This window comes from Notechis scutatus, chromosome 2 (assembly GCF_049901735.1).
Source record: "Notechis scutatus isolate UNSWTSFEM ecotype Mainland chromosome 2, rNotScu1.2, whole genome shotgun sequence".
Lineage (NCBI taxonomy): Eukaryota > Metazoa > Chordata > Lepidosauria > Squamata > Elapidae > Notechis > Notechis scutatus.
In genome coordinates this window covers 197,346,974-197,567,606 of record NC_142010.1, presented here as the reverse complement: position 1 = coordinate 197,567,606, position 220,633 = coordinate 197,346,974, and the positions used below count along the sequence as shown (strand labels likewise).

At 38.3% G+C, this 220,633-nt stretch overlaps 5 protein-coding genes and 1 long non-coding RNA gene across 9 annotated transcripts; 3 read left to right on the top strand and 3 right to left on the bottom strand.

The window, feature by feature from the left end:
• Window positions 1–44,213: 44,213 nt before the first annotated feature.
• SLC1A1 (solute carrier family 1 member 1) lies at window positions 44,214–92,865 on the top strand. The gene is made up of 12 exons (XM_026675742.2): window positions 44,214–44,882; window positions 55,539–55,679; window positions 81,612–81,704; window positions 82,676–82,790; window positions 83,583–83,625; window positions 84,308–84,412; window positions 84,905–85,089; window positions 86,233–86,340; window positions 87,100–87,222; window positions 87,479–87,673; window positions 88,944–89,078; window positions 90,404–92,865. The coding sequence occupies exons 1-12, from the start codon at window positions 44,783–44,785 to the stop codon at window positions 90,642–90,644; spliced, it is 1,584 nt and encodes a 527-aa protein (XP_026531527.1). The 5' UTR covers window positions 44,214–44,782; the 3' UTR covers window positions 90,645–92,865.
• A 19,966-nt stretch (window positions 92,866–112,831) lies between these two features.
• On the bottom strand, window positions 112,832–149,373 carry SPATA6L (spermatogenesis associated 6 like). 3 transcript variants are annotated; one of them, XM_026675755.2, is made up of 13 exons: window positions 149,027–149,373; window positions 144,832–144,969; window positions 142,709–142,757; window positions 139,190–139,231; window positions 130,451–130,575; window positions 128,639–128,716; window positions 127,871–128,122; window positions 125,197–125,308; window positions 120,805–120,848; window positions 120,100–120,275; window positions 117,542–117,635; window positions 113,747–113,862; window positions 112,832–112,999 (listed from the first exon to the last, which is right to left on the bottom strand). In XM_026675755.2, the coding sequence occupies exons 1-12, from the start codon at window positions 149,063–149,065 to the stop codon at window positions 113,761–113,763; spliced, it is 1,251 nt and encodes a 416-aa protein (XP_026531540.1). In that variant the 5' UTR covers window positions 149,066–149,373; the 3' UTR covers window positions 112,832–112,999; window positions 113,747–113,760. The 3 variants fall into 3 exon arrangements, with proteins under 3 accessions (XP_026531540.1, XP_087813887.1, XP_087813888.1); XM_087957761.1 differs by lacking the exon at window positions 113,747–113,862 and having other exon boundaries at window positions 149,027–149,208; XM_087957762.1 differs by lacking the exon at window positions 128,639–128,716 and having other exon boundaries at window positions 149,027–149,204.
• A 628-nt stretch (window positions 149,374–150,001) lies between these two features.
• CDC37L1 (cell division cycle 37 like 1, HSP90 cochaperone) lies at window positions 150,002–164,665 on the top strand. The gene is made up of 7 exons (XM_026675768.2): window positions 150,002–150,726; window positions 152,890–153,171; window positions 154,169–154,259; window positions 154,549–154,664; window positions 155,994–156,116; window positions 158,945–159,103; window positions 160,276–164,665. Exons 1-7 carry the CDS (start codon window positions 150,652–150,654, stop codon window positions 160,360–160,362), a joined length of 933 nt encoding a protein of 310 aa, XP_026531553.1. The 5' UTR covers window positions 150,002–150,651; the 3' UTR covers window positions 160,363–164,665.
• Window positions 153,383–154,651, bottom strand: LOC148132462 (uncharacterized). The gene is made up of 2 exons (XR_015748025.1): window positions 154,602–154,651; window positions 153,383–153,543 (listed from the first exon to the last, which is right to left on the bottom strand). It is a non-coding gene; the product is annotated as an uncharacterized LOC148132462 (long non-coding RNA).
• Window positions 164,666–167,346: 2,681 nt separating the features above from the next.
• On the bottom strand, window positions 167,347–184,651 carry AK3 (adenylate kinase 3). Its single transcript, XM_026675789.2, has 5 exons — window positions 184,286–184,651; window positions 175,689–175,808; window positions 173,456–173,628; window positions 172,049–172,167; window positions 167,347–167,744 (listed from the first exon to the last, which is right to left on the bottom strand). Exons 1-5 carry the CDS (start codon window positions 184,434–184,436, stop codon window positions 167,621–167,623), a joined length of 687 nt encoding a protein of 228 aa, XP_026531574.1. The 5' UTR covers window positions 184,437–184,651; the 3' UTR covers window positions 167,347–167,620.
• Window positions 184,652–193,698: 9,047 nt separating this feature from the next.
• RCL1 (RNA terminal phosphate cyclase like 1) lies at window positions 193,699–212,263 on the top strand. Of its 2 annotated transcripts, none has more exons than XM_026675808.2 (9): window positions 193,699–194,072; window positions 201,173–201,244; window positions 202,052–202,227; window positions 204,403–204,477; window positions 204,676–204,800; window positions 206,138–206,263; window positions 207,268–207,424; window positions 209,280–209,383; window positions 211,036–212,263. In XM_026675808.2, exons 1-9 carry the CDS (start codon window positions 193,937–193,939, stop codon window positions 211,184–211,186), a joined length of 1,122 nt encoding a protein of 373 aa, XP_026531593.1. In that variant the 5' UTR covers window positions 193,699–193,936; the 3' UTR covers window positions 211,187–212,263. The 2 variants fall into 2 exon arrangements, with proteins under 2 accessions (XP_026531593.1, XP_087813886.1); XM_087957760.1 differs by having other exon boundaries at window positions 193,844–193,873.
• The last annotated feature ends 8,370 nt before the right edge of the window (window positions 212,264–220,633 follow it).

Here is a 220,633-nt window from a genome sequence, read left to right as displayed (position 1 = left end):
GCATGTGGGTGAAATTATGTGTTCTCTGTATCTCAATACTCATTTATATAAAGGAAATAGGAAGTTGCTTTAATATCTTGGCACCAGGCAAATATTTTTGACAACTAAATTAAGACTCCCTGTAAATAATCTCAAACAATTATGTACTACAACATGAACTGCAAACAGATGTTTTAATATACTAGGCAGTGATATTGAAAATATGTTCAATATGTAAATGAGAGAGCACAAATTTAATTATCTTTAATCTTAACATTGGCATGATAGATTCTACCTCTGAGATTTACCCTCTTCATTGTGCTTAACAAATCAACTAAAGAACCATGAATACTAAGAGAGATTTATATGGGTGATAATTATTCAGTTGGTAGATGTATGTACAAGAAAAAAATGTAGACAAACTACAGGACCTTTTCTAACTTCTACCTCTTAGCATGTATACATCAATTGTAATTTGAATAATTTTACACTCAGTTGTTGTATTAGAACACCACCCTAAGGTATTTGGATCAATTTATAGGTTCTGAGGTTGAGAGACAGTGATTGTCCCAATGCTACACAGTGAGAAGAACACAATATTGTGTTAAGTTTGTGTTTTAAGGATTAAATCATTTCAATTAAAATGTTTGGTTTCCATTCAATTTTAACTTTAGTGATTTCTTTAAGCCAATTACTAATTTTCCTCCGATAGGTTCTTTTTTGCTTTGGGCAGGACCACCACATATGGTAATAGGTGCCCTGCTCATATTCACATTTCCAACAGCTTGCCAAGTTATTAGGAAACATTTTTGCGAGTCTCGGTGACAGTAGGTGCCAGCGATAAAACATTTTGTATAAATTCTCCTTGTAAGTTGCAGATAGAGTTAATTTGTAATTTATTTTCCATAGGTTTTCCCAATCTTCCAAATGTATGCTATATCCAAAGATTTTTGCCCAGATTATCATTGTTTCTTTTATGGTTTCCATTCTGGAAATATCTTAACAAATAATTGTACATTTTAGTAATCATTTTTTTATCTGGTCCCTGTAAGATTTTATCCAATTCCTTTTTTTTTTTTTTAAGCAAGTTTTATTAATTTCAAAAAACATGCAATTTTATCCAATTCCTGTTGGTCCGAATTTATCCCGTATTGTTTTATATCTTTTTAATATCTAGATTTTATCTGCATATACAGCCACCTGTATACAAGGAATACTTGTATTCCTTGTAACATTAATTCCTGTTTAGATTTTAGTTTCCATTGTTCATCTAATAACTCTTTATAACTCACTGTCTTGTTCAAATCTAAAACATTCAGATATATCATCCAGATTGGAATCTTTGTGTAATGGTTTCATTTTATCAATTAAAATGTTTCATATTTAATTAAAATATTTAAATATTTTGAAAATCTTATACTACTGCAGCAACAGTAATCTTTTTCAGCCAGTTATAGCATCATTGCTGAAATTAGAACATAATGCATGACGAGTCCCAAATGTCCCCCTTGATCTAACAATGCCCACTGGCTAGCAATCCATGCTTTAGAACAGTGGTTGCCAACCAGTTGGCCACAGGTGTTATTGAAAACGTTCAAACAACCCTTAGACCAGCGGTCGCCCACCAGTGGGCTGGGGCCACTGGTGGTCCGTGAGAAAATTTTGGTGGGCCACAGAGAAATCTCACCCCCAGAGCCCCCTCCAAAGAAATTAATCCAGGCTGCACAGAAACACAAGGCTGCGCCACCCACATGGCCCACGGGAACCCTCCCCGCCCACTCACTCCTTACCCGATAAACTTGCCTGCTAAATTGCTATTTTTCCTTTTTCCGACCATCATCTGTTCTGCTCTGCTGGGAGATTTAGATTGGCTAGGAAGCAGGAAATGGTTGGATTTCTTGCTTTCTAGCTAGTCTTTAGATCTTCGGCTTAGCACAGCCGATCCTCCCTTAGGACTGAAGGTTTGCTTGCAAGCAAATTCAGTACAGACTCACGGCAAGCAAATTTGAGAGACTGAGCTAGCCGATGGCAGATAGATAGATCACTGAATGATTCTATGAGCAACTCAATCTGCTTGCTTTGCCTGATTTTGGGTAAAAGTTGCTCTTTTTTATAAAAAACATCATTTACAAACATGGTGTGTTGTGAGTTAATTTTGTGAGTTTGCCTGCAAGCAAATTTTATGTAACAGACTGAGCTAGCCAATGGCAGATAGATAGATCTCTGAATGAATCTGTGATTCTGTGAGCAACTCAGTCTGCCTGCTTTGTTTGATTTTGAGTAAAAGTTGCTCTTTTTTTTATAAAAAAATCAATATTTATATAAATATTTTGTAATATTTACATACAAGCCATGCCCAGCCAGTCACATGACCACCAAGCCACACCCACAAATTAGGCCATGCCCACAGAACCAATTAGTGGTTCCTGGGATCTAAAATTATGAGTTTGGACCTGAGGTCCAAAAGGTTGGCAACCCCTGCTTTAGAAGATGCATTCTCATATTTTGCTGTGAATTCATAATATTTAGAAATGTAGTATATTCCTTAGATTCCTATATATTAAAAACTGGTAAGGGATTTTAAGATTTAAGATCTTCCAGGCAAATCCTTTCTTTCAAGAGTATCCAAATAAAAGAGATTTATGATAGACTCTGACTGGTCAAACTAAACCTCCAGATTCATTCTTACTTCACTAGTTGGAGAGTTCTTAGCCATTCTTATCCTGGTTTCTCTTTTCAGCCCAGTTCTAGAAAAACAGAATTGTTTGGGATTTTTCTATTGACGCTATATAACTACAAACCTGAAACCCAACAGGCAGCAATGTAACTATATAATTTTACACTTAGATAACAGTTTAAAAAGTAATTATTGTAATTGCTTGGTAATCTCAAGGCTGAAAAATAAAGTTCTATGTGCTCTCCTGTGTGTTCAATTAAGATTTTATAGTATACAAGTTATTTCCATTGTATATTCTTTGTCAATGAATGTAAACTTTGATGAAGAGTATATAATTCTTCATATCAATCAACCAGAACTTGATGGGGAGGATGTCAGAAAATGTATCTCATTTAGATTACAGTGGATAAAATCACTTAAATTATATAGAGAAGGTGTTATCTGTAGCATGTTCTTTCAACTAAACATGAGTGCATTTTGATACTTAAAATTAAGATTATAAATGAACAATACAGTTTCATATTATAATGTTGCTGAATATGAGCACAATTATGTCCAAATCTAAAAGAATCAATGCTCCTAAATCCTATTGCTTTCTGTGTAATTTCAGCCAATTCAAAGTAACATTTTCCATCTTTTTCAAGAGGACATAGATATAACTAATTTTCTTTTAGGCCTGACCCCACCACCATCTTATACAATATCATGACTAATATGCATGTTTCTTCATTAAGGTAAATAAAGTGAAATGTATTAGGAAATGTGATTTTTCATGGCAATTATTTCCATTTATATTCTCGCTAAAATTATCAATAATAATGGAGGATAATTTTTATATTTTTATTTGCTGATCGAATAAATTACATTATGTCTGTTGATTACATTTTCACTATATGTTGAAATGTTCCAAACGTATATCATTATCACACGCCATTACTTAATTGCAGGATTAATAAACATGTACGACCTTTTTAGAGTTTTGTTGCAGACAATAGGATGAAAAAGCAGGGTAGGATTATGTTATTTTTATTACTGTTCTATTCAGATAAATACTGCTAGTTTGAAAGAAATTTTGCTAATTGCAAGTTAATGTCTTTAGAAGCTGTGTCAGCTTTATATAACATGAAATTAAAACTGAAGGAAAGGGGGTTCTTTTATACAATTACTTCAAACCAATTCTTGTGATATTCAAAACTGTCATCTGTATTCCACAAAGCTGACCTAAATTAACACTAAATGTGTTAGCGTGTATATGTTTAACAAGCAGATGTAGTATTTCCAACAATGGTTTAATACTTCTGTTTATGCTGGTCCTAAAAAAAATTAAAAGCTTCTTTACTGTGAAAGAGAATTTGCTATTCCAGTAATTGGGGGGTGGGGTGGGGGATCACAGGCTAAAATCAAGCCAAGGAGGATATTTATAGGGAAGAACTAATGGACAAATAGAGTGGAACTACTGTATCTGAATGGCACAAATCCACACAGAGTTTATATAGCTCTTTGCTGCCATTTACTATTTTTGCAGCCTATATATACTAGCTATAAGAAAGGGTTAAGCAGTCTACCCATCTGCAGCTTATCTGACCTACAAACTGTTTCAGGTATAAGGGCAAGGTTACGCTGCCAATTTATTAAGAAGAGCCTTGCTTGAAAAATGTAGGCATCTCAGTAAATTACATTCCAAGAAGACTCCCATGCAATATGTTTCATTTTATATCAAGGGGTGAGGGAGAGGTTCTACTCCTACATGGAGAATTAGATGGCTTAGGGTGGAATAAAAGTTGGAGTGCCTCCTTCTCTTTTCTCTCACTCACTCATAGCAGCTGAATAGTTTTTCTAGGTTTTTCTCTGCAGAAATATCTTAACCATCTTCTTGAAGCCAGAATGTTTCGCTCAAAGGGCTCAGCTCCAGGTTGGCTGAGAGATTCCAAGGGGTGAAGTCTGACCATCTGTTCTACTCTAGGCTGTCCACACAAACCTACCTGCATATGCTATGGAAGCTGTCATTCTGTCACCACCTCATCTGACACTTTGGGTCTTACTGTTCCACAGAGGGGACAATCACTTGCCCTTTTGCTAGCAAACCAAGGTATGATGGACGGAAAGAAGGTCTGATCTGCAGAATGCAGTGCAAAATTATCTGAGGGACCGTCTCTTGCCTGTCACACCTATCCGACCCATTAGAGCGGGGAGGCAAGGAATGTTGCGGGTCCCATCCCCTAGAGCAGTGGTTCCCAACCTTTTTTTCGCCCCGCACCCCTAAAGAAATTTCACTCGAACCTCGCACCCCCTGAAATTTAGACTTTAGGAACTACTGAACACGTTAAATATATGGTAGGATTGAATCTTTTCAGCTATGTATGTGACGGCCACTAAATAACGATACTTACCGTATATGCCGGCGTATAAGACGACCCGGCGTATAAGACGACCCCCCAACATTTCCACTCAAAATATAGTTTGTTATATACTCGCCCCCTCTTCCGCACGCCTTCCACTTTTGCACTTTTTTTTTTTTGAGGCACTTTTGTCTACCGTGGAAACGAATCCCGTGAAGCCGAAAGGAGCAGCCAGCCTTCTCCCAGCTCCCAAGGAAACGAGGCTCGCACCGCCCGGGCTCCGCTGAGGTATCCGGCTGGGGCTGTCAGGAGTTGTTACCGCTGGCACGGCTCCGCGCGCTCCAGTCCCGCTTGCCTCGGGAAGGAAAGGCAAAAGGAAGAGCCGCGGCGGTGCTTTGCAATGGCAGCAGCGGCTCCTGGTTTTGCCTTTCCCTTCCCGAGGCAACGCGGACTGGAGCGCGCGGAGCCGCGCCAGCGGTAACAACTCCTGACAGCCCCAGCCGGATACCTCAGCGGAGCCCGGCGGTGCAAGCCTCGTTTCCTTGGGAGCTGGGAGAAGGCTGGCTGCTCCTTTCGGCTTCACAGGATTCGCTTCCACGGTGCGCAAAAGTGCCTCAGCCGCGGGCAGCCGCAGTGCTTCCCAATTACTATTTGCCGGCGTATAAGACGACCTGGCGTATAAGACGACTCCCCCAATTGGAGGCATCTTTTTCAGGGCAAAAAAGTCGTCTTATACGCCGGCAAATACGGTAACTCTAAAATGAAAACAAAGTTAATCCATTGCATAATAAATAAAAATGCCAACATATAGCCAATATTCTATTATTTACCTGGACTTTTCTCGCACCCCCTGGAATATCGTCTCGCACCCCCAGGGGTGCGAGCACCCCAGGTTGGGAACCCCTGCCCTAAAGAGATACACCTGGTGGGACCCAGAAGAACGGCCTTCTCCATGGAGGCTCCCTCTCTCTGGAACATCATTCCCCCAGAGAAGGGGTGGGGTTCAAATTTTTTAACACCTAGTTATGTGGGTATGTTTCAGGTGGGTGTGGCCATGTGACTGGGTGGGCATGACTTTTTTGAATTACTCCTCCCCCGCGTGCCCCTTTTTGCCTTCTGGGCCTCAGGGAAGCCTCCTGAGCAAAGCAGTAAGACAGCGAGGGGAGGTCCTGGCACAGCTGATCATCGGAACAGCTGATCGTCGGGAAGGAAAAAAATACCTTAAGGAGTGGCTGGGTGGGGGAGAATGAAGTCAGCAATGTCGCACATGCGTGATAAGGACTGAGTGAGTGGGGAGAGGATACGTGGCCGGACAGGGGCAGGGCCAGCCGTGGACATGATTTGCCGGTTCTCCAAACTGCGTAGAATCATAACAACTATAGAACCGGTCCAAACTGGTAGAATCCCACCCCTGCCCCAGAGATTAGAATGGCCCTCACTCTAACACTCTTCTGGAAGACATTAAAGACCTGGTTCTGCCAGCGAGAATGAGGAACCCAGAGCAGGATGAAACCCATGAAATGACTGGTGTGATGTGTTGTCGTTCGGGTTGGGGGCTATTATTTGATTATTTTCTTTTATTAGTTTTGTTTTTTTATATATGATGTTTTTTATATTCCTGTATATGCCTTGAGCCGCCATGTGGAAATAGGCGGCAATATAAATTTTCTAAATAAATAAAATAAAATGGAGCTTATAGGTCCCACTGAGAGGACAGATTGGCAAGCTTCAACAACAGTGGTGCTCTAAGATAACCCAGATATTGCCTAAACAATTTTTTTCCCTTCTCAATTGAATCATGGGAGCGTCGGCTTTTTTCTTCTTTCTGAAAGCAATTAAGAAAGTTCAAATTGAGACGGGTAAGGGTGGGAAGAATTGAGTGAAGTAAAAACTGGCTGGAACCAGAAAGGAAGAAGCATGTTCATGCCTCCCAATCCTTCCCAAAAATCTCACATCAAGCATTGGTTACTTGACATAATATCCAAGGTAATGAAAATTGAATTTTTGGCTCTGTACAGATTACACTGAAACTTCATTTGCAGTGATCTGCAACCATTGAAACATTTTCAAGTATTTGTCATCTAATTGTTTGATTTTGCTGATATTTATGGTTTTAACTTTTCCCAAATAGGGGTATTGACTGCAGAAGTAGAGTGTGTACTTTTAAAGTTTACTACGGTGAGGGATGGTGAATCCCAGATAACACTTGAAAGTGGACTACTTCTTTTTAGTATCTAGGAAGGTTGACTTGGGGTTAGCAATACCAGCCTGTGTGTCTGCTTGCTCACTATCTGAAAAATTAAAACTGGATGATAAAAGTTACATCGTCCTTACTCTTTTTAACCTTCCAAAGAAAATTGGACATCTTCCCATTTGGGGGAATGCTAGTCTCACTTGGGCATAGTTTCAATAAACTATCATTTTTAAGTGCATAGCATACCTTTCTATGGAAACAGAAACATAATCAAAGTCATTGCCAAGAAAGAAACCTTCTTTCTCTGACTTAGTTTTTAAAATCCAAAAAACAGAATAATTTGTTCTGCATCATGCAGAGCAATTGAGTCAGAAACTATTCTTAGCACATAGTTTTGTTACATTAATATGCAATTCTAAACACACCTATCTGATAGTAAGACTCTTTGAAATCAACATGACCCAGGATTGGATCATGCCAAATATTTATAGTATCGCTAAGTGTATCAAGACTGGATTTTCATTTCATCTGGAATTAATCACAACTTGAATTACAATCACATTTAGTTTTATTTAACTGTGATGTTTTTGGCATCACGGTTAAATAAAACTCTTGTTATTTCACTTGGAATATAGCCACTATTATATATTGAAAGTGGTATTGCAACTAACTTTTAGTAAGCAAGGGAAGTTAATTTCTTTTAAATATCTAAATACTTTAGAAATATGATGTGGAATCAACCTAGTATTTGTTTACTCTATATTAAGATTTCTAGATATTAATATCAATCACTTGTGTAAGCTCAAAACCTGTAGCTCAAGATTGAACAGCAGATAAGCACTGTGCTAAAACTCACTTTTCTTGTTTCCTAGCACCAGCTTTATTGAAACTAACCTAGTGGCATGCATACAATTTCAGTCTTTCATTAGTTTTTGTTCTTTATTATACTCTCCACTTGAGATTGGAGAGTGGGTGGACATAGTCATTTTCTGTTGTTCGTCTGATGTAAAATCTATTACTACACATTCTCTGTCTCTCTCTTTTTTTTCTCTCTCTCTCTCTCTATCTCAAACACACACACATACATAGGCATACGCACACACTGATCCCAATATTGCCTAATAAACAAGCCTCTGGTAGAATAAGAAAGAATCTTAAAACTCTGGTGCCCACAACCTAATATACCTAGGAATACAGGTAGTCCTCGACTTAAGACCACAATTGAGCCCAAATTTCTGTTGCCAAGCAAGACAATTGTTAAGTGATTTTTTTTGCCCTATTTTATAACTTCCCTTGCCACAATTGCTAAGTGAATCGCTGCAGTTAAGTTAGTAACATAATTGTTAAGTGAAGCTGGCTTTCCCATTATCTCTGTTTGTCAGAAGGTGATCACACGACCTCAGGACACTGCAGCTGTCATAAATGAGGCAGTTGCCAAGCTTCTGAGTTTTGATCAGATGACTGCGGAGATAACAAGTGTATGAAAAAATGGCCACTTCTTTCAGTGCCATCGTAACTTCGAGCAGTACTAAACGAATTATCAAAGACTTCCTGTAATGGATTGTTTTGAACAAAACACTTGGCTGTTTCCATCATCACATGACACCTTGCACTAACTGTAATTGTTGACAGATAATTTACTTACAATGATTGGTGTCCTCTGAACCCACCCATTGGGAGTCATTTTCATAGCAACCAGTAATTTCACCAATGTAAAATGTAGCTTTTTGATACCACTTTCTCTATGTGACAGTTTTCATTCCTTTGTAAATACGGTTAGTCCTCGAGTTACAACAGTTCATTTAGTGAGCGTTCGAAGTTACAACGGCACTGGAAAATGGTGATTTATGACCATTGTGGCATCCCCATTTCATGTGATTTGCATTCAGATGCTTGACAACTGACTTGCATTTACAACAGTATCATGTGATCCCCTTTGCGACCTTCTGACAAGCAAAGTCAATGGGGCAAAGCCAGATTCACTTTACAACCGTGTGACTAATTTAACAACTGCAGTGATTTGCTAAACAAATGTGGCAAGAAGGCTCATAAAATGGGGCAGAACTCACTTAACAAGTGTCTTGCCTAACAACATAAATTTGGGGCTCAATTGTGGTCATAAGTTGACAACTAGCTTTATTTAAATCTAATTAAGAGGCAGGGAACAGTGTATCCTAAACTTAGAATTATTCATTATCTAAATTAAGCCAGAGAAATGTGGTTTTCTAGACCAGGGGTCCCCAACCACCGGGCCGCGGACCGGTACCGGGCCGTGGAGCACTCTCTACCGGGCCGCAAAGAATTTTTTTTTAAAAAAATGGCGGCTTTCTTCACCTTCGGTGAATGCTGCTGGGATCGGGGATCAAGGACACAAATGAAAGAAGGGGAGGGAGGAAGCAACCGAAGCCTGTCCTTCTCTCTGGGTCAGCTCTCTCAGTCGCTCTCTCGCTCCTCCACCAGCCCAGGAAGAAACTGCTTCAAAGAAGCGGGGGCTTTTCCTGTCGCCGAAGCACCCGTTTCTCCCCACCCCCACCCCGTCCGCCCGCTCGCCTGCCCACGCGCGCACGTGCGCGCGGGGTTCAACCCAGTGCTCCGTTCTGCCTGCCTGCCTGCCTGCCTTCGTTAATGGTTGAATCGAACAGCTTCGGCTGAGTAAAAGAGGCGAATAGTTATTATTCTCAGCGAAGCTGCTCCCAAACAACCAGAAACTAAGGCAGGCAGGCAGAACGGGACACTGTGGATTGAAGTGCGCGGGCGGGCGGGCGGGTGGGGGTGGGGGTGAAACGGGCGCTTCGGAATAGCTGCGGCGACAGGAAAAGCCCCCTCCTTCTCTTCCCCGGTCCTTGCAAAAATTTCTGCTTGAAACCGGTCCCTGGTACAAAAAAGGTTGGGGACCACTGTTCTAGACTATAGGCACTTGCTGCAAATAATTTTATACTGTAATATATGTTAGCTTCCTTCCTATTTTAGGTATGCTAAAGTGTGTGTGTGTGTGTGTGTGTGTGTGTGTATCAAATTTGTATGGCCGACCATCTCACAAAAAGTGACTTTGGGTAGTGTATAATATGTAATTAAAGCACATTAAATATAAAAGCATAGAAAGAGCAAGAGCGGACAATGTTAACCACAATAAGGGAAGCATCATAAGATCTCTCCAATCTCCTGGGACACAGCCTGCCCCCTCCTCCCAGGCTTGATGGGACAGCCAGGCCTTGAGGAACTTATGAAATGTTAAGAGGAATGGAGCTAACCTAATTTTCAGGGAGAAAAAATTCCACAATAAGACAAAAGAAGATATTTGTGTAAGGATAGCTAGCTTTTGATTTAAATGTAATCAGGGATAGCATTACATATGAAATCATTTGTTTATATTAAATACTAGCCATACTGTGTTAAACTGTGGGTTGGTGAGAGACCAGACCTATGCCACACGTGGCCCATCAATCAGCCTTACGTGGCACACAGGCATTTTTAAAAAGTCAATACATGTAGGGGAAGGAGTGGCAGAATCTTGGGGTGGAATCAAAGAAAAATCAGCCTAGAATCTTTATGTAGACAAAGCATATTAAGTCCAAAACCTTTTGTATTTCATTGATGTTTATCTAATGCCAAGACTGTTGGCTGAGTAAATTTTGGGGCATAGGCATGATTAGTAATAAATCAATTTAATTGGAACTTCATGTGTGGTCCTGATCTTTCATGCCTGACAATACATTCACTCCCACCAACCCAAAAGACTTTGGGGTAGAGAGGATGATGGGTATCTCTAATGCTTCAGTACCTCATAGCCACTACCAATGTCAGCACTGCTGTCAACCCTGAAGCTGGCCTGACTGAAGCCATTTTGTTCGCCTCAGTGTTACCACACTTGAGCTGTGGGTCAGGGAGGGGGGAATTTGAGATAAGAGGGATATTTGTAGCCAAAACAAAATACTTTCTCTTGGGAGCCAAGGACATTCTCACACCTGATCAGAAGAAGGAGTGATGTCATCTGGTTGTCAGACAGAACAGTGATTGGACCATGTGACTGATTATTTTGAGAAAGTGGAAAATCTTTTACTTTTAATATTGTTGTGGCCCGCCAGCTGCCAGCGAAGCAGATTCAGACGAGGAGGAGGTTGTGGAAGGACTTGGGCCAGTTCTAGAGCCTGGGGAACGCTCTGATGGATGCTCAGCATCAGACACAGAGATAGACTCAGGGCCATCTGGCATTTCCCAGCCAGAGAGTCAGCTGCCTTTGGAGTCAGAGATCAGTGAGGAGGAGGAACAGCTGGGGCCTGTTCCAGATGTGTGTATGCACAGAGCAGACAGGAAAGGTGAACAACAGAGGACAATGAGCTGGCTCGGGTAGCAAAACAAGCACGGACACTGACTGGCCCCTCTCTGGCTTGGGAATAAATAGGAGGAAAAGGGAGTGGTTTGGTTGTAGCAGACAACTGTTCTCCATTCTAGAAAGTTTGCTCCTTGTCTGTTTCGTGTGACAAAGACTGTCTTGGCAGAACTGAGGTTTGTCTATTTCTCTGACTTAATTTGCAGCCTTCCTTCTGGGAGCTCACAGCCTTGCATTTATCATAACGAGCTGATAAGGACTATTGCTTCAGTTAACTCCTTGCAGGACTCTTGCCTGGACTTTCTGTTGGTGAATGCAATTAATTTCCAATTTGTAATTAAAGAGGGGTTTTTCTTTGTGGGGAGTCTGTTTCTTGCTTCTGGGAAGGCCAGGTCAGAACAAATATGGTGAAAACCACAGGAGTTTTCAGTGTCAGTTTTCACCAGATATGTGCCAATATGATATTTCCAATAAAAGTAATCTTTGAGGAATTCAATCGCCTCAGAGTTTTGCTTGCAATGAATTTATTACTTGGAATCCTGACAACTGCCTCGGCTCTGCTAGCCATCAAATAGCTGATCAGCACACCAGGTATTCCTTGGAAGCCCAGTGTGATTTTTCATTTATCAATGCGGGTTTTCTACTCCACAAGTTGTGCAGGCCAGCAATAGACATTCCCTATTAGCTCTTAGAGTTAAATAATGGCCTGGATTAAGCAACAAAACAATTGGAGTTAAAAATAAGGTCCCCATATTTAAATTAGTGATATTTGCAACAATCCATGAATAAATACAACACAGCAAGAAAGAACAACAGCTTCTTACAGCAATATTATAAGACTCACATAAAGTTCCCCTAGATAGATACAGGTAGTCCTCAATTTACAACTATTTATGTAGCTTATGTAGCTTATGTAGTTCAAAGTTACAACAGTGCTGAAAAACGTGACTTATGACTGGTACTTGCATTTACAACCGTTGCAGGTCACACGATCATGATTCAGTCTGTTGGCAACCAGCATGTATTTACAGTGGTTTGAGTATCCAAGGGTCATCTGATTGCCATTTGCGATACTCCCAGCCAAGCAAAGTCAATGGGGAAGCTGGATTCACTTAACGACTGGATTCAGTTTTTCCTGTAAAAAGTAAGCTACAATGACTAGGCTGTGCTTGCTATTATCTGCATATTCCTAGTGAGGGAAGTAAATAATGGCACAAAGCTTTGACATTACTTTTCTGGTATAAAAGAAATATCAGTCGCTTCCTGGAAAGAATGTGTTTCTCTAATGATTCTTGCCAATTTTCCTTATGGTCATTTCTTAGCTATCTCTAGCCCTATAACCTCCTAATGAGAGGAGGTAAGAAAATCCATAGCATTTCACCCTGAAAAATGGGCAGATTGCACCTTGAGAACTCAGCCCTGAGTGTAACTTGATCCCATGCTATATAGGATCTATGTACAGTATTAACCTTCAGCTGTTGCTAGAATAATATTTTGAGTGTTGGGATAACATTTTGAATGTTTTGCAAGAATTTTGCACATCCAAACTGAAATATGGGGTGTTTTTTTAGAATAGAATTCTTTATTGGCCAAGTGTGATTGGACACACAAGGAATTTGTCTAGGTGCATATGCTCTCAGTGTACATAAAAGAAAAGATACATTCATCAAGAGTCAAGAATCATAAGGTACAACACTTAATAATAGTCATAGGATACAATAAGCAATCAAATCATACTAGGAAACAGTCAATAAAAATATACAAGCAACAAGGATACAAGCAACAAAGTTACAGTCATACAGTCATAAGTAGGAGGAGATGGGTGAAAGGAAGGATGGGAGGATTAATAGTAATAGTAATGCAGACTTAGTAAATAGTTTGACAGAGGGAATTATTTGTTTAGCAGAGAGATGGTGTTCAGGAAAAAACTGTTCTTGTGTCTAGTTGTTCTGGTGTGCACTGCTCTATAGCGTCGTTTTGAGGGTAGGAGTTGAAGCAGTTTATGTCCAGGATGTGAGGGGTCTGTAAATATTTCCACAGCCCTCTTTTTGACTCATGCAGTATACAGGTCCTCATTGGAAGGCAGGTTGGTAATGATTGTTTTTTCTGCATCCTAAGTATTCTCTGAAGTCTGTGTCTGTCTTGTTGGGTTGCAGAACCAAACCAGACAGTTATAGAGGTGCAGATGACAGACTCAATAATTCTTCTGTAGAACTGTATCAGCAGCTCCTGGGGCAGTTTGAGCTTTCTGAGTTGGCGCAGAAAGAACATTCTTTGCTGTGCTTGTTGTATGAGAACAATTGTATGAGAACAATTGCTAAGGTCTTCCAATTTAAAAGGGTGCAATGGTTCAGTAGTTACAAGACTTGAGCACCCCACAATGGGGTGAACTCCCATTCTGGTCCCAACTCCTACCCACCTAGCAGTTCAAAAACATTCAAATGCAAGTAGATAAATAGGTACCAATTTGGTGGGAAGGTAACAGTATTCATTGCCCCTTTGGCATATAGCCATGCTGGCCACATGATCACATAAACGTCTTCGGACAACACTAGCTCCCTCTGCTAAGAAACAGAGATGAGCACTGGCCCCTAGAGTTGGAGTGGACTGGATAGGGGAAACATTTACTTTTACCTTTTCATTTAAAAGAAGGTAGATATTGGTAGACCAGATAAGGCTGGACAAAGATAAACTGTTCTACCTCTGTTCCAGTAAGAGCTGTAGATCCAAGAGAACCCTCAAATTGTAAATCTACTTCTTTAGGGTTAACAAAATCAACAAAGAGTTCACTAAGACGTCTTTAATGCTAGAATTAGGAGTAAAATCTTGCAAGGAGAATTTCCCATCCTCATTTATTGATATATTTATTAAGGCAGAGATTCTCAGAAAATTTTGAATCATTTCAGTTAACATTTATTTATATGCTTGTCTGACCTTTTAAAAGTCAAAATTAGGTATAGCAGTTGACTATAACAATTAGGAATATGAAGACAGCGGCTGTTTTTGGAGTTTTTCATCTAAGGTTAGATCACTGTCCTTGTACAAATATAAAGGAGCATTTGCAAATAAGCAATCTTACAATAATTCTTTTTTTAGCATTTCAGGTTTAATTGCTTGAAGGTTCATCTACTTTATAGGAATATTTGTGAAGAACCTCAGCAGATTAACTTTTTAAAGGAAGAAATATGTAAAGTAGCAGGAACTGCCTGATTGCAATTTCAAGTCCAGGGTTAAAGGACAAAATGTAGAATAACCTGCAAAACACCAGAATCTGGTTTTCAGTTAATTTTGGGGGCTAATAACATGCTCCTACATTTATATTAGATCTTTTTTACATAGTAAATAGCATTTTTATTTGTCACTGTGCAAACAGATATGAGTTACAGAAGGAATAAAAACTCCATATTGGCAGATAAGAATGTTTGTGTCTCTAAGCAGAAATGTTACTTCTACAAATTAGAAATCATAATATTACAACAAAGGTTTATCATAGTGCTATAAATGTGAGAAATATAAACATGTTTTAATCATCTAATAATTATATTCAAAACTATGATGATGGGGAAAGGATAAATTTGTATAATCTCAGCATCAAAGAAATATTCCTTTATTTTACATTAATTATACAATTCTATGGATTTATTTTCAGATTATCTAAATCCTCTGAATTCAAATAAATAGTTGCAACTAAATACATATAAGATTGCAATTTTATAGTGCAACTCTATAGATATATAACTGAAAACAAGCTTCAGCACCATAACAGGATTTTCTACAAAGTAAAAGTATGTGAAACTGCAGGTAAACATGTGATGAAGGGTGAATTTTATATGATTGATACATTTGAGTTTCTAGAAGAATTTTAAAATTTATTTTAGAGTTATTCTTTATGACTAAAAATATTTGTACCTTTCTGCCAGTTCCACAATAGTGATAGCATCTTATAGTAAGCCTTAGCTTACTATTTTGCAACTGCAAATATTATTTTATTTTTGTGAATTATGATATAACCTGACAAGATATAGAATCTCATTGTCCTAAATGTCTTTTTAAAAAACAGGCTATTTTTTAAATCAGTTGTAAGTTTCTAGTGCCCTCTAAAGGGCAGTTCAAAAAACGGATTCACTCATAAATCTTGGTACATGTAGGTAACTGAGAAGGTGATCCATTATGCAAAAATCTAGAAGTAGCAATAGAGTAATACTTTTGGGGCAGGTCAACTAAAAAGTCAGCATGTTGTAAACAAGTTTTTGAAACACCTAGAATTCTCTGTCGCACTGGATGCAGCAAGCCTAGGTCCCAATTACAATTGTGATTACGAGGTATTTAAAAAATCATGTACAATTCAATGAGTGTGTCCTTTCACACTAGCAGTGTCATTCTACAACACAAATAAACAGAAATCAATACAAAGCTTAATGAAAGTTATAGCTATGTAAACATATAATGTACAATAAAACATTTCCAAAAACGTGTACCTAATGAAAAGTCAGTAGCTTCGTGGTCTCCAATTGTTCCCTCCCCCAAACTTTTTTTTAAAAAAATCCTGTACTTGGGTTTATGTTATTCTTCTGTTGTTGTTTCTCACTTTGTATCTTGCTGAGTTCCCAATGCCATTAACAGAAAACCTCAATAAAGTGTGTTGTGACCTCTCAATGTCTCAGCCAGGAGCTCCAATTGTTGCTTCCAGTAGCTGTCAAGGAGAGACACAAGAGTCTTCTATGTGTATTGCCATCCCCACAACATATGCAGAAGGCTCTTCTGGTTACAACATTGGAATTGTTAGATAAGAGGCCACAAAGCAAAACCATGTGGTCACTTTCTTTGTCCTTGAAATATTTCCTTATCGCAGGCCTTCAATTACATATTCTCCAGGCTTCCCTTGAAGTAATTCCACTTATCTTCTTTGTAATGAAAGAGAATTGTTATTTGTTTCTATAGACACATTCTGATTTCCAGTGGACAACTCTTTGAAAATGATGTTGTGGACACTAAACTTGAAAAACATATTGTTATTTTATAACAATGTAGTCCTAAATTCTCAATATGGCACCCAGGCATACACAAGCATCTACAGAACATTTCCTTTCATCATGTTCTTGCTTGCAGAGAGAGATGGTATTTATTGCAGATATTCCAAAGCACCGTTGTTGCTACTTTGTCAGGCTGATATTTGTAGCCAGTCTGTGTGATCTTAACAACAGTTAACTAGGTGCATCATTGTTTTTTCAGCTTTTTTTTTTTTTTTTTTGCAGAGGCAGTATTTGGACCATATACATTTTCTTCAAAGGCAAATATTATGAGAAGCTGCTACCTATAGCATGGGTTGGAAATACAGTAATACAGTATGGCCACCTTTCCTCAAAGATTGGCAGAAGTAATGCAAGATCTGGGTATAGCTAAAAAAATCCAGAGCCTCCTTAAAAACAGAGCCCAAGAACGTGAGAAGAGCACCTGCTTGTGCAATAGCACGAGGCTGCCTGTTAGGTTAGACAACAGAATCAAGGGATCAATTCTCTGTGGCCTCATGTGACGCACACAGAGTTGGAGAACTGTGGCAATAGGGAAATGGTACATCATGTAAAACAGAAATATTTTGCAGTTACCACAAAATTTGCTGGGTTTGGTAGCTAAACCACATTGTTAACCTTTCTCTGACCAAAAGATACTTCTAGACTTCAAACACAAGCCTATACTAAATTCCTTTCTTCCCCAGTAGCTGTAGACACCAACCATTACTTCAGGGGTATCAAAGTCAAGGCCCGGGGGCCAGATCTGCCCTGTGGGGTGCTTAGATCTAGCCCACAGGGCCGTCCCAGAAACAGCAAAGGACCAGCCCGCAGGGCCTCTGCCAGCAAAAACAGAGCTAGGGATGTCTGCCCGAGCTCTGTTTTCACTGGCAAAAGGTTGCAGGACACCATCAGAGCTGAAAACGGAGCTCGGCAGCTCAGGCCACCACAGGCACCCCCGAAACAAGTGACATCCAACTGGCCATGGCCCCCTGGCCTCCTGAGGTCAAACAGAACCCTGATGAAATCCCTCAATGAAATCGAGTTTGCATTACTTCATAACATCTCTGCTCAATCTTCTCCACCTCTTCTAACAATGAATGCTGTTTTGTTTTAGGGTTTTAAGCCTAAATTATATAGTCAAAGACAACTCTAAAATGCTATTCTCCTCAAAAGCACGGAGCAGTGTGTCCCATAAATAAAAGATGCAAAAACCTTTCCCCAAGCCCATAGATAAGCTTTCTATGGCAAAGGACAGGCATGTCACCGTAAACATTATGGTGTTTTTCCAAAACATTGATGAGATTTATGCCTTTACGGGATCACAGCCCAGACTTACTGTTATGAAATAAACTGTCACCAAATCAAGCAAGATTCACAATGGTCCTCAAGTGAGAACTATGAATGCTTTGAATAGTCATCCTTGTCTTTCAGTACTTTCTCCTCTTAAGAAGTGCTCATTAGCGAAGCATTCTGTGGTAATACATAATCTTCTCTTTTAATGTTCTCTAAAGGATCTCCATGAGATCCTTTCTAGAGCTTATTTCGTGTAGACTAAAGAAAGCCTCATCTTGTGAGCAGTAAGTATGATGCTTCTTGAGGCTGTTTCAGAGAAGTTCCTACACTTTTGCAAGTTCCACAATTTATGCAGGAGATAGTAATCCTGCTACAAAGAGGGTGTCAGAATTCCACATGTCTCCATTGCTGACATTAAGCACTATTATTTTTCACAGTAAAGCTGTAAATTTGGTATAATCTCAGTTACTGACAGAAGACTGAAAAACATGCACCCTTGTTGAAATAATGTGTTTCTGTTGTATGAGAGAAAGTTATTCATCTAGGTCTAACAGGATGAAAGTTCCAGTTAAATTAATTTACCACAAGATGTCATCACAGCCAAATTAAAGGGAATTCAAGAAGCTAGAAGTATTAAAGATATAAAGGTGTCATACTCCAATTAGTAACTACAGGAGAAAATTTGTTTAATGAGAAAAGATAATATGAAATTGAAACAGAACAGACAAAAGTATAAATATAATGATTTGAATTGAGATGAGATAATCAAAATAAAATTGAGAAAATTAAAAGAGGGGAAAAACTATATAGAAAATGTAAAATAGTATAAGATATGGAATAGAATACAAAAAAGAGCACGAAATTGAGTTTTGTGTCTGTATAAAGAAGTTCAACCCGGGACCATGCTATTTTCAAAAAAGATGTTTTACTTGTATTTTGTGTGTGAAAACCCAAATAAAACTTTATTTAAAAAAAAAAGAAGAAGCTAGAAGTATTATTTAAAAACTGCTGTGTACTGGCCTGATACATACATGACACATATATCTCGAACTAAGGAACCCAAACCCTCTGATAAATTGATTAGAATTCAGCTAAAATAAAACCAATCCAAATAAAACTAAAAGACTGAATTATATCATTATACAGTTAGTTATTTATGAAAAGCATGTTTCAGAAAACAATTAAATTACTTAAGCTGTACATTGATTTTTTTCCCTTAAGTTTTAAAGCTCACAGTTATAAATAGAAAAGCACTATCATCAGCACAAGTTCATCGACACATACAGCATTCCACACTTATGAGGAAGTAATCAGAATCACCTTATTGTCCAATTCCAAAATGGATCTCACCTCTCTGATGCTTCTATAAAAATTATTTCAAGTTCAGCTTGATCCTTAGTGATTTAATGGATTTGTCCAAGTAGTTCTCTTGACAAACGGATAGAAGGATACCGGATAACTCCCTTTTGCCTTTTTCCAGGATATTTTTCAGTGAAACAGTCAGGTTGCTTTCAAATGAGCCCACTCAGGTATCTCTGCCACCAGAAAGGAAACAGGGGGTAAACATGGAGAACTTGTTTCACTTGTCAACTGAAAAACAACTAGGGATTTTTCCAGCTGTTGGTGAGTATTCTATTTTTAAAGACGTTTTACTTGTTTTTTTAGGATGATAGGGGACACTCTAACTCTTCTCATTTATCATTGTCTCCAATTCAGGAGACCGTTGGAAAGGAACTAAGTAAAAAAGCTTCAGATTCTTCTTTATCTATTCATCGTCAATACACTTTTTAAAAAAAACTGAATAGAATGGGAAAAATGTCGTTTTGCAGGAGAAATTATCAAAAGAAAGATAAAGTTCAAAAAGGGGCTGAATCCAGGCAACAGCAGAGGCTCAGTGTTATGACTAACTGCCCTTGCCCTTCTTCCCCTCTGGTCATGTGACCTAGAGAGGGCGTATAAGTTTGTGTTGTGCTTCCCAGTACCACAGATGCAATTCAAGAGGAAAGCAGAAACAAGTAGAGGCAACAAATATGCGCTCATCCCAATCAGTCTCAAGGAGAAAGTATATTGGGCTCAAATGCATACATAGGCACATAATATCATATCACTTTATTATAGTGATAAAAATCACTATAGATGGGCCTTTTTGTCAGATTTTAGATGCAGGAGTGGGATTCAACATTTTAAACAACTGGTTCTGTGGGCATGGCTTAGGTGGTGGGCGTGGCTTGGTAGTCATATTATTGGCTGGGTGTGGCCAACTCAATATCACTCGCATCGAGGAACGCATCTTCTCGCCTGGCCTCTCATGACTGTGGGGATGCTGCAACAATCGTAAGTGTGAAAAATGGTCATAAGTCACTTTTTTCAGTGCTATTGTAATTTTAAATGGTCATTCCACACAAGCAAAGTACCAGCAAAAGAGGGGGAAAAAACTCCAGAGATGTTCCTGAGACAGGAAGTATAGTCCTGCCAAGAATGTAATAAGAGTTAACGGAGAGACAGTTTCTGTAAGCAACACCAGAATGTTTCCTTCCTGCCCTCTTTACAGGATTAGGCCAGTAATTTCTTCTAACAACCAATTCTCCTAACTGCTTAGAATGTTAACAACCAGTTCTAGCGAATAGGTGCGAACTGGTAGAATCCCACCCCTGCTTAGATGTATTTTGCCATTTCTAGACTTTGATTATTTCATGTGGTGCTGCTTTTTAGGATGTTTCTCAAGTGCAAAATGCTGCTTTATGCTAATACACCCAGGAAGTAATGAATATGTAAAATCAATATATCAAAGGGGATTCAAAATGCAGTTTCTTGCCTTAAATTTTATTCAGAGCCTGGGATCTACATATCTCAGAGACTGCGAGATTCATATAATTGACTTTTTTAAAATTTGAATTTAGGGACTGTGTGTGAAATGGATCATTGTGCCTTCTTTTCTATTATCAAAATAAACCACAGTTCAATGCAAAACATTGAATTTTACTTTGCCACTATCAGGATATAGATATAGGATACAGGCCAGGATATAGATATCATCCACATAAAACTTTCTTTGACATCCCTTGATAATGAAGTAAGACTGTGGATTATTTCTTTCCCAATATACAAAGGACAGCACTGGGTTCCACAATGATTACTGGGTTTCCTGCTGGAACTTGGACCTTGCCCTGCTGTCACTTTGGAAGCCAGGAGAACAAGACAGATAATAAATGAGGCAGAAATATACGTGCTATAACTAGTGTTTGAGTGTGTGAGGTGACTTTTTAATCCATAATTGCTTGGGAAAGCGATAAACCTCTTATCTATATGTACTGCATGAAGAACATCTCCTGTAAGAAGTAATAGATATAAGGGTCATGTAATCTTATAATAAATCTCTGGGATTTCTGCTGTAGATCAGATAAGAGTTTCCAATTTCCAAAGCAGCAAGAAAACTACTCTCCCTGTCTTAATTATACTGCTGAGATGAAGAAAATAAGTAAGCAGTTGTAGTTTTAATTTCTGGGGTTAGAATTATTTAATTCTAAGAGTATATTCTCCCCAGCTCATTTGGGAGGTGTTTGTGGGGAAGGCTAGCTAAGAATAACAGGAGTGTATGCCAAAAGTATAAACTCCCAGCAGGCTCATACCACAGCATGAAGCTGTCCAGCCAAAGCAAGCAGGTACATATATTGGGCAGCAGTGAATAGGAAGATGCTGGAGGTAGATGATCAATGATGTAGTAAGTGTTTGTGGTATCTAGTTCTTGATGTTACACACAGACACACACACAAAGAAGACCCACAGCTTCCAAGATAACATTAGAAATCTGGACAGTAGCAACATAAACATTGGGAAGATGAAATGAATCACTTATACATTAACTTTTGACATCAGCAAATTGAAATTGACTATTATTCTTTCATTTACTCTCAGATTATGTCATCTACTACTATACTCATGCTACAGATCACACAAGTAGCAAAGGAGGAACAGTACTGCTTTCATAGTCAGAAATACATAGGGATGTAGGTACAACACAGACTATGCCTGAATATCGTTTAGATTACAGGTGGACATCCCTTTAATTTGGAAGTTGGGCAAATCTGTGCTTCACCCCCTTATACAGAAAAGGAAGTTGACAAGTTTTATAGTCAAGTTTAGTCTGATATTGATAGAAACTGCAAGTAAGATATCTTGCTTGTAGTTGGAGTGCTTAAGTTGGAAATAGCAAGGACAAAGACTTAATTGGGCTGCATGGCTGGGAAATGTTGTATTTTTGGTTGCTGAACCAGCAGATGTACAGTATATGCTTACTTTTATCTGAATATAGAGGCTTATTGGGAGTGTACTAGGTGCAAACCAGAAATTAGCCACCATAATTTTTAACACCAGTAATTTGAAATATATGTAGCTGTGTTTGTCCAATGTTGCCTTATTTTTTGATACTTTTACAAGTCAGTTAGGTCCATTTATCCTTTGAAATTGGTCTCAGTCACAGCAGCTCACACAATGCCTCCAGTTTATTCTTTATCCCATTGCTCTAATAAAAGGAAACTCATCAAGAGGTTTTTTTTTGCCAGTAGGGAACAGTCATTTCCAGCTTGTGTATTACCTGGCTTCCCAGTAGCTTTCAGAACAAGTATTACGCAACATATCTTAAAGCTATTGGTTGCCAGAAAGAAAAAACAAACACCAAGATAGGGTGTCTGCACAGATACTTATTCTGTGCAGAAAAGGAGAGGATTAACTTTGCTAAATCTATGCGGTCCACAGTCTGATTTGTTATTGTGCCACTTTATAAATATCAAGCATGAAAAATGTTACAGGTAGTCCTTGAGTTACAGCTGCAATGGAGCCTGGTTATTACAGTCATAATTCATGATGGTTGCAAATCAAATCATCCACATGATCTTCTGATTTGACAACCTTTTTTAAGCAAGCCAATTATTTGCTATTTTGCTGAAAACCAAAAGTAAATGCCAGTTTTTGACAAAGCCATCATTAAGTAAGATCACATGACTGTGGAACACTGCAAATGGCCAGAAATGGGTAAACACTTTGGGTGCTTGGTTGGATGACAAGTGTCATCATGTAGCTGCGAGGATAATCAGAACAAGTCCACTTCATAAGTACGCTTAGGGAGGTCCATCATAATTTTGAAATGGTCGCTAAGTGACCGTTCATAAGTCAGGGACTGCCTAATTTACATTGTGAATTTTAGAAAAATCTCTCCTTACTGACTGTAGTCTTGCTTATTTAAAATACAAATATTAGATGTAGCAGAACACCATCAAGGAAAACCACCTATGGAATTAATTAATCACTTGTTATCTTCCAGCAATGAAAACAATTGAATGCGGTTAAAACAGATCAATAATACTTTATGCACCGCCTGCTTAAAATGTACGTTAGGAAGCGTTTAGTCATCCCACAGAACTTCCTTAAGAAGAAATTCTGGAGGAAAAAAAATCCCTTGAGTTTCAATTATTTCTAATATGGTTATCATCCTAGAAAGCATTTACCATATCATTCCAGAGGAATGGGGAATTTGAGAACTTATCCTTGAGGAAAGGCATGTTGCACTTGAGAATACCCTCAATGGAAACAAGAGCTATTACTAGAGCTGGCTGCTTTGATATCCCCGGCAGCAGTCCACACGTACAAGCTAATCAAACTGGAAATTAAATCAAAGTTTGACACTGGCAACACTATCTCAACATTGAAAACAGACTACTGGATTGCCAGAGCAGTCATATGGCATATAAATCTCTGATTCTCAACACTGCTGCCACTTTCTGTCTGAACCCATTGTATCTGCTGCCTAAGTGGGTATCTCACTCTCCCGAATGACAAGGCTGGTCTTGCAGGTTATAAGCTGCTTTAGAAGTCCCCTGTCTTCTTAAAAAAACTATGTTAAACAAGCAGGAAGACGCAGCAGAGAAACAATCTGCACCGGTCACAGCATTTATTCACTGGCATTAACACTTGGTTGATATGAACAGACAAAAGGTTGGCTAACACAAACTCTTGCAACATAATTGAATTCCCAAAGAATCTGTTAAGTCTTCCTCGTTGACTCATTACCAATTAACACTTAAGACACACTTTGTTGATTATGGAAGGGGTGAAGGAGATTTTAAAAGTGAGAAAAGGTAGTGTCTTTCCAGGCAAGTAATTTTAAATTTGTGTAGTCATGGAAGCCTGATGTTTCACTAAAACATTGTTAATTCTTTAAGATTAACATTCACATTTTAGCATTAACCCTTATGTCAACATTAATTATTAGATGTATTTTGTGCACATTTAAGGCTCATCTTTACATTTGAAGTGAACATGCCCTACAGTCATATTTATGTCATATCGTAACATTGCCTTCATCTCATCCATAGAATATAGGAGGCACCTCAAACCAACCTTTAACTTTTCAAATCTTCAAACCTTTAACTTTTCAAATCTTCAAATCAAGTGATGGTGACTGATTCGTATTCAGGGAGATTTCTATCGTTTGCTCTCTGGTCCTGCAGCCACTTTGCACTGGTGTTATGTGAAGATTTAACTTCATGGCCTCTACTTCTCTAATCTACCTCCTTAGCTTGGTAGCCAGTGTTGTTAGCCTTTCTTTAGCAATCTCTAGGGCAGGGGTCTTCAAATGTGACAGCTTTAAGACTTGTGGACTTCAACTCCCAGAATTCCTCCTCCAGTCATGTTAGCTCAGGAATTCTGGAAGTTGAAGTCCACAAGTCTTAAACTTGCCAAGTTGGAGGACCCTTGCTCTAGGGCATAATCAGCATCATCCTCATCAGGACAGGGTGGACAGCTTTGGCAACTTTACAACCTGTGGACTTTAACTCCCAGTCTATCTCTGCTTTATGGTTTCAAGTCATTGTGTTTTTTCAGTAGCTGTCTTATCCTTAATCTCCATACCTTTCTATAGTTCTGCCAGCTGACTCTCTCTCTCCGTTTCTGTGTCTGTCTCTCTCTGTCTCTCTCTCTCACTGACAGAGAGCTGGCTTTCCCTCCAGATCTTAGCTTCCAACCTCATTTTCCAGTATATACTGCTATTACTGATCTTGAAACTGCTTACTGATCATGTAACCAAACATCTCCAGATTACAGCAGCCATAATGCATACCAGTTCATTGGTTTGCGTTATGGTGACAGTAGGGATTGTCATGGGGGCCCTATTGGCATCTGTGGTGGCGCAGTGGTTAGAATGCAATACTGCAGGCTACTTCTGCTGACCGCTGGCTGCCAGTAAATTAGCAGTTTGAATTTCACCAGCTAAAGGTTGACTCAGCCTTCCATCCTTACGAGGTGGGTACAATGAGGACCAGACTGTTGGGGGCAATATGCTGACCCTGTAACCACTTAGAGGGCTGTAAAGCACTGTGAAACAGTATATCAATCTAAGTGCTATTGCTATCTTCTAGCTATCTTCCACTGGTGGTCCGTGAGAAAATCTTGGTGGTCCACAGAGAAATTTTACCCCCAAAGCACCCCCCAAAGCAATTAATCCAGGCTGCATGGGAACACAAGTCTGCGCTGCCCACATGGCCCGTGGGAACACAAGGCTTGTGTCGCTTGCATTGCGAGCAACACGAAGTAGTGAGGGGGGGAAGGGCGGAGGGGGAAAACTTGCCCCATTCGTCCCACTTGCCTGGCCTGGCCACCGGGCTGCTTCTTTCAGCTTCTTTCTTCTGCTTTCGGCTGCACACAAGGAAAGCAGCAAAAACTTTCTTTCTTTCTCTCCCCCAAACTCTGCCAGAAATGAGTCTTTGGGACCCTGCAAGGCATCTTGCTCCAAGAGGCTGCACCGGCATGACAAGTATCACAAAGACTCATTTCTGGTGGAGTTTGAGGAAGAGAAAGAAAGACTTCTGCTGCTTCTGCTGCTTTCCTTGCATGAAGCCAAAAGTCTCTCTCTCTTTCTCTCTCCCCCTGAGAACAGAGCTGGAGACAGTATCCTGTGATCCCAAATAAAAAAATGATCAATCGGTAGGAAAACATGGTGGGTGAGGAATTTTTTAAAATTTTCCCAGGATCTCTGGTCCACGGGATTTAAAATTATGAGTTTGGTGGTCCCTGAGGTCCAAAAGGTTGGTGATCCTTGTTCTAGTGTACTATCTGATGGTACTTCTCACTGAACCTTGGTAATCAGTCTCAAGGATTGGCTGTGGTTCCATGATCTTATGCCTCACATCAGCTGTCATGTTCTGTAATGAAGGGGGTGGCAGTAACATTCTAGCTTCAGGTGTTGGCTACACATCCAATTGTCCTTCCAGGTCTTTTTGAGTTTGGGATATAATGTGTAGTTGGTCTATTTCAAGGAGTGAGAGCAGCGTCTTCTTCACTACATTGAAGTGTGGTAAATATGTCTCAGTTAATGGTGGATGCAGGCCTTCTCTCTACCCATAGTTCCCTCATACACATCATAAAATGTCTCTCGTTAGATTTATTGTTGTTTTAGCATCCCATTAATTCCAGCTTCTCTTGTCTCACCCATGTATGGTTGCTCACTTATCAACATTATGCTGGCTCCCCAACACCTGAACCTTGTTAAGCTGGCCAACGTCTTAATTTGTGTCACTCATATTTGAGGTAGGCACTGAAGTGCTCACTCAAAGCAACAGTAAGATTCAACCAGCCTGACTCATATTCTAGGTTTTAGTTTTAACTTAAGCTTGAGCTATAGTTTTAATACTTCTCCATAAAACAGCTCATATTTTGAAGACTTCATAATTACATAATTTAGTTTTCTTGGAAGGACTAGAAGTGACTTGTCACCATCATCTTCTGGGATTTTTCCCCATCTAGCCTACATCACTGGGATTCCCTATACAGATTTTAATCAGGCCCAACTCTATATGCTTTATAAGACTGGACAAGATGAGTGAGATATTCTCACGTGATCAGTTTTAGGTAACTCTTCCTGGTGTTTAAATTTTAGATAGTAAAATCTTCCATGCGTGAGATAAACAGAAGTTAATGTAACTATACACCCTTTCAATAAGAGTATCACACTGATTTTTTTAAAAAGCTTTATCACTTCTGTTTAGACTTATCTAAATGATAAAGCCATAAGAATATAATTTGCTGGCTTTTTTAATCACTGTAGTTTTCAGACATCTGATCATTTAACCACAAGAGGAATTGGAAAGTAGAAAAACTAGTTACTTTAACGTAAAGGTAGAAGGAGGCTGTGGAAAGAAGGTGAGTACTAGAAATTTGATCCATTTGTTAAACATTTCCTTGTTATGCATCCTTTGCATCTATTTCAATTTCTCCCCTCAGGACGCTGCTAAAGAGCAGTGCATGCCAAAACAACCAGACATAAAGTTGTTTTCCCCTGTGCCATCACTCCGCTGAACACTTAATTCCCAAGCACTGTCTCTTTTCTCATCTTCTCATCTTTCCTACTGTCTTCTCCTATTGGCTTCTTATGAACTATCACTTGTTTGTAATTTATGATTAATGATTGTAACTATGATTTATGATCTATGACCTTGCTATTTATAAGTACACTAAGAGTTTATGCACAGGAGACAAATTCCTTGTGTGTCCAATCACACTTGGCCAATAAAGAATTTTATTCTATTCTATTTAAAATCCTAGAATTTTTCAACTTATTTGCAGCCCTGGAACCTGGTGTTGGGAGAGAACCGGAGACCCAAGTGTAGCTTCATTCTATATATAAAAGAATAACAGGACAACAAGAGTTAGAAGGGATCTTGGAAGCATTCTAGTCCAACCCCTGCTCAATCAGAAGACCCTATTCCCTTCTGGACAAATGGCTGATCTATCTTTTCTTTAAATCCTCCAGTGATGGAGCACTCACAACTTCTGAAAGCAAGCCATTCGACTGAATTGTTCTCACTGTTATAAAATTTTACCTTAGTTCTAGGTTGCTTCTCTCTTTGATTAAGTTTCCATCATTGCTTCTGGTCCTGCCGTCAGTTGCTTTGGAGAATAGGTCTAACCCCCCCCTCTCTGTGACAGCCCCTCAAGTACTGGAAGACCGCTATCACGTTACCTCTAGTGCTTCTCTTCATTTGACTAGACTACACATTCCCAGTTCCCAAAACCATTCATTGTATGCCTCCAGATTCCTAATCATTTTTGTTGCTCTTCTCTGCATTCTTTGTAGAGTCTCAACATCTTTTTTGTATCATAGTAACCAAAACTGGCATTCCTAGTGCGATCTTACCAAAGCAATGTAAAGCAGTACTAACGCTTCGCATGTTCTTAATACAATCCCTTTTTTAATGCAGCCTAGAATTGCATTGGCTTTTTAGCAGGTGCAACACATTTTGAATCAGCACTATTTCTCAGCATTATTTTGGACCGATCACTACCTATTCCTAGAGAGTGGAAGGCTTTTGCTCTAGGAGGGAAATAAGAGGAAGGAAATATCAGGAGTGAGCAACTATAACAAATCATTCCTGGCTCAGGAATAATGGAAGCTGAAGTCCACAGGTGGCAAAGTTGCCTTAGTTGCCCACTCCTGGTATGTATGATTTGTCTACCCCAGTGGTTCCCAACCTTTTTTTCGCCCTGCACCCCTAAAGAAATTTCACTCGAACCTCGCACCCCCTGAAAATAAAAATGCCAACATATAGCCAATATCCTATTATTTACCTGGACTTTTCTCGCACCCCCTGGAATATCATCTCGCACCCCCACAGGGTGCGAGCACCCCAGGTTGGGAACCCCTGGTCTAACCTGTGATACCTAAAGCAATCTGGGGTGGGAGGACAAGGTGAACATCTGGGGGGAAAAGTCTAACTGTATGGAATCAAGGGATCGCAGGCAGTATATGTATTAATCAATCACAGCAGTGTGTTGGAACACTGTGTACAATCTATTTTCTATTCCTATTCCCCAATATGTTCAGAACATTTGTGACACAAAGCTGTGTCTTCTTTTCTTAGTAGCACTTCTAGATTCTTTTCCTTTCCCAGAAAGCATTGATATTTTTTGTTCATACAGAATTCACCAATAAGAAATCTTTGTGACATATTCTTATTAAAAGTATAACAGGAGAACACAACTATCTTTCATTATTTATACCCACACATAATTGTGGAGCAATGAAATGCTTTCATTATACGTGATTATTCAGTTTAATCTTAACGCTGAGCAACTAACGAAACTATCTGCGATTAATATTGATAGTGCAGCAAATGACTATGCTAAATATTTTGAAAGGCACATTTGTAGGTTTTACACAAATGCCTTACTGTCATTCCTCTCTATGTTGGGAAAGGACAGGTAGTTATTTAAAATTAGTATCTTTATCTTCTCAATTGCATTACTTAAAACCATAGTATGTACATAGTAAACAAGGCAAGATGTGCCTTACTATGAAAGAAAGGACATGAAACAGCTGGAACTCATGCAGCTTTCCCTTTTTTTCTCCTTTAAGTACAATCAATGCACACTATTATTGATGTGATTATCCCTTTTAAAAATGCTTGGCTGTAACAAGAAAATGTGGAGGTGGCAGTGAAGGAAAAAGGAACAAAAAAGGGAAAAAAGAGTTGCTGAAAGATAGCTAAATAGAAAATACTATTTATTTATTTTGTTAAAAAACTTTATTAAAACAAAATAAAAAACAAAAAATAATAAAAAAGAAAGGAAGGAACAATAAAAATGAGCATGTGTCTGTGTATATTATACTGTACATACACACAGAGCCTTACATAAGTTTCAATAACTGTTGAGTTAAAAATAAAATAAAGGTAGCATTTGTTAAATGACCATTCAAAGTTGGTCACCCAACTAAAGTTATGGTGGCAGTGAACAAGGGCAATATACAGCTGTTTTTTGCAGTTGTGGCTGCTGCAGCATCCCTATGCTCACACAATCACAATTCAGGCACTTGGCAATTGGCTCACAATTGCAGTGTCACAGCATTCCATGGCCACATGACTGCATTTTGTGATTTTGTGATAAGGGGCGTGCCTAACGTCCCTGTCCTATTGTCCCCATTTATTCGTACCTATTTCCTGTATTCTTACTCATGTTTATACTTATACCCATTGTCTTGTAAGTGATTGACAAATCAAATAAATAAATAAAATAAATAAATCTTCACTGCTGTCTTTTGACAAGCAAAATCAATGGGGAAACCACCAGGAGATTGCAAATGGTGATCATGTGACCATGGCACACTGCAAACATGTGAATTCATCTGATAGTGGCAGTTGGGACTGCTGGAATTGTGTAAATCAGCATGGTCATTTGACATCCTGCTTTATGCTACACAACAGAAGTCCTGATCCCAATTACCATGGGTAAGCAAAGACTATCTGTACTTAGAGACATTGGGAGATCAACAATTTGAGCCTTGCTGGCAGCAAAATTAATGCAAAGTTAGCAATCGGGATTGTCAATTGCAATTCCAGAAAATCTCCAGCCAAGCCATTATAGTCATTTGAAGCCTAGTGAAGTGTCTCCTCCAAGTGGCACAGATGTTGGCATTTAGAAGTGACCTGAGTACTGAGACCAGCCCTGTCCAAGTATCTCTAACTAGCCCAGAGTACCAGTAACTAGCTTGGGTTCTAACATTGAAACGGGGCAAGTCAGAGTGCCAACTACAGAAGCAACTACAGAGCAAGTAGGGGAAGAGTGGCAGATTGTCCAGCGAGGGAACAGAGTCCAATAAAGGGAATCTCAACTTTATATTTTCTGTTATTTTATGTAATAATAGTTATAAATATTTTAATTTTTAATAATGTTTTTATTAAATTGTAAGCTGCCCCTTGTTGTGTGATTGCAAGATGGGTGGCAAATAAATAAAAAATAAATTTATTCAATAAATATATACATTTTATTTAAATAATAAATACACTAAATATTCACAGTAATGAGTCATCAGCAGGCTAGGGGAGTGATTGTGGACAATCACAAGCCTCACAGAAATGAAAATTAACTAACATGGCTAATGTGTTATTTCTTTAACTAGGCGTGAGTTACTTTGGTAGAATTATCATCTTCGAGGCAGCCTCAAAATATTTTTAAAACAAATAAGACATCTAGATGTTATCACTGGTCCCCACCACTGCTCAAATTGAACAAGCCACCTTTGGGGAAGTACGTTTTCAATTATTTTGGTAATTAAATGTTTATTATATTTTAAGATGCAAATAACGTATTATGGAATTCAGATATTAGATGCTGCAGGATTTATACAATATAAAATTAAAACTAAAGGCATAATAATTTAGGTAATGATTTACATTTAAAGATAATATTTTAAATGAAAAGAAAGAAAAGAAGATGCAAAGATAAGAAAGGTAAAAAGAAAAAAGGTTTATGCTAATGTTAATTATAATTCTGAGATGCCGCATGACATGAGGTTGCATAAGCTGTACAATTAAAACTAAGTGTGGCATGGATAAGCTTTAGAAATGCATTCATTTATTTATTTTATAATATAATAAATATTTCTTATATTATCTTTATGTTTAAACCTTTAGCTCGCTGTACTCCATCTGTACTCTTCATTCCCCCTCAGGGCAGATTCTACAGTATTGGCAAGACAATGCAAGATGCCTTCCTGGTTTAGCTGAACTGATATTTTTTTCACTTAAGAGCTGTTAGGTATTACTTACATCTTACATTTTCCCTGCAATTTAGTAATTTATTTGGTATTATAACAGCAATAAAAAGCAACAAGTGGACTATGTGTTTTATGATTAAGTAATTTATAAATAATGCTCTTTTTTTCTTCCAGTCAATTTTGTTTGATTCTCTGAGACTGCCTGCACAAGTCCCTGAAGACTTCTTTGCAAGCAAGAAATGATTTGGCATTGTACCTCCTTTCCAAGACTGAGAAACAATGATTAGCTCAGGGTTAAGTGGCTGGTTTTGTGCCTAAACCAGGACTAGAAGTCACAGCCCTCCAGTTAAACCCTGATACCTTAACCACTACACCAAACTGGTTTTCTACATAAATGATTTATTGTTATATCCTAAAACTACCTTGAATTATGTTGATTTTAATGTTTTTGCTCGAGTACTTTTCAAGACATGCATTTATTTTTTATTCATACATTTGTAAGCCACCCTTCTAAAATCCAGATTTTTTTAAAAGTCATTTTTCAGGATCATTTATCATAATAGCAGTAACATATTATGAACTAGCGCTAAATTTCATCTTCCTCCAGGTATTAGGAAACTTCAAAACCAGGTCATAAGAAGCTCTGGAGAGTTAAAACTTTGAACAGTTGCTGAGCAATCAGTCATAAGTTGAGGGCTACTGGTAAACCTGGTTTTATGACTGAATAATTTCTATAAATCTAGTAAAGAAGAAAGAAAACGTACACCGTAAGGCAAAAATATTTTAAAAATACAATACAAAAAAGCAATAGAAATCAAAACAAATACAACATAGCCAAAAGCACTGATATCACAAAGACAGATATCAAGCAAGGAGAATATTTCATAATTGGGACACCACTATGTAGCCATCAGCAAAGAATAGCCATTAAACTCTTAGTTAGCATATATTCTACTGACACAGCTCTAGAATATAAGAGTTTGTGAAAATGTATATCACTAATCCCAAATATAATGCTTAAAAGTGAGCTGCCTCCTATGTTTAGATCAATATGTTGTATAATACATTTTGCATTAGTATTTATGATTAAATGTATTCTGTGTAAACACTATTATCTTTGTTTTTAAAGTGCTTGAGCACATAAGTATCTACAGAGAGAAAATAGCTGCTATATATTTTAAATACACCTGAAAGTATTTGCCACCTGTAACATATGTCAGATTTATTAGTTAAGCACTAATGCCTGAAATAATGCTTTAGTATCTAAAAGATCATTACTCATTTATACATAAAATTTATAAAACATTTACTCTTATTTCAGAAGCATCCAATAGTTTCTTTTGGCTTGAACCATCTTTAGGGGTGTAGAAAGGTTATAACTACGTAATTTTCCATGCTATATGATATATAATAGTGATTGAAAATTTTATGGAAGTATTGAATTGGACCTAGCCATTCATAGATTAGATCTATTAAAATAAACAGAATTTAAATTAACCATTGAAATCAGTGACTAAATCTGAATCAGATTTATATTTGTTTTCCAGATTCCACTTACCCACCCTTCTCTGTGTTAAGAGTTATTACTATATCTTTCATTTTGCAATTTTTCATCTATCTTATTATTTTGCAGAAAAAGCCAACCAATCTTAAGTAATTGTTAACATTTTCCACTTGCAAAAAAAGGCAGGTCTAATATTTTAACATCCATAACTTCTTTAAGAGTAAGGCTGTCAAATGTTGCTTTTTAAACTTACTTGTCCAGCTGTCAGGTTAATTTCATTTTAAAAGTAATTACTGTCAGTGTTCTGAATTACATCGCACAAGATGTTTGAAGAGGAGGAATTTAAAAACTATACTATCAGGTTGTATTTTAACATTTTTCTCAGATGAATCTTCCTTGGTTACTTATCACATGGACAAATATCATGTGAATGTAACTCTAGCACTACCAGGACATTCATTCCTAAACTACTTTGGCTGATGATCCTTCCAAGTGAGGGATTTCAAATAGTCTTGTACACATTCACCCAAAAGTCTCTAGGCAAAGGCAACTTTTAATTTATTAAATAAACTGAAAACATGGCCCTGCTCCAAACTTATGATCAGTGCACCTTTGTGTTTTTAATTCATATCTCCCAGGACACTTATTTTGTAGTTACGTTTGCTCTGTTATTTAATATTTTGTTTCCTTAGTCTTTAAACTCTAGCATTACCTCTTAAATCAAGCCAACCTCATACTGACATTTGTACAAGGGATACTAAGCAGGCCTGGATGCTTGATACTTATAACTATACAATAGATGTGTAATTGGAAAGCAGAAGTGTCTCTTTAAAAGCAAATAATATAAGACATTTCAAGTTTTATGTACTGATAATCATTGCAGAAAATGCTAAACAAACATTAAGCATCACTATGTGAATTTGGCCTCAGATTTTTTTTTTTAAGATAAAAGAAGAAACTTTAGTGGTTATCTTGCTACAAAGCTGAATTAACACCAAAACTAACAGCAAGCCTGAGCTATCTGCAAAACATTGACAGGTTTCTTTGCTGCAACATAAACTAGTCAGCAGTCACAAAATCTAAAATCCAGCCCAGGACTAGGGACAATAGTTGGTATGTCAAATGTCATATAATATTATCACAAGAAAAGGTAATCAAGTTTAGAATTATTTAGCCAGGCACACACAAATCATTTTGAGGAAGTTCAGAAACTAGCAAAAGTAGACATATAACAAAATGGATCTGAAACATACATAATTAAACAACTACTGGAAAAATAGCAAAAAAATTATTTAAGAAAATGTTATGGGCTAAATATAAATCAGGAGAAAACAGAACTGATGGTGAGCTATAAAAATAAAATTATGGTATCACAAAAACAAGTGCAACATCTCAACAGTATGAATTCCAGTGGCTTTTTGCTGAATGATATATGGGATCATAGCTAGAAATAAGGAGCACGGTTGAATATCCAAAAGCAATCTTTCAAAAAATAAGTGAAATTGTAAGATTGGTAAGTGGTTGGAAGAAAGTATGCCTTTATGCGTGGTCAGTTCTTTTGTGATGTTCACGAAAGATGGACTGGTAGGAGATTACATGTAACTCTATGTAAACGAAGGCTTATATATTACGTATAGAAAAAGGACAACTATAGGAAAGATAAACTGCCATTGTTTAAGCTTTAGATAAAGGGACATCTGTTTAACTATAATAAGGATGTTTGCTGTAATCTTAAAATAAGGTAACAAGATAAAGAAGATAGAAGGAAGGAAGGATTATATAAGAGGAAGACGTGTGTGCTGATAAGAGTAGAAACTATTGTAATAAATTAACACTCCATTGATAATGATTGGGTAAATTTTTAAACCAAAAATCCCTATCAAAAGTAAGACAAAGGGCAGTTTTACAAAGCTGCCCATCGAAAGCTGAACCTTTGGATTGAATAAAAATATTTCCTTTGACTCTTCATTGATTGTCTGGGGAAATAGAGAAAAAGAGAAAGAGTTTAGTCTTTCTGACATCATTCTGATGCCACTACTATTTTTCACAATTGTGTGATCGGATTTTAATATTTTATTATATTTCAACATAGGCTGGCAAATAAGTTTGATTCTGTGGATCCCTCAGAAAGGTTATCTTGATGACTATCCTACATTTCACTGATTTAAGAGATAGTGTGAAATACAGTACTATATAGCATTTTGCTGTTTAGACTGCTTCCATCCATCAGAAGACCTGAGAGGTATGTGATTCCACTTTCTGTGTCCTGAAAATGTACTGTTGACCTCTGCAATCTCCAAAGCAAATCTGAGAACATATAAGAGGTTTCAAGGGGATGGAGAGAGGAAAACATTCTGTCATCTTAATAGAAGTCAATTTATCAATAAAGGAGTATATTTGTGCTCAGGATTGAAATGAGGGATCCTTAATGCTCTCTGAGCTTGGTCAGTTTCTTGCAGACATTTCATTACAAACTAGGTAACATCATCAATACTAGAAGGAAGTGGAGTTTGCTTATTTTTATATACTAGTAGTTTGCCATGTCAGTATTGGTGGGAATTGACTTGATTAGGCTGTCGTCTACTGTTAGCTTGTTTGTTTGCATTGGTAGTTCCTTGATTAGAATGTTGTTTATTTCTTGATTGTTGGTCTAGTATTAGTCTTGGTTTTAATCTCTGGTCATATGGATGTTGATTACTGATAGGGAAATGTTTTGGTTTTTTGTTACCTTTTTGGTTTTTTGATTGTCTCTTTTGAGTGGCATGTAGATGTTATTATCTCTTTGTCCCTCTTGATGGCCTATTTCTCTGAGTGCCAGGCTTCCATGAATTCTCTGGCATTTTTGCACTTTACTTGATCAATTATGGATTTCCTTTGCATGTGACACAAACTGTAGTTAATGTTATATATGAAAGCAAGATTGCAATGGCTTCTTGTCAAGAGCAAAAACCAGATCACCTGAAGATCCAATTAAACTGATTTATTGCTAAAGTGTCTATGCACCGGAATCTTCTCAACTGACAGTTAGCACTTGCTTAGAGTTAGATAAGGGTCAACCTGAAGTCAAGGGGGGTTAGACATAATCCACTTGTGGAAACATAAGGATTCAAGGCTGTTTTAACTCCGCCCCCCAGGTTTTGTCACTCTTTCTACAGTTCTATTTATAACCCTATGCTGCAATCTGTACTCCAAATGGAAACAGATACCTATAAATATTTATCAGTTGCACAACTTTTTATTACGTTGTTTCTTCATAAAGATTACATGGATTTGCATTCAAATCATTCTGCAACTTATAATGCTCCTGACATTCTCTGGCTTTGCACAGATAATGATCATTTCTTGAACTGCACTTTCTGCTATTTTTGTACCAGGAACAAAACTAGATCAAATTTATATAGGACAATCAGATACTAGTTTTTTATCAAATAATTTAATGCTCATCAGCATCATTCAAGAAACATTTTCAATCAGGAATATTTTAGTTAGTTCTTCATGCTAACGTCCTGACAGCCATGTTTTTAGTTGGAAAGTTCAATCAAAAACAAAATATCTGTTACATTCGGCCATACTCTTTATCTAAATTCTCTAGCCATGTTCAAGCCTCCCTCAAGGATACCAATATTACAAACATATCTGTCCCGAAACTCCGTAGCACCCTCCCTTGGCGTATAACTAGCCACTCATAGTTACCCTTCTCCGTAGGAGGCTCACACTAATTTGCCTATGCAGTGCACCGTAAACGCTTTCTCACCTTCTCCAACTTCCAGCACCTTCTGTATTGGAGTTGCAGACAATTATACTGGCTAAAGTTCATAATAAAATAGAATGTCTGTAAATTCTTCTGAGAATAGCTTGAATACACTCTTTTCAGAAACTCCTAAATTGCAATTGTTTATTTTATTTCCTTGCCATATGCAGACAATTAGAAATAAGGATCCAAACTTATATAGCAAAGCTATAAGCAGGCATCGTCTTTGGCATTAGAAATGGAGCATCCTTTCTGCTTCACAGAATACAGGCAGAATCCACACATCCCTTGTCCCTGTTCAGTTGTTTGCCATGTTATAAAATAAGTCTTCTAGGATTACATGCCCGCAGAAGAACCTAACTAAATGTTTTGCACATTTGAGTTCGCAATGGTTTTGAATCAAGGCATGAGCTAAATGGCAAATAGAAAACAAAAATGGGTTAATTAAACTTATCTAGTCTCACACTTTCTGCATCATATTTAAGACCCAACAATATGAAGAACGGTTGTAAATTAATCTGAACAGATGCCTATTTAACAATTTATTCCAAACTGGAATAATTAATTCAATCACAATAATCAACAGTTAAAAGCTGAATGCTAGTAGCAGGAAGAACTCCCCTCCAGATATTTTGATGTTCAACACCCATCAGTCCCAGGTGGGAGTTGTACTACCCAAAATACAGAAACTGACTATCTCTGCCATATGACATCATGACAAGAACCATTTACTTATTGACATCATTTAAATCCTACCATTACAAATGACCCTTGACTTACAACAGTTCATTTAGTAACTGTTCAGAGTCACAACTGCACTAAAAAAAGTGACTTCTGACCATTTTTCACACTTACGACTGTTGCGGCATCTCCATGGTGATGTGATCAAAATGCAGACGCTTGGCAACTGACTCATATTTTTGATAGTTGCCGTTCCTTTTGCAACCTTCTGACAGGCAAAGTCAACTGGGAAGTCAGATTCACTTAAGCACTGTGTTATTAACTTAACAACTGCAGTGATTCACTTAAAGCTGTGACAAGGTCGTAAAATGGGGGGGGGGAATTCACTTAACAATTGTCTCACATAACAACAGATATTTTGGGCTCAGTTGAAGTTGTAAATTGAGGACCACCAGTATTATAACTAGAAATAAGTAGAACTAGTACATTTGGAAGAGGCTAATACTTTCTTCAATGCGTTCATAGATAGGAAGAAATACAACTTCCTTCCAGCAAATATTAATTACCTTCTTTAAGCGTGGGAGCCAAATGTCTCCTGGTTATTTTAATCAGAAATAGCAAGAATCAATGGTAGCCCTAACCTCTGCAAATCTGACTTCATCATTTAAATTCTTAGCAAAAAAAAGTACAGGTTGTTACCACAGTAGCATCATCCAACTTTTCCCCTGATGTTAAAGTCCAAGCTAACACAGATCTGAGCAACTTTATCATCAAAGGATGCTGCAAACCATTCACAGTGAGTCAGCAATTGTTCTGAGAACACACACCAAAAAAGCAGACAATGAGGCCTGTACTGTATTGAGACACAATGGAAAGAAAGAAGCAATCATCATCGTTTCCACCAATTCTGAATAGAGCTCCGAAAGGATTTTAAAACATGCTTGATCTCATTCGCCCAAGATTTCTTCTGTGGTCCCACCCATCTCATTACCTGCAGTTCCTCAACTTGGCTCTGCAGTAAGGAGAGAACAGTAATGTCTATTATTAAACTGCCAGTAACCAGTCAATAGTTGCTCCCAAATAGTTTCTTCCCACACAATTCACATATACCTTAGGGATAGGCCCAAACACCCATAAATATCCATTAATCTAGAGAAGGAGGGTTCACCTTTCTGCACATACTCATACATTGATGCAAGCAAATGTCCACCACAATCACCCTGTCAGAATGGAAAGAATAAAGTGAGTTTAGCCTTCAGGTCTAAGGGCTTCCCAAAGGTATCAGCAGCCAGATTTTTCTAACAACTTAGCTTAATGAGCAAATGGAATAAAATTCATGGGGTCCTTGGTGCTTTCTGAGCTTGGTTGTTTTCTTGAAGACATTTCATTACCCAACTAGGTAACATCACCAGTGCTACAAGGTGCTTCTAGAAATGTCTTCAAGAAAATAACCAATCACAGACAGAATCAAGGACCTGGCAATTTAACCCTGAGCTACAAATATCTCTTCTATTGGAGTAAAAATCCCTGACTGCAAAGACAGAATGTTGACATTGAACAGCCAGCCAAGGATCCAAAGCTTAAGCTACTTCAGAAGAAGACCTGAATAAATAACTAGGCAGACAAGTGGGAAGTTAAGTCTTCTTCCAAATCAACTTTCTTTATCTTCTGAGATTGCTGCAAATTGCCCTCTGCTACTTCTGAAAGATAGCAAGACCAAGAAACCTAGGCTATTTTAACTATTTAAAAAATGAAATTGAAAAATGAAATAAATCTAAACAGTTTTGTCCTAGTACTGTTTATTTTCCTTGTCCCACATATTTTTAGGAAGCCATGCCATAAAAAGTCCATGAAAAGGCTCCTGTTGACAGATAGACTGTATCCTAGAATACAGCCAACAAAACTGGGCATAGAATTGTTGTGCTTTTGCTGTGAAAAATCAAGGTAAGGATCTCACAGACAATATACACCAATACACCTGACTTGGTAGTATCAAAAGTTGAAATAACTTTAATTCAAAGACCAAACTAGAGATCATTGACAGGGATTATCAGTTGAAGAACTTTGTCTTTATTTACATGATACTTACTCTGGATTAATTGAACCGTGGTTTATTTACCCAGTATTTTAACAACCATAAACTAATCAAAGTAGCTGAGTTTGCAGAATAACCAAGCCTACATAGCTTACATTTTATTTTAGTTTGTGATCTCCAAAATTCAGCTCAACTTGTTTTTAAATAATCCTTTTAGCAGGATATGAATTTTCCTAATAATTCCTAATGATTTGGCAGATTTGGCTAATTCTAGTGCAGTATTTTCCATGTGTACTGTTTTTGGAACTAATTCTTTAAGATCTTTGTTAGAGAAAAATGTTAAGAGGAAATCAATTCTATCTAAAGATTTATAAAATACTTTTAAAAAATCAAATAAAATATTGCCTTTTGTTTGCTGGCCAAGTATAGTCACTGAAGATACGATTTAGATAGTTACAAATGTTTCCAGAGTATTCTTTTTCATTATTGTGTTAATTTTTTTAAACAACTTCAGCAATTTTAGGACTGATGTATTAGTTTGTGATATGTTTAATTCTTTTTCATTTGATTGGGACATATTTATTACAGATTTGTGTTTGGTTGCCCATACAGAAACTGCTAAGTTGAATCTTTACCAGGATAGGTGCCAATATCTGTCAACCCCCATATTAAAACCAGTTTTAAAAAAGAACTGCTTACTCATCCAAATTTTTCAAGAACTCTATTTCTAATATCAGTTTGGAATTTTATTCCCCATTCAAAAATTGTTGGCATGTACCTGAAAAAAATAATATGTACCCTGATGGAATTCACATTAAATTCTATGAAATAAAAACATCTTTATTCTTCATGTTATTTATATTATCTGCGTTTCGCCCTTTTCTTGTTTTGAGATAAAATATATGTTCCTTCAATTTATCTCACTTATCTTTCATGACATTATTTTAGTTTCTCATCAAAGCAGATTAATAGATTAAAAGATAATTATCATCACATTTAAGTTCAACTATCAGGTTAGTAGTTCACAGTTCAATTTAATTGTTCCTGGTAAATATAATTTGCACTATTCATTTCAATGTAACAGTTCTCAAAATGAGCAACCTTTAAGGGGTTAGAGTAATAAATTATTTCTCTATTTTTGTGCACTTGAATCAGTGTTGACTCTTGGAGATTGCTTAGACAAGTCTCTGCAGTATTTTTGGCAAGATTTCAGAAATGGTTTGCCTGTTTCCTAAGGCTGGAAGAGAATGACTGACCCAAAGTCACCAATCTGGTTTTATGCCTAAAGCGATCTCTGAGGTTTTATGCCTCACGATCTCCCAGTTTCTAGCCTGATGGCTTAACTACTGTGCCTAACTAGCTCTCCGACTATTGTAATACTAAAACTTTACTTATTTATTTTGTTTATCCTTGCAAATATTCAGCATGTTTAAAAAGATGGAAAAATGGAAATACTTGTAGATTTTTACATGCTACCGTAGATTTTTGTAGATTTTTACATGCTACCGTAGTAAGCCTGGGTCAAAGGAAGAATAAGCTAAACAAATATTTCACTTTTTTCTATCCTCAAGGACCCAAAAAAGAGAAAGAATGCACATGGAATGGCCTATGGTAAAGAAGGTAAACGTGTAAGTTAAGATGGGGTGAATGACAACATTATTTCCCCTTATTCTTGTTTCATCTGCCAAAAGCATCAGAGTCTGAAGAATAACTTGATACAGAGAAGATTTCTCTCCATTATCTTTTTGTTTTAATAAACTCTAATATTGTGTGAAACAGGAAGCGGGGGGATTCATTTTCATCAGTATTATTCCTGCACATGGTAGCTGGGCTATTTAGCAAACAGTACAGCCCGGTTCACAAAACATGGCTTATTTTGGGGTTGTAAGGAGAGATGAACCCATCTATCCCTATTCTACATCCTGTCTGAATCAAATTGTTATTAATTCAATAAACCATTGTTATAAATAATCATGATTTATAATTGGTCCATCAGCTCCCATCTATGGTCCTGATCAATCTTGCCCTTCCATATATGTTAGGCAAAAGTGTTCTAATTTATTTCAGATAGTTACATCAACATATCTGGGTTTGGTTTTGGGTTTTTTGGCAAAAGTACAATGATCAAGCCAGAATGTTTTAAACTCCCCATTTAGTTTTACTGCTCTAAGATTTCAACAGAAGGTACCGTGTTTCTCCAACACTACGGCCTCCACCAATAGGAAGGCCCAGCATGTTTTATCGGCATAAAATCAAATTAAGCCCCTCCCCCCAAATTAAGGCCTATATTAAACATGCGAAATGGGGGGAATGGTGGTGGGGGGGGGCTTGCCGTTAGGAAGTACTTTTGTTGCATACCCGGATATGGTGCTGCCTGCATTGACTTTGGTGTTGGTGGGGCACTTTGTATCAGGAGACCTTCCTCCACCGTTGCTTTCCCTTCTACCTTGCTGCCACGGCGTTTAGAGCAACACTGCGGCGTTTGGCGCAGCCAGCCAGGGCTCCTCCCTGCAACCGGAGCCTGGCGGAGATACTCGGCTTCAGGCGTTCCTGTCACCGCCTTCCCTTTGCCTTCAAAGGCAAAGCCAATTCTTTTAAAAATGACACCCTACTACTGGTACGACAAAGCCTCCCCTGCCCGAGAGGGCAGCCCAACCCCACGTGGGGAGGCGAATCTCCCGGGGCCACAGCACAGTATCGGCCCACCCCAGGAGAAGCACCCAGCTGTTATCCCTGCCTGGCGCCGGGCAGAGTGCAAAGAGCTTCGCCTGGGGCGCCCAGGGCAGCTGACAGGCAAGCCCACCTGCCCGGCGGTGGAGCTCTCGCCAAGGCAGTGAGCGCCTCCCCGCTGGACCCTCTGCTCATCCTGTCAGGGCCGCGCCAGAGCTGTGTGGGCTGGGCAGAGCCGGGAAAGCAAGCCACGGGTGTGCGCCTGCCTGCCAAGAGAAAGAGCCGGGCCGACCCAAGCTTGGCTTCCTTCCCAAGTCCCTCCAGCCCGAACCCGAAGGGGCCACTGGGAGAGGCCGCCTGAGGCAGTGATAGCGCCCACCCATCCATGGACAGGGAGGCAAGGCGACGGCCTGTGCCGTGTCCTCCTCTGAGCTGAGCCCCACCAAGTAAGCGCCTCTGCCTGATGCCTGTTCCGCTGCAGCGTTTGGAGCTGCTGGGGCATTTGGAGATGCATCGTGACAGGGACAGGCTGGGCGAGGGGTGGAAAGGACGGGCGGCTTCGGGCTCTCTCCGCTGGCCAGGGAAGCAGCGCTGCCATCACCTCGCCTCCCTGTCCGCGGACGGGTGGGCGCTATCACTGCCTCGGGCGGCCTCTCCTGGTGGCCCCTTAGGGTTCGCACTGGAGGGACTTGGGAAGGAAGCCAAGCTCAGGTCAGCCGGCTCTTTTGCTAGGCAGGCGGGCACGCACCTGCAGCTCGCTTTCCTGGCTCTGCCCAGCCCGCACAGCTCTGGCGCGGCCCTGGCGGGATGAGCAGAGGGTCCGGGCGGGGAGGCACTCGCTGCCTTGATGAGAGCTCTGCTGCCGGGAAGGAGGGCCTGCCTGTCAGCTGTGCTAGGCGCCCCAGGCGAAGCTCTTCGCGCTCTGCCCAGTGCCAGGCAGGGATGGCAGCTGGGTGCTTCTCCCGAGGTGGGCCAATCCTGTGCTGCGACCCCGGGAGATTCGCCTCCCCACGTGGGGTTGGGCTGCCCTCTTGGGCAGGGGAGGCTTTGTTGTAGTAGGGCGTCATTTTTAAAATAATTGGCTTTACCTTCGAAGGCAAAGGGAAGGCGGCGACAGGAGCGCCTGAAGCCGAGTGTCTCCGCTGGGCTCCGGTTGCAGGGAGGACCCCGAGCTGGCCGCACGTGGCTGCGCCAAATGCCACAGCATTGCTCTAAACGCCACGGCAGCAAGGGAGAAGGGAAAACAAGGGTGGCGGAAGGTCTCCCGATACGAAGTGCCCCACCTATGCCGAGGTCAACATCCAAGCTGTCGCTGCCTGCCCACCCGAGGATGCAAGGGGGGGAAATTAAGTCACCCCTGAAAAAACGGCCTTGCCGTTTTTTCGGGGGGTCAAAAAAAAAATAAGGCCCGCCCTTTTTTTTTGAGAAACACGGTAATAGCTGTAGCTCAGGGTTGAATTGGGAGCTTTGTTGTTTGCTTGTTGACATTTCATTGTATTGTGGCATGGTGATATTATCTATAGGTGGTCCTCGAGTTATGACCATAATTGAGCCCAAAATTTATGTTGACAAGTGAAACACTTGTGAGTTTGCCCCACTTTATGACTTTTCTTGCCACAATTGTTAAGTGAACCATTGCATTCGCTAATAACACAGTTGTTTAAGTGAATCTGGAGTCCCCACCGACTTTGCTTGTCAGAAGGTGCAAAAGCTGATCACATGACCCTGGGTCACTGCAACCATCATACATATGAATTTGCCAAGCACCTGAATCACGTGACCCTGGAGATGCTGCAAGGTTGTGAATGTGGAAAAAGAGTCGTAAGTGCCTTTTTTCAGTGCCGTTGTAACTTTGAACGGTCACTACATGAACTGTTGTAAGTCGAGGACTACCTGGACAATGAAGCCTCTGCAAGAAACCAAGCAAGCTCACGAGAACAGCGAGGACCCCTCACAGCCTTAAGATTTCCTGTGGGGGTCTCTCATCCAAGCAGTAGGCTCTGCCATTCGCTGGGAGGCCACAGCCTTTCCCAACTGGGAAAGAAGAGAGGGATGACTCTCTCTTCCTGATGGGAATGGAGAGTGGGGGGAAGGAAAACGGCCATTTTCCTCCTAGGCTGCTTTTCTTCCTCGCCAAGTTTACCTCAGGATGAGGTTGGGCTGGGAAAAGCCCTTCTGCCCCCACGCCTCGAACCGCTTCCTCTTCTTTGCGCTTCCAGCCGTCGCAAAAGCACGCGGAAGCGCAAGCGGCTCGGGCGACGCCCCCCTCCCACTCTCTGCAAACAGGATGGCGCAAATGGAGCGCAGAGCAGCCGGGCAAGGGCAGGGCGGGCGCCTCAGTCCGAAGGTGGCAGAGCGCGGCGGAGGCGACAGACAGAGAGAGAGAGAGAGAGAGAGAGAGAGGAGAGCGCGCACCAGAGCCGCTTCTCCGCCTCTGCGTCGAGCAGCCCCAGACAAGCAGCAGCAGAAGCGGAGGAGACCCGCAGAGCTGCGAACGCGCCCGACCGCCGCGAGCACGGCGGAAGCCTCGGCGTCCCCCCCCGGCGCGCGTCCCCAGGACACGCTACCCAGGCAGATCCGCGCTGGAACGCGACGGCCGCCCGGAGAGCTCGAGCCGTAGCCTTCCTGCTGCCGTTGACGCCTCGGCCCCTCCGCTCCTCCACCTGCCTTCCGACGACGACGCGCCCCCAGATCGCTCCGGCGCGCCCGTATCCCGCCAGCCTCCTTCGCCGCCAGCCTCTCTTCGGCGGCCGCGGCGGCTAAACGGAGACGCCATGGGGAAGGAGACGCCGGGCAAGAAGGAAGGATGCGATTGCAAGCGGTTCCTGAAGAACAACTGGCTGCTTCTCAGCACCATCCTAGCCGTGGTCCTGGGTGAGTGGCGGGAGGGAAGGGCGGGCGGCGGAGGCGCTCCTCTCCTCTCGACCCCCCTGCCCATGTTTGTGGGAGAAGACAGTGGAGACCCGCAAGAAATGTACTTCAGTGGGCAAATCTCGCAAAAACTGGGAAGGTTCCTTGAAAGGATACGCGGGGCTTGCCGTTTCCCTCTGGCACTCCTCCCGAAGAAGGGCTATGCTCTTGGGAGCAGAGGAAGATAAATTAGCCGGCTGGGAGGAGGGTTAGACCGGCTGAGGAATAAGGTGCCCGTGTGACATCGCAGTCCTGTGCACTTACGTACGTTTAAGGAAAGTTCATTGTCATTGTGGACAAAACTCTAGGGATCCTTCATTTAATATCCAGAATTGCTGGTAGGGTGTAATCCTGCCAGTTGGTATCAAAGAGCTGGTTCAGTACCGCCCTCTGTAAAAGTTGTTAAAATTCACTTGAAATGGCAAAATCTTTCCATTCTGCTCAGATAATTCTAAAGCTACATCTATTTAGAAATAGGTCCCATGGAGTTCAACAGCTTCATGTCTACCTTGGTGTCAGGTGTGATTCAGTTTATAAACTTCCTTCTTTTCACAGGACTGGTCCCATTGGTGTTAATGAGTTGAGTATATTTATCCAAATGGACATTCCTTTCTATTGCAATTTCCGCCAGTCTTTCAACTGTAGGTCATGATAATGACAAAATTCTGAAGCTTTCAGATCCCTTCAGTGAGTGTTTTACTGCAAATGCCTTGTCTAATCTAAAGTGAAACTGGAGAAAATTTTGTTTCTTGGCTAAGTAGATGTAGGGGTTGTCAACAGTGAGAGATTAACTGTTTATTTAGAAACAGGTTGTTCTGTGTTTACTGGCACTTATACCCAAGTAGGACTTAAAAAACCCAAGAGGCAACGTTGAGGTGAAGTTGGCTGTCTCAGATAGCCAGGTTGGATCTACCAGTTCCTATTTGAAAGGAGGGCAGTAAGCTTTTGGAAAAAAACCGAAGTTAGGCAGTAATGAACCACTTCCATATTATTGTCAAGAAAACAAATAAATGTCCTTTTTTAGTTACTGGGAACTTGACTTGAGAATATCTTTAGTTTTACCAAACCAATGTTGAAAAGAAAAGTAAAGCGGCATGGTCTCTCTAACCATCACTAAGATAATTGTCTCAAGGTGTAATAGAATGAGACAGTATTTGGTGTGGTGCAGTATTTTTTAATCTGGGCAACTTTCAGATGTATATTGTAGACTTCAGATCTTCAAGATTCCCCTGTCAGCATGCCAAGTTGAGTATGGAAGATGAAGTCAACAAAAGCAAGCAAGTTTGACACAGGGCCTCTTTAGGCTGGGGGTTTGAAGGAAGAACATTCCTCAATGTATCCTTATGGGAGATGCAGTAAAGCAGCAAGGTGGAATATTTTTCACCCTATTTTTCATTCTAAGGCTCCCTCCTCCCCTGCAGTCATGTGACCCAGAGCACAGAATTTGCAATCTTAGTTGTGAGCATACTCACAACCATCCTCTAATGCAGTGATGGTGAACCTTTTCAGCACTGAGTACCTAAAGCATGTGCCCCCCCCTCATGTATCCCACCCCCGCGCATGCGTAGCAGAAACCCAAAGACCAGCTGGCTGGCAGGAGGTGCACGCACATGTGTGGTGGAACTGAGTTGGGGCAACAGCTCGTGTGCCCACAGAGAGGGCTCTGCGTGCCATAGGTTTGCCATCTAATGCAACACAACAGGAGGAATACAGAAACTCAGAGGCAGCACATGTACTCCACTGGAATTAGACCCTCACACACATGCAGAGAGATTCAATATACAGTATTGAATACACTAATACACTGTGTTGTATTAGTTTATTACATGGAAATGTATGGCTGGTAGTGGTAAAGAAGTTGAAAAGCTTTCAAGAAAACATGGTTGGTATGCTTTTCCTACCTTGTTTAAGAATGTATGTGACCGCAACTTTCATCTACTTTCCACTCCTGAAAATGATGTTATCACTTTCTATGTTATCCAAGCCATATATAGCAGAAACTGGTTTTCCAGTGTGACTGAATACTAGAGATAGATGCTTGTTTTTTAATATACCCTATAATTCATTTCAGTTTAAATTTCCCCCAAAATATAAAACACCCTTCACTATTGTTCCCTGCCAAGATTTATTAAATAATTATTGTATCTCCCTTATCACTGAACTCATTTCTTGGCATTAGTATAACCATTAAACGTGTAAATCAAATATTGATCTATAGTTAAATGCTGGAACATCTTAATGGTTCGAAACAAATATATGCTAGAGAAAATATGCTTCCATTTCCATTTTTTCTTCTCAGTGTTTCTTTTTTGTTCAGTTATTATTTCTCTCTCTATTCCGTGTGTGTGTGTATATGTGTATCTGTGTCTGTCTGTCTGTCTGTCTGTCTGTCTGTCTGTATCCATTAAACCTGTTCAGATTTAAAAGCAGAATACTGCTTTGGGATTGTGGCATTAATTGCATACGTACCCATCATATTATGTATTACATTTCAAGATATGTAATATTATGAAAAGTGCAGAAAAAGTAAGAAATAATAAACCAAAATGATGATGTCATGAAGTGGAGAAAGAAATAGAAACATACCTAATCTGTCTTATGCCAACACCATTCAGTATACTGCTCCATACTTTTTGACCCTTACAAACCAACTTTGTTTTATATTACTACTTTATACATTGCCTTTTGTTCTTAGTTTAAATGTCTTCTCTCTTTCAGAGTATCTCATTAACCCCATCCAATCATAACTTTTTGGTCATCTTTTTTTTTTTACATGTTGGCCCTCATTCCCTCTGTAGGACCAAACCCCCTGAATGTATATTTTTCATACTGGTCACTAATGTGTAAATTCAATCTCCATTCATTTATTACTCATTCTGCTTCTGTTACTACACACACTTCTTACCTAACCCTTCTCATTGTATTCAATTTTTTTCACATTTTTCCTGAGATACTCAATTCTCAGTACTATATAGCAAAGTGGGTAGAAGGACAATTTTATTCACACCACTTTTTACTTCTATTATGAAACATTTATTCCTCACAACAAACCGGTATTTGTGTAGCTTAAAATTTCTCTCTTTTCCCAATTGTACTAAATGTTTTACACAAACTAAAAAAATTGCTCTGGTTTTTCACCAGGTATTTATAATTTCATTTTCTCTGGCTTGTATGTAGCTACTTTTCTCTTTAATATTAATTTCAAATCCATATTGCTCACTACATATTATTTGTTTAATATTCCCTGTAAATTATTAGTTACTCAGCCAAGGGTCTGTATTTCCTTATTATGAAAGTTATTTTCATTCATGTTTTATTTCCATCATACGTTGCTCTCATTTTCAGCCTTCAACATTCAACTTCAGAGTCATGAATGACTTCAGAGTCATGAATAACATTCCTTAATACAAGCTCATTCACTTTATCAAATGCTTTATCAATTTTTTTACTAAGATGTTAAACACCAAAAATCTGGCCTTCAGTCATAATCTGGCACAAAGCCAAACCACACTTCCCTAATTATAAACAGGTAGTCCTCAACTTATGACCACAATTGAGCCCAAAATTTCTGTTGCTAAGTGAAACATTTGTTAAGTGAGTTTGCCTCATTTTACAATGTTTCTTGCCACAGTTGTTAAGTGAATCATTACAGTTGTTAAATTAGTCAAACTAATGTTAAGTGAATCTGGCTTCCCCATTGACTTTGCTTGTCAGAAGGCCGCAAAAGGGGATCACATGATCCAGGGATACTGCAACAGTCATAAATATGAGTCAGTTACCAAGCATCAAATTTTGATCACATGACCATGGGGATGCTACAACGGTCGTAAGTGTGAAAACTGGTCATAAGTTGTAATTTTGAACAGTCACTAAATGAACTGTTGTAAGTCAAGGACTGTAGTCTGAATTCTGCCACCAAACATTATTCCCTCTTGATTTTTGCTTTCTTTCCTTCTTGATACCTTTCCCTTTTTGTAGTGGGGCAATTATTGTGAACTATCAGTTATTGGGCACAGATTCAGACTTTACATGTATTTTAAATGTCACACAGTCTTTTGCTAAGTAATATCCATTTTTGTCACATATATAGGCTATATCTGCAGCCTTACCATTTTTTAAAAACATTCTCATGGCGTTTATAGCTTCTGTTTCATCAGTTTTGTTCTTGGATGTATTGTTCTCATTCCCTTACCTAGAATACTAGTATTCTTTCATTTCATTATCCTGTAATCATTTCATCACATTTAGTGTTAATTCCTTCATTCTATTGGAGGTTTCTTGTTTTAGTTATTCACTCACTTCTAAAACTTTTGTTTCACTCTTCATTTTAATGCACTTTTTCCTTGTTCTTTTTGAATTAATTGCTTGCAACGATTTTACACACAAACATGCATGCTCACGCACCCACACACCCACAGTACTTGATCTGTTTTTCACCCTCCTTTTTGGCAGAATTATTCCCTTATGTGTATTTTTTTCATCCACAGCCAATATCACCAAAATAACCAAGGACTGTAAAGCACTGTGAAGTGGTATACAAATCTAAGTGCTGTTGCTATATAGTGAAGCCTTGTTATAATGAACCAATTGCAGGGATGATTTTCTGTTATTAACAAATTCTAGTAAATCAGCAAGAATGATATCACAGCAACAACTGGGTGATCATATCATTATGAAAGATCATACCAATTACAAAATTGTGACAATTTACATCATTGGGGAAATGACACAAATTGCAACAGATATGCGGTTTAATATGTGCAAAGTCTATTACATCAAGGTCCCATGTATCATAGTTTCATTATATTTCCTGTTAGTTCTCTCTCTCAAACGGAAATGTATTAGTTCAGTGAGCTGCAATACATGGGGATTTTACCTGAGTAGATGTGTAATGCCTTTTATTACAATCAGCAATACATCCTGGTTTTCTTCTCAAGAGCAAAATACATTGGTCTGGCAAAAATGATTTTTAAGGTAACTTATAAACATAGTCCACTATGTTTAAGCCCCACATATTTAAATGGGAATGTAAAACAAAACATTACAATCTACACAGATACACCTTAATTTGAGTGTAAACTCCTTTAAGTCTTCATTTATAGGATTCTGTTATAAATCTCATGGAAATGTAGAACTGTAAAACTGTTCTAATTACATTTTACGCTGCACAAATCTTTTAGTTTAAAAAGAAATAAACAGTATGGATTTAGGAAAGCGCTTGTTAAAACTAATGAGAATAAATAATTTGAGAGCAAACATACCTCTAATTGTCTAGGGAGGCTCTGGATCATGCCTTTATGGTATTTGGGCTTCTGTAATTTGCTTTATTTTTGTATTTTATTCATTAAAATTTGTTTGCCACTCATTTCACTGCAAGGCAAAGGTTTGCATCTATTAACCTTTTGTTATCCTGATGGACTTTAGCTTTGTTACCATAAATTACTTACCAACAGCATTGCATATATACACATACAGAGTTCAGTATTTTGAAGCACTGTTATGGAGCCCTTCTATGCTAGAAATGCTTTAATATTTGCTTCTTTATAATTTAAAGCAATCAGTCACAACGCATGTCATAATAAAATACAAGTAATCCTCAACTTACACTATCCCAGCTGGCTTCTGAACAGAAAAGTCAGTGGAGGCAACTATTTAGGATGGTTGTGTCCTAGAGTCATACAATCTTCTTTTGTGACCCTCTGATAAGCAATGTCAATTGGGGAAGCCCGATTCACTTAACAACCGTGTTACTATCTTGATAAGCAGTAATTCACTTAAGAACTGAAATAGAGCAAAACTCACTTATAAACTGTCTCGCCTAGCAACATAAATTTTGAGCTCCATTGTTGTCATAAGTTGAGGACTATCTGTAGTGTACCTTCAATATTACAAATTACAATATTAAACATTTTATAACTCAGTTTATTTCAAAATCTGCACATCTGTCAAATTTCAACTTCACCACACTTTTTTGAGATTAAAACTCAAAACATTGTTTATTCTTTATTTCCTTAATGTTAGTGAATAGCAGCTGAAAGAGAGTTGGTTGAACATTTTGTTTTCCAGCTGCAGAGGGTGCATATTAAGTGTGCACTGATGTGCAACCTTGCGGTGTTATCAGTCTCGCTAAGTTCAAAAGGATTTGCTGATACATCTATGAATACATTTGATTTTTTGCAATACTTCAATGCAAAAGATAGTGTAATGGTAGATTTCAGAAGGATAAATTGGCAGATGATAGCCAGGCACCTCCCTCCTCTGTCTTTCAACTAGGAATGTGAAGGCTTGAAAAGAATCAGGTTCTTTCCAGTGACGAAAACCTGGAGGAGAAAAAAAAAACACAACTTGTCTCCTCCTGTCTACCACAAAGAGCTAGTCCTCAAAATTGGGACTAGAATTTCCATTGTTAAGCAAGGTGGTTCAATAAGTCATACCCAATTTTATTACCTTTTCTGCCGTGATTGTTAAGCAAATTCACTGCAGTTTTTAAGTGAATCATGTGGAATCAAGCTACCTCCATTGATTTTTGTTTTTCAGAAGCCAGATGGGATAGTGCAAATAGTGATCACATGACTCTAAGATGTGGCAAGTGTTGTAAATATTTGCCAGTTCCAAACACCCAATTTTTGATCCAGTGACCATGGCAATGCTGCAATGGTCGTAACTTCAAGAACCAGTCATAAGTCACTTTTTTTCAGTGCTGTTGTAACTTTGAACAGCAGTTAAACGAATGGTTGTATATCAAGCTCCAGGCAGATTTTGTTAAATTCTCCCTGGAAATAAAACAGTCACTGGTAAATCCCCATTGATTCCAAACTACTGTATGATATACAACTTTTCGCCTATAGTGTGCTGAATGCACGTTTCCAAAGATGTATAGACAGTGCTCCTAACAGAATTGAACTATAATGTTTCAAGGGGCATTTGTCTAATCATACAGAAGGAAGAGAAACAGAAAACAGGTATATTTTATTGCAGAGTAGAAAATACATTCTCTAGATATATAATTATATAAACATTCATAGACCTCCTGAAAAACAAATTATACTATTAAATATAAGATGATATATTCAGAAGAAAGATACTAAAAAGTAGAAAGATGTTTATTTTGCACATAGAGTGATACTCCTGTATAGGTAGTCCTCGACTTACGACCACAATTGAGCCCAAAACTGTGTTGCTAAGCAAGACAGTTGTTAAGTGAGTTTTGCATCATTTTACAATCTTTCTTTGCCACAGTTGTTAAGTGAATTACTGCAGTTACTAAGTTAGTTATGAAGTGAATCTGGCTTCCCCAATGACTTTGCTTTTCAGAAGGTTGCAAAAGGTGCATTAAGACACTGCAACTATGATAAATATGTGTTAGTTGACAAGCGGCTAAATTTTGATCATGTGACCTTGGGGATGCTGCAATGGTCATGTGAAAAACAATCATAAGTCACTTTTTTCAATGCTATTGTAACTTTGAATGTTCACTAAATGAACCATTGTAATCGTGTAAGTTGAAGACCACTTGTACAATGTTGGATCGTGAACAGGGCACATTTTTCTAATGCCCTTTTGTACAATGAGTGTAAGAGGCAACTACATACGATGCATAGACAGGATCCATGTTTATAATGTGCTTGTGGATTCACCATGCTTCGTCCACCTTGTTATTGTGGAAGATTTGGTAATTGTAACTTTGGAAATCAAAGCATAGCTAAATTGGGATAAAGAAATTGTAATGAAATACAGAAAATGGGGTGGGGTTGAATGTGAGTAATTCGAAACTCATCTGAGTCATTTTACAGCTGTCTACCAAGATGTCAATTATTTTCTTCAGTGTCTCCATTCTTCCTTGTTACATTAAATGAGATTTCTATGGCTCTTCAGGTAGATTATGCTAATCTCAAAAATACAGCTGTTCGGTTTTACTGAAAATAAATGCTTTGTGCCTCTTCTAGAAATGCAATGAGAAATTTAAACTTAAACAAAGGCTAAATCGTTTGATACAATTTCTAAATATATTTCCACATCAATTGTCAATGTTTCTATTTCTTTCATTTTAGCTTGCTTTAATTCTCATTCTTTCAAAAGCTTAACAAGTAATTGATGAGAATTCTTTCCTGTTATCAGTTAATTTTCTGGCAAAGAGGAAAGTCGCTAGAAAATAGAAAGGAAAAGGTGAAAAATATCAAAATGAGGAGTGTTGTATTCATATCCTCATTAGATTCCATTTGGAAGGAGGAGGCTGGCATAATTAGATTAGTTTTATGATCTAGTTTTATGATAAACGGAGATATGCTTGATGAAACTTTGATTTGGTTTATCTTATAAAGAAGTAAATATCTTAGATACCATGGTTTACCTTTTTTCAGAATCTGAATTAAAAGTATAGATTTATTTCATGAAGTACAAAGTCAATTAGATAAAGAAGTATAAATTATAAATTAGATGAAGAAGATAAAGTCCAGAAATATTTCACAAGAAGAGTTCTCCACTCCTCTACTCATTGCAGAATACCTTATGCCACCAGACTTGAAATTCTAGACCTAGAAATTCTAGAACTACGCCGCCTTCGGTCCGATCTAAGTATAGTATATAAAATCATACATTGCAATGTCCTACCTGTCAATGAATACTTCAGCTTCAACCATAACAATACAAGAGCATACAATAGATACAAACTCATGGTTAACTGCACCAAATTTGATTGCAGGAAATACGACTTCAGCAACAGAGTGGTCAATGTCTGGAATACTCTACCTGACTCTGTGATTTCTTCCCCAAACCCCAAAAACTTTAACCTTAGACTTTCTACTATTGACCTCACCCCTTTCCTAAGAGGTCTGTAGGGGGCGTGTATAAGTACACCAACATGCCTACCGTCCCTGTCCTATTGTTTCTTTTATTTTTCTTATATGTATCCATGTATTCATAATTATGTTTTTACTTATACCTATTATCTTGTAAGCAGTTGACAAACCAAATAAAATAAAATAAATAAAAATAAATAAAAAATATTAATAAAAGATGATTATTTATAAACCCAAAATTCCTATTCTTATGTTCCTATTTGAAAAAGAGCCAAGTCACCATCATCTAGTTCAGTACAAATATTAACAAAGTAGTTTACATTTGTAGTTCTTTAAACAATTGGAACAGTTAAGAAAAATATATGTCAGTAGAACAAACTTATGGTATAATAAAAGTCAAGCAGCTGAAATGAAATTTGTGATGCTTTTGTGTCCATCATGGGATTTCTAAAATATATTTGGCATTTTACAGAATTTATTTTCAGCTATTGCAGTTTCTACCATATAGAGATAGTTGGTGTTGAATAAACATTTAGTTAAGTTTACTGTTAAAACAGAGTTACATTTATTGAGTTTCAGCTATCTGTTAAAGATAATGGTAGGAAAAATCAGAAGAAGAAGAATATTTTAATTTATTGTGCCCGAATTAATCTGTCTTTAGGTAAATTTATATGCTTAGGAAACTCCTATGGAAATCAGTAGAGAAAATTGCCAGAAAAAGTGTTACATAATTGAAACTATATCTGTCTTACACATCTGTACCTTTAAAACCAAAAATATTAGTAGTACAAGTATTATCTGTGATTAAATTTAATTAGCCCAATCAGCTCATTAAAGACAAAGTGTGTTATTAATGACTGAGTTAAAAAGAAAAAAGAATTCCATAGGTCCAAATTATGTGTAATTTCACAAAAGATTATACCAATCAATCTTTTAATTACATTGTAGATACGACACTGTAAATTTCAGATATTTCATATTAAACCACATTAAAAAAAACATACATTTTAGCTTAGCATATTGTCTGATTCCAGCTATTTTAATAATCTTGGGTTCTTTTCATAATGAACCCAACGATGAGGGCCCATTCTTAACACACTGCCCCATAATTCCTGCCCAGTGCCCATGTATTTTCAACAGGAAACACCTACAAATAAGTGCAACTTTTATTTCTCTGTTAAAATATGGGTCAATCATATACACTAACATTAAATTATATTCTTTAAAATAGCCAGCTAAAATAAGAAATGTTCTTAATCTAAAGTATGTCAGTTTATGTTAATCACACAAATAACATTACATACACATCAATTGGAATCTTAAGTTCAAAATCTGAAAACTATAAGATAAATAAAGCAGGAATTTAAAGGTAACCTTAACTCTCAGCCTCTGTTGTTTGGCAAACATTACTTCCATTTGCCTCAGGCTACTAATATTGATGACTAAATTGCAAATGGCTCTGAGCAAAACTTTGATCCCTACCACACATTAGGATCCAAATGGATTGCAGGAAATAACACTCAATACAGATAATCAAGCTAATCTTACAGCTCAATAAACTGAACATTTGTATATTTCATTTCCCCAGGCAGAATGCCTAGGGAGGTGTTAAAATATAATGGCAAGGCCATATACCTTAATTAAAAATTGCTCTTCACATTTGAAGTTAGATCTGTGCAGCAAATGTTGCAGTCCCTGTAGTGTGACTCTTTGGGACTGAGGTGGGAAAAGGCGGGGTCAAAGTCACACACAGTCTTGAACAATGTTTCCTTTGTCTCTTTTTATTAATATGTCTTATTTTGTAATTTATTTCACATTTTAGGAATAGGACTAGGAGTTGCTGTTCGGGAATATGGAAAGCTCTCCAACCTGGACAAATTTTACTTTGCATTTCCTGGAGAAGTTCTGATGCGAATGCTCAAACTCATCATATTGCCATTAATTATATCAAGCATGATAACAGGTAAGAAAAATGGTCTTTTTCTTAACAGAGGTTAAAAACTATTTAATTAAAAACAATGTTACATATTTAGACTTGTTTCAGCCTGGTGCTGTGTCTACTTTAATAAAGGTTTACCACTGAACAAACTTTGTGAGGAGGAATTTTGTTATTGCAAAATATTAGAAAAATCAAACCCTTTCAATGGCAAGTAAATGATTCCTAAATAATCCAAACAAAATCTTAGTCTAAGTATCCAGCAGGTCTAATATATATATATATATTTCTGCCTTTAAAAATATGTTGCTAATTGAGTCATAGCACTATTGTTTTTCTGATATTTTAAAAACAAGTTTCTAATATATCTCGTTAATTTGCTAAAGAAACAGCACATTATACCAGAATGGGATGCTTGAGGAACTGTTATTTCTCTCTTCATTAATATTTCCAATAAAATGGAGTTCGACTATTTACAATTGAAAATAAATAGTCAATGTGGAATGAAATCTGAATTCTCTTCCCCAAATACTCAAAATATGAACACACTCAGTGATAGAATAACACCCACACACTGAATAATCCTATTTCTGCTAAAATAACCAGGGAGTCTAAAGTTAAAATAGATTCAAACAATTAAGATTTACATTCACAGTTTAACTTCCTCCTTTCCAGGCAAGAAAAAAATTGATTGGTAAATGGAGAAGATGAAGCAGGGGTATACAAATTTGGTGGGTCTTTATTGGTCTCACATGAATAATAGATTGTACATTTTTACTTTAAATGGATTTATTTCAAGTAAAACATTTTCTGAAGTGGAATGGGGGTGCGGTGTGATAAATTGCAACATGGCTTCTTGCAGCCTGAAAATGTCAGGATTTTAATTTTAAATTACATTAAACTTCCCCTAATTTTATCTCTAAGAGGGATAGTAATCCAGAACATCAGGGCCAACAGCCAGTGGCTGCTTTTGTTTTTTGTAGCCCTAAAGATTCTTTTATCTACTATTCCTTAAAATTGATGGCACAATTTCACATCACTATGAGACAAGAAACACATTTACCAGAAATATTACTTGAAATATTAGACCTGCTGGATTCTGAGTATCTCCTACAACTTTGTTGTTATTTAATGAAGATGATAATAAATTATATAGAATAAATTTCAATTTATGAAAACACAGATGTAAGAGACAGAAAAAAGGTAATATATAAACCTTGTGATTAAAAGCAAATTAGGAGCAACATAACTACAAAATTATATGACTTGCAATATATTGTTAATCACATAAATGAGGGAGTGGACTCATTCTCTATTATCCTAGTAGATAGAGAGTTGTTATTGTTGTCATTATACAATTCAGAAACTGTTAGATTCCATTAGGGCTCTAGGCAGTTCACCATTTAAAACAAGCAACAAGCACAATTTAAAACAAACAACAATTAAAAAGTATAATTATTATTGGGACTCAGCTGGTTAATTTAGTTAAAACTAAGTAGATTCTAGCAGGAGGAACTGTCTGTCTATATGAGTTGTCAGCAACCGAACAGGTTGCCACATGAAGTGATAATTACTTTGCTGGAGGTCTTCAGAGGCAGAATGACCATCTGTCAAAGATGGAGTCCTTCATTTAGCAGGAGCATGGATTAGGTGAATTCTAAGGTCATCTCTAACTCCACAACTGATAAATGGATAGTAATTGGTACTAATCCCACAAGAACTGTATCTTGGTGGGGGGAAGCCATATATAGTATAAAGCTGTTATTAGAAAGAAAGAAAATGAAGCGGAAAAAGCTATACAGCAAGATTGATTCAGGCCATGAACTCTAGTAATTCTAGATTTGGGCAATCACAGAGTCATATATTAAGGCCTGAAGTTAATTAACAATGACTACTTGGAAAAATATTTGCGTTACCTTTTTGTAAATATTAAATAAAACTAAATCATTCAAATAAATGTGAGTTATGAAAAAAAGCTGTCTATTCATACAAGATTGCCAGGATAGGAACTAGAAAAAGTTCTACAGACTTATATTGACATATAAGTCTGTAGAAATATATTTATGTTGACCCACTTTGGCACATTTTAATAGGCAAGACTGGAAGGAATGTTTGATAATGCAGTATATTTATCTTTTGGCAACAGGAGTGGTGGTTTCAATTTACAATATTGCAGGCACTTATTTATCAAATCTCATCTATTAAATCTATAATTTACTTTTACCACATAATCATAATACAAGTTATTGGTCTCATGATTTTATTCATTTTTCTGAAATTATAATGATCTGAGCTACAATTAGCAGCAATTCCTATTTTTGCTGACTGCATTGAGCTTTTTCTACTGTGTTTGCAGAGTATATGGTCAGTTTAATGTTGATATTGTGCATTCAGTAATATCCATGTATAGATTTGTCTTTTAAGCTATTGGAATAAGGAACAGTATATGCTATAAAGACTGAGTTTTCTTGGAAATTTATTGTCTTCTCTTTGTTCTGTAGATTGGGAAGATTTTTCCATTATTCAGATGTCATTTAATCTGATGTCATCATTAACATTACATGAATTAATTAACATTAATACAATGTTTAGTATTACATTTGGGATGGAGTGATGTGTTGATCACTCACTGTAATCCAGATGTATATTCAATTTTAGATTCATCGGGAACTTGGATCATTGGAACATTTGTTTGGCTTACCTTAGATTTTGAGATCATTGTATCATTTCTGGGATTGTTTCAGATCACTAATTTTGATAGCCATTTGTTAATAATGATGGCTATTCCATTTCTTTTGTTATTTTCTTGCCTGCAATAGAAGAGCTGAGGCTATGAAATGATCCATTTCAATCGGGTGGGATACGAAAGGGTTAATTACCGGGATTTACGAACCATTAGCACATCATTAGCACACTGTGAAACAGCCTTTGAAACAGCCCTCTTTTCTTGTTTTTTTAACTGCAGCTGTGCCTGTTTGGCAGCTGAAGTTGAAAAATCAGGAAATAAAGATCAAGTAAGAGCCCAGGTGGGCATGTGGGCAAAAACATCAGCAGACATAAAACCAGTTCTGTGTCTGCTGCTCTTTAGAGCTACTGGTTCTACAGAGGTAGACAGAACCGGTAGAAACCTACCCCTGATTTCAATCCATTCCAATTTGCTGAATACTAGAATATGTATTTTTATTTACTTACTAACTTATTTCAGTGTTTAATCTTGACCTTTCTACTGTGAAAACTTGAAGTTTGCTTTAATTTATGGTTACATACTAATTCAGTTCAATAAAGTTCAATAACTTTCCCTTTGCTTCTGGGAACATCAACAGCTGAGCTTCCTTTTGGCTTTGATCCAACCACACTGTAACTATTAGTACTACTCATACTCGTTTGTTACTCCAGTATCATGTTCCATATTTTCTGAACTGGGGCAGGGGAGTGTTGGGAGGCTCATCTTCCAGTATGACATTATCCTGATTCTAAATACCCATTTAATTGTTCTAGACAAAATTTTGGGCTTGTTTCTTTCTTTCTTTTCTCCCATTTACATAGGCCCTGAGCCTCTATAGTTGGGTGTTGGAAAAAGTGGGGGCTTGCAAATCCGCATCAGCCCTCATCATAGCTTTCAGTGAACATACAAAATATTTGCAGCCGAGGAGTTTTGCCATCACGCAATAATACAGATAAAACACATAAAGCCTGTAGTAAAAATGGTATAGGGACAGGCTGTCACAATTTAGTACTTCCCTTTTTCTGTGGAGAGAATGATAAGGGAAATTTTGTTACTCCAAGAAGCCACAGAAGTCAATGGGCGAGTACTGACTGAAATTTTTTTATATACTTCCAAGCCAATCAGATGAAGGGAGGACATGTTGTTTCCTGGCTTTCAGCATTTCATTGTTGGCAGAGGTGAAGACAATCACAATGGCAGCAGCTTCAAACTGCTTTGCAGAGGTTAAGAATAGACTCAGTGTTGTGTGAAGGTGGCCATTGTCTAAAGTTGCAACTCAACACTTGAGGAATCCCAACTATTTTTCTGCCAGAGCAGGTTGTTATGGGTTTTTTTCTGCTAATGTAACTGTGAAACAAGCCTTATTAAATAGGATCATTGGGAAAAGGTCTGTCTTCCCGGTGGTCCTGCTCAAATTTCCTAGTCTCCTAAGCAGCAAATGAAAAGTCTACAGACAATGTTGGTGTATGATGAGAAACATCTTCATTTCTTTCCTCTATTATTTTCCAAGATTGCAGGTTTCCTACTTCTACTAATAACAGGATGTGGGAAGGGAATGACTATGTACAGGTATTTGTGGATAAATGTGTATCCTGCCATCTAATGCAGCCATTATGATGCATATTATTAGTTTTTAGATGTTTTTAAAAGGTAAGTGTTTTGGAAAATTACTGTGGAAAACATCAAATTTGTCTTTATTTTTTTACAAAAAGGGGGAAAACAATCTTAGTTAGAAGAATTCATTATATTTTACTAGCCACATTCATTGTTTCAAAAGACACAAAAAGAATTCTTCAGATTCATTAATATTTGATCTTCAGTTTCTCACATTTAGACACTGATTTTTTTATCTTTATGAAATCCTTTTCTTTTTATATCTATTATTTGCATAACATAATTTTAATGCTAATATTAGGACTAACAATTTCCAAACAGTACTATTTGATACAGAGTTAAAATCAGAGTCCAATAAAAGACTCTGTAAGAGTCTTTGTAAGATAGTTTGTCAAATTGTAAGGTAGTGAAACGTTCAAAATCTTTTTGCTGTGGGTCACTTCCACCAACTGAAATAAACAAGCTACTTCCTGGCATATATATATATATACATCCATGCACTTTTGAAGTTTTGGTCAGATTAATGTTGTTGTCACCTATGGGGCTCAGGGTCTGGATATCTACGGGATCGCTATTCTAAGTATCTAAGTGCCTGTCCAATAAGATTGATTAGAGCAGGCTTCCTCTGAGTCCCTTCTCTTAGGTCAGTGTTTCTCAACTAAGCAACTTTAAGATTGTCGAATTCAACTCAAGCAACATGCTGGCTAGGAATTCCGGGAGCTGGTCCATACCTCTTAAAAGTTGCCTGGGCTGAGAAACTCTGTCTAAGTAAGGATCCTTATAAAGAATCCAAGGAAACAAATATTTTCAGTTGCAGCCCTCTCTTTGGAATAGTTGATCACAAGATCAGGTGAGCCCCCTATTCAGCTGAGTTTTAGGAGAACTGTACAAATTTGGCTTTTTAAGAAAATATTGAAAAGAGATCTGGTGTAAGAGTTGGAGACTCCACCCTGGGTTTTGTTTCTACTTTTATTATTCCTCAGTAATCATAGTCTTTGTTTTTATGTTGTTGTTGTTTTTCTTTCTAATGGTTAGTTTGCACTTTTCTTAGATTGTTTTACTATTGTCATCATACCATAAAAAGAAAAAGTATGTTTCTCTGTATTTTGGGGATGGAGCAGCATATAAATCTCCCTCCCTCCTTCCCCTCTCTCTCAGGGGTATGTGTGTGTGTGTGTATATGTGTGTGTCTATTCTCCTGAGAGCTGTTCTGAGCATCCAGGCATGGGAGGTGCTTCTGTCTGTCTCTAGATAGGCTGAGCTGATTTCTGAGAATACCCCTCCTTGAGCTCTCTTCCTTAGTGTCCCCAGTTTTTAGCTCAGCCTGTGTTTGAGATAGGAGCTTTTCTCTCAACCAGGAAGATTTATAGCTAAAATTTACATCACCTAACCCCTTCGATCATCAAACACAGCTCAAAAACGGTGAGATGTGTGTTTCAAATATGTGAGAGGTATGTGTGCCTCTCACAGATTTGAAACACACACACTTTGAGTCAGTGTTGTCTTCTAGCAACTGCCTGAACAAGTCCCTGCAATTTTCTTGTCAAGGTTGTTTTCAGAAATGGTTTGTCATTGCCTGTTTCCAAGAGCTGAGATTGAGTGAGTAGCCCAAGGTCACCTGGCTGGCTCTGTGCCTAAACTGGGACCGGAACTTGTGGTCTCTTATGTTTCTAGCCTGACCCTATAACCACTAGACCCAACTTCCCCTTTTTTGTCCCCAGTTTTCTTAGTAGGTCCACCTCAGCTCAGCTCAGCCAGAGGACATCTTCAAAAAGCTTGCTGTCAGATTGCCTGGCAAGTGAGCAGCCATAAAGTTGAATTAATTGATGAATTAATATGACTGTTTTCAAGTCTTACATGCTTATAAGATATATAAATAAATATTTATATCTCTCTGGCACTAGTTACTGAAACTTCATTTGCAAAAATGAGTCAGTCACTCTTGCTATCTAATGAGGTTCAAGTAATACGTAGCTATGACTGTCAAGCTTTCTCATGTAGGAAAGAGAAAAGGCTGGTTGTGATTTTTCATTCAGTCTTGGCTGTTGGAAACTTTTATTTTCACCCAGACTGATACTAATTTGAGGCAGCAGCTGGCCCTTTTTCTGATGGCCTCTATTTATCATCAACGGGGCCCATTTCACAATTATTTCTGGAAGAGTTACCTCAGTGGCTGTGTGAATTTCTTTCACTAATTTGTCCTTCACACCTTTGTGGGGATTTTAATATGTGTATTGATCCCTTACCAATGGCACAGGAGTTTTGTTCTGTTCTTTAAAAGTATGGTGTAATTTTTTCATACTTTGATTTACCATTGTCTTCAGTTATTTCACATTCCCTGGATTTACTTTTGTCCTCTGGATAATCTTTTTCTTTCTTTCTTTCTTTCTTTCTTTCTTTCTTTCTTTCTTTCTTTCTTTCTTTCTTTCTTTCTTTCTTTCTTTCTTTCTTTCTTTCTTTCTTTCTTTCTTCCTTCCTTCCTTCCTTCCTTCCTTCCTTCCTTCCTTCCTTCCTTCCATCCTTCCATCCCTCTCCCCCCTCTCTTTATTGGTATAGGTCTATTACATGATTACTATGTTAAATGCTCACATGGCTCATTTTCAGCTTTTAAAACTGTCTTCACAGTTCTGTGTATTGCCAAATTTATCTCATTCTGTCTCTTTTCTTTTTTGGAAATTCTACTATTGTGGCTTTATTTACTAATACCAGTAGCACCATAGCATTCTGGGTAGGGTTGTCCTTTGTTATGAATTTATTTTGAGGGCCAGGCTTCTCTGCCATAAATGTCTGCAGCTGTGAAGATCAAAGAATCCTGGTTAGATGGTTACAAAGGCATCTGGAAAAAGCTGGCTGAGGACTTCTAGGAATTGAAGTCCACAAGTTTTAAAGTTGCCAAGGTTGGAGACCCCTGCTCTAAACTGGCTTTCTTTCAAGCTACTGTTCGATCTCATGCCAAAGCATTATTTTTATTAGGTTTCTTCCATCTTCTGTTCTTTTTTCTTTTTTCCCTTTTTTATTTCACAGATGTTTTCTTTTTTATTACATTATAAAGCATTCATAATACATTATATTATTTGAATACAATGGTATTTGTTCAACATTAATTAAAATTTATTAATACACTAATGTTTAGAGTGAAGGTAAAAAGAGAGAAAAGTACTATTAATATTAATTCCAATTTAAAGTCACTCTTAATGAGCATGATTATTTAGCTTTTTCATCCAGAACTGAATGTAATAAAAAGACACTGCAGATTGCATCAAAGTATTTGTTGTACAATAAAGATTTCTATCTTAAACTAATTACTTAGTATTAAAGCTTCCATTGTATTGATACTTAGCATTATTTGTAAATGTTTAAAAAGGGGGGGAAGGGGAGATGAACAAAACAATTTTGACAACAATTACAATACAAGGAAAAAGGAGAAAGTTATTCACTTTGTAATTCACTCCCCTTCCATTGTGCTTCTGCTAATTTACAATATTTAAACATCCCCCCCCGCCCCCCCAAAAAAGCCAGACTGTAAATCTTTGTATTTCCATGCCATATGATGTACTGTATACATGGGAATCATCATTTCTTAAATTTTGTAAACTTCTATTCTGAATTATACTATATTATCATTGCTTATGTATTCTCCAAATTTAAATTCCCAATCAGATATTGATGGAATTATATCTTTCTTTCCAGAATTGAGCAAAATGTATTTTCACTGCTCTTGAGCTTGTATTTCATCGATGTGATGTTTCTTGATTTTTTTTTTCTGGAATTCTACTTTATAAGCCTCCTCCATGCCTTTAAATAGCCTCCTCTGTCCCTATCAGCCAGGATATTGGACAGGTCATTCAACTTATATGACACTTTCTCAAATTCTGAATTCTGGTAGTACTTGGTCATTATGGATCCAATGGCAGTATGTTTTTTTAGACTTTTTTATTCCATCTTATTATTTTGTAAATAACTCAAGGCAATGAATATACCTAATGCTCATTCTTCCTCTTATTTTCCCCACAACGGTATTCCTGTGAGGTGAATTGGGCTGAGAGAGAATGATTGGCCCAAGGTCACCCAGCTGGCTTTCATGTTTAAGAGAGGACTAAAACTCAAACAGTCTTCCAGTTTCTAGTCTGGTTACCTTAACCACTATAACCAACTGATTTTGGTTGGCTTCATTGGGCAAGTACTTCATTGGCTCAGTTCTGTTTTGTCTTACTGTTCTTTTCCAACTTTACATGGCAGATTACAATCTTAAGAATGGCCTCTTAAGAGATCAGCATTGTATCCTAATTAACCTAATACTCATCTCTGGTGTGCTATGGTTCATGGTCAGGGTTTTCAATATCATTGTTATGCTGATAATACTTAAGTCTGTGGGTCTTAATGACAGTGCATGCTCAGCCATGATGTAATGTTTTATTAGCTTTTGATCTTAGAAGCGCTCTCCTAATCACCACAAGATAAATACTGTATGGATAAAAACAAAGATTGTGTATCTTTTCCACTCTCCATTATATTTATGTCTATGGCTTCCATATTGTTCCAAATTCCTCCCCTTGCAATACATTATTGGGATTTTGGTTGATATCAGCTGTATTGATTTTATAGCATCTTTTGCACATTTTTATTTGATGAGTATTTGGAGAAACTGTGGTGTTACTGGTCCATGTTTTCTTTTTCATCCTTATATTACAGGAATAATTTCCTGACAGGAGTTTACAATTAATTATTTTATCTGTCTTCAAACTATAGTCAGGAACATGACTGTTCAAACTATTATGTAGTTTCCATGCCATAATTTTGTTTTGTACATTACAGAACTCATTAGTGATTCCCTATTTGAAAAGAGCACAGTTCAAGCTCCTGGTGCTTATATTTAGAGCCTCCAATCATGTCTAGCACAACTCACCACAACAATCTTCACAGTGGCCATCTTGCTGTGCCAACTCACCAAGGAATAACTGACTGCAGGACAATTCCACACAGAATAATGCAATGTAATAAATGTTATCCGCCACTGTTTCTATGACATTATTTTCATTTTTGTCCATTTCCACAAAAATGAAAATAATGTCAAAAAAAATAGTGTATACCATTTATCGTGTTGAGTTATCCTGTGTGGAGTTGCCCTGTGGCAAGTTGACCACAGGAAGATGGCCATGGCAAGATGGCCACAGTAAATTGGCAATAGTGAGTTGTCCTAGCACTCTACCTTCCCTTATTTCTTCCTATAGCTTGATTGTCCCCTGGGCAGGGTTTTCTTTCTCTTTTTGGTTCTGCAGTCCAAGTAGTTCCTTTCAGGAACCTGGCCTCAGAACTTTAACACCATCTGCTTTCTTCTCTTTGCCTCTGTGAATATTTTGTGGCTTTAACTATGCTTAATGATCTTTTATATACTAACATGGATGTGATATCTAGTTATTTTACCCTCTTCTCCTTAGCATTGGTAGTTTTGTACCGTTAGAGGATGTTGCTTTAAATATGTGTGGAAGCTGTGCACTGTTTTTTTTACTATTTGTTTTGTGGGTTGATAGGTTTTGAACTAATTTTATTGGGTAGAATTTTGTATCTTTTGTGCTTTTCTTTTGATGTGAAACATGCCTGGGTAAATGTAATAAATATTATTTTGGTTGGTCACAGTTAACCAGTTGTTTAGACTGGATTTAATCTTTTTGTCCAGCTATCGAGTCCTTTCCAAGGACCTGGGATAGGCCGATGTGCATGTTTGATGGTGTTACAGATATCGTTCCAGAATGTAAGCTGTTCCAAGTAAAGCTGTCTTTTGCAATTGACTTTTAGTGAATTTGTCAATGCCGATGGTGTTCAAGTGTTCTTCCAATTGTTTTGAGATTGCACCCAGGGTGCCTGTTACTATTGGTACTACCTTTATTTTCTTTTGCCACAGTTGTTCTATTTTTTATTTTCAGAGCTTTGTATTTTGTTATCTTTTCCGGTTTTTTCTCTTTTACTGTCTCTGGGGTTGCCCATTTTACACAAAGTAACTCTGGGTGGCATGCAATAAAACCCACAGTTTAAAAAAATTCCACCTTTTTTTTTTTAAAAAAATCAAACAATAAACACAAATAAAAGTTTGCAAGTAGGAAAATATTATATAAAATGTAGCCAACATTAGGCTCCCTATTACCAGGGGATCCCCAGACGGCCTGAAAAACATCACATTTTGAATGCTATCTGGAAGGCCAAAAATGTTGTGACTAGCCTGACTTTTGGAGGGACCATGTTCCAGATGGTGGCACAAAAGGCTCGTCTTTTAGGGCCCATTAGATTGAATTCTGTTGCAGATAAGATCCACACAATGCCTCTCCTGCTGGACCTGATGGGTGGTCAGATGTAATTGGGAAGAGGCAGTCCCTCGCCTTAAATTTGTTAGGGGAATCCGAGGGCCATAGTAATGATGAAAATTGGGTGGAAAAACTTTTTCCCCCCTTTGAAGAAAGTGATGTTAGATCTATTATAGGACTTGTGCTACTGTTTTAAATGTTTCCTGATTCAAAATAGTGAGAAATTGCCACTAACTCTTCAAGGTCTACAAAGAAAGGATTCAGGAATTATAGAGGCCTATTCTTAACATGGGCAAAACAAAAGCTCTTCCCTCCATAATTTGTTTGTTGTCTTTCTTCTTTTGTTCTCTATTCTCCATAGAATATTATTAATGATTTATACGTCACAACAGTATTTTTAAAGATTTATTATGGCTCCCTTTTGTGCATTCAAGAAAAGAAAAAGTTGTTAAAGAGGAACATATTCTCAAACATATTTTCAGCAAAATGTATTGCTTGTATCTAAAAACAAAGTAAAGATATTAAAAGATCGGAGTACTGTTTCTCTTTAAAACAGTGGTCCCCAACCTTTTTTATGCCGCGGCCCGGTACCGGCATCAGCTGGGCGCCGCCATCTTGTTTTGATGAAAAAGTGCTTCCGGTGAGCTCACCGGAAGCACTTTTTCATCAAAACAAGATGGCGCGCCAGCACTTCGTGAGCTTTTCCGGGTAGAAATGGCTTTCTACCGGAAAAGCTCACGAGCTGCAGCGCTACCATCTTGTTTTGATGAAAAAGTGCTTCCGGTGAGCTTTCTCCGGAAAAGCTCACCGGAAGCACTTTTTCATCAAAACAAGATGGCGGCGCCCAGCAAACCAGCGGCCCGGTAGGATTTGTTCCGTGGACCGGTACCGGTCCGCGGACCGGTGGTTGGGGACCCCTGCTTTAAAAAGTAGTAATATCTTAGATGCAATTGCACATCTACTAACAAGTTACATTAAGATTGCCAAAAAAGATGCAGATCCATATTCTTATTTGTTAAAGTATATGGGTCAGAGTCAGACCTTAATGTGGAGTAAGTGGATAATTCTAGTTCACAGCTGATTCACACCATATCATTGGCTTTTTTTTTTACTGAGAATTAACATATTGTGAAGAAGCACAACAATGAACTCTCTTACAGATATTGGAGGACAAAGTTCTATGAATGAGATCATATATGGAACTCACATATATGGTTTGGTTAAGTAATAGCCACATGGACAAAAAAAAGTAACATAACTACTTAAGGATTCTTGATTTCAAGTAAATGTCACAACCACTATATCTTACCTGATGACTGGCCAACTACAGGTGAAACTCGAAAAATTAGAATGTCATGCAAAAGTTCATTTATTTCAGTAATGCAACTTAAAAGGTGAAACTTAATACATGAGATAGACTCATTTCATGCAAAGCAAGATAGTTCAAGACGTGATGTGTCATAATTGAGATGAGTATGGCTTACAGCTTATGAAAACCCCAAATCCACAATCTCAGAAAATTAGAATATTGTGAAAAGGTTCAATATTCTAGGCTCAAAGTGTCCCACTCTAATCAGCTAATTAAGCCATAGCACCTGCAAAGGGTTCCTGAGCCTTTAAATGGTCTCTCTTAAATGGAATCACAATCATTGGAAAGACTGCTGATCTGACAGTTGTGCAGAAAACCATCATAGACACCCTCCATAAGGAGGGAAAGCCTTAAAAGGTAATTGCAAACGAAGTTGGATATTCCCAAAGTACTGTATCAAAGCACATTAATAGAAAGTTATGTGGAAGGGAAAAGTGTGGAAGAAAAAGGTGCACAAGCAGCAGGGATGACCACAGCCTGGAGAGGATTGTCAGAAAAAGGCCATTCAAAAGTGTTGGGGACTTTCACAAGGAGTGGACTGAAGCTGGAGTCAGTGCATCAAGAGCCACCACACACAGACGGATCCTGGACATGGGCTTCAGATGTCATATTCCTCTTGTCAACCCGCTCCTGAACAACAAACAACGTCAGAAGCATCTTACCTGGGCTAAAGAAGAACTGGTCTGTTACTCAGTGGTCCACAGTCCTCTTTTCTGATGAGAGCAACTTTTGCATCTCATTTGAAAACCAAGGACCCAGAGTCTGAAGGAAGAATGGAGAGGCACACACTGCAAGATGCTTGAAGTCCAGTGTGAAGTTTCCACAGTCTGTGTTGATTTGGGGAGGCATGTCATCTGCTGGTGTTGGTCCACTGTGCTTCATTAAGTCCAGGGTCAACACAATCGTCTACCAGGAGATTTTGGAGCACTTCATGCTTCCTTCCACAGATGAGCTTTATGGGGATGCTGACTTCATTTTCCTACAGGACTTGGCACCTGCCCACACTGCCAAAAGCACCAAAACTTGGTTCAATGACCGTGGGATTACTGTGCTTGATTGGCCAGCAAACTCGCCTGACCTGAACCCCATAGAGAATCTGTGGGGCATTGCCAAGAGAAAGATGAGAGACATGAGACCGAACAATGCAGAAGAGCTGAAGGTCGCTATTGAACCATCCTGGTCTTCCATAACACCTCAGCAGTGCCATAGGCTGATAGCTTCCCTACCACACTGCACTGTGGCAGTAATTGCTGCAAAAGGGGCCTAAACCAAATACTGAATACATATGCATGCTTATACTTTTCAGAGGTCCGATATTGTTCTATGTACAATCCTTGTTTTATTGATTGCATGTAATATTCTAATTTTCTGAGATTGTGGATTTGGGGTTTTTATGAGCTGTAAGCCATCATCATCACAATTATGACACATCACAGCTTGAACTATCTTGCTTTGCATGTAATGAGTCTATCTCATATATTAGTTTCACCTTTTAAGTTGCATTACTGAAATAAATGAACTTTTGCACGATATTCTAATTTTTTTAGTTTCACCTGTATGTGATATGAAATCAATTTCTATAGAGAAAAGCTTTATGATTGGATCATCAAATATTGTAGTAGCAGAGGAGTAAAACAGACCAGTTTTTTTTTAGATTCTATTTAATAGCCAATTTATTGTTTGGGCTAAATTGGAAGAAAGAAATTGGAAGAAACAAAGAAAGAAATTGGAAGAAACAAAGAAATGAATTCTATCAAATTCTCTCTCAGATGTTCTGCTCTTGCTAGACTTTCTGAGCAAGGAAAGGAGAGGGCTGATTCATATGCAGCCATGACTTTCAGATTTGATCAGTGCTTAATTTCTGAAAGCAAAGTAAATTTAATTTCAAACTTGCCTAAAAGTCACATATTTCAATATGAAAAATTAAAATACTAATTTGAGGAGTGGGTAGAAAGTTCTCATGAAGAAAAATATTCAAAGTAACATTATCTTACTACCTCACATTATGCATAATTGAAGTGTGCTTAGTTAATTCTTAATTTTTGGTGCTCAGCCTTAATAAATTCAGCCTTAGGTTTTGTGAATTAAATGAGGCTTTTAAAATGCTGAAATATTAATGCCTGGCCATGTAAATCAATATACTAATGCATTGGCCGGTAATGTAGAGCATATAGCATTGAAGATTCAACTTAATTTGCTCCTTTTGTATAGAAGAAACTTTGAGGGCCACCCTCACAATATCAGATACAAACAACCTGAAATCAGGATAATTTGTTAGCAAAACAAGGGACAGATAAAATCTGCCCATTCTCCCTTGGGGACAATGCAAATGTAGAAAAATTTACACCTTACTTTTATTATAAATAGGGTTTGCATTTGCTACTTAGCAGTCTCTGGAAATCATGTGTGACAGCTTCCTTGGTTTTTATAATAAACCTACTTAGCAGTTGATTGTGCTTTTCAAAGCTTATGTCTGCCTTCTTCCAATTCTAGGTGGTTGATAGAAGCCTAACAGAAACCCCACATTGAACTAAACTGGCAAATGCCGCCATATGATTCAAACATAATACAGTTGATCTTGGTTTGGAGGACAGAAGTAAGACAGGATAATCTCCAACCTTCTTGTGTAATATAGTTTGTAACATAAAAGAAGAGTGCCATAAATTAACATTAGTATAACTAAAGATTTAAAAAGAAAAATATGAAAATAAAACATAAATTTTAACTATTCTTGAAAGAAATGGTACCATAATAATACATTTGCGATGGTGCTTGTGTGTACAGTCCAGTTTGGGAAGGAAACATTTCTGCAGCAATAGTTCAAAAACAGCTGTACTTCTAAGCAGATTGATAACTATGCGGGATTAACTTCATTTTTTTGTAATGGAATTAAGAAATTTCCACTGCTTTAATCTGTTAGAGTTTTGTTCTACAGCAGTGACATACCAAGATCTTGCAACATCTCTAGCTGCTATTGCAAATTACATAATTATGTATTGGCATTGAGGCATGAGACTTGGGAGTAAGATATTGGATATTGTAATTTAATTATTTTATGAATAATTGTCACTTGAAAAAGTTGCTACCTATAGGAATACATATAAAATCTATATGAATATTTGAAAAATCATCAAAGTAATAGAAAAAGAATTATATAAATATGACAATACAGATAACCTTCAACTTATAATCACAATTGGAATGATTTACTGTTCTGCTTAGCCTTGTTATTCAGATCCAAGCTAGCATTTTGAAATTCTATTAGGTTAGTAGGAGCAACGGATCTCTCTTCAATGCTAGAGGGTGGACTGTTTATTTATTTTATTTTATTTTTTATTTGTCAATTGCTTAAAAGATAATAGGTATAAGTAAAAACATAGTTATGAATACATGGATACATATAAGAAAAATAAAAATAAAATATAAAAGAAACAATAGTACAGGGACGGTAGGCACATTGATGCGCTTATGCACGCCCCCTACAGACCTCTTAGGAAAGGGGTGAGGTCAATAGTAGACAGTCTAAGGTTAAAGTTTTTGGGGTTTGGGGAAAAAAACCACAGAGTCAGGTAGAGTATTCCAGATATTGACCACTCTGTTGCTGAAGTTGTATTTCCTGCAATCAAGTGTGGTGCGATTAACCTTGAGTTTGTATCTATTGTTTGCTCTTGTGTTGTTATGGTTGAAGCTGAAGTATTCATTGACTGGTAGGACATTGCAATCTATGATTTTATATGCTATACTTAGATCGGACCAAAGGCGGCGTAGTTCTAGGTTTTCTAGGTCTAAAATTTCGAGTCTGGTGGCATAAGGTATTCTGCAACGAGTAGAGGAGTGGAGAACTCTTCTTGTGAAATATTTCTGGACTTTCTCAACCGTGTTAATATCAGATACGTAATGTGGGTTCCAGACTGATGAGCTGTATTTGAGTATTGCTCTAGCAAATGTTTTGTATGCTCTAGTTATTAGTGTAATATTACCAGAGAAAAAGCTACGTAAGATTAGGTTAACAACTCTTAACGCCTTTTTGACTATGTAGTTACAGTGGGCTCTAGCACTTAGGTCATTTGAGATGAGTACTCCAAGATCCTTGACAGAGTTTGGATCATCAACAAGGTCTTGACTATTCAGCCTGTATTTTATTTTCTGATTATTATTTTTTGCCAATATGTAGGACAGAGCATTTATTTGTTGAGATTTGAAGTTGCCATTTGTTTGACCATTCTGATACATAGTCAAGGTCTTTTTAAAGGGTAGCAGTATTGTCTGTGGTGTTAAATAGCTTTACATCATCAGCAAAAAGAACACAGTTGCTCTTGATATGATCACAGAGGTCATTTATGTAGAGTATGAAAAGAGTTGGTCCTAGAACACTGCATTGGGGGACACCACTGTTGACAGATACAGAATTTGATAGGACGCTCCCAATTTTGACCATTTGTTGTCTGTTTGACAGGAATGCTTCTATCCAGTTATGCAGGTGTCCAGAGATACCATAAGATTTTAGTTTTAGGAGTAGTTTGTTGTGTACCATTGAATCAAAGGCTTTACAGAAGTCTATGTAGATTGCGTCTATTGCTTTGCCCTGATCGAGTTGTGTAGTCCATATGTTTTTGCAGTGTAAGAGTTGCAGATTGCAGGATAGTTTTTTTCTGAAACCAAATTGTTTATTAGAGAGTAGGTTGTTAGTTTCTAAGTGGAGGATGATGGATTGGTTAATAATTGATTCCATGACTTTACAGGTGACGCAGCATAGAGATTGGTCTGTAATTTTCAACTAGGTTGGGGTCTCCCTTTTTGAAGATGGGGATGACCGTGGCTTGTGACCATAGTTTTGGCAAGGAGCTGGTCCTGAAAGATTTATCAAAGATTATGCTTAGAGGTTCGGCTATGGCAGTAGGTAGCTTTTTTAAGAAGTAGGCACATATTCCGTCCGGTCCAATAGATAGAGATGGTTTTAGATTGCGTAGTGCTTTTTCAACATTGTCTTCTGTAAAATCTATATGTATTAGATCATTGTAGTTGTCTGTGGTTTGACTAGGAAATACTGGGCATGTTCCATTGCTGTTTACAAATACTGAGCCAAAGAATGTGTTAAAGAAGTTGGCTTTAATAGTGTCATCGTTGCAGTCTTTACCATTAGGTCCTTTCAGGGGTGGGATGGATCTTGAGTCTTTTAGTTTGTTGTTTACAAAATTGTAGAAAGCGCGGGTGGAATTAGCGTGTAAAAGTTTTTCTTCTTGTTTAATGTGATAATTGGTGCATTCAGTTTTTATCTGGTGGCATAAATTTTTGTATCGGCTTTTGAAGTTGGAATGATGGAAGCAGATGGAAGCAGATTTGATTTTCTGCCAAAGTGATTTCTTTTTGGATTGAAGCTTCCTTATTGTTTTGGCTAATTTGCTTTTTCTGGTTTTGGGAGTTGTTAATGGTACATATAGTTTGATGACTCTTTTGACTTCAAGTAAAAATATGTTGTAATGGTCTTCTACAGTATTGCATCCAGAGAATAGAAATTGCTAATCAAGGGATGAGAGATCGTTGTTTATAAGATCATAGTTGCCTTTTTTGAAATTATAATTGGGGATTCTGTCGTTGTAATGATTTTTGTGTGGACATATGTTGAGACATATTGTCTGGAATAAATAAGTACAAGTAGCTCTGTGTGAAATAGTTACTCTTCTCTTCTGTCAGGCTGCTTCCTGGGATTCCTATGAGGTTTTCAACTTAACTGGAGGGAAACAAACACAGGAGCCTGACTAGGAATTGTCCTTCCTTCTCTATGTTAGACTCAGATTTTTGCCCTGAAGCCCCTCCTTCATGTGAAATATGTGATGAACTGCAGGACTGAAGCTTCTTTTTATCCTTATGTTATCTAGCATACACAAGGAGCCAACACCCTGGGAGATGGTAACTCATTTATAATGGAGCTGTTCTTATCTCACCAGGTGGCAAATAAATATCACCACATCTGCGATGCCCAGGTTTTATTGGGAGTAGTCCTCCCTGCTGAGATGGTGGAAAAGCAACTTAATAAATAAGATCCTTCAACAAGTTACAGAAATCTGATGGTGCCATTCCAGTTATTCCAGTGTTAAAGCCCAGTGGCATGATTAGATGGGGTGGGGATTACAAGTGCATGGTGAATAGGTCAGTTAAGCAACACCCTTAACTTTTGTCAGCTGTCAAGTAGCAGATAAATGTTCTTGTTGAGTTTTTTTTTTGGGAAAGTTTGACTTGGCAGAGAGTACTATAATGAGATGATAAAGCATTGGATTTCCAAACCCTGATTGTTTATCAAGTGACTTTTCTGATTAAGGGTCTGAGTTTTGATTGCTGTAACCCCTGGAATTCAAGGAACTTTTCCTTTTGGAAATACAAAAATTAGTTCTCTTTTTTTTCTTTAAAAACAAAAAATACAAAAATCTCATTTCCATTAACAGATATTGTGTCATTATATATACATGTTTCTTATTTTGTCACTATACATTATTTTTATCCTTATCCTTCACCCATTCGTACCACCTCTCCCATGTCGCATAGTATTCTTAAACCTCTTTGCCTTTCAGTTCCATAGTGAATTTATCTAGTTCAGCACAGTCCATTATTTTTTGAATCAAAATTTCATCTGGTGGTATTTTATCACTCTTCCAATTTTGTGCTAACGTGATTCTTGCTGCAGTTAAGATGTGTACAATAAGGTATCTTTTATTTTTACTCAAATTCCCTTTAATCATACCTAATAAAAATGTTTCGGGTTCCAATTTCAATTTATATTTTGTAATCTCAAAAAGCCATCTTTGTATTTTTTTCCAGTATTTTTTGACCTCTGTACATTGCCACCACATATGGAAAAACGTTCCTTTTTTTTTGTTTGCACTTCCAGCATTCTGGTTTCAAGGTTGGATACATTTTCACCAGTCATGCCTGTTGAGGTATTCCCCGTTAGGAGAATGAGTACACTCAGGGAAATGTAGTGAGAGTGGTGAGGAATAACACACAACCAGCATACAGATACACTGAATAGTAAAATGTAGGTTTTTACTTCCTGTAAATGGGTAAACAAAGTCCAACAAACAGTCCAAATCATACACGGTTAAAGCAGGTAGTATTCAATACAATCAGTCCAGGGATAATCCAAAAACAAAGTCCAGTATCATAAACAGAGTTCAGTAAACAGAGTTTGCTAACAGTTGCAAAACTCACAGCAATCCAAGCAGAACAACGATCAGGCAATACGGCAAAACAGGAAATACAAGGTGGAAGAAACCAGGTTTCTGGCTCCATCTTATGGCCATTGGAGGAACCTCAGCCAATCACAATTACAGCATTCTCTTAAAGATACAGTATTAAATGACTATCCTGGTTTATATATTTCCAACCCAACTGTTAGGTGACTATTATTCCTTACAGTGCCGGCGCTAAGTGCCATCTACAAAACATTTTATATTGATTTTCTTTTAATGCCGTCGACAAAGTCAGCTTCCAGTTCTCGGTCCAAGTCTTTTCCCACTCATCCAAATTTATATTATGACCCACATTTCTCGCCCAGGCAATCATTGGTCTCTTAACAATTTCCTCCTCTAGTTCTGCCTCCAATAAATAATTATATGTTCGTGTTATAAATTTTATATCCTTGCCTGTCAAGATTTGGTCCAATTTTTGTAAATCTTTATTTATCCCTAGCTCCTTTACATCTTTCTTAAATTTAGTTTGAATTTGCAAATATACCCACCAGTCTAATATTATCCCTTGTTCTTTTAGTTTATCCAGTGTTTTTAATCCCCCCCCCCAAATTCTTTATATCTAATCATTTTTTTAATGTCCCTTGTATTTGGATATAATATAGCTTCCATAGGTGAGTTAGTTCTCTGTTGTGACAATGACTTCCTTACAAGATCCTCAGAGGTAGAACTGACAGGTGAGCTTTGGAAATTCTACACTATTTTGACAAGTCAGATCTTGTCCAAAAAAAAAAGAGAGAGAGAAATGTGAGACTTGAACTTCTTTAGTCACATTTTGGGATTTTGTCCATAGATTTGATACAAGGCAGAATAAGGCAGAATCAAACACAGACAGGTAGAACCAAGAAGTTCATGGACAAATTGATTCTAGGTTATCAGCATAATCCTTCCTTGAACTGCTTTTTACAGGTCTGAGGATACACTGACTATCCTAAACAGTCCCTCCATGAACCTGCAGGATTTACTCTTGACATATTTAAAAGCTTAACAAGGCCTCCTGGACCTAGAAGGCCAGGTATAAGCTTTACCATGCAATATCTCCTCTTGTAGTTTACTGCTTTGTTCCTTTTTGTTCCTTTTCCATTGCTAAGGAAGCCATCCTAGCTAGTTTGAGTATGTTTCGAAGGTGACAGCTGTTCTCAATCTACAAGCCTTTTTTTGGTTGTCATTTCCAAGGTAACCTCTCGGATAATAAGCCTTTGCTGCCAGGCTTCTGTGATGGTAAGGCCAGTTGTGTCCCCTACTGTTCTGCCACTGAACCTCAGTGACTGTACGACTTATGACCACAAGATGTCTTGGGTGGAGTCTCCTGCAGAGCCTCTGATGGCCATCCCTGCCAAATCCAGCAATTTGGCTATTTTGGGAGTTTTGTTCCTGCTAGACAGTCCTAGGTCTGATTAGGCATCCCTGTCTCTGGGCCTCTTCCTGGCCTTTCTTCCATCTGCTTCAGCTTCTGCAAGCTTCAGGTATGCTCAGCCAGATCGCTTCAAGTGCCATTTGGTAGCTAAGCATGGCCTTATCACTGTTCACTGGTCCTCACTGTGGATGTGAGTAAGTAACTCAGCAAATATTAATTAATTATTAATTAATAAATGCATAATTTCTGAACATTCTGCCCATATGTTCAGCCACCAAATGCCAGCTTTGAAGGAGGCTCTAATTATCTTCTACTGAGTATGCTACCCGCTGAAAAGAATTATGCATAATATATTATTTCTAGAGTCAGGAAGTTTTACAGCTACTTTTATGGCTATGCCCTTGAAATTTGTATAGTTCACAAAGTTTTGCTGTGGCTTTTCTCACATCATAAACCTATATCATCATTCTGTCATCTATAGTGTAGAGGTGGGGCCTTAATGCTTTAAATGATAGACTTGTCTATCAGCCATGGAGAACAATTGCAAATAGAGATATTTTTGAAAGCGTCTGCCTCTTTTGCTTCCAAATTTTAATGTATCTTTTGTACTGAAAAGTTTATATTGAAAGTTTTACCCAACCTACCAATCTAAGCTGATCAGATTGCAAGATGACTTCAGACATCATAGTAGCTTATATGGGTGTGAAAAGGATGTTCTGCTGTGGAATCACCATAACAGTCCTTGTCTTTCAATAGCGAAAAATGTGATAATTTTCCTTTTTTAGACTTTAGAACAGGTTTCCCAAACTGTGGGGTGTACCCACCTTTTATTTATATTGTTGCAATAAATCCATCTTTCCCCAAATTTCCCTTGTTTTCATTGTTCATTCTGGTGTTTGATTTTTAGGGGAGGTATATACATTAAGATTACACTAAAGACAGGTGTAATGGCAAGAAGTTTAGCAATCCCTGTTTTTAGAATGACCTTCTATTTGATTTCCAATCCTTCATATGGGATATTCTTAAAAATCCTACCATTGACCAACATGTGATATTATTAATGTACAACAAAATTTGTACAACAAAACCATTTTAGGGACCAATGTTGCATAGGAGAGCTGCCAAATTTAATTACACCTGCAAAGAGATTGAAGCAAGACTATATCCTGGCTCTATTTTGTTTATCATTTATCTAAATCCCTTGACAAAACACTTATAGGAGTTGGATTTGCACATATAAAGTTGACATGTGGGCAGCTGTCACTTCATGTAGATATTGCTGTAACCTTTCACTGAACCAAATTAGCTTCAAGAAGTTCCTCAGAACCTTGGCTCAGTTTTGTTGAGAGTTATAATCTGTCATAAATCATCAAAAAAATGAAAGTCGTGATTTTCTATAAGAGTACCAAAATCCACAAATACAGAACCAAACAACTAAGCAATTGAAATAGCCGAATATGTAAGATACTTGAAAATCCTTATTAATAGTACCCAATCCACCAACATTGCCTCTATGATCTGAAATAAAATAGCAGCTCTCCTAATGTTCTTTCACAGAGAGAAATTTTATTTCGGCTGCCATATTCATAATGAACCATGAAACTATTGCAGGGTTTTGGGTTTTTGGGGGAGAGTATACTTGGACCTTTGTTCTAACTAAAAACTTTATGAAAAAAAATCAAGAATACGAAAGTAAGAACTTTTTTCCCCTGCATGTATGACCTTAAGCTAGAGGTTGGACTACCTATAACAGAAAATAGAGATTGATCATCTGTTTACAAACTGTTTACCTGATTAAGCCTTAAATCTAGCCGCTGTGTGGCAACTTGCACTCATCAACAAAAGAACCATAGACTAAAATTTATTAATTTATTTGTGACATAGACTTTAACAACTCCTGATTCCAGTAAATAATGAGGAGGAGGAGGAGGAGGAGGAGGAGGAGGAGGAGGAGGAGGAGGAGGAGGAGGAGGAGGAGGAGGAAGAAGAAGAAGAAGAAGAAGAAGAAGAAGAAGAAGAAGAAGAAGAAGAAGAAGAAGAAGAAGAAGAAGAAGAAGAAGAAGAAGAAGAAGAAGAAGAAGAAGAAGAAGAAGAAGAAGAAGAAGAAAACAGATGATACGCAGCATAAAATGAATCCACATAAAAAAATTGAAAGGGCTCAGCCACTAGTGTTTAGAAGAATAGCTGCATTTTCAGCATCTTTTGGAACATAAGCAGGATGTGAGCCATACAGATCTGTAAGGCAATGCTGTTCCAGAGTGTGGGCACTGTGACAGAGAAGGCATCCCTTTAAGGCTCCATTAGGTGACATTGCTTAATGGAGAGAATCCAAAGTGTTCCCACTCTGGAGAATCTTACCAGACAGGGAAAAAGACAGGCAGTTCCCCAGGTAACCAGACCCTATACAAATACCCAAACTCTTTACCTATATCCTTTATAGGTTATAACAAGCAGTGTCTTGGATTGTATCTGCAAGCCTATATTACTCATAGAGCACTGGTGTCAATTGACATACTGTGGCATGCTCATTATTGCCTGCCTCAGTGCATTCTGGACCAGTCATAGTCTTAGGGTTAGATCATGGGTGTCAAACTTGTGGCATCACGTTGCCGTCACATGATGTTTTGCGATGTTTTTCCCTTTGCGAAACTGGGGTGGACATGGCCTGCATGTGACGCATTCAGCCTGTAGGCCACCAGCTTGACACCTCTGTGTTAAATGATAGAAGCAAATAATACTCAAATGGTGCATCTGATTAGTTTTTGTTATTATTAGGGCTAGATAAGGCCAAGAAAGTTAATAAGAAACAAGCCAAAGGTACTTAATTGTGTAACAAATGGAGTCATAATTTTGCTATTTTATTTCCTTCTAAAAATAACTTAGTTTTGAACAATTAACATGTGTTACTTGAATTAATTAATTCTGTTTTTTATGAAGAAAAAAATCTAACATCCATCTAAGTAACTTGTAATGTGCAATTGTACACATGTTTATAAAATTGATTTATTTTATTTTATTGGGTATATAGATGAACTAATATTCAGGTTTATAAAATGATTTATCTGATCTCTTGGGAAGTTTAAAATTATTAAATTCCAGAAGAGCAACCATATTGATCGGTTGCAACAAAAGTCATCCTCCTAGTTTCATATACAGACAGAACTTTACAGTAATGGAAAGTATAAGTAAAGATGCTTGCTTGAATGATGAAATTAAATTGTAGAGGAAAAAAAGTGTATGCAAAGCCTGATTACTGCAAAAAATGAGGATAATGTGCATTAAAATATATGTACAATTATGATAGAAATAAAATGTTTGGAAAGCAGAGCCAAAGGGCTAATAAACACATAACCTCCACTGTAGTAACTGGAATTAAAAAAGAAATGGTGAAATGGAATATTGGAGGGAAAGTTTTAGAAATTTGTAGGGAGTAAGATAAAAATGTATGATGTTACTTTAATACATTTAAGGATAGTGGTAAAAAGAACTCATGTGGTAATATAGAAGCTGTTTAATTGGTAGAGACTTAAATATGTGTATACTTTTGTATGCAGATAAAGCTATATTTAGGGTGAGAACCATCTGCAGTAGACATTACATCATACACTTTTCCTAACAAGGAGTAGGAACATAAAATTAGTATATGAAAGACAAAGGTTGTTGTGCTCAACAGGAAGAATGATGTAAACAGTAGTAATTTATATATAAATTGCTGTGTATATCTTGGTCAGATGTTTCCTAAAGATGGGAAAATGAGTGAGAAATTTTAAGACATGCAAATGCTTGCTGAAAGGTAATGAAAAGTATGTGGTCTGTTGAGAGAAACAAATATTTGTCAGAAGAAGGAAAATTATGATCGTGCATTAGTGTCCTTCTGTCAACTTTGTTAAATAAAAGTGAGAGTTGATCACGTCAATTAGTTGTGTTGGTTATTCAACTTAAAAGTAAGTTAAATGCACTGAAAAATAATTTAAGAATAAGCCCAAACAAGAGGAGTTGGGTGAAGAACGGATGATGAATGAATGCAGGTTGAGTGCAAAATTAAATTATTACAGTGAAATATATACATTGAGGCAGATTGTTCATACAGAAAAAAAATGAAGATCAAACTGCAAAAAACAACAATGTAAAAGGAATGTGAATGGATTTTAGAGGAAGAGAAGACTAAAAAGTTAATGAGATCTTTAAAATAGAGGGGTAACAAGTTTGAACACAAAAGACGATATTTGAGGCAGTTTATGGACATGGTAGAAATGAAGATAAAAAGGTATGAAGAGGCATTGTGAATAACTGTGAATAAACATGTTACTATAAATTATGTATGGCTATTTTTTTCCTTCATGCCTTTAATTTTTTTTATTACTTCTGACTGCTTTCCTGAATTTAATATAATACAAGTAGTCTTTGACTTACAACCGCAATTGAGCCCAATTTTTTTGTTGCTAAGTGAGAGATTTGTTAAGTGAGTTTTGACCCATTTTATGACCTTTCTTGACATAGTTGTTGAGTGAACAACTGCAGTTGTAAAGTTAGTAACACGCTTGTTAAGTGAATATGGCTTCCCCATTGACTTTGCTTGTCAAAAGATTACAAAAGGTGATCACATGACCCTGGGACACTTCAATCGTCATAAATACATGTCACTTGCTCAGCATCTGAATTTTGATCACGTGGCCATGGGGTTGCTGCAGTGGTCATAAGTGTGAAAAACAGTCAGATGTCACTTTTTTCAGTGCTGTTGTAATTTTGAACAGTCACTAAATGAACTGTTGTAAATCGAGGACTACCTGTATAGCTTATCTTGAACAATAGCATGATGGGAATATATGTACTAAAAGATCAGCACATTTATTCTGATTTTAAGTATTTTGTGATTCATAATAATTAAATTTCTTTAAGGCTCTTCTGATTGTTGAAAAAAGTACTGACTTTTCTTCCAGCAAGTTAAAGGAGTGGTATTTACCAAAAACAATAAAATATGCATATTGTACATGCACATGCACATTCATAGATACACTACAATGCAGCAGGAAGGAGAGCTGGGTATTAGATTTGACAGCCAAGTCAGATCCTCCTGTTTAGAACAATGTATCTTTGATTATCCATGCAAGAGATAGGCAAGAATGATAGCCATAATATTCTGCTTGTGAACTTAAAATTGATTATATAGTCAGCAAATATTGGAAGAAGAGTGCAAGTCTACTTGGATTTATGACCCAATCCAGAAAGATACGGTAATTCTTATTATAGGAAGATGAAGAATGCAGTTAAATATATCACAACTATATCACATTGTGTTTATTTATAAATATATACGCTAAAAATTCTCTTTTTCCTTAAAATCTTCCCAGGTGTTGCTGCATTGGATTCCAGTATTTCTGGAAAGATTGGCCTGCGAGCAGTTGTGTACTACTTCTTCACTACTGCCTTAGCTGTAATTTTAGGTAATAAGTAGTTCAACCCTTGAGTAATTAAATCCTTACATTTGAAATGTAGTGGAAGATTTTTAATAAGTTAGCAAACTAACAAGAAATAGTCAATTTTTATCTAACTTCGATTTACAAAGAGGTACAAACTTGGATATTATCCATCTTAGAGTGTCATGATAAACAGTAAGAGATTGCACCTCTTGTCCAGGTTATAGTTTCCATGTGCCATTTCGCAAGGATACAGATTTCTTTTTACTATCAAAATTAATATTTAACCATGTGATTGAATAGGAACAACAACTAGCTTTGCTTCCTGAAAGAGATTTTTATCAAGTTGTAGTGTTACAGATATGGGACAGTTAGTCGAATGATTAAGTAACTTGTACATATATTACAGCAGAACTGGGATGCTTCTAAATGGAAGACTTCTAATGTTATAAATCAAAATCAATCCCCTTTCTGATTAAAGAAGAAGCAAAAGTGGGGGAAGTTATGAGGATTACTAATTGAAATAAATTACAGCTTGCTATAGGTTCTGTGAAAAAAGCAGCATGGTTGCACAATAAAAGCTTAGCAGAAAGCAACATAGCTATTTTCTAATGGTTTTACCATCGTCAGAGGGGAAGCCCTAGTTCCAAAGATGTATTCCAAGGGCATTGAAAATATTAAGGATAGTTGAAACCTCTTTCACCCCCACCCCTGTCTGCTGTAAATAACCACAGTGTTTAGCAAAATAACTTAGGTTTGTCTGCAACTCTGACTTAGTAGTGTTCCGATACTCTAAGATAAAGCATTTGTTATATGTCAGAAAATAATAAACTACATGTTTGGAAGAACCAAGGCCTGAATTTACAGCAAGCATAATTCTCATCTTTCATTTATATATATCTACGCTGCTATCTTTTAAAAAATGTTTTCTGCAAGTTTTCAACTTTTCAGGCTGTGTTCTCTCGGCCCTTCCCTCTTTACCCCAACTCCAATTATAGGGATTGTATTGGTTGTGACTATCAAACCAGGAGTATCTCAGAAAGCTGATGAAATTGACAGGATGGGGAGCACTCCGGAAGTGTCTACAGTGGATGCCATGTTAGACTTAATTAGGTGAGTCATTAAAACAATGGATTACATTCACAATTTTAAAAATTGAATAATGTGAACACCTCTCTCTAAATATTCTCCTGAGAAGTGAGGACCCTACTGAATTGTGCTGAGGCATGGATTCATAGGGAGAAAATTAGAATCTCTGAGTAATTGATAGTACCTTGGAGAAATTTTCAGGAGTGACCTTTCCCATTCCAGAATATATAGCCCATTTTGCAATTTTCCTTTACCCCCTATATTTTCAGAAAGTTTTTTGAGAATGTTTCTTCATAAAATAAAATAAATCAGGCAAATCAGTTTTGCTCTGAATTCATTCCTCATTTATTTATTAAAAATGCAGAATAAATGACTTTCTCCCAGTCTCCACAGTTTTTAAAGAAGTATAGAATTGTAGAAAAGATGCAACAGTTGCAAAAGTTCAGGTTCAGAAGGCAATATATTTCTGCTTTCTTTGTGTCTGCTTTTTTTCTTTTATTTCATGGAATAATTCCTCTCTTACTTGCTGGAATTTGCTTTTTGTGTAACACAAACAACAAAGTGCTGTAAACTGACATTTTAGCGAAATGCAATATATTTGAGAGAAAGAAAGTACAGGACAGAGGAAAGTCCCTGGTAGTTAAGGGTTCGTATCTTGAACAGTTAAATAACTAAACCAACTCTTTCTAAAACTTAAGGAATAATTAGGATATACATACGGTCAAAGATTTGGAGTAAGAGAAAAAGACTTATTGCATCATGGTCCTTGAATATGTTTTCAACAATTAGATATTATCTCTTTTAATCCTTTTACAGAAATATGTTTCCAGAAAATCTAGTACAGGCTTGCTTCCAACAGGTATGTTCTATTTTTCTTTTATTTATTAACAGAAGTTCTGTGAAATTTTGGCATCTTCTTATGTAATGGTTGGGCTGTATATTATTACCTATTATTTTAGATCCTGATCCAGAAGAAATAACTTTATTTTTAGACAAGTAGACTTTGTGTGCAAAAATCAAATGAAATTATGTAATGATGAAATGTGAAAATTTATAATTAAGAATCCATTTCCTTTTCCGATAATCATTTGGAGATAAACATTAGTTGGCAGTCAGTCAACATCTATATGATTTCTTCTGGACTTTGTACCTTTTGTATCTTAAAAACAAATCCCTCCACCTTTAACTTTTCTTTCTTAATATTAGAAAATGTATCTCAATCCTAGTTTTAAGCAAAAACCATTCATCAGTTGATAGTTAGACAGATACTCATGTTATCCATTTTTTATGGATCCCTGTCTACTCTCTATACTCAGATTCTTAGGTTTTTCATGTGTAACAAGCTTTGTATTCTCACATTTAAAAAAATAAGAGAAAAAGGAACAGCAAAAAATAAAATAGATATGGTACTGATGGTGTCTTAGAATCAGTAGTAGTATATGTAAACCCTTGCCTATTAACAAAGTTTTATAAGAGCTTTAAAAATAAACATTTCCTTCATCATTCTCCACTAACACAACACATGTATTTTTACCTTCCAGTATAAGACCAAACGTGAAGAAATAAAAATTACAAGCACAGATAAAAATGGAACCTTTCCTACAGATGAACCAATCACAGCTATAATGCCAACTGAGAGTTCACAGGTAAAGAGAAGGCAACTGTGTCATTCGGTTGTGGCACAACAGGAAGACTCCTGTATCCTTAATTGCTATTAGTATTTAAGATGTTATTACATGATTAGTTGCTATTGTGTATTGTACAACATTCACACTACTGAAATAATACTGAAATAATTTGTATAGTGAAATTCAGGTTGTTAAAATAATGGCTAATAACAAGAAGCTGGAGATAGGAGTTTCTGTAGGCGGGGGAGAATATCTGCCTGATAATAGGCCCAGTGTCATGATCAAAGCTCCCCCACTTTTAATGAGCTGCCCTGGTTGGTAGCAAAGTTAACCCCTTTAAGATCAAGCTACAGATCCCCTATGATGCTATATAGTCAAAAAAATAATATACAAGCAAACCCCTAGCAAGGTTAAACTGCTCCCAGACAAGAGTTTAATTGTTTAATCTTCATCTTTGCAAAATATGTTATTGCTAGTTGAACATTTCTGTCTTCCCTTCTCAACCTACAGAACAAAACTAAAGAATACAAAATAGTGGGCATGTATTCGGATGGTATTAATGTGCTTGGATTGATAGTCTTTTGTCTTGTCTTTGGAATTGTTATTGGGAAAATGGGAGAAAAAGGACAAGTGCTGGTGGATTTTTTCAATGCCCTGAACGATGCCACAATGTATATAGTTCAGATTATTATGTGGTAAGTGGGAGAGTGTCTTTTCATTAATTCCTTTTACTACTTGGTTGCACATTTCATCCAAGAGCAGGAAAAGACTTCAAAAAGCCTGCCACCCTTTGAGAAGATATGGCTGCTTTGCTCATGCATTTTGCAAACCTCACCTTTGAATGCTTTGCACTGGGTAGCTACATATGGGACCGATGTGTATATGTATCTAAATAATTTAAAATAACATAAGGATCCATATAATAAAAATAAAGTATCTACCTGGAAGTTTGAATAGCTTGATCAAACAAAGTATCATTTTGAGAAGTTGCTTCTTATGCTAAGTTGAATTAATTAACATAGTCGGCAAATAATAGAAGTAATTAGTATTTCACTAAAACTTATGTTCCAAATTATGAATTGAATGCAGGTTTGATCATGCTTAGAATAGATGCATGGAAATTAATGAGATAAATTACTCATCAGTAGCCATAGTTGGATGATTTCCATAGATAAAGCAAATTTGGATTTAAGATTATAACTTAGTGGATTCATTTATCTAAGGGACATATCCTATTTTTTGTGGAAAATGGTACCATTCTTATTTAATAAGTTGAAGTTGAATAAATACAAACCAAATAATTCACAATCAGAATCAATTGTTTTGATAGCTTCTGAAATATTGGTTGTGGATTATCCTATAAGATTTTTACTTAATTATAATATATTAATGGTAATACTGTTTTTTAAACGAATAGTTAAATAGATTTATATTAGGAATGCCAACATTGAATAATTGGTTCTACTCAAAGGATTAGTATAACCATTATCCAATGACCCTCCTAATCTTTTGAATGTTTTAGAAATATTACTTTTTGTTCATCAAAGTTTCCACTCAAACCTCTGGAAGAAAGCTGCCAGCAATTATCTTACCATGTGGTGAGGATCTTTGGGGGGAAATCTTCAGCTAAATTATCTAAAGAAACCCAGTATATTTAGACACCCAGAACTGTCCATTTAGTTTTTCCATCCTTTACAATAGATGTAAGAAAAGTTAGATCAATATCCTGTCTGTGAAATAATATTACATTCCTCTGCCCTGTGTATACTTGATATATAGAGAGAATTGTGTTGCAAATTATCTTGGCATAAATTGCAATGTTTCTTTGTACATTCTAGGTATATGCCTCTAGGTATTTTGTTTTTGATTGCTGGAAAGATAATAGAAGTTGAAGACTGGGAGATTTTTCGCAAATTAGGTCTTTATATGGCCACTGTATTGAGTGGGTACGTTATTCTTCTAATTAATAATATTTATTTTCTTTTTAATTTGAATTGATAAATCAGTTTTTTCTATAGTTAGGGGAACTTTCATTGTATTGATCCTCACTGTGTTTCAGATACATTGAAAATATACTGAATTAAGAATACAACATTTTAAAGTCAGTTGTTAACTCTCAGGCAATATATTAAATAAAAAGGTTGCCTCATATATGAAAGATAAGAGAAAGCACTTGAATCTGAGTATTGACATGGCCGGTGAATTATTCTTAGGCTGCATATTCATGGTCTGAAATCCTTATTAGATTCATGTACAATAGAATATTATTAGTTACACAAGTGGGGAAGAAATGCTGGGAGAATAGAGGATTTCCTAATGCATGTTATTTGCAAATACCTACAAATGTGTTTCAAGAAATTTGCTTAAAGAAGAGATGGGAAGGTTGCTTCATTCCTTCTTCTCTGTACCACTTTTCAGTTATCTTCATAGAACACGAAAGACAGCCAGATTGATTTACATGCATTTAATGATGAATTAGTGACTAATTGAAAGTTTTTACTAGTACCTAACAACATTCTGCTGAGCAGGATGCCTTCTGTTATCAAATACAAAAGGGCTAATTTGTGGTTGAGCCTAAACAGCTTTATGGATTCTAGGAAAATCTGCTGCTCTTACCGTTGATAAATTTTGAAACACATCTACGTCTGTTCACTAAGACTCTAATATTAAATATTACAGTAGTTAATGTATGTTTCCTGTTTCAGACTTGCAATCCATTCTGTGGTAATTCTACCACTAATATATTTAATCATAGTGCGGAAAAATCCATACCAGTTTGCCATAGGTATGGCTCAAGCACTATTGACCGCACTCATGATTTCTTCCAGGTAAGGATAACAATTATTTTTCCTATGCTTACATTTAGCTCTGGGGTAATAATATAAATGAACTTACACATGAATTTATTTTAGACTTACATTTTATATTAATTTAGACTTTATCCCATACATGCTGTATTTTTTATTGATGTTAGTTTCATCTTGATTTGACTGTGAAATTACTAATAAATTCGTGCATTGGCTTGTTACTGACCTATTTTTTTCTCCATGTCTATTTTTTTCCCTCTTGATTTGTGGGATTTAGTTCAGCCACTTTACCCGTAACTTTTCGCTGTGCAGAAGAAAAAAATCATGTTGACAAGAGAATTACTCGATTTGTTTTACCAGTTGGAGCAACAATCAACATGGATGGAACTGCACTGTATGAAGCAGTGGCTGCCGTTTTTATTGCACAGCTTAATGACTTAGAGCTAGACATTGGCCAAATAGTAACCATTAGGTAAGGATTATGCTGTATCACATATTTTACTTTTTTTTCATAGTTACCATTGTCTTTTTTTAATCTATAATGAAAATGAATAAGAGTATCTTCATGAATGAATCAGATAATTTTATTGTTGCAAGGTCATCTAGCCTCCTGAGATGAATCTCCTGTAAAATTATGCTTTGTGCAATATACTCATAAGAACAAGACCTCTGGTCACTATTAAATTGTGGCATAACAGTTTTACAGTTTTACTTAACAGTAAAACTCAACTTTGTGCTCAGTGGATTATCTTAGCACTCAAACCCATTAGCTGTATTCATTACTAATTTACACATTATGTTGCTAAATTCACAGTATCACAGTATAATTTAACTGTATTACTGAATTAAGATCATTTTATTTGGACACCATATTGCCTTTGATAATTAATTTCAAATATCCTATGTTATAAATTGCTTGACTTGATAGACAACAGAAATAGAGGCAAGATACAGAAGAGAGGTTTGTAGCTTCATGACAGAGCTAAAAGTTGTTGGTTTTTCAAGCTGGGACATTTTCTCTTCTGAATACCATATTCTATCGAGCAAGTTGGCTCAGCTGGCAGTAGTTAGCAGTGTAGCACATATCTTCAATGTCAAAATATTTCTATGAAAGAGCAATTAAAGAGTCTGATTCCATGTTTGGAGAAGCTAGTAAGAAAAGGATCTCAAGATAGGCAGCTCTAAAAAAATGGAAAATATGGAAATGGAAAAAATGGAAATAATAACACACAATTTGTAAGCCATTCCTTTGAGCAGGTAACACTGTTTATTCCTGCAGCCTCCTAATTTTCAACATTCTTGTATCACTTACAGGTTCCTTTCCACCACCTAGTATTTACAGCATTCATTTTAAGTTAATGTTACCATCCCAGTGCCCCAAAAACATCTCTAAAAACATTCCTTCCACCATTTCCTACTTTAATTTCATCCAATTATTTCATTACTTTTATTTTTTTATTCCATTCATGCTGTTCAGAAGCACCTTGTTTTACCCTTTTCATCCACTTCCCAAATAATTTTTTCCTTTGTTTCAAAATCACTTTGTGTCTCCTCTTGGTTTTGCTAATTGTAGTTGATTACAAAGAAACATGAATCAGTGATGTGGTAACAGCTGTAAAACAAGGCAAATGCAGTTTCAGGCTCCATCAATAGAAATACACTTTCCACATACACTGTACCATTTTATGGTCTGTTGGTCAGACCCCGTCTCAGTTATTGTGTCTTTTTGATTTGGGATGCAGTGTGACAGCAACAGCTGCCAGCATTGGAGCAGCAGGAGTACCACAGGCGGGCCTTGTTACCATGGTGATTGTACTGAGTGCAGTAGGACTGCCAGCTGAAGATGTTACCCTCATTATTGCCGTGGACTGGCTTCTGTAAGTTCCTACACTTCTTATGCATCTATTTACATGAAAAATATCAATGAGCCCATTGCATTGTGTAATCAGTATACTTCTAATGAGTGTTTTCTGCTAGCACCAGTTGTGATATGTTAACATTTAGTTGACACTGTGCTACAGTATTAACAAGTATTGGACTGAGTATTTATTCCAACATTCCAGGATACCCAATAATATTCCTTTTTTTCTTTTGCATGAATTTGATTATTTGCATGCAATAGTAACTAAAATTGATACCATCTGAAATATTACAAACGTGTAATCTCATCTGATGCATTTTTGTTTAGAAGACATATTCTTTCAGCAGGAAGAAAATGACATGATAATTATATACAGAAGGAACGAAATACCAAGCAGTTAATTACTTTAAAAGATTTTCACGTTGTTTCACTTATTACCTTAACTCTATAATCTTTCACCTTCTAAAAAGTAACTCATTGTACAGAGTTCAATATTCCTGAATTTATATTAAGTGCTTAGCATACCTTTGCCGAGTGGAAGCACCTTTTAAAAAGAAAGGCTCTGCCAATCTGCTGAAGTTGTGTCTGGAGAATAGGAAATCAACACTCCAACCACTAAGACATTCATCAGATTTCCTGATTTAATGTTTTTCTTTTCCCAAAGGCCAAAAACCATCTAGTATTATTGCATTTACTAGAACTTGAATTTATAGCAGTGGTGACTGACATTTCCCTTAGGTTAGTCAAAGGTTATGACCAAAGTACTATATAAGAAAGTCAGTGCTTATAAGAAGGCTCTGCTACACGGTTACCCTATTTTATTCACAGAATATGATGAAAATCCCAGAGGATATTGTCTTCTACCTGTAGTCCTCCCAGATGTATTCAGCACTTCATCCATCCTTCTTCTTACCCTCTCTTACCCACTTTTTATGGCTATTCCATATTTTCCCTACCATGTCTTTAGTTCAGTGGTCCTAGGACTTGCCACCTGGAAATCTCCAATATTACATAAGTGATGAAGATGTAGGTATAATGTAACCCTTGAACCCAACATTTTTTGTCATTCTGTTGACTCCAAAGTAGATAGCTATGCAGAAATGGGGAAGCCAACAGATCTTAGATTGGATGTTGGTCAAGGACATTTGAAATTCTAATGTTGAAAAATGAATCATTGAGCACCACATGAGACTCCTCAAAATGTATTTGATCTCTGCATGTGTAAGAATTCTACATTGACATATTTTGCCAATATTGATAAAGCTGGGGTACAAATCTCATTTATATATAGGTTGAATTTATTGCCACCTATCCTGACTAGCCTAAAATGTTGTTTTCTAGGGATCGATTCAGAACAATGGTTAATGTTCTTGGTGATGCCTTTGGAACTGGAGTTGTGGAGAAACTCTCCAAAATGGAACTAGAACAGATGGACACCATCTCTGAAGTTAACATTGTAAATCCTTTTGCTTTGGAAACAACCGACAGTGAGGATAAAGAGACAAAGAAATCCTATGTGAATGGAGCTTTTGCCGTTGATAAGTCAGACACCATATCTTTCACCCAGACATCACAATTCTGAGGTTGATTGACTAACAGAGGGCCACATTGGATTAAAGGACATGAGAGACCCTAAGTCAATCCATACCTTGGGATCATTACACTATCGATTCCTCATGCTGTTTTTTGTCTTCTGCCTGTATTCCTACAGGCATACAGAGAAAAGAATATATCTTATCTCACAATTCCTGTCTCCCTCAGCCATTCAGAAACAGAGAAGGCAGCCATTCTGTTCCTCCTGTTGTACAGGCTGCCCATATAAATATTTCCCCACAACTGGGAACATGGGCTCTTTCTTCCCAGTCAATTGATGAGTGGCAGTCATCCATGTTCAGAGCTGTGGAGATTTCTTCAGGAGGCCCAATACAGAAATATAAGTATATTCTTGAGCCTAGTTATGTTGTCAGAAAAAAATGTTCCATCATAGTTGAGAATGAAGGCTAGCGCTCTTAAGATTCCTCAGCAGCACCTATCTAAGATTCTGAATTGAAATCTTTTAGCGAGATTCAGAGGATAAATACATTCCTTTGGGACAGATTGTCTTCGGCATGTAGTTATCGCAACATTTGGTCATTGTATGCAGATATATGAAAAAACCAGGTTATAAAAAATATGTTTCTTTTTAAAAGCTATGTCGAATTTCTAGGGATCCTAGATGTCTGCTTACTATGACCATCACCAGAAGTTGGCGCAATGAGCTGAAGACAAGCTGTTTATGAGGAATACTAAAACAGTATTTCCAGTTGCACAGAATTCCATGCATAGAATTATTTTTTAAAATGATATCCTCACTGTTCTTATATTTCAATTGCTATTGAGACATTTCTCTTTAAATTGATTCTGTGCAAAAATAACTACTCCTATAGCTAATTAACTATTAAATAGAAAAATCAGAAGGATAGTTCTGGATTAAGTGTGAAGTTTTTGAAAATATATGTGTGTTTTTAAACATTGTTGAAATTGGAAATTATTACTTGATAACTTTATATTTTCATTTCCATTACTAATTATAGCTATGACATAGTGGAACTTCTTGATTAATCCAATCACAACAGCTTTGCAGCAAACTACAGTAAACCCTAATAATATAGTTTTCCTCATTTAGTAATCTTCTTTTGGAAGCTGTATAACACAATTTTAGAGCTCTCTGTTTGATAGAGGAAATAAAAGAATGCATTTCATGGGTATACAAGCAAACTATAATTTCATATCTTTCCTCCAGTCTCCTGTCCATTCCAATCCCAATTCCTTGTGTGTCATTGCAAATGCTATTCCATTGAGGGAGCGGGTATAATTGAATACAACCCTAACTTCATAGCTATTCACTGAATGGTTTAGAGAAAGTGTATGTTTTAAAGTATTGCATTTACTGTATGTGATTCACTGCATGTTGTTTGTTTGCTTCTTTGTTTAATCTTATAACTGAACCTGAAAGCTTGCAGTATCAAAATACAGGCCTCGTGACCGAGAAGCAGGCTTATGGTGAATTATATACCAGTTTGTCTACCAGCATATAGACCTTGACTGGTGAAAGATAAATAGCAATCGTTTATGAAAGTTCATAGTGTAGAGTAATGGAGATATATTCTCATATGGACCATTTGAGTGTGATTTCTTTATGAAAACATTCCGTACTGTTAAATAGTTCATCTAGTTAGTGCTTAACACCAATACACTTACCTATGGTGCAGTTTTATTTTCCCTTGAAAAACATTATTGCAGAAGATAAACTTTTCTTTGGACATTGCCAGTTAGCTACGTAACACAAACAGAAATTCATAGAAGATAATGATTTTGTAAATAAGCTTGTGCTAATCTGAGAAAAATGCACTTAATTACTATCAATAAACAACAAATCTGTAGCCTTAGACAGTCTTACACTGTTCTGTTCAATAAATAATCCAGGTATGTGCCAAAGAACACTCAAAAGTAACTATTCAAATAATCATGTTTTGATAAATTGCACCTTAATTGTGTGAAAGGCATAATACTGTACTGTATGTATTTAAATATAATAAGCTATAAATGAAATGCGCAAAGTGCAAACACTGATCCGTTTGTACAAATAAAGAAGTGTACAGTGTAAATCTTGCGCAAAATTATTTTTTAAAAAAACATTTGTACATCTTTGCTATTGCTAGAAGGAAAATGTTCTTAATAGTATTTCGCCTTTTCCTTGCACCCTCCAATACTATACATGTCCCCTTTCTTTGATTTCAATAAATAGTTCTGGTCATCCAGCATATCCTTGTTCTATGTCTGTATGTAGACTTATGTATCAGCACTGGGAGTTTCTGTTCATCTGCTTAGTGAGAAAGGCAGGGTAGAAGGAAAATGCAGCTCTTCCTGTTGGCTGCCCATACCATATTTCCTCACAACTGGCAACATGGGCTTTCTTCCCAGTCAGTTATGAGAGGCAGCCAGCATGTTCAGAGCTGTGCAGATTTCTTGTGACATAGTTTTGCCACAAAAGCCCTATTAGGAGCTATTCCCAAATAAGTGGCTCCTGGCAACTCCTATGTTAATAGGTTTCAGCATTTGCTTATAAGTAACAAAAGTTTTACAATTAAGCCAGCTGGGTTTACTTATATCCTATCTTTATTACTTTTTATAATGGCGACAAACTTATTTAATATTCCATCCTCCTCCTATTTTCTCCAAAACAAGAACCCTATGAGGTGGATTCGGCTGAGACAAAGTTGACTGGCCCAAAGTCACCAAGCCAGCTTTCATGCCTGAGGCCCTAACCTGGTGCCTTAACCACTACACCAAGCTGGCTTTATAATAATACAACAAACAAACACGCATTTGGCAGATATTTTTACCTAAAGAAACAGTGGTGAATTAGACCTGAAACTCCTAAAGAACCTTGAAGATAACTGCTTCGATACTTGGGATGACTGAAGCAATCAACCTATAACAAACTATCCGAAACAATGGAACCAATTGTGTACACATCCTAAGCCATGATCAATACATAGTTTCCTTCTTTTTATAATGGAGATCCTGAAGCAATAAATCACAAATATTGGCTGTCCTAGAGAAGTGCATTATGTGTCCAGTCGAAGGGCTTCATCATTTCTTTCAGCTACCCCTTGGGAATACACTGATCCACCTTGTAGAGCAGGATTGCTACCAATATCAATCCTGTTCTACAAGGTGGATTAATAGATAGATAGAAAATAGATAGATGATAGATAGATAGCAATATATATGAATGTACAACCTGATGCACAAACATAAACCCACAAATGATCATTAGAAAATTTCTTGTAGCTCTTTCAAATGGAAAAACTTTCAAATCACTGATAAACGTACTGTATAAGTCATTGATCAGGATTAACCTTGTGGGATTGAGCCCTGAATCATCAGATGAAAAAACACAGGCCTACATGTGCAAAAATTAATCATTGGAGTTTCTGTATATTACCTGAGCATTTCAAGTTCCTTTCAAATATGGTATTCCTAGGACATCTTCAGACATGGAATAAGAGCTGCAAGGGATTTCCTATTGGGAGAATATCAGTGTTGTCTTATATACAAACAGTATGTATCAATACTAAATTCTAAATATTAAAAATATGTTTAAAATACTTTGTGTATGCAGCCTAATTTCTTTATAATATTAACTAATTTTATTTATTTAAATCAGTTGTAGTCAGAAATGTCATCAAGATGCACGAAGGTGGCTTTCTCAGAGTGAATTGTTCATGTTTCAACAATTATACCCTCCCTTGTCAAAAATGTTGAGCAATAAATAAGTTATCTGTTATGTTCCATACTTTGGATGAATTCAGGCATTTCTAGGCAGGTTCTATATCTTCATTATTTTTCTGCCCGAAAGTTATGAGTTGAGAGGCCTTGCTGAGTAGGCTTTGCTGTTAGAGAAGCACTCTGCAGTAGAGCAGATTTACAAGGGCCTCCAACCTTAGCAACTTTAAGACTTGCAGACTTCAACTCCCAGAATTCCTCAGCCAGCAAAGCTGGCTGAGGAACTCTGGGAGTTGAAGTCCGCAAGTCTTAAAGTTGCTAAGGTTGGAGACCCATGGAGCAGAAGACCTTTTTGGAGCAGACTGCTTCGGGTTGATTCTCAGAGTACCACCCTTCTCCCTGCTTCATAGGCTACTCCTTCCAATAGGATCACCTAGGGGAAAAGTGACAGAATCTGGAGGTAAAATTTAAAAAAAGGATCAGCCTAGAATCTCTACATAGCTACAAACAAGCTAATTCCACCCCCTCCCATCTCCCCGGAATTCAGTCAACCCTTATCTAACCCCTTTTCAGCAGTTGCAGACTGCCAGAGGAGGGAGAAGGGATGGTTCCATGTGTGCCCACCACTTCCGTGGCCCGGTTCCAAAAGACTCAAGGCCTGTTAGTGAGCCGTGGTCCAGGGGTTAGGGGACCCATCCCCTAGCAGGTGCTAACCATTAGTTAAGATTTCTGTGCGTAGGCACGAGTAGCAATACATCAGTTTAATTGGACTATCATGTGTGGACCTGACCTTTTCTGCCTGACAGATCTGCCCCCCCCATGAAATAATGTTTTAATAGCAATAGTTCCAGTAACAATAGCATCATAGAAGGAGGCAGGAAACTGACTCTGGGATGTAAATCAGCATCTCCACACTAAATCGTGTTCTTCATTTAGTCATCTGACTGCACACCCAGCTGCTTCACCAATATGCTCATGAAGAATTCAGATTTCTCCAGGTGACATTTTCAGGTCAAGGAGTCAGGCAGATTTCTAGGGGTAGAAGTGACCAGCAAAATCATGAATGCATCTCTTTACATTAGGTCAAACCACATTCTTTTGACTGTCTTATACACCTACTGCAGTTAGGTGGCTTAAGCTTCTAGTGTTCCTCCATGTATCATGGTTGGATTTTTGAAACAAATTATCTTTATTTGTAGTACTAACAGATTCTGGGAAATGAAGCAGATGCAGAGGAGGAATGGATAGGATTCTCATGTATTTTTATTTAGGATTTTTATTGACTGTTTCCTAGTATGATTTGATTGCTTATTGTACCCTATGACTATCATTAAGTGTTGTACCTTATGATTCTTGACTCTTGATGAATATATTTTTTCTTTTATGTACACTGAGAGCATATGCACCAAGACAAACTCCTTGTGGGTCCAATCACACTTGGCCAATAAAGAATTCTATTCTATTCTATGTAACAGATTGTACTAGAAGGAGCAAGCTAACCTCAGTAATAAAAATGAATGGGTAATTGATGGTTTCTATTTATTCTGTTTGCAGTCATGAAACCATTAAACTATATTGTCACATCCCTTAATACAGTGTTCAGAAACAGTAGCTGGACTGAAACATCTCCTCCTCCATACAGCATTCATATCACAATTAAAACTAGTTTCCTTGCCATTTGTATTGTGTAGGATTTTTTTTTAAGTTAAAGATAAGTAGAAATGTTTAGAATGACCCTGGAATTCCTGCAAAGGATTCAGTTTTTGCACTGTGGGTTTTTAAAAACTTTTATGTAGTTGAAAACCTACAAGTAAAAAAATGTGTTGCTACAGTTACAGTGTCATATACCAAATTTGATTCAATATAATTCTTTTCTTATTAAGTAGAATGGTGTACAACTGAAATATTTTGTCTTAATGCCATTACTAATGTGGGATTAAGGAGATAGATAGATAGTGGGATTAAGGAGAGAAAGGTTTGCAACTCCATAATGTGAATTATAGGAGGATAGAAAAGTCATACATATTAAACACAGGAAAATCTGAAACAGAAAAGGCGAGATTTCCTTTATTGTATTCAGGGGAAAATAGGCTATAATCAGAAGAATGCTGGATATAATAAAAATATTGTATAGTATTTGTGATTATCAATCCCATTTGTAGGTAATAATTTGCCTATCCAGAATGCTGGGGGCAGCCTTGCCATAATTGAATGCTAATTCTTGGGCTTTTTATCTTTGTTCCCAGACTTAAGATTGGTGCTCAATTTTGTGTTGCTCAGCCCACCTCTAAATGTCTGCCATAGCCCTTCCCTTGTGAGTCACTTTTGGACCCTTCTAGAGATCTGAAAGACATGTTACTTTCACATTATGTGGCCATGGGCATTTTAAAGAAATGGCTGGCTAGAACAGGAGCATAGTTGAAGTAGGTGGCATGTGCTAAGGAGTATCTGCAGGATGTGGTTTTAAAAAAAGATGGAGGCAGCAGCAGCATGAACGAAAACTCTGTGTTATTTAAATTTAGTAGCTGGTACAATGGGGTTGTACAATGAGCCAGAACACACAATTATAATTTATTGGTATGAGATTGCTGGCTCCTGCGTGAAGCAATCTGTGCTGTCATTGGTTGCTGTGGGTATGGAGGGTGAGTTTCCTCCCCCCCCCACCTTTTTCTTGTGTGCCCTGTGTGTTCTGTGATTTACCTCATGGTGCTCCTGTTTGCCGGATGATCTAGTTTGCTGGATAGATAGATGGTAGATAGATAGATAGAAAGATGATAGATAGATAGATAGATAGATAGATAGATAGATAGATAGATAGATAGATAGATAGATAGATAGATAGATAGATAGATAGATAGATAGATAGATATAGATAGATAGATAGATAGAGATAGATAGATAGATAGATATGATAGATATATTATCTTGTAAACAATTGGCAAATCAAATAAATAAATAAATAGATAGATAGATAGATAGATGATAGATAGATAGATAGATAGATAGATAGATAGATAGAGATAGAGATAGAGAGAGAGAGATAGAGATAGAGATAGATAGATAGATAGATAGATAGATAGATAGATAGATAGATAGATAGAGATACCCTGTTTCTCAAATACGGCCTCCCAATAGGAAGTCCCAGCATGTTTATAGGCATGAAATGAAATTAGCCCTCCCATAAGGCCTATATTAAACATGCAAATGGGGGAATGGTGGGGACTTGCGAAGTACTTTTGTTGCACACCGGATATGGTGCTGCCTGCGTGACCCTGATAGAGTGCCCACCCGAGGTCAACATCCAGCTGTCGCGCCGCCCGCAAGATGCGGGGAATAAGTCACCCTGAAAGATGACCATTTTTGCTCAAAAAATAAGACAGGCCTTATTATATGAAACAGTAGATAGGGGGATAGATAGATAGATAGATAGATAGATAGATAGATAGATAGATAGATAGATAGATAGATAGATAGATAGATAGATAGATAGATAGATAGATGATAGATAGATAGATAGATAGATGTGTGTGTGTGTGTGTGTGTGTGTGTGAGAGAGAGAGAGAGAGAGAGAGAGAGAGAGAGAAGTGATGTAAAATATATTTATTAATATAAAACTACAAGTTTGTGTCAGCATCTATGACTTCATTTGGACACCTGCTGCACAATTCCCTGACATGCTGTCCAAAGAATATTGCACCACACATAAAAACCGGGCAATGTTTCTCAGCCACCTAGCCTCTCCCCCCACCCCCAGCAAACCCTATGGACATCTCTGGGCTGAAGGACAATTCCTTCATGACAAATAGCTGCCAGAAGGAGCAGATCATCCAACCCTTGGACCCACATCATGGTCTTGATCTGGCTCAGTTGACCTTGCACCATTGGTTTATAAAAAGCCATAAAAATAATGGCACACCTGTTTTACCTTACAGCATAAGTGTGTGGAAAACTAACATCTACCTAACATGAAGATTTGAAGAAGGATCCTACATGTGGCACACACTTGTTGGCCTGCCACCCACCTAGAACTAGAATTGCAGGGAAGATAAAAAGAGGGCAGTTCCATGAGATTTTATGCCACATTTCCTTATATGATACCCTATACAGCTATGCTGGATGAGGAATTCTGGGAGTTGAAGTTCACATGCCTTAAAGTTGCCAGGGTTGGACACCCCTGTCCTAGAATATCAGGACTAACATTCCAGAAAATCAAAATGATACCTCTAAGGTATATTAAGATCATTTCTTGCTCTCCTTCTATAATTTGAGCATGAATTCAGAGGAGCAACAACTTCAGCAGCACTTTTGGTTCTGGTTATGATGCTGCTGAAATGCCCAAGGCCTTAGTCATATAATGTCACCCAAGGAAGATAAGGCAAATATTGAGGAAAGGATAAATATATCAACTTAGACATAGACACAGTAACACTTGATTTTCTGTTCCTATTTTTGGTTTTTATCTCTCAGACATCCACATGCCTCTCCTCTTTTGAGCAAGAAAGTATTGGAATCTGTTATCCGCTAATGTTAAATCATAATTACAGTACATTGTCGAACCAGGACAGAAGCGTACTGAACAGTACTAATGCTAGCTATTATTTAGATTTGTGATAGAGTATATAATACACACAAAAAAGTTATTTTTCATTATCCCAACAAAATAGAAACTATAAAAGAAAGTGCTTTGGTCCACTTAATTTTACTTTAGGATGGGAATATACTACAAAAAAAACTATATTTATGTTCTTAGAAAAGAGTTTCATACAAACAGGCACTTGTAGCTCAATCCTACATAGATTTACATAAAGGTAACTTTTTTTGCAAATAGGATATACAGGTATAATGCATCATGTTGATTTCAGAAGTATACCAAGTGTACTTGAATTATTCTCTTTATAATTCAGGTACAGGACAGGGAGGCAGTTTGCTACTGATTTTTTTTAATGCTTGCACAGCAGCATCCAAAAGACAATGACCACATGCATGTAATGACATCATCCTGCAAATGGTGCAATCATGTCTTTGCATCAGGACAACTGACTCAAGTTTGTAAGTCATTGGTGTGATTATATTATCACATGTCTGCCACATACCTTTGTGTTTGCACTGAGCACATGGAAGTACTTGACCATGATTGCAAGATAAAGTCAAAGCTAACTATTACATAGCCAGGTCCAAGTAGCTCTTTTAGCAACAACACAAACATTCTTATCTATTGACTTCTGGAAAAAAGTGCTTTCCCAATCTAGTTTACAGGACTAAATTTTCCTGGTGACTATATATCCAGCTATTAGTTGGGTCTAGCTTCTTGAGATCAACCAAAGTGCTTTGACAAAGATTAACTAAAACCTCAACTAGTGATAGCTACAAAAATACATCAGTCTTCTTGCCAACAAGTATACCAATATTTTGAGTCCCCCTCTTCCTAGATGTGTTAATTTCCCAATTTAGTTTAACAATTCTGAAATTCCCTAAGGAAAACCCATCCAAATGCCAAACAGCTTAAATGTATTTTAACTTTTCCCATTTTAACTTCTCTCAGCTGCTGAGCTAGGTTCAGAATCAAATCCCTTTAGTTGGTTATTGGCTGATTAGTACTTTGAATTTTGGCTTCTAGTCATTTTTCTTTTCTTTTCTCTTAATAAATTTTGTTTTCTTTTCATTTTTATCTCTAACCTGCCTAGGAATTACACAGCCACAAAATAAAATTAAATAAACAAACTTCAAAGTGCAAAGTTGATTAGGTACTATCATAGGATGAGACATCATGGCCATAACCTCGTTTTTAATCCAAGATTAATCTCCATTTCCAATGTGTGGGTTATTCTTTGCCTTCATTTTTTTCCCCCTGAGGCTGATGGCACTGAAGCAACTGATCATAAATTTTGGAATTCCCTACAAGGGAATTTCAGCATAGCTGGTTTCCAAAAATAATTGGACCAATTCATGAAAGTCTTGCGTTATAGCCTTGAGGGCAGTTGTGCTTTCCTTTGAAGACCATCTGCTGGAAGACTATTTGGGCTATTTTGGACACTCCAAGAACAGACTGCTGGACTAGGTGAGCCAAGGGTACCAGCCAATCCCCCCCCCCCCATTTCCTATAGCCTTATATTCATAATGCTACTCAGGGAATGATGTCTGTTCATCTAGCGAATGGGGCTGTTATACCCATTTTCTTAGAGTCAAAATATCATTATTATTTGTTATATACCATTCTGGTTTAATTGGTATCCAAATTGTTCAATTTAATTTTTTAAAAGATAACAAGTAATAATTCAATGTTACAGATGTCATTGCCATCCTCCCCCTAAATTAAATGACTCATCTTTGTGTTCTGGCTGTTTCTGCCATCCTGTTGCCATTTCATACAGTTCTTTCACTGCTGCAGACCTCTCTCCCCCCCCCCCCATTTGAATTAAAAAAAACTCACATGGGGGGGGGGATCTAAAGTAGCACAATTGGGTTGTCACTCCTTACCGACATGTACCAATTCCCGCCTTCTGCACATCTTCAAATTGAACCCACAGGACAGGAAAAACAAAACGGTTCCAGAAATGTCTGAAAAGATACTTTGCTCTCCTATAATTTGTTTTTTTAGTAGTAGGAGTTGATAAGAGGTAGATGTTATAGTTAACCTAGTTAAGCAGATCACTTATGAGACAGATTTCTCTCCCAATCTTATCGTCCAATTGAGCCATGCAAACACAGCCATTGAACTATAGGTTAATGAACAATTTAGCAAGAACTAAGATGGATTTTCCTGTCATTATTTCTGTCCTTTCACTACTTCTTTCACTATTGCGGCTGTTATTACGTGGCCAAATAAATAAAAACTATACCCTCAATCCACAGCCCCACAAATTAAAACAGAATGATCAGTTGCTAGTGCTCTAATTGAATAATATATTGCTTAAAAACATATCCTAAAAAAGAAAATTATTATACAACCTGGTGTATACTGTAGTATTGAAAGTCTACATTGTTTTTTGCTCCAACTACCTGTCACCTATTTGTGCAAGAACATCCTCATGTTAGCAAGCAGGAAAATAATTCTAATTTTTTTCCAGAGCATATTCTAAAAATCTGGGAGTACATGGCGAGTTTAGTTTTGGATGTGGAATTTTACTCCTTCCAAGGTTAAGTAACTCGGCTGATTGAAATGAATTGGGGATGGCAATGTCTGTGCACTGTGAAGTATTGGAGCGGAAAGAAAGAGGCCTGCCATTCCATTAGAGTTTCAATTTGTATAAATCATTTTCTTACAAGGTGGTAAGGGTGAACAATCATTTAAAACAGCAATTTTAAGAGAAAATTACTTTGATCTTCTTCCAACTGTTGAGACGTAATTTTGACTTAGCAATTTGCTGTAAAGAATACATTTGTGTAGTTCAAGGTCATCTTTTTCTGTTTCCTGAGCAAAAAGCATTCCAAAATTGAAAAAAGAATTGTTAATATTCTCCTCAAATAATTGCCTTGCCTTTCCAAAATGAATCAGAGATGAATTGATTGTTTCTTTGTTTGCAAAACAAACAAAAAAAATCTACCTTGAAGTTGCACTTTCTGAATTTAGAAATCTTCCCACATGAATCCAATTGTAAACCAAGGCTTCTTGGCAATAAGCTGAAAGCCCTCTTTAGATATTGAGAGAAACTACAGTATTATCATATCATGTTTCTGGCATGAGTAAAGCTGAATAAATACAATGAAAATTCTGAGTGAACTCTTCCCTCTGTGGCCTAAATCTCAGAAGATATTATTGTCCTTGATACGGTAGTTAATCCATTATTTCTTAATTGTAAATAGCAGCTGCCAGTTGATGCAAAATCAGTTCCTTTAACATGTCCTACATATACATGAAGTATGTCTACACTCAATAAAAAAAATATCACTCTCAAAGACCATTGGAAACTATACTTCTGTGAAGGGGTTCAAAATATTTTCTTTAGAGAGGTCAGATCAGAAAGATCATGTATATGTTGCAGCTTTTCAGGCAGAGTAAAAATCACTTAAGAGTAGAAGTCCTCCAATGCTTTAGTGAACCTCCTAATTTTCCTTCTAAAACTGCAAGACCAGGGAATGATGAGTGCTAAATAGTGGGCCACACAAATATTGTTGGTAGGCTGGGCGGACCTAGCCTATTCCTTTCTACCCCTTTTTTTCGACTTTCTTTGGCTCTGAGCCACAGCTGAAAGTGATATGGCATTCATTTTCCATAGCAGTGGTATACATTGGTTGTCCCTAGCAGTTCATCTCACAAAAGGAAAACACAGTTGACAGTCTAGACTAGTGGTCTTCAACCTTGCCAACTTTAAGTCTTGTGGATTTCAATCCCCAGAATTTTTCAATCAGCAAGGAAGTTGACACAAGTCTTCAAGTTGCCAAGGTTGGACATCACTGGTATAGAAGGAGGATGATATAATATATAGCTCAGTTATGTCACTAGATGTGCTTAAGCCTGTTAATTTCAACATCCCAGCCTGCAGTGGTTATAATTGTAAATCAGTGATGTCACAGTGACTAATTTGGTGTACTTGTAAGATCTCATGTGCCAGTGTGTAATCTGTTTTTCAAAATACATTCAAATGAACTGTGAGTTGATAAACATTTAAGTCACTCTATCATTGTGTGTTTAGTTTAAAACATAAGAAGAAATACTCTCGAGAATAAAGACAGGGAAGAATCCAGACTTCAGGTGTTTTTTATTTGAACATACTTTTTATTCATAACTGTGATTCTTAAAATATTTGTGCATTTGACCTTCTCAATTGGGCTGAGATTCACTTGAGTATGTTCTGTGGAAAAGTGTTGGAAAGGTTTAGCCTTACACAAGCTGCACAATTTCAACAGAAGCTGTGTTCTGATCTCCCCTCTCAACTCTAGAGAATTTATTTTAAAAAATAGATGTTTTAAACAAATAGAGACTACGATAATAACTCTAGAAATCTATTTTTTAAATAAATTCTACCATGGTAGTAGTCAAAATGAGCACTGCCCTCTGCCCACTGAAATGGGCCACGCAAATATCATTGTTAGGCTTGGTTTTCAATTCAAGATTGTGCAACACATCAAAAATTGCTCATGTGCAAGTTGCAAGTAAAGCTAAGCAGAACAACAAAACCAACCAGCTTTTATAATATGATCTTGAGCATGCACTTACCATTTTCAAGAACATTAGAAATCACTGTGAAATCCTGAACCTAATTGATAGACAAAGAGAACAATGGAATAAAAGAAGCTGGTAGGGATGAATGTGAAAAGCAACTGCCAAAAACCAAGAAGCAAAAAGAACAAGCTAGATGAAAGAACAATTGTGGAAATTGCCAAGATTAAGGGAGAAGCCAAAGCCAAAGAAAATCAAAGACTTTAGGAAAGAACTTAACAATTTTTGTTAGAAAGCTGTTAGAAGAAAAAAGGAAACAGTATCACAATGAAGTCTTTAAGCACACTGAAGACAGAAAAAGACCTAAAAGAATAATGGAAATCTAAAAGATTTCTGAACTCAGTAAGGTCCAACATCTTACTCAAATTGGTATGGTAAAGGAGGCTTTGTTGTTTGTATGTACACTGAGTGCTTATGCACTGGAAACGAATTCCTTGAGTGTCCAATCACACTTGGCCAATAAAGAATTATTCTGTTCTGTTGTTCTGTCCTGTCCTGTCCCGTCCCATCCCATCCTGTTATAGCTGTCTAATGGCTGTCTAATCTTTTAAAAATGTTTAGTAATGAAAACCTCAACTACAGGAAAAGGCTGTTCCATGGCTTAATTAGCTCAGGAAATCCCTCCTTAGTTCAAGTTTGGCTCTCCCACTGTAAAGCTTTCACTGCTCTTGTCTTACCCTCAGGTGCTGAGGAGAATAAACCCACCTTCTCTGATCTGTGACATCCCTTCGTGTATTGGAAGGCTGCTATCATGTTTCCCTTTTCTTCTTTAAGCTAAACATACCATGTTTCTTTAACCGTTCTTTAGCCCCCAAGCCCCATACCATCTTTGTTGCTCTTCTCTGTGGTCTTTCTAATTTCCTCAGGATTGTAGTGAGCAGATCTTAAGACATATACTCTCCCCTTATTTATTCAAACTACATGTGTAACTTATATGGAGGAAAGCAGGATTAGTTTCAAAATTGGAGGAAGAAATTCAATAACCTGTTCTGTGCTGATCACGCTATTCAAGTCTGCTGAAAATGCCAATGAGCTGGAAAAATGAAACAAACTCTAGGCCCTATAAAAATGAAATTCAGTGGTGGGAAAACCACTGAGGCAAGAAAAATAATATTCATGGATATAGAATAGGTGGTACCTGGTTAAACAGCCATAAATGTGAGAGGGATCTAGGAGTCCTAATGGACAACTTAAGTATGAGCCAGCAATGTGCTTGCAACCACCAAAAAAGTCAATGTAGTTCTAGATTGCATCTACAGAGGGTAATATCAAAATAATTGGAAAGGTCAGTAATGCCTTAATTGCACTGGTAAGATCACACTTGGAATACTACATCAGATTTGATCACCATGATACAAAAAAGATGCTGAGACTCTAGAAAGAGCGCATAGAGTAACAACAAAGGTGATTAGGGGACTGGAAGCTAAAACATATGAACAGTTGCAGGAACTGAGTATATGTAGTCTAACAAAGAAAAGGACTATGGGTGACTTGATATCAGTTGTCCAATATTTGAGGAGCTCTCATAAAGAGAGAGGGGTGTCAACTTATTCTCCAGAGCACCTGAAGGCAGGACATGAAATAACAGATGGAAACCTATCAAAGAGAGATTCATCCTCGAACTAAGAAATTTTCTGACAATGAGAACAATTCATCAGTGGAACAGCTTGCCTTCAGAAGTTGTGGGTCTTCTATCACTGGAGGTTTTTAAGAAGAAATTGGATAGCCATTTGTTCAGATTGATATAAGGTCTCCTGCTTGAGCAGAAAGTTGGACTAGAACCACCTCCAAAGTCCCTGTTATTGTTATTTATAAGAAAGGAAAAAATAGTTTAGCTGGCAGTTAGTCAAGATGAAATGTAAAGACCAAACTAAATACAGCAAGTGCAGCGACCAACCTTAGAACTGAAGATATTGTAATGGTGAATAGTTTCTGTCTTTTAAAATTGACTATCAGAAGTAAAGGAAAAGGAATCAAGAAACATACCACAGGCTAGTACTTGGTAAAGTAGCAGTTAGGCTCTTGGAAGAGACATTCAGATGCTATAAAGTTTCTCTCTAAATTTTAAAATGCTTTTCCTGACATTTTATAGAGGCAAAAGTTAAATTCTGAAGCAGGATAGAAAGCATTTTTTTTTGCATTTTGTGATTAGTGAAGGTTCCTGAGAATACCATGAAGAGCCATTGATGTTCAAACAAATAAACCCAGAATTCGCACTCAAGGCTCAAATGACCTGGTTCAAATTATCCTACTTTGGACACATTAGCTATCTGGTTTGATGCTAATAGCAATAGCATGTGGACTTATATACTGCTTCACAGTGCTTTACGGCCCTCTCTAAGCGATTTACCGAGTCAGCATATTGCCCCAAACAATGTGAATCCCCATTTTACCAACCTTGGAAGGACAGAAGGCTGAGTCAACCTTGAGCTGATCAGAATCGAACTCCTGGCAGGGAGAATGCAGAGTTAGCTTGCAATATTGCATTTTAACCACTGGACCATCACGGGCCTTCTGATGCTCGGAAAGGTAGAAGGAAAGAGAAGAGGATAACCAATACCAGGGTGGATAAATTCAGTTACAGTAGGGATAGTTGCACCATTAGACAACCTGAATACTGGATTGGTGACAGATCATCTTGGAGAAAATTGATGCAATTATTAAGGATTGATACTGACTTAATGGCACTTTAATCATTGTCAGTCAACTCTATTCTTAAATGTTGAAGGAATACTTGTAAAACTGAGATGAAGCCCAGTGAATGAAGCAAAAGGCAACATTGCCTCTAAAAATATGAAGTGAAGAATAAAAATTACGGATTCCATTGGTAAGGTGGAGTCCAATATACGTATCTTTATGTCTTGTTGAATTTTTATGAGCACTTTTAATTTATTAATGAAGTTGTCAAGTGAGTATTAGTACAAGCCTTGTCTCTTTATAGAGAAAAGATCTCCTCCAGGGATCTGGCAAAGCCAAAAGAAGCCTGAAGTCCTATGTCTGGTTCTGAACTTTCCAAAATTCATGTTGGTTTTTGCTGCACGGAGCACTCTTATCAATTGGATGGTGAAGGGAGAACCAAACAAAACAGAGAGCCAGTCTGGCTTAATGGTCAAGGCACCAGGCTAGAAACTGGGAGACCATGAGTTCTAGTCCCACCTTAGCCATGAAAGCCAGCTGGGTGTCTTTGGATCAAGTCATTCTCTCACAGCCAAACCACCCCAGAGGTTGTTGTGGGGAAATTAAGAGGAAGAAGTAATAGGTACTTTAGCTTCTTTGAGTTATTTATAAAAATAATAAAAGTGAGATGTAAATAAAACAAACAAACCCAAACGTTGTATATTATTCCATCTGGTTAATAGTACATATGTCTACTCAGAACTAAAGTCAGTTAAACTTTCCCCCCCTTTTTATGGCCCTGCAGTCCCTTAAGTCAGGGCAACTGAATGAAGATGAGTGTCTACTAGCCTGATGCCCTTCCTGACACCTACACAGAGTTCACAGATTGTTTTCTCTTTGCACCCTGAGACAGAGAAATATCTGCCACTGCCTAGGATTGAACTCTCAACCTTCTGAATAGGAGGCAAGACCACCATGCTGCCCTTCTAGTTAAACTTAAGTTATTCTAAGGTATTTCCAAATTAAGTGTACATAAGATGGTGTTGTGATTCCGGCATCTGCTACAGGTTTTTTGAATGACAGCTCCAGCGAGGAGGACTTATATGAATCAGCAAGTTCTAACGATGAGGAGGAGATGAATGCATTTGATTTGCAAGATCGGCTTGAACCTTCAAACTCCTCCACCCTTCAATTAGGTGGTCAGCCGGGAACGGGTGATAATGAGGAACCAATGATATCTTCAGGTGAAGAAGATGATAATTTGGATGATTGCTGGGTAGATGTCAGGACAAGACGTCTCCTGACAAGGAGGAACCAACGAGGATACAGTAGAAGAGCAGACCAGCAATTAGACTAATTAGTTACTCTATAAAGGGAGAGATATGACTTTGCACTTTGTCCGGAACAAAGTGTCTATTTGCAAGGAGAACTGAAGAGCACAGTTTGGAGGATTTTGATCTGAAATATCTTGTTGGGATTTGGATTTAATTCGTTGGAACTTCTACTTATTGGAATTATTTTGTGAAGGATTTTGATCTGAAGAATCTTGTTGAGTCTTGGATTTAGTTCGTTGGAACTTTTACTTATTGGAGCTATCTGTGAAAATTCCTGTTTGCTGCCTTTCTTTACAAGGACTGATGCTTTCAGCCTTATCTGTTTACTTTAAAAGGTGGGACATAACATTTTCCTGTTTGCTGCCTTTCTTTACAAGGACTGCTGCTTTCAGCCTTAACTGTTTATTTTAGAAGGTGGGACATAACATTTTTGTTCCGGACCAAACAGACCATCTTTGCAACGATGGATTCAACTCAAATGCAACAATTGGTGGAGCAGCAACAGATGCAAATAAATCAATTACTTCAGAGCAACGTATCCCTTCAAAATCAGGTAACACAATTATTATCATTCGTTGCCAATTCTCAAACTGTTTCAGCTGCAGCTGGAGTTCCACCTGCACCCCCTGTGAGAAAAATTCCGATAGCTATGCCAGATAAATTTTCTGGGCAAACGGACATGTTTTCAACATTTTTGGGTCAGTGCCAATTGTATTTTTCTGTGAGGCCGGAGGATTTTCCAACCGATCGAGTTAAAATTGGCTTTATTATTAGTTTGTTAACCGGGCAGGCTGCCAAATGGGCTACTCCCTTATTAGTACAAGATAGTCCATTACTGGACGATTTCCAGGGGTTTATTCAACAGATGAACGTTATGTTTGAGAATCCAATTAAATCTCAAACTGTGGACAGAAAATTGAGGGATATTATTCAAGGTAAACACTCATTGCAAGAATACGTTGCAGAATTTCGCTTGTTGTGTATGGACTCCACCTGGAATGAACCAGCTCACATGGCAGCATTCCAAGAGGGTTTGTCCGACATTATCAAGGATGAACTAATTCATGCAGAGCGTGCTTCAACTTTGGACACATTGATTACTCAATGCTTACGTATTGAAGCTCGCCTACAACATCGTGGGTGTAAATGGACCGTTGCAGAGCCACCTGTGTTTCCTCGTTCACGCACCCTGTCTATGAGGGTTTTCCAATCCAGAATTCCAGCAGAGGAGCCGATGGAGATAGGCGCACTCCGCCCTCGTTTAACAGTTCAGGAACGATCGAGAAGATTTCAGGAAGGTTTGTGCCTTTATTGCGGGGGTTCGGGACATTTTGCAAATTCTTGCACTCGGAAGGGGACTCGTGGACCTGTATCAAAGCCCATTGCTGGTCCGTCGGGAACGGGTAGGCCCGACCTCAGGAAACCCTAGGTCGGGCACAGTATTCACTTTCATCTTAAATTGCTGAAGTTAATTCTGGCCCTCCTCGACATTTACTTTTGGACACTCGCATATTCTTGCAATCTCGGAAGGAGGGAATCCCTGCCGTGGCACTGGTGGATTCAGGGGCTACGACTAGCTTTATGGATTATGATTTTGTAAAACATTTCAAAGTTCCTTTAGTGCCTGTGAATCCCCCATGCAGGTGGAAACCGTAGATGGGCGCGAACTCAAGTCGGGACCTATTCGCTTTGCCACCCAACCACTGCGTATGCGTATTGGGGATCACGAGGAGGCGATAAGGTTTTATATCACTTCGAACCTCCATCTTCCTTTGGTGCTCGGAGTATCCTGGCTGCGTCTACACGATCCGTTGGTGGCTTGGGCGCAGAACGCTGTTTCTTTTCCAAGCCTGCAATGTGTGGACCACCTGAGACATGTCTGCGCAGGCCAACATATTGTCGCTTCTGCTGCCTCGATTCCTTCAGAGCTGTCGGATTTCCCGATGTTTTCAGTGAACAGGAGGCAGATCAATTACCACCACATCGTGTTTACGACTGTCCCGTGGATTTGATACCGGACGCCCATTACCAAAGGGGAGGTTGTATTCTTTGTCTGAGCCTGAACTAGTTGCACTTGAGAATTTTTGAATAAAAATCTAGCTCGGGGATTTATTCGACCTTCGTCATCCCCTCTTTCAGCACCCGTTCTCTTTGTCAAGAAGAAGTCGGGAGAACTTCGTCTTTGTTGTGACTATAGACGCTTAAATGCTATCACTGTGAGAAATAGCTATCCTTTACCGCTCATCTCCGAATTGTTGGAGCGGTTACGGGAAGCTACAATTTTCACGAAACTTGACTTACGTGGAGCTTACAATTTGGTTCGGATGCGTAAGGGAGACGAGTGGAAGACGGCTTTTGGCACTCGTTATGGTCATTTCGAGTACACCGTTATGCCATTTGGTTTGACCAACGCTCCTGCTGTATTTCAACATTTAATGAACGATATCTTTCGAGACATGTTGGATAAGTTTGTTGTCATATATTTGGACGACATTTTGATTTATTCAAAATCTAAAGAGCAACATCTTCAGCAGGTGCGTCAAGTGCTTCAGCGTCTTCGGGAACATAAACTTTATGCTAAATTAGAAAAATGTTTCTTTTTCAGTCGTCTATCGAATTCTTGGGACACATTATTTCTCCTGTGGGCATTGCTATGGACCCCAAAAAGGTTGAGGCGTTGTGTAGTTGGGAAGCTCCTCGTCGGGTTAAAGATGTGCAACGACTTTTAGGATTTGCCAACTATTATCGGACTTTCATTCCAGGTTTTGCGAAGATAATGGATCCCATAACCCAGCCGCTGGTCATTTTGGATTACACAAGACCTTGCATTTGGTCACTCGGACTTTTTGGTGGCCTCGAGTTCATCATGATGTGTCTTCTTACGTCGCTTCTTGCGTTCAATGTAGGCAAGCGAAAGCAGCATCCGGTGCACCTCCTGGACTTTTGCAACCCTTGCCGACTCCAAGTAGACCATGGGAGCGATCTCTATGGACTTTCTGACACATTTACCGTCTTCATCGGGGTTCACAACAATGCTTGTGGTAGTGGATATGTTGACTAAAATGGCCCATTTCATTCCCTGTCGGAAATTACCATCGTCCCGCACTACGGCTCAGTTATTTTTGCAACATATCTTCCGTCTACATGGACTGCCTGATAGAGTGGTTTCTGATCGTGGGGTCCAGTTTACGGCAGAATTTTGGAAACAGTTAATGGCGGCTTTGCAAGTGAAAGTATGTTTAGCGTCAGCGCACCATCCGGAAACTGATGGCGGGACGGAGAAGGTGATTGGGATTCTTACTCAATATTTGAGATGTTTTGTTAATTTGCGACAAAAGCGATTGGGTGAAATACCTCCCGTTAGCAGAATTCGCGTTTAACAACTCGCAGCATACCTCCACCCGTGTCACGCCATTTTTTGCAAATATGGGTTATCATCCGCGTTTCTTCCCATTAACTATGATGGATTCCCGGTTCCTGAGACCCGAGAGTTTTTGGAAGAACTACACGCAGTTCGCCGTCTACTGATACAACAATTGAACAAGGCAAAAGAAGATTATAAGCGGTTTGCAGATCGGTCCGTCGAGATACACCTCCGTTAGTTGTGGGTGATAAAGTGTGGCTATCTACAAAACATCTGAAGGTCGATCGCCTATTAGAAAACTTGATCATCGGTTTATTGGTCCGTTCCCGATTGAGGCAGTTATTAATCCCGTGGCATACCGCCTCACTTTGCCACGATCCATGCGTATTCACCCGTCTTTCATCGATCTCTTTTGATTCCTGATTCTTCTGTTTGTCGATTACGTGATTCTGCTGAACCGGGTCCGTTATCATTGCCTTCTGAGGAGCCTGCTGTTGACGATACGGTGGTCGGCGTCCTTGATTCCCGTTGGCTCAAAGGTCGCTTCCAGTATTTGGTCAGGAGGAGGGTAGATGACTCGGAGGTTTGTTCCTGGACGGATGCGTCTACACTTCATGCTTCGGATCTGCTTCGAGACTTTCATGCACGCTTCCCTTGAAACCGCATCCGGATCGCCAGACCCGGGGAAGGGCCCTGCGGTGAGGGATAGTGTTGTGATTCCGGCATCTGCTACAGGTTTTTGAATGACAGCTCCAGCAAGGAGGACTTATATGAATCAGCAAGTTCTAACGATGAGGAGGAGATGAATGCATTTGATTTGCAAGATCGGCTTGAACCTTCAAACTCCTCCACCCTTCAATTAGGTGGTCAGCCGGGAACGGTGATAATGAGGAACCAATGATATCTTCAGGTGAAGAAGATGATAATTTGGATGATTGCTGGGTAGATGTCAGGACAAGACGCTCCTGACAAGGAGGAACCAACGAGGATACAGTAGGAGAGCAGACCAGCAATTAGACTAATTAGTTACTCTATAAAGGGAGAGATATGACTTTGCACTTTGTCCGGAACAAAGTGTCTATTTGCAAGGAGAACTGAAGAGCACAGTTTGGAGGATTTTGATCTGAAATATCTTGTTGGGATTTGGATTTAATTCGTTGGAACTTCTATTTATTGGAATTATTTTGTGAAGGATTTTGATCTGAAGAATCTTGTTGAGTCTTGGATTTAGTTCGTTGGAACTTTTACTTATTGGAGCTATCTGTGAAAATTCCTGTTTGCTGCCTTTCTTTACAAGGACTGATGCTTTCAGCCTTATCTGTTAACTTTAAAAGGTGGGACATAACATTTTCCTGTTTGCTGCCTTTCTTTACAAGGACTGCTGCTTTCAGCCTTAACTGTTTATTTTAGAAGGTGGGACATAACAAGATGGTATCCAGAGAAAACAATACTAGTAACACTGGAGAAGCTATGTAGAATACTCTTCCACTTGCAAAGTCTATAAAGTTGGTGTGATCTGACTGGTTTCATTGGGAAAGATAATAATTACTCCAGCTCTGGGTTTGATGTAATGTCTCTCTTTTATCAACAGTGTGTTGAATAGGAACATAAGAACTTTGGATGTACTTAAGACTTCCCCAATTATCTTCTACAGCAGGAAAAGCAACTGTGGAGTGACACTGGCAGCCTTTCCATTACTATAATGAATAGACTTTTAGCGAAGGACTTATATCTGCTTTAAATATCTGAGCACTTCCAGCACCTTCTCCAAAAATATAGAATTTATCTTCTAAATCTGAAACGGACTCTTATTATGTGGCAACTTCCTTAACCGACCTGACTAAAAATACCTGGTTATCAATCTATCCTAAACTCAGTAAGGCGTTTAATTTTAAATCCACTAAGTACCATCTTAAGGTAGCAATACACAACCTTCCTGAAACAATGATTCAAACTGCATGTGCATCTGCATGATTATGTCTTCAACCTTAATATGTCAATATATTTACACTCCTTTCAAAATGTATAAATCTTCAGTTTAATCAACGCAACCATACAGCAGTGACTGGTGTTCAAATCAATGTTGACATAACTTCATGCTGATAATGAACTTTCCATCATCTTCATTTTGTAGCGAAGATCTTGCCAGCAATAAATCTTCCAGGCTATATCTCAAAGCCATGGCATTCTTTCTGCAAAAAAAAAAAAAAAGATATTTATTAACCATTACTGGGTGGGGGTGGGGGTGGGGAATAGAAAAACAGTATATGAAACACTCCATTTGGAACAAAAATAGATTTTATTTTCCAAAGACTGTAACATTATTGTTGTGAATTATTCTAATTTACAGGCTGTGTAGGCTATGAATGACAGGATCAAAACGCTTACAGCAAAAGAAACAAGGTAAGACATTTCACCATTAGTTGTAATTTAGATCTTAGGGATCTTACCCAGTTACCTTAGGATCAGAGCATACTAATCCAGACACCTATCCCTCAACCTTAATGTTTTCCAGGAATGCATGACTCACCAGGACCCAGAAAAGTTAACACCATTAAATAACTTTAATTAAGCATCCAAGGTCAGGTTTGGACTGGCATTTGGACTTTAGACTGACTTGCCGTGCTAACCATTCAGTTGGCATTTGGACTTTAGACTGTCTTGCAATGCTAAATAGTGTTTCTATGCTCTTGTGGAAAACAATGATATTAAGAATCCGGCATGTAATATCATTTTTCTCTATAGAAGTGAATCCTTATTTTCCAGCTGTTCTGGAAGGTGGGCACATTAGAAATATGCTTTGCTGTAATATTGCTGCAATGGCTTATCTTACAGCTTTTGTGCATGGTTTTATAGCTTTCTTGAGTTTTTTTTTTAAACTACCTGAAATATGGTATTGCTGCCGCCACCCCCAAGACAAGACTGCTCAAGAAACCTACCTTGCCAACCATAACTACAAGCTGTATCTCTGCTCTGTTGAGTCACAGTGTGGGGAACTCCTCAAAGAGATGGACCTTCTCTCAAGGACATCATCAATCTCAAAATCAGTGGCTCCCTGCAAAATACTTGTCCCATTAACTTGGATCATTCATCGTGATCAGCAATGCTAAATGTTCCCAACTAAAAACAAATATATCAGCTGTTACGGGAAGAATTAAAACAGCTTATCATTACATGTTCGGGAAGAACTAATGGATGACACTGTCCTTTGCACATTGTTGGTCAGAGTAACTTTCTATTAATGTTCATTACAAGTATGTATCATTTTAGAGAGACAACAGCAAGTAATGTCACTGTAGGTTAACTCACATGGACCTGCATTTCCAACACGGGGCACTGGATACGAGTGCAAACAGCTTCTCTGATTTAAACAGAGCATAACAAGAGGATTATGGAGGTGAGATAAAATCATCTGTATGATTTCTGAAGAGAAATGAGCTGTGCAAAGGAGTGGGAGCACCAGTAGGGACAACTATCTCTTTTATATTATAACCAGCTGATTTCACAAAGACAAATTCTGTGCATTAATCTACAGCGAGTGGCTCTACCACTTTAAGTTAAGGTAGCTTTGGTTGACAACTAACTCAAGAGCCTTTTTGCAATGAGTGGTGCTGGGGTCATTTGACCATGGGTTGTTTTTTTTAGTGACAATTTACGGCAAAAATTAAATGTGAATTAACTGAATAACCATGTTCCAAACCATCCATCTAGCAAACAGGAATCATATTAGTTTGCTAAAAAATATGGAGCAACAAACATCTGCTGCTTTTGCCACCTGTTATTCAAAGTCTCAAATAAGTTTAAATTCAAATAGAAGAAGTTGCAATACAAAGTCAGAAGGCCAGAAATACAAGAAAATCCTTTTCTAGGATACTTCTTTTTCTTTTTCTTCTGATTTTCTAGTTTCCCTGCTGCAACAGGGAGTTGACATTTGATGTATAAACAAGAGCTTTTTTCTGCATGGCGGAAGAGGTATTGGTAGGACACTTTTTCCTCTTTGTTTTTTAAATTTGTACGATCCTTTTAACACATTCTTTGGCTCAGTATTTGTAAACAGCAATGGATCATCCCCAGTACTTCCTAGTCGAACCACAGACAACGATTTTACAGAAGACAATGTTGAAAAAGCACTACGCAATCTAAAACCATCTCTATCTATTGGACCGGACGGAATATGTGCCTACTTCTTTAAAAAAGCTACCCACTGCCATAGCCGAACTTCTAAGCATAATCTTTGAAAAATCTTTCAGGACCAGCTCCTTGCCAAAACTATGGTCACAAGCCACGGTCATCCCCATATTCAAAAAGGGAGACCCCAGCCTAGTTGAAAATTACAGACCAATCTCTTTATGCTGCGTCACCTGTAAAGTCATGGAATCAATTATTAACCAACAATCTACTCTCTAATAAACAATTTGGTTTAAAAAAAAACACCTATCCTGTAATCTGCAACTCTTACACTGCAAAAATATATGGACTACATAACTCGATCAGGGCAAAGCAATAGACGCAATCTACATAGATTTCTGTAAAGCCTTTGATTCAGTGGTACATGACAAACTACTCCTAAAACTAAAATCTTATGGTATCTCTGGACACCTGCATTACTAGATAGAAGCATTCCTGTCAAGCAGACAACAAATAGTCAAAATTTGGAGCATCCTATCAAATTCTGTACCTGTCAACAATGGTGTCCCCCAAGGCAGTGTTTTAGAACCAACTCTCTTCATACTCTACATAAATGACCTCTGTGATCATATTAAGAGCAACTGTGTTCTCTTCGCTGATGATGTAAAGCTATTCAACACCACAGACAATACTACTACCCTCCAAAAAGACCTTGATTATGTATCAGAATGATCAATCAAATGGAAACTTCAAATCTCAACAAATAAATGCTCTGTCTTACATATTGGCAAAAAATAAATCAGAAAATAAAATACAAGCTAAATAGTCAAGACCTTGTTGAGGATCCAAACTCTGTCAAGGATCTTGGAGTACTCATCTCTAATGATCTAAGTGGTGGAGCCCACTGTAACTAATGCCAAAAAGGCATTAAGAGTTGTTAATCTAATCCTACGTAGCTTCTTCTCTGGTAATATCACACTACTAATTAGAGAATACAAAACATTTGCTAGACCTATACTTGAATACAGCTCATCAGTTTGGAACCCATAACATGTATCTGATATTAACACAATTGAAAAAATCCAGAAATATTTCACAAGAAGAGTTCTCCGCTCCTCTATTCATTGCAGAATACCTTATGCCACCAGACTTGTAACTCTAGACCTAGAAAACCTAGAACTACTCTGCCTCCGGTCCGATCTAAATATAGTATATAAAATCATACATTGCAATGTCCTACCTTGCAAATGAATACTTCAGCTTCAATCATAACAATACAAGAGCACACAATAGATACAAACTCAAGGTTAACCGCACCAAACTTGACTGTAGAAAATACGACTTCAGCAACAGAGTGGTCAATGTTTGGAATACTCTACCTGACTCTGTGGTTTCTTTCCCAAACCCCAAAAACTTTAACCTTAGACTACAATTGTGCCTACCGTCCCTGTCCTATTGTTTCTTTTTATTTTTCTTATAAGTATCTATCTCATGTATTCAAAACTATGTTTATTCTTATACCTGTATCTTGTAAGTGATTGACAAATCAAATCAAATCAAATACATAAATATTTCTCCCCAAAAGTTCTTTTATCTGACCCTCTGCATAGCTCTTACAATTTTGGCTACCAAATAGCTACATTCAAGGAATTCAGTTTGCCAGTAGTACAGTCCATGGAGGAAAAGCTAGCATATAAATGTAACAAAGAAATAGAATTCACCAGCCAAAGAGTTGCAGAGTCTTAACAAACAACTGCTTAATACATGATATATATATACGATATCAGGACTCATCTCTCCCCTTATTTAAGCTGAACAAACTTCCAGTTCTGACTCTTGAAAGCTACCATCATCTGCTTGAATCAAATATATCCCTTGTTTCATTACTTTTGCTCATATAAAGAGATAGCAATAGCCCTATATACAGCTTCACCCCTCTCTAAGCGATTTACAAAGTCAGCTTATTACCTCCAACAAAACAGGTCATCATTTTACTGACCTCGGAAGGATGAAAGGCTGAATCAACCTTAAGGCAGTGAGAATCGAACTGCTGGCAGTTGATAGAATCAGCTTGCAATACTGCATTCTACTGCGTCATTACAGCTCATGATGATGATGATGCCCATAAAACCAGGATAGAAGTTTGTTTTTGATTTTCCATGTGGAAGGAAATCTTTTTCCTCCTTCTCGTTCTCCACCACTACCCATAGAATTCAACATAGAAGGCCATCTCTATCTTTGCAATACCAAGTGATCCGGCCCAGAAGCAGATTTATCATCTCAGCCAAGGCCAAACTTGCCAAGGAGCAAGTGCTTAACTTTTGAGAGGAAAAATTGAAATACAGTGCAGGAAATTGACATTACAACATAATCAAAGCAGACTGACGAGCTTTCTCCGTGATTTTTTTCATCCTCATTTGGACAGTAAAAACTGGTAACCTGGGTGCCATTTTGCTACTCTGCAAAATGCCTAAGAGTATTTATTTAATGAATGAATGTGTAGGCTGCCCATCCTGCCAAGAGGCGACTCTAAGCGGCCTGCAATGTTAAAAAATTAAAATGTGTAAATAATAAGTAAGTATCCCAGTGAAGCACAGCATACTCACAATGGAAAGCCTTTCTCTGGCTTCAGGAGAGGTCAGCAGATTCCTCACTCTCTCATTAATCTCCTCCCAGCTGGAACTGAGGCTGGAGTATAGCCTGAAAAACATCCGACACACGCAATACTCATGCTGTTGTCTAGGTCATGGCTGGCTGGTGAATTCTGAGAGTTGAACTCCACAGGTCTTAAATTTGCCAAGGTCACACACTCCTGGTCTAGGCAGATGGTCCCGTCAGATAACACAAGCACTTCCATCTGCCGGCATTTCTACAGGCTGCCCATGAGTAAGAGATCTCCCTCATTCTTTATACTAAATATGACTGCAAAATATGTCCAACTCTTGTTTTCTTGCAAGGTGGACTCACAACCTGAACAGCAAATGTCACTATTTTGCTGCAGAGATAAACTTTTGCTAAAGTGCTGACTAAGAATCCGAAGAACCTCTTTTACTAAGTGATTCAAATGTGTGAAATTCTCCCAGATATATTTTTTTTTTTTGCTATTTATACCACAAGGTCAGAATTGTTTATGGGACTTGCCTAGATCTTAGCTCATATTTTTCTTAATCTATGTTGATCAGCATCACTGCATTGTATCCTTTAGTCAGCAGGAGGAAAGAAAATGCAGAAGACTTTCACTTGGACTTTTGCTTTAAGTTGCCAATAGCCAAGTACTCCAGACATTGTCATTTTTCATCCAAGTACATAGATATATCTTCTTTAGTCATCGGCACTCTTTTTCCCCACTTTCCCCCTAACAAAATTCTCTGAGGCAGCTTGCAACAAAATTTTAATATCAATTTTACAGAGAGTATAAAAAAATAACTATTCCAATTTGTGACACACTCAATAAAAATATTAAACATCCATCCGATATCGCTAAAGATTTGATAAATAAAGTCTATTAGCTGATCTCTAAATTGTAAGAATCGGGACGTGCTCAAAGGAAAGGTTTCTGGTCCTGGAATTACTAGAGAAAAAGTGGCATTCTGCCAGAGCCACACCACCTTGTCTCTGAGTTTCACAGATGAGTCAGAGTGAAAAAGGGGCAATGAAGTCAATGCTATTCCCTTTCCCAACGCTTTAAAGGCCTGAGAACTGTGTCTAGAAAAAGATGGGCAGCGGAATTTTTGCTAAGCATTAGCAACAGTGTGCACAAATCTAGTCAAACAGATAAAAGGGCCAGGCTATCTGACAGCGATGGCGGTTCCCCGCTTTTTGTCTAAGGTTGGCCTGTTTAAGGTCTTAGAACTGTGTCTAGAAAAATGGGCAGGGGGGAATTTTGCTAAGGACGTTTCAAATCTGTCCAGATAAAGGGCCAGGCTTCTGAGCAGGGAATTGAACTGTTTCGATAAGTCTTAAAAGTTGCCAAGGTTGGAGACTCCTGATCTGAAGGATTGTCTATCTCCTATATAGTTTGATAAGACCAGGTTGAGTTGGTGTACTACTTCAGATCCTGTCAATCAACCACACCATTTATTGGGATCCAGGGAATTTGTTTTCTCGGTAGTGGCACCCGCCCTATGGAATGATATCCGTCAGAGATCCAAAACATCAGAGTGGGAGCCTTAAGTCTTAAGTGTTCTTCCAGATCTTGGGGTAGGATTCTGGTGGAATCCTGTTAGTTATGTTGACTTACAGGCAGTGAGCATGTCCCGACCCAAGGGAATTTTCTTTTTGTTTTTAGTCTAGGTTATACAAGTCAGGCAGCCTCTAAATCTCATACAATAAATCTGGTAGCTGAAATTTCATACTAGCTGATGTTTCCAAGCAGACTTCAAAAATAGCCCTAATTACAGCATTCTGGAGGACTCTAACATGAATGTCACTTTCAATTTTAACCTTCACTTCCTGTACTTCTACTGCAACGTAGACTACTAATCAAGCTTATTTCTTCCGTTGAGGCAATCACCTGGTTTAATTTCGTGCTTAAGTCTTTATCTGTACTATCTTAGCTGCTGTGCAGCTGCAACAGTGGGAGACTACAATACAAGATACTTAAGAGAAATGGAATACAATTTTAAAAACCTTAAAGAAATTATGCTAGTAAATCAACCGATTGCTGAAAGGGGTTTTCAGGACAAGAGAATAGTGGGCATCTACACAAAAAGCCAGATCGGAATGCAATCCTAAGTGGTAAAACTGATCTTTCAAGAAGACATAAGCAAGCAAGATATAATGCATCCAAAACAGGCTATAGTAGATACAAACTTCCTGATCAAGAGACCTGCTGCCTTGGCTGAACTGAGCTTCTGACTGCTGACTCCATTTGCAACTACAATGGTTCTTTGACAACTGTTCCCATAGCCTGTGCAGTGATAAGGAGGGAAAAACAGGCCTCTTTCCTAGTTAATAGAGGTTGTCACCAAGAAGTGGGAATTTGAGGCTTCCTTGACAGAGATAAGGGGCTTGATTATTGTATGACTGTTACTGATACTGATGAAGGCAAGAAGCAGCAACAACTGCAGTTGCCAACAATTTCAGGTGATGGGGATATGCCCTAGACTGGATAGATGGGACAACTGGTGCTATACTTAACACTTAATTATCTAAGAGTGGTAACCTGTGTTGGGGAGATGCCCATCTTCCACTAGGACTCGTTGACTCATAATGGTTTGGGGAAGAACTTCTGTGACAAAGACCCGGGGTCTTCCATGCATAAGTGGCAGCAGGTGTCCTTGTTTCATGAAATGATGACTCATAATCCATATGTTGGTCTTCAGCTGGTTCTCTGATAACCTATGAAGAAGAAAGAATTTCCCAATAATTAGAGAAGCCTGCTGTAGTCTGCTGTTTTTCAGCCTACAACTCCCCAAAGTACCAACCAGCATTCTGGCAATGACAGACTCCAAACACAGCCAGAGGGAAACAAGATGGAGGAGATGGAGTCAGAACAAGCAAAATTAATTGTGAAAAGAGATGGCTGCCACCTGATGAGTATCAATGGAATCAATGGACTCCCAGAACAGATTCCAGGGAGGAAGTGGGCAAATGTAACCTCCCGATTTTCACATACATAGCATCACCTGTGTGGAATAAGCATTTGTCTCACATAGGCCAACTTTATAATAACAGTTATATTGATGCTTCAGCCGTTTCCCATTCTGAATTCTAGATGACAATTGTAGCATTGGGGGAGGGGGGAGTTCATACATCAAAAGGCATTTATTAACCATACAGTGAAATCGTTTGTTAAATGATTCAGAATGCTGACTTCATCAATTAACTTATTAGCCATGTTTTTACAAACCTCTCCCCAACTGTTTACCTTAGCAGCCGGACATGTTGCTTTCCAACTATCAAACGATATTGCTACAAGAAACAAAAACAAGCATTCTGATTAATGCAAATAATTTTTATATTGCACATATCTTATCGGGTAAAAGGTAGTTTATGAAAGATCACAAGACAATTTAAAATGGCTAGTAAGATCTATTTTCTGCAACGTCATCCAGCTCTAATCAATTTTCAGGTACAATTTGGAATTTCAGCATACATCTAGGCTATATTTATTAAAGTATATAATACAGGCATGGTTACAGCTACCTGCTGAATTAAAACATCTGATTAATGCTTCAGAATACCACAATCTATAACTAACAGTCTGGAATGTAGCTAGAGATTGAAGCGCAGTTCATTTGGGGAAGATCAAAGCATGGAATTGGGTAATCTGGATTGAATTGGATATTTCTATTGTTTTTATTGTTTTAAAATGTTTTTAATATTTTGGTTGCAATATATTATTTGAATTGTATCCCACCCAGAGTCGTTGATTGAGATGGGCAACTATAGAAATTGAATAGACAGACAGACAGATAGCACAGAAGTTGTCTATTTCTCTGCGATATGCAGTGATTTAGAACTTACACAATGCCCTGATTCTCTGAAATTTACACTAAGGTATTTTCCCCCCCGATTAATAACAAAAAGAAACATGATGAGCTCAACAAAGGAAATATTAATGCATGACAGGTTTTGCTCCTTTGTTTGCCAGAATTTTGACAACATACAATTGGGCTTTCAAGAAAAGAGACAACCTGACTTGTTTTCCTCTATTAGAAGTTGAGAAAATGGCAAGGAAGAGCAAACTCCCATGTCACATGTTACTTTGAAAACCAGAGAAAGAACTGCATGTAATATAGATACGGCTTAACAGCTGTGGGCGGGAAGGCACTACGGTGGGTGATGAGCACAGCACAAAAAATCATGGGCTGCCCCTAACCCCACTGGATGAAAAATTGCCAGTTCCCAATGTGTGCTAGTTTACTACTTATCAGAGTTAGGGATTTCTTTATTATTCATTGAGATGTATTTATTGAGATGTTCTTGGATGGGCTGCACCAAGCGGGTGGTATTCGACCGGTTTGGCCTGGTTCTGGGGAGCCGGTAGCAGCGATGAGTAGCGGAGACCACACTAGTTCTCTCTGCTGCTCTGCTGTTGGGCCCGCCCACCTGCCCAAGCTCCCGTATTCACTTTTATCTGCTGAAGCTCCGCTGCTTTGCGTGGCCCAGAAGAGTGCTGCGCGGCAGCTGCTGAAGTGACCGGGATCGTGCAGGCTTGCAGGAGGCAAGTTAGAACGCCTCTGCTCCTGCACAAATGCCTCTGCATCTGCGCAAAGTGCATGTTTGAAGTGCGCGTGCACGCAAAGTGTGTGCACATGCACAAAGTGCGCCCATCAAGCCACGCCCATTGAACTGGTGGCAAAAATATTTGAATCCCACTACTGGGCTGCACCAAGGGAGGCTCATCCAATTTCATTGTACACATGTTGTGCATTGACAATAAAGGTTTGAACTTGAACTTTAACAGATTTAACAGATAATCAGAGTTGGAAGGGACCTTGTAGGTCATCTAGTCCAACCCCCCGGCCAAGCGGGAGACCCTACACCTTTTCTGACAAATGGCAGTCCAATCCCTTCTTCAAAGTCTCAAGTGATGGCGCTCCCACAACTTCCGAGGGCAAGCTGCTCCATTGGTTGATTGTTCTCACTGTCAGAAAGTTTATCCTTATTTCCAGGTTAAATCTCTCCTTGTTCAGTTTCCATCCATTGTTCGTCTGGCCTACAGGCGCTTTAGAAAATAGCTTGACCCCCTCCTCTCTGTGGCAGCCCCTCAAATATTGGAAGACCACTATCATGTCTCCCCTGGTCCTTCTCTTTACTAGACTAGCCAAGCCCAGTTCCTGTAACCGTTCATTGTATGTTTTAGCCTCCAGTCCCCTAATCATCCTGGTTGCTCTTCTCTGTACTTTTTCTAGAGTCTCAACATCTTTTTTATAATGTGGTGAACAAAACTGGATGCAGTACATTAGGTGTGGTCTTACTAAGGCTTTATAGAGTGGTATTAGTACTTCCCTTGATCTTGATTGTATCCCTCTGTTAATATAATTTAGGACTGCATTAGCTTTTTTGGTAGCTGCTGCACACTGCTGCAGACTCCAAGATCCCTCTCACAGTTACTGCTATTGAGCCTGGTTTCACCCAGTCTATATGTGTACTTTTGGTCTTTCTTGCCTAAGTGTAGGACTTTACTTTTCTCTACATTGAATTTCACTTTGTTAGATATGGCCCAGTGTTCTAGTCTGTCAAGATCCATCTGGATTTTGAGCCTATCTTCTTGAGTGTTAGCTATTCCTGCCAGCTTAGTATCATCTGCAAATTTGGTAAGTTCCCCTTCTATTCCCTCATCTTTGTCGTTAATGAAGATATTGAAGAGTACTGGGCCTAAGATGGAACTTTGTGGCACCCCACTGCTTACTTCCCTCCATGTAGACTTAGACCCATTAAGGACTACTCATTGAGTACGGTTTGCCAGCCAGTTGTGAGTCCATCTAGTGGTGGTGCTATCTATTCCACTTTTTTCTAGCTTACTAAGAAGTAGGTTGTGGTCTACTTTGTCGAATGCCTTGCTGAAATCTAAATATATTATGTCCACAGTATTTACTAATGGTCTACTAATTTAGTCACTGTGTTGAAGAATGAAATAAGATTGGTTTGGCATGATCTGTTTTTAACAAACCCGTGCTGACTGCTAGTTATTACTTTACTTGTTTCTAGATGTTGGCTGATCTGTTTTTTTATTATCTTTTCCAGTATCTTTCCAGGTATTGATGTTAGGCTGATTGGTCTATAGTTTCCTGGGTCTGTTTTTTTTCCTTTTTTGAAGATGGAAACCACATCAGCTCTTTTCCAGTCCTCTGGTAGTTCTCCGGTGCTCCAGGATTTTTGAAAGATATGGTGCAGTGGTTCTGAGATGACCTCTGCCAGCTCCTTTAAAACTCTGGGATGTAATCCATCAACTTAACTACAAGAAGAATCTACTGAAAGGAGACTCAGTAGATAGAGGTACAAAACATGATGCCTTAGGAGCATTTTTCCTCAGCATGAACAGCTTTATAAAGAATTTGTATTATGTGCCATGTTCTATCTTAATTTTATGCCATTAAGTAAGGTATCAATACAATGTCTGATATAGAAAAGAAACAAGATTACCGTATTTGCCGGCGTATAAGACGACTTTTTTGCCCTGAAAAACATGCCTCCAATTGGGGGGTCGTCTTATATGCCGGGTCGTCTTATACACCGGCAAATAGTAATTGGAAAGCACTGCAGCTGCCCGCGGCTGAGGCACTTTGCGCACCGTGGAAGCAGATCCGTGAAGCCGAAAGGAGCAGCCAGCCTTCTCCCAGCTCCCAAGGAAGCGAGGCTCGCACCGCCCGAGCTCCGCTGAGGTATCCGGCTGGGGCTGTCAGGAGTTGTTACCGCTGGCGTGGCTCCGCGGCTCCAGTCCCACGCTGCCTCGGGAAGGGAAAGCAAAACCAGGAGCCGCTGCTGCCATTGCAAGCGCCGCCGCGGCTCTTCCTTTTTGCCTTCCCTTCTCGAGGCAACGGGACTGGAGCCGTGCGGAGCCGCGCCAGCGGTAACAACTCCTGACAGCCCCAGCCAGATACCTCAGCGGAGCCCGGGCGGTGCGAGCCTCGTTTCCTTGGGAGCTGGGAGAAGGCTAGCTGCTCCTTCGGCTTCACGGGATTCGTTTCCACGGTGCACAAAAGTGCCTCAAAAAAAAAAAAAAGTGCAAAAGTGGAAGGCGTGCGGAAGAGGGGCGATATATAACAAACTATATTTTGAGTGGAAATGTTGGGGGTCGCTCTTATACGCCGGGTCGTCTTATACGCCGGCATATACGGTACTAATTACTAATAATGTGCTTAAATCACAGATCTGGGTCATGTGGTTTATGGTCTCCAATGCATATTACTGATAGCGATCTTTGTTGTAATTTACAGAAACAGAATTTTTTATTTAATTTTATTAAATAAAATTAGAGGTTCTGCTTTTGCTCTAAAAGAACTCTCCTAATGTATTTAAGCTCTAAGTAGTTAGCACATCTAGTTCAGGCATGTCCAACCCATGGCTTGTATGTATGTGTACACACACACACACATTATGTTGTCCAAGACAATTCCTCTTCATTCAATGCAGCCCAGGCAAGCCAAAAGGTTGGACAACTATGATCTAGATCAATGGAGATCTCCAGAACATGTTCATTAGAAGGAATAATTCAGCCTCCATAGCATCAAAATATAACAGCACCCCAAAATGTAAGCAGACACAAAAACAATTAACATTTTAAATCAATGCCCCATAAATGAATAAGTACCTCGTTTCAATGGGTATTGGTGAGGATTTTTTAATGTGATGGTATCCTGTCTTGCATTTTGATACGATAAGGGAGACTGAGCTTCCTCAGAAAATCCTTTAGACACATCCACCTAAAAATAATGAGAAAATAGTTTCAAAATGGAATCCTAAACAATACTGAAATAACAAATAAAGTTTCAGAGGTGTGTGGCACATTTACTACTTATCCACATTTGCCCATAACATCCTTTAATGTAATTTTTAGCTTTAATATGATGGCAGGGTAAATATTAAAACCACTGGCTGATTTAAAAACTCCAATTATGTCAAAAAGTTGTGCAGATACTTCAAAAAAATAATTACCTAACAAGTGGGCTGTTTTTAGACCCAACATTAAGACATGTACAAGTCAAATGCAGGGATATATGAAGTCTTTATATTGTCCACTTCTGTGGTGTAGATAGGAAGGAATGCCATTTATTTATGTATTTATTTTTCAGACTCCAGTTTATAATGCATTTCTTGGCTTAAAATTTACCATATATTATGAGCTGAAAACACTGTGATCTACTTATCTCCCCTCCCAAGGACCCAATTATGTCTGTTTCTTTATTGCTTACCATTCTAGCTGATTAAATTGGGTCAGTCTGCTCTGTTGATTGTGATTACATTGTTTATTTATGAAAAATTAATTCAATGAAGCAACTGGAAGTTCTAATGCCTTTCAATGAATCAGTGCCCTGGTCTCGTCTCTTTCAAAGTAAGGGTGCGGGATCAGAATTAATGGTATAGGTGAATTTACTGAGCGACAGTTTGGTCTAGTGGTAAAAGCATCAGGTTAGAATGCAGATTATGAGTTTTAGTTCACCTTAGCCATGAAAATATTGGGCTATTCAGTCTCTCAGCATGCTCACCTTACTGAGTTGTTGTGAGGAAAATAGGAGGAGAAAGGCTGCGTTCGCTTGCCTTGAGTTATTTGTGAAAATAATAATCAATGTGCATAAGCTTGCATAGTGTTGATTTTATCCTACCCCCAAATAGTGGGTGATATACACTTTTGTATTATCAAGTGTAGAGAAGGATTATTCTCTTGTTACATCTAAACCTATACTGTTTAAATAGACCCAAGTGCATTACAGTACGTGGCTTGCTGTTAATTAAATCCTGGCATTTCTTGAGAATAGGAGAAATGGTTGGGCTAACTGGGATTGATGAGAATAGTATTGGTTTGTTTTTGAGATTTGCAGAGGAAAAGGGCGATATTGTGAATACTGAAACCCTGGACTTATGAAAACTTCTGAAGAAAGATTTTTCTTTAGTTACATAGAAAGAAATCTATATAACTGTCTCTGTATGGGCAGGGAAGAAACAAGAAAGGGAACATTAATTTTGGGAAGGGAAGAAAAGTGAAAATTGCACCAGACAGGTTTTTTTGGAAAACATTACAATCAGCTTTGCCTGAAGATGACAGTAGTAGGTTACACCACAAGCCTACACATGCTTACCTGGATTAAACTCAGTGGGAATTTCTTTGAAATCAATGTACATCCTTCATCAGAAATCCAGACCAAAGACTCTTATTAGCCAAGAATCCCCACCGATAGATGTACATCCTACATCTGAGTAAAGGCACACTGGCAGCACTTACAGATGTTAGCAAACATCTTTAATTCAGTAAGAAATTCTGTAATTCCTCATTTATTATAGCAGAGGGGAAAAATGGCAAAACTTCATTTCATGGCTAGATGCTAGTAAAAGAAACTGACTGAAAGTATGTATATGTGTATGTGTATGTACTTGTATGCATGTATGTACACATGCACAGTATTTTCTGTACAATGCAAAACACACACGGGACATTGAGGCAAATCAAGGTTATTGCATGTTGCTGGAGAGAGCCTAGTATCAGGGAGAAGAAGAGAAGAAACTCTCATCAGACCAAGCCATCATGGTTAATGGTGAGGATGATGGGATGCAATCCAGCAACAGAACCATATATTGTCAATCTAAAATTCTAGGATCTAGCAACAGCGATAACATTGCAGTGTACGTTGATTGCACAAGGATAAAAAGCAGGTGAAAAACAGAATCTATTTATATCAGCCCAATTTGATGTGTATTCTTTTAAAAAAGACTATAATTGAGCCTTGTTATTATCCTTTTGCTTTATTTAAAGCAAGGGTGCATTTTAAAAAAGGCACTATTACCGATGGATGGACAGATCATTACTGAACTTATGCAATTGCCAATCTATATAACATTAATGAAAGATACCAAGCAGCATTTATTTAGTTTTTAGGATATATGACAAGAATAATTTAAGTTTAAAGCCAACATCTGCACTATATTATTGTTTATAAATGTTACAAAGGAAGAGAAAAAGGAAAGGTGCCTCCTTCCAAAGTAAATATTTAACTTCTAACTTTCCTCTTCTTTGTGCTCCAATTTACAATACTTGTTGGCATAAGCTTTGAAACCATTATTCCTGATCAGTGTTCTTTATTGTCCCAACTAAAACCTACCATTCAATCGAAATTAATTTTGGGGGAATGACGCTGTGATAAGTTCTACCCAATCACCCCAAAAGGAAGGTGCTTGTTGTTTTTCTACAACGTTATGTTCGTGAAGCTTTTAAATTGAGAAAACTGCCCCAATATTGAACTGAACATTTCCATTGTGTTTCGGGGACTCACATGCCTAACTACGAAAGGCGGCCTGTGGTCTGCTTCTGTTTTGAACCGAACACCTCTCAGGGAAGAGGATGGCTGGTGCTTATCTCGGCAGACTTCATGGAGACGCCTTCTTGAGCTCGGGGACGCGGAACGGGACTCAAATGACCTCGAAAGTCTCTTACAACTTTTTGCTGCCTTATGTTGCACTGGTGAGATGCTCCTTTTTTCGGGTGTTGTTGAAGGCACCCTTTGTAACTTGATTTTATTGCGATCCTGCAAAATACATCTGAGTTGTAATCTCAAGAGTCAGCTGGGAAGGCAATACAGGTAGTCCTCGACTTACAACAGTTCGTTTAGTGACCGTTTGAAGTCACAACGGCACCGGAAAAAGTGATTTATGACCGTTTTTCACACTTATGACCATTTCAGCATCTCCACAAGGTCACATGCTTGACAACTGACTCATTTATGATGGTTGCAGTGCTGCGGGGTCATGTGATCACCTTTTGCGATCTTCTGACAAGCAAAGTCAATGGGGAAACCAGATCCACTTAACAACCGTGTGACTAATTTAACAACTGCACTGATTCAACTTAACAAATGTGGCAAGAAAAGTCATAAAATGGGATAAAATTCACTTAACACATTTCTCACTTAGCAACATAAATTTTGGGCTCCATTGTGGTCGTAAGTTGAGGACTATCTGTACTAAGAGTAGAGATAAGGAAAAAAATAGATTTGAGCAAATGTAATTGGCTCTAAAAATGACCATTTATTAAAATTACTTACACTATACCACTTGTTGGAAAGAAGCGGAAGTTCTGTAATAGTTGTTCTTGTTGAAAATTCTAACTTTGGTGCAATGCCCTTTAAACAATTTTAATATGAGGAATTAATATAAATAAATGCATGGAAAACAAGATAATACATAAATACATTAATACATGAGATTGCAACTGTGCATTTTTCATTAATTTGAAGAATATCAGGTAAAATAGAAATGAATTTAAATTAACAGTTAATATGTGCATGTGCTTACAAGTTACTTAAATAAGCATGTAAAGATTACATCATAAATTTACCGATTGCTTCCAAGTAATATTTTTATTTGCAACCCAAATTCTAGCTAGTAGTTATGCCAAGCTGTCATATCATTTCAGTTATCTCGAGGAACAGCAACATAAGGGCTGATTAGCAAATTGTTTAGTTTGAGTTACATATGTGTGTTTCCAATTTTAAATCATGCTGAATCAATTTCTAACTTTATGTAGACTATATTTCCTTCCAGCAGAAGGGATCAAAGAATCTGCTAGACTTACTTAGCTATTACAGGTAATCCTCAACTTATGTCATAATTGACCCTGAAAATATGGTTGTATGATATGTCAGCTGTTACGCAGGTCACACAACTGACTTGATTTTACTTTTTTTTTTTTTTTCAATAGTCATTAGCAAGCCAAGGGTATTTTTTGCCATAAACCAGAAATAGATGCCAGTTTCTGGCAAAAAAAAAAACATGTGACTATAGGATACTGTAAAAGGCAGCCAATGTGGGCCAGCTGCCAAAAATGTGATCACATAATTGCAGGGGAAGGCAGCCATCAGAACTTCAAATCTAGGTCTTAAGTATCTTTTGGGGGTCCATTATAACTTTGACTGGTCATAAGTCAAGAACTACCTGTATAAATGTGTACTTTAGATAAATCATGATGCAATTTGGGAAGGGGAGCTCTCAAAAAGTAGGCAGCCACAACTGCCATTGTAGCTTTTTGAAAACCCTTGTCATTCCCCTGGCCTGATCGGCTTCAGGTTTTTGACTATCCTGAATTTATGATATATATTTTTTCTCCCTTATGACTCTTAAGGTCATGGTTGCTGTTTCCAATATTATTTCAATTTGGAAACATAAAAGGCACTTTCAATATTGCCCAAGAATTAGATACATATTCAAAAAGGAATTAACAGATGGAAAAGAGTTCTCCATCAACAGCTTTACCAGATGAAAATAAAGATAAACTACTAGAACTCTTGTAAATTTTTAATATATTTTTTCATAAAACAATCGTATGAGCTGGCAGAAATTGAGGGGGCAAACCCAACAATTTCCACCTAGGAAATCTCTGTTATTATCTTTTAAAACTCTGCGTCTGTCCAGACAACTGCAGAGAATTATTGGGTTTTAATTCTGACCCATTTCAAGGACACCAGGTTAAATTAAGGCTGCACTAGCACGTAAGATTAAAAAAAAATCACACCCAAAACTTTGGCACACACTTTGTCACTTAAAAAATAATCCAAATTCAAAAGTAAAACATTAAGCTCTTCCCATACAGTGCAATGGTTTATCACTAACCTACTAACTACTGATTTCATTATGTCAACTGAGGCTATCACTGTAGTATATTTTGCCCTTTGAATGATCAGAAATGATTTTACTGTAAAGGGCTTTGTGCTGTTTTGTACTCTGAAGAGTTTTTAACTAAATAATGTTCACAAATAAAGAGCAAGAAGTTGATAGATCACATAATTCATATCAAGATCAGGTTACTGAGCAGACATTTCTGTCTCTGATAGATGAGATCTCATTTCATACCAACATACCGGGAAAGAAGGATGAGTGTTCATTAATAGCTCTCGATCCACTCCAGGATATGAAGGAGTCAGTTTTGGCTCAGGAAATAGAAAATACCGAGTGTTTGTTTCATAAAACGCCAGCTCTTTTCCATCTGAAGAGTAAATAGAAAATTGTGGCCAATACCTTTGACCAATGAAACATACAATCACATCACATTGTACCATATTGCAGAAAGACAAGTAATTATACTGCATCATATGACATATTCTGTCCCACAGTGAACAACAAATAGGTTACATTCATACATAATGGTAAGCATTGGATTTGGGGTTCTTCAGCCAAATGGACCAAGCAATATGTTCACATGTACAGCTATTTCTTCTTTAGGCAACCAGATAAACTAACCCAACAGAGAGATCATCGCATGATGAATAAACCCTGTATTAATCCCCAGGTGGCTAAAAATATAAAGCAGTTTCAAATGGGGTTTGTTATTGATTTACAAATTGTGGCTTGTTGAGGTTTCATAACCCCAACTCCCCTATTCAAACATCATGGTAAAATTTGAAAAAGGGCTTGTACCCACCGACAGCTAATAACCTCAACAGTTTCATTTACAAGTATGCCTAGCTTATGGGCTGCATGCAAAAGCTTTGCATTAAAATCCATATGCCTCAATGCATGACAGAAGAAAACATTGTTGAAATTCCAGGAATCAGAACAACACCTTTTAAAAACACAAGAATCCCCCCAACTGTATAGAGACCTTTCTAACTGAAGGCAGAGGATATATCATATTATTCATCCAATTAAAGACTTCAACAATATCTGAAATGAGCCGCTGAACCATATTAGAAACACTGCTGGTGTGTGTGTGTGTGTGTGTGTGTGTGTGTGTGTGAGAGAGAGAGAGAGAGAGAGAGAGAGAGAGAGAGAGAGAGAGAGTCATGAACAATAGTTTCCATAATTCTCTCCTGAGTTATGATACAGTTTAGGACCCATAAAGCTGTCAAAAGCAGTTCCAGGATTTGCTCTATACAGGAGTCCTCATTTAGCGACTGCAATTGGGATTGGCAACTTGATTGTTAAGCAAAGCATTCGCTAACATGACAAATCACATGACTCACATTTGCTTACGATTTTGTACTACCTGACTGTCATGGCAAACAGGTGACTGGGAGAAAGAAATACAAGGATTGGTTACCCAGTTACCTTTTCATCGCTGTCATCACTGCAAATGGTTGCTACCTGAAGCAGTCGCTAAATGAGGATTACCTGTACTTCCTGTAAGGGCAGAGGGATCATCATAGCATCATAGAGTTAGAAGGGACCTTGGAACGACCTGTGAGGCGGAAGTAAAAAAAAAACCTCAGGGTGGTGGCCACACCCACATGATCAATGATGAGAAAAGGGGGCGGGACTTCAAATTGTATATTCGTATTTGCCCTTCTGAGTTTTTAAACCCCACCCCTCACAGATTAACCTTTGCAAAGTTCAATTATCTTTCCCTAACCCTTTGCAACAATCTCTAAATAACAGTCCTTACGCTGAAAGGAAACCCAGCATAACTGGTTAGAAAAGGAGCTAGATTTTGTTTTGCCATTTGCACAAAATGAAACATTTAGGAAGCAGGGCAAATTCAGTTAGCTATCAATGAAACAGCATTCTTCTCTAGAGATTAAAGAGGATTTTTTCCCTTCAGAACACAAGCACATGCTTCAGCTGCAGTGAAGCAAGTTGCTAATTGCATTAATATAATTTAAACCTAGCCATAGGAAAAATGGATAAATATAGCACATGCGACTGTTTCTTATTGTAAAATATGTCATTTTTCTCAGTGACATGGGATTTAATTTTCCGTTCTCCCTGTCCTCCGGGATGCATCATTATTATATATAATTGTATTTGACCCTTCATTATCTCGAAGCATGTGGTACCACCAGAAAGTATTGTCTGTTCGCTTTCATGCATTTTGTCAGCAAGGGTTTATTTTTAGCTTTCAATAGCAAAGCAAAGACATTTCATTTGAGAATGGCAAGATTCACAGCAATGTCCAGTTTCCGGAGAGGGAGCCTTCATAATGAAAACATATATAAGTCTCCTTCAAAATAAGCCCAAGTGAATTCAGCTAACGGTATACAAGATTACATATCCAAATGGTTGAAATACACCAATGTAAAAACATAATCAAACCCCAAAGGTTTCAAGGATACACATGGTTTATTGTGATTATTCCTACACCTCATAATAGCGGAAAATTACATGTTTTCTTTGAGAAATAGCCACATGTGAGACAACCACGCTATGAGGGAAAGCAGGAAAATAGTCCTTCTACACTAGATACGTGGGTGCATCCGTCTGTGAACTCATCTTTTGTTTATCTTATCACAAGAGTCTCTTTGTGGTTTGTGTTGTTGTATCTCATTGGTCTAAATAAAAAAAGATGAAGAGGTTTTAAATGTGGGTCATTCAGCAATCGTCGCAATGGAAGTACCATCCGAACAGCGAAGGTCCTTTTCTTGTGGATTGGTCATTCTAGAATTTGTGAGGGGAAATAGCTGAAAGAAAACTCTGTCTCAAACTCCAAGAACATGCCTTGGAATGAATTGATTTGTTAGGCTACTGATTTGGCTACCATGGTATAATAATTAATGTTTATAACCTGCAAGCGGGGGGGAGAGGAACCCTGAAGTTATGCTTCCTTCCATAAAGAAAACTTGGCGTAATATTGCAAAACTAGAGTGTGATGCTATATTAAGCTCTTGGCTGATTAGCCCTTAGTACTGCATTCTATTTATGGATGATGGCTATAAAAATTCAATGTCAAACTGCCCTGTTAATTTGTAGGCAACTTTCAAAATCACATCTCAGCAAAGAACACATAATAAGGTCCTGTTCACCATTCACTTTTTAAATTCTCCATTTCTTGATCATTAATTTCATTAATTTTTGTGAGGGGCTAAAGTTATCAAGATCATGAATATTCAGATACAAATATTGCAATGTGAGAATATTGGCTGTTTTCCAGTACCTTATCAACACCATCAACATACTTCTAAGAGAAGTATGTTTGTGCACAATCTGTATGAAAACCACCATTGCAGTATATAACAACTACATGCGCCTATTTTCAACGCTAACTACAGAGCTTTCTGGATCAGAGCTTCCACACATGGTGATTCATGCTTGCCTCTTGACCTCTGCAATATACTCTACAAGAACTGCCCTAGTTAGACGGCCTGGAGTTTCAGCTGGCGCTGAATGTTGCTGACTTGTTACTCAGCAGTGTGTAAGAGAAATCTGAGTCTCCTCAGGAAACCTTACAAATTGGAAAGTAAAGTTGATACAAGCAGACAGTGAGGAATCTAAGCATTGTGATGATGTCCAAAACATGAACCCAAGAATTCCAAATCACATCTCAGCAAATGTCCGCACAGTGAATAATATCAGAGAGAGTGGAATATATCCAGAGGTGATATTCAGCAGGTTCTGACCAGTTCTGGAGAACCGGAAGCAAAAATTTTGAGTAGTTTGGAGAACCAGCAAATACCATCTCTGACTGGAGATTTTACAGTATCCTTCCCCTGCCATGTCCACCAAGCCACGCCCACAGAACCCGTAGTAAAAAACATTGAATCCCACCACTGAATATATCCCCATTGTTCACTAACATGATAGAAAACAGCGCAAATAACCCATTCCCTTTTAACTGGATTGTGGATCTACCTGCAGTGTGCTACTAGTCTTCTGTTCCTATAAATAGAATGCTATTAAGTATTTTTTTAATGTACAATAGGCCTACTCTAAAAGCAACAGACAGGGTAAACTTAAGATTTCCAAATTTAAACAGGAAATCATAAATGTATTTTTTGGGAGGATCAGTCACCTCACCAGGTTGTTGTTGTGGGAAAAATAAAGAGGAAGGATTATTATTTATGTTCTCTGCGTTGATCATATCTATATCTATATCTATATATCTATATATTTTTTCTGAGGTTTTCGCGGGTATTTGTATGTGGATCTTTGGTTATTCGGGTTTTCTCCTGCGTAAAATTGGAAGTATCTAGGCGATGTTTCGATGAAGTCTCATTCATCATCTTCAGGCTTGTGTCTTCGGCTTTGTGCTTCTCGGAGTAATGTGAGCTTGCAGCTGGATCCTTGCAAGGATACCACAGCAATAAGTCTCACAAGGTCATCACACAACCCATCACCCAAGCTGTTACTACACAGGAGGCTAATGGAAAAGAGATCAAAACACAAACGACCCAGGAGATCACAATGCAGGACCCAGGATACCACAACAAAAGAACTCGCAAGCCCATCACACAACCCATTACCCAAGCCGTTAAAACACAAGAGGCTAATGGAAAAAAGATCACTACAAAACAAACGATCCAGGAGATTACAGCACAAGATCCAGGATATCTCCACAACAAAACTCACAAGGCCATCACACAGCCCGTTATACCAACATCAACTCCATCAACCAATCAAGAGGCAGCAGCGCAGCCAACCAGCCCAGCACACCAGCCCCCACCACCAGTATTTATAGAGAGACGGCAGCTCCAATCACACACTGCTTGCACTGGCACAAAGCCGAAAGCACCAGCCTGAGGATGGCGAGTGGGACCTTGCCGAAACGTCGCCAAGATACTCTAAATCTTACACGGGAAAAGACCCGAACACACCTAGACCTACATACATACATACATATATACATATATGTATACATATACATATACATACATACATACACACATATATAAAAACAAATGTGTGTGTGTTCCAACATAACTCTGGAACACCTTGAGCAATTTCAACCAAACTTGGTACACAGATGACTAATCCTCTGGAAACAAATACTGTGCGGGTAAGACAGCCCTAACACCTCTTGGGGTGTATATATGCCTTAAAATGGCTTCTACTGTACAGCACAGTGGACTTGCCATGGGTAACGGTTTCACAGTATTCCACAAGGGGTCTCCCTCTTGTGGATGAACAGAAGCATTGCGATGCTGCACGAAAGACAGTACAACAGCGTCCTGACTACAGGATTTTCCTATCTAATACAGGATTGGGATAAATAAATATTTGGGCAAAGCTGGGTTATCAGCTAGTTATTTATAAAATAATAACAGCAGGATAAAAATCTAATAAGTAAACAAGTAAATAAATAAACAAGGATCAGCAACCCGAGCCTGTTAGGTTTCATTAAAAACTAAATCAAGAAGAGGAGCATTTTCAGACAGAAAAGTAATTACAGCTGCCATCCTCATTACTGGAGAAAATACTGAAACAGAAACAATACAAGACTTAATTTAAAAAAAGGTTTCTTGTTTTCTTAGAGTGGCACACTAAATGGAATCCTAATAAAGTCCAGCTAAGACTGAAACAAGTGCTTTAAACTGGACACTTGCTGAAAGTGGAGTCCATAACCTGGACTTGGAAAAGCAATGCAAGGGATATTAAGACCAAAGAACAGGAAAGGAATCTAGAAATTCTTCAGCATAATACATAGCCTGGCAGAGTTTTAAACAGAGATCATTGTGGAACACTCTCACAACTCAAAAAAATAAAGACGTTGGGTGAGAATGATCCACAAGTGATTTGCAGGCATTATTTTTAAAATTAAAATCTATCCCAAATCCCTATTCTCCTGTACTAAAGTTCAGCAGAACAGCTTGTGTTGCAAAACAATGTACCGGTAACAGAGATATGGCTAGGAATTCTACTCAGTACATTCTAATCAAGCATTCTTTTAAAGTGATCTTACACATAGTTTGAGAAAGAACTATTGCCTATACATGGAGAAGTTCTATTTGTTTTCATTTGGCCAAACAATGCAGGCCCAATAAGAACACAAACCTTGAAAATGTATTGCACAGAAACAGTTGCTAGGTGCCCTGAAGAGTTTCAAGAAGTCTTAATAAAATTACAATGATTAGATATATGAAAATTCCATAAGAGCATCATCTTGCACTGAGAAACTTCATACAGAACATTCCTCTTTAAGTCACCAAAGAGGATTTTATTGAGAAGGACACAGAACCCATGAAGTGTTACAGTACTTAACAATTTCTAACACTGTTGACAGGCAAAGGGACTACAGAAGTCCACAGATGAAGATGGTTAACAGGTGGTCAGACACTGTAGAAGTGGCCAGACTATGTATGAGCTATCAGTGGAGGCTTAGAGTCCAAGATGGGATCTTGTTCAGGGGCAATGAGACTATTCTTTTTCAGGCTTTGCAGTTGGACATAATTAAAAGAAAGTACATCTTCCACAAAAGTACTGATAGCACACAGTATCAATTTTAGCCTGGCATAAATGCCCAGATGAAAATGTAGAAAACAGCATTTGCAAATCACCGAGCTAATCTATTAGATTTTTATTCTAATTTGGGGGAGAAAGATTCACTATCAAATACCAGGTCCCAAAGTTAAGAGTTACTTCACTCATTGTGTAGTAGCTGATGTAACAGTCTTGAATAATAAGTCACAATTGATATTTGGACAATGTAATGCTTTCCAGACATAGCAGAAATCATAGTTTCAAACTACCCCACCTGCTTATTCTCAGAACAATGAAAAAGCGCATTCATCTGTCAAGATAATAACCAAAGAAAACCAAGAAAGTTGGACCTAATTTATACCAAGTCTTCTTTCATCCCTTTACATATTTTTGCAGGGCCTAGATCAGAGTCTGACTCAAGAACTGATGAGTTGATGAACATCTCAAGGTCATAATAAAGAATCTGGATTTTTAGTTGAGCAGAAAGTAAGATGTAAACATATTAAGTATCTTTCTGCCTTAAGAATAAATGGCCCAGTAGAGGTAGGTGTGTGTTTGTGTGTGTCCACATATATGTGATATAGTACGAAGAGTAGAAGAATTGATTTACGAACACATTAGATACAAATTCTGATGTGGAATCACAGGCAAAGCCCCAATTTATCTACTGTTGATTGTGGGATCAGATTGATGGAGATTGACACCCCAAAAGGATATTTTCCCTGCTTGACCCATAACATGTAGTGGTCCTGATTATTAAAACTGGAGATTTCAAAACCAGAAAAGATCAGCATGAATACTTTTAGGTATAAACAATTTCAACACTACCAGAAAAGATCAACCTTTACCATGCAGTAAAACTTTGGCTGGGTTACTTCTGCAAAGATTCATTTCATGAGGGCATATAAACAAATTTAAAAAATATAATAATGTTCGAATGTTTCCATTAGAAATAATATTTTTGTGAAAGTGGTTGAAGGAAGGATGTATTTGTATGAGTTGACTCAAATAGAAAAGTAGAGAAGCAGAATGTAGGACTAAAAAGACTTAGTCCTTGCTCAGAAGGCCTATTCTGCCACCCTGTGTTCACTTCCAAGAAAATTTTAACACAAGCAAGCTCCTAAATCAATTTGCCAAACAGACCCTATGAAATAAGAGACACAGATATACGCCCTACACACAGCAAGCTCACAAAAGTGGAATCAGAATATTTATTCCCTCACAAAATCAACTCACTATCCCTTCTGCCATGCATATTCTCCTGTTTTCTCAGGATTCTAGCCCTCGCTTCACAATCATGTCACTATTTCATTTAAACCAGGTCTGTCCAATCTTGGCAAATTTAAGACCTATGGACTTCATCTCCCAGAATTCTCCAACTAGCCATTTGCTGGAAAATTCTAAGAGTTGAAGTCCATGAGGCTTAAAGTTACCAAGACCGGATGCCCTTGCTTTAAAAGCTTTGCACCCCCATGATAAAATTGCCACAGTTACTCCAGAACCCACCTCAGGTTTCCAGGCTCCTTTTCTGTCTTTTAGTTTTAACAGATATCCAAAATGGATTTCAATGCCAATCACTGGTCTTCAGGCACTATCAATTTCCTTCGATGCTACGGGTAGCTTAAGGAAATAAATACTGTGGCTAAAGAATTGGCATTTGTCTTGTTTATGCATCAACTGTCACAAAAAAAGCTTTAACAAAGAAAGAATGAACTTCACAGATTTTTGAAGAAATAATATTTTTCATATACAGATAGTCCTCAACTTACCTTTACTTATGTTCATTTAGTGACCATTCAAAATTACAACAGCACTGAAAAAAGTGACTTATGACCATTTTCCCACTTATGACTACTGCAGCATGCGTGTGGTCACATGACCAAAATTCAAATGCTTGGCAACTGACTTGTATTTATGACAGTTGCAGTGTTGTAGGGTCATGTGATCATTTTTTGGTGACTTTCTGACAAGCGAAGGCAATGGTGAAACCAAATACATTTAACAACAGTGTTATTAACTTAACAATTGCAATTATTCATTTAATAAATGTGGCATGAAAGGTCATAAAATGGGGGGAAACTCACCTAACCGTTTTGCTTAGCAACATAAAGTTTGGGCTTAATTGTGATCATAAGTTTAGGACTACTTGTATAAATTTCACACTGGGAAACTTCAGCTATATAATTTTGGTTCAAGATCATCTCATTTATAATTAATAAATATGTAGCAGTAATAAATATGGCAACATCAGAGATCAAAAAGCTCACTTCATTGTTTCCTTAAATAGTAACTCTTCCATTACAGCACGGGTGTCAAACTTGTGGTGTCACATTGCCGTCACACGACGTATTGTGATGGTTTTTTCCCCCTTCGTGGGCGTGGTCTGTGCACGACGCATCCCGCCCACAGGCCACCAGTTTGACACCCCTGCATTACAGGATAGATGAGATTGAAAAAATATTTCTCAAATTTACCTGAAGGTATCAGTTCAGATAATCGAAACTTTGCCACGTTTTCTGAAAATGAGAAATCAAACATATTATTCATGAGAGCTAAGCAAATGTAATACTTATGTGCAAAAGTGCTGAAGTCTCAAAACAGTATGAGGCACATGTTCTTAGATCTTCATATGGTATTACTCATATTTTAGTCTTCAAGGGACTCCGTTTCATTTTAGTTTACTTTAATGAAAGATAGATATTGAAAAAAATATTTATTGATTTATTTATATCCCGCCTTTATTATTGTCACAATAAACTCAAGGTGGCTAACATATCCAACACATCTTTCTCCTCTTATTTTCCTCACAACAACAATCCTGTGTGGTGGATTGGGCTGAAAGAGAATGACTGGTCCAAGATCACCTGGTTGACTTTCATACCTAAAATATCCAAATATTACTTCCATCTATTAATATTCTAATCTATTGTGGGAGGAGAATAAAAGGTCTTTCTTGAAATATTCCCAAACCATGATCTTCAAACATATTCGTGAACATTACAAAGAAGGAAATACAAAAAAAAACAGCACACAGCATCTCTTTTTTCTTCACATTCAATTTTTTAAAAATTATACTTTCAGTTTTGATTCCACAATTCAAACAGGGTCCTGAAACCTCGGTTTGATCTTTGTTTGATCTCATTATTAATAGTTTGAGCAAATCTATCACCCAAGCTCAAACAGCATCAGGATAAGCAGTTCCTGATTTAATTTAAAACTAAAAAAAGGTTCTTGCTTTTGATCCCATGCACTGCCACGCAAGAATAGAAAGAAGAGGAAGCATTTTTGTGTGACTCAAATTTTGGCACACAATAGGAAAATGATTGTTTATGAGGTCTGAACCAGATCATCTGTTACATCTCTGGCGATATCTTGTGATAATGCCTACAGCACCTTCAATCTGGTCTAGTTTATTTATTTTTTATTTATTTATTTATTTGATTTGTCAATTGTTTCCAAGATAATAAGTATAAGTGTATACATAGTTGTGAATACATGAAATGGGTATATATAAGAAAAATAAAAGAATAGAGAAACAATAGGACAGGGACGGTAGGCACGTTGGTGCGCTTATGCACGCCCCTACAGACCTCTTAGGAAAGGGGTGAGGTCAATGGTAGACAGTCTAAGGTTAAAGTTTTGGGGTTTGGGGAAGAGACTACAGAGTCGGGTAGAGTATTCCAGACATTGACCACTCTATTGCTGAAGTCGTATTTCCTGCAATCAAGTTTGGTGCGGTTTACTTTGAGTTTGTATCTATTGTGTGCTCTTGTGTTGTTATGGTTGAAGCTGAAGTATTCATTGACAGGTAGGACATTGCAATGTATGATTTTATATACCATGCTTAAGTCAGACCGAAGACGGCGTAATTCAAGGTTTTCTAGTTCTAGAATTTCAAGTCTGGTGGCATAAGGTATTCTACAACGAGTAGAAGAGTGGAGAACTCTTCTTGTGAAATATTTCTGGACTTTCTCAATTGTGCTAATATCAGATACGTAATGAGGGTTCCAGACTGATGAACTGTATTCGAGTATTGGTCTAGCAAATGTTTTGTATGATCTGGTTAGTAGTGTGATATTACCAGAGAAAAAGCTACGTAGGATTAGGTTAACAACTCTTAATGCCTTTTTGGCTATGTAGTTGCAGTGGGCTCTAGCACTCAGATCATTAGAGGTGAGTATTCCAAGGTCCTTTACAGAGCTTGGGTCATCAACAAGGTCTTGACTATTCAGCTTGTATTTTATTTTCTGATTTTTTTGCCAATATGTAAGACAGAGCATTTATTTGTTGAGATTTGAAGTTGCCATTTGTTTGACCATTCGGATACATAGTCAAGATCTTTTTGTAGGGTAGCAGTATTGTCTGTGGTATTGAACAGCTTTACATCATCAGCGAAGAGAACGCAATTGCTCTTAATATGATCACAGAGGTCGTTTATGTAGAGTATGAAGAGAGTTGGTCCTAGAACACTGCCCTGAGGGACACCACTATTGACAGGTACTGGATTTGATAGGACGCTCCCGATTTTGACCATTTGTTGTCTGTTTGACAGGAATGCTTCTATCCAGTTATTCAGTTGTCCAGATATACCATAGGATTTTATTTTTAGGAGTAGTTTGTCGTGTACCACTGAATCAAAGGCTTTACAGAAGTCTATGTAGATTGCGTCTATTGCTTTGCCCTGGTCGAGTTGTGTCGTCCATATGTTTTTGCAGTGTAAGAGTTGCAGATTACAGGATAGTTTTTTTCTGAAACCAAATTGTTTATTGGAGAGTAGGTTGTTTGTCTCTAAGTGGAGGATGATGGATTGGTTAATAATTGATTCCATGACTTTGCAGGTGACGCAGCATAAGGAGATTGGCCTGTAATTTTTGACTAGGCTTGGGTCTCCTTTTTGAAGATGGGGATGACTGTGGCTTGTGACCATAGGTTAGGCAAGGAGCTGGTCCTGAAAGATTTTTCAAAGATTATGCTTAGAGGTTTGGCTATGGCAGTGGATAGCTTTCTTAAGAAGTAGGCACATATTCCATCCGGTCCAATAGATAGAGATGGTTTTAGATTGCGTAGTGATTTTTCAACATTGTCTTCTGTGAAATCGATATGTATTAGGTCATTGTTGTTATCTGTGGTACGGCTAGGAAATACTGGGCATGATCCATTGCTGTTTACAAATACTGAGCCAAGAATGTGTTAAAGATGTTGGCTTTAATGGTGTCGTCGCAGCAGTCTTTACCATCAGGTCCTATCAAGGGAGGGATGGACCTTGAGTCTTTTAGTTTGTTGTTTACAAAATTGTAAAAAGCACGGGTGGAATTGGTGCTTAGAAGGTTTTCTTCTTGTTTAATGTGATAATTGGTGCATTCGGTCTTTATCTGGTGGCATAAATTTTTGTATCTGTTTTTGAAATTGGCAACGTGACCAGATTTGTTTTTCCACATGTTGAGTTGAAAGCAGAATGGACTCCCAAGGGGTCGGGAAGGTGACTATTGATGATACAAGTGTTGCTTCACAATACACCTTATGCCCTTTTTGTGCATGTGTTGTGGCACTGTAACAGCTATCAGGCCAACTACGGCACAATTACTGAAAAACAGAACTGAATCCATAACCAGAAGGCCCCTGCAGGGCAGAATTTCAAAACTATCATTTTATGTTTTTACAATGTTAAATAACACTGACAGTAAATACTATTTACTCATTTATTCAGCTTGTACAACTACTGTAATTGCCTAAGTACATTTAAGGACTAATGAATTAGAATGTTGGAATCTCTTTATCTCACATTTTTACTAAATGTGTAGTAATTAGTCCGATGGTTGCTGTAATCCAATAATTAATTTTGTGTCTCCTACATCTCTTTTTATATCTCAATATTTTATTTTTATGTCTTCGTGTATTTAACTTCTTTAAAAGAAACTTGTATAATACTGATCACTGACCACTGAAAGCAAATTTTACTTGGAAGAGCAAGGGATATATTTTGGGAGACTTACTTTCCAGCAGTTCTACAACAGTAATAGGATCTGTAGCATTTTCAAATACCTACAAAAATAGAAACAAAAAAGGACGATAATAAAACTGTTAGAAATAGCCATTTTTCAATAAAGTCTCATCTGATTAATATTCATCCTTTCAAAATTTAATTTATTCAATTGACTGAAGTTAATGAACACATAAATATCAAAATGTCAACATAGATGTTTTTGTTCTGCTGAAGGAAATTTAAAAGACCCTTCACTGTTGTTCATCAGATAAAATAACCGCTGCTAAATAAAACAGTCTGAATTGTTAAATTGGATTCTGGCTTGCTGACACTGTGGTAAAAGTTTGCCGTCATTAACCATTAAAATAAACCAAGGTTAATTCACATTAATAAAACACACCAGCAATCCTTAAAAGAGCACCCACATAATAACCATATTATATGACAACCTTCGCATGATGGGTAGAAAGCAATTGGCCAAAGTTAAGCCATGCTAAAAAAAAGAGAAACTCACTTTAAAAAAGCTACTGGCTTAGAGGGCATAGGTTTGCCTTTTGTTCCCATCCTCTCTCTCTCTCAAAAACTGACGGAGATGAAAGGGGTGCTGTGGGAAGCAGCTGCCATACCACTGCAGGAAGTAGCCTGATGCAAAAAGCAGCATCAGAGAACCCCCAAAGCAACCTCTGAGGCCTAGAAGCATTATGGAAAATTAGGATGGCAACTGCTATTCAGTAAATGTCTCACCTGATATTTATATTCACTGGGCAGAATCTTGAAGAACACTTGTTTGAAATGATTGGCATAAACATTTAAAACCTTGGATTCCAACAAAGGGCTCGAAGACATCTTTGGACGGGGTAGGAGCAGGGCTGGGATTCTCCCGGTTTGGACCGGTTCGGGCGAACCCCTTGTTCCAATGATCAGCTGGCTCCACTGCGACGAGCGTGTGGGCCCGCCCACTTGCCCCTGCTCTTTCCTGTGCTTTATTTCCTTTGTTTAGAGCACAGCTGATTCGCGCGGGAGAACTGTTTGCCGCGTCTTAGCTGTTTTCTTCATAGAGGCAGTTGAAGGTAAGTATTAGAGGCTTTTTTAAACGTGGAGTGTGAACCAGTTGTTACACCGGTTGAATTGCACCACTGGGTAGGAGTCAAAAAATGCAGAATAGCAGCCATGATCCACGATCAAAGTCCCAGCTCTTTTTTACTTACATTACACACGCGCCATACATAAAACTGGGGTGAGCCGTTGATCCCACCATGACTATTCCCTTTCTCGGCAATTAATTTTTACAAAGTGCAGAGAAAGAGTAAGATACAAAAGGCATCAAAGGCAGAGGATAAAAGTAAAGCCAAGGAAATCCTATCTAATCCTTTTTATACGTATATACCCTTCCTGGTGCCTTTCCATTCTTTTTAATCTTTGCAAGCCAGCCTTGTATTGTAAGAAGAAGAAAAAACTAGCTGTGTACTAGATGTGCAACATGGATTTCAAAATATTGACACCTCCCACAGGATTGTAACAGGTGAATGTAAACTGCAGACAACAGTTTTCCATCAAGCATTAAGAAAAACCGCCTTATGCGAGCATTAATATTTCATCATTCTGCCCAGTGGTGGGATTCAAATATTTTACTACCGGTTCTGTGGGCATGGCTTGGTGGGCGTGGCAGGGGAAGGATACTGTAAAATCTCCAGTCAGAAGTGGTATATGCCGGTTCTCCAAACTACTCAAAATTTCCGCTTCCGGTTCTCCAGAACTGGTCAGAACCTCCTGAATATCACCTCTGATTCTGCCTTAGAATGAAGTAGACACTCTTTATGACGGGGGTCTCCAACCTTGGCAACTTTAAGACCTGTGGACTTCAACTTGCAGTCCACAAGTCTTAAAGTTGCCAAGGTTGGAGACCCCTGTTTTAAGACATAGCTGGGCATCTGCCAAGAGTATTGTCATTACAGATTTGCATTACAGATGCTGTCTTGACAAGAGATTGGATGGGACAGATGATCTCTTAGGGATTTCCAACGAGGCTATCTTGCTTGTGATCTTCCATACCTATGGATCCAATCAAAGCTTACACGTACATAAGAAACCAGGCCATGACATTGGGTATATTTCTGTTTGTTTTTAACATACCTTCTCAAACCACATTTTCTCATGGAACAACAGAGGGAACACTGGAGGAATGCAGTCGGTCTCCTTGCACTGGCCCAGAACACAAACAGTGAGATAAACATCGTTCTTCTCTGTCAAATACACACCAGGGCAAGACACCTTTGATGAAAATGAGATGAGATCACAACCATCATAAGGTGGTCAGAGTGCTCAATGTAAAATATAGGTAGTCCTTGACTTACAACAGTTCGTTTACTGACCATTGAAAAAAATGACTTATTGTTGTGGCTAGCTGGCAGCAGGTGCGGATGGCTGAGGAGAACAAGGACTCAAATGAGGGCCCAAGACCATTAGGGAGTAGACTGCTGCCTTCAGAGATTGTGGGGGCTGGCAGCAGTGATGAGGAGGTTCCCGAAGAGCCTGTGCCAAGAGCGCGTGCACACAGGATTGCTTGGAGGAAAGAACAGTTACAACAGCTTGGGCGACTCAGGAGTAAGGCTGCAAGGTAATGGCCCCTCCTTCAAGAAGATAAAAGCCAGCTGTAAAAGAAACATACTTTGCAGAAGGCAAAGACGTTTTGAAACTCCAGCCTCATGGACATTCCAGTATCTTGAGTTTGTATTTGAAGATTCTTGTATTGCAAATTATTTCTTGTCTGTTATCTTTTGGCAAGTCTCTTAGTTTGGCAAGGCTTGTGCTTATCACAGCTAATTATTTTGCAGAAGCATTACAAGGTTTCTGTTCCCTTTGGATTGTGTTTGATTTGTTGGAAAAGGGCGTGGGTCAGAACACTTATGATTGTTTTTCACACTTACAACCCTTGCAGCAAACCCTCCTTAAAAAAAACCCCTCAAAGTCCAGGTACCCCTTGAAAAAGCACCTTTGGGATTCCCCTGATCACATGATCAAAATTCAGATGCTTGGCAACCGGTTCTTTATTTATGACGGTTGCAGTGTCCCAAGGTCATGTGATTCCCCTTTTGTGACTTTCTGACAAGCAAAGTCAACGGGGAAGCCTGATTCGCTTAACAGCTACGTTACAAACTTATCATCAGCAGTGATTCACTTAACTGAGGCAAGAAAGGCCGTAAAACGGGGACAAGATTCACTTAACAAATGTCTCACTTAGCAACTGGAAATTTTGGGCTCAACTGTGGTTGTAAATTGAGGACTACCTGTAAATGGGACTTTTGCCACGTCTAGCATTATCTAATTGCTACATCTTCTACCATTTACAAAAGTATGAATAGCTCTAATGAGATACAATAACGCAGACATCGGATGGCTTCAATATTTCCTTGGAAATGTTTGCCAGGGTAGAAAAAGAAGACCTGTCAAATAAAATAGGTGGGGAACCATCCCCTACTTTGCAGGACTTGCTGTGACCTGACACAGGAACTGTTACACGGCTGACAGAGGAAGTGTTACATGGTTGTGTGATACTACATGGATGCAAAGTCATGAGGATGACACATGTTCTACCTGCTAGAGGTCATAGCATTCCATCTGCAAGTGAATCTTGTGCTTCTGTTTAAAATGCTTTTAGCAACTAGGCATAATAAGGGTAGAATAAACGTAGGGTTAGGGTTCTAAATGTTTTATCCTAAAAATAAATCTGAGGATTAGTATTAAGGTGAGATTTTGGACATAACAGTGCTTTAAAATTGACATTAAAGTTAGGGCGGAATTCTGGGGCAATGCTTTGGGAAAATATTCTGAAAGACTAAAGCTAAAGTTAAGATTAGACCTAGGTTTCCTTGAAATCTACGATAAAAATGAATGTGAGAATAGAACATGAATGATTATGCATAGTGCTACCCTTTGGTTGATATTATGAGGAAGATAAAAGTAGCAAGAAGCAATACTTGAAGTACGTATTATTTATATACCTACGGATCAGGATATGCCAAGGTTTAGGGTTCCTTGAACTAGGAGAAAGTAGTGTTGGTTAGGTTAGGGCTGGGCTTCTATTCACCCAAATGTGAACCACAGTAATCATTCTTAGCTGCATATTATACAGAAGATTCCCTTTAAGCATAAAAAAAATACTGTATAATGGTCTCCAATTTTATTTATTTATTATTAAACAAACTTACAGGGCTGTGTGACTCTGAGCAGCTTTACAATACTAAAAAACAGTTAAAACATATTTAAAAGCCTATCATAGTTTAATGGATTTTAAGTTTAAGAAAATTAAATGCATACAAAAGTTTTGCCTATCCACTGCCCTATTATTCAGTTCTCACCTTAACAAAAATCTGAAACACAATCCATAAAATTGCACTGCATCCTGGTTTGGGTTAAGATTCCTTAAAAATGAATTAAACTTTAGTATGAGGGCTGGGATTGGAATGCATTCTTATGGGAAGTAGTGATTATTAATATTGATTGTTGATTAATACTATTAGTATTAATATTAATTAATATTAGTAAATGAAATTCAATGTAGAAGTAGATTCTACACTTAGGCAAGAAAAACTAACTGTACTGGTACAGACGAGGTCAAACTTGGCTCAATGCCAGTAACTTTGAGAGAGATCTTGGAGTCCAAGTGGACAATCACTTAAATATGAGTCAACAATGTGTATGGCAGCAGCCAAAAAAAGCAAATGCAATCTTAGGCTGTATTAATAGAGGGATAGAATCAAGATCATATTAAGTATTAGTACCGCTTTACAAAATCTTAGTGTGGCCACATTTGGAATACTGCATCCAGTTTTGGTTACCACAATATAAAAAAGATGTTGAGATCTGGAAAGAGTGCAGAGAAGAGCAACAAAGATGATTAGGTAGTTGGAAGCTAAAACATATTAAGAATGATTGCAGGAATTGAGTATGTCTAGTCTAGTGCAAAGAAGGACTAGATGAGATATGATAGCAGTGTTCCAGTATTTGAAGGGCTGCCACAAAGATAAGGGAGACAAACTATTTACAAAAGCACCTGAAGGCAAGACAAAGAATGGATGGAAACTAATCAAGGAAAGAAGCAACCTAAATTTTCTATCTGTGAGAACAATCAACCAGTGGAATGGCTTGCCTTCAGAAGTTGTGGGTGCCCCATCACCGGAAGATTTCAAGAAGAAATTGAACAGCCTTTTGTCTGAAATGATATAGACCAGGGGGTCTCCAACCTTGGCAACTTTTAAGACTTGTGGATTTCAACTCCCGGACTTCTCAGCCAGCTTTGAGTTCCTTTCCAACTCTGTTAGACTAATATATGTTCTATTATATTGGGAATTGCCTGCTAGAATAACTATTAATGGGAATATCTGAATTGGCTCTAGGATGAAGTTACAATAGGATTGGTTGAGGCCTAGCTCAAAATTTGCATTGAGCTTTAGAATGACTTAAAATATGATTAACATGATGTTAATCTCCCTAAGAATTATTATTTCCCTTCACTTTGGAATGAATATATTTTTATGTATAGGTTGAGGTTAGAGTCTAGATGAAGTTAGGGTTAAAGATTGCAGAAAATAGTAATAGTAAGCCTCAGGAATAGTGTTATAGAGAGTTTTAATGCATAGAGTTCCTTTAAACTTATATTATAATTAACTTGAGTGCTGCAACAATCCTTTGGAAAAATAATCTGATGACCAAAGGTTGAAGTTAAAAGTTAGAAATAAGTTTTCTTGCATGATAGTTAGCATCAGGAGGCAATTTTATAAATAGCTATGGTCTTCAGTTAATTTATCAAGTAACATTTATAAACGGGCAATGTTTGACAGAGTATTGTTCTTTAATAGATTGAGTTTAGGATTAAAATTTTAACACTATTAACCTAGGTCAGGAGCAGCTCACTTTAGCAGTGCATATAACATAGAAAGCAAAAACTGACTTTTGCTTTCTTTCAATGCATTTTTGGATTAGAGAAAAATATTTGAATCAATAATAATAATGATTGCAAAAATGCCTTGGGTGGGGTGCAAAGGGACAGCAGAGCTGGATCATAATTTCTCAAAATTATTCTCTTCAGGTTTGAGCTGCGACTGTTCACCTTTGCAACTTCACTACCGTTTTGCAGAATAGCATGACCACTAAAGACACGAGCCTTCTGTCCACTTTCCCCCCGCCCCCCACGCACATCTTCCATGAACCACTGAAAGTAGAAAAGGCACATTTCCCACTTTGGGATTGGTGGCGGGGGCGCTGCAAACATTTCCCGCTCCAGCAACCTTTGCAAGATTCCCCCTTGCTGGCTCCGAGCCCCTCTCACCGCATGGATCTGCAGCTCCACCACTACTTTCAGCGGCATCCCCAACCAGCTCTCTCCTTCCGCCCGAGGTCTCGGCGCGAAAAAGGTGGGGGAGGGGGGGCTCGGCCACGACACCTGTCTCGTAGCAGGGAAAAGCGTCGCGTCACCCTGGAGACGCCAACGTTCCAGTTGTCCAGCCGAGGAGGAGGAGGAGGGGGGGGGGCCTCGGGGAGGCTTCAGGCGGGAGCGGCCGGGTCGCCTCGCAACTTCAGGCGTGGAAGGTGGGGGGGAGAAACGGGACGATCCCCGGTCGCGTTGGGGATGCGACTTCGGTTGGGCAAGATTCGCGCTTCGCGGCTGCTCTTTTGGCGCGCTGAAAGTTTCTCCTCGCTGAGCCTTCCTTCGGGAAAGGGGATCGCCAGCCCCGATCGAGCTCCTTTGCACGGAGTAGTGGTGCAGGCTTCCAATGTGGACAGTTCAGGGATTTCAACTCAATCTGTTGTTACATGCAGGCCCAAGTTGGGAAAGTTGCTTGAATGAAATGGCCCGTCGCTTCCCAATTTGCTGCAATGCAGATTCCAAAAGTCTTAAAATGTACTGAGAACTTCCCTTTCCTTTTCCCTCCTTGCTTGCCTTTCTTCCTCTCTCTTCTCTCTCTCTCTCTCTCGAGTGGATATATTGACAGAATTGTGCAAGTTGCTTGAATGAAATGGCCCGTCGCTTCCCAATTTGCTGCAATCCAGATTCCAAATGTCTTAAAACGAACTAAGAATTGTCCTTGTCTTTTTTTTTTCTTTACTTGCCTTTCTTCCTCTCTCTTCTCCCTCTCCCTCTCTCTCTCTCTCTCCTTCGGGAGTGGATATATTGACTGAATTGTGAAAGTTGCTTGAATTAAATGGCCCGTCGCTTCCGAATTTGGTGCAATCCAGACTCCAGGGGTCTTAAAACGAGCCGAGAATTTCCCTTTTCTTTTCTCTCCTTCCTTGCCCTCTCCTCTCTTTTCCCTTCTCCCTCGGGAACGGATGTATTTCTTGCAAAAACAAAAGGGAAAATGGAGCATCATCAAGGCTCCCCGAGCGGGAGCCTTTAAATTTGTCGGCTCGGCTGCTAGTTGGGGTTGGTGGGAGCTCAGCCCATCTGGAGAACAGCAACGCAAATACCTGAAAGACCGATAGAGGATGCGCCATACATGTTTGTTGTGTTTTTTTGTTTTGCAACAACAACAAAACCAGAAATCCCGTGTAGTGACTTTAAAAAAACAACTCCGTGGATCTTCGATACAAACACAGGTGTGCGGGGTATAGTTGTTATATTTTTTTAAGCGAGATAAAACTTATTTTGCGGCAACAAATGACTGGCAGCCGGTCCGCCATTCACAAATTACTGAAGCGCGCCCCCCGTGGTAGCGCACTCCCCCGGTCTCCTAGCAACGCCCTCCCTGCCCATCAATGCCGAGGTCGTCACGCGATAGAGTCAGTCAGAGGAGGGAGGCAGCGCGGTGAAATCATAAATAGGGGACGCTTCGTTGTTGCCGGAAGTGACTTGCATTCTTGCTTCCGGCGGGGTCCGCAACGGTTTCGGGTAGCGGGCGCGAGCCAAGAGGAGGAGGGGGAGCGGCTCGCCTTTGGGTGGGCTTCGGCGAGAGAATGGCGCTTTGGCCTCCGCGTTCTCGTGAGGCACCTTCGGGTCGGGTTGAAGACTTTTCGCACCCCAATGCACAGGTACGCTTCACTTTGTGCGTCGCGACGCCGCTTCTTGCACGGCCCTTTAAAAGACTTGTCCGCGGGTGGAACGTGAATCTCCCTCTGCCTGCCCCATTCTACTCTGGCTACTTCCCCAACCTTCTTTCCTTCAATCCTCCCGCCTTCCTTCCTTCCTTCCTTCCTCCTCTCCCTCCTTTCCTTCCTTCCTTCCTCCTCCTCTCCTTTCTTTCCTTCCTCCTTCCCTACTTCATTCTCTTCCTTCTCTCCTCCCTCTCTCTTCTCCACTTCTTCCTTCCTCCCTCCCTCCCTCCTTCCTTCCTCCTCTCCTCCTTCCCTCCCCTCCTTCTTTTCCTATCGCCCTCCCTTGTAATCTCGGGTATTTCAGTATTGACCTATCTATCATTAACAGACTTAATGAAAAAAAAAAAAACTTTCTTTTTGAGGGATTGAGATTAACTCGATCTTGTGGGGCATCCATGTCTCACAGAAAACTCCCTATATGTTCTACATGGCTATTATATAAATATAATATCATATCATATTTAATATCATAATTTATAATATATAATATCATATAATATATAATATATAATATATAATATCATAATTATAATATAATATCAGTATTAATTTTCCTATAATCTATTGAAATAAATGCCCCTGAAAAGAACCGTGTCATTGAATTCTATTTCTGTTTGCATACTCAACTCATGTAGGCTCTGAGGGCTACATTTAGTAAGTATCATCCAAGCTATACAAGTAGTCCTCAGCTGATGACCACAATTGAGCCCAAAATTGTTGCTAAGTGAGACATTTGTTAACTGAATTTTGCCCCATTTTATAATCTTTCTTGCCACAGTTAAGTGTATCACTGTAGTCAAGTTAGTAACAGGGTTAAGTGAATCTGGCTTCCCCATTGGCCTTGCTTGTCAAAAGGTCACAAAAGCTGATCACATGATCCCAGGACACTGCAACAATCATAAGTATGAGCTAGTTCATAAGCACCTGAATTTTGGTCATGTGACCATGGGAATGCTGCAGTGGTTGTATGGTAAGTGTGAAAAACAGTCATAAGTCACTTTTTCAGTGCCATTATGACTTTGAACGCTCACTAAATGAACTGTTATAAGTCAAGGACTACATGTATGTATTTGTGCTGGATCTGTGCTCAAATAAGTGAAAATTTGCTTTAAAAGCTATCATCTAATTTTCACAGTTAGAAGGTAGTCCTATTGAACTTAGTTGTAAATAGAAAAGCCCACAATTGTGATTCAAGGGTCTTTCCTACTGTTGCATTTAAGTGTTAGTCTGTCTCTCTTGAATTGGCAGAAAATTATATGATGTGAAATATGGTGTCTCCATTGGCAATCTCTGTCCTCTATTGTCTCTGTTTCAGGTCTTTAATCTGATTTCCCTTCAAGGTAATGATAACAACTCCCAACAAATTCTATAGATTGTACAGATGTGTTTGGGCTAAGGGAAAAAATACTATTATTAACACAGCCTAAGGACAATTTAAGCTTGTTTCACTCATGGCTAGGAACTAATTTTTATATCTTTAGCTGTCTTGTACTTAGAAACAGTGCAAGTATATGTTTTAAAATGAGATAGAGTATGAACTCCTTGATGGTATATTTTTAATGAACATTGTTATAATTCCTACCTGTGAAGAAAGATAACCCTGTGTGGAATAAGTTCAATTTGTCAAAATGATTTAAGGAAACCAAGTAAATTTCATCCTTCTCTAACTATCATTCTGCAAGTTTAAAATATTTATTATATTAACTAGTACAAGGCTTCTGAGTGATTCTTAATTATGTGATAAAGAAAATGTAACATGGTACCATTATTAGTATATGTGCATAGTAATTAAGTACATTTAGTGAGACATTCAGATTTACTACTGAAGTAATAAAATCTGATCATAGTGTGTAGTGTATATATTCTCTCTCTCACACACACACACACACTCACACACTCACACACACTCACTCTTACAGAATGGCCAGAGGCAGGATCAATTGAAGCGCACCCATATATTTTACTGAGTCTCACCTATTCGTACCATGTAACTGTTTCATATACGATTTCTTAAGAATCCCCATTTCTTCATTTATCCCCAAGTTTCATGTAATTTTGCCTGTCTTATTTCCAAATAATAATGGAGACATTAATTTGCAGACTTATAATGATGGAATCGAATTGGCTTGCCAACAGCAAAAAGAATTTGTAAAGAGTTCTGTGGAATGCAAATGGAATTTAGCAGAAGCCCAGCAAAAACTTGGAAATTTAGCATTACACAATTCAGAATCCTTGGACCAAGAACATGCCAAAGCACAGACAGAAATAGATGAATTGAGATGGAGAGAAGAAGAATGGCGGCGGAAGGAAGAAGTCTTAAGGCAGAAAGAGAGACAGAATTTATGGAATATGGATTTTGTTAGCAAAGAGGTATTTAACAAGGTATAGAATGATCCAGATTGTATAAAAATTTCTGCATTCAGGTTCTCTTTGTGTGTGAGTTTCTGAAGTAACAACTTCAGATATGCCTAAATTCTTCATAGAATTGGATTGCTAAACTTTGTTTCTTTGGAATCCTATAAGTAATTTTGTAGAGCACTACTACGCTAATTGAGGTCTGAAGCAAAACACCAAGATACATGAGAGGAATGTATAAATTACAGTGGTTAACATGATTTATTTCTGTTGGCATTAGCAATTTGAAAGTATTTAAATTTAGACTTGCTTCTACAGTAGGAATTTTTAATATTGCTTTATTGCAATCAACTAGAATGTCTACCTAGCCAGAAGATCTACTGGATCTTCTCTCCAACACTGCAAAAAAAATAATTAAGAAAGAGTGTGAAGAAAACATTCTAAGAGCCATGGGAAAAGCTTGCTTCCAAATCAGCAAGATATATGAATGCTTTGAAACCAAAATTCCATTTTTCTCCACTTCCTGCATTGATACTATTATCAGTAGTATTGCACAGTTGGTTTAGCTGGAAAGAGAAAATGGGGCATTAAGTACAATTTAAAAATGCCACTGTCTTAGAGATTAAAAAGCTTTTTTAAAAGACCATAAAGAAATTATTATTTTTCAGTACATACTACATAAGCTAGTGTTTTACATTAAACACTACATATCATAGTTTAACATCCTGGAAATTATGAGGTGGAACCAAAGAGGTTAGTAGAAAAAAATATGAACCTTGATTGAATGAAAGATTCAGTTCAGATTTAGACTGCTGTATAATCATAATTAGAGTAGTTTCCCTAATCTAAATAAGTAACATCTACTGACTTTAGAGAGCCTAAGTGTATTTTAATTAGTATAAATGAAATGGATTTACATAGTCCGAAATAACCTTGAGGACAAGTCACAATGATAATTAAGCAATGTATTAATTAATAGCTGTCAGATGTAACATTTTAGTATATCGTATATTTTGTTTGCCAGAGTTTTATTAATCAAAAGAAACGGAAAGAAACTGAGGATGATGCATCTAAATCATTTATGCAGAAGCATGAGGAGAAAATTAGACATTTTGGTAAGTTTTTTCCTTATGAATCATTTCATGACCTACATGTACAGTAAAAATGTATTTCTAGTTTAACAAGTGAAGTGTTTTGCCTAAAATACTTTACATGGTAGGCTCCTTGAGATGCACTGTTTCTGAGTAACTGAACGTAAAGTATTAATCTCTCATTACTATGGGGTGGGTTTTAGTAGCAAAACACCTGATTTATTCCTGTCTAGCATAAATGGGAGTCAGTTATAACCAAAAACTGTTTTTTCAGTTTTAGGAAAACTACTTGTTGCATCTCATTGTTTTCCAGGAATGTTGAGCAGATGGTTTGATAGTCAGAGATTTCTCTCTGATCACCCATACCTTGTCTGTGAAGAAACAGCAAAATATCTTCTTTTATGGTGTTTTCATCTAGAAGCAGAACAGGTATAATTTAAGTGTTTCGATGATGTAATTGGAACAAAGCTATTTTCTATTTACCCTATATTGCATATTGGGAAATTTACTAATTTCAGTGTCATATTTTCTTCTGGACTTAAATATTTTAACTTCCTAATGTAGTGCAAAGTTGTATTTCATTTTAGCACTGAGAATTAGATATTCTGCAAAGGCTCATATGTTTAAGATGATTTCTTACTTGCTGATTGAATCTTCATAAAATCAATATATAAAAGCCAAATTCTGAAGTAATTTATTTAGTAATAGATATAATGCATCATAACTGTTCATAATCTATAAATAATTAGTTTATAGATAATACAATTAGTTTTTAAACCAAAATCTTAAAATCATTTACTGTATGTAACATTGCTAAAATGATGTTTAACCATAGATTTGTACATTTTGAAAAGTAGTGTTTGGTTCACATTAATGATTGGCCATTATTACAACAATCATCCAAAAGCTTTGAATGGCCCTTTTTATTAAGCATCAGCCTTGAACATTTTTTTATTCTGGACCGCAAACAAATGACTGCAGTCATAATAATTCTATTGTCTAATGTGTTTTCAGAATCAGACTGTTTGAGCTACTTCTATACAGCAACTCATTTGTAAATAATGATTTGCCTATAGTATTACATTTTACATACGGGTCTGTGTAATTATAGTAGGTCTTTCTATAAACATACTGTGAGCTAATATTGTATTGACATCTTCAAGTATTATTTGTAAAACTAAGAATTATTGAATTCTTACAATTCTATAATTATAGGAATCCTATATTTCTCATCACACCTTCTTGGCAGTTAATATATTTTAGTTATCAAAGGGAGCTTTCTAGTGCATAGCTTAGTTTGGTCCACTTTATATGGGTTTCTTGAATTTTTGCTTTATTGGCTTGCAAATGTGGTACAGATAGTCCTAAACTTATACATTTACTTAGTGGCTGAATTTATAAAGCTGCTGAAAAATATGACGAATGGTCCTTACATAACCATTTCAGCATCCCAGCGGTCACATGATCAGAATTTAGGTGCATGTGTTTACCATGGTTGCATTGTTCCAAATTCATATCATCACCATTTGTGATCTTCTGACAAGCAAAGTCAATAGGGGAAGCTCAAAGGCTTCACTTAATGACCACATCGATTTGACCTTTTTTTTAACAAGTAAAAAAAAGGTCATAAAATCAGGCATGGCCCACTGAATGACCATTCACTGAATCACGGATGTTCCAGTACCAATGTAGACATAAGTTTGAGGACTGTTTATGCACTGATTGTTTCTTACAGATTGTTTGAATTATTTTTTATAGAAAGGAGCTCTAATGGAACAAGTGGCTCATCAAGCTGTAGTAATGCAGTTCATTATAGAAATGGCTAAGAGCTGTAATGTGGATCCCCGAGGATGTTTTCGCCTATTTTTCCAAAGAGCTACGGTGAGGAGGGGTGCTTTCTGTTCAACATGAAAGGAGGGGGAGGGGGGCATTTAAAAAAGTTTTTAGGAACCCACTTTGAAGCAATGCCAGATGCTAAAGTGCCTTGCCAAGAGAATAGTTTGGTGGGATTATTGTTATTACTGTTTTTGTTGTCATTATTTCAGTCACTGCCCACCCATCTTAAACATAATTCTGGGTGGCTAATAAAAATCAACTGAAAATACAATCATATAAATAAGCATAAAAGACAGCCAAGGGCAGCACTTCCTAGGTTCCATCAGATATCATTTCTTTATAGAGGAAATCCAAATCATGCCTCTTCTGTTGGACCTTACATTTTTGTCCAGCTTCTTCCTTCCATTAAAAACTGTGCTCATCAAATCATGGACATTGTTTCATAGGGTTTTGTTGTGTTGCTTGATCTTAGTTGTGTGGTAACAATCTTTAACAAATACCTGTTGAGAGTAAGCTGTTTTAAAGGGCATTGTAATGCAAATTAATAACGATGGTAAATTTATATATGTAAATGGACTTTAAATTCTCATTATCTCTTTTCCTCAAGCACAATCCAAATCTCTTCTAAAGATTCTTCATCTGTAAATGGGCCCAATTGTTTATACTGCTTTGTGTTTAACAGATTAAGTATATGTAGGATTATTTCCTAAATTATGTATGAAAATATGAATGCTATTTTCAGATAATACGAATCATACAGTGGCAAAAACGTGTGTCCATCCTGTTGAAAAGATTATAAGGGGGAGGGGGATTTGCTTTGTGAGAAGCACTTTTACTATTTATAGATAGTCAGATTGGATGTATTCCCCACTAAGAATATTAGTTGGAGACATAACTTTAAAATGGCTGAATGTATCTCTGTAACATGTCTTCTGAGACTTCAGGAAGTTGAAAATGTGATTACTAGCCCTTATTTAAATTAGTAGTAATTTTATTATTGTAGATTAGCTCATTTTTAATTCAGTGCATATGAGTAAAATGCCAGAAGATTTTTGATAGCTCTAGGGCAGGGGTCTCAAACTCACGTCATAACGGCAGTGTCACGTGACATATCAGGACTTTTTTCCCTTTGCCAAACCAGGCAGGGGTAGGGCCACCACGTGACGCATCCGGCCTGTGGGCTGCAAGTTTGACGCCCCTGCTCTAGGTATATTCTGCCATTCTAAGTATACACTTTTAGTTTAGCCTCTTTTTGAGCTGAGCATAACATAGGAAACTGATAACTAAAATAGTTATTGGCTGATAGCTTTGCACATAGGAGATTATGAAAATATTTTTATTTTATCATATTTATATAGCTTCCCAGAAAAATGACTCTAAAAGGTGACTCTAAAAATCAATCGTAAAATCAAAATATTAAAACAAATATATTTAAAAAGCTGTAAAGCAACATTATTAATAACAAGCTATTAAAGACAAGGTGATGTGAAAAACAATGTATCCTTCTCAATAGATCTCTCTTGAGATCCCCAAGACTGCTGACCATCGTGATTTTTTTGAGGGACTTCCAAGGATGGGGCCAATCTCACATGTGGGGGAGAGGGATAATGCTCCACAAGGAAGGTGCTGTGGCAGAAAAGACCTGGCCCCTGGATCCCACTACTAGATGAAATGGTTTTGCAGAGCGGGACTCACAGTATACCTTTTCTGCCAGACCTGACAAGGCAGGCGAGGTGGAGGTGGCCCCTCAACCCAGCCCTAAGCCATGAAGGGCTTAAAGAGTCAAAACCAGCACCTTGGATTGGATCCATGTGGCAGTATATGCAACTTGTGGAGCTCAGGTGTAATGTGTGTCATGCCACTGCATTTTGCAGACACCTCCTTAAGGGACAGAGGAATAACAGGTTTGGAAGGGACCTTGGAGGTCTTCCACTAGTCCAACCCTCTGCTGAAGCAGGAAGCTCTAATACCATTTCAGACAAGTAGTTGCACTTCAGATAAATGGTTGTGTATAAGGAAGAACCCCCTTCAAAAATTCTCCCCGCTAAAACCTATCCACACGACATCTTCCTGGCAGCTTTATTTAAGCTAAGGGGATGTGGCTCTAAAGGGCAGTTGGGCAAGCTCTTTGCTATAAGGATTCTATCTCCTTCCTTGGGCCCAACATTTCAAACTCTTCCCAGTACTAATTCCAGAGCACTAATTCCAAGCTAGGTCTTGCTAAAATGGCAAATGAAACATCACAGAAATCCACATAATAAATCCATACTGTTTTCTTGCAATATACAATTACACATTAAAGAGAAAAGTTAAAAGAAAAATAGTGAGAAAGGCTAATTCTATCTATTACAGCTGAGCACAGCTCAGTATTTTAAAATATTTCTATATCTAACATTTGGTATGGTAAAGATTTTGCATAGTTTGCAAGTCTAATGGTATATCCTAAGATTGAGAAAGAAAGGAGTCATTGTATAGATGTGTAGATGGTGTTTTTCTTCATGTGACAATTTATCCCATTCTTACATCCTCCAGAACTGCTATGTTGATGAAAATTATGGGCACTGTAGGATAAATGATGTGGAGGGGAAGAAGAATACTTATTACAAACTACATTGTTCGAATAACTTTCATCAGGATTTGAACATCTGTCACTGATTAATCCTCCATTATGATTAGCCAAAGTAAAACAAACAAACAAACTACATAGAGAACAAAAAGAAAAGTAAAAAAATCTGAAAATCTATACTTATCTGAACAGCATAGATTCTGTGATTAGACTCTAGTGTGCTTGACTGCAGTGTCTTCTTTTTAGCACAAAAATATTGAAAATTAAATTTTAGGGTTATTTAATTGTTTTTGTGTTTGTTTGACAGACAGGAGATGAAGGCTATTTGGAAGCTTTTAAAAATGAACTGGAAGCATTCAAATCAAGAGTGAGGACTTGTTCACAATCCCAGAATTGTCAAGCTATGCCTATTCAGAATCCTTTATTTCACAATGATCTGAATTGTATAGGTGGACTTGCACCTCAGGTAGCTTTTGTTTAATTGTGTTTATTATTGGAGTGTCAAGAAAAAATTTCTCTACTTCTCATCTTCTTTCTATTATTTTCCTATATTCCTTCTCAGAGCTCATGCTGGAAAGCTAAGGCTTGTTTGAATGTTAAGTTATTAATATATATCATTTCACCAAGTAGGTTGAATGAAAAGAACAATAGCTAATGTTTACATTGATTTATTACAAAAACTTCCTGCCTTTTAGTCCACTATCTCTCCTACCTCTGGTCTCCCTGTTGCAGTATTTTCCACTATTTTTTAAATATGGCTTCTGGCTACTACAAAGTTGCCTATTATAGCAAGAAGCCAACCATTCTAACCATTACAGCGAACTGGGCATTTTTTCCCAGTTTAGTTTAGTTCATTGGATGATTCAATTAAGCTACAGCTCTCCAGCTGCCATCTTCAGTAATGTGTGTGTGTGATTAAAATATTGAACAGGACTCTTTCCAGAACAGCTGGTTGAGGAATTCCTCACATAACCTATGTCTAGTGCAGACCATTGTAATCTCTGCTTGGACTCTGCATTTCCAGATAGAGTTTCTTGGGGTGTCATATCAGTTCCTGTTACATAATCAGTTCCTGTGCTAAAATAATTGGTTGATTTTTTTTAAAAGAGCAGTTACTTGCTTAGCAGTAATACATGAAGGAAATTCATACTTGATTCACAAAGTTAAGGAAGCACTTTTTGAGACGCGGCCCAACTTTTGAATATATTTTCCCTGATTAAGAACTAAAGGGAGCAGGAGAATGATGCAGTGATAGCCCTCTCTTTCTGAGATTTTTGCTTATTTCTCCTTTTCCAGTTTGTTTTTGTGAAGGGCTATCTAATATTGAAGACGTGTAGAACCATTCAGAAGCCTTAATGGTTATTTTCGTTCATTGCCTGCTGGCTTGTGGAAGGAAATCACAGGCAGGAATTTGGATAGGATCATCTCAGGGGGGGTTCTATTCCCTGTGGAAATTAGCTTATCTACTACCTTTAGTCCAGTATAATTTGAGATGTAATGACAGTGAATCTTGAGTGACGTGTCCACATGTCCCACCCATGGTGTAAGAAATGAAAAGGTGCAGCAACACAAAGCAAAGAATTAAATTAAATGCTTTTCAGAAATTGATTTCTGATCTATGTGTGCTCTTTATTGCAGAATGCAGAATCGCTTCAAGGCTGCAGTTTGCAGGGTTTAGTGGTACACAGAGAGGAAGAAGAAGCTAAAATGATGGATACAGTATAGTACTCTTAAGACTGAAGCCAAGTACACTTCTTTCCAAGAGAAGAAGACGGCAATTTTCTTAAGACTTCTTTTTATGGGTGCTGCACTTTATTTTGAATGGAGGGGGAGGGAATTGTTTTGTGTTGAGCTTTTGGAGAGAGAGTGAGGCAGAAACACACATCATTTTCTTTGAAAAACAAATGTGCTGCTATCTTTCTTCCGATGTTTCTTACTTTTAAGAAAGGGATGTTCTTGTAATTTACTGAATGTGAAACTACGTTTTCTGCTACTGCTAAAATCTTGCCTTTTAATTTTAGAAATCAAAGTATGAGAAATCTGCACAGTTGCAATGTTTACAATTGGTTCCTTCAGGAATCTGCTTTAATCTTATTAGATACTACCCAAGAGTTGCTGTGGATACTAAAGATCATTGTAATGTGTTCCGTTGCTTGCAACCTAGGCATTCAAATCTGATTTTATCACAAAAAGCAATAAATCTATGATTGCTTATCGGTGTTGCACCTCTGGATGGCTCACACAAAAGCACTAGCCACTTATACTACAGGGATGTTTTTTACTGTTTCTGAAAAAGAGCCTTCTGTATTTTATTTTGATTCTTACATATCTTGATGTTGTAAGTGGCCGTGGTGGAATTATAACCAGTATTTCTGGAGATGGATCTGCATATGTCACAGAAAGTTTAACTTTTCTTAATCTTGGAAAGGAGAATAATATAACAAACATCAGCCACTGCTGAGTGTTTCATCAGGTGCCAAATTCTGATTCCCTGCCCCCTCAGATTTGAGCTTATAATTTTTTGGGGGGAGGGGGGTAAACTGTTGAATGCCTCAAAAGAAATGACTATTTTAAAACCAAAACAACCCAAATAGCCATGAAATTACTTTTGTGAAGATTTGGTTCTGAAACGTTATTTAGATCAGACTGTGTAAAGTTTTTCTTATAAATTGTTTACAAAGCCCAAAATACTGAAAAACACTTTTTCTACTATCCTATCCATCTATTTCTGAATTAATCACCCTTGATGTAGCAGTATGTTGAAATACAACTTTGTAAATACTATCAGTACATAATTGCATTCAATGAGTAGTCTTGAAGCATCACAGCTCTAGAGTAAGGAAGGATTTGTAATCCTTCCAAAAAACATCCAAAAACATACTTGCCTATGATAAAGTCCCTAAGAAGCAATATTAACATGCAAGATAAGAGTGACGTGATTGACCAGGGCTTTGTTGCTTTCTTTAGCCTCCTAAATTTCTCTCTTTTAAATGGAAAATTGACAGTGGGAACTACTGAGATAAAAATAACTGAGTCTCGACTCATTCACACAATCTTCCCAGAATTAACAAAGTTCCTTTTGGGTCATGTTTTATGTATTGAATGCAATTTCATGTTAGTTTTCTGATTAAAGCAAGCCATAATCTCTCTAGGTCTCACTTAGTAACTATGACTTGGGGATGCTTCTTTAAATGTTGTAAATTTTAAGAGGCTGATCTATCATTCTGGATGTTCCCCAGAATAGCTTCAAATAGTGAGGTGTTCATCAGAGTAAATCATGATTAGTTATTTCACATTTCTGAAAATCTATTCCAGAAAGAAAGGTCAAAATGTGACACTGATTTTAAAATTAATATTCAGTGGTTGATTGAAAAGATATTTTTATGCACTAGCAACTCTGGTACCATGGATAATTTTTTAAAGTGTAGCAAGAGAACATCCATGCTAGAATTGGCTAACAAGCAACTGGTAATGTTTCTTGGGGCTTGGTTATTTTGATTACAATGAAGTCTGGATTTAACAAATTGGCTCAGATGACAAAAGATCAGATAGGTCTGTGACAGAGAATCTTATTTGCAAGAAACTAATTCTGAAAATCCCATTTAAGACCCTTATTTATGCAGACATTATGTATTGCAATTTAATCAGATCTTTTTGGGTTGAGAACAATAATGTGTGGTTCTGATATGTAACTGAGTGAGAAATGATGGTTGATTATGCTCACAGAATAACGGAATGGAGGAAATAAGTCTTGAGAAATGGAGAATTATATTGAAGCATTGCTTCTTTAAGTTCAGCCAGTACTGTTTCTAAATGGTTGCTTCATTGTTAACATTGTAATATACTTTCTTAGAAATCACCTTTTGTACTTTTCAAATTTGTGGCCTCTCTTTCTGTATTTCTAGGTATTTTTGCATGGTCATGGTTTCAGCTCTGTTGAGAATAGAAAAATATGATTGGGAGTAAAACCTGGATTTCTTTTCAGTTAGGTCTGCTCTTAGAAAAATTAATCTATAGGCAAAGTAATTTGGAGCATGCAGGAAAAAAGCCCCTAGTGATTTAAGCAGAAAAACAAAAAAATAGCACTTCTAAAATTCAAGTAGAACAAAATTAGAGAGGGTGTAGCAAAACTAATCAGTGTCTTTTTCCAAAAATAAACCTCCCTTCATTGGAGCATGGGAGTGGTGGGGTTCTGTGTGAATTCCCCCATAAATAATCTAATATAGCAAATGCAGTGTGTTGCAAGATTGGCAAAAGCAGTCTCCTTCTAATTTTCCAATGGAATTCTAATTTAGATGCAAGTGGGCTGAGACATTAAAAATTTTTTTTACAGTTTTAATGAAAGCAATAGAAAAGTGTTCTTCATCTGGTTCCTTGTAAATAGGTTGAATTGTATTGTTTAGAATTTCAGACTAATCCCTACACAGTAAATCAGCAACAAGTTTGTGAAATGGTTTTAGCTACCTGTATTACTACTTATGGGTTTTAACCTAATGCTGCTGAATCAGTGACAAATATAAAACCAAATTTGATAAAGAACAAGGGAGCAACAAGAATATTAAAGTCAGTAGAACTTTTTTGCATGATATATTGAGTGTATATGAGAAAGCAGTATCCAACATCATCTAACTAATACTCTGTTATTAGAATGTTCTCAACTCAGTTCATTTTTAAGATGGTAATTGAGCTGGAAATAAATTCTTAAAGCAAGAAAGTAATCTGACAGAAGAGAAGTTGGCTCATTTTCATGTAAACATTCAGCCATCCACTGACTATAGACAAATAGCCATGGCTGTCACTCTGGCCTTGAACCTATTTTTCTAGCAATCTGATTAAGACAAGGAGTGTAGGCATTTCAGTTTTTGAAGGCAAAAAACAAGTGCAAAATCTGGACACTGAAAACTGCTAGTTAGCTGGCTTGCAAAATGGGTTGGGGAAATAATACTCATCTTTGGATTTTATCTGGGCATAGCTAAAAAAAGAATTAAACTAGGGGTCTTCACACTTGGCAAGTTTAAGACTTGTGGACTTCAACTCCCAGAATTCCAGAGCTGACATGACTGGAGGAGGAATTCTGGGAGTTGAAGTCCACAATTCTTAAAGCTGTCAAGTTTGAAGACCCCTGAGTTAAAATGATACAGGTTAAGAATTGTGTTTTATCTGACAACATTGTTTTTTTTCCATTCTGTCTCTGTATTCACCTTCTCATCCGAACACCTGCTTTTTTCACAATCATGTTTGTTTTTGTTGATCATTTCATTGGTATGTTTTTTTTACAGCTGTTGTATAATCCAAAGATTCTGAAACTAAAGCCTAGGAGCAATTTTGTTCTGTTCTGAGACAGATGAAGTCTGGCCTGTATTCTGAACTTTGCCCTACATTTGACTGGCATTTAGGGTAACAGAGGCTGTTATAAGCAAGGCATTTTACCTGTGTGGGATGGCATTTTGATTTTTTGCTGTTTTCAAAGTCAAATACAGAAGGAAGATGAACAGTGACGTGGATCAAAGCTAAAACTGACAAAAATTATAGTGGCATTGTAGTCCTTTGCTTATTAAAAATGTGTATTCATTAAAGGCAAGATTACATTTGTTAAAATATGAGTTATGTTTGTCCTTTTGATTTGTAGAATAAACCATTTTCAGTGATCCATAACCACGCCGTATATTTCAAGCACTTGGTTGAGGGGAAAATTGAGAACTGCTGATTTACCTGAGTTCTAGCCAATTTGCCTTGTGACTTCATTGGATTGTTCTAAAGCAGTGACTCCAAATCTTGGAATCTCCCAGGCATGCAGACCAACCCTTGTGAATACCCAGCCAGCCTGGCTCTTGCTGGGAATTCTGGGAGTTGAAGTCCATAACATCTAGCCTTCCCCACTGCTGCAGAACACTTTTCTAAAGCCTTAAGAAGTGGGCAAATTTTTCTTCATGGTCTGAAATATGTTGTAACGCTAATATTACCCCATATGAAGTTTGAAATTAAAACGTAAGTTGCTATTAATAAAATAACTGTACTTTTGCTGTAATGTGTTTGATTTACTCATGACTTGAAACTTTATCCAGAATCATGATTCTACTAAAGGAAGCACATTATGATGTAGAACCGTGTCATGAAATGGGAGTTGGCATGGGAATGCATTGCTTCCTTTTTCACTTTAATTACTATAAGCCAGTTGGGGATGACCCATGTTGTTTGGACTTGTAACCTACCTTAAATCTTTGTGACCTTTCCCAACCACTAAAGTCTTCCACTTTGAGCTTACCATTTGTAGTTAAATTAAAATCAGATGATCTACACGTCCATTACCCTGATAGGCAATAAACCTAGCACTCTTTGGGTAATTGAAGGCCAAAGGGATGGATGGTTGTTGGGAAGAAAATCCCAGCACCATGTGATTTTCTGGATTTTTTTTCCTTTGACCTATAAGTTTGAGAAAGGCAAGTTGCAAATATTTAGAAATAGCTCCTCTAATATGAGGAAAATAGGCCTGTTAAGGGGCTAGCTTTGGATCATGTTAAAGAGTGTCAAATTGGAAAAGGGGGGAGCTTTCCTGTAGATTAAAAAAAAACTACAGTATTACCCATTGGCTGCAATTCTGGGTTCAATACTCAGTGAGGAGTGGTAGGGAATGGGTCAGGCTCTTTTCCCATGCTGTGCATTGTTCCACCAGGCTTATAGTGTCTCCACTCCTGTTTAGCATCTGCATGAATCCATTGGTGAGGTCATCCCACAGCACAGTTGGGGTATCAGTATAATATGCTGGTGATACACAGTTGAACCCTGCCTGCTCAAATGATAATGTGGAAATTCAACCTTTGCATCTCAAGGGTGTGAGGTTTGAAAGGGAAACAACAGCTTTACATCAACTCTAGCAAGACTGAGTGTTATGTGTATTAGGACTTTCTAGTTTGCTCTGGGTGGGGTTGTGCTACCCCAAACAATCTGCACAATTCTCCTGGACTCATGGTTTCTCTTCGAGAATCTGGTAGCAGCCATGGCCAGGAACAGCCATGGCCTTTGTGCAACTTCTTGTTTGTGCCAATTTTGCCCATTCCTGGACTGGTGGGCTCTGCTCATCATCACTCACGCCTGAGTCACCTTTGCAAAATATGCTTTAGATGGGACTGCCTTGAAGAGACTCTGAAATCTATAAGTGATACAGAATGCAGTGATGGGTTGGCAGCTCTTCCAAGGTAGACCAGGCTAGGAAACTGAAGTTAAGAGCACAACTTGTATTCTAAGTTTACGCATGGGTGTCAAGCTCATGTCACGGCAGTGTCACGTGACATATCGGGAATTTTTCCCACTTTGCTAAACTGGATGTGGGCGTGGTCAGCATGTGATGCATCCAGCCTGCGGGCCAGGAGTTTGACAGCCCTGGTTTATGGTAACAGAATTTTGCAAGCCTGAATATACCTCACCTCTCTTTATCTTCTTGAGAACCAAGGAGTCATGCTCAAGACACTTTCCCAATTTCCCTTTCTGCCCAGGATTCAAGGTTTCTTTCATCTGACCAATGTCTTAGTTGCAGCCCTCCCTCCTGTTCCTCAGGGATATTCCTTCTTCCCATTATAAGCAGGCAATTATGTGTTCTCATCAGCCCATTATACCTCTGCTCTAGGAGCTGCATTGGTTGCCAGTATGCTTTTGGGTTCAATTCATGGTACTAGTAATGATCTATAAAGCCCTCCAAGGCATGCAGCCAGGTTGAGGGACTGCTTCTCCCCAATTATGTCTACCATTATGCTATTAGATCCAGCAAGAGATACGCTCCAGGTCCTATTTCAAAATGTCATCTTGGCAAGACCAAGGCGGCAACATTGGCTGCCACAATATTCACCCTTTAGATATCATCCACACACCCCAATCCTGACCCTTTCATAAAATCTTAAAACATAAGGTTTTGCCACTGAGGATCTGGATGTATGGCAGAGCCTGTGGAATGGTTACCTTCATTTGTTGGCAGTGATTTTTTGTCATCTCAGCTGCTGATTATGTTTGTGTGTGTTTTTAATAGCTTTGCATTACAATATTTTAACTGTTGTTGGCTGACTAGAATTTGTTGTCTTCCTTTTTTTCCAAGATGTTGGGGTAGGGAACTAAGGGTTTGTGATACAACAGAGATTATGGTACATTTGAAGAAGCAAAATGGCTGCTTTAATCTTAAATTACTAACTCCACCCAGAAACTCTAGAAAAAGAGGCATCTTCCTACACTACTGCTATCAGCATTAAAAAAAAAAAAACCCTCTACAGCTGTTGGATGATTTGAAAAAAAACAATGTTAAATTCTAAATGCCCAGGCAGGAAAAAAATGTGTCCACCCCTGACTGTGATGATACGAAGTTCACTTTCAGAACTGCCAGCCGTCAGCTCTGTCAGCTGTAGTAGCTGCATTGGAACACTGTGGTAAATATTGATGAAAGTAATCTAGAAGTTTGAAACAAAATGTTCTAAACAGTTTTCCGTCTGAATTCTTAATACAGACGTCTCAGGGAAGTATCCAAAATAGCAAACTGATATGTTCAAGGTTACTATTCATTTATAAAAGTCTTGTGCCCAGCAACATGGGTAGAGTACAAGACAGACTACCTCATTTTTTTAAAGTATAAACTTGCCTACATCCTGTTTAAGGGGTCTTGTGTAAATTCCCCAAATGGGCGCTGATTTTAAACTGCTATCCTTTTCTTGAGAAACTCCATGGATATTTTGCATTGTTGCCAAAAATGAGTTTATTATTAAATACATTTTACAAAAATCAGGTATGCCCAGTACAAAAAACTAGCAGTCAATCATCCTAACAGACTTTGGCACAGAACTAAAACATGGTTATTTTAGAGATTTCAGACAGCTACAGTATATATGAAGCTCATAATTCCACCACAGTCCATTCCTGAATTGTTATGATTCCAAAGATGGATAGAAACTGGATATTTAGCCATATATTAGTAGTTTCCATGTATTAGTACAATGAATCATATTCAGCTTTGAGTAGCCGTCCCCTTCTGGCTCATTTCAGGCAGCTTCGTTTGGAGGAAACGATAAACATGAGGCCAGATTTTGTTGGTCTCCGTTCCAGAAAAAGATTCCAGCACTCCTTTTTGGCTAGAGAGAAAACAAGTTATTTGCACATTAACAATTTCTCTCTCAACTCTTAGATTCTCAGAGTTTAGTATGGGAGATCAACTGGACAAAAAAAACATTAAGATTCTAGGCTGCATGTATACAAACTTTTATAAAATGCATACAGGTAGTCCTTTACTTATGACCACAACTGAGCCCAAATTTTCTGTTGTTAAGTGAGTTCTGCCTCATTTGACAACCTTTCTTGCCAGTTGTTGAAAGAAACACTGCAGTTAATCAGAATAGAACCTGGAAAGGACCTTGGAGGTCTTCTAGTCCAGCCTTCTACTCAAGAGGAGAACCTACACCATTCAGATAGGTGGCTATCCAGACTTTTCTTTAAAATCTCCAGTGATGAAGCACCTGCAACCTCTGAAAGGAAGCTGTTCCACCAGTTAATTGTCCTCACTGTTAGGGAGTTTCTCTTGAATTCCAGGTTGCTTCTCTCCTTGATTAGTTTTCCTCCACTGTTTCTTGTCTTGCCTTCTGCTGCTCCTCTTTGTGGCAGCCTCTCAAATACTGGAATACTGCTAACAGTTGTTCAGCTAATAACATGGTTGTTAAGTGAATCTGGCTTCCCCAGTATTTGTTTTTGCTTATCAGAAGGTCGCAAAAGGTGATCACATGACCCCGGGACGCTGCAACCAGGGGTGGGATTCAAATTTTTTAACAACCAGTTCTGTGGGCATGGCTGAGTTGGTGGGTATGGCTTGGTGGTCATGTTATTGGCTGGGTGTGGCCAACTCAATATCACTTACATCGAGGCACGCATCTCCTTGCCTGGCCTCTCATGACTGTGGGGATGCTGCAACAGTCGTAAGTGTGAAAAATGGTCATCAGTCACTTTTTTCAGTGCCATTGTAACTTTGAATGGTCACTCCACACAAGCAAAGTACCAGCAAAGGAGGGGAAAAAAACTCCAGAGAAGTTCCTGAGACAGGAAGTCTAGTCCTGCCAAGAATGTAATAAAAGTTAATGGAGAGGCAGTTTCTGTAAGCAACACCAGAATGTTTCCTTCCTGCCTTCCTTACAGGATTAGGCCAGTAATTTCTTCTAACAACCGGTTCTCCGAACAGCTTAGAATGTTAACAACCGGTTCCAGAGAATAAGTGCGAACTGGTAGAATCCCACTGCAGATTGTAACTGCCATAAATATGAGTCAAATATGCCAAGCATCTGCATTTTGATCAAGTGACCATCCAGCAGTTCTAAAGTCTGAAACAGTCGTAAGACTTTTTCAGTGTCACTGTCACTCCAAATGATCATTAAAGAAACTGTTGTAAATCAAGGACTACCTTATTTGCTTTTGCACTCTTTTATTAAGTAGCTTTAAAACCTCCCTCAGTTTTACAAGCTGTTTCCATGTTTTCTTTTGGCCTTCCCTTACTTCAAGCCTACTGTTTTGTTCATAGTGGACCTGTCAAGCTATATTGCAGGGGTTTTCAAACTTGACAGCTTTAAGACTTGTGGACTTCAACTCCCAAAATTCCTCCTCCAAGTCATGTTAGCTCAGGAATTCTGGGAGTGGAAGTCCACAAGTCTTAAACTTGCTGAGTTTGAAGACCCTTGCTATATTGCTTTCTTAATATAATTTGTATCCATTCTTACTCTGTGCCTGAAGTCTATACTTAGGACACGTTACTTGGCTCAGCAGGAGACGGACATTTGAAGATGGCCTTGCAGTCAGAAACTGGATTATCTGGCATGTGGGAGAGGCCCTTCTCTTGTACAGCTTCCAGAACACGGTGTGCCTTCCCTCCCTAAGAGCCCTGTTTAGTCTTCTCTCCCAAGGTTTAGGGAAACGGCCAAAATGTATCTCTTTCGCAAATGTTCATGATACCGTTTCAGCACTTAACTCTTATTTCACTTCTTGCAATTTTATGATTGTGTTTTCTAAAACATACGTTAATGGCTGCAAACCAACTTCACTCTTTATCCAAACAGAAAGGCAAAGTATAACTTTAATCATCAGTAACATAATAAACCACAACTGAAAACAGCCTGGGTGATGGAGTAACCAGCAACTTCGGGAGGATAAAGACATAGGACACGTCATAAAGCTATCGCCTCGGGGAGCAGTAGATAAGCAATAAACCATTTCTCAGTAGCAATCATCTTGTAGGGGCCGATTAGGAAATGACAGACGCTACTATAACCATTGGCCAAGTCCTGCTTGGTTGCCAGAGCATAGTATTCATGCAATGTTATTTTGGTGCTACACAAATCTAAGCGACTCCATAGCAGAGTTGATTTGATTCTAAAGGAGGAGTTCCCAATCTCTGGGCCATGGCCCATTTCGAAACCAGGGTGCGCAAGTGGTGGGTGAGCCCGCACAGTTCCATTTGCACGAGTGGCGGGTACTCGTGCAGGAAGCTTCATTTAAGAGAGCGGTGGGACCATAACTGGAGCTGTGTGTGCGAGTACGCAACCTGCTGCTTGTGCAGAACCCTCCCCCCTCCCACCCACCCCACCGGTTCATAAAGCCGGAAAGGTTAGAGACCCCTGCTGTAAGTTCAAAGCTGGATGGGGAATTCTGGGAGTTAAAGTCCGCCAGGCTTAAAGTTGCCAAGATTGGAGACCCCTGCTCTAAAATACCGTATTTGCCGGCGTATAAGACGACTTTTTGCCCTGAAAAACATGCCTCCAAGTGGGGGGTCGTCTTATACGCCGGGAGGACTCCGACTCCCACTTCGAGCTTGAGTTGCAGCCGGGAGGGAGGCTGGGGGAGCGGTGTGTGTGTGTGTGTGTGTGTGTGGGGGTGTCACTCGCCACGCGCTGCGCAACCTTTCCCCCTCTTCCTTCCTTAGCGGTGTGGGGAGGAGAGGATTCAAGATCCTCACGTGCGGCGTACTTTTCTTTTTCTTTTTTTCTTTTTGCACGCAGGTTTTGCATGCGGGCGGCTGTAGGTTAAGGATGGGGAGCCCCCGGGTGGGTTATCAGGTTTTACGGTGCTTCCAACATGTGCGAACGGTGGGAGAGCGGAGAAGAGAGCGAGCGAGCGCCCGCTGTGTGAAATCCTGCCGTCAAAGCAACACTGGGGAGGCAGGGTATAAATTTACCAGGTTAATGTAGCAATGGTGATTAATGCCCAGAACATTGTTTGCGGGTATTGGGGTGTGTGTGTGTGTGTGGTGGTGGTGAGGAGAGGTTGTCCTTTGAATGCGGAAAAGTAGGTGTGACCTTGTGTAGGAAAATAAAGAGATCCTTTTAGCGTGTTTGGCTTCTTTGCCTCCCCTCGTTCGTTTTGACGTGGAGATAATGGCCTTCGGGCGGGGGGAAGAAAACGGTAGCTGGATCATTTCAAATTTCACTTACTCTCCTGCCTCACTTCAATATGTCTGAGCGACTCCAGATACTGGAAGACTTTTTGAATGAAAGTGTTACCTCCATTTTTTTTTTTAAAGAGGGCCACTTGGGGAAAAAAAAAAGATTCTAAGGAATTCCTTGTTTCTTGATTAAATAGAAGGCATTGAATATACTGTTCCTTGGCAGCCTTTTCAGTGTCCGGGTTTTGGTGTGTGTGTGTGTGAGAGAGAGAGAGAGAGAGAGAGAGAGATCAGCTGTATTGAGAAGAGAACGTTTCCTGTGTTCTCATTTTATTTACAACATATTTTACGCTTAATGGTAAGCAATGAAAAATATTTTTAAAACTCATTTCTAAACTCCATAGCTATTTGCATATTCTTGGTTCAAAATTGGATTAGCTCATTTCAAAATTGTCCAAAGCAGAAAAGTGCGTCAAAAAAAAAAAAAGTGCAAAAGTGGAAGGTGTGTGGAAGAGGAGGTAGTCTTATACGGCGAGTATATAACAAACTCTATATTTTGAGTGGAAATGTTGGGGGTCGCCTTATACGCCCAGTCGCCTTATACGCCGGCAAATACGGTACCTTTCCTACAGCATAAGTCTTATGACACTGAAGAACTCATCAAGAAGGACACGTTCCTTAAATGTATCCTCTCTCTCATCCCAGTTATGAAAGGACAGGAATAATTGTACTGTCTTGTCATGTTTGTTCTCAATATCGTTTCTCCTTTAGGCCACTGGGCATTTTTCTTTCTTTCACAGCTTTGCTGGCTGAGGAATTCTGGGAGTTGAAGTCCACAAGTCTTAAAGTGGCCAAGGTTGGAGACTTCTGTCCTAGACCACTCCATGAGTTGGAAGGCAAAAATCCATGCTTAGGCTTCCTTTCTCACTGTTTGCATAGCACATCTGAAACCTCCCTACATTGTTGCAGAGATGTTAAAAGAGAAAGCAGACTAAATATTGCACAACGAAATGTGCTTACCGGTAATACTCCAGGACAGGTTTGGTTTCTGCTTCATAAGATTTCAATCTCTTCATAATTGTTTCTGGTTTATCATCATCACGCTGAACAAGAGGCTCTCCTGTGTGATCATCACAGCCCTGATTATGGGAAAAAGAAAATTCCCTACCATGAACGATAGCAGTTTATACACCGATGAGTTTTCTTCTATGGAATCTACATGCTGACTGGTTTTTGAGTTACGCTGTAAGCTGCCACTCCTGCCTACATTTTTATCACAGAAGTTGGCACATCATGTAACAGGCGGTATTCTTTATATTTAGTAAATTAATATTCAGCATCCGTGCAACAGTCCAAGAAAACTCTTGAGCAATTAAGAGACAGGTTTAAAATATTGAGCAAGAGAGAATAATGGGTCCATATGGCAATTAAAAGGCTGTATTGTATGACAGGATCTTTCCAAAAGATGTGTCCAATCTTAATACATGCTAACATTGTTACTATTATAAATTTTGATCGCTGTTGATTTCTATAAAACACTATTATTGTATGCATAAGAATATAAAAATAAAGCTGCAAGTTGGTAAAAAAAATCAAGTTATGGACTGAACAAGAATGACCTTATGGAGGCATTACTGACATACCTATTAAGTACATTGTCTGTTTCTAGATTTTCTGTCACTTGAAAAAATATAAAAGCTATTAACAGCCTGACTAAAATACTCTTAATGAAAGTATTGCTCAAACGTTATCACTATCAATTCTTACTCTGCCTTTTAATTAAGCATTTAAAAAATAATATGACACTCTCAGCAGGCTGTCCTGTAGCATCTGCAACATTTTAAGATCTCCACAAAATCCCCAAAGGAATACTGTTAAAAAATAATAACTGAAATCTCATGTTAGTTTATTTCAGCCATTTTAAAATGACTTTTATTTTTAAGTCTGAGGCCCAGCATCATAAGCTTCTCGACCCAGCAGGCTGATACTTCCATTTCCTTTTTAATTACCAATAGTATACAGTCTCTGAAAGTGAAAAGTGCCAATTCATGTCCCTACATTGTGATGATTGCAAAAGATGAGCAATTTTCCAACTAAACATAGTTGTCCAGATATTGTTAAATCATGTCAGCTCTGATTAATAGTTTATTCATCACCAGGAGAGAAGCAACTCTAATCCCAGCCTACCTCACAGAATTATTTAAAGACAACACAACTCAATTTTGATTACAATCACATCAATGAACCGTTTTTCAGGGGCTAGCAACAGAGAGGATCAGCCAACATTTAGCACACATTTGCCAAGCTCGGCAGCTGACTGGAAACTGAGATTCGATGTACAAGTTGGTGAATATTTGTTTTTGCATGTACAAGTTGGTTTTCAATATTTGTTTTTGCATGGCTGCACTAGATACAGACACAACTTACAGAGACTTTGGGAGGGTTGAATTCAAGATTGTACACCCTGCCACTAGCAGGATGAATCCAGCGTGCAGTCAGACGTTGCTTGATGGTCTCAAAAGGCACATCTAAAACAATCACGGTGTCAATTGGGCACACCTTATCCAGCGATTCAGCCTGTGGGACAGTCCGGGGGAAGCCTGTGAAAAAACAAAATGCCACTGCAAATAGCTGAAGGCACAGAAACGTGCTGTCAGTAAGATGGAGCCCGATCAGGTTGATGGCAGCAGCTGAGGGGGGTTTTCTTTCATCAATGTTTTTAGTAATTAGATCTTGTTTGTTTGTATCCCACTTTTATTATTTTTATAAACAACTCCAGGCAGGGAACATGTGCAACACAGCTTCTTCCTCCTATTTACTCCACAACAACAACACACCTGTGAGGTAGTTTGGGTTGAGAGAGAGAGACTGACTGGACCGAAGTCCCCCAGCTGGCCTTCATGACAAAGGTGGCACTTTGTTCACAGTCTCCTGCTTTCAAGCCTCATGCTTTAACCACTAGACCAGGGGTCCACAAACTTGGCAACTTTAAGACTTGTTGATGCTATGCTGGCTGGAGAATTCTGGGAGTTGAAATCCACAAGTCTTAAAGTTGCCAAGTTTGGAGGCCTCTGCACTAGACTAAACTGGCTGTCTCTGATTAATGTTTCTAGTTCTTTGTTTTTAGTTCCTTAATTCATGTTGAATCTTTAGTAAAATGTTTTTAGTCCTCTAATGTTTCTTTGATTAACGTTACCAGTTCTTGAAGGAACAAAGAAAGCTACGCAAATACAGCCTGATAAGAGAACTGGTTCAAGTTTGCCAAGGGCGAGGATTATCTTTTCACGTACACGGACTTGAACTTAAGTAACTTGCAAACTCATTATAATGTGAGACCTCCTGAATATGCATATGACCATTAAGAAGCGCATACTAAGAAATTATGGGAAGTTACATGCTACATGTGTGCAGAGTAAGAGATATGTCAAATGATATTAACCAACAAAAGAATTTACTCCAAGCCCTGTATGATTGAAGTGATTAAAGTGATTCTCCACATGAGGGGTTTTTGGTGCTCTCTGAGCTTCATTGCTTTCTTGCAGACTTTTCATTATCCAAGCTAGGTAACATCATCTGAGTAAATTTTTAGTCTACCTTTCCGACTTGGGTTCTGTTTGGGCAAGGCACACCAGGCTTACATATCTGCCAGTGTTTACGGCTAACATACTGTCACTTTTCTCTTACTGAATATGGCTTGGCCTGTTTATTAATTGGAAACATTTGCACCCAAGCTCCAAAAATGGATATATTTGGAATATTCCCATATAGCACTGCATCATTTCATTTAAAGTACGGTATGCTGATAGTTTCTATTTCTATATAACACTTCATCTCATCTGAAACTCAATTAAACCATTGTTGGATCTAACCAGGTCTCAAAATCCACCTCCTTGGTGTATTGGAGAGCATGTTCATATTTAACCAGTATCCATTATATTCGCTAAGTGTATGCTTCATAATTCAACAAGGTGGTTTTTTTCATCCTTTAAAACTATCACAATCTTTAAAACTATCCTTTAAAACTATCACAATCATCTCACATGGACTATTTTGTCAAGCATTGCAGAATTCTCAGTAGTAACCCCACTGCTTAAGAAATTGTGACAGTCAAAGGCCATGTAACTGGAAGGCTTCCTAACTTGGAAAAAGTCAGACCATAGAGCTTATTTTGGCTGTCTAAATGACAGTCCCTATACAATTTAATTAGGCAATGAAGATTTATCTCTTGCTTGAACAGGTATCAAAGAAAGAATTTAGAATTCCCATTATTGTTTTCCATTGCCTTCCTCTGGCATTGTTTCATCTTGATTTACATAGCTCAGAAGGTGTCAAATTATTATCAGATAATAATGTTATAATAAGCCCCTCAAGATGGTATAGACAAAATGCTTGAACAGACTTTTACATCCTTTGTTTAACAAAGCTCTGGTCATATAAATGTTGGCACTTTTCTTTTGTATCTTTTTTCTGTGATTGGATCCAAGCTCTTTTACAGCCCATGCTTAAAACTCCAACTTTGGATATACGTGTGGGTATGGCTTCAAGTCATACCAATACGTTGACTCATACCAATATGTTATCATCAATCAACATGCTATGTTTGAGTTCACTAGCTGGAAACTACCTTTCATTTACAAAAAAGTACAATACAAACTCTCACCATCCAGTAGCACATGGTTCTGATCAAGTGTTTTCAGCTCACTTAGCATCACCTGGGTCATGACATCATCAGGAATCAATTGCCCCTTTTCAATATAAGACTTAGCCAGTATGCCAATTTCTGGGGAAGCAAGAATGAACAGAAAAATCTTAATGAGGTGGGATCTTGCATGCAATTGTGTTGTTGTGTTGTTTTGTTTTGCTCTCAGTAAACATTCATCTTTTATTGGTGGTGAAATGAGCAATAAAAATAATAATAATACATTTTTCCTCAGAGAATCAGGTCTTATTATACAGGGGTCCCCAACCACCAGTCCCCGGACTGGTACCAGTCCGTGGATCATTTTTTACCGGGCCGCAAAGCTTGGGCGCCGCCATCTTGTTTCGACGGCGCTTCCGGGTTTTCGGTTGCTTCTGGGTTTTCGGTTGGAAAGTGCTTCCGGGTTTTCAGTTGGAAAGCGGCGTTTGGGTGCTCGTGCCTTAGTTTCGTCGAAGGGGGGCGGCTTCAAACGAAGAGACGTCCCGATGGCGGTGGAGTCTCGCATTACTCAGGTACCGGTCCGTGGAAGAATAAATAATCATGAAACCGGTCCCTGGTTCAAAAAAGGTTGGGGGCCACTGTTATTATAGACCAGTGGTAGTCAACCTGGTCCCTACCGCCCACTAGTGGGCGTTCCAGCTTTCATGGTGGGCGGTAGGAGTTTTGTCCCCTACTTTATAAATTACCATTACTGTGGAACCGGTGGGCGGTTAGAAAATTTTACTACTAACAGAGATACAAAAGTGGGTGGTAGGTATAAAAAGGTTGACTGCCCCTGTTATAGACTTTACCTGAAAGCTGCTATCACACTCAGGATGGGCACATTTAGTAAAGGTTAAAGAAATACAGGCCAAAAAATATCCTCTTGCAAAACTAAAATCAAACTGTAATCTTGCTTAAAATAAGCATCCCTCAAATTATTTTTTTGAGTTTCAGTTTTTATAAATGACAGATATCTTCTTTTTTCTTCTTTCCTTCCATAACTGAAATCTTTGCTTTTTGGTTCCTATAGCTAATTCATTCCTTTCCTCTCCTTTTACATTTACAGACTGTTCAATTCCATCTACTGCCCTGTTCAAGACATTTCATTAAATTTCCATTTTGTTTCATTGGACATTTTCCAGATCAACTACTTAATAGGCTTTTAAGGTTGTTTATGGCCATGCAGTTTGGTTTGGAAGTATTCCACAATAAACACTGATAGATCATAGGGCGCTAATTAATTAGTGTGGTTTACTTTGGAATATAGTGATTGTAAAGAGAGCCTTACAACCACACTTCCAAACTGGCTGTCATAATAATATCTACTACATGTTTACATTACATGTTTCCTCTCAAATAATATGCCTTCCCACTCTATCACTGTTTATTTTTAACTGCATCATTTCAGATTTAACTTTTATCATTTGCTTCTGATTCTGGTTTTTTGGGAAATCAAGAGGCCAAGGATTCCAATTTGAAAGAAACATTAAACAAATGATAAAGGTAAGACAAACTATAAAGCTGGAAAGCTTCCAGTGTATTTAGTTGCTTCTACCGACAGAAGGAGTCAGGCAACTTAGTATGATGCTTCAATAGCAAAGAGCAAGAAGTGCACACAATAATCTCATGCATAAATTCTTGAGAGCATATTTCCCTGAACACAGTGGTATTTCTTACTTACTGCCTATATGTAAGTTTAATTTTTAAAATATACTGAATTTAACAAAATGTAAATATGACCTTGGAATTAGCATGTAAGCTTAGTTTATATAACAATTAACATGTACCATTCAAACTCCTAGCATAAAGTAGGGACTTTGTAAAAGAAAAGGAACGGTAATTTATTATTATTATTTAATGCACGGGTGTCAAACTCCCGGCCTGTGGGCCAGATGCATCACATGTTGTTCCCCCCCACCCCCCCAGTTTAGCGAAGGGGAAAAAAGTCCTGATACATCACATGACAACAATGTGATGACATGAGTTTGACACCTCTGATTTAGTGTATGGCATATCATACATGGACTAGCAATATATATTAACAGTTCATCTAGATTAGTAGAGCACAAAATATAAACGTTAAAAAGATCTGTGTTCAACTACCAATGTCTAGATCCGTAATGGTGAACCTATGACATGCATGCCAGAGGTGGCACACAGAGCCATCTCTCTGGGCACGCGAGCCATCAACCCAGCTCAGTTCCACTGCACATGCATGCATGCGACTCCTGCCAGATGGTCTTTGGGTCTCTGCCACGCATGCATGGGGGGCAGGGCGCACATGTGGGGTTTGCATGCACGGGACACGGGGGTTGCATGCACATACACAGGACACATGCAGGGGCACACGCATGTTGCATTTTGGGGATGCGCATACACGCAGACGCGCTTTGGGCACTTGGTGCCAAAAAGGTTAGCCATCACTGGTCTAGGTCATCTGACCATTGAAGCGCACCATCATTTACATTAAATGATGAACAATAATCATTTTCCTCTTTTTACATTTCCTAGATGCCAATCTTTCACAAAACACAACTTGAAAATCTCACTATCTTCTCCTTGTTTTATAGAGAAAGGAGAGTTCATGAATTGCTCAAGCAAATAACATCTTCTTTCCTGCCCTAAGAAGAAAAACCTAACTCTGTGCTCCCTTAGGTTCCTTCTCTATTACTAAACGCACTTGTGGCAGCCACTAACGTGCTCTGGGAACAGCAAGACTTTAAACTCAGCAAAGTCACTGATGTTAACCTTTAAGTGTCGGTACAAGTAAATGTTTAACTTATATGAACTTGAAACTATTTAAACTGGCTAGATGCCTTCAGGGTGTACAGAGGAAATTCTGCAATCAACTAACAGGGTATATCTTTTGGTGACTTTATGCTAGTCTTTAGAAATCTAAAAGTAATCCAGTACACATCTATCACTTTGGTTTTTTTCCACATATTCATATTTTAGGCTGTTTTTTTCCTCCCTATTTATATTACAGGTAGACCTCGACTTACAACAGTTTATTTAGTGACTGTTCGACGTTACAAGGGGACTGAAAAAAGTGATTTATGACCATTTTTCACACTTATGACCTTCGCAGCATCCCTGGGATCATATAATCAAAATTTTGATGCTTGGCAACCAGTTAATATTTATGATGCTTGCAGTATCCTGGAGTCAGGTGATCACCTTCTGTGTTCTTTTGATGAGCAAAGTCAATGGAGAAGCCAAAATTCACTTAACAACCATGTTACTAACTTAGCAATTTCTCTGATGCACTTAACAACTGTGGCAAGAAAAGTCATAAAATGGGACAAAACTCATTTAACGAATGTTTCACTTAACAACAGAAATGTTGTGTTTAATTGTGGTCGTAAGGCGAGGATTACCTGTACTGTTTATAGATTCGCTGTGGAAAACTGAGGTTGTAGTACAATTTAAAAATAATCTCAAATCTGTTTCACCTTGCTATAATATTATGGAAATTATTCTCATAAACAATTCAAGATGTGAGGCAAGTCATTGGTCAAATTCCCTACAATCCATCTTTCCATTATGGATTATAGATTAATAGATTACAGATTAATGGGTTGTTATAGTATTATTTATCACAGTGGTTAATTTAGAAAATTTAGGCTTTGCAGGTTAAGCATGAGCCTTCTTATATCCCGGTTCTGTACAACAGAATACATTTATGCAAAACACAACAGAGAATGATGCTCAGAAGCTAAACAGATTCTACTATTTGTTTAATTGGAAAAGTTATAAACAAAGTAGCTCAGGGTTGAAATGAAGAGCCCTTGGCGCTCTCTGAGCTTGCTTGTTTTCTTGTAGACGTTTCATTAACCCGAACTAGGTAACATCATCAGTGCTAGTAGTAAGGAGTACTGATTGCTGTCAGTTTATATTCTGGTTCTTGACTGTCTTGTGAGTGGGGGCAGTCGAAGAACCTCTAAGGCTGAATTCCTAAGACCGTCCTCACCCACCCAGGCAGGCAAGACACCAGTATATAAACTGACAGCAATCAGCACTCCTTACTAGCACTGATGATGTTACCTAGCTGGGTAATGAAATGTCTGCAAGAAAACAAGCAAACTCAGAGAGCACCAAGGACCCCTCGCAAAGTAGAACAACCCTGCAGCAATCAATTGTGAAGTAAACTGAACTTCAGACACAGCATATTTCTAAGTATCACCTTTTTTCTTATGTTCAATCAAGGCTGCCTGGAAAAGTCTTTCCTGCAGTTTTCTTGGCAAGATTTCAGAAGTAGCTTGCCATTGCCTCCTTCCTAGGGCTGAGAGAAAGTGACTGGCCCAAGGTCACCCAGCTGACTTTGTGCCTAAGGAGGACTAGAACTCACTCCTAATTTCTAGCCTGATGTCTTAAAAGCTCTACCAGTCTGGCTCTCTAAGCATCACTTAGAAATGTACAAATAAAAAACACTGTGTTACAATATATAAAAGAGCAGCTTATAATCAACTAACAATTCAGATAATAGTCTTAAAATAATCATAAAACCGGTTAAAAGATCAGCAACGTCCCACCATATTCCTTGGGTCTCAGAATGCCTGCCAAACCATGTTTTCCTTGAAAAGTTTGAACAGTGCAGGAATTGGGTCCAATTCAACAGAACTGCTCTTTATTCTTTGCACATTTCCAATGCTAATCTAATATGTGCCATCAAGTTATTTTTGACTCCTAGCAGCCACCTAACTTTTCTCCCAGACAATCTACCCCTAACCCCAATATTAAATTGATGCATTAAAAAGGATGGATACGGGGATACCTACACTGATGCATTAAAAAGGAAGATACATACATGCATACCTTCAATAAGGTCACTCATCAGAACGCAACCATCAGATGGAACAAAATAAAACAGTTTATGTATAGATCATGGATAAAATCAAGGAATGTCTGGTTTTACTGACAGTAATGGAATTCGATCACATTCACAGAAATGGAATCATACTGGTCTGGTAATAACCGTATATAAAACATATCAGAATTGGCTTCATCAAAAGGGTAATAGTAAGATGGACCCTTGTATCCTTAGAAAAAAACATAATATGGTAGAACATGGATTATATTTTTATGGACTATTCTCCATAAGGACACAACCTTAGTTCGGGAATTATTTTGTATTTGCCCTCAAGAACCCCTGTAAGGAGTGTATTAAAGCATGCTAAGGGTAGTGTCCTCCAAAGTTTAGGTCAACTGCATAGCTATATATATGTAGCTATCTTGCTAATGTTAATGCCCTTCAGAATTTAGGGACAGTAGTATCTAGCTAAGGTTAGTGTCCTCCAGAGTTTAGGGTAATACTCTGCCATGTCTGTATTCCAAACATACATCCATTAACTGCCCCATTAAAATGTTGATGTGAACTGAGCAAATGGAAACAGGAAAACAAAGGTTGCTAAGATTAATGTGCTCCAGAGTTTGGAGAGAGTTGTGTAGCTTTCTTGCTAAGGTTAGTGTTCTCCAGAGTTTAGGGACAGTTTAGGGACATTGTGCAGGTATCTTGCTGACCCTGAGGCAAAACGATTCAGTAAGGTTTCCATATCTTGGGCACATTGCTTGAGTGGAATAAGCGTTTGTCAATTAGTAACTTTCAATTAGAAAATTATCAATTAGAAATTTTCAATTTTCTCTAGGAGAAAGCCCATAATACTGCAATTTTTGCTTGTTCTATAAAATTTGCAAAACTTTGCAGAAAGAAAAGAACTGAAGCCTTCCGAAAAGAACAACAACTTCAATCAGAATGCAATACAGCAAAGCCTACTTCAATTCAGTCTCCTGCAATTTTTAGCTATGGGGCCACTTGGAACAATTCGAGCTGACCCTTTACAATAGAACAAAAGAAAAGTAAGGTCCCAGCTAAGCACCAAACAGTAATTGCACATGCACATATGCACTTTTGCCAAACAAAGCTTTCATACCATTGTTAAAAGCAAAGAACTGTTTTTTTAGTTGGGATCTGTTTAGCATAATGGCCTTGCACACCAAACAGTAATTGCATATGCACATATGCACTTTGCAAACAAAGCTTTCATACCATTGTTAAAAGCAAAGAACTGTTTTTTTAGTTGGGATCTGTTTAGCATAATGGCCTTGCACACTGCAATTAATACTTTACATTGGCATTCTCACAAGGATTACGGATTAACAGCAGCAGGCATCTACCTATCATAAAAGAATTTATGACTTTATTTCACAACTTTGCTTTGCAAATGAAATCAAATGCAGGCCTTAAGACAAGGGAGGCAGAGTCTGCCTTAGATGAATAATTTTCAGCCAAATGGTGCCATACTTGAAGGATAAAATCTCTAAAACCAATTTGCACATCTGCCTCCATATGCTCTAAAGGTTAATCCAGTCAGCCAATTTGTTGTGTTGACTTTAGCACAGAGCTTTCTTATACTTAGAGCAGGTGTCAACCTTGGCAACTTTAAGCCTGGAGGACTTCAACTCCTAGAATTCCCCAGCCAGCAAAGCTGGCTGGGGAATTCTAGGAGTTGAAGTCCTCCAGGCTTAAAGTTGCCAAGGTTGGACACCCCTGACTTAGAGACTGATGGGTGGATAGCAGGTAGTTCACAAGTACCCTCCTTATAAACAAGCACTCTAATAGTTAGACCCCTGTTGGGCATTTATGTGGTAACAATCCATGTAGGTGAACAGAGGAGGAAATAGAGGCCCATTATTCTCAATTATGACATAAGACTGGCAGCAATAAAATCATCTGAGGTTTATTAGGTTTAAACTGTTTTATGAGGCCTGCTATTTCAGAGCTTGTAAAAAAAATCTTGCTAGGACTTGTCCAGCAAGTCTCTGAGAATCTCAGACATGATTTAATGTAAGAAAGAAAAGGCCCAACTAGGGAACTGGTTAACATTAGGTTCTATTTTATATTCAGGCAAATTTTCTTCTCCATATAATGCCCTAAAAGCATTCCCCCATTCTGTGACTGGTATAAGGTAAGGTAATGAAAGGAGTTTAGTAATTGAATGGGAAGCTATTAGGTGCTAACATTAGGCTTATGATGCTGCTATTAAGTGTAGTTGGGAAACCTAGGGTATTTTTCCAGGGTTTTTTCCCCCAGATCTTGTGTATAAAACTAAATCATCCTTAGGTATTTTAAAATATACAATCGGTTCATTTTTAGCCCTAGGTACTCCTTATTAAATCAGGACCGAAGGGCAAGTTTTGCTTTTGGAGTTCGCTCTGCCTTAGTATTTGAGCAGACAGCAGTGGCTAGAGTGACTATAGTTGATAATTTTCAGTTTCTAGAACAACCTTCAATTAGTGTAAAGTATATCTGTGATGCTATTTTAGAACAGTGTGACACTTTACACTGATAAATCCATCTAACACAAACTAGCCCCAGCCCCATGTTAGCAAATGGATCCATTTCCAGAAATAGGTTATCCAGTGCTGTTATCCCTGAAATACTAGGAAAATGATCAAAATCAGATTGACAATTTAGATTATTATTTTTTTTGTATAAAGGAAATCAAATTCCTTGAGATCAGGCGTTTCCAATCTTGGCCACTTTAAGACTTGTGGACTTCAACTCCCATGCTGGCTGGGGAGTTCTGGGAAGAGAAGTCCACAAATCTTAAAAGTTGCCAAGGTTGGACAGTCCTGATTTAACTTATAGTGTAATCAATTAAAGAAGCCTTCGCCCCACCCAATGATGGAATCTGCCAGTATTCCATGCCAGGTTGAAATATATCAGGGTACTGCAAACTACAAAACATGCTAAATATATCTCCACCATATACAACACATATGTTGCCTCTTCGGTATGCTTGATGGCTTGCTCTACAAGCACCAGAAAAATATGACTAAGCTATGGTCAACATAACTAGGTAGATCACTGAGGTCTACAGTGAATTTCAACTAGCTGTGCCAGAGACTTGGTCCTTCACCTGTTAAACATCTGAGCTTGGTTCAAGTTATTCAATGAGGTGAAACAGTGAAAGTAAAACAGACCCCAATGAAGAGTTGGTACATTAATAAAAACACTTGTAGCTGCATTTAATTTCAATACTGGCGTTTTAATGATAGTTAGGAAAGGGTTATTGCTGGCAATTACATACATTGCCCAGGGATACCATATGCAATGGAATAAATAAATGTTGGAGAAATAAAAACCCCAAATCCACATAAAGGGAATACTGTTACAAGGCCTGCCAACCAAAGCTTTATATAATAGTTGCAACCTTTGCATCCTAGGAAGTCTTGCAACTATTTTCAACTATTTTGTAACCCTTCCCTTTCAGAATTTCAAATCTAGAATCAACCAGGGCTTGGTTCACATTTCACACCAGGCTAGGGGCTGAGCCTCTGGCTCCACATATTCTGCAAATCCTCGAGTATTCAATAACCCATGGCTTAGCATAATAGGTGAACCAAGTCACCTAAATACCAGGCTTGCCTAAAGCCTGTTTTCATGTTCCACTCTTATCTTTGCTAGAATAACAAATATAATCGTTGGAATTTCTGTGCCTTTCTAGATAAGAGCGACTCTGCCCTCCCTGAAATAGATCGCTTGATGTAGTGGCCTCCTCGCTCGCCTTCCTTACCGGTCTTCTTGTTCATGTTCTCCCTCAGGATGTCCCCGCTGGAGAGATGCTTCAAGGCGAAGTGCTGGACGATGCGGGAAGACACGGTGCCTTTCCCAGAGCCCGGAGCCCCCATGATCAGCGCCCTCATCAGCGCCGCCCGCACCGCCATGGCCGAGCCGCTTGGCGGGATGGGACGAAAGCAGAATCCCAGCGTCCCGCTCCCCTTGGCTTGTGAAGCGGCGCCTTCTAAGCCCACGGCATCTCCTCCGGAGGGTCACGCAGGTCCCGGCCTCGGCCCGACAGGTAATCAGCCCAACTCAAGAAAATGGGCGTCCCCGCCGTTTGGTCGACGAGGCAGCCCGGAATGACTCCTCCCTCGGCCCCAAGCCCGGCCTCCTAGCTGCCAACAGGCCTCGCTGCAAAGGAGGCGTCTGTGGGGCTCCGTTCCCCCATTTGACCGCTTCTGTCTGCAACCTTTCTCTCCTTCATTTCTTCCTTCTTTCTTTCTCTCCCTTCCTTCCCTTGTTTTTCTCTCTTCCCTTCTGCCTTCCTTCCTTCTTTCTTCCCCTTCCTTTCCTTTTTTTCTCCCCCTTCCTTCTTTCCTTTTTTCTTTCCTCTCCCTCCCTCCTTTCTTTCCTTCCTTCTCTCTCCCTTCCTTCTCGTTTTCTCTTCTCCCTTCCGCCTTCCTTCCTTCTTTCTCCCACTTCCTTTCTTTTTCTCTCCCCTTCCTTCTTTGTCTCCCTCCCTCCCTTCTTTTTTTCTTTCCTTCCTTCCTTTTCTCTCCCACCCTCCCTTTTTTTCCCCTTTCTCCCCTACATGAAAATGAATGCCACATATATAAGACTTGTACAATCATTCACCATCAGTCAGAGTTATCAGATGTGATCTGCAAAAAATCAAGATGACCAATATGGCAGCAAGGAGCTTTTTTATTTATTTTATTGCATTGGATCTGTTCTGGCCAACCCAAAATGAATGACAAAAGGGGGGTAGTTGCTAAAAAATATAAAGTAAATAGATAAATATAATCCAGAATTTTGTAACAGTATTTATTTATCTGGCTGCATATTATTGGAGCCTGAGATTTACTCTCTATGCTCAGTTACCTCTCAGAGCTAACATTAACTCTCCAGGAATTTGAATGAACTTTGAAGTTAGTACAGTTGGTCACTTTGAGAATGTCTGCCTCCAGTATCCTCCTTTCACAACATATAAAGCAGCTTGTTGTGGAAATAAGTTAATTAAAATATAAGCCACACCACCTTATAACCACAAGCATAAACTTTATGTGAGCACTTTGAGTATTTCATCTGTAAAGTTTGTCTGCAAAATAATGTATTTCAGTGCTGTAAATATTTTTGCATGCAACACAACCTCTATAATGGCCTGTCTCCTATCCCTCTGATTGTTACTGGTAGAACCAGATTAATCCTAGGAGACAATGTTTTTCACTTTGAGATGCTAGCTGGGAATTCTGGGAGTTGAAGTGTCTCCATCTTAAAATTGCCCAAGTTTGAAAAAGCACTGCTCTAGAATTATATTTTGCAGGGTTGTCCAACCTTTAATGCTGTCAAACACTATGAAGCAGTATATAAGTATAGTGCTCTCAGAATTCCCAAGCCTGCCATGTCAGCTGGGGAATTTTGGGAATTAAAGTCCAAAAATCTTAAAGTTGTCAAAGTTGAACATCCCTGATCTAGGATGGGACAAAGTTCTATCAAAGCTGTTTCCCATGTTTTTAACTTCTGCATGGAGTCTCTGCTTATGTATGAAGCCATTTTGCATAAATTTGAAGCAACTGTCATCAGTGTGCAGATAACAGTTGTACTCTTGTGGGTGTTCTGAGCTGGAAGTCTCCAGTCTGTGAGGGAGCAGATGTATAAGAACAAACAAAGAAAAAATCTTTCCATTTTGTAAAAAAGAATGATTAAGAGAGAAAAAATAGAATTTCCAGGGATAACCCCTAAGACATTCTTTACAATGGAAAACCATTTGTGGGATGTACATTTTGCTGTCTTACTTTATAATTATTTGAAACTAAGCAAACTTGTAGCGAAGCTCCATATCACACTGGGAAATTGGCAGTAGTCTTTCCGTGTTTCTATTTTTGACAATGCTTCTAACCAGGGGTCTAATGTACATGGCAAGTCACGCAACCTTTTAGTGTCACTGTAATGCAACACAACCACTGTGCCATCCATTTCTTCTTTTGATAAAATAAGTTATTTTAAACTTCCTATATGTTCCCACTGTCTCTCACACCAAGCTACCTCAAGTAATGAAACTGCTTGCATTTTGTACTTCTGTTTTCTAATAGTAGCCCTGTTCAGCTTTTGATAGTTTTTAAGAAAGGACTAATTGAAAAATGGATGGTTTTTTGATAAAATAAGACCCTTAGCAGGAAGAGAAGCAAAAATAATTATATATATCCATTACTCACATAGCCATATTTTCAGAGAGATTTTTTTTGAAATACTTAATGCACTACACAAATATTTCCACTATGCTATCAGACATTTTAAAATAGTGGTTTTTAAATTTTCCTCCATGAATATACTTTTCTTTCCATTCCACATTGATGAAGTTGCTTCTCACTTTTGTGAGAGAAATCACATTTCACCATTATATGCAACTCTAATAGATAGCTGCATACATCCTTCATTCACCTGAAAAGCACTGTGCATGTGCATGCATTAGCTTTATTACATTAATGTAAACTGGTGTTACATATACATATAACATTTAAAATAATGCAGTTTAGAGATGCCTTTCACCTTCTCATGTGTGGTGAACTCTTAAGGGTGTCCTGAACTTATGCAGATTGCTAAAGGTACACTGAGTAATTAAAGAGTAATTATTCTTATCCAAACATCTTTGATCATCACTAAACATCTTGTGTCCAGATATTCCTCTGTCCACATCATAGCCATTCAATGTTACAAATTTTAAATACAGGTACCACGTTTCCCTTGTCTTATATATTTTTTGCCACCAAAAAAAGGCACCAGGTTTTATTTTGGGGGTGTTGTCTTCCATTAACTTACTTTGTGGAAGCGGCACCAATAGCCCTGCTCAGCAGGACCCCACTGCCAGCCCACTTCTTCTGCAGCCACTTGTCACTGCTTGTGCACATCACCCCTGGCCTCCATTTCACCATGACAGGCTTTGCGGAAAGACCTCTGTAGCTGAGAAACGAGGTCCGGATTGATGTGTGTGCCGCCTCCATTTTGCTCTCAGAGGCCTTCAGGAAAAGCCTCTTCAGCTGATAACAAAAGCTCCAGAATCAATCCAGAGTGCACAATCACCTCAGCCAGCCACATTTATCAATGTAATGAATAAGCAGACTGCATGTTCAACACATTTAAATGATTAGCTAGCAGTCCAGTCCCAAAGGTGCTTTTTCAAGAGGCAACTGTACTTTCTGGTTTTTCTTTGAAGATGTTTCATTTCTCATCCAAAAAGTTTCTTCAGCTCTAACTGGATGGAGGTGAATAGAAGGATTTATACTCCATGCAGACAGCTGGTCATTTGTATTCTTTTAGTGAGTCATTAAGGCCACCTGGAGGTTTATCTGTGTCATCAGGGTCACCTGAGTACAGTACACCCATTTCATGCATTTGCCCTACTCGGCTGATAAAGTGAACAATACTAACGTTTAAAAAATGTAATTGTTAATACCATCACTGACCAATGGGTGTCACTAATTTTTGGAATGGACAACTTGACTCCAGCAATTTTTCTACAGTATTCTATTAAAATTCTATGGAACAAAATTGCCCTTATATTCTGATCTTAGTTAGAATGGAATGACATACAAGTTTAATAATTATAATTATTATTAATCAAGAAATGAGAGTTTTAAGATAATATTTCAATAAAGTCAAAAGCCAAGACAGTAAAATCAATTTTAAAACTTTAAAACATCTATAAATCAAAGCGACCAGCAAAGACATGAAAATAAAACTATTTAACTGAATATTAAAATATTTTAGAATATTGTGTTTAGCAATGGAAATAACAACCACCAAGAATATAAAAGGTATTTATTTGCAAAGCAATAAATGATAATAAAGTGGACAACAAGTGAATCAATCTGGAAAAGTAGTACAGGTAATTCACTTTGTTTAGTGACTGTTCAAAAGCTGGCTGGGAAGGTTAGAAATGATAATCACATGACCCCCGGAAAGTGCAATTGTCATAAATAATGCCAGTTGCCAGGTGCTCGCATTTTGATCCTATGACCACAGGGGTGTTGCAATGGTTATAAGTGCAAAAAATAGTCATAAGTATTTTTGTTCAGTGCCATTGTAACTTCACACAGTCATTAAATAAATAGTTGTAAGTCAAGGACTAACTGTAAATAGGAATAAACAAAGCATGCCTTAGTATTATGTGGAAAAAGTTAATCTTTTCCTGTTCAAATTATTTTTAATGGAAAGAAAATAGAAGAGACAAAGGGAGAAGGGTGGATTATAAGTGGAAGATTATGATGATTTAATAATGATATAATTAATTCTATTTATATAATAGAGTGCTCTTCCTCTCAGAGGACCCCAGAGTGCTATGATGTCTAGAAAGATCAGAAAGAGAGTCTGGCATCTGGATGGCAATAAGTGTGCTCCAATTAACTGTAATTCCTTTCCAAAATAGATCATTGCACTAAACCAAAATATGATTGATTTGTTTGGAGCGGCGGTCGCCTACCGGTGGGCCGTAGCCCACTGGTGGGCTGTGAGAAAATTTTGGTGGGCTGCAGAGAAATCTCACCCCCAGAGCACCCCCCCAAAAAAGCAATTAATCCAGGCTGTGCAGAAACACAAGGCTGCGCCGCCCACATGGCCCGCGGAAACCCTCCCCGCCCACTCACTCCTTACCCAACAAACTTGCCTGCTAAATTGCTATTTTAACTTTTTCCGACCATCATCTGTTTTGCTGTGCCGGGAGATTTAGATTAGCTAGGAAGCAGGAAATGATTGGATTTCTTGCTTTCTAGCTAAGCACAACCGAACCTCCCTTAGGACTGAAGGTTTGCTTGCAAGCAAATTCAATGCAGACACACAGCAAGCAAATTTGAGAGTCTGAGCTAGCCGATGGCAGATAGATAGATCTCTGAATGAATCTGTGATTCTGTGAGCAACTCAATCTGCCTGCCTGCTTTGCCTGGTTTTGGGTAAAAGTTGCTCTTTTTTTAAATTAAAAATTCAATATTTACGTGCATGGTGCGTTGTGAGTTAATTTTGTGAGTTTGCTTGCAAGCAAATTTTATATGACAGACTGAGCTAGCCAATAACAGATAGAATCTGAATGAATCTGTGATTCTGTGAGCAACTCAATATGCCTGCTTTGCCTGATTTTGGATAAAAGTTGCTCTTTTTTATAAAAAATTCAATATTTATATAAATATTTATAATATTTACATGCAAGCCATGCCCAGCCAGTCACATGACCAACAAGCCACACCCACAAATTAGGCCATGCCCACAGAACCAGTTAGTGGTCCCTGGGATCTAAAATTATGAGTTTGGTGGTCCAAAAGGTTGGCGACCCCTGGTTTGGAGCATACAGCATACACGTACCAGTCTTCTAATACTGAAGGAACAATGTTGTCTTTTTAAGGGGAAAAAAAGAGCATAAAGGATTCAAAAATTGGTTTGAAATATACTGCCTATTTCTGCAGGACATACTAATAGCTAGCTTATCCGGATTTACTCAAATTACATTTGGGGAGGGGGATAACACAATGCAGTAAGTTAATACATGGCTGCCTTATTTGCCTTAAAATTTCTACATTAGTAATTCATTTTCTTTAAAAAAAAATTAAATCCAAAGTTTACCAAACAGAAATGGATCTGACAACATCCACTCCCTTAACTGCATCAATTTTTTCCATATTCATAGAATGTGCAGAAAAATCAATTCAATTCTATAAGAACTGTGAGAATAAAACTTTAAGGCTCACAATGTTCAGAAAATTCTAAACAGATTTACTCATCCAATAGTAAGCTCCCAGAGACATAAACTGCAAATCTACTATGTCTTGCACTTGGAACCTGATCTGAAGCCAATACAATGTTCAATTTGGCAAGTACCCATCAAAATGTTGTCTAGATAGACCAGGGGTCACCAACCTTTTGGACTTCAGGGACCACCAAACTCATAATTTTAAATCCCAGGGACCACTAACCGCTTCTGTGGGCATGGCCTAATTTGTGGGTGTGGCTTGGTGGTCATGTGACTGGCTGGACATGGCTTGTATGAAAATATTATAAATATTTATATTAACATTGAATTTTTTATTAAAAAAGAGCAACTTTTACCCAAAATCAGGCAAAGCAGGTAGGCAGATTGAGTTGCTCACAGAATCATTCAGTGATCTATCTATCTGCCATCGGCTACCTGAATCTGTAACATAAAATTTGCTTCCCATGAGTCTGCACTGAATAGAACCTTCAATCCTAAGGGAGGTTCAGCTGTGCTTAAAAGCAAAGCTGAAGATCTAGAGACTAGCTAGAAAGCAAGAAAACCAACCATTTCCTGCTTCCTAGCTAATCTAAATCTCCCAGCACAGCAGAACAGATGATGGTCGGAAAAAAAAAAAGGAAAAATAGCAGGCAAGTTTTCTGGGTAAGGAGTGAATGGGCAGGGAGGATTCCCGTGGGCCATGTGGGTGGTGCAGCCTTCTGTTTCTGTGCAGCCTAGATTAATTGCTTGGGGTGTGTGTGTTCTGGGTGTGAGATTTCTCTGCGGCCCACCAAAATTTTCTCACGGTCCACCAGTTGGCAACCGCTGTTCTAGTCCAATCCCTTGCTCAAGCAGGAGGCAACCATGCCGTTTCAGATAGGTGGCTGTCCAGTCTTTTCTTAAAAACCTCCAGGTTGTAAACTTAAAGTTTGCATACTATGTTTTGAAAGTTTTCATACTATTCTATCCATGCCAACTTTTTTATAATGTGTACAGATAGTCCTCGACTTAAGACCACAATTGAGTCCAAAATTTCTGTTGCTAAGTGAGACATTTGTTAAGCGAGTTCTGATCCCATTTGACAATCTTTCTTGCCACAAAGGTACTTTGTCAAGAGGCAAGTGGCTTCTCTTGTTTTTCTTTGAAGACGTTTCCCTTCTCATCCAAGAAGCTTTTCAGCTCTGGCCAAAGTTGTTCAGTGAATCACTGCAGTAAGAGTTACCATATCAGACAGGTAACTGTCCAGTCTTTTCTTTAAAAATCTCCAGTGATGAAGCACCCACCACTTCTTGAAGGCAAGCTGTTCCACCGGTTAATTGTCCTGTCAGGAAGTTTCTCCTTAATTCCAGGTTTTCTCTCCTTGCTTCGTTTCCCTCCATTGTTTCTTTATTTTATTTATTTATTTATTTTGATTTGTCAATCGCTTACAAGATAATAGGTATAAGTATATACATAGTTATGAATACATGAAATAGGTACATAATAAGAAAAATAAAAGAAACAATAGGACAGGGACGGTAGGCACGTTGGTGCGCTTATGCACGCCCCCTACAGACCTCTTAGGAAAGGGGTGAGGTCAATAGTAGACAGTCTAAGGTTAAAGTTTTTGGGGTTTGGGGAAGAAACCACAGAGTCAGGTAGAGTATTCCAGACATTGACCACTCTGTTGCTGAAGTCGTATTTCCTGCAATCAAGTTTGGTGCGGTTAACCTTGAGTTTGTATCTATTGTGTGCTCTTGTATTGTTATGGTTGAAGCTGAAGTAGTCATTGACAGGTAAGTCATTGCAATGTATGATTTTATATACCATACTTAGATCAGACCGAAGATGGCGTAATTCAAGGTTTTCTAGGTGTAGAATTTCAAGTCTGGTGGCATAAGGTATTCTACAACGAGTAGAGGAATGGAGAACTCTTCTTCTTCTTTTTTTTTTTTTAAATTTTATTTGGGTTTTCACAAAAACAAAATACAAATAAAACATCTTTTTTGAAAATAGCATGGTCCCAGGTTGTCACTTCTTCATACAGACACAAAACTCAATTTCATGCTCATTTTTATATTCTATTCCATATCTTATTACCATTTTATATTTTCTACATAGTTTTTCCCCCTTTTTAATTTTCTCAACTTAGTTTTAATTATCTCATCTCAATTCAAATCATTATATTTATACTTTTGTCTGTCCTGTTTCAATTTCACATTATTTTTTTCTTATTAAGCAAATTTTTCCCTGTAGTTACCAATTAGAGTATGACACCTTTATATCCTTTAATTTTATCCATTCAAACTCTTATTTAAGCTTCAATGTATACCTTTAAGATTATAGCATTCAATATAATACATAACTTCAAATCGAGTTTTGCTTGGTACATTCTTAAAATAGAGACTATATTCTTAAAAACAAAAAAATTATATATATGTATGTATGTATGTATGTATGTATGTATGTAAATAAAACACACATTCCATTCCAATTCAATTCTATCATTAATATGCATTAAAATCTTAACATCTTTAACATTTCTTTTCAATTAAATATACTTCCTTGGGTACACTTATAAACTTTCCATAGTTAATTCTTTTTTCCCCATATTTCTCACTTATTTTTATATAAATCATTACTAATAATTAAAAATGTTCCCTTTTAATTCTCTCAATCATTTTAATTCATTTATTTATTAACAAACATCCCACTACATTACATTAAATATTTTATCCATCATCATATTTCCTAAAATTATTTCTATTTGTAATATAACAATGCTATCTTATTTGTTGAGATTTGAAGTTGCCATTTGTTTGACCATTCTGATACATAGTCGACGTCTTTTGGAAGGGTAGCAGTATTGTCTGTGGTGTTGAATAGCTTTACATCATCAGCAAACGCAGTTGCTCTTAATATGATTACAGAGGTAATTTATGTAGAGTATGAAGAGAGTTGGTCCTAGAACACTGCCTTCTTGTCTTGCCTTCTTGTCTTGCCTTCTGGTGCTTTGGAAAATAAGTCCCCCCCCCTTCTTTGTGGCAGCCCCTCAAATACTGGAATACTGCTATCATGTCACACACACACCCCTCCTTTTCTCTAGACTAGCCATAGCAGGGGTTTCCAACCTTGCCAACTTTAAGACCTGTGGATTTCAACTCCCAGAATTCCTCAGCCAGCAAAGCTGGCTGAGGAATTCTGGGAATTGAAGTCCACAAGTCTTAAAGTTGCCAAGGCTGGAGACCCCTGGGCCATGGAACCACCCACATCAGCTGGCCGGTTCGTGCTTGGCCGTCTCCTACGCACACCGCCTAATCCCCCTCGACCGGGAAAAGACGCTCCCGGCTGCCGTGCCGTCCTCGGGTAGGCAACCCTCCAAACCCTCCCGCAGATTATCCTCCCTCCAAGCCTCCTTCTCATTCTCTCGTGGCTCCTTCCGCCGAGCCAATCGCCTGAGCTCCCTGGCGGCGCTTCCTCAGGCCCCGCCCCCTGCCCTTTGACCCCCGCCGCTGTCTCCGCGTTCCATCTTCCTGGTCCAAACCACGTGGATGCGCGCTGGGAAAACTGCGCGGGGGCAAAAAAAACCATTGGCGGAGGCGCTGGGATCCTAAGCCCGGGGAGCGAGCTTCGGCCGTCGGTTGGCTCGACAAGGCATCCACAACGGTTGGCGGTTGAGGGGAAGAGGGGGGCTCGGCCGGTGCCCAGCGGCGCCCGGGCCACTTAACAATGGCGAGCCAGGCTCCTTCGCTCAGCTATGTCGGGAGCAACTTTTTGCGGCAGAGGCTGGTGCTCTCCACGCTGAGCGGCCGGCCGGTGAAAATCCGCAAGATCAGGGCCAAGGAGGACAACCCCGGCCTTAGAGGTTGGTTAGGGCGGGAGCTGCGGGGCGAATCCCCCGGGGGCGATTTGGGAAGGGGGCGGGCGGGCGGTTGCTGCGAGTGCCGGTTGGAGGCTCTCCCGCTGAAAGGAGACTTGGCGGGTGGATTGAATTCCCGCGGAGGCAACGGCGGCTACAGGTGCGCCCCTGAAATCGGGGCGCAAAAGACGGAGCCGCCTCTTTGATTTTGTCCAATTTTGGGAGAAGAGCCCGAGTGGTCAGGCTGTGTGATTAAAAAAGAAAAAGGTCTGTGGAATCCGCAAGATTGTGTGGTGTGAAAAAAAGAGAGCTCGGTTCGATCCACTGGGTTAGCGATCGATGGGGCGATATGCCAGTCCCACCCTGCCAAGGCTTTGGCACCATGTTTCTATTTCATACATCAGGCTTTAGAGAATGTCAAATGATTTTTTTACCCCCTTCAGATTGTAGGTAGTCCTAGGCTTACAACAGTTCCTTTAGTGACTGTTCAAAGTAACAATGGCACGGAAAAAAACTTATGCCCTTTGCAGCATCCCATGATCAAGTGATTCAACATTCGGGGGCTTGGCAACAGACTCATTTATGACAGTTGCAGAATCCTGGAATCACTTGATCCCTTTTTGCAACCTTTCAGACCAGCAAAAATCAAGGGGGAAACCAGATTCACTTAACAACTGCAGTGACTCACTTAACAACTGTGGCAAGAAAGGTCCTAAAATGGGGCAAAACTCACTTGACAAATGTCTCACTTAGCAACAGAAATTATGGTTATATGTAGAGGACTACCTGTAGAATATGGTAATGGCTTTTTCAACCCTTCCCTGAACCATCGGTGCATCAGCAGGCCATTTCTGGGTGAGATGTTCCTAAGACAACAACCTGCCCAAAATTAATACACTGAATCAAACAAGCTAATTCGATAGTAGATTCAATCACAGTCACACAAAGGAGCTGTAACTTTCCCCTGCCCCATTCCTCCCTAAGAATAAAAGGTAGTATTACTCAGAAGGTAGTATTATTTACTGGACTCAGAATGCTACTTTTTATTGTCCATATATCATGCTAAACCAAATATTCTCAAACCATGGTTTTTTAAACTAAGCTGTTTTGTTAAATTCACACATATTACCAAACCATACATAAACCATAACTTAGCGTGATGGTGTGACTGAATCTGTTGGGCACAGTGTGGTGTTTGGGTTAAGAACACCGCTTTGCAGGGTTTCATAAAGGAGTTTTTTCTATCCTCTATGGTTAGGGCATGCAGCTGAGACATTCAGAATTCAAAAAGAATTATTACACAAATGACCTTAATTAATCATTCTCTACATTGCCTCATGCAATGAAAAATATGGCATATAGATTTTTTACATAGGATATTAAGTGCAATTATACTTGCTTTCCTGGACATTAGTTTCACTCTGTTGGGAATTATTCCTTTGTTATTGTGTGTGGTATTGCAACCAAAATTTGTTCCACTTACAAATGTTTTTTATTAAACTGTAAACCAGTTAGAGGTAGATCAATTTTAAAAGGTTTTGGGAGGAATCAATTCCTGATTGTATATTTTTAAAAGCTTTTGTTGCATACTTTTCTAGAGTGTCCTTCTGAACTTTGCATCTAGTAGATAGGCTGGTATTTTACTTCATCAGTTGCTTCTACAATCACTTTCTTGATTGATTGCTTTGTCATGATCTGAAGTATATAGTTCTTAGTGACTTAGTTAATTGATGAAGGTCCAAACACTTCAGTACTATGTTCTGAATACATAGCAACTACTTCAGATATGTATTTCTTTGTTCTTTAGACAGAATTGTAGTTATCTCCCTTTTTACATCACTACTTTGTAACACTGGTAGGCAACTTTATCAACCTAAAAGCACGCATCTGCTGCTGGATCAGGATTTGTGTGCCCATGCAAAATATAACTGCCTTAACTACTGGAAAAAAAGAGAATGATTCATCTTTTCTTTCGCTGATCTTTCTCTAGATTGCATTCTTTCTGTTACTATTGTTTATTAAGAAAGTAAGAGCTTTTCTTGGGCTGGAGAATCTCCAATATTGGCAAGGTTAGCTTTTCTAACCCAATTGAGGTTTATAACTAAGAGTAGACTAATGATTGATTGTCAGGCTGCCAGGAGGAGCTATCAAGTGATGGAGATCACCTGGGGCTTAGAGTGATGGATGGGGGACTCCTGAGTTCAAATTTATAAGAAGTGTCACTTTGGCAAATTTATATGTCTTAAATCTAACCTACAGACTGGACTTGGGAATGAAATGAATCCGTTCAGACAGAAGTTCCTAGTGAAAAGTAGGAATATAAACATAAACAAGTTTTATTCGAAAAATACACAAGCTTTTTCTGTCTGAGGGTTGCTTTTCATCTTTGTTGTGCCTGAGTTACAGTTCTGGAAGTAAGTGGGTTCAGGAGAAAAGATGGGTGAGACCAGGGAATTGGATTTGGATCTCGTTTATATTCAATGCAATGATATAAGCAATAAGATTTGTGTCATTTGGAGAGCTTCTATCACATTTATATTGCAATTTAGCAGCAATTGGCAGTGGCTATAATGCTGCACTCAAAGCTGCTTTGGTGAGCCTTGTTGGCTTGGGACTCCCAAGTTCCATACCTTTTCCCCCCTACCCTTTCTCCATTAGCATCCTGGTTTTTTTTCTTTATTGGCCTTATATTATTACGTAGTTGCCGTTCATTATTTCTGTGAAACATTTTCTGCTTGTGTGCCCATGAAATAAATTGCCAGGGACCCCAAAGCAACTAACACAAAATGTGAGCTAAAATGTTGGCACTCAAAATCTACTCACAAGCCACATGAAGTGTTTGTGGTAGCTAATTTAGTAAACATTGACGGTTAGAAAATATATATCCTCCTGTAATCCTGTGATGTTTGGAAGAAAACATAGAAGCAAATATGGAAGTTCCTACTATGCCTGACTTTTGCTTGGTACCTCTGTCCTCTGTATGTCTGGCTTAGTTTTTCCATCTCAAATCAAACTGGGAAAACATTTTAACTGCATTTTTTAATTAATCCTTTATTGATAATTCCCTGCTTCTTTCATCATAAAAAAAGCACAACAAAGAATGTTCTTTCTGCCCCAACTCAGAAAGCTCAAACTGCCCAAGGAGCTACTGATACAGTTCTACAGAGGAATTATTGAGCCTATCATCTGCACCTCTATAACTGTCTGGTTTGGTTCTGCAACCCAACAGGACAGACACAGACTTCAGAGGATAATTAGGACTGCAGAAAAAACAATTACTACCCACCTGCATTCAGCCAAGGATCTGTATACTGTACGAGTCAAAAAGAGGGCTGTGAAAATATTTACAGACCCTTCACATCCCAGACATAAACTGTTTCAACTCTTACCCTCAAAACGACGCTATAGAGGACTGCACACCAGAACAACTAGACACAAGGACAGTTTTTCCCGAAAGCCATCACTCTGCTAAACAAATAATTCCCTCAAAACTGTTCAACTATTAAAAAGTCTGCACTACTATTACTATTAACCTTCTCATCATTCCTTATCACCCATCCTCTCCCACTTGTGACTGTATGACTGTAACTTTGTCACTTGTATCCTTACAATTTATATTGACTGTTTCCTAGTATGATGTGATTGCTTATGGTACCCTATGACTATCATTAAGTATTGTACCTTATGATTCTTGATGAATATATCTTTTCTTTTATGTACACTGAGAGCTTATGCACCCGAGACAAATTCCTTGTGTGTCCAATCACACTTGGCCAATAAAGTATTCTATTCTATTCTATTCTATTCTATTCTATTCTATTCTGATATAGCAAGAGTGTCAAACTGAAGGCCTTAGATCCGGCCCCCAGGGCTGCCCTGGTAAGAGCAAAGGACCGCCCCATGGTGCCTCTGCCAGTGAAAATAGAGCTCGTGAAGGCCACGGGCGGCCCTCCGGAGCTCCGTTTTCCCTGGCAAAGGGTTGCAGGAGGCCATTGCAGCCAAAAACGGAGCTTGGGAGGGCTGACAGAGCTCTTAGGCCACCACAGGTTCTCCAACATGAGTGACATCAATTTGGCCTCACATACCCCAGCCACATACCCCCTAAGGTCAAACAACCCTGATATGGCCCTCAATGAAATTGAGTTTGACACCTCTGCAATACGGCATGCTTTCTCTTTGGTCTCTGTTCTACTGGAGGTTTCTCTGAATATGGGTAGTCTTCGACTTACAACAGTTTGTTTAGTGACCGTTCAAAGTTACAGCAGCACTGAAAAATGTGAGTTATGGCCTTTTCCTACAGTTATGACCTTTGCAGTATCGCCATGTTCACATGATCAAAATTCAGATGCTTGGCAAATGGTTGATATTTATGTGTTGCTCTGTCCAAAGAGCATGTGGTCCCCCTTGGCGACCTTCTGACAAACAAAGTCAAAGGGGAAGCCAAATTCACTTAACAACTGGGTGACTTAACTTATCAAACTGCAGTGATTCACTTAACAAGAAATGTTGTAAAGTGGGGCAAAACTCACTCAACAAATGTCTCACTTAACAAGAGAAATTTTAGGCTCAGTTATGGTTGTAAGTCAAGGACTACCTGTATTGTTTTCTGTTAATTCAGCCTTCTTTCTGGCCCAAATGTCTTTTTTTTACATCCCCTATTTTTGCAATCGTGGCTGCCCTGATTCTATTATCCTTCCCCCCACCCCCACTGCACGGCCACCATTTTCCCCCCTCCATTATAGAGGATAAAATACAGATAGTCTTTGATTAATGACAAAAATTGAACCCAAAATTTCAGATGCTGTTGTGAAGTGAAGAATACAGTTGTGAAGTGAATTTTGCCTCATTTTACAATTTTTCCTGCTGCGGTTGTTAAGTGAATCGCTGCAGTTGTTAAGTTAATACGGTTGTAAAGTGAATCTGGCTTCCTTTCCTCTTTGACTGCTTATCAGAAGGTCACAAAAGATGATCACCTGAGCCCAAAACACTGCAGCCATCATAAATGTGAGCCAATTGCCAAATTTTGATCATGTGATCATGGGGGAAGCTGCAGCGATTGTAAGTGTGAAAAACAGTCTTACTTTTTTTCAGTGCTGTCATAAATTTGAACCATCACTAAACAAATGGTTGTAAGCCAAGGACTACCTGTATTCTTTTACATACCATAATGACGTTATTGGCATTTCCTTCGTTCCTCCCTTTTTTCCTCTTGTCCGCTCTGATAGTCTCATTGCACCTTGTTTCTCTTATATTTCCCCCTGGTTTTTTTTTTTCTTCCTTAAATTCACGATTCTCTCAATAGCAATCCTTTTGCTGTCTTTTTTTCTGCTAGCTCTCCCTATTTCGCAAGGGGGGCGGTGCTGTACTCCAATGATGGTACTTCCATTTTCCCAGCAATTCCTATCCCGGGAGCACTGGGGTTGTACTGAAGCTGACAGCGGTGTCTGAAAACTGGTGACAATGCCTCCAGGTACCTTCAAGTCAGTGGAAGAGTAGTGGGGATATTTTGGATGAGCTCAGGCTTTCAGGCTTTTCTAAGGCCAAACAGAGGAGTGAACGAATTGTAAGCCATAGATATTTGGACATGCCGATATCCCTCTTACAACTGGGGAAACCTATTGCCCTTAAGCTGCGGAAAAGAAATCACTCAACACTAAATGAGTCCTCCTCAGGCTGGATAGAAGATGGCTCAGACTTGCTTCTTTACCAGCTGAGGAAAAAAAACTGAATTTGAAGGTCATGTTTTTTTCCTCTTCATATTCCTAATTGTGGAATAAGAGATAACATTTTTTTCTCCTACCGGTATTCCAGATAACAAAACAGGGCATAACTGCGTCAATACAAACTACAGATTGTAATTACCCTAGAGTCTGATGCAAATTAATCATCAGCCATCCCAGAGCAGCTAACTATGGAAATCAATTATGTAACAACCGTTATCACCAAATAATTGTATAACGATAGCACTGCTTTTTAAATGTATTGTTTCTTTTTTAAATCAGCTACTTGTTCTTCCACACGACTTCTTTATTAGCAGGAATTTTAATTATTATTAAGCCAAGTGACTTATTAGAACGAAAGAAAATTAAGGGTATCAATATATGCACACCGCAAATTTATGAATAGTCTTCAAAATAAGACACTCAGCAGTTGAAAACCCATTTAAGCGTAGAGAGAGAGATGGGATTTTCAGACTATTTACAACTGATGGAGAATGCGTGTGATTTCAACCGTGCACTGATTATTTGCAACAATAAAAGCCTGTCATATCTCTCCTGTTATCTACTGGTCAATTTCTAAACCCCTAGAAAATAAATCAAAGGAACATAAACATTTACAACAGCAATGAATCTTCCAAAATAATTTATATATAATAACCTTTATCCTCCTCCTTTCCCCAAAACCTATATATTGACTGTTTCCTAGTATGATTTTGATTGCTTATTGTACCCTATGACTATCATTCAGTGTTGTACCTTATGATTCTTGACTCTTGACAAATGTATCTTTTTTATGTATAATGAGAGTATTTGCACCAAGACAAATTCCTTGTGTGTCCAATCACACTTAGCCAATAAAGAATTCTATTCTATTCTATTCTATTCTATTCTATTCTATTCTATTCTATTCTACTCTACTCTACTCTACTCTACTCTACTCTACTCTACTCTTATTCTATTCTAGTGCATGATCCATATCACAGGAAGTGATGTTTTTTCATCTTTTTCAAAGAGCCTGAAACTGGTTAAATAGAAAAATGGAACTGGGTTAGAACAATAGTGCATATTTTATTTTGCAACATTGGGAAGTGCAGTCCAACCTTTGAATACTTACATGGAGGAAGGGTTTGTTGTGTGACTGTATGCATAGAATGGCAAATAGGAGATTTTTGGAAGGAAAAAAATCTTACCGTTACTGATTGTTTCAATCGTAAAATCGGAATAGATTTTACTCATTTTCTCTATTTTAATCACATGATTAACAAACTATTTTAACTGTAATATGACCACTATTACATGCTGTTTGATTTGTGAAGATTGCCTTAAAGATTCTTGGAATTGCTGCTGAATACTAGCAATCTAATCTGATGTATGTTTCTCTGACAGATTTTGAAGCAAACTTTCTCAGGCTGATTGACAAGATAACCAATGGTTCTAGGATTGAAATAAACCAAACAGGTAATTATTATATATATTTAGTGCTATCGGCATAAATCGAGCTCCAGTCTTGGAGCTGGTGGCAAAGTGAAAACAATACAAAATTGAAGAAAAGTAAAAGTAAAGTTAAAAAATGAAAAGTAAATACAAAAGGAATAAAAGAGAAAAAAGGGAGACAAACAAAGAAAGATATAAAGAAGTGATTTCCAATGTTCTTTGCAGCAGTTAGAAATACATTTGTACTTTATCCTTTCTCTAGAGTTGCACTGTGATTCCCTTCTTTCCATGTTCTATCCTCTCTAATAATTGAGCCCATAAATCACAAGTTTATTTTATTTGTATTTTTAGTAGAAAGTCCATAAAAGGTTTCCAGTCACTAACAGTTATTATCTTTTTCCTAATCAAGCAAATCAATTTTGCCATTTCTGTAAATTATATCTACTAAGGGAGTATTTTTTGTTTGTTTTGTAAGGCTTTCTTTTATTTGTAATTATGGGTAAATTTGCTTAAAGGACACCTGATAGTGCAAGTCGAGTGTGTGTGTGTGTGAGAGAGAGAGGGGGGGGGAGGGGAGGGGGAGGGAGGGAGAAAGAAAGGAGACCTAACACTTCCCTTTCTGTGCATTTTGCCATTCCTGACCTTTATTTTTTTTCCCACCCATTGCTGTAATGTCCTGGTTTCACAGTGAGAATTAACTACCACAAAGCCCTTCTGTAGGTTCGTAGAGTCATTTGTGTGTGTGAGAGATTGATTGGCAGGCGAGGCATATGTGTTGCAAAAGTCTCTATTGTACAGCTTTTGCAATAACATTTCCGTTTTTTTAAACAGGTACAACTTTGTACTACCAGCCTGGTCTGCTCCACGGAGGTTCACTGGAACATGATTGTAGCGAAAATCGTAGTATTGGATATTATCTAGAGAGTCTTCTCTGCTTAGCCCCATTCATGAAACATGCACTAAGAATTGTCCTCAGAGGTATAACCAATGACCAGATAGATCCATCAGTAAGTTGAAGGCCTACTAATTCATCTTTTCCTATTCCTAGTGCATTGTACATACAATGCTTTCACGGAATTGTGAAACGGGATGGGATAGAGCGGGGCTGTCAAAAGTCCAGGCCCATGGGCTGGATGCATCACGTGCTGGCCACGCCCCTGCTCAGTTTAGCAAAGGGAAAAAAAGGTCCTGATACATCACGTGACGCTGCCGTGACGACGTGAGTTTGACGGGATAAGAGTCAGGGGCATCCTGTAGGAATGGGATGTGTGTGTGTGTCAAAATAGCATGCATCCACACTATAGCTAGTTCTCAACTTACAACCATTGGTTTAGCAACCATTCAGAGCTACACTGGCCCTGAAAAAAGTGACTTATAATTGGTTCTCACATTTACGACTGGCGCAGCATCTCCACTCTCACGTGATCAAAATTCAGGTGCTTGGCAGCCAGCTTGTATTTACAATGTTTGCAGCATCCTGGGATCATGCGATCACAATTTGCGATCCTCCCCGCCAGCTTCTGAAGACAAAGTCAATGGGGGGAAGCTGGATTTGCTTAATGACTGCATGATTCACTTAATAACTCTGGTGATTCGATTCACAATCGTGGCAAAAAAAAGGTCGTAAATCACACCTGAATCACTAAACCATTACCCTGCTCAGCGGTGGAAATGGTGGTCCCAATTGTAGTCGTAAGTCAAAGACTACTTGCACTGAAGCCCCACCTCATTTTTACATGCAATGAGACCCATACACAAAAATTCAAAGGATTCATTGATTCCACAAGCACAGTCTTCTTGAATATGTAGTTCCCCTATGGAATTCCCTTATGAAAATCCCACCAGGAAATGAGGATTTGGGCATTAGAGAGAGACAGGAAGTATGCTATCAAATGCTGCAGTGCTCCATCTAGTGCATAGAGAGGCCTGTAGAAGAAATGTAGATGGGCCATTGATAGCCATGCGGGTTTTTTATGTGGTGGCTCCCAAGGACAACAGGGGATTTCTTAACATCTTCGTATCTATGCATGTTTCCGTTATTGCAAATTCTTTTTCTGTCTTCCCAAATAATGTAACTTATATAGAAAACGTCTGTAAAGGGGTGGCCTTGGGGACAGGATGCAATATTTTGTGGCTGTCCTGTTAAAAATCAATGTCAATAAATCTTGAGGAAAAACAGCGTTAGGGAGAACCCCTGAGTACTTTGCTTGCGCCAGTCAGCTCATATGTATACTTTGCATTGGTCCTTATAAGTTGATCTTGACCAACATAAGCATAACTGAAATTGCCATTCATTTTCAAGATTCCATGTATGTATTTGGATAACTATTCACCAACGTCTTAATAAATCTCCAAGTCTACAAATGCAAACCAGGGAAAGATATTTATAGGTTCTGAGACTCTCCATCGGTTGGGCCATCTGAATATATCTGCACTTATACCCTTTCTTACATTTCGGATAAAACAGATGAAAAGGAGAGAAGTGGTGCAAACTGTATCCCATCTCCTTTTAACCGTTTATAAAAATGGATGAGGACCAATTACAGTTTCCATTTTGGCCAGTTGACTCCCCTTTCCAATATCTGCTTGGTTAGCTGATTGTGCAGAGTGGAGTGTTCACTGTTGTTGGATAAAATGACTGTAAATGAATGCCAAAATATTATCCCCACTGACTTGCCCTGTCAGTGTTGGTGAGAAGAATTGTCCAAGGAACTACTTAGAACAAAACTATAATCCCACCAACATGACAGGGCAAACCACGAGCATATAAACAGAAAGCAAACCTCAGTCCCTCATAGCACTGATGATGTTACTTGGTTGGGTAATGAAATGCCTGCAGAAAGCCATCAAGCTCAGAGAGCAGCAGGGACTACACATTATATGAATGTGCTACAATAGTAACTTCAGTTTCTTTCATAGAAATGTTTTCCTAGAAACACTGGGCTATGAGTGGCATTCAGTGCCTGTGAAACAAGAATGGATTAGTAGCTAATTTATGTATCGGGATTGAGTGATATTCTTGATATAATATATTGGTTGCTAATATATGATTTTGGCTTTTTAAAAACTTGTGAGTTAATGTACAAACTTGGTTGTTTTTTTTCATAATGGACTTAATTTCTTGTTGCTTCAATATTGAAAGTGTTCTCATTTAATAAAAAAATGGTTTTGTAATGAATCAGGTGGATGTTCTGAAGGCAACTGCTCTACCTTTGTTGAAAAGATTTGGAATTGATGGTGAAGAATTAGAATTGAAGGTAAGAATTTGCTATTGAATGGAACTTCACTGCACTTAGGAAATGTCTTTATAAAATTAATTTGTATGAGTTCATATTTGTCCATAGTATCTGTAGCCTCATCTTCTTCCTCTTCATTTTGGCAGCTGCATTAATTTATTAGAATGTTATCAGTCCTCTGGATTTTTGACAGTCAAGGTTCTTTTTTATTGTTTTCAGATAATAAGGCGAGGTATGCCCCCCAAAGGAGGAGGGGAAGTGATCTTCGCTTGTCCTGTGAAGAAAGTATTAAAACCTATTCAATACATTGATCCTGGTAAAATTAAGCGTATCAGAGGTATGGCGTATCCTTCTTTGAACGTATCTGAAGAGAATTCTAGGCCGCTCTTTTCATTCAGAGGTTGACTTTTTAGTTCTGTATCCATTTAATGTAGACATGTTTAACCTGGGGCCCTGCATGTGGCCCTGGATAGCTAGGATGCAACCCCACAAGACTGTAATAAAAATACAAACTAAATAAATAAATAAAAGAAGTTATGGCTTAGCATATCATGCAGGTTCAACCAATTGTACTTTATACAATTAATCCAAATTGGACAGGTTAGGAGATCAGATGATGCTAATGGGTCAATTAGTGTGATTAAGATGTACCCTGACTCTGCACATTTGGGGATGGGGTGGGGGAGGTTTGGAAGGATAAGCTCCCAGAAAAGATGGAATAAAAACACAATTTATAACTGAGCTGTGAATAAGTAGCCAGAACTTTCTCGCAAAAATATTCACTTTCATAACATACATTAAGCAGGTGGAGTTCAGATGGGTCCATTACCGTATTTGGGTTAGGGTCGGGGGGGGGGGTTCGGAGGTTTTTTCCTCAGCTGTAGAACAAAATCCTAAAACAATGCTAGACTATGCAGGCACTTAATTCCTCATGAGTCCATTCATATCTAAATTCCTTGTTTAATTGGATTAATATCAATAAATTAACTACGGCTGAGCTTTTTTACTGGTATCTGATACTAATAAAACACAATCAGGATAGCATGACAAAATAATAAAGAGATAATCCAGTCGTGACGCTCACCAGAGCAGAATACATGAAGATAGAGTACAGTACTTTCATTAGTTATATAAAACAGATTCCTGTGTGATTTTCATTCTTCCAACTTTACCTCTTACAAATAATGACAATACTGGAGCTAGGTTCAGGTATTATTTTCAGGGGATGGGGGTAACTACCATCTGATTTCTGGTGGTCGTTGTTAACATTAAATCGTTGGTTAACATTAAATCACACAAGCCATCTCCTCAACTTCAAAGCCAGGTGAGGAGTTGCCACCACTTTTTCCATGTTGAGTTGGCTGCTTTGAAGTTGGCAATTTGTCTGGAATTCAATATTACATCACTCTAGCTTTCTACAGGGTTAATATCGTAGTCAAATGGATTTGGTATGAACTTTTGAACCAGAAGAACTTTGGTATAAGTAGTACGTGCATCGTTTGGTTTCCAGTTTGCATTCTCTGTTTTGCTTTTCGTGGTTGCGAAATATTCAAATGAGTATTGTGCATAGATATGCATGTATTCATGAAGGAAATGCACCAGAGGCCCTCTTTTGGTGCTTGACCCTTTTTTTTTTGTTTTCAAATATATTCAGAAACATTTCCTTAGCTTCCTAAACCAGCTATTCGGTCAGGGTGTCCCCACAGATAGCAAATCGAATGGTGGATTCTGCCAGGAGCATCTTGAATAAATTCCTACCAGATATCTACATTCATACAGATCATATGAAAGGGACCAGCTCTGGGAAGTAAGTTTTCAGATAATTCTTTTGAAGGTTTATATTATGGCTTCAGAGATTTTCATGCGATCACAATACTATCTAATAGTATTCATTGCTATCAAGGGTTATCAGCAATACAATCTAGGAATTCTTTGTGGATGCCAAAGGGGAACTTCATGTAGCCACGGATGGCTTCTGCCTATTTTAGTCCATTCAGCTTTTAATTATTTACCCATTAGGTCATATAACCTCATTTTGGAATAACTACCTAAGATAACTCTTTGGAGAAAGAGAGCTTGCCCTGTCTTTTTTGAACCTGTTATCAAGCTCTCTCCCATCCTTCTGACATCATAGAGACCTGATTAGAGCTGCTGGCCCTCACCTGTTTTCAAAACTTCTAGGAAAGGATTTCCTTTGACTCCCTCATTGGTATGTCAATCATTGGGGGTTTGAGCAGGTGCATTGCCCACAGAAGTTGTTGATTTGATCCTGATTTGAAAGGGGCTGGAAGCAGGGACTGAGAGATCCCCTTTGTTAGGCTTCTTGGAAAGCTATTGCTGGTCAGAGTAGAAATTGCTGGATTAGTGGGCCATTTGCTTGTTGGTAGTGGTAGGCTGCTTGTTATGTTCCTAGATAATAAGAAAAATGAATGACATCAAATTTATGATGGGTGCTTGGATTGACTATCACAGGGGCAGTCAACCTTTTTATACCTACCGCCCACTTTTGTATCTCTGTTAGTAGTAAAATTTTCTCTAACTGCCCACCGGTTCCTCAGTAATGGTGATTTATAAAGTAGGTGACAAAACCCCTACCGCCCACCATGAAAGCTGGAACGCCCACTAGTGGGCAGTAGGGACCAGGTTGGCTAGCACTGGACTATCGTGTATTTTTAAACACTTGTCCGTGATAAAGAAACCACCTTGGCTGTCAAGGTTTGGACATTTTTGTCAAAGATTTAAAAGTAAATATATCCCCTTTCCTCCAAAACTTACCCCTCAATTTCTCCTCTGTACCCATCTTCCTTTCAGGTCTCCTGGCTTTGGTCTGTTTCTTGTGGCTGAGACTACAAATGGGACTTTCCTTAGTGCTGAACTGGCCTCCAATCCCCAGGGCCAGGGTGCTGCTGTACTTCCAGAAGACCTTGGGGTGAACTGTGCAAAGTTACTCCTTGAAGAGATCCACCGAGTAAGTGGCTGCTTCTAAGGCTCTTCTGAAAAAGAATTGCTAGTCCATCCCCACACCTGGTGCCCTCCATATAAGTTGGAATCTGAGCTTCCAGAATTCTGGCCATCCGGACCTGGTGATCCCAAAATATCTGGAAGGCACCAGAGATGGGAAGACTCTTTTAGAAGCTCACACTCATTCATGAGTTCGTCCAGGCTGGTTGGAAAGCGTGGCACCAAGCTGAGGAAGCCTGTGCTAATGCCTCCTTCAAATGCAGAACTATGCATTTTAGTTCTGTGCATATTTACGTTTATGTAATTTTAGTTACATCGTTTTAATTATGCCCATATTTTATTACAACATAAGCTTTCAATTCTCTAGGCAGTGACACAGCTAAATAAAAAAGTTTTTCCCCCCCAAATACAACAAATAAAATGCACCTTTCTTTTGGTTAGCGACTGGAAGTAGTCTATAAAGATGGTCCTCAAGTTACAACGGTGATTGGGACAGAAATTTCCATAGCTAAGTGAGGCAGCTGTAAAGAGTGATGTCACATGAATTCATCACTTGGTGAAGGAAGTCCCTATTAACCAAGTTCCACCAGTCATTGGGCAAGGATCCACTCTATCAAAGTCATTCCTAGCTTGGTCCCTCCCAATTCTGAGCCCTGGTAAGATAAGGAACTGCTCCTCTTGAATTCCTCCAGCTTGCCTATTCCACTCCTTCCCTCAAAATCTGCTCCTTTGGCTACCCAGCACAGTGGCATTCCTTGGCAGCGGTGGCACCAGGAGCACTGAGTTCTTCAGCTTTCTCAGCCAGCCATTCCCACCCCAGGCCTCTACTTCAGCCCAAGGAGTGCCCCCTCAAGCCCCATGCTATGATCAATCACCACAGCATGCCCCAGCTGCCACTGCCCTATCTACAGTGGGCCATGCTATGCCCAGCTGACTTTCACTTGTCTTCCTCCCACTTCTGACAAGACATGCCCAGCTTGACCCTATGCAAAAATAGCTGCTAGCCAAGCCCATCCCTCCACAAATTGTGTATATCCTTCTCAGGATGTTTTGGCAGGCCTCAGAAGTATTGCAAGAAGGCCATGTGTGATTTGGAGAAGGTTCATGCAGTCTCAGGAAGAAGGCCTGGTATGGCCAGTACCCGCCTTGCATAGGGCCAGGCCAGGTATGCCTTGTCAACAGCAGAAGACAGTGAAGGTCAAGTGGAGGTGACAGGGCCTATGGAGCACAGGTGGTGGGGGCCTCTGGGAAGTCTGGCCACAGTGTGGGGCTGGAGGTGGCGGCACTGGGGCTAGGGTAGGGTCCCAGGTAGGTGGGGCGGTAGTTGAACGAGACTGCTGAAGACCCCAGGCCTCTCCTTCAGGCCTAATGCTTCTGCGGAAGTGGCAGCATCAGAATGATCCAAGATGGCCAAATGAGCAGAGATGGAAAGAGGAGGAGATAGTCAAACTGCCCCTGGGCAAGCACCAGAGTTTTGATCGTGTGACTGTGAGGGCGCTTCAGTTTCTGATTTTGTTTGTTTTGTATTTCACATGCACCCAGGCTGAGATGGGCTCCATGGAACAAGCTGTCCTTGTGAAATAGATTACCATGTGCCTCCTGTTGCACATTGCACAGCACTGAGAGTTAAGAGTGTGTCACATTTTCAATTTTGGGAAACAGTTGTAGGACTATTTATATAGAAATCTCTGATATAATTTTGAATATGCTGCTGTGCAATTGGATTTATGAAAATAATTTATTTTTTGACTTTTGAAATACAAGAGCAGAGTTCCTCTTTGCTTTCTCCCAGTTTCCTTTCCTCTCTTTATCTATAGTTGTGGCTACCAGAAAGCTTAATGATTAAAGTATTTCCTTTGCAGGGAGGCTGCGTGGATTCCATAAACCAAAGCCTGATTCTACTTCTTATGACTCTTGGGCAGCAAGATGTCTCCAAAGTCCTTCTAGGACCATTATCACCTTACACGTAAGTTTTCTCATCCACACCCAGGACGAATTATTCTTGCTCAGTTTGTCAACTGTAGTGACAGGAAGCCATTTAATGGCTGCTACTTGGAACAGTTAATAGCTGCCAAAAGAGCCACTTATGCTGATGTTTAAACATTCCATGCAGTATGTTATTACTGTTTATATAATGCCATCAAATAACTTCCTTATCAGTTCACTATGAATCAAGCTAATGAAGCTTGCAGGGACAGATTGCATCTCGTCATATAGACACAGGCCAACATGAATTATATACGTACGGTATGTTCTTTTGTAAAGTGTCTGTTACCAGGAGCAACTCCCTGGCTTGCAATTTTGATAGCAATGACATTGAGTAGAACATATTTTGAAACAGCAGATGTTCATGTCATAATTTTCAGCATGTTCTACTCAGTGTTCAGGAGAAACTGAGATCCATTCAACTGGATCTGAGAGTCAGTTTGGTGTAAGTGGTAAGGACATTGGACAAGCTTCAAGGAGCATGTGAGTTCTAGTCCTTCCTTAGGCGTAGAAACCAGCCAGGTGACTTTGGGCCAGTCATTTCCTTACAGCCCAACTCGCCTCACAGGAATTTAGTTGAAGGGAAAATAAGCAAGTAGTAGTAGTATGTATATGTATATGCTGACTGGATTTATTTGTAAAATAAAGTAGTAAAGGCGGGATACCAGTTAAATATGTTGCCTTGAAATGTATAAAATAAAGGCAGGATAGTTGTTATTATAAGCACAACAATGTGAAATCACAGCTGCCCGTTCTTTAGTTGGTGTTGGCTGGCCTTCATATGACTCCAGTTTTTCTTCTTACTGTAGTGTGACTATCATGTTTCTGTGTATATCTTTTTTTTTTTAAGTGTCTCATTTGTAGAAAGAGAATTAGGACAAAGTGATATAAGTATGAAGATTTGCACATGCTTTGTCACCTGGGACTTTGAGAAGGAAAAATGGGGTTCTTTTCAGCTTGCAGATGATCTGGGGTACTTCAGTGCAATAAGGTTAATGCAACTAGACTGTGAACTGTCCTTTTTCGGTTATCATGGTACCGGTGCTGTATGTATGAAAGGTACAGTACTGTGATAACTGAAGAATGATAGTGCCATCACAATGAGATGGGTTATACTATGAAATTACTGCTGGGCATAGTTACATGCTTTTGAGAGTCAAGTAGGAGTTTTTGAGATAGAGCAAGGAGAGGAAGAACTTGTATGCCTCTTTGATGGATAATAGTCCATCAGTAATATAGGAATGTGTAGACATTCTGCATAATAAAAAAAAATCTTTTTAAACTGGTAATAAGCTTATGAAGCCAACTTCTCCAAGTAATATTTTTTGGAAATGTTAAAATTCCATGCAGTTTTTCTACAAATCTCCAAATATTAATCATAAATGCTTTTTAGCTTCACCTGTCTTTTTCTTAATTAATTGGAAACTTTACTTTGGCGATACGCAGTTTGGCTTACCTATGTTTTTTTAAACTCATAACACTTGACAATGGAAAAGTAATGTATTTTACAAATAATCAGGTAGACATTGTTTATGAACAGGTACTTTCTTTTGGAATGCAGATGTTGTTTGTGTTGACTACAATTTAGAAAAAAGAAAATTATACTTACAGTTGTTTTTCCTTTTCTTTTAGAATTGAATTCCTGCGACATTTGAGAAGTTATTTCCAGGTTATGTTTAAAATTGAAACCAAACCATTTGAAGATGAACGAAAGGGAGGCGAAAAAGTCTTAATGACCTGTGTTGGCATTGGATTTTCTAATCTTAGCAAAACAGTAAGATGATACTTTGCTCATGGACTTCAATTAAAAAGGACAAAAATTAACATTTCTATTGATATACTTTAATGCACATGTTTTACTCAGGAAGAGTATGTGGATTTTATGCGTGTGACTGACTTTCACTTATTAAAGCAGTAGTTATTACCATTTTAATCCCTTTGAAAGGCAAGTTTGAGACTCTATTATGGACTTGAAGTACATGTTGAAGATTACATTTTTTGAAGATACTTCTAGACATTTATGATTAGTTTTAGAGTTGGAAATACAATCTACATCTCTTATTTTTTCCTTTTATTGTAGAAAGAGCTAAAATCTCATTAAAATCAGATGCAGTGATAAACAAATTTGTGCCACAGTCTTAAAACTACAATTGAATTTTTCCAAGGAAGTTCTTTAGTATGCGTTAAATTAAGCTGGATGTTTTGTTATCAGGCTTTTTTCAAAAAGAAAAGCTTTTGAAGATGATCGACTTGCAAAACAGCTCTCCATGGAGAAGAGCTCTTTTCTATAGATCTTTTTTCTTGACCTTAATCTCTGTTCAGCGATTTAGCCTTTTATTCTGAGTAAATGGATGCTAAAACTACGTGTCCCATGTTTTTTCTTGGTCAGATATAGTGACAGTTGATGCAGAAGTGTATTGATTTCATGGTATAGCAACTTCAATTTTCTGTATCTGGAAGTAATTCTGAATGAGCAATTGGTTTATGGAAATCTTATAGAAAGGATGGGTGTTTTTCTGCTAACTATCGTACAAGCAAAATTCTTGTGTATCTGTGAATGATTTGAAACCCATTTTCTACCTGGAAGATAACTTATCAACTGATTAATGCATTCTTTTTAATCGTGTATATCTGCTCTCTTTTATTCCTTTCCATCCTCCCTACTACAATCTCTCACACTGGAGATTATCATTATAAACCACAAGCATGTTCTAAAGAAAAGCCATTTTCTTATACTCTACCTATCCTGAAGTATGAATAAAAGCTGAAATTACATCCAGTTCCCTCACTAGTGCACAAAAATAAAGAACTTGAGATTAACACAAAATAAAAAATAAAAAGATGGAAATACAAAATGTAACATACGTCCATTGCTATATTTTTTTACTGTTTCTACAGGAATAAAACTTTCCTAAATTAAATGTTCTTCCCTTAATGACTTGGACTTTTCCAGCTTCTGGAAAATTCAGGGAATGGAAAACTCCCACTCGCAACAAACCTTATTCCCTGAACTTCTAATTCTATCCCCCCCTTTAAAAAAAAAAGAGTAAAGCTTTTCAGTCAGCACGGTTGGATGTGGATTGTTAGTTCTCGACTTAGATCCACAATTAAGCCCCAAATTTCCATTGCTAACCAAGACAGCTCTAAAGTGAGTTTTGCTGATTTTACAACCTTTCTTGCCTCAGTGAAGTGAATCACTGCAATTGTTAAGGGAATCCGACTTCCTCATTGACTTTGCTTGTCAGAAGGTTGCAAAAGGTGGTCACATGACCTTGGGATACTGCAATCATCAGTTGTCAAGTGTTCTGAATCCACGAGGATGCTTCAACAATCAAAAGTGGGAAAAACAATCATGTCACTTTTTTCAGTGCTGTTGTAAGTTCAGGCAAATGGTTGAATTTGAGAACTACCTGTACATGATGGCCTCTCAAATGCACCTTAGAGAGAGTAGAGCAGGGGTCTCCAACCTTGGCAACTTTAAGACTTGTGGACTTCAACTTTAAGATTTGTGGACTTCAACTCCCAAAGCTGGCTGAGGAATTCTGGAAGTCCACAAGTCTTAAAGTTGCCAAGGTTGGAGACCCCTGGACTAGAGAAACAGAATTAGTCTTTCTTTATTGTCTACTCAGCATACTCAACTCATGTCTATGTTTTAATCCTTTTTATAGTATCTGCTGATTCTGCAAAAATGTACAGGTTTTCTCATTTATAATCCAGTTTAACCAGAAATAACCGAGACAAGATAAATTAGGACACATGGGGTGAAGAGTAATACTTCCATCAGGCTAATTTTAGGTTTCTTAAACCACCCTCGGGCTCAACATCACAATAGTTCAGATGTACAGGTATTATACCTTGATTTCTTTGGAATGGAGAGGGACATGCATTTTTAAGATTTATTTACATATATACAGTAAACTAATTGAGTGCAAGTAGAGGCATACACTATTCAAATTTGTTTCGTTTTTCAATTAAAAAATAATTTCACCAGTAAAGTTAACACAGTACAACCCAAAGCAATAATGATAGCTGTTTAGAATAGCCACTGAGTTGGAAGAGTTCCTGCAGCCCTCTAAATGAAAGAGAATAATGGGAAATAAAGGACAGTGGTGCCATTAAGAATGTACTAAAGCACTGAATTGCCTTATTGTTTAAGCCAGGGATGTCAAACTCCTGGCCAGATGTGTCACATGCTGGACATGCCCACGCCCGGTTTAGCAAAAGGAAAATTGTCCCGATATGTCACATGACAGTGCCATGAGTTTGACATCTCTGGTTTAAGCCAAAAGGTTAAAGGTTAATGCTCTTTATTGACCTCCATCAGAGTGGCCACTGGTAACATAGATCTGAAAAGGTACGTCTTCCTTGAATTAAGTTTGATTTCTGGGACTACATGTTTTTTTTCCTGCCAACAATACAGAAGTGGTTCACTACTGTCGTATTTGGTGTTTCCTTCAATTTGCCAGTCTAGCGAATAGGCTTCAGATTTTCCAGTTTTCTCCTACCCATATCATCAAATGTGATCCTTTTTTTTCAGATTACTCAAGTGTGGCTAGGTATTACTATCTCTTGTGAGGTTAACACTGAATGGCACACGTATACTGTGAGAGCCTCGGTGGCAGTGGTTAGAGCGCAGTACTGCAAATTACTTATGCTGACAGGCAGCTGCCTGCAATTTGGCAGTTAGAATCCCACCAGGCTCAAGGTTTACTCAGCCTTCCATCCTTTTGAGGTGGGTAAAATGAGGACCCAGATTGTTGGGGGCAATAGGCTGACTCTGTAAACCACTTAGAGAGGGCTGTAAAGCACTGTGAAGCGGTATATAAGTCTAAGTGCTATTGCTATTGCTATACACGCCCTAGCCTAGCATGATAATTGGTGCAATGGTTAAGGTTTTGGCCTAGAAAACCAGTGAGTTGTGACTTCTAGTCCCTGAAAGTCTGCTGGGTGACTTTTCGCCAATCAATCTCAGCCCAACTACCAGGGTTGTTGCTGTGAGGAAAATAGGAGGGGGAAGGAGTAGGTATGCTTGCTGCCTTGCAGCCTGACTTATAAAATAATAAAAGCAGAATAAAAATCTAATAAAATAGTTGCTTCATGGTCAAGCTATATCTTGTAATTCAGTTTGTTCCTCCCAGTTTATCAGTTCGTTCCTCCCAATTTATTTATTTGACAATGGCATTATGTACATACAAAGTGACAGAGTTTTGGCTGCATTATCATGTTTGTCCTTGTCTTTTTTTTTTTTTTACTTCTCCGTGGATGCTGATATTATTAGATTTATCTCCTAGCTTTTCTCTAAAAGCTCAAGGTGCCTCACATAAAGATCTCTCCTAATTTTATCATGTGAGTGAACCTAGGTGAGAATGCTTGTTTGACTCAAAGGTTTGTGGTGCATTTCTACAACTGAAAAAAGACCTGAACCTGGCTCTCCACAGAACTAACACTTCAGTAACTACACCATAATAGTTACCGGTATCTTGGATAACTATTTGGAACAAAGCTGTTGGTTGCCTGAGATGCAAACAAAGAATGAGGCACTTTTAAAATATTTGACTGGATCCACGTGGTGTCCTCACTCATGGTCAACTTAATTTTATTTACTCAACCCAGTTTTCTTGGTTTGAATTACATACTGAACCCTAAAATAGCCACCAACGGCTGGATTTGTACAATATGCTAGGCCAAAAGGTTGACTGATTTCAGTATGGTAGACAGCCACAATTTTTCTGTCTCAGTTGAGGCAGAAGCAACAGGGATCTAAACTTTCATGTCTCGAGCTCTGATAGTTGACTTTTTCTCCTGGTCACTGTTCCCTTTACTAAATAGGGAGCAACTGCTTTAACGACCAAAGAAAGATCTCTGAATAAACAATGGCCCGTCTCTCAGTGTGCTTAGCCATAAAGTAAGTTGTTTTAGATTTCTGAATTCAACATTGGACAAAGGTCAATTTTTCAGACTGTTGACAATGAGCTTGGGCCTTATACTCATCCAAAAAGTGGGGGGAAAATATCACGTTTTCCTAAATCAGTGCTTTGCTTCCAACTTGAGCATGTTTTGGAAGATGCAAATACAAGGCTGGCAGTCACGTGCGCCCAACAATTGTCTTCTCTAATTTAGGGCTATATTTATGTGTTGTGCAAACTCAGCCAAATGTGGTTTAGTCAATTCTTCCAGCCATATGAAATGAATTCCAATTGGGACAATGACATGAATGAGGACACTTTAATCCTTTTCCCAGTATCATTTGCTGATTAACTGCCCCAGCTGTAATTTATTCTCTTTCCTTAAACACAGACAAAATACATTTACATAGTTTTGTACAAGAACAAGTAATAATTTGACAAAAGTATATCATTCATATATTGCTGTAAGCCACAGTTAATTGAATAAGCTACAAGATTTAAGATCATACAACAGGTAAGACAAAGTAAAATAAATCATGTTACAATTTAGGATCACATGAATCCTATGAGTGTGTGATTATGAGGAGAAAAAAGATTAACCATACCTTGTGCCAGAGAGGTCTCTCTCTCCCTCCCTCCCTATGTTTCTTTGAATTCTTCTCTTTTGGGTTAATCTAGTAGTTTCATGCATTGGAATCAAATATATTTTGCCAATCTTTCTATTCTGCAATAGTTTGCAGTATACACAACATTCTAATTTAATTAAATTGGTACAGTAGTCCTTGATTTTACAACCATAACTGGGATCAAAATTTCCTTTGCTAAACAAGGCGGTTGTTACATGGGTCACGCCTGATTTTTTTTTTAACCTTTTTGCACTTTTTTGTGTTAAGTGCATCATGCAGTCATTAAATGAATCCAGCTCCCCCCATTAACTTTGCTTGTCAAATATTGGCTGGGAAGCTTGGAAATGATGATTTTGTGATCTGGGGATGCTGCAACCCTTCTAAATACATGCCAGTTGTCAAGTGCTTTAATTTTTATTAAGTGATTGTCGGGATGCTGCAACAGTTGTAAGTGTGAGGACTTGTAAGTCACTTTTTTTCAGTGTCATTGTATCTGAACAATCTGCAGCATGGCTGGCTCAAGAATTTTGGGAGTTGAAGTCCAACAGGCTGTAAAGTTGCTATACAGGTAGTCCTCGGTTTACAACCATTTGTCTAGTGACCGTTCAAAGTTACAACAGCACTAAAAAAAGTGACTAATGATCATTTTTCACATGATCCTTGCAGCATCCCCAGGGTCACATTATCAAAATTCAGATGCTTGGCAGCTGGCATGTATTTATGATGGTTGCAGTGCTCAGGGCTCATGCGATCACCTTCTGAGTCATAAAGTGAGGCACAACTTACTTAGCTGTGTTGCTTAGCAGTGGAAATTTTGAGCTCAGTTGTGGTTGTAAGTCGAGTACTACCTGTAGTTGCCAACCCCCGCTGTGTACTAAGGGATGGGCCAATCCAAGGAGTATCCCAGATGATATAGCTGCCCAGAGTTCCTTTGCTTTGTGAGATGGGCAGCATATAAATTCAATAAATACAATAAATATGTTGCAAGGTAAGCAACTCCTTCCATTCCAATGTTGAGCTGACCCTGAGGATAAACTACTCGGGCAGGGTGAGAAAACTTCAAACTTTGCAATCCTTGGATTTGTTGGTTTTTGTTTACTTCTTCCCATTCATCCTGGAGCCTTTTCTGTTCCTGTACCAGACTCCAGACGTTTTAGGCTCAAGCGTTAATGTTTTATCTCTATTTGGCTTTCAAGATTGTATTGTACTTAACGTTTTTTTAAAGAAATGCCATGTTGCAACATAGGGCAGAGAACGTCTAGTAAAACAGAAAAAAAATGTGGGGCACAAAAAAGCCCTGTCTTTATAATAAGGAAAAATATTTCCTTCATGAATGACTCATACTATAATATAGTTAATCCCTCCCCAATGTTCATTTCTGTCCTACTCCAGCACATTTAATATGTATTTATCTTGTGCTGATATTTTACCCAGTTTTTTTTTTAAGTGCACAGAGAAATTGTATTTTAGCTGTATACCTCTTAGTACAGTTGCTACAATTTCCCTGGCACTAAAGGTACACATAGTGATTTCTTCCTGAATGCATTTGATTTAACCTTCAAGGGAAACATTCTCATTCCGTTGCTAACAATATCCCTCTGTTCAGAACGTCTTATTTTCCCTCTGTTGAAGCTTACACTGGATTACACTGCAAACAGAAAGCATCCAAGTACTGTACCTTTCCATTCTGTTCCTAGTAAAGGAAAACATCTGTTAATAAACAAGGGCTAGAACAGGTACAGCTTCGAGAGACATGACGCTGATGCATGAATTCTCAGGCTGATTCCAATGTTTCAAAGCTATTGAAGCATCGTGGTGTTCAAAACTTGTGACAAAGTAGGATATGGTCTGGAACATTTTGTACATTACATTAGGAGAATATTGTGTAAACTTTTCTCATTTCAGGCCAAGAAAGAACTGTTTTTTCCTCCATGTTCCCCAATAAATTTCAGAATGATTACTCATTCTTTATCAGAAAAACTCATTTTCAAAGAGTGTGCAGATTTGTTCCTGAAAAAAAATAATCAAATCTTAAGATTATTTTTGTGATTGCATGGAATCAGTCTATTTAAGCCATCAGTCTATTTAAACCAGTCTATTTAAGCCATCAAGTCATATCCAATGCTCAAGGCAGAAATCCAAATTAAAGCACTTTAGTGGATGATTGTCTATTTCTCACTTTAAGTCATTGGCTGAAGCAGACCCTACCAGTTCTTTTGGCAACTGGTTCCACTGAGAAGCTGCTCATGTAACAGGGACATTTTTATAAAGTTTAATTAGAATGTGTCTTTCTAAATACTAAAATTTGGTGTCCATGATTGCATGCCATACTTGAAACGGAAGACTAATCATCGCAGAATAAAGCAGGTTTTTTTTTTTCCTGCGATGTGATCAATATATTTGCTAACTTACTTAGCTGTTTTTTCTTACTACTGAAAGTTTATGCCTTTCCATAATTTTTTTTCTACGAAAGTTGCTTCCTCTTCTGATTTTGTGGACTATTGATTAACAGAGTTCTCCGTCTTCAGTATCAAAGAAAACATAAAGGACTGGATACACCTTTCATATCTGTAATGGAATGAATGGATGACCTTGGGGAAAGAAAGGAAGAGACAACTAGACAAGAGAGGCTGGAGCTCTCTTAGAAAGTTAGGAAATGACCCGCCTAATGGATAAAGCAGTTAAAAGCGGTGGCGGAAAATTTGTCCTTCCAGACTCGCAAGATTCTGTTAATGTAGCCTAAAAAAAAGTAGAATTAGTAGAATTAGCTCATCTAGTTCTGCCTCCTGTCTGGTTTACCTGGGCGGGCTGACAATAAACTTGGTATACAGTTCAGATTCTGACCCTGGACATTTAAACACAAAGTAAATAGGAGTTTCCTTATCACGTTTCTATGAGTCTCAAAGTTTTTTGGGGGAGAAAATTAAGAATTAAGCAACTCTAGCTTTTTTTCATCAAGCGTTAGCCACATTGATAATTTTCCATTAATATGTATTAATACATATGTAAAGAAATCCTCTGTTGTTGTTAGTATTTTTCTGGTAAGCAGGGCCAAGCTCATAAGATGATATGCAGGTGGTCTCAAATCACTGAACTTACATGGAGATATAAAATACTGAACTTAAGCACCTCCAGACTAAATAAAATATAGCTTCTGCCTCAAATATTTACTTTTTCTTAATTTCTTAAAAGTCTAAAAAGTTAATTTCTTAAAGTTAAACTTTTTCTTTAAAGTTTCTTAAAGTTAAAAGGAATCCTAAAATGAACTCCTTAAGCTTGAAGTCCACAAGTCTTAAACTTGCCAAGTTTGAAGACCCTTGTCATAGAACATAGAATCATAGGATTGGAAGGGACCTCGGAGGTCTAGTAGTCCATGTTTGAAGCAAGCGATTTTACCATCCTGGTCAAATGGTTGTCCAGTCTTTTTAACTTTAAAAAAAAAAAACACTTCTAGTGAGGGAGCACCCACAACTCTGAAAGGCAAGCTTTTCCATTGATTAATTATACTCATTGCTTGTTAGTGTTATTAGTCATATCCTCCCCATCCAGTATTTCCAGTCTGGGAAGTATTCCTGCTATCCTTCACCTACCAGAGCTCATTCTGAATTTCAACTTTTGACTTTCAACTCTACATATTCAGGATAACTCATGGTGACTTGGCACATTTCTTACCTCCAGTATAGGTCCTTCTTGTCTTCATCATTACAATTGTTTGCAATTGTGGTTCTAGGGACTTTCTTTCCTACTGAGTGCCTCCAGATATATGTCCATTTTTTAATATAAAACATTTCTAGTCATTATAGAGATCACTCAGGCTTGAGAAAGCAACGGCTTTTTAAAAAAAGTATGGATATTCGGTTTGATTCTAAAATCCCTCTATTTTTCCATGTTGCTCATTGAACCATTAGTTTTGACTAGGCAACCAATCATGTATTTATCACTTGCCATGTTCGAAATCGGACTGCCTATAAATTCCACTATTTACAGATTTATTTGCATAGCTAACCCCTTCAGTATAGCAATTCCTCAAATGACCAAATCTCATTCTCTTAAAGAGAGTTATCCTTACACATCTAATCAAAGGCATCTTGCAACATCTCAGGATCACAACAAGGCTGAGGAGTTAAAAGGTAACAGATGAGTTGGAAGGGACCTTGTAGGTCATCTAGTCCAGGGGTCGCCAACCTTTTGGACCTCAGGGACCACCAAACTCATAATTTTAAACCCCAGGGACCACTAACCGGTTCTGTGGGTGTGGCCTAATTTGTGGGTGTGGCTTGGTGGTCATGTGACTGGCTGGGCATGGCTTGTATGTAAATATAAATATTTATATAAATACTGATTTTTTTTAAAAATAAAAAAGAGCAACTTTTACCCAAAATCAGGCAAGGCAGGCAGATTGAGTTGCTCACAGAATCACAGATTCAGAGATCTATCTGCCATCGGCTAGCTCAGTCTGTCACATAAAATTTGCTTGCAAGCAAACTCACAAAATTAACTCACAACATACCATGTATGTAAATATTGAATTTTTTTATAAAAAAGAGCAACTTTTACCCAAAATCAGGCAAAGCAGGCAGGCAGATTGAGTTGCTCACAGAATCATTCAGTACCTATCTGCCATCAGCTACCTCAGTCTCTCAAATTTGCTTGCCATGTGTCTGCACTGAATAACAGAACCTTCAGTCCTAAGAGGTT

Coding starts and splice junctions, on each gene's coding strand:
- SPATA6L (XM_026675755.2), bottom strand. CDS start 149,065: ATGCCGCTGAAAGTAGTGGTGGAGCTGCAGATCCATGCG. Junction 142,758..144,831: donor AGAAAATGTGGTTTGAGAAG/GTATGTTAAAAA, acceptor CTATTTTTGTAG/GTATTTGAAAATGCTACAGA. Junction 128,717..130,450: donor ACACTCATCCTTCTTTCCCG/GTATGTTGGTAT, acceptor AATTGTTTAAAG/GGCATTGCACCAAAGTTAGA.
- RCL1 (XM_026675808.2), top strand. CDS start 193,937: ATGGCGAGCCAGGCTCCTTCGCTCAGCTATGTCGGGAGCAACTTTTTG. Junction 194,073..201,172: donor GGACAACCCCGGCCTTAGAG/GTTGGTTAGGGC, acceptor TTTCTCTGACAG/ATTTTGAAGCAAACTTTCTC. Junction 201,245..202,051: donor GATTGAAATAAACCAAACAG/GTAATTATTATA, acceptor TTTTTTAAACAG/GTACAACTTTGTACTACCAG.
- SLC1A1 (XM_026675742.2), top strand. CDS start 44,783: ATGGGGAAGGAGACGCCGGGCAAGAAGGAAGGATGCGATTGCAAGCGG. Junction 82,791..83,582: donor GCCATGTTAGACTTAATTAG/GTGAGTCATTAA, acceptor ATCCTTTTACAG/AAATATGTTTCCAGAAAATC. Junction 86,341..87,099: donor ATGGCCACTGTATTGAGTGG/GTACGTTATTCT, acceptor TTCCTGTTTCAG/ACTTGCAATCCATTCTGTGG.
- AK3 (XM_026675789.2), bottom strand. CDS start 184,436: ATGGCGGTGCGGGCGGCGCTGATGAGGGCGCTGATCATGGGGGCTCCG. Junction 175,809..184,285: donor GAACATGAACAAGAAGACCG/GTAAGGAAGGCG, acceptor TTGCTTCCCCAG/AAATTGGCATACTGGCTAAG. Junction 172,168..173,455: donor TCAACCCTCCCAAAGTCTCT/GTAAGTTGTGTC, acceptor TCCCATAATCAG/GGCTGTGATGATCACACAGG.
- CDC37L1 (XM_026675768.2), top strand. CDS start 150,652: ATGGCGCTTTGGCCTCCGCGTTCTCGTGAGGCACCTTCGGGTCGGGTT. Junction 153,172..154,168: donor GCAAAGAGGTATTTAACAAG/GTATAGAATGAT, acceptor TTTGTTTGCCAG/AGTTTTATTAATCAAAAGAA. Junction 159,104..160,275: donor TAGGTGGACTTGCACCTCAG/GTAGCTTTTGTT, acceptor TCTTTATTGCAG/AATGCAGAATCGCTTCAAGG.